The 284639-nt window shown below is 47.0% G+C and overlaps 7 protein-coding genes across 19 annotated transcripts; 4 read left to right on the plus strand and 3 right to left on the minus strand.

Annotated features, from left to right (window-relative positions):
* The first annotated feature begins 16120 nt into the window (after positions 1-16120).
* TMEM161A (transmembrane protein 161A) lies at positions 16121-40069 on the plus strand. Its single transcript, XM_054979100.1, has 12 exons — positions 16121-16179; positions 22622-22725; positions 26466-26558; positions 29805-29902; positions 31084-31240; positions 33182-33333; positions 34327-34387; positions 35133-35276; positions 36894-37007; positions 37290-37464; positions 38544-38640; positions 39179-40069. The coding sequence occupies exons 1-12, from the start codon at positions 16177-16179 to the stop codon at positions 39448-39450; spliced, it is 1470 nt and encodes a 489-aa protein (XP_054835075.1). The 5' UTR covers positions 16121-16176; the 3' UTR covers positions 39451-40069.
* Positions 40070-41983: 1914 nt separating this feature from the next.
* On the minus strand, positions 41984-76947 carry SLC25A42 (solute carrier family 25 member 42). 2 transcript variants are annotated; one of them, XM_054981571.1, is made up of 8 exons: positions 76900-76947; positions 56479-56598; positions 54267-54369; positions 50926-50951; positions 49825-49991; positions 48287-48403; positions 46309-46460; positions 41984-45343 (listed from the first exon to the last, which is right to left on the minus strand). In XM_054981571.1, exons 2-8 carry the CDS (start codon positions 56557-56559, stop codon positions 45015-45017), a joined length of 975 nt encoding a protein of 324 aa, XP_054837546.1. In that variant the 5' UTR covers positions 56560-56598; positions 76900-76947; the 3' UTR covers positions 41984-45014. The 2 variants fall into 2 exon arrangements, with proteins under 2 accessions (XP_054837546.1, XP_054837547.1); XM_054981572.1 differs by lacking the exon at positions 76900-76947 and adding an exon at positions 58975-59051.
* Positions 76948-90867: 13920 nt separating this feature from the next.
* On the plus strand, positions 90868-112007 carry MPND (MPN domain containing). Of its 3 annotated transcripts, none has more exons than XM_054979307.1 (13): positions 90868-90998; positions 92161-92378; positions 94093-94323; positions 96657-96816; positions 98186-98261; positions 99732-99828; positions 102406-102478; positions 102780-102856; positions 104168-104336; positions 104607-104677; positions 105670-105759; positions 108599-108700; positions 110717-112007. In XM_054979307.1, exons 1-13 carry the CDS (start codon positions 90989-90991, stop codon positions 110801-110803), a joined length of 1461 nt encoding a protein of 486 aa, XP_054835282.1. In that variant the 5' UTR covers positions 90868-90988; the 3' UTR covers positions 110804-112007. The 3 variants fall into 3 exon arrangements, with proteins under 3 accessions (XP_054835282.1, XP_054835283.1, XP_054835284.1); XM_054979308.1 differs by having other exon boundaries at positions 108599-108691; XM_054979309.1 differs by lacking the exons at positions 104607-104677; positions 110717-112007 and having other exon boundaries at positions 108599-108686.
* Positions 95807-176790, minus strand: SH3GL1 (SH3 domain containing GRB2 like 1, endophilin A2). 8 transcript variants are annotated; one of them, XM_054979313.1, is made up of 11 exons: positions 176759-176790; positions 175542-175644; positions 132874-132942; positions 132129-132201; positions 129429-129572; positions 126089-126222; positions 124096-124254; positions 121124-121227; positions 120415-120539; positions 118672-118728; positions 112751-116619 (listed from the first exon to the last, which is right to left on the minus strand). In XM_054979313.1, exons 2-11 carry the CDS (start codon positions 175584-175586, stop codon positions 116423-116425), a joined length of 1107 nt encoding a protein of 368 aa, XP_054835288.1. In that variant the 5' UTR covers positions 175587-175644; positions 176759-176790; the 3' UTR covers positions 112751-116422. The 8 variants fall into 8 exon arrangements, with proteins under 8 accessions (XP_054835291.1, XP_054835288.1, XP_054835289.1 ...); XM_054979314.1 differs by lacking the exon at positions 176759-176790 and adding an exon at positions 176371-176744 and having other exon boundaries at positions 118672-118725; XM_054979310.1 differs by lacking the exon at positions 176759-176790 and adding an exon at positions 176371-176744.
* A 9590-nt stretch (positions 176791-186380) lies between these two features.
* Positions 186381-209442, plus strand: CHAF1A (chromatin assembly factor 1 subunit A). 2 transcript variants are annotated; one of them, XM_054980935.1, is made up of 15 exons: positions 186381-186574; positions 188076-188123; positions 189342-190102; positions 194461-194517; positions 196292-196533; positions 197645-197705; positions 197859-197927; positions 199485-199708; positions 201207-201375; positions 203160-203240; positions 203564-203656; positions 204614-204872; positions 206842-207338; positions 208017-208107; positions 209100-209442. In XM_054980935.1, exons 2-15 carry the CDS (start codon positions 188078-188080, stop codon positions 209207-209209), a joined length of 2760 nt encoding a protein of 919 aa, XP_054836910.1. In that variant the 5' UTR covers positions 186381-186574; positions 188076-188077; the 3' UTR covers positions 209210-209442. The 2 variants fall into 2 exon arrangements, with proteins under 2 accessions (XP_054836910.1, XP_054836911.1); XM_054980936.1 differs by lacking the exons at positions 186381-186574; positions 188076-188123; positions 189342-190102 and adding an exon at positions 193222-193269.
* A 1847-nt stretch (positions 209443-211289) lies between these two features.
* Positions 211290-237521, minus strand: UBXN6 (UBX domain protein 6). The gene is made up of 11 exons (XM_054980937.1): positions 237351-237521; positions 226204-226364; positions 223957-224018; positions 223078-223209; positions 222887-222984; positions 219419-219494; positions 218372-218456; positions 216004-216223; positions 214859-214989; positions 213519-213664; positions 211290-211760 (listed from the first exon to the last, which is right to left on the minus strand). The coding sequence occupies exons 1-11, from the start codon at positions 237431-237433 to the stop codon at positions 211644-211646; spliced, it is 1311 nt and encodes a 436-aa protein (XP_054836912.1). The 5' UTR covers positions 237434-237521; the 3' UTR covers positions 211290-211643.
* Positions 237522-242628: 5107 nt separating this feature from the next.
* Positions 242629-271204, plus strand: HDGFL2 (HDGF like 2). Of its 2 annotated transcripts, none has more exons than XM_054981939.1 (16): positions 242629-242776; positions 247047-247123; positions 247221-247359; positions 248475-248666; positions 249049-249162; positions 249871-249942; positions 253158-253317; positions 256250-256328; positions 257445-257724; positions 259587-259675; positions 260435-260505; positions 261348-261418; positions 263611-263712; positions 265406-265625; positions 267151-267283; positions 269658-271204. In XM_054981939.1, the coding sequence occupies exons 1-16, from the start codon at positions 242705-242707 to the stop codon at positions 269749-269751; spliced, it is 1965 nt and encodes a 654-aa protein (XP_054837914.1). In that variant the 5' UTR covers positions 242629-242704; the 3' UTR covers positions 269752-271204. The 2 variants fall into 2 exon arrangements, with proteins under 2 accessions (XP_054837914.1, XP_054837915.1); XM_054981940.1 differs by having other exon boundaries at positions 256253-256328.
* Positions 271205-284639: the final 13435 nt, after the last annotated feature.

The raw sequence follows: 284639 nt of genomic DNA on the forward strand, positions 1-284639 counted from the left end.
GACGATTTCCCATCAGTAAATTAAGGGGAAAGGGGCGCTTTCCGTCACTGGCCCAAAGGTTCATAGTCAGGCATAAAATTCTGTCGTTATCCTTTGCTGTCTTAAGGGACTCTGAAGAGGTGGGGCGCACTTGATCGTTTCCGCCTGGCACTGTAGGTCAGTGCTGAAATGGGGGCTGGGGGCAGCATTACAGTAAAGATCTCCCAGTGCACCAGCATTTCTCAAAACCCTGAACGCAGCTGGGGTGGCTCACATTAGAGAAGACTTCTGGTTTGCAAACTCAAAAGATTTCCTTTTCAGCTGGTCTGAGAGGAAGCATAGAAATATAGAGCTGGATGGGATCCCAAGTGTCATCTAGTCCAACCCCATGCACAATGCAGGAAATTCACAGTTCCCCCCTCCACTCCCCCAGTGACCCCTGCTGTATGCCCAGAGGAAAGCAAAAAAAACCCCTCTGGGATCCCCAACCAATCTGTCCTGGAAAAAAATTCCTTACTGATCCCAAAGTGGCAATCGGCATTGCTCCTGGGCATGTAAGAAAGGGCCATGAGAGCCAAGCACCGGCTCGTCCCTTCCTGCCTCTCCCCTCACGATCTGGGTATTTCTGCTTCAGTTACTGTTCTGGTTCTGCCTGTTCTTTGAGGGAGCCGAATCAAGAGTGGTGACTCACACAGAGACACAACAGGCACCTTTCCTGAGAGTTCGTAACTAGGGTTCATTTTGGCTTGGCTTAGATGCTTTTGGGAAGAGTTTTTAAAATTAATTTTCCTGCTTCCACACAGCATCATGGTGCTTCCATGGACATTCCAGGTTTTCCCAGAAAGCCAGGGAGGCTGCAGTGTGAACAGGAAAGTCCAGACCTTCCCAGGCACATCCACGCTGGTTCCATTTTCCCTGCCCCTGTGGTTGCCATTCTTCTTCTACCACCCTAGGGCTTTTTTTAAGCCCGTCCCTGTGTGGAATAATCTAATCACACTGTAGCAAAGACACAACAATAGAGGTTGACGGGTACAGTGCAGGCCCAAACTATGACTCATGCAGAGATCCTATGTGCAACCTCCAGAGGGGGAGTTCTGCTCCATCTTTGCATTGGAACTTATTGAATGATGCTGAGATGAGGAAATTCGATGCTGCCTCCACAGTAGGCTGATTGGAGAGCAACTCTGGTGGCATACAGAGGCTCAATGGGCAGCCTCCGTGAAGAGTGAGTGATCCTGTGACATCTCTGCAGTGCCTGCAACTGAACAATCCACTTCTGACTGATGCAAAGATATGGCAGAGTTCACTTGCTCCATCAGAGGCTGATTGGAATGAGGCAACGACAGACCATTGAGTCACGCAGAGACCCCCCAGGCAGCCTCCTAAAAAGATACACACACACACAAGTACCAGTTATCAAAATGTATTTGCAGTCCTGATGGCTGTAACAATGGAGTCCTTTGTAGAACTTGCATCAAGTGTGTATGCTGTATTATCATTCACAGAGAGTCTCTCTACATGTGACATCTGACACATGAAGAACACGTGTCGGGAGCCAGGAAGGGTAGTTTAAAAAGACAGAACCAGTGGCAGGGCAACAGCTTTGCTATACACTGGAGCTGTGTGAAGGGGCTGTGAAATGCCAGAAAGGAAACTTCAGCCCATTATAACCTCTCCGGGTCCAAGCCCAGTTCTGGAAGGCAGTTCCAGTCCATTTCCATTCCTGGTTGCCCTCTGGTTGTGATCCTGCATATTTTTAGCCTGGAGAGGTGAAATTGACAGAGCCTTCCCGGTGGGGAAGATGAAATTAACAAACCCTTTGAGGAGTGATCTCTGCTGGCTCTATCTTTTAAAACTACACTTCCTGGCTAACATTGCGTCTCCCTACACTCGACGAACACGCGCCAAGGTGTCTCGTGTAGAGAGACTCACAGTTTGATCATCTTGTTGCTATTTACAATAAGCTTCTTCAGAGACAGGTTGGTTTCATGATCCCCAAACCTCTCTTCCAGCAATATCTCTCAGCAACTGCTGCAAATCATGGCATTTGCCAGATGTGCTTCACATGATTGAAAAGACAAGAAGGCAAAAAGCTGCCCTAGGCCTATCTCAGTCCATCTCGTCTCATCTGGATGGCTTCATCTTGGAGACTAAGAGCAGAACCACAAGTGACAAATGACACAGGTTGGACACTTGTCAGCTTCCCTCAAGTTTTGATGGGAAATGTAGGCAGCTTGGCAGAATGTTGGACAAGTGACAGTTGAAAAGTCCATTGGACAGCAGTCTGAAAGCCAAGCTGCAAGACCAGGATGCCTACATTTCCCGCCAAAACTTGAGGGAAGCTGACAAGTGTCCAATCTGTGCCTTTTGTCACTTGTGGTTCTGCTCTCAGGCAGAGTTTAACATCAACAACTTCCATATCCTTTTAATTGAGGCCGGACCTGTCTGGGACCTTCTGGATTGCTTTGCCACTCAACCATCGTCCTTCCCTTGAATCATGTGAGAAACTTTAATTGGCACCATGTCCCTCCCGCCCCCCACTTTTGAACTCTTGCATTCATCACGCAGTTTCTCATGATAGGATTTAACCCTGTTTCACCACCATCCTCCTCCATCATTCACGACGTGATCAAGTGGAGCGCAAGTGAACAGGGAGGAATACACGTGAGTCTGTTCACTTGCCGTTCAAGTGTCATTCGTCACTTGTAGCTTGGCCCTGAGACAGGTGGGTCTGTGGGACCAGGCGCCTGGAGAAGGTGGACAAGGGCCAATAAATCCAACCACGACTGAGTTGTTGCTGGTCAATAACAAATCCCCTTGAGGGCAGAGGAGGCCTTTTTCAGTGGTGGCCCCTCACCTTTGGAATGCCCCCCCTCGAAACTTGCCTAGACTTGTTGTCAGGTGCCAGACAAAAAACTTGCTTTTCACTCAGGCTTTTAACTCGGGGGTTCCTTTTTTAAAAAGCCGTTTTTGTGGTCTAGCTGGAGGACTGTTTTATATCATTTTAGGCTGCTGAATGCTGTTTTTAGCTGTTTTATGTTTGTAGCTTTTTGGTAAGTGAGATTTGTGGCCAGTAGCACCTTCAAGACCAACTAGATTTCCAGGGTATGAGCTTTCCAGAGTTAGAGCAGTTCTGATGAAGGGAGCTCTGTCTTTCAAAAGCTCCTACCCTGTAGTTGGCCTTTAAGATGCTACTGGACCCGAATCTTCTACTACAGACCAATACAGCTACCCACCTGGAACTAACTTCATGGCTTGTTTGTTGTTGTTGATAATTCTTGTTTTTATGATTTTTATATGCATTGTTTTTATACTTTGTGAGCAAGTCTCTGGAGAGGCAGCATATTCATTTTCTCATTCAATAAATAAATCGAGCATTGCCCCCTTCCTGCAAAGTGATCCCCTCCTCAACGTTATAATCTGTCCCCCACACCACATTTGTCTGTATCAGCAGGACATGTAAATGGAGACTTCTCTTTGTGGGAATCATGCGTGGAATAGCTAATCCACTGCTGACATCCTGATTTTGGAGGGCCCTGACATCAGAGGAGGGGGGACTTGGAGGGAGGCTGTGGAGTGTGCAACCACAGAATTGGGTCCCCCTTCCCCCTGATACCAAAATGCAGTGGCGCGTGTTATTACAAGAGTGCCAAATAAGGCACATATAACACCATTCTTACGCGAGCTGCATTGGTTGCCAGTGGAGTACCGGATCAGATTCAAGGTTCTGGTATTGACATATAAGGCCCTGTGCGGACTGGGACCAGTGTATCTACGGGACCGTCTCTCCCCATATATTCCCCGGAGGACACTCCGATCAGGGGACAAACAGCTGTTGGTGGTCCCTGATCCCAAGGAGGTCTGCCTGGCCTCTACCAGAGCCAGGGCCTTTTTGGTCATGGCTCCCACCTGGTGGAATGCTCTGTCTGCTGAAATCAGGGCCCGGCAGGACTTACTATCCTTCCACTGGGCCTGCAAGACAGTGTTGTTCCGCCAGGCATATGGCTGAGGCTGGGCCTCCGCCGGCCCGAAAAAAAGGGGTGTATAAAATCTTAACCCTCCCTGTGAAGGCTGTACACCATCCTGTTTTAAATGTGTATGGGTTTTATTGTATTTTAATATGTTGTTATCCACCCTGAGCCTGCTCACGGGGAGGGCAGAATAGAAAGTTGAAACAAACAAACAAACAAACAAACAAATAAATAAATAATACCTACCTAGGGAACCAGATGCGAATCAAGCATTCAGCCATATCCATCCTATATAGTGGCACTAACCTGTCCCCTTTCTTATCAGCAGGTGCTGTGACCTGAAATCACAAGGAAGGAAGCCCGCAAGACTCTGTCCGAGATTCAGCTGCAAGATATCTCTGTTCTGGACTGGGATTTCCAAACAAAGCCCATTGCCCATTGGGGGTGAAGGCAAGCGTGGGAGTTTGAAAGCAATCACGGCCGCTTCTTCTTCTGATTTCCAAGTCTGACTTCCCACTTTACAAAGCAGACCTTTATGCCAGTAGTTAATCCGCATCTGCGCTCATAGTTCAATTTAACGCCCGCCCCCTGACATACACAACAAAAAACAAAACCCACAAACAATTTGACAGAGATTATAAGTGCTTGCCAATCGGTGCCTGGCACAACCAGCTTTTTCACATGGATGCTGACCGCTCTGAAAATCTGCCCCCATTGTTTTGCCCCCTGGTTTGTTCAGAGTTTTTTTAAAAAATGTTTACAGAGCAGTAGAAGTGCTATCAAGTCACTCCCACTACTCTTGAAATGTTACACCTGTCTTCACCTGTAGAGGGTTGAAGGGAATTGAGCTGATGTACCTCTGGCCCGTGGGATCCAGGGATTTTTTTCTGGGAAAAGAGGGGGTGGAACTCAGTGGGTTGCCAGCACAGGGGGCAACTCCTGGCGGGAGGTGGTGCCACATGCGTGAGTGCAAAGTGCGCGCACGCTCCCAGGACCGCACAATGATGTCACTTTGGGTCAGCTGGAACAAGTGGGGAGTTTTTTAAAGTTTAAATCGCCCTAGAAGAAAATGGTCACATGGTCGGTGGCCCCGCCCCCTGATCTCCAGACAGAGGGGAGTTTAGATTGCCCTCCGCGCCACGGCGCGGCCATGTTACCATTCTCAAGAGGTGCCGGAACTCCGTTCCACCGCGTTCCAGCTGAAAAAAAGCCCTGATGGGATCTATGGAATAAGATGTCCCAAAGCTTAGAGCAGTGTCTTCTCTGACTTGGCCCCTGTCTTGTGGAATTCTCTCCCAAGAGGACCACCTTCCCAGCGTGAGCCTTTTATTTTAAGAACTAGTTCTCCGTGCATTGTCTTTCCTGGCACGCTGGTATGTATTTCAGGATTTTAAATGGCCTTCTGGGGTATCTTGCTGGCCATGGTGAGAAAAGAGTTGCGTCCTGCTCCAACTTTAGCAAAGGTTTGCCCAGACATCCAAGCAGTTTTGTGAACCTTGCAAAACACACACACACACACACACACACACGGGAGCTGGAATTATTTACCAATTTGGGAAGCAGGGAGCATCACAGCTTCTTCTCCTTCGGCTGGCCAGCCAGCCAGCTAGGCAGCCAGAGTTAATCCGTCTTTAACTCTGTCTGCAAGACCACCCACAGAAAGCGCAACCACCCATAGCCATATATCCCTAATCTAGGAGAAAATGCAAGAGAGTCTTACAAGCGATTTAAAGACTTTAGGCAGACTGCAGCATGGTGGCACAAAGTTTGTCTTGCTCCGGTACTCATTCGCTGCCTCCACCCGCCCAGCATGCTTGAGCTGCTTGCTGGAGTTCATCCCTGCATGTTTTAAACACATAGGCAGAGGGCTAAGGGTTTAAGCATCTCCACACCTGCTACAAAGTCAGGGCTCAAAAAGACACACAATACTTATCCTCTCCCAAAGCTTGTTAGAGAAGTCTGAGCATATATGGGATCTTTGGTGATTTCCTGGCAAAAATTAGGACTCAGGAATGCAAGCTTAATATGGGAACGGACTGGCAAGCTGGGCTGTGGGAATTCTGGTCTTATACCTCTGCTTCCCACACTGGTGATTAGTATGTAGATAAGGATATTAATATATTTACATGTAGATACAAAGAGAAAATAGCCCCTCTTCAGAATGGGATGATGGCTAAAGGGAACCTCCATGGGCAAGGACAGTGTACCTTGACAGCCAGTTGTTGAGAGATACCAATAGGGAGAGGCTTTCATCTCCTATTAGTGGACCTAGCCACTATGGGAAAGAGGAAAGCGGCGCTAACCGGACCTTGGGTCTGATTCAGCCCAGCTCTTCTGATGTTCTCCTGGGAGGACCCCAATGCCGAACATTGTGAAAGGTGACAAGAATGTTTATTTTTTAATTACTGAAACACATTTACTATTATATACACTGGCACATCCTCCTTTTCATAGGCCTCACTTTAGATACCACAATGTGTTAGGGTGGCCACCTGGAGCTTGATAGGGCCTGAAGATCCCTTGGAATTACAACTGATCTCCAGCCGACAGAGATCAGTTCCCCTGGAGAAAATGGCTGCTTTGGAGGGAACATGATACCTTACTGAGGTGTGGAGTGGAGAGTGCCTTCAAGTCATAGCTGACTTACAGCGACCCCTGGTGGGGTTTTCATGGCAAGAGACTAACAGAGGTGGTTTGCCCTGCCTGCCTCTGCAACCCTGGTCTTCCTTGGAGGTCTCCCATCCAATTACTAACCAAGGCCGACCCTGCTTAGCTTCTGAGATCTGATGAGATCAGGCTCACCAGGGCTATCCAAGTCAGGGTCCCTTTTAAGGTACCCCCTCCCCAAACCCTAGCCTCTACCCCCAAATCTCCAGTTGCAATGAAGTTTATACCTCCTACCCTTTTAAAAGAGGGTGGGGGAGATGAAAAAAAATGCCCATCAAACTGTCTCCTATTCCTACAGAGCGTTTCTATTGAATTTTAGTGCCATTTGTATATGTGTTTTTCCCCTTAGAAGCTTATTGCAAAGCCCGTTTGAGCTGAAAAGTGAGATTAAGAACAAAATAAAAGTGGCAGCAAACAGCCCTATTCATTTCTGGAGTCCAAGTTGAATGTGATGTTGCACTCCCCCTCCCCCTCTTTCTTACCTCCCCTGCAATGATGAACACAAGGGAAGGGGTTCATACGGGAGCTCAGACTTGCAAAGGAGTAACAGCGTACCCCTGGAATGCACCTACTTATTTTCTGATCTCTCAAGACTGGTGTTTCTGGTTATCATGCTCTGGTGTTTTTCTTTTTGAAATCAGGGAATAGAGGAGTGGGTAAAAACAATTGACCCCACTTGAAAGGCAGAATGCCATCCCAGACCGCTACCTTGGGGGCCTTGTTTGGATGGAAACGCAGCACAGAAAGATTTTAAATAAATAAATAAATTCCGGATTCCTTTTTATTCCAGTTTCCGAACGTTCAATGGAAATATCCTCTTGTTATGAAAAACAGCCTTATGAAGCCATCAAAGATTTCACTGCACTTGGCCAGTGGCTGAAGGTAGCCACAATACAGATAAAGTTAGATGCAGCATAGTCCCACAGCAGGGCTTGCCAACCTCCAGGTGGAGCCTGGAGACCTCCTGAAATTACAACTGCTCTCCGGACGACAGAGATCAGTTGCCCTGGAGAAAATGGCTCCTGCGAAGGGTGGACCCCCATAAACCCCAATGAGGTTCCTTCTCCCCAAACTCTGCCCACCCCAAGCTTCAACCCCAAATCTCCAGGAGTTTCCCAATCCAGAGCTGGCAACCCTAAGTAAGAGATGGGACTTGGTCACTCGCTATGATTCCATTTATAATATTATTTACCATTTCAACAGTACGTTCGAGAGTTCTTCACGCACGGGATTTTGTTTCACTCTCTACAAGAGTCCCACAAAAGAGAACAGTGTTAGTAACCCCATTTTGAAGACTTCGGTTTGGGGGCATGTTGCTCTTAAATAGCTGGAACTTTTTAACTCTTCCCGGAGTATTTTGCATAGGTCACCTTGATAGAAATTTGGAAGCCTTGCCGCATGCACACACTAATGTTTACCATGGCAACCCCAGACCCAAACCTTTCTTTTAACACCGAATTTTAACCTGGGGGTCTCTACCTTTTTTAGAAGTTTCTGTAGTTTGCTACTAGCCTGAAGGCTGTTATAGGGATATAATTTTCAGTGGCTGAATGCTTCTTTGATGCTATTTTTATGGCTTGTTTTCATGCTGTTGGTTTTCTGAATTTATTATATCGATTTACTTTGTGAACCACCTTGTGCAGATCTCTGGAGAGGCGGCAGAGACATTTTCTCAATAAATAACATTGCAGGTGTTAGGGCTTGTGTCTCAAAAAGGAATCAAAAGGGAATTAATAAATATATTAATAGAACAATATGAGTCCCCTCAGTCGCCATTCTTTCCGTCACATCTTTAAAGCATCCTTATTCTGCGTCTTTTCATTTTTTTCAACACGGCCTTTCCATTTTGCTCTTTTTGATAGACTGTGCCACATCTAGTCATTTTCTCCTCAGCCACTTTTATGCCATTTGTCTTCCGTTGATGCAAGAATAATATTTAAAACGGCCTAGATGTACTAGGAAGGACTTGAACAAGAATTCATTTCCACACCATTTTCCTTGGGGTCAAGGAAAATGGTGTGGAAATGAATTCTTGTTCAGTTTTCAGGAGTGAAAAGAGGAGTTTTTCAGGTTGCGGTAGCAGCACTGCATAAAATTGGTCGCCTATTTAGTGGGAACTTTCCCCTCATAAAGTGACATCTCAAACAAACTGGGACTGAATTATGTTCAAAATAAGCCCACTGCCCGGTTCGGAGAAAGGATGGGGGGGCGTGTGTCAGTTAGTTATGCTAAATCCCCCCCCAACCCCAGTTCTATTCAAGACTCAGCGGAGAGGTCTGGGGAGCAAGGAATTCACAGGCCCTCTGTCTTTGTCATGCTAAATGCCTCTAACGTGCTGCGTGCACACTCGCACACACAAATATAGCAGTGTATGGATATGCAGCCAGCTGCTTGCCGGAGCATGAAATGCTGGCCACTTCTGCCGGGGCGCCCAGATCCTCCCTCCCTCCCTCCCTCCACCCCAACTGAAGGCATGTCAGAAGGCCGCAGACAATGACGGCTTTCGTATGCCTGAGCAGAGAGCAAAATCAGCTCTGAGTGGGTGAACCGGTGCCTCGCCGACTGGCAGGTGCAAGAGGGAAACATGTGGACGTGGGACAGAGGGGGCCACGCTCGGGTGAGGATGGCACTTCTGGGACCCATGGAAAGAGGTCGGGGTGGATTTATTATGGGGTGTGTTTTTCCACCCGCCTCCATGGTGTACGGATGAGCTACCAATGCGAAGAGATGATCCTGTGCTCGGGCCAGTATTGTCTACTGTGAGCAGCTGTCAATGTCTTGAGAGAAGAGATGTGCATGGACCACCCAGCTCAGTTCCCTGGGATTCTTAGAGCGGGACCACAAGTGACGCCTGACACAGGTTGGACACTTGCCAGCTTCCCTCAAGTTTTGATGGGAAATGTAGGCAGCTTGGCGGAATGTTGGACAAGTGACAGTTGAAAAGTCCATTGGACAGCAGTCAGAGAGTCAAGCTGCAAGACCGGGATGCCTACATTTCCCGCCAAAACTTGAGGGAAGCTGACAAGTGTCCAACCTGTGTCAGGCGTCACTTGTGGTCCTGCTCTTAGTCTGGACGTGGTTGTGGATGGAACTCAGACCAGTCTCTAGGGTCACCAGCCTCCAGGCTGGGCCTGGAGCCCGCCCCCCCCCCCCCCGAAATACAACTGTTCTTCTGACTATAGACATCAGTTCCCCTGGAGGAAAATAGTAAAGAGTCCAGTGGAGGGTATGCATCTGACGAAGAGAGCTGTGGCTCTCGAAAGCTTATGCTACAATAAAGTTGGTTAGTCTTAAAGGTGCTACTGGACTCTCTTGCTATTACAGACTAACACGGCTATCTCCTCTGGATCTATGACCCTGGAGGAAAAGGCAGCTTCAGAAGGTGGACTTTATGCCATCACATCTCTGTGCAGCTCCCTCCCTCCCCAAACCCCACCCCTCTCAAGCCCCACCCCTGTTTCTCCAGGAATTTCCCAACCTGGAGTTGGCAACCGTATCAGTCTCCCATCTGCAATACGGCCTACTTTGCAGAACATTTATGAAGATAATCCTAAGGACTGCAGGGAAATGTCCTCTGAATGTTCCAAAGGCACCTCTCCCTCCTGGCAAGCTCATACTCGAGACAGGAAAGCTTTCCCTTTTTAGCCGTCTGGTACTCAGAGCTATACTGCTACTGAACATGGAGGTTCAATTTAGCTGTTATGGTTAAAAATCACCATTAAACTCACCCTCTGTGAATTTGCCCATCACATCTTGGTGACAGTTCTGTGAATTAATTACATCTTGTCTGAAGAGCTTGCTTTTCCTGTCCCTTTGGAACCTACCTACAGGCAAAGAGCTTCCTCGCTTGATTCTGAATTTTAAGATTATGGGGTTGGGTACTGAGGGGTGGGTGGGAATTTTTCACACCTACCCCTCACCCTTTCTCCACAAAGAACGAAAATCTGCATTTCTTGCAGACTTCAATTTATGATAATGGTTATTGATTTCTAGAAAGCCTATATAACACGGGCACTGTGCATAAAACCAGGTTAAAAAAAACATAAGCTCTGCCCTCAGGATTTTACAGTCTAAAGAAGTAAGTACAAAAATGGAAAGAAGGTAGAGGCTTAAAGTTCAGTAGGGGGTGACTAATGGAACTTGCTGCAAGAGAATGTAGAGATGTCCAGTACCTTGGGATGTTAAAAAGGGATTGGAGAAAGTAGTGGAGGAGGAGAGGCCCACCAATGGCCATGTTGGCTAAATGGAACCTCCATGTTCAGAGGCAGTGTAGCTCTAAACGCCATTTTGGATATGGGCATTGATGAATCAGACCATTGGTCCATCAAGGTCTGTTTTGTCTCCTCCGACTGGCAGCATCCCTCCAGAGTCTCAGGTAGTGGTCTTCCACTCACCCACTACGCGATTGCACCTGGGGCCTTCCGCATGCAAAGCATTTGCTCTACCACTGAGTCACGATCCCTCCCCTTCTGTGTGGGGCCACAGATCCCAGAGGAAACACAAAGTTCAAGGTTAAATTGACACACCGAATCTAACATGTCAAGACAACAGCAGAGCAGGATGTTTCATAATGGATTTTCTCCATCCTTATACAATAAAACAAAAGCCCAGGGACAACTTAAAGACTAACGAAAACATAGATCAAGATGGGTAGCCATGTTAGTCTGTCTGTAGTAGTAGAAAAGAGCAAGAGTCCAGTAGCACCTATAAGACTAACATTTGTGGTATTGTATGAGCCTTTGTGAGTCACAGCTCACTTCTTCAGATACACGAAGTACCTAAAGAAGCGAGCTGTGATTCACGAAGGCTCATACCCCATCACAAATTTTGTTAAGTTTTACAGGTGCTAACAGAAACATGTATTTCGATATGAACTTTTGTGAGTCTCTGTTCAATTGCTGACAGGTGTATAATACTCCGTTTACCTCCGTTTTGGAGGAGCAGTGATTTCTGGCGATGACTTGTTCAAACTGGAGCACTATATTGCCAGAGCTTCAACCTCACTGCAAAAGAAGCATCGAAGCGCCACCCAGTGGAGACGCCAACTCAAGGCGACTCACCCTTGGCACCCTGGCATCTCTGCCAGTCAATCGGAAGCCAGGCTATCCGAAAGGGATGCTGAGGCAGGATTCAGCTCTGAGCCTGAACAGTAGAGCTGGGACAAGTTTCAAGATTTTCACTCCTCCACAGTTTATTCTGACTAGATGCTTTTTGGGGAGGGAAGGGGAAATAAAACTCTAGTGGGGAAGCAAGATTCAAGCCCAGCAGAACCTTAACCCCAAGATTTCCAGGGTGTAAGCTTTCAAGAGGCAAAGGTCCTTTTGTCAGACATAGAATCTCGTCTTTCTCTTCCAGTGCAGACCACAGCTACCCACCTGAAAACATGTTCAGCGGGAAGGAACTTTTTGTGCAGATGAGAAACCGAGCTTACCAAAGAGCAACGTTATTTCTTAAAAATGTGAAAATGTTGAATATAAAATGCTGAGTGTATGCAAATAATGAGATGGAGAGAAGAGTCTGTACTCATGTGTTGTGCTTTTTTATTTTCTGTGTAACAGCTGCTTATTTTGTTTATATTGTTTTGCACACTGTTTATTACTCTCTTGTTGTTTATTCTTCTTACCTATATTCAGGGCTCATTTTGAGGGGGAACATGCAGGAACGCAGTTCTGGCAGTTCTCCAAAGAGGTCACATGTCAGGTGGCCCTGCTCACCTGGTTTTTGGCCATTTTGGGCCATTTTTGGCCTGGATTGGGCCTAAAACAGCCAGGATTGGTCCCAAAACCAGGGGAGGTGCTGCGCTTGCAGCCGGCTGGCCAGGCGCCCCCGTGCGTGCATGAGCGCGCGCATGCACCGGCCTGCGTGATGTCGCGCGTGACATCATCATGGGAGCGCGCACCGCCACCAGCCCAATTGCTATGGCGGGCGGCCTCTGAGCTCTCCCGCTTGGTTGCCTGCGCCGCCGCAGATGCCTGCCCGCGGTGGCTGCGCCTGGCCGGGGGCTTGTGCTGGCGGCGGCAGCGGCGCGGGGTGGGAGGGATAGGAGGCTGGTGCTTTGTGGCGTGCGCTCCCGCCGCTCCCTCCGGCACCCCACGCCTGCGGCCACCGCCTACCTGACCTTAATAGGCGCGCCAGCCCTGCCCAAAACGGCCAGGATCCGGCCTCTTACGGGTGGTGGATCACTCTCCCGCTCAGCAGCGGCCCAGTTCTGACCATTTTGGGCCACTTTTCAGCCTTCAGCCCCTTTTGCCATTTTGGGCCCAATTTCAGCCCTGAATGGCCAGGATTGGGTTCAAAACAGCCAGGATAGGTGAGGTCAGGGGGTGCGGCATATGCAAATCAGTTATGCCAATGACACACTTCTGGTGATGGCAAGGGGTGTGGCATATGCTAATGAGTTATGCTAATGAGTTCCTGCAGCTCTTTTTCTATGAAATGACCCCTGCCTATATTAATTCATGCATGGTTTATTATCCTTGTAGTTACTGTATTTCTGTTCACTGTCTATTTTTTAAAATAAAATTTATTAATTTTTTTAAAAAGAGCAATTTTATTTCTGAGAAAACAAATGGATGAGGCAAAAGAAGATGTTAAAGATTTTAAAAATAAATTTGAATAGTATCTTCCCCCCTCTTAATTTTTCAGTCCTTCCTTCTGTCATCTTCTTTTCTTCCTTCCTTTTCCAGCTAACTTTCCTCCTTGGTCCGTCTTCTTCCAGACAGGATTATTATTAATGAGCATTAGCTGTTACTTCTTAATTACTTATTATTATTAATGAGATCTCTGGAACAGCGTACTGGCAAAGAATGCCGTTCTGTCAGCAGCACTTACTAGGACAAGGCACTCCATCAGCCTCACGGAAGCAAAATTATACCAGCATATCTTATGAGGAGGTTGTAGAATTCACAAGATAATACTTTGAATGCTGAACATGCTGTAGTTTCTGTAAACTAATTGCTTCTATGGCTGCAGCATTTAACAGATTGATCCGTTTAAAACTTTTTGATTGTCAAAACGCCTCCGAATAATCAGGCATCAGTTTCTAAAACGTTTATTTCCTAATGCAAAATGGCAGGAACACGAGCCTGTAAAAGAGGGCTTCCCTCCTTTGTGTGAGAGAATAAAGGAATGCCTCAGTGGATACATCAGCGGAAAGATAAATGCGCGCTTTCCTTTTTTTCATTACCATCACTTTGTTCTATGCAAATATATGCAATTCATATGATTAATGAGCTAAATCAGGCAAAAGCCCTAATTTTTATTAATTCATACATTACTATGAACAGGAGCTTTCAGTGCAAAGCCGACCACCATGAAGACAACTAATTAGGGTTGCCACTTTCAAGTGGGCCTTGGATATTCTCGAATTACAACTGATCTACAGTGATTCCCCAGGAGAAAATGGCTGCACTGGAGGGTAGACTCTATGGCATTCTATCTCACTGAGGTCCTTCCCTTCTCCAACTCCACCCTCTACAGGCTCCACGTCCAAATTTCCAGGAATTTCCCAACCCAGAGTTGATGGACCAAGGCAAAAGAGAACAGGGAACTGACATGGATTGGAGGGGAACAGACATGGATTGGAGAGTTTCAAAAGCAAATTGCCACATCCTTTCCTTTTTTCAAAAATTAGTTGACGCCAAATGGTTCTGAAACCATGAGTGCAAGCTTGCATGTTTCCCACTTCATGTGGAAGCAGGGCTTTTTTTCAGCTGGAACACGGTGGAACGGAGTTCCGGATGCTCAGCCCTAAGAAAGAAATGGTGGAGGAGGGCCCTTTTTGAAATGGAGCCTTGCAGGACTGCGTGAAGTGGGGCTTGGGTTGCCAGCTTTGGGTTGGGAAATTCCTGGAGGTTTGGGGGATGGAGCCTGAGGACAGTGGGGTTTGGGGATGGGAGAAACCTCAGCTGGGCATAATACCATAGAGTTCACCTTCCACGGCAGCCATTTTCTTCAGGGGCACTTATCTCTGTCACCTGTAGAGCAGTTGTACTTTTGGGAGATCTCCAGCTACCACCTGAAGGTTGGGAACACTAAGGAGCAGGAATTCAAGAAATATACCAGATGCTTCTTAAGTACATAGATGCACACATGCATACATCCTCAGGCTTCAGGGAGAAAGTCGGACTATAAAGGCATTAAGCAAACAAGCAAAGAAATATATTTCAGGCGTTAGCTGTATATTCAGCAGGAAATATAGATTGATTGGTACAGATACACACTAGGATAGCCAACTCAGGGTTGGGAATTTACTGGGGATTTGGAGGGTAGACCCTGAGGAAGGTAGAGTTTGGGTCTTAAGTGGGGTGTACTGTAATGTCATACAGTCCACCCTCCAAAGTAGCCATTTTCACCAGGGGAACCAATATATATATCGTCTGGAGATCAATTGTAATGTTGGGAGAACTTTAGGCCCCACCTGGAGGTTGGCAACACTAACATATGCACAAATCCTCTTGAACAGGTAATACGCAGGACATATGGATATAATGAATGATATATATCCAAATGAGGAGGCTGAATTGCCTTTGGGGAAAATGTTTGCGTTTTCTTTCGAATATACAAATTATACACACACACGCATACACACTTATCTCTATTGTCCCTCAGACATCTCTATTGTCATTGCTATTGTAGGTAACCTTGAGTCCACTGGGGAGAGGCAAGAAATGAATATTTTAAATATATTTTAAATAAACTATTGGCTGCTTTGGAAAGTGGACTCTATGGCATTATACCATGCTGAGGTCCCTTCCGTCCCCAAACTCTGTCTTCCTCATGCTTAGGGTTGCCAGCTCCACGTTGGGAAATTCCTGGAGATCTGGCGGGTGAAACCTGGAGAAAGTGGGGTTTGGGGAGGGAAAGGACCTTGGCATGGCATCATTCCATAGAGTCCACCCCCCAAAGTAGCCATTTTCTCCACGTGAATTGATCTCTGTGGCCTGGAGACCAGTTGTAATTCCAGGAGATCTCCAGCCACTACCTGGAGGCTGGCAACCCTACTCTGCTCCACCCCCAAATCTCCAGAAATTTCAACCCGGAGTTTGCAATCCTACCCCAAATATCTAGAATTTCCCAGGCCAGAGTTGGCAACTCTAACATCAGTGGCACAGTGCAATATATTATTAACATTATTCATGCTAATGATAATATATGCAAAATCCTCTACGAGCTTTAAAGCACGGCACATAAGGCGCCCAACTATGAACCTCCCGCGCAGAGAAAAACTGGCAAGCCATGTTTGAAGTTTATCCAAACTAGATAAAAGCAAACTACAAATCCCAAGATGCAACGCGCTAACTAGATTGGCATCGGTTTAAAACCGGAAACAGGTGGACTTCGAATTTAAAAAAGAAAGCAAGGGACAAACACCGCCTGTTTCCAAATGTTTGCTTTGCCATTGGTTCGGGGCTTGGCAGTCACTCGTAGCCACCGTCTGTGATTGGCTGAGGCATACTGCTGGGATTCGACACCTACTTTTGCAAGCAGCTCAGAAGTTCTCCTTCCCCTCTAGCTGCACTGTTGATTGCAGTGGCTTCCCTCCCCCTCCCCAGCTAAAATGGTGAGTTCAGTGCTTGCATTCAAAGCTCTCTCCTCCAAAAAAAGAAACTTGAGAAGGGCAGGGCTGGGCTGCTTAAGAAGCATGCTTTCTTAGATGGTGGCTAGCTTATAAGGGTGGTCTTTGTGGCTGTCAGCTTCTGTAGAGCCTCCACGATTAGAGGCAGCCTGCTTGCGATTGCTGGAAGAGGGCTACTGCGGGGACAGAAGTTTTGTTTGCTAAACTTCTGCCTGCCTTGGATTTTCAGGGCAAAGAAATCCTGTTATGTTAAGGGAAAGGGGGCAGGGAGGGCGAGAGACAGACAAGCAGACACAAGTCTTTAATTTGGGTTGCCAACCTCCTGGAGATCTCCTAGAATTACAACTGATCTCTGGATGACAGAAATCAGTGCCCTGGGAGAAAATACTTGCTTTGGAGAATGGAGCTTATGGCATTATACTCCGATGAGCTCCCTTCCTTCCCCAAACCCTGCTCTAGGAAGGCTTTGCTCCCCCAAATCTGTAGGAATTGCCCAACCTGGAACTGGCAACCTTGCCCTTATTTGTAAATTCTACTTGGAGCCTCTGGGATTGTGTTAAGGAGATGAAAGGAAGATGAATTAAGGTAAGGGGAGAGATAAGATGGGTCTCAGCTGCAGAGAGACTAAGCCCAGTTTTGAGTTACACAGGGCCAAAATTGACTCAGTTTTTGCTGATGAGAAATTAGGAATGTTGCTGAGTTACACAAGACTTTTAATCAAGCAGAGCAGGGGAACCAAATGACTTGATCCTGGGCTGGTGTGCAGGGAACAAACCAAAGCAGACGGGAAAGAAAAAATTCAAGCGGAGAGTGCTTGGTTTGCACAAGTGGCAGAGGCCAGTTTGATTTTGACAGGGGCTGTCATAAGTAGGGCTTTGAATTAAAGGGGAAGGTTAGATTGGGTGGGAGAGGAAGGGGGTATTCAGTACGGGGGGAAATTAAGGAAGAAAAATGATCACCAATATCTTATTACTGTTAATTTATAATATAAGCACTATCAGTGTATACTTTACAAAGTATGGATGGATTAAAATGATTTCTGTCCATCTTTCTTCAAACCCGTTCAGGCATCTTCAGAATAAAAAAGAAGTTGGTTGTTGTGGGTTTTCCGGGCTGTATTGCCGTGGTCTTGGCATTGTAGTTCCTGACGTTTCGCCAGCAGCTGTGGCTGGCATCTTCAGAGGTGTAGCACCAAAAGACGGAGATCTCTCAGTGTCACAGTGTCACAGAGATCTCTCAGTGCCACACTGTGACACTGAGAGATCTCCGTCTTTTGGTGCTACACCTCTGAAGATGCCAGCCACAGCTGCTGGCGAAACGTCAGGAACTACAATGCCAAGACCACGGCAATACAGCCCGGAAAACCCACAACAACCATCGTTCTCCGGCCGTGAAAGCCTTCGACAATACAAAAAAGAAGTTCCATGGACAGTGTCAATGATATGAAATTGAGAAATCCAGCAGCAAAATGAATTGCAAAAAATGCAGTGTAAAATGAGTAAAATCATTGCAGGACAGAGAGGGATTTAGCCGCGTGTATGGCAGAACTCAAATGGTGATCTTGACATTGATTAAATGACTTTAGTATGGTAATATATTATTGGAATCAAAACATGTGCCCCTACTCAAGGAACTTCCAATATAAGTTTTGACCAGAGGAAGGGAGGAAAGTGAGCAAGCAGTGGGGAAAATGGGGCAAGCAATGGGGAAAGTGAGCAAGCAGTGGGGAAAATGAAATTGTAGGGACGATTTGAAGGAAGAGACAGTGCTGGGAGTCTGGAGATGCAGGCCTAAGGGTGCACAAGAGAAAAGAGACGGGAGGTTTTGAGGGAGGGGAATCAAAATTAGGGGACAACGTTAAAGAAGGAGAATATTTGCTCGGGCTGAGGAAGAAGAGGTGGGAAGTGGCCCTGCCTGGGTGGGCGTCTGTGTTCTGCTAGAGGTATAGTTGCCAGCTCCAAGTTGGGAAATTCCTGGAGATCTGGGGGGTGAAACCTGGAGAAAGTGGGTTTTGGGGAGGGAAAGGACTTTGGCATGGCATAATTCCATAGAATCCACCCCCCCCCCCCAAGTAGCCATTTTCTCCAGGTGAACTGTTCTCTGTGGCCTGGAGACCAGTTGTAATTCCAGGAGATCTCCAGCCACTACCTGGAGGCTGGCAACCCTAGCTAGAGGGTAACTGGGGGAAGCATATCCCAAGGAATCTGGATCCAAATAAGGGATGTTTGTCTCCTCCTGTGTAAAAATTGACAAATCTGAACACGACCTGCCTCTAGAGATCTGGGAAATGCAAACTCTGCAGCGAACTGTCGGCAAAACATTGCCCCTTCTCATGAATAGTGTGCAATGTGCACAGAAATGTGTGCAGCAAGTAGGTAGAAGTCCTGCTCTTCCCTCCCAACTTTGTTCAGAATTATGCCAGTCGAGAGAATTGGCCCCAAATTTGCCTCCGCAGGTTGAAAGTGTGGGGCAACTGTCTTGCTTTTTGGAGTGGGGCCAATCCTCTCACCCTCTGCTAGGCAGAGATCAACCGTCGTGAAATTAAAAATACAACGCTGTTTGGTGTCCGCTTTCTGACAACCGTAGATGGTCTCTAGATTTGAGTGACGACTCCAGGCAGGGAGGGGTGGCTTCCCATGTCCTTGGTTGCGGTGGGGGACCATTTCTCACCTCTTCTGGATTTTCTTCCTCACTTCTCACCTCTGCTTCAGATTCCTTTCCTTCCTACATCTATTAAAAAGCTTCAAAAGGATGTTCCTTCCCAAACTTGTAATTTTTAAATAAGCCTGTTAGCTTCTGACAAGGAAATATTTCTTCCAGGAGGCTATGAAGTGTTTTAAATTAACCCGGAGGCCATCAATATGCTGCATTTAAGTGGATGAATAACAATTTTTGATGGCTAGTAATGAAGACTTCCGTTTTCTTCCAAAGGCAAGAAAGTTAATAAAGTGGAATGGGAGGATCCCTGTTTTATTCTGTTTAATATGTCAGAAGAACATAAAATGTGCCAAGCTGTATCAGATCTAAGCTCCACAGAGCCTCAAATCCTGTAAATACTTTCAGGAAGCCTGTAAGCAGAGCAAGAAGGTGTTCCTTGACTCTGGTATCTGGAGATGCACTGCCTCTGAACATGGAGGTTCCATTTAGCTATGCCAGGACTAATAGTCATTGGCAGGCCTCTTTTGCTCCATAAATGTGGCTAATCTTACTATCTAAAAGGCAAGCCGTATTGGTGATGACTCGCTTTTTATCCCTGCGCAGGTGCACTCGCACACCTTTCCACGGGGATAAAAGTTGAGTCATCGGCAACACGACTTGCCGAAGAGGCCCCAAGGAGGCTGCTGCGGGCAGCGGGAAGGCCCGTTGCAGTGGCGTGACCGCTGCAGGGGCATGGTTGGGCTGCCCTGCTGTGTCAGGCCTCCATGCCCAATTTATAATAATAATAATAATAACAACATTCAATTTATATACCGCCCTTCAGGACAACAATGCCCACTCAGAGCAGTTTACAAAGTATGTTATTATTATCCCCACAACAAAACACCCTGTGAGGTGGGTCTTAGTGGGTTTAGTCCACAGTGGGTTTAGCCCACTGTGGAGCACAGGAGCACTCCTGGGCCCGTGTGCACCACCCCAGTAGTGCTCCTGGGCACTGCAGTGGCCTGATTCAGCTCTAAATGGGCTGGATTCAACCTGAATTGGGCCCAGTTTGGCTTGTTGCGGAGAGCACCACCCCAACAGCCTCCATAGTGGCCCAGTTCGGCCCACTGCAGAGCGCAGGAGCACTCCCCAGGGCATCATGTGGCCTGCACAATGACATCATGTCCTGGAAGTGATGTCATCATGTAGCGGAGGAGCACATGTGCTTTGCACACATGCAAGGATAACCCAAAGGTGAGTGCCAGGTCTTCTGCCCGGAGGGTAAGGGGACCTAGCAACCCAGCCTGCATCAGTCCTCTGAGGGGCTGTGGAGGTGGCAGGGAGGCCCAGTATGGCAGCACGGCCCTTCCAAGGCCCTGCAGTGGCCATGAAGGTGGCGGAGAAGTCCGGCCCTGCAGTGGGGGCCTGACAAATCAGTTTTCTCTTTGTATTTTTTCCCACAACAGACTTTGTTACTAGTCTTTTTTTAAAAAAGCCATCTGAACACTCCAGCCTGCGTCAGTAAGTTTACAACTAAATTCTGCACTGTGTGAAGTGCTTCCTTACATCTGGTCTGAATGTGCTAACCATGTCACCCACCCCACCAAGTTCTAGTATTATGGCAGTGGGAGAAAAAGTTTTCTAAATCCACTTTCTCCACCTCACACGTAACCTGTATCAAGGCCACCTGCTTAACCATTGTTTTTTTTTCTAACTAAGTAATAATAATAACATTCAATTTACATACCACCCTTCAGGATGACTTAACACCCACTTAGAGCGGTTTACAAAGTATGTTATTATTATCATCCCCACAATCATCACCCTGTGAGGTGGGTGGGGCTGAGAGAGCTCTGAGAGAGCTGTGACTGAAGCTCCGCTTCAAGCGGAGGAGTGGGGAATCAAACCCGGTTCTTCAGATTAGGGCCCTGCACTCTTTTTTGTTTGTTTGTTTGTTTGTTTAAATTTTATTTTATTACAGCAAACGACAACCAAAGGTTCACATTGAGAGACAAAAACATACAAACAAACAAGACATACCATTTAAACATTTTACAGTATTTTTTTTCTTATTACTTAATAACTCATCCGTAATACCCAAATCTTAACTAAACAAAAAACTTCGACTTTACTGCGAAGATATCTGCATTTTTCCCGCTTGCTTCAGCCTATCATTTGTTGCCAGCCTTATAACCCTAATTTTCAAATCCACAGATCATTAGTTCTGACTTCTCTTTTATATACAGAAAGTCCATGAAAGGTTTCCAGATCTTCACAAATTTGCTGCCGTTTTATCCCTCAGCAGTTCCGTTTTTGCCATTTCCTCAATCTCCAACATCTTTATCAGCCAATCATCTACTGCTGGCAATGTATTCGATTTCCAGTATTGTGCATAAATTATTCTTGCGGCCGTTGTCATGTATCTAATCAAAATTCCAAATTCATTTTCTATTGAAATATCCACTAAACTCAATAGACACATCTCTGGCTTTAGTTGCAGGTTGGTCTTTAATATTTTTTGCATTATTAGATGTATCTGTTTCCAATCAGGCATGGGGGGGTCCTGCACTCTTAACCACTACACCAAACTGACTTTCAGTTGAGGAATGGCTAAAATACTTTAGCCATTCCTAATAGCACAAGTGTTCTAGCCCCTGGGTCATGTTTCTGCACCTGTGATCTTCCGTCACCGTGCTGAAACAGCCAACCAATGTATCTGTACTTGCACCCATTTCCCAGACTATGACACTCACATTACAGATCAAGGGTCTGGGAAGCCCATATGTATTTTTAATCGTCATCCATCCAGGCACAGCTGAGTTAGGACATTTTTGTGGCACATCCAAAGATGGCTGAAAGAAGAATGGAACAAATTCTGTTCCAGTTTATTCTTCCTGGTCACCTGGAGTGACTTTTTTGTTTGCCATAGGAGAACGGGAAAACGGCTAAAGAGACTTTGTGACGTTAAAAATAGTGGCTGCGGATAATGGGGATAAGAAAGGCAAAGAGATGGCTGGTGGGTTGAGAAGATTTGAACCACGTGATGCTGGAAATCACATCTTGCTGACATGCTTCATACAGTCACTACAACAACATCAGATTTATTGATTGAAGACTGTCAGTTCATTAGCATAACTCATTAGCATATGCCACGCCCCTTGATTGCACCGGAAGTGTGTCATTAGCATAGCTGATTTGCATATGCCATACCCCCTGACATCACCTATCCTGGCTGTTTTGGACCCAATCTTGGCCATTCAGGGCTGAAATTGGACCCAAAATGGCAAAAGGGGCTGAAAATGGCCGAAAAGGGGCCCAAAATGGTCAGGATTGGGCCGCTGCTGAGCGGGAGAGTGATCCACCACCCGTCCAAGGCCCGATCCGGGCCGTTTCGGCCCCAGTCCAGGGTGAAACGGGCCCCAAATGACTGAGAGTCCGGTGGGCAGGGCCACCTGTCACGTGACCTCTTTGGGGAACTGCCGGAACTGCGTTCCTGTGCATTCCCCCTCCAAATGAGCCTTGCTCCATCCCCATACTGACACTGCTATACTGTGCCGCCTTCCCTCCCAAGCACTGCTTAGGAACCTGATTTTTAAAAGGGCATTTGATAACCATTGAAAGATTCTGCAAGGTGTTTGCTTGGAAAAGGTGGCTTCTTTTGCATGGTGAGTAGAAACCTCTGGACCGCAAGTCTTGTTTGTTTTGCATGCGTAAACGTGAAGCACCCTCTTTCTTGGTTCGGTCCTAGGCAGCTGATGGGACTGCTTGTTCTCTTTCTGCTCCTCAGGCGGTGATGGGGGTGCAGTTGGTGGTCTCCTTGCTCGTGGCCAGCATCATGCAGAAGATGGCCCCACACTTCTCCTTTGCACGGTGGATCCTCTGCAGTGGAAGGTAGCTCAACCCAGGGCATGGGGAGGGGGGCAGCAGCTCAAGGGTACCAAATTCTCTGCTGTTTGTCATAAAATCTTCACTGTGTGGAGAATCCAAGCATTTTCTGTCCAACCAGCAGAATCTCTGAGCACTTTGAGGCTGCAATGATCAACACACTGACTTATGTGCAGGGCATTTTTTCTGGGAAAGAGGTGGTGGAACTTAGTGGGTTGCCCTCGGAGAAAATGGTCACATGGCTGGTGGCCCCGGCCCCTGATCTCCAGACAGAGGGGAGTTTAGATTGCCCTCCGCGCCGCTCCAGCGGTGCGGAGGGCAATCTAAACGCCCCTCTGTCTGGAGATCAGGGGCCGGGGCCACCAGCCATGTGACCATTTTCAAGAGGTTCCGGAACTCTGTTCCACTACGTTCCTGCTGAAAAAAAGCCCTGCTTATGGTGTAAGTCCCCTTGAACTCGGTGGCACTTACTTCCAAAGTAGGTTTTATCCAACAAAATTGATTAGGTGAATTGTCTAACAATCTAGTCCTAAACCAGTTACACCCTTCTAGGGCTTTTGACTTCAATGGACTCAGGAGATGGTAACTGCTTAGGGCTCTGCTGTAAAACTTTTTAAAAAAATTATTAAAATTGTGTCCACATTAGCAATTTTTAGAATTATATTTATTTGTTTTTAATTTCTTAATAATTTGTCCTCTGTGTAATTTTCAATTGACTTATTTTCGTACTTCTTTATGGCCTGCCTTTCTCACAAAACCTCAAGGTGGATTAGAGATTATATATATTTAAAAAATGAATCAGACAGCAAAGAATGCAATGATACTAGGATTTCAGAACTGGAAAACAAACCGTTTAAGGCACAACATACCATAAAACAGAACGTGGGTTACCAAGGTAGAAAGGCAAGAAGAAAACGTAGAAGGGGCTTAGGAGAAAGCCCCCCACACCTGTATTCAAAGAGTGCAAAGGGTTCAGCCATATTTTATACTGGGAGGCTGTAGTGGTATAGGGTTGCCAGCTCCAAGTTGAGAAATTCCTGGAGATCTAGGGGGTGAGATCTGGAGAAAGTGGGGTTTGGGGAGGGAAAGGACCTTGGCATGGCATAATTCCATAGAGTCCACCTCCAAACGTAGCCATTTTCTCCAGGTGAACTGATCTCTGTGGCCTGGAGACCAGTTGTAATTCCGGGAGATCTCCAGCCACTATCCGGAGGCTGGCGACCCTATAGTGACATGACTTTACGCACAGAAGCTGAGTGCTGGGTTCCGTTGCTGGCATTGCCTTGGCAAACTGGCAGACAACCAAACAGAGGGAGAGGTTCTAAAATTATGACATTTGGTAGGATACCTAAGATCCAGGTAAGGAGCATAAATGGCCATAAGATAGAGCAGGTGGCCATTTTTAAGTATTTAGGGCTGCATGCCGCTGGCTCAAGGAAAGCCCACTGTGACTACATAGCTGATGCTGGACAAAAATCCACCTACAATATAATCAAATTCTTATGGACCAACGGTGGCCAATATATTCCAGCTGCTCTCAAACTATTTTGGCTCAGCTTTTATACGAGACCATGATTGGGCCATCTTCTTCTTGCCTTGAACTTCTGGAGCGAGTGCAATCGAAATTTCTGAGAGTAGCCCTTCAGTTGCCTCATCGTGTCTGAAATGCAACCTTGCGCTTGGAGAAAGGTATGTTAAAAGTAGAGGCTAGGGTGTGCCTCACCTCCATTAACCTTTGGCTAAAGTCAGGGCTTTTTTCAGCAGGAATGTGGTGGAACGGAGTTCTGGCACCTCTTGAAAATGGTCACATGGCCGGTGGCCCCACCCCGATTTCCAGACAGAGGGGAGTTTAGATTGCCCTCTGCGCGGAGGGCAATCTAAACTCCCCTCTGTCTGGAGATCAGGGGGTGGGGTCACTGGCCATGTGACCATTTTCACCAAGGATGATTTAAACTTTAACACACACCCCGTTCCAGCTGTCCCAAAGTGATGTCATTGTGCGGTCCTGAGTTCCACCACCTCTTTTCCCAGAAAAAAGCTCTGGCTAAAGTTAAATTTTAAGCCTCAAGTCTTAACCCCCTTGATTCTTTGAGACACTTATCAATCTTTGTGGCTAAAGGCAATTAGGATTAAGCTGGCGAAATTGGCCTTTTCCCCTTGTTCTGTTCTGGAAATGGGGTTTGAGCAGGCAAAACAAGTTTTAAAGCAAAGGATGATAGATATCGTATTACCCTCTGTGGTTTGGGATGGGCAATATAAAAAGGTTGCTAAGACAGACAGGCTATGTCCTTGTGGTTCAGGGGAGATTGAACCTATGGAACACATTTTACTTCATTGTTCTTTGTATCCAGAGGTTCGCTCTAAGTTTATCCTCCCCTTGTTTAGTAGGGATCCTAGTCGATCAGACTCGGCGTATATTAGCATGTTACTTATAGATGAAAATTCATTGCAAATTTTTGTATGGCAGCCTGCAAAATTCATCAGGAACTGGTCGTTTAAGTTTTATTGATAACTTTGTAGAATTTTAATAATTTTATCCACTATTTTATTAATATGTATTTTTCTGAATTATTATATGTGAAAATCAATTTTAACTCTATTCACCGTGGCGGTTGGGAATTTTCCCAAGATTTGCGCTGATCTAACATCACATTAATAATAATAAACGAAGAATAAACAGACAGGGAGTGGTCCTCCAACGAGAAAAAAAGAAATAGCAATAATTACCTTTTAAAAAAAAGCAGCCAACACAATATAAATAATTATGTAGATAAGTTATGTATATTCCAAAAATTTTATGATAGCATGGCAATAGAAATGTGCAACTGACCAACCGTATAATTACAGAATAATAATGAAATTGATACCAACAAGTTCACAATAAATAAGGTACTGACATTTATACACAGAATTAGAGCCAAGTAAAGAACATAAATATCCACGTTCCCAAATGCTTGGTGTGAAAAAAAAAATTCTTCCAAAATTGTTGTCATACACCAGATGCCGTATTATTGGAAAGAAAAGTTTACAATCCTGGCATAATTGTTTATATTGAATATTCTCTTGCCACAAGACCCACGTCGGTTATTTTATTCTCCTCTGCGTTATTTGGAGATAAGATACTCGGTTGTACAAAGTGAAGATACCACTAGTTTGAAACAAGTTGTACCCAAGACCTCATCTTTTTTTGTATGATGTGGATATTCATGTAATTTCAGTGTCTTTGTCTGTTATTTATTGGTAATTCATTGGTATCCATTTCATATCATTTGTAAATTTATTTTGGTGACGTCTGAAGAAGGGATCTCTGACTCTCGAAAGTTATGCCCTGAAAATCTTGTAGTTTCTAAGGTGCCACTGGGCACAAATCCTGTATGTTGAAAGGTTGCACGTTCTCACTTTTGTGGTATTTATTCAATCACATAATTTTTATGAACATACATAACTTACCTACATAGTCATATAATGGAGGCAGCCTCTTTGGCCTAAAGGAGACCCACTTCCTGCCCCCAGAGTAGCACATGGTTTGGAAAAAAATCCTGGTAGGGGGCTGCTCCCCCTTTAATTTCAAAAGCAACCCCACCGCCCAAGGTCAAGACAAGGATGGATTCTACTTTTTGCCTGGCCGAGGCCTGAATGGGGCCAGTGTTCCTTTTCTTGCCAGTTCTAACTGGCCCCAGTTCCAGTGTGAGTGACTTGTTTCTTTTTTCAGTCTTTCAGCCTTTCCCCTTCTCTGTCTCCCTCAGCTTGCATCGCTACCGGCATCCTTCCGAAGAAGAGTTGCTTGCCTTAGCAGGCAAGCAGAAGCCAAAGGCTAGGCGGGGAACGGTAAGTCTGGAGTTGGCGGGAGGGCAGCCATCTTGGCTGTCAAAGTAGCAAGAGCTGAAAAATTGTGTGTGACCATGAGTTCCTAGGGATCTCTCGTATTGTTGTCTCTTCTCAGCCTATTACCTCTTGGGTTTTATCATGTGTCTCCAGAATCTGGGATTATGAGCAAGGGAGAAAAATACCACTCTATCCATGTAGTCTGAATTCTTCCAATTGCCACGGTCCCTTTGTGCCAGCTTTGCCCCAGCTATGATGGCAGATATTTGGAAAGGAGCTGTGGCTCAGTAATAGAGTAATAGTCAAGTCTTTTTGACTTGAATAAGGTCCCCAGTCCAATCCGCACCGTCTTGAGTTAGAAGATCTTTGCTTGCTGGTATTGAGAAAGGCCTTTCTCCCTCTGAAGACCTTTAACTTACCAGTTACAGGAGACCAGTCATCTAAATGGAAAATGGCAGTTTCTCTCTCTCTTGATAGAGAGATAAATTTTGATGTATACTGTACAAATTCCAAATCTCAGTAAAAACAATAGCACAAAAACATAAATCTTATATACATTTCTATGTATATGTTATTTGCTGTCAAGTCGCTTTTGACCTATGGTGATCCTATGAATTAAAGGCCTCCAAAACATCCTATCATTAACAGACTTGCTCGGATTTTGCAAACTGGAGGGTGTGGCTTCCTTTATTGGGTCAAGCCCTCTCGTTTTGGGTCTGCCTCTTTTCCGACTGCCCTCCACCTTCTGTCCTCACTTTTCCAGTGAGTCTTGTCTTCTGATTATATGGCTCAAGTAAGAGAGCCTCAGTTTCATCATTTTCGTTTCTAGGAAGAATTCGGGCTTCATTTGATGCAGGACCCACTTATATTTGTCTTTGGCCATCCTTGCTATCTGTAAAACATTCCTCCAGCATCACATGTCAAATGAATCAACTTTCTTCTTATCAGCTTTCTTCATTGTCCAACTTCCACATCCATACGTAGTAATGAGGAATTCCATAGTATGAATATCTTGACCTTGGTATCTAGTGACACTTCCTTATCCTTACAGATCTGTTCTGGTTCCTTCTGTGTCTCAATCTCCTGATTTCTTGGTTGCAGTCTCCCTCTTGGTTGAAGATCCAGCCAAGGAATAGAAAATCTTTAACAATTTCAATGTTTTCATTGTCAGCCTTAAAATTGTGCAATTCCTCTGTAGTCAGGGCTCATTTCGAGGGGGAACGTGCAGGAACACAGTTCCAGCAGTTCCCCAAAGAAGTCACATGTCAGGTGGCCCTGCCCACCTGACTCTTGGTCATTTTGGGCCCGTTTTGGCCTGGATTGGGGCTGAAACAGCCCAGATCGGGCCTCTGATGGGTGGTGGATCACTCTCCTGCTCAGCAGCGGCCTGATCCTGACCATTTTGGGCCCCTTTTGGGCCATTTACAGCCCCTTTTTGCCATTTTGGACCCAATTTCAGTCCTGAATGGCCAGGATTGGGTCCAAAACAGCCAGGATAGGTGATGTCAGGGGTGTGGCATATGCAAATCAGTTATGCTAATGACCCGTCCGTGATGTCAAGGGGCATGGCATATGCTAATGAGTTCTGTTAATGAGTTCCTCCAGCTCTTTTTCTTCGAAATGACCCCTGTCTGTAGTCATTACAGACATCTTCTCGATGTTCAGCTGTAATCCTACTTTTGGCACATTCTCCCTTAATCTTCATCAGTAGTTGTTTCAAGTCTTCATTATTTTCTACGAGTTGTGTTAATGTTCCCTCCAGTTTTCACTCCACCTAAATCTAATCCAGCTTTCCTTATGATATGTTTTGCATCTAGGTTGAAATGGTAGGGAGAAAATATATGTCCTTGTTGGATGGACACCTTTGCCAACTGGAAACCGTTTCTTCTCTTGTACAGAGTACAGGTTGCACATCAAAACAATCAGATGTTGTAGCACCCCTATTTCTTTTAACACCATCCATAGCTTTTCATGATCCATACAGTCAAAAAGCTTTGCTGTAAGCTATAAAACACTGATTTTTTTAAATTCACTGGTGTGTGTTCCATTAACCATCATAAATGTATATGATCTCTAGTGCCTCTTCTGAATCTAGCATGAACAGCTGGCATTTCTCATTCCATATGTGGTGGGCATCACCATGACTGCCTGGGAAATTAATGTGACGGTCTGATACTTGCTGCTGCAATCTTTGGTATCTCCTTTTTTTGGAAGTGGAATGTAGACCGAACATTCCCATTGTTTGGTTTTCAATATTTGTGGACATCTCCTTGTTAAGATTTTGATGGACTTGGTTTCTGTAGCTTAAAACAGCTCTATTGATATCCCATCTACTCCCAGAGGAGTTAGCCGTGTTAGTCTGTAGTAGCAAAATAGAACAGAGTCCAGTAGCACCTTTAACACTAACCAACTTTATTGTAGCATAAGCTTTCGAGAATCACAGTTCTCTTCGTCAGATGCTGTGATTCTCGAAAGCTCTTGCTACAGTAAAGTTGGTTAGTCTTAAAGGTGCTACTGGACTCTTTTCTATTTTCCATCTACTCCCAATTGCTTTGAATGCAGCTTTCACTTCACTTGGTAAAATTGTAAGCTTTTCATCAAAAGATTTTCTTTGAAGGAACCTGTCATCCTTTCATCTTTTCTGTATAGTTCTTCAGTGTATTGTTCCCATCTTTTCTTTATTTCGTTCTGATCAGATACTGTATTTCCATGTTGATCTTTCATCATCCATAGCTGTGGTTTAAATTTCCCATTGATTTCCTGAGTCGTCTTGTGGAACAGATTTCTTCTTCCTTTTTTTTATGTTCTATTCCCCTGCACTGACTATTATAATAGTCCTTTTTGTCTCTGCATGCAGGCCACTGAAAAGCTACATGTAGAATTCGGACCCTTTTTCTTTCACCTTTTTCTTTTTGTCTATATTTAACAATTTTAAGGGTTTCATCAGTAATCCATCTAGGCTTCTCCTTGCGTTTGGCTACGGAAATAGTGTTTGCACATTCTTTTAAAATAATGTCTCTAGTTTCAGCCCTCAGCTCTTCTGGTTCCTGATCAATTAAATTTAGTGATGCAAATCTGTAACTTTACATAGTCTTTAAATCCTTCCAGAATGTTATTTACATTATATTTTGGTGCTGTGATGTTTAAATTTAAATAGAGTTCTCCTTTCTAGAAATAAAATAAAGGCTTCCTGGAAACTGGAAGTTTCCTATGTCCGTAGGGGATCCCTGATTGGGTAATTATATATGTCTAACTTGCAGGAGGATCAATGGAGTGACAGAAGACAAGCCCACCACTGTGCCCCGAGATATCGATTTGCAACTGGAGACCAGCCCCATCACAACAGTGGATGCCCTGGGTAAATATGTGGGTTCTTTATGGGCCAAGCTACACGGGATGAATGACACTTGAACAGCAAGTGAACAGACTCACGTGTATTCCTCCCTGTTCACTTGCACTCCACTTGCACTCCACTACGTGATCGTGGAGCGCAAGTGGAGTGCAAGTGAACAGGGACGAATACACGTGAGTCTGTTCACTTGCCGTTCAAGTGTCATTCGTCCCTTGTAGCTTGGCTCTAAGTTAGACCTGGGAAGGTATCTCATTCTCTGAGCCCTCCTTAGCAAACAGAACTAAGTGAAGAGACCTTCTAGAACAGCACAAATAGTTCTACGCTTTCTTTCCGCTGAGTAGGGGATCGGATCCAGGTTTCCAAAAGTCCTGTATTCTAGCCTGTTAGACTATTCAGCATTCTTGATCTTGGGATGTCTTGCTGGATTCAGTCTTAAAGTCCATCTCATTCTCAAAAAGGACCAACCAGATACCTCCAGGAAGGCTCTTTCCAGTATATTCAGAGGTATACTATCCTGGAATAAAGAGCCCCGTGGCGCAGAGTGGTAAACTGCAGTACTGCAGCCCAAGCTCTGCTCATGACCTGAGTTTGATGCCGGCGGAAGCTGGGTTCAGGTAGCCGGCTCAAGGTTGACTCAGCCTTCCATCCTTCCAAGGTTGGTAAAATGAGTACCCAGTTTCTTGGGGGTAAAGTGTAGCTGACTGGGGACGGCAATGGCAAACCACCCCATAAAAAGTCTGCCAAGAAAATGTCGTGATGCGGCATCCCCCATGGGTCAGTAATGACTCCGTGCTTGCACAGGGGACTACCTTTACCTTTTTTGACTATCCTGGAACATGTTGGTTCCCTTTTAAATCTTAGCAGCCAGCTCAGTTCTAACCTCCAGAATATTGCCTCTGCATGATTCCTTGTTCTGGCTTTGACTTTTCTCAGTCTGCCTCTGCTGCCATGGGATTGTTTTCCCACCGTTTACCTACCCTCTAAGAAGCCATGCCTAGAACACAGACTCATGCAGAAGCAGAGAGAGGCCTCCTATGAGTGAGGGTCATCCTTAAAACATTTTCAGAGCAAATATTTGGGAGGTGCAAGAGGAAGAGGCAGTTCCAAAAATTGAGCGCGAGGAAGAAAAAAAGACTTCTCTGAGATACAGTGCGAGCGGTCACTGATTCTGTTCCCCCTTTTTGCAGTCCTGCGCTATTTCCTGGAGTATCAGTGGTACGTGGATTTTGCGGTGTATTCTACCTTTGTCTACCTGTTCACTGAAGGTTACTATTGTTTGGTGGACCCCCGGAAAGAAGCCAACATCGGTATACTCTGGTGTTTGCTTACAGTCATCTTCTCCATGTATCCTTCTCTTGCTGTGCGACCTGGAGGGCCCCCGTTCATCTGAGGGAAGGGAGACTTTTTCTTCTGTCTTGTGGAAGCTCCTGCGAGGCTGGGGTGGGTGGGGGTAGTGGAGGTATGCCACATTGGGCTTCCCCATCTGCCAAGCATTGTGAAAATAAATATTCTGGGACTGGCTTTTTAAAATAACCTACAGTGAATGGATAGAGGAGGTTAATGTGCCAAGGAAGGTCCTTTTTCCTTCTTTAAGTGTAAGGGCTAGGAATCGGACCTCTTTACAATAACAGAGGTTGAGGCTTTCTGTGTGTCGAATACTGTCTTCCCATCCAGAACAAAACCATCCAGGTATACCCTATTGCTGCTTTTTCCCGTGTATTTTTCAGGGATGGCGGTAAAGGCCTCTGGAGACAGGTACACATCACAATTTAGTTGTTCCTTGGAATGAAGAAGGCACTCTTATTCGATTTATATATATACCACCCTTCAGGGTGACTTAAGACCCACTCAGAGCAGTTTACAAAGTATGTTATTATTATCCACACAACAAAACACCCTGTGAGGTGGGTGGGGCTGAGAGAGCTCCGAGAAGCTGTGACTGACCCAAGGTCACCCAGCTGGCTTTAAGTGGAGGAGTGGGGAATCAAACCCGGTTCTCCAGATTAGAGTCCCGCGCTCTTAACTACTACACCAAACTGGCTGCACCACCAAACTTATGGAGAGTGGTGTCTCATTCTACCATCACCTTTTATACCCCTCCCCCTCCAAAAATTTTGTTAGATCCACAATTTCCGCAACTAAGAAATGTGGATTTTGCAGTCCTTACCACAGCCCTGCTTGTGGCACATAGTGGTACGCTGCAGTACTGCAGTCCAAGCTCTGCTCACGACCTGAGTTCGATCCTGGCGGAAGCCGGGTTCAGATAGCCGGCTCAAGGTTAATTCAGCCTTCCATCCTTCTGAGGTCGGTAAAATGAGTACCCAGTTTCCTGGGGGGTAAAGTGTAGATGACTGGGGAAGGCAATGGCAAACCACCTTGTAAAAAGTCTGCCAAGAAAACGTCATGACACGACGTCCCTCCATGGGTCAGTAATGACTCGGTGCTTGCACAGGGGACTACTTTTACCTTTTTACCACAGCCCTGTAAAGTAGGCTGCAAGTAGAGCGTGCCTGATGCTACCCAGTGAGTTTGTGACACAGGTAAAATTCAAACCGGGGTCTTCCTGATTCATCACCCAGTCTAGGCTCACAATACTGATCTTAGTTCCTCCTATATATATTTCTGAAAATACACACTCTAATTGAGATTGCCGTTTCAAGTACACTGCTCAGCCAAGCCTGGTGTACACATGTAGTGGACTGAGATGCCAGTGGACTGAGAGCCAGTTTGGTGTAGTGGTTAAGAGCGCGGGACTCTAATCTGGAGAGCCGGGTTTGATTCCCCACTCCTCCGCTTGAAGCCAGCTGGGTGACCTTGGGCGAGTCACAGCTCTCTCAGAGCTCTCTCAGCCCCACCCACCTCACAGGGTGATTGTTGAGGGGAGGGGATAATCATAACATACTTTGTAAACCACTCTGAGTGGGCATTAAGTTGTCCTGAAGGGTGGTATATAAATCGAATGCTGTTGTTGTTGTTATGGTAAAATGGACCATATCACTTCAATCTGCAGGTGAACGTTGGGGGTGGGGGTGGGAATCACATTTTTAACACTGCTATCATTGGGGAAAAGCTCCTGCAAGTAGAAAACTAGCACAACGGGGGGGGGGGGGAGGATTAAGACCTTCCTACTGGGCTACCTTTCTATTTGCTGAGAAGATTTTAAAAAATATATATAAATAAAAACATAGTTCTTTGTCTTCCAAATAATCCTAAATACCTAAAAGAAACACCCTTCAGAAAAGGAACGTGAGATTACTAGTGTTATATCCTTAACCTTCTTTCCAGAAAAATCTTTTTCATGGTGATGCGCCACTATTTCAAATCTGAGGAGGGGGGCGAGCGCTCGGTTTGCCTGTCCTTTGCCTTCTTCTTCCTCTTGATCGCTATGGTGGTCCTTGTAGTCCGGGAAGATTACTTGGAATTTGGACTTGACACAGGTACGTGGGCTGTTCAGTTTTGGAGAAAGGATGGATATGGCCATGTGTGTGTTAAAGTTCTGCCTGGGGTAGAGGAAGCGGAAAGAGAGAATTGTTTCTTCCTTTTCCAGACTGTAGAACTTAGAGGCGCAGTGTTGGGCGGTAGATTCAGGACAGGCAGAAGGCGGCTTTTCTTCACACAGCAATATACGATTAGTCTGTGGAACTCACAGCCACAGGATTTAGCGATGGCCAGTAAATTTAGATGGCTTTAAAAGGGGATTGGACAAAATTAATGAAAACATAAAGCTGCCTTCTGAGTCAGGGTGCTGGTGTCCAGCCCGCCTGATCTTGTCTCCCCTGAATGGGAATGGCTCTCCAGGGTCACAGGTGGAGGTCTTTCACATCACCTATATCCTGGAGATGCCGGCGACTGAACCAGGGATCTTCCACATGCCAAACAGATGCCCTGCCTTTAAGCCATGGTCTCTTTCCTCCTCTCTTCATGGAAGCGAAGTACATCGGCAGCCGGCAGCCATGAGCTAAATGTAACCTCCATGATCAAGAGCATTATACCTCTGAAAGCGAGTCGCTTCGGGGTCGGGTTGCCAGCCTCCAGGCAGTGGCTGGAGATCTCCCGGAATTACAACTGGTCTCCAGGCCACAGAGATCAGTTCACCTGGAGAAAATGGCTACTTTTGGAGGTGGACTCTATGGAATTATGCCATGCCGAGGTGTCTTCCCTCCCCAAACCCCACTTTCTCCAGGTTTCACCCCCGCCCCCCGCCAGATCTCCAGGAATTTCCCAACATGGAGCTGGCAACCCTACTCTGGGGGGGCAACGGAGTCTCTGTGCCCCTGCTTGTAAGGCTTTCTGGGGCAGTTGGTTAGCCAGGGAGGGAAGGAGAATGCTGGGCAAAATGGGAGGTTTGGTCTCATTTCCGAGGCAGTAGCGGGACTGTGGGTCAGTTATGGCCCCCAAGGTACTTATATGTGATTTGCTCGTCTGTGTAGGGCTGACCAACGTTTACGACAACCTGGAAGTGTTCTTAAAGGAGCAAGTGTGGGAGTGGACGTAAGTAGCCTACCGGCAATCTTAAGCTAAAGACCGTTGGAACGCCCTGCCCCCTCTTTGCCAGCGTGTCATTTTGAATCCAGACCTGCTGGGGCTTTTCCAAACCCAGTTTTGTGCAGGGAAATTTCTTTTCAAATTCTGAGCATCCTCCTCCCCCCCCCCCCCGCCCCCGCAAAAGCCTTTTTGTTTAGCTGCTCCCTGTCTGTTTTTATTCCCTTCTTCTTTTGGAAAACAGTGGTATTGTAACAGCATCATTATTTTGGTTAATTTTAGGGTAGAGAATTTCAGCTGTCCCCCCGCCCCCCCCCCCCGTGAATTTGTGGCTTTTATTTGAAAAAAGTGACTGACTTGGTTTGCAATATACCTTGAGGAACTTAGGAGGCAAGAAAACGGGGCCTGGGCCTTGACTGAACTAAATCCCTTCAGCACTGTGTTCCAGAATTAAACGGAAGAACTGACCACCACAGAATGGAGTGACAGCCGCTAGCATAGAGGCAAACGCGTGAAGGAGTAGTTTGTCTGTGGCTGTTGCCGATGGAGCCTCCATGTCTACTTCCACTTCTAGGCCTTTTGGCAAGCTTTGGCCTCTCGTGGGCCTTCTGGGTGCACCTGGTTAGCAACAGGATGTCGGCCTTGATGGATTGTTGGCCTGAGCCCAGAAACCTCTTGTTACGTGACTGGAGTTCAAGATGTTGGGGTGTAACCGCCAGCCTGACTGAAACCTCCTTTCTTGCTTCTTTGCCAGAATCCCCGTGACCAAGCTGAGTATCAAATTGGGTCTGGCGGCCCTCTGCTCCTTCATCGGTGCTTGCCTGACTTTCCCAGGGCTGCGTTTGGCTCAGACGCACTTGGACGCTCTCAAGATGGCAGCTGACCGGCCGTTGATCCAGTTACGTAGCGAGGCTGACTTTTTTAAAAAAATAGAGGGCAGATGGCAAGATGGGAGGGCACAGATAGGTTAAACTTTAGAGCCTCGTACTTGGTTTGCCGTCCATTGTATCCCCAGGAGCAGAGAAAAAAACCCACAGCAATTGGTAATTGCAGGTACAGACACGTGAATACAAAGGCAATATTTATGTTTTATCTGCACAGTCGTAAACACTCTCGTCACTATTTGAAACATAAGCATGTTTTTACATAATAAATAACAAGCACAACCACAAGCCAAAATGGAGAGGACCGCCTTCCCCAAAGTCAATAAAGTCCAGAATGATGTTTCCTAATTCAAAAAGCAATTGCACTCCTCTCTTCTCTGAAGGCTGCACCCGTCTGCCAGCAGAAGCGCTCCGAAGCCCACTCCCCAGCCGGGAGGACCCGCGGACCAGATGCAATCAGAAGGGGAAGGGGGAAGCCGCTCCGTGCTCAACAGGACGCACGCTGATTTCCTGTTTCGGGACTCTTTCTCAAGAGCGCATAATAATAATAGTTGTGCTATTCACCATCGCTTAACTCTCTCCTCTTTTTCCATATGAACACCAGATAACAGGTGCTGTGGGTTTTTTTCTCTGCTCCTGTGGTTGCCCTGAAGCTTTGCCCCTCTTTGTTTTTTGTGTCCATTGTATCCCCTCAACAACCCTGCAAGGTGGGCCTAGGCCAAGAAAGTCCTGAATACAATGCTGTAACCACTATACTGCCCTGCTACTTTTGTTACCTGTCAAAGTCAGCTCCAACACCACTGTCCAGCTGTGGTAGATCAAGAAACAGAATGGAGAAAGGGGCTATGAAGATAGGGGGCAGGCTTGAGACAGTGTTTAGGGTCAGCGTGGCAGATGAATCCTAAGGGCCCCCCCTTGCTGCGAGGCTCTGTGTTTCTCTACGTAGAGCACAGGAGTGCAATGTGCTCTTTCCGGAAGGGGGGAGCTCTTGCAATAGCCCAGGCCCTCTGTTTGCAGAAAGAAGGGCCATTTTGCCAGTTGGCTGTACAATTTTAACATTTTTAATGAGTGTTTTAAAACATGGCACCATTGTCACACCCCCACTCCCACCCCATTATCTTTTTGTTGAAAATACCAAAGGCGAGGAAGGGGCAGCATGTAAATAGGTGTGGCTATGAAGCCTTTTTTCTTCTTTTTTCACTGATGGCACAGGGGAAACTGGATCGGAACCTCGGCATAACCCCCCTCCCCACATCAGTCCAAAAGCCCATGTAGTCCAGCATCCTCTTTCACAGTGGTCGACTCCAGAAGACCAGCCAGCAGGTCTGAGCCTCTAACGGTCGTTGCCCTGCGACAGCCTATATCCAGAGGTATACTGCTTCTGAATATGGAGGCTCAGTTTTAGATGTTTGAAGGAAGGTGGGCATAAAAAAGGGAGAATTACCAGCTGTTTGGAAAGGCCGTCATTCTCTTCCCAGCCCCTGCTTGCTTGTCAGGATTTAGAAGAACTGGATTTCATCTTGCTTCTGGATTTGCCCAGTGCCTAGCTCTGGATTGTAAAGGTTGGAGAATCTGACACATGCTCTGTTTTCTCCCTCTCTCCTCCCGTGCGTCCCCCCAACCCCTGGCAGGCTCCTGCTGCACACCAGTTTCCTCGCCCCTGTGATGATTGTAGTGCTGTGGGTCAAGCCGATTTCCCGGGATCTCCTGCTGCGTGCCCCCCTGGGCAAGGAAACGGTCCAAATGTGAGGGTTGGTTTGTTCATTTTAGCATTTTTCTTTGTTTCTGAGAGGCACTACAGAATATCTTTCCCCCCCCCCTCCTTCCTATCTTTATCCAAAAGTTTCTGAAACTTCTGCTGGCTGAAGTGGCTTTTGTTTTCTGGATTAAAATCGAAAGCACGCTTGTTAGGATTGCATTAAACTTGAGTGCAAAATGCTTTCCGTGTATTGGTGTAAAGGTGGTCTGTGAGTCCAGTGTCTGTCTTCGCTCCCCTTGCCAAGCGTTTCTTCTCCTCCTCCCTGTAGTATGTCGGATGCCGCCTACAACTCCTTCCGCCTCTGGGCCATTGTGGCGCTCTGCCTCCTCCGTCTGGCCATGATCCACCACCACCTGCAGGCTTACTTGAATCTTGCCCCACGCTGGGTGGAACAGATGAAGCGGGAAGCGGGCCGGATCAGCGTGCTGGAGATCCAGCGAAGGGTACGGGCTGAGCCAAGGTGGGAGGCCTGGAAATGCACACAGAGGCTACCGTGGGGCTGTACCGTTTCAGGGGCTCGAGCCGGATCTGGAAACCCCAGCACAATTCTCTCCCCGCCCCAATAAAGTTAACAGTGATGAAACAATAATCTGTAAAAAATACAGATTTCAAATGGAGCCCTCAAAAATCTCAAGCCAGTTATCCCTCCCTTCCCCCATGGCAGCCAGGACAGAGACCGGGAGGGAGCAGGTTTGGGGCGAAGGTGAGATTCGAATCCGAATCACAGCTCATTTTCTCAGCCAGAATGGGGAGGAGGGGCAGACTGACCACGTTAAGTGATTGTGCAAACGGGCACACAAATGCATACTTGGTCGGTTGTCTTTATTGCCAATTGTAAACTGTCTTGGGTTCATCAGGTGTGGCGAAGAGAGGCTGTAGAGACCTCTGCTATCCATAGCTGCCCACTGCCCTTGCAGGTTCCAGGCTGGGAACATGTTTTTTTCCCATGCAGAAAACTTGGTCTTTATTTCCACCACCCAAATTTCAAGCAGTTATGGATGGTGGGGTGGAAAAATTTGTCACTAAGTGGACTGCTTGTTAAAAAACCTCAGAAATGCAGCCATTTTCGAGCAACTGAAGTGTGGCCCCCACAGCCCGCCAGCCACCCCTCCAGCAGGAGTGAAAAACATTGTGTGAAATGAGCCTGGTGCAAATGCATTTAATCTGCACAATGCCCAATTAGGACAGAATAATTCCTACAGGGAGCAGAATACAGTTGGTGGGGGGGAGTTAAAATACCTTCAAAGCAGCTTTTCAGAAGCCAGCTTTTTGGAAGTCAAACCCTGTATTCTTGAGGTCGCTGCTGGGTTTTCCAGTGTGTGCATCCATTTCGTTTCATGACCCAATCTGAAGTGTACTTGGTAGCAAGGTAGTGCTTCTTCGCACAGCTTATGGAACTCCCTGCCACAGGATGTAGCAATGGCCCCTTATATTCAGGGCAGATGGGTTGTGAGCAAAAGTGCTTCCGGGAATGCAGACCTTACTGGGTTTTTCTGTGTTGTCTCTCCTTATTTCTTTCCAGATCACCAGAATCTACTGCTACGTAACAGTCGTCAGTCTGCAATACATGGGCCCCATCATTGTAACCCTGCACTTGACGCTGCTTCTAAAAACTTTCGGTAAGGGGGAAAGGCAGATCTCTCTCTCCCACTCTGTCCTTTAGAGGGACACAATCTTTGGCCAAAGGAGGTCTGAAACCAGCAACTGAGCTGAAGGAAATGCTTCACACAGTCTTAAAGGAACTCCTGGCCACAGGCCGTAGGAGCAATCAGTGGCTTAGATGGAATGGACAAAGTCATGCAGAAGAAGAGAATTTCCCCTTTGTATTGGCCATGATGGCTAAGTGGAACCTCCAGGTTTAGAGGCACTCTCTCTGAACACCGAGGTTCTACTTAGCCGTCTCCCGTGGAAAAAGGGACGCTGGTGCCAGTAGCCCTTTGATCTGATCCGTCCTTTTGCCTTTCCTTCTGGCTCTACTGCCTGGCCGGATTTCGGGTATTCTAGGAGAATAAGAAAATGTTCTCCATAAACTTCCCTGGGAACGGCACAGAGAAAATGATACAAAAATGCTTAATTGCGGGTGGGGGGATCATGGTGGAGAACACAAACTGCACGCAGATGCTCAACACACACATGCTTTCTTCCGCTCTCTTTTAGGGGAATATTCCTGGGGCCTTTATCCTGAGCCTGCTCCAATGTCACCAGCTGTGGACGCCGCCCCCGTTATCCGCAGCTCGACTGGGGCCAGCGGGGAAGACATCCAGGCCACTGTGGAGCAGATTACGGGGACGCTGGGCGCTCTCAGCACCGTCTTCACCCCCCTCTTCTACCGTGGGCTCTTCTCGTTCCTCACCTGGTGGGTGGCTGCCTGCCAGATTGTCTCCAGCCTCTTCGGCCTCTATTTCCATCAGTACCTGGCTGCCTCCTAACTCTGCCAGGTCCGAAGCAAGACTTCCTGAGACCCCCTGGCCCTGTGCCACTGTGACCCTGGCCTCGCTTGGCAGACAGCGGCATCCCCTCGGCTGTGCGCAGCTGGGGCCTGGCGATGCACCAGCCCCCATGTATCTCCTCTCTGCAAAGGGGAAACGTATCCACATCCCTTCCTCTTGGCATTGCCTGCTGCCAGCCAGGAGTGATGGAGAAGGGGCAGAACATTGCCTTCAAGGTAGCGCCGCTCATCCATGTTGCCTCCGCACTGACAGGCTCCAAGGGCTACGTAGAGGTCATCAGGCTGGGACCCATTGATCTTGCCATGTCCCTTTTATGTGCATGTGGGGGATACAGCAAAAACGCCTAGCATCCGGCTGACTGTGACTCTCCAATGTTCTTTTTAAAAAGGAGTTTCTAGTCCACAGGAGTGTGAAAATATTTAAATGAGTGGGTATTGGGGGAAGGGAGGTCCTGCTGTAATCACAGGGGATGAATTGGGGCCAGGAAAAGGCTGCATACGGCCTGCACCTCCTCAGCTGTCTAACAAAACTAGAATAAATCATACGGAGGAGAAATCTTTATGCATGCATACCGTGGAGTTTGAAACAAACGGGGAAATTTCTCCCTCTATGCCATTTATAGTTTTTTAAAAGCGTATCATACGTAGCTGCTGGTTTAGGTCTTTTTTTTGCTTTTTTCGAAATGGCCTACATCAGCAGAGAATATACCTTTCCCTCTTTTCCTTCACACCAACCTTGACAGGTAGGTTATGCTGAAGGACAGCCGCTGGTTTGTGGCCGAGTGGGAATTTGAACCCAGGGCTCTTGGGAGGGGACAGGGCGCCAAACTCCCTAGGGCTGTGCTAAATGCATTCCTGCTAGTGTTGGTAACGGAGAGACTAGAGCTAAGGCAAAATGGGGCAAGAACGAAGGCACCCAAATGCCAGAGCCAGCCAAGAGACGTTCCCATACATTTCAGTGCCTGGCAGAGAAGTTCCCGTGTGGGGAAGGGCTGCTCCAGCCGCAATGGGAGACTGAGCCGGCTGCACACTGGGAGACCAGGCCCAGGAGGGGGCAGAGAGATTTTTTAAGGCCTGTTTCACAGTTATGCTTGAAATAGGACTGCTGCAATGCAAAGTGTGTGTGGACGGGGGGGGGGGGAGGACAGCTGTCCATTAATAGGAGATTCTTGCATGGATTCCACATTTGCCTTTTCCATTTGCTACGGCAGCTGACCTTGCTGAAGCATGAGAATAGGCTGCCTGGTACAAGGGTAAAGCCCTGGCAATTCTTAAGGGTGGCTGGGGAAAGAAAAACTCAAGCCCGGCTCTATAGCCCACTAGAAAATGGAGGGTTACCTGTGCACTCGCTGCTGTGAGTTCAAGTTCTCCCAGGGCATTTTGAGCTGGTGCCCCTGGAAAGGCTGTAGAAGAGGCCTCAGCTCTGAGGCTAAGAAGACAGCTTCAGGCTGTTTACAGTACTTAATTCTCGCGGCCTCTTCTTACATGCCCAGAAAAGGTTGATCGCAACCTTGGGGTCAGGTAGCAATTTTCCCCAGATCAGTTTGGCTAGGGATCCTGATGGAGTTTTGCCATCTTCTGGGCATGGAGTAAAGGTCACTGTGTGCATCACTGGCGCCAGGGTTTCTGGTGCCCGTGGCGACCCCCATGTGTGCGCGTGCCCTGGACTGTGTGATGACATCACCACATGTCATCATCACACAGCAAAGCTGGGCCCATTGGCCAGCGGGTGGCTGGGGCGGCGTGCGGAGGCTGCCCATGTTCCACACACCGCCCCGAGCACCTGCCATGCCTGGCCCACGGCTGCTGCGCCCAGCCGGGGGCATGTGGCAGCAGTGGCACGGGGCTGGCCCGCTGGAGCAGCTGCGGGCCAGCCACACCAGCTCCATGGTGCACGCCTCCGACCCCAGCACCCCCTCACTGCCTCAATGGTGGCACCAGCCCTGACTGTGTGTGTGTGTGTGGGGGGGAGGTATTCGGGAATTTCCTGCATTGTGCAGGGGGTTGGATTAGATGACCCTAGAGGTCCCTTCCAACCCAGTGATTCTATGATTCTAAGCTCAGCTATCTTGTTGCTTTCCAATCCATTTGGATGAAAGAGCCACTGAGAAAAGGGGATCTTAGTGCACACTGGGTTTTTACCATTGAGCAAAGCACTGCAGTTTGAAGCTGTGCCTTGGTTTCATGTGAACAGAAGGCAGTCTTAGGTGTAGAATTCATCTGACATTAAAGGATGCCCAGGATATGGTACCGTTGCTTCAGAATAACCTGAACAGATTCCCCGAACACCTGAGGGAAGAGGGGCCTTCCAGCTCCCCGAGTCCAGCTTTCAAAGGTCAGCACAACTGCATCGCAAATTCCTCCATATTCAAATTTCTCAACATCCAGTCAGCTGCCAGGTCTGGCCACAGCCATTTGGGCACAACATTACATACAGCTGGTTTCATGTTAGACAGGCAACACAAGCCTTACAAGAAAGCTTTGGACCGGAAGATAAAGCCACAGACGCCAGATTGCATCATCAATCCTTTTATTAAATAGTCCTCCCCAATCTTGGCACAAATCTCAAAAAGGTCATTGCTATAAACATGTGGGCTTTTTACATATAAAGGGCACACAGCTGTATCAAAAACTTCAGACCAGAGGAGGGGCACTGCAGATGACGTGCCAAGTGCCCGTTGGGAGCCCAAAGCCGGAATACCACAACAGCATTTTCTTTGCATGGTTACTGGCCTGACTTGTGGGTGGCGAGAGCATTGGCAATCTTCAGGTTATCGAGGGGTTCTAAAATGATACGAATGCTGAGGAACGGCTTCGCTATGGAACTCTGACCAAAGAGGTGCCCCCTCTGTTCACACATTCCCACTCCTCCATAAGAACAGTGCAGAAATTGGCCATGATTACCCTGTGGTAGCAGGTGGGAATACTGAAAGAATCCACCATTCAGAGAACCCTGTCTTCCCTTCTACGGCAAGGGACCCCAGGGGGCTTCCAAAGGAGGAAAACCACCGGCTTAGAATCACTGTGATAGAACATCTTCGATATTCCATATATCTTGGGGAAGAGCCCCTCTCCCACCCCCTGAAGAGATTCGCTGACTCGAGGGAAAAATGATCACAACGTGGAAGATGCCCCTACCCCAAATCAGTCATGTATTACTGCTAACTCACACCTATGAGAAGTCAAGTTCTACTAGAAACCAAGTTTTACAAACCCAGCACCACACAAAGTTAAGTTCTCAATGGGGCTGAACGGACTCAAGAACGAGTCTAATTTTCCCCATGTGAAAAGCCAACCTAGCAGGGAGAAATTGGGCTAAATCACTCCCAGGGCCGTGTGCTTCCCCCGTTTTACTAGCAGGGAAGGGTTTGTAACGGGGTGAGAGTGCACATTCAAAAACCTGCAAGCTTTCAAACTACTTTGCCACTCTAGGATGCTACCACCCAAGAAGAAGGGAAAGTTTTGATTTTTGTATTTGTTTTCAAGGCATTAGATTCTGCTGGGTAATCTGGCCCCAAAGAGGAAGGACACCTTACTCTCTCTCTCACATACACACACCAACCAAGTGCCTAGTGCAGAACGTAAGACACTCCTCCACCAACCTAAGAAAGTGTCCTCCCAAAGGGATTAGCAATATCATGCCCACAATGAGACCTTTTTGTGTTTCAGGGTTTGTGAATTTGCAGCATGCAACTAATGCAGTGGGGAAGTGATTCAAAGGGGTTGACAGAGCACATGGACCAATCAGGCTAACTTTTAACATCTTTCTTGTGCAGTGTCTCTGGCATACAACCCACGATTGAAGTTGTGCATTTTTTTAAAAAGTTAATCTGAGAGGCTTTGGGTGTGCTGTAGACCTTGGTGACTGCAGCAACGATGCTCATGCCACCCTCCGTTCCTCCCCAAAATAAAAAGCCAATTTGTTACGGCATTCTAATTCCTGTCGCCTGTTAAGGGAACAAAGAATCTCTCAGATTATAAAAAGGGCAGATCATAAAAGAGGGCAGATCATAAGTGGGGTGTGATAAGCAGCTCAGAATGGTGCGCCACAAGAAAGAGGAAAGCCACGAGACGCCACTTCCATGGAACAGGTGGGCTGAGCAACTTGCAATGCCAATACATGGAGCAGTCCTCGGGTCATTTTTCCCAACCAACTAACCAAACACACACACATTCTGGCAACCATCCTCAAGTTATTGAGCTGGGACTCGGGAGGGAAGTCTCAAAAGTGCTTGAAGCTCATGTCCGTTTCCCAAAGGGGACCTCTGTGTTAACACTTTAAAGTAGCCGAGTGGAAAGAGCCGATGCTGCACAGCAAGCGGAGAACAAACTCTGCACACACTGAGGCTTGGACACTCTGGCAGATGTCGGACTGCTCTTAGAAAAAGCACCTTGGCATCGTTATTAGGCAAGTTCTCCTACCCATACCAGCAGCTGATATTCAGCTAGCGGGGAGAAACTCGGCACTAAAGGAGGCTGCAGCTGTACACTTCAGATTACCAGGTGTCGCTTGTAAAAAGAGGCAAGGATATTGGGGGGGGGGGGCAACTGATTGAAACGTCACATCCTCAGCCCAGAGCCAAGCAGATCCTCTAATGCCTCCAGACTGACCCAGAACCAAAACTCATTTGCACCCAGGCACTTGGGGTTCTGGCCTTTGAGAAGCCGGGTCCCCCCCCCTCCCTTGGTAGCTTAAACACACAATGATAATACTGAAGCAGGAAAAAAAACACAATGGCTACTGTTCCAAGTGGGCAGCAGTTCTCCTTTACACCGTGTGCCGGTAAAGCTCACCCAACAGCACCCTAATGTTTCGAAAATTGTACTGTCAACAAAAAACGCTGCTCTGAGAAAAGTAAACACTGCCGATTTCAATCCAGTTTGATCTCGATCCAGTTTCAAAACCAGGAGCTTCCTGGATCACGAGGACAAGTTAAGATTTGGCATCCCTCTTCGGTTTACCAAACCATCCTGTCTTTGGCTTCTTCCCAGGAGGCGAAGGGTTGCAACGTGCAATACAGAATTGTTACAGGACGGGGGCAGCTTCCAACCCAGTAAATCCTTCAGCTTTGGAAATGGATTGTTTTGAAAGAACAAAAGAAACCGGAACACACGAGAGGCAAACCAATACATCACAAATTCTGGGTAAGTCCAAACAACCAAACAGAACGGAGGGCAAGGTACTGCATTTGGCAAGACATGGTCGAACACAGTGCAGCGAAGTGGCTAGAAAGTACAGCTACTGCCTTCAGATTTTTGAGAGCACCAGGAACGGTAGGTCCGTCTTCAACAGCTGGAGGATTTAATCTCTGCCACTTCCTGGAAAGAGCTACTGAGATGTTCCTTGGCTAACCCATCGCACAAAAATGAGGAACAGCCAGCCTCAGTTAGATGTGGGGGGTCGCATCCAGGACAGCCTTCAAGGTCATTCAGAACATTGCTTGGGAGGTGGGGGGTGGGGAGGAGAGGGGAATAAGCCGGAAGATTCTGTTTGCTGGCAGTCACCGCTCTCCCATCCATGAGTAACTTGAACAAAGCTGGCCACTACCTCTCCACGTCCACACTGCTGCCCTGCCACCTGCGGAGCAGGATCTGGGTCAGGTCAAAGGTCGTGAAACTGATCCCCACGGCAACGGGTCCCTTCACCCAGTTCATGCTGAGGCCTTTGTACAAGCCACGGATAAGTCCCTCCTCCCGGATGATCTCTCCCATGGTGCTAAGGATGGACCCATAGGAGTGCCCCATCACCCCCGCTGTTTGCATTCGCCGGCGCACGACATCGAGTGGGTAGGAGGCCGACTGTCCGATCAGACCGGCGCAGGCCCCGAAAACGAGCCGCTCCACAGGATACGGCTGTGATCTCCCACTGCGATCTGGAGGGGATACAGAGGAGAAAAATATCGGATACATGCACGAAGCGGCAAGAGCCATACACTTTGCCTGGGGGCAGGTTAACAGAAATCCATATGGCTGCCTTGCAGCCGATTAGACCTCTCTATTCTGGTCAAGTCTAAACCAGGGGCTTGGGCAAAAAGCCCTCTGACCCAAGAGCCTCAAAGTGGAGATTGGCCCCAAGATATGGTTGGAAGGTAAATGATGCAACAACTTGGCTAAAGCTAAGCAGGTATAAGTGGTCAAGTCATCTTGGGTTCAATAACAACAACAACAACAACATTTGATTTATATACTGCCCTTCAGGACAACTTAACGCCCACTCAGAGCAGTTTACAAAGTATGTTGTTATTATCCACACAACAATCACCCTGTGAGGTGGGTGGGGCTGAGCGCTCCAAGAAGCTGTGAATGACCCAAGGTTATCCAGCTGGCTTCAAGGGGAGGAGCGGGGAATTGAACCCAGCTCTCCAGATTAGAATCCTGCTGTTCTTAACCACGACACCAAATCCAAAGCAAAAGTCTCAGTGATTGAACGTGAAGCCTCTTCCTTGTTCCCAGCCAAGTAAGTGCACTTTGTAGAAAATCAGGAGGGGCTCAGACAAACTGGTCACACATTGCTGATTTTCTCAAGATGAATACCCATGTTAGTCTGTCTGTAGCAGTAGAAAAGAGCAAGAGTCTAGTAGCACCTATAAGACTAACAAAATTTGGGGTAGCTTATGAACTTTCGTGAGTCACAGCTCACTGAAGTATCTGAAGAAGTGAGCTGTGGCTCACAAAAGCTCATACCCTACCCCAAATTTTGTTCATATGTGTTACTGAACTCTTGCTCTTCTCTACTGATTTTTTCACTAAAGGATCTCCTCCCGCACCTAGGATTTCCCAGTAAGAAAACCACTATTTTGGACTCTGCATAGTCACCCACCACCTCTGTCACACTTACCCGCATGCAACTTCTTTAACGTCTCATATGTGAAGAAGCTCAACCCAGCGTATGGGATGACCCCTAAGATTGTGGGCGCAAAGCCCCTGTACAGCGTCTTCAGCCCTTCCTCTCGAGATATCCGGATGAAGACGTGGATGATGTTGCTGTACCTGCCAGAAAACACGGAAAACTGTGACGGCACATCTCTGTCTGAGAAGTGGGCTGGGCAAGACCAACCGCAGGGTTGTTAATGGGTCCCTCTCTCAGCAGAGATGCAGGAATCGGGCACCACTGGCTCAGGCTCCTTCAAGCCCCACCCGTGCTTCACTGCTTCCTTTCCACAAGGAAGGGGGGACTGGCCTAAGGCCTCCTGCGAGCACCTTTCTAAACAAACTCTTAGCGGCTGTTCAAGACTAGAGATACGAACCAAAATTAAGCACGAACCAGGCCGGTTCGTGGTTCGCGAACCAGTGGTTCGTCAGATCCCATTTCTGACGAAATGCCACAAACTTTAGGCTGGTTCATTTAATTCGTTTTTTGGTTCGTCACTGCACACAGTCTGGTGCCAATCAATCAGTTTCCTAGGCAACGGGATGGACTTCCTGCAGACCTTCTGCTGACCCGGAAGTGAACTTCTGGCTGGCCCGGAAGTTATGATTTTCTGACCTGGATGTGATGTTTTCACGAACCAAACGAACCGGTTCGTGAACCAGGGGCAGGTTCGTGAAAGTTCATGGTTCGTGAAATTTGACGAACTACATGGTTCGGTTTTTTTCTGGTTCGTGCCCATCTGTATTCAAGACCACTGGGTTGAATGAACAGTAATAGAAAAGAAAGAAAAAACTTCTATCATGTTCACTCCTCAAGTTGTCTCTTTTCTGGATTGAAAAGGTGCAGACTCTTCAGTCTTTCCTCATAGAAAAGGTGCTACAACCCATTCACCACCTTGGTCACCCCGTTCTGTACTTTTTCCTGCTCTGCAACAACCTTCTTGAGATACAGCAACCAGAACTGCAAATGGTATCCCAAAGGAGGCCGCACCATAGATCTATACAGAGGCATTATAATATTGGCTGTGTTATTTTAATTATTTATTAAAAACAGTAATGTATGACAGCCATTTTAGGGTTCAGAGTGCACACACATTATCTTGCGATCTTTACAGCATCCTTGCAGGGCAGGCCAGTATCATCCTCACACTGCAGGCTGAAAGGAGTGGCCCTCTTCAGGCCACCTGAGCAAGATTTCAACCGGGGACCACCCAGATAACAGCGTGTTCTCGTGGCCACTTGGGCTGCTCTCGCTGCCAGAACAGAACGCACAACACATTCTGAGACTGCGGAGTCTTGAGACCGCAAGGTTCTGTCTGGTTCGGCCTCCTGGACAACACCACCTTTTCCAGGCCGTAGAACAGAACCTTTGCTTGTAAGCAGGGAAAGTGTCCATTTTTACTACAGGACTGACTGCACTTGTTCCCCTTCTTAGATCACCAATAAGAGCTGCAGTTGACCACGGATCCAGACATTCAGCTGCCCAGCCTCATGGGAGAGGTCAGGCAGGAGACCCCCACAACAGGCTCAGCCAAGGATTTAATATCAACTTTCCTCCGCAAGTATCTATTTTTGGAACTCAGCTTGGCACCTGGAGGGATCTGTGCTATTTTTAAGCATAAGCACTGGGTTTGTGCTTTGGGGGAAGGGCATAGGCAGTCTGTAGCACTCAAGGAAGCCCTGGCCGATCCTGCAGGGTAGACCCAGCTCATTTTTAGTGTACTTCTGTGCATTAGAGAGGATTCTGGGGAGGTGCGCTGAAGGTCCACTGCCCCGTTTGTGCTCCAGAATGTATCAGATGTCATCTGCTTGGTATGTAGGAGGTCACCCCTGCCTCCCCCACTAAAAGCTCTTGGACCCTTCTCTAGTGGAGGCCTGCTGCCTGCCAGGAGATGGCAATAGCAGGCTGGATGGATTCCGTACAAGACCGCTTGGATTTCACTCACATCTCCTTGGGCGTCACGGCCATCCGCGCACGGACCAAGTCCAGAGGGTATGTCAACGTGGCCGCCGTCGTTCCTGCAAGGGAGCCGGCAAGGAACCTGGGCAGTGGCGTCAAGGCCCTGAACCAAAGGAAAAAAATAAAAATAAGGGGAGAATTCCTTCCCGGCCCTCAGTCTTTTGCTGTGGAGAGACCGGGTCGGTTGATGCTTGAAGGTAATGTTCACAACCATCTCCTGCAGGCCTCAAAGCTACCCGTGGTCCCTTTGACAAAGGCAGGGGGTCTTGATCAGGTATGTTGCAGCTTCTCTTACCCCCCCCCCCCACATAAAACATAGGAAATCAGAGGATGGGGAACTTGGACTCTCATGGCTTTGAGCTAACGAATCGATGCAATCTACAAGATCACCACTTCGAGTGAGGAAAGAAGAGCGTGGCTGTAATACAGAAGATGGCCGAGGTTGGAACAGGTCACCGGGGAAAGCCCAACATACACCCTGGAGGATGAAGAGGGCTCTTTGGTGGCTGCCACAGACCCCCATGAATCGCCACTCTTCCTATGGCCTGTGGGATACACAAGCCTTTTCCAGGCAACCAGGCAGGGAAGCTTAACCACAATACCAAACAATGAAATTAAGGGTGGCCTTTACTAGCCTAAGATTTCAAGCTATGCCCTCAGCGGTCCGTATGGGCCACTTTCTAAGTGTCCCTGCCCCTCTATGACTCTGTGTACGTGCTATGGGATGTCCTCTCTTATTGGATCCTCGAAATAAATTCCTTATTAATATTGTATCTTTGCGGGAAGGACTTTCAGATTTGGATAAAAGTAATATTTCTGCTTGCCGATGAGGATCATTTTGTTTCCAACAGAGTTGCTCTGTTTGCATAAGCAGCCAGAAGGATGAGATCGAACTATATGAAACAGTATAATGGTTAAAACGTGGTTTTGAATATATTTTAATTTGGTCTCAGCACTATGGGGTTTTGTAATTTTCCTAATTTTTTGTTAATTTCGGAATTTTAGTATGTGTTGTTTTACATGGTTACGACCAATGGTTGATATAATACAATAAACAACGACTGACTTTTCAGGACACAAATGACTGATGAACTAGCAAAGGGCTTTTTGAGACACGCTGGGTCGAACAGTCCTGTAACAAAATTGCTCTTGCCTGAGGCTGCTCTAGAGACCTTTACCAAACCATCTCCTGGTGGGAACCGATAGAACTATTTGTTAGATAGGAACTGATGGAGATATTCTCCCCTTCCTCGCTGCTCAAAGATGCCCCTCCTTCTGTCACTGCCCGCTGACTGGGCCATCTGCATCTACACAGGGGCAGGATGCAAAGGCCACCTCTACAGCCACAAGAGCCCAGGGAACGGAGTAGAACTGCCCATCCAAAGAAGTAGAAGATAAGAAAGACCCAAGACAGCTTTAGAGGCTCTTGAATCGAGGCTTTCTGTGGCCCTTTCCCATGCTGCCATCCTCCCCTTCCCACCCATCAAGCACCGTCCTCTTCGTCCGAGGCCCCTGTGGCCTTACTTTCCCTGGAAGCCAAAGTAGCTGCCCAGGAGTTGCTTGTACTCCTCGTGCGCACAGAACTGGATGGCAGCGTAGGGTATCACCCGGACCATGGTGGCAGAGTTCCCGCGCCACAGGCTGAAGAAGCCTTCATTGAGGTAGGTACGATAGATCAGCCGGTAAGCCTCCTGGGAGAAGAGGGGAAGAGAGACACACGGCCTTGAAGGGCTGAATGTTGCCAAGGGAGACCCCTGCTCTAGCTGCTGGGGCCAGCTTCTTCCTCTTGCCCATATGGCCTCTGGCCTTCAAAAGTTACCCCATCCTTCAATCGTCACTCAGCCTGGGTCACTGAGCCTACCCTCCCCATCTCCTCCTTTCAAATAAAGCAGAGTGCACCCCTTGGGGCCTCCTGAGGAAATACCTCGGCCTTCTGGAGGAGCACCGATTCCCTCGCCCTCAGCCAAAACTGGTTGGCCTGCTAGCCCAGGCTTCACATGAAGCCACCTTGTTTCCTTGTCAGGATATGGGGGTCGATGGCGCCTGAACCATTTGGAGTGAGGCGGGCCCCTCCCCATCTGAGTCCCTATCCAGCAGGGGAGGAGAAACCCCAAATGTTCGCCAAGGCTAAGGTCTCTGAAAGCTGAACCCTCAAACTGGGCTAAGCCACCGGAAGTAGAAAAGATAGTAGAAAAGGGTTTTTCAAGCTATACAGCATGGGTGATCTGACACACTCGTCCCTCCATTCCCCAGCCACAATTAAGAGAAATTGGGATGTGCTGCATGTGCCCCGGCCCAAAAGCGCCAGCTGAAGTCCCAGTTCTGGGCTGCCAACCTCCAGGGGGGGGCCTGAAGACCTCCCCGGATCACAGCTGATCTCTGGGCTACAGAAATCAGTTCCCCTGAAGAAAACGGCAGCTTTGGAGGACAGACTCTGCGGTATACCATAAATGTTATGTGAAATGCCCCCCCCCAAAGTCTCCCTCCACAGGGACCGCCCCTAAATCTTCAGGAATTTCCCAGGCCAGGGTCGGTGACTCTCCCCACACCCAAGCAGGGATTTCCAAGCTCACCTCACTCGACTATAAAATTGCACTAAGAAAGGAAAATAGCATTTCCTCTTACCTTGGCAGAAAACCTAGTTGACGACACTGAAAGAGAAAGAGGGAAGTCATGCAGATGAGCAGCAGGGCACAGAAATGTCAAGCCGAACTAAGCAAGGACAGGGCTTTCTCGGTGATGGCACCTCTTCTGTGGAATGCCATTCCCATGACTATACTTCCAGCACCTTCTTTTAGGTGCCAGGTGAAAACCTTTCTACTCTCCCAGGATTTTAACAGCTCGTGTACACGAGCTGGTACTACTCATTCTCATTTTAATTAATGGTTTTACTGCTACCCAATTGTTTTTTGAGCCATTTAGAACCCTAATGGGAACTCAGAGCAGCTTATATCGTTCTCTTCTCCTCTGTTTTCCTCAACTCTGAGAGGGAGGTTAGGTTGAGAGTATGTGACTGGCCCAAGGTCACCCAGCAAGCTTCCGTGGCAGAGTGGGGAGTCGAACCCCAGTTTGGTACTCTAACCACTAGGCTATGCTGGCACTCATATTTTATACTGTATATAATTGATACATTTAATATATTGGAGTGTATACTTATAAAAGCTGCGCATGTATATATCAACTTTACAGCTTTCCCGCAGCTAACTGTCAGTTTTACTGCAATTAGCTGGCTTTTTGAGCTGTTGTTTAGTTAAACCGATGCTATCTCATTTAAAATGAAACTTCTGCCAACATTTTTTTTAAAACTGCTTCTGGTTTTATGGCTTCCCCCCGTTTAAAGAGGCCAATTAAATTGTTTTCAGTTGCTTCGTTTTTCAACTCTCTGCCTCAGGAATTTCATGATTACAAAGCAGTAAAGCTGTCCCATATAAAAGGACTTAACACAAACAATTATGTAAGAGATTTTAAATCTTGGTTTTCTTCCTGGATCCTTTCCCACCAGGATTGTGTTGCAGCTTTGAATCTGCATCTATTTTCTTTCCATTCTTAAACAGGTCGCCCCTACAGTTTTTTTTTCGTTATGACAAGCCACCCTGGGCATTTCTCATAGTTCAAATATTTGTATGCTGTTTCCCCAAAAAACAGAGCTAAACTAGACATGACAGCATACGTGTGGCTGCCACGGGGATGCGGCCATTATTTTCAAGTGCTTTAAAAATGCCTCGAGGGCCTAGCAGGCCTGCAAGTGTGGTGGGCTGAGGCACTCCCCCACCCATGTCCTTTATCAAGTGTCAAAACGCCCACACCCCCATAGCTGTTTTGGCACTTTAAAAAAGCACCAGGGGGAGGGGAAATGAGTCCTTGGCATTTTCAAACCCCTGTACCATCACGTCTCATTTGGCCCTAAAAATGAGGAGATGGGCGGAGGTTCAAGCTAGCTAATTTTTGCTGAACAGGTTCCCAAATGCTCCCCCCACCCACACACAAAAGGACCAACAATCCCCCTGGGAGGCCTTGCTTTGTGCATATCCATTGTTGGATGCTGGACAGCTAGCCCCTGTCCCACAGTCAGTTGCCAAAGAAGGCAACTAGAAGAGAGCCCTTGGAGTGCCAAGTATTTCTCCCCCCGCCGCCATTCTGGCCTTTGCCATTCATTATGTTTGCCTTTCTGTCTTTTTGTTAAGAGCTATGTACATCTTGTGGCTCCATCAAAAAATGGGAGATAAATATTTTAAATGTAAGCAATCCCTTACAACTCTTTGGGTGACAAATTGATACCCACTCCAAGCCTTACCTATTTCCTTGTTAATATTCACAATTGCCCCCTCTTAATTCTGCCCACCTCTAGCTTTTGCGGCTCAAAGATAAACAGATAAAAAATGAAGCCACACCGCTTCTCATTTAAGTGTTAATCACCAAGGGACCAAAATGGAGAACCTTTTCATATGGGCCATAAAACAGGTTGGAAAATTTGAGACTTACTCTACCCAAACTCACTCGTCAGAAAAAGGCAAGAGTCTAGAGCACTATACTCTAACCCCTCCCTATCTATTTCTGAAGCAGTAATTCTTCTCTGTTGTTCCAATGTCAACACAGTTTGACAGGTGGGTGGTGCAATCTGAAAACTGGTTTTTTGAAAGTACTTCTATAGCGCAAACTTCAAGAGAATTTTGCTGGAGGCGGTTTCAGAACAACAGAATATAAAACAGTGCATAACAAATCAACGTGATAACACAAGCAACAGCATGTGCCAGCAGAAAAGCTTCGCAAGCCGCCCCAGGCTGAAAACATACAACTTTACAAAGGTCAAAACAGAGATAAGACAAACTGGCAGCAAAGTATGGATAATATCAATCACTAGGAATAATTAAAAGTGCAAAATTTTAAAATGCAAGCCACAATTTTAAAAATACAAACATTATGGCATGGCACTGGAAAGCTACCAGATTTTATTTATTTATTTTTTCAATTTATATACTGCCCATCCCCAGGGGCTCTGGGCGGTGAACAGTTAAAATCGATAAAAACAAAAACTAAAATCAATATACAAATAATAAAACAAATTAACAAGGTGCAGTGATGGGGAGAACCTTCCCCACCCCAAAGGTGGGAGGCCGACATGGCACCGCCCCCTTCAATCACCAAACGCCTGGCGGAACAGCTCTGTCTTACAGGCCTGGCGGAACGATAATATGTCCCGCTGGGCCCGGGTTTCCATTGACAGAGCGTTCCACCAGGCTGGGGCCAGGACTGAAAAGGCCCTGGCCCTGGTTGAAGCGAGGCGGGCTTCCTTAGGGCCGGGGACCACAAGTAAATATTTATTCGCTGATCGAAGCGATCTCTGGGGAATGTACAGGGAGAGGCGGTCCCGAAGATATGCCGGTCCCAACCCACTCAGGGCTTTAAAGGTAAGAACCATTAGGCAAGGAAAAATGGGAGAAGTGTCTGTAATAGAGGTGCCACAACAGAGGAGGCCTTGTTCTCTGTGGCCATACACCCTTAGGGGAAGCTGTGCCTGCAACAAAGGGCTTAAGGAAAGCCCACAGAGGATCAAGATGTCCTCGTTTCCCTGGCTCTAGGCATTTAAGTCCTCAAAGCCAAAATAAGCACTTCATTTGGGGGACCAAAATCTTGGAAGGGCTTCTGAACCTTGCTTGCGTGCCCCAGCACCAATTCTGGGGGCAGAATTAGGCACCAGGTACAGAAACTGGCATTCCGAGGGCCTCCACTTTCAATTGCAAGAGGCAAAATTCCTCGCTCTGATGGTTTCCAGACAACAATGACGATTCGGCACCCTACAGAAAGGTCTGTGTCATGCTCTACAACTAGCGGAAAGCTGTCGACGCTTCATGTGTTTCTCCTTATTGTAGAACTTGCATTGTTTTTTAGAATATTTAGATCAACAACATAACTGTCACCGGGGCAGAGAGAGAGAGAGAATGGTTCTACCCATCCTCTAGAATTACCTTGGAACATGATTTTCGTCCTGTCCAATGGAGCCACAGCCGTTTTGGCCACAGCACCGGCAAGCGCTCCAGACATCAGTGAGTTGAGCACGTTCCTCTTGTCCTGATCAGGCAAAGATAAGTTTTTATTATTTATTTATAGTCTACTTTTCTCACTGAGATCCAAGGCTGATTACACAGGGCAAGTGAAAATATAATATAGTCAACAGCCAGGACATTCATTGAGCAAAGTACAATAACGAACAACAGTTCGTTAGGATATTCGTTGTTAGGATATTCGTTGAAAGAGATACAATAAGGTATGGTAGCAGAAATGTGAAAAACAAGCATAAAACCGAGCACAGAGATGAAATCTATCTGAAACAAAGTATAGCTAATTTTTGTGGCATGTTTACAGAACCTCTTCTTCCAGGCCTGGATATACCATATCAGAAACCACGGTTCTCCCAGGTTAGAATTTTTTTTTTAAAAGCAAAGCAGAGTAGAAGAGAGAGAACTTCTTTGAGCTTATCTGTAAGACTGCTGTATATGAGGATTGGAAGCCATATTGTTTAACAGGATGAAGACGTGGTTGCCAAAATACAGGAGAGGAAACAGGCGTTTGATCACAACAGCAGGAAGTCCGCGTTAACAGCCGAGGCTCTCTCTGATTTCATCAAACCTTCCTTACCAAAAATGTCATCGTGGAGGCTGTAACTGCACCACCAACCTTCTGCCCTTCACATGGACTAGCAGCTTACTCACACAGGTCAATCAACACACAGCTAACTCTACCCCCTCACATTCACTTGTATGAAGAACAAGAGAGATTGGTAGATAAAAACTTAAGAGGTGAATAGTTTCTGATAACAGAGTGAGGGAGACCACTTTCTCCAAGGAGCTCAGACCAGCAAACAGCTCCCCTCCCCCACTGCCTTCTGACCTCACAACAACCCTGTGATGTAGCTTAGGCTGAGAGCACAGGACTGGCCCATGCTCACCCACTGAGTTTCAGGGCTAAGTAGGGACTTGAACCTACATCTCTCAGCTCCTTCTAGTGCAAAGCTCTAACCGCTACACCGCACTGGCTTGTCCTGCCCTGCTCACAGAAAGCTGGATACAGCGGGCAGTGTGCCATGTAGGCAGGACGGCAGAAAAGCCGCAAAATACAGTGCCATGCACAGCACACGCAACAGCTTCTCGGCTTTCGGTCCCAGATAAGGAGTCAGCATCTAGCCCCTACAGCTGAGGTTATCTGCACATAGCTCACAGCTGCTTGAAATCTTCTATGGCCAAGGGGTGGCCGAGGTAGGGTGCCAATGAGCGGGGGGGCAGGAGAGGTGCTTCAGCACCCTGAATTTCTCACTGGTGCAGTGACAACGCACCTCTTATGCACTCGGGACTTCCCAGCTTCAAGCTGTGGCATCTCTTGCTTAAAGAAATCTCAGGTGCTGTGCAATCCTGCTGCTGCCCTCCAGAGAAAGCTCTGTCAAGCTGATTCAGACCCTTGGTCCATCAAGATCAGTACTAGCAACTGAGACTGGCAGCAGATCTCCAGGTTCCCTGGGAAAGGACTTTCACATCACCTACTACTTGGTCCATTCAACTGGAGACGCTGGGGATTGAACCTGGAACCTCCTGCTCGCTCCACCTCTGAGCCATGCCCCCTTCCCTCTCAGACAAACCTGAGCTAGGGGGTGGGGGCCCGACTCAGCACGAGGCAGCTCCAAGCGTGTTTCCTAAGCAAAAATTGTGCAAAGTAGAACGCATCACACAGACCACATTGTGCAAAATAATAAACATTGCACGCTAATTCACATGGCTTTGCCAGATCGCAGAATTGAGCTGTTGTTGCATGGCTTGGGCAGAAATTTTCAATTTACTTTTTGACAGGGCCTTTTTTTCTGGGGAAAGAGGTGGTGGAACTCAGTAGGTTGCCCTTGGAGAAAATGATCACATGGGCTGGTGGCCCCACCCCCTGATCTCCAGACAGAGGGGAGTTTAGATTGGCAATCTCAACTCCTCTCTGTCTGGAGATCAGGGGGCGGGGCCACCAGCTCATGTGACTATTTTCAAGAGGTTCCGGAACTCCGTTCCACCGCATTCCAGCTGAAAAAAAGCCCTGCTTTTTGAGCATGACCGCAGCCATAGACGGAGCACTACCCAAATTAGACTGCCGGGCCCACCCCAATAAGGAAGCCCCTCCGTGCACCTCATGATCCCACTCACTCACCTCCGGCAAAGCATGTCCATGGAGGCTGGGCTCGGCCTCATTCCGTGTTAAACCCACTTCCGCCACCCGTCCATTACCCATTCCAGGCTCGGTGGCCGCCCAGGAAAAGAGTCAGGCCTCCTGAGAAAGAGAGAAAAAGACACACTCTGGTTCCTGCGACCGTTTCCAAGAATGAGAGGAGCAAGTCTCAACAGCTGCTAGGAAACGATTCATTAGAAGATACCGGATTTACTTAGACTTTGTTTATTCAATGCTATTTTTAAAAGGTTTGATTTGTTCAGAAGACACATCCCCTGCTTTGCTCTGATAGATACATAATACTTTGGCAGAGAAAAACCAGTTACTTTTTTAAAAAATTAAAAGAATCGGCATGACAAAGCAATCCTATCTGAATGAAGCAAGGGTTGGAACACAGTGGCCGGGCCAGCAGAAATCAAGGTCACGGAGAGAACGGCTTCTCCAACAGCAATGCTTTTTACTATCCTGTAGCACCCAAATCCCAGTACAAGCAGCAACAGAAATTAGTTTGGAACGTTTCTTTTCACAGACTCCTTCCCTCTTACTTTATGGATCCACAAGAGTGGGGTAAAAAAAGGTAAAGGTAGTCCCCTGTGCAAGCACCAAGTCATTACTGACCCATGGGGGGACGTCGCGCCACGACGTTTTCTTGGCAGACTTTTTGTTAGGGGGTGGTTTGCCATTGCCTTCCCCAGTCATCTACACTTTACCCCCAGGAAACTGGGTACTCATTTTACCGACCTCGGAAGGATGGAAGGCTGAGTCAACCTTGAGCCGGCTACCTGAACCCGGCTTCTGCCAGGATCAAACTCAGGTCGTAGAGAATCACTTAAACAACAAAAACATGCTTAACACACACACCCTACACACACCTGAAAACCACAAATTAGAAGTTTAAGTAAACAACGCTAACAGTGAAATCCTAAGAAGAGTTACGCCACTCTAAGCCCACTGATTTCAATGGGCTTAGACTGGAGTGACTCTACTTAGGATTTCACTGTAAGCGGTTTGCTTGCCGTTATTAAGATCAACCTCTTGCATGCTTTATTGTTTTACACTGTTCATTTTATTGTATTGTTTTTAAATTTTGTAATCCGCCTTGGATCTCCAGACTATAAAAGAATTTTTTAAAAAAGCAATTCGTAAGTGTACAAGTGTAAAGGCCCAGTGATTATTGGGCAGCCTTAACCACAAGGGTAGGAATCAGATTTCAGTGCTGATGTGATCCCACCCCCCCAGCTTATTCACAGAATTTCTTAAAGGGAATTTGCCAGTAGGAAATCAGAAAGGGAAATGATTCTGACACCTATTTTCCCTATGAGTCAACCCGGCCTATGCAAATGGAATGAGTTCCTCCAGCTCTGTCCCAGTCAAGAATCACTTCATAGGTAATCCATGGGTTTTACTCTGAAGAGCTGCCATCAAATGTCACAGCATTTCAAGGAGGAGAACCAAAGATTAAAGAGGGAATGCTCCTCACCCCACTTTCTCCCTTGTTTGACTCACAGACAAGGGAGAAAGCTTAATGTTCCATGGATGTGTATGTCTGCAACTCAATCATGGGTCCTGGAAAAAGGGCGTGCATGTATTGCAAAATAAAAATAGCAATAATAAAATTACAGAACCCCCTTCAAAATTAGCCCTTTAACTTCCTGATAAAAATCAAAAAACAAAAAATGTAACATTTAGTTGTGCAAGATGCTACTTTTTAAGGGAGCTTACACAGAAACAAACTAACTTGGACAACTACTCAAGGCAGCTAACAAAAACAAACAATTTGACATCACTCCCCGCCCCAACTGGTTAGTAGTAAAATCAACTTCATAACCAACGACAGAACAAGCAGTAAAACCACCAAAAGGCAACAGAAACAGCATCAGAACAGGATGAAAGCCATTACAGTCAAGATCACAAAAGAGATGGGATACAAGATGAAAGAAAGAATGCTAAAAAGAATGGACCCAAACTGCCAAAGGAGAAATATTTTCGTTGCCTTTTCAACGAATGCATTCTCAGCTGGCAAGCCAAACACTCTTTTCCGGCTTCCCTTGCACCACCGCACGTACATTGCACCAACACACCACAACTTCTGTGCTAGAGTCCTTGGAGAAGTATGTTAGAGGGTCATCACTAGATCATTAGCAGAGGTCAAGCTGCCTTGCAATGGCGGCTTGCCTGCCCTGGACAAACTCTGTCCCTAGAAGATTTCCGATCACGTTTCAAAAGCATGAGCTTGGCCTGCCCAGAGCAGCAAAGGCCAGAAAACCTGTTCAGCACGAACCGCGAATGTCCGACTCAGAATCTCATCAACGCCCGGCAGGTTCGGCAGCTCGCTTGAAGTTTTTCACCAATACTGCTACATACGTCTCTCTGCGAAACGGTATTTAGGACCTCGTGATGAGCAGATATGGAGCACTGGACAAACATTTATAAGGCTGTGAGTCAAACCGCACCCCCCCCTTTCAAAACATTTCTTACTTTGTACGAGAAGGCTCCCCAGATGTGGGTGAAAGTTGATTCTGCCCAAGCACCAGAGGGTCTGTCTGCATCCAGATAAGCCCACCATTTGGCGCTGTTCTGTTCTCCTGTTTGGCTGCCCCCCCCCCCAGGCCTGATCTCATGTCAAAGCACTGGCCTCCGAGTTTCCCTTTTTTTAAATAGAAAGCTTGGCCGCCTGCCGCAGCCTTTGCCCTGCCTGCCAAAAGATTCAGCTATAAAACACACACACACAAAGAGAAACAGAATCCAAAACAGAAGAGAGGACCGCTCATAATTGGCTGGATCCATCTCCAGGCAGCGATCCCAATCAAGAGACTGGCGGCCCAGGGAGGCGTTTCCCTCTGCCACCACCCTCAGCACAACCGGCTTCCGATGCCATCAACAGTCTTGGCAGAACTCAGGCACTTTCAAGCTTCGGTGAAGTTGGGCCATTTAACAAAGTTTCCCTTGTGTTCCCAGTTTGCGGCTCTACGGGAGATTGACAGGGTATGTTTCTGTGTCTCCAGGAGATTAGACGAACACACATGGCCTTTTTTCTTTCTTTCTTTTTAAGCGAGAGAGAAAAGCGGACGGCCTGAGGCATTTGAAACTTAATGGAGATCAATAATTCCACCTTCATCTGAATCTTTTTTTTTTCAGGCTCGTAATATTTTATTTGTTTATTTCTTGCACTTGAAGTACTCGTCATTTGGAGGCGGGCAGGGAGCTGTTCCAGTTGGCAGCAGAGGGTAGTAGGACCCGAAGCAATGGGCTTAAATTACATGCAAAGGTACCGGCTGGATATCAGGATGAACTTTTTCACGGTCAGAGTAGTTCAAAGGTGGAATCAGCTGCCTAGGGAGGTGGTGAGCTCCCCCTAACTGGCAGTTTTCAAGAAGAGGCTGGATGAATATTTGTCAGAGATGCTTTAGGCTGATCCTGCACTGGGCAGGGGGTTGGACTAGATGGTCTGTATGGCCCCTTCCAACTCTACGATTCTATGATACTCTTCGATGACATCCTTGGCCTGAGATTCTTTGCCATAGTCTTTTACAACCACGCAACTTCAGCCCACAACTTTGCAGGTTTTTCCTTCTCTGTCGAACTCGAAGAGACCTACCCACTCACCCAGTTTCTTGTTTTCATCAACTTTTATCAGATTGATCTGTTCAGCACAAAGTGCTTCAACAAGCTTGACATACTTGGGCTCATCATAGTTTGATGCGAGAACACAAAAGTGGGCTTGGCATTTGTCTAAGGCTTTGGCAGCTTCGTGAATTCCACAGGCTAACCCATCATGGATAAGCGCGGTCTTAAGCACTTCTTGAAGGGCAGTGTTAACATCCATTACACCTCCAGCAGCAAATGCCTTCCTTGGCCATAGTTGGTGGTACCGCTCCTGCTCGGGGTTGCTCACAGCCTCCACGAGCCGATACGGGAAAAGCCACCTTCATCTGATTCTTAATGGGGGCCAAATGCACCCCAAGAGGGTGATCTCCAAATCTTGGGAGGCTGTTCTGAACTTTGCTGGGGCAAGGGGAGACACAGGATTTCAGGCAGCCCCTTCTCCTCATGTCTCTTGACAAGCAGAAGAAGGGAATTACGTACAGCTCATCCCATCCTGATGAATAATTCTCAGATCCTGGATTTCTCCCTTTAAAAAAGAGGCACACAGCAAACAGGAATCCAACCAGACCTTAAGGAGTTACTTAAAGTCCAATCAGGCACATGGGTCTCATCAAAGACATGGCAGAGATTTGTGTGCTGGTGGTGGAAAGAGGTGTCAAGGCGTTGCTGGCTTACGGCGACCTCATAGGGTTTTCAAGGTAAAAGATTTCAGTGGTGTGTAGAGATCTCGGACTTCCCTGGTTATCTCTCATCCAAATACTGACCGCGGCTGACCCTGCTTAGCTTCCCAGATCTGACAAGTTCGAGCTAGCCTGTATGTATGTTACATAAATATACCTATATAAAGAAGCACCTTGCTTGGAGAGCTGCTTTTGATTGGTGGGCCATTTGATAATAGCGTTTAATACCTGCCTGCAAGTGTGCACTAAAGGTTAGGAATCACTGACTTACATGCAAGGGCGGATACATGTGGCTCTGTTCCCATCAATCCTTCCCCACTCCCGCCTCAAGCTGGAACAAAGTCCAGTGGATTCTGTTCATCTCCCTCCCAGATTTCATAGACAGATTGTGATTCTCCCTGCTAAGGACTGGAGGCCTGAGGCATCCCTGCACATTTCTAAAGGGTCTTCTCTTTCCCTTTGGCATTCATTTGGTTCGCCATGACTTGTCCTGCGTGAATTTTAAGGACAGTTCTTTGCTCTTTTGGTTAAAGATTCACTAAGAGGAAACATACAACGCAAAAGGGATGTCCTAGGGATGCATCACGGGGAACCTGCGAAACAGAACGTGCCTGCTGTTTCCCAATGTGGAACAGGGCCAAGCCTGATTTCAGACGAGGCATCCGTAAGACAGCTTCAAAACGCCAAGCGGGTAGCAAAAAGGACATCTCACAGACCGAGTGTATCCTCAGTCGAGTGTTCTTTCGTATTTCCATTTGTCAAACAAATCAAGGGACAACAACAATACAAAGCAACCTTAAAAGGGGCTACAAAAATTAATCTGAAATCCACTCTACTGTAACATCCTCCAGCACCCTCTCAGCACTCATTTGAGACTCACTCCAGTCTCATGAAATCGGTCTCTCAGCCTCATCTGCCAAGCAGCCTACCTTACAGGGTTGCAGTAAGGATCCGAAGGCACATGAAAGATACAGTCACAGCTGTGACTGGTCCTTACAAGTTGGGCTGTGTTCTTAGTTAAGGGTGGTGCTTTCTTCTGAACCAAAGAGCCTTTCTCCAGTACAAGAGGCTCTGTAGTCTCCTGGTTCGACTGCACCCACATTACGATAACCAGACAATGGGCTGTTTGCAAGCCTGCACCAAGTATTCTTTCCAAACTGAGCAAACAGCTTTCTCGGCTGTTACAGCTGGTACTAATTTCACTCAGTTACCACCAAGCTGGACTGCAGCTCAGTGGCAGAGCATCTGCTTCGCACGCAGGAGGTCTCAGGTTCAATCCCCGACATCTCCAGTTGAAAGTGCCAGGCAGTGGGTGATATGAAAGACCTTCACCCGAGACCCCGGAGAGCCGCTCCAAGTCTGAGTAGACAATAGTGACCTTGATAGACTGAGGGTCTGATTCAGAATACAGCAGCTTCGTAAGTTCAATGGTCACGAAAAGATCCTGAGCGATACACTTTTTAATCCCGCTGGCCACAATTTTATACATCTGCAGATTGAAGATCCACTTTGCGCACCTGATGAACGAACACTGGTGCTCCAAGACCAACACTTAAAAAAAACAAACACTCGGACCAGTGTAAAGCCGCTCGCCAGGGCTGTCTGGCAACATGCCAATGCAGCCAATTCTATGAAACACACAGGCAAAAGAACTCCACAGAACGCAAAGGAAAAGAGAAGCAAGTTTGTGGGAGTTAAACCTACTGAAAAATAATCAAGGGGTAGTTGCAAGAATTGGGGAGGGAGGGGAGAGGCAAGTGCATGAAGAACAAGTGGGGAGTTGCAGGGGCATTTCATGGCCCCCTCCCTCACTATTTCCTCTTTCCCCTTCCTGAAAGCCTCCATAGCTTCTCCCTTTTTCCGCCCTCCTTCCTCCTACCAACATATCTTTATCTTGCCCACCCACCCACCCGTCTTCAACTTTCTCTCCTTCCCCCCACCTGGCAGTCTCTTCTGGGAAAACAATAGCTAAGTTGTGCAGTGCCAGTTGCCAGGCCTAGTTGTGTGGGGGGCCTGCAAGTACTTACAGGGAGAGTATCATTTCCCCCTGTACCCCCCACCCAGACCGTTTTGCTCCTCCTGGCAACTCCCATATCCTCACCTTTCCCTGCTTTCTTCTCTCCTTCCCACCCACCAAGCCAACTAACCTGCCTTTTATCAGCCCTTCATCTTCAGCTATAGTTATTCACTTCATTTATTCCTCAACTTTCATCACAACGGGGACCCCAAAAAGCTCCCATCATTCTCCTCTCCTTCCTCTTATTCTCACAACAACCCTGTGAGGTAGTCTAAGCGGAAAATATGTAACGGGCCCGAGGCCATCCAGTGAACTTCCATGGCAGAGTGAGGTTTGGAACTTGGGTCTCTCAAATCCTAGTTTAAGATAAATCTTTTTTAGGTTTGGAGGTGCTGTATGCCAAATCAGGTGGGGGGCACCTTGGAGGTCAGCAAGCGGGTACTTATACCCAAGACAACTTTTCTGCTTTTCAAGCAAGCCAAGAAAACAGCAACAATGCACGCTTTTCTCAGTTTAACAGGACAAAAGAATGACCGATTTCTACCTTTTTTTAAACTCACCACTCTTTGGGCAGGTAGCCCTGAAAGAAGAAACCAAACCACTCCCCTATTCACGTTCAACCAGTCTGCAAGCTACACACATGCCCCCTCAATGAGATACAGCAGACCAGGTGTGCTTGGAAATGCAGGGGAAAAGAGTGGGAAAAGGAGAGAAACGGTAGAACAGAAGTGGCAAGACTCTGTGGGGGCTCAAAGCAGGAACCGCGTGGTTCTCTCAGCTGCCCCTCACAGAAGGCACATGCACAGCTGCTTTATTGCAGCTGCGTAACTGGTAGTAGCTCTCCGAGGTCTCAGGCAGAGCATGAACGTTGGTGGCGCTTGCTGCCTTCTCACAGGAGACGCTGCTGGGAACGAATCTTGGGTGTGTGGCATGCCAAGCAGCAACTCTGCCACTGACTATGGGAGTATCATGTCCAGCTCTGGCATCTTGGTGGGAACTGCTTCATTCAACAATAACTGTGAGCAAGAATGGCTCTCTGGTGTCTTTCCTGCACCCCAAGACTCTTGAACTGGAGATGGCATGGGCTGAAGCGGGGGGGGGGGGGGAGCCAGTTTGGTGTAGTGGTTAAGAGCGCAGGACTCTAACCTGGAGAACCGGGTTTGATTCCCCACTCCTCCACTTGAAGCCAGCTGGGTGACCTTGGGTCAGTCACAGCTCTCTCAGAGCTCTCTCAGCCCCACCCACCTCACAGGGTGATTGTTGTGAGGATAATAATGGCATACTTTGTAAACGGCTCTGAGTGGGTGTTAAGTCATCCTGAAGGGGGCATATATAAATCGAATGTTGTTGTTGTTGTTACTGTTGTTATTATCTCCTGCAAGCAATGCGGGCAGCTCACTACAGGGCCAGACCATCTCCCGTGCCCGTTAGTGGCAGACAGGGGACTCTCCGGACTGCTCCAAACCTTTTCTTCCAAAACTTTCTCCAAACTGAGGTGGACTGAAGCAGCCCGTAACACACAGGTGATGACTTTTGCCCTATTAACAATCCTCATTTAGTATGTCATGGACAGAACAGTATGTCAACCACACACACACCACAAAACCCTGCAGGTTCCACTACAAGTGCTGGATCCAAGTTCAAACGGCAGTTTCGACCATTTTTTCCACATTTTTTCCACACAAACGGCTCCTTGCTTTTGTTTCTAGCTTATCAGAAGACTGACCGAAACCTCCATGTTCAGAGCAAGTCTACCTCCAAATACTGTATGCTAGAAAGGCTGCTGCCTTCACCTGCATGTTTAGAAAATTTCTAGGCCACCATCCCAGAAAACTCACAGGAGCAAACTAAAGTAAAACATCACCGCATAAAAAATCCTTAAAACTTCAGCTATTAAAAACCCAGTGTTCAAAAAGTCTCAAAAACAGTTTGCAGAGTGGAAGCAGACTGTAAACTATTTTAAAAGATCAGCCCCTGATTTAACACCCGGCGTCAAGAGATGTTTTGGCCCAGTGCCTAAAAGAGTTTGGTAGCCGCCAGGTAAACAAAGCTGAAGTTTCTGGATTGTTTTTACAGGCAAACCCCACGTAGAGCACACAGCAGTAATATGACCTGGATGTGATCGGAGCAGAGATTACTCTGGGCAGAGCCCAGAAACATCGGATTCTGTACTACGGAAGACCTGATACTGGATGAGACACATCTTAGGTCTGAGGGACCTGATTCTTCTGGTGTTCTTATATTTTAAAAATCCCCCCAAAACATGCTATTTCCTTGACAGCCTAACAGTGCTCCAATTAAAGAGGAACAGCACAACACCAAGGCTTCCATCCTTTAGCAATGCTCTAGAAAAACAGCGCCAGTTTTCCCAGAGGCCAGACCAAAAACAAATGTTCTTGATGGGTTCTACTTTGCCTATTTCCCCCCTGAGAGCAGTCAAGAGATCACAAAAGATGTTCATGTCCCTACCATCTGAGGAAGTGAATATACATACATGAAGCTGTCTTATACTGAATCAGACCATCGAGGTCCCTCAAGATCATCACTGTCTACTCCGAGTGGCAGTGAGTCGCCAAGGTCTCAGGCATCACATCACATCCTACCAGATCCTCTTAACTGGAGAAGCCAGGAATCGAATCTGGGACCTTTTGCATGCCAAGCAAATGCTCCACCACTAAGTCATAGCCCCTCCCAAGCGAGTTCCAACTACCCAAAAGCACATACTGGAATACAGTTTTTTAAAGTCTTTAAAGCCCCACAGGACTTCTGTTTTATTTTGCTACAACAGACTAACACAGCTATCCCATGGGAATTAACAAGGCATTTCCCAACTTCTGATCACTGGCACATATCTTCTCCCCGACTCCATCCCCAAATTAAAACTGAAGCATCCCGAAAAGGCTTGCTTTTTGAGCGTCCATTACCGGGCTTCTGAGAAAACCGCCTTAATGGTCTCTCCCCTTAGTCTGACATTGTGTTCCAGGTTCCTAAATTTTATTAGACTGACTTATTATGATGGTTAGGAATAATCTTTTAATTACAAATATAGGTATATTTTGAAACATTGATCACAGTCACTGTTTTGCCCATAAGCTTTAATTGTATTCTTTCTACTTTGGGGGTCCCTGCAAATAAACCTCTGAAGGAATGTAACAGACACAGTTTTAATGAGAGTCTTGCTCTTTTCTAGAGTTTTAATAAGTCACCTAAAGAGACTAATTTCTGTGGATATTCATGCAGGTGTGAAATGTTCACAAAGATCCCTCTAAATCCAACATAAATACTAGAGGTAGATTCAGCAGTTGTTTGGATTTTAAAACTATTACTATTGTTTGTTGGTCTTTAGGTGCTGCTGGACCTGAATTTTGCTCTTCTGCTGCAGGCCAACATGGCTACTCACCTGAAACTATTCATTTTTAGCTGGCCGCTGATGAACACTTTGACACCAAAGATGTCAGATCTCCTGTTTGAAAATAGGGGCTTGTGGATTTTATTTTGCATTAAATTGTATTTATTCTGTTGAGACTGCTTATTGTTCTATCCATTTCAAATCGGTAGAGTTTGTTTTTTGTTTCCTTTCTGCCAGGACAGTGACTCATACAGACTATTCCATGCATCCTCGGAGACATCCATCTCCTTTAAGTTTCCATGTAAGTCGCTGACCCAAGTATGCCCAATACGTGATGTTTGCTCTACATTCACAGTTGCAAAATTTGGCTTCTTGGTTCACTGTTTCACCCCTCTCACAGACACTCTGGAACTCAAGCCATTTTCTCCCAAGCAGAGACAGGGCAAAGGGCTCTTGAACTTCCTCTTCCAAAGTCTGCGCAACAAGAGGTTTGGCAGACTTTTCTCCTCCAAATACATTTCAGCAGCTCACTCCCATGCGTAAGCCAAGACCAGAAAGAACAGTAGTGAGCAAAGGGCTCTGCCAGCCTCTGTTGCTATTTACAAGGGAAGGGAAGGATTTCAAAAGCTTTTATTGTGCCGTGGCTTGTATGGCTGTGAGTCAGTGGGTGGCACCGAGACAGGGTACAATCTCTGCCTTCTCCCAAGCAGAGACAAGGCAAAGGGCTCTTGAACTTCTTCCAAAGTCTACGCAACAAGAGGTTTGGCAGACGTCTCCTCCAAATCATCCAACTCTATGATTCTACGATTCTAAATACATTTCAGCAGTTCACTCCCATGCGTAAACCAAGACCAGAAAGAACAGTAGAGAGCAAAGGGCTCTGCCAAAGCCTCTGTTGCTATTTACAAGGGAAGGGAAGGATTTCAAAAGCTTTTACTGTGCTGTGGCTTGTATGGCTGTGAGTCAGAGGGTGGCACCGAGACAGGGTACAATCTCTGCCTTCTCCCAAGCAGAGACAAGGCAAAGGGCTCTTGCATCAATCCGCCTACCCAGTATGAATGGCCGGAGAAGCTTGGGAAGAACCTTCTCCTCTTTCTGCAAGCCACAAGCCAGGAGCTCACAGAAGTGGCAGTGAGCAAAGCCACTGTTGCTGCTTGGCCTGGGCAGAGAGAGGGGATTACATATATATCATTCCATGATGATTTATTTAAATCTTATTTTATTTTTTAAAACTTATTTTATTTTATCAATGAAACTGCCCAGTTCTTGACTGCAGACTTCCAGGGTTTTCCTTCCTAACACAATCGCTAGGGAGCTTCCTTTCTGTTGACTTACACTGCTGCTTTGGGAGGGGGGGTTCTCTCCTCTTCCAAACACAACGGCCAGTTTACACCCTGAAAGGGCAAAGTCCACCAAAACAGCCTTGCCACTCAAAACTTCTCCCTCCCAGATCGGCATCTTCGGCGCAATAAGGTTAAAGCGGACATGGTTTCAGAATCAACTGCCCAAGTGCGAAGGATCTCAGGGCACCAAACTCGACCACCTCAAGGGGGAAAAGAGGCACAGAAGAGCGCAGGATTGCACCAAGAAATCTGTCCAAGGAACAGATTTTAGGATATTACATGCTGAGAGCCAGTGTCTTCACAGCAACCCTGCAAATGCGTTGACAGTACAATTTGGACACTAGGAAAATATAGGAAGTCCGTGGTTTGCCTGGAGAAAGATGTCTATTCCAATCTTTTGGCAAAGCAAAAGCCTGGCTCTCCAGTGACAGCACTGCAAGGCTGTAGAGGAAAAGTGACTGGAAAACTCTACAGTCCTAAGCATGGCTTTTTTTCTGGAAAAAGAGGTGGCGGAACTCAGGGGGTTGCCTGCACAGGGGGCAACTCTTGGCAGGAGGTGGTGCCCCTGGTACCACATGTGCACGCGCAAAGTGCGCACACTCTCCCAGGGCCAATGATGTCACTTTGGGTCAGCTGGAACAAGGGGGGAGTTTTTAAAAGTTTAAATCGCCCTAGGCAAAAATGGTCACATGGGAGGAAAAAAAGGAGGGCAGAACCCTACAGGATACAAAAAATGATTCTTTATATAATATTTTCAAAATTCCAAAAGCGCAATGTGCTCATAACACTTCCTACAGTGTCTTCAAAGTTTCAAAAATGCAACGTGCTCATAACACTCCATACATGATTTAGTACATATTACATAAACAATCTTACAAGGTAGGATGAATTAGAGATGATACCATTTAAATAACCAGTTCATGAAATATTTTCCGGGAGAGAATAGCCTACATAGGCTTGAGTCTTTGTTTGAAGTCAGTTTATCCTTCTATGTTATTATGACTTAAGGTGGAAATATCTTAGTTGTTGTTTCATTCCAGCATGGTGCAGATGTAATTGCCAGTGAGGAAACAAACGCTGGGGAGTGCTTCCTCCTGGGATAGCACACCATAGAACGCTCTCCCCTGGAACGCTCTCAATCACTCAATCTGAGGCCGGCTGCGAACAGATTTCACGCCTGCTTCTTCAGGAGCTTCTGTTTTTAACCACCAAGTAAAAGTAAGCATCAGCCATACATTCGTTCATCCCGGTGTGGGCGGCAGTGTCCTTTACACGCACTGGCACAAATGTGTCTCTAGCCACAGAGAAGGATTTCTCACCCCAGAAGAAAGTGTTACAAATCAGGAGGTCCCTGGTACCAATCATGCCTCTGCTATGAACTCACTAGGTGACTTCAGGCAAGTCTCACTCAAATCATATGTACTGACCTACCTCGCAGGGTTATTGTAAAGTTTGCAAAAGTGCTGGGTTGGATCCAGCTGGCTTTTTCACTCAGTCTTGCCAAATTCTCCCTCTTACTACAGTCTCCATCTCACATGGCTTTTCTCCATGCGTGTCCCTTTACGGGTTGGTCAAAAGGGACCTCTCTCTCTCTCTCTCTCGCTTCAATCAGCAGGAAATCTGGCTTGATTCAACCCAAAGCCTGGAGAACATATGAAAGCATCATATAAATACAGACTTGTTTTACTGGAACCCCTAGTAGTCCACCAATGTTTTAAAGCTGCAAAGCAAATTAACCCAGGATTTCTACAAGCAAAGCAAGAGCACTATCATAATGCCAGAGCCCCACAACTCTGTGGACTGCTTTGGTGCCTCAAGGGAAATACAGGGTGGTAGACGCTGCCGCCTACCTTGCAGGATTGTCATCAGGATCACAAGCCTGTAAAGGCACTTTGGTACTCCAAGTAAATTCCCTGTATTTTGACAACTCAGAGAACGCAAAACCAGCACAGTATGCTGGTTAGTGTCAGACAGACTGGGGAGATGCAGGTTCAAATCTCCACTTAGCTGTGAGGCTTTCCTTGAGCCAGTTACTTTGCCTTACCTACCTCAAAGGGTTGTTGTGAGGAATAAACGGCAAAAATGCAAACCAGGTAGGTTGCCCTGAGTTTCTGGGAAGGGCAAGTTTTAAAAACTGTGCTCGGTGTAATACTTGGAGATTACTGGCTTAACATTCCTATTGGTTCAGCTCTGTGTGTGTCTAATATGTTGTTTTGCCTCATGTGAGTCTATTTTTCCACTTTGCCTCTCAACGTGGAAGCGCCCTTTGGCTCAACAAGAACTCCAAAAAAACAGAAAAGTTCTTGGACAACAGCACACAACTTTTGAACTCACGGAAAGCCTCAGGGCCACTCAACGTACAGAGGCTGGGACCTGAACGCAGCAAACAGCTTGCAGATGCATTTCAACATCACACAAACACTGGATTGATAATCTCAACCGGAGGACAATTAAAAGTGGGAAAGTTAACGATCAAGTTTGCAGATTGCAGAGGAAACCTGACTAGCTGGTTGCAAACCAGAACAGCAAGGAAGGCTTAATTGCCAAGGGGTAGCAAAGAAAGAGGAAAAGGGCATTTAAAGAAAAAAGGTCCTTCTCACATTTGACAACATGGCTGGGAGGCACAGAAACTGATCTTCACCCTGCTTAACATGGTTCAGCGAAACAGTTCCCAAACCCGTTTTCTGAACTGCTAGAAGCAATAGCAGGCAACATGATAAACAAGGGTTTGCTCAAGCCATAGTTGATTGAAACGTTTGAATGTGGAGTTATACCATGAACGGCTTACTTTAGCAGTGCTCGGGAAGAATTATCCAGCTTCAGAGAAGCCCGCTCCCTGGGTTTCCACCGTTATGGGCATGATGGAAGGAACTAAATCCAGAAGAGTGACTCACGCTAAGCTGTAACAAGAATTTTTATTCTGCCACATAACAGCATCAGGAGTATCAATAGCAGGATTTGAATCCAGTGGCACCTTAGAGATCAACAAGATTTTCAGGGTGTGAGCTTCTGAGTCAAAGCTCCCTTCTTTAGATATAGGGAGGAGTGAAGAAGATCCCTGAGCCCTTGATATTTCAGTCAGGAGATGGGAGGGGTGAAGCAAAGAAGGGAGTTAGTATGTAAAAGTATAATGTAGCTTCATTAGAACAGAAATTAGCATCTATAGTGAAATAAGAACCCCATGTCTCTATTCAGCCCCAGGGATTCTATTGTTCTGAACTAGTATTGAACTCAAATTCGGCAATCTCATGTTGTAATCTGCTCTTGAAGCTTCTTCGTTTGAGGACAGTCACTTCTAGATCGGCAATGAAATGTCCTGCAAGATGAAAATGTTCACTCACTGGTTTTTGAGTGTTGTGATTTTTAATGTCAAATTTATTCTTGTGTAGGGACTGACCTGTTTGTCCGATGTAGAGAGCGGAAGGACAGTGCTGACACTTGATTGCATATATAACATTGGAAGAGGAACAAGTGAATGAACCTGAGATGACGTAACTGGTGTTATGTCCAGTGAATGTGTCATCAAAGTGAATACGGAGACAGAGTCGGCAACCTGGTTGACTACAGGCACTGGTCCCAGAGTCAATGCAGGATCAACACAGAGATGGTGAATTTCCTTGCTTCTAGTAGAGGCCAATGGGCATAAGATTAGGCCTGAGGAATGGATTATCCATACTCAGAGCAGAATATACTCTGAGGAAAAATATTCTGGGCTTCAAAGAGATTTAACTGTTTAAAACTTTCCTGATTTGGGAGTTACTTCTGATTCTAGAACCAGTGCAACAGAAAAAGGGTAACGTGTATCTTTGCCATGCATGAGGGCTTCGGGTTCATACTTTGGCACCTACTTGTAAAATCCATAGAAATTATGAACTCTCTCTCTCTCTCCCTGGATAGGTGCCTGGAGAAGGTTCTTGTTCACTGTAAATGGCCAATTCTGGCTGTTTATTAGCCAAAAGTAAAGAATGACAAGGCAAAGGAAAACGTAAAAGAGCACCCAGAAAAGTGGAGTTTGACACTGGCTACGAAAGAGAGCACATGCTCAGCAATGTAGCAATCCTGGACCCACAACAGGAATGTGCTTCCCACACACCAGGTGCGGCACAAGAGTGTTGAGACTAGGCCCAGGGAGATCTGGGCTCCAACTTACGGGCTGTGGTTAGGATAGAAAACCTATGGCAGAGAACCTATGCTGTGAACAGAGGAAAGGCAGGAGAAAACTTTTTTTAAAACTAGAGAAAAGTTAGCACTTCTGTGGAGCAGATCCAACAGAGCCAAGCGCACCTGTGGATGGAGACCTGTTGGGAGCTCTGTCTACCTCTTGTCTTTGCTGCCCGTGTGGATTACAGACACTGGCATGGGGGAGGGGGCCATCACACCCCGAGCAGGCCACTGTTTGTGCTGGTGGCATTGCTTTTGCTACATGGAACGTACAGGGTTTTGCAGCCCTGCTTTAAAGCAACCGGTCCAGCACCTGAAATGCAAAAAGGGGCAGGCAGGAAATTAGTGGGGAAGAAATTTCTCCACCTGCCTGAAAAGCTTCAGCGCCAACATGCCTCCCAGACATATTCCAGAGACTCTTGCAGGCTAGAGATTGCCAAAAGCTTGGTACTACCACGCATCAACGCTGAAGGGAACCATTCCGTTAACTAGCACAAGAACAATATGCCGGGGCAGAAAATGCACAATGGATTTTAACCGAGAAATAAAAAGATTAGGCAAACACCAGCTGTGGACAGACCTGTCCTCTTATTAGTCAATGAAATGAATGCTCACATACAGACGCAGTCCACCTCCAAACACTGAACTCACAAATGACAGAAGAAAAGCTGCTCATGAGCAGTTTCAGGTGCATCTTGATGTTAGAGAAAGAGCAATGGTCTCATCCATCAGGCCTCTTACCAATATTCGGATCCTAACATAGGCTCTTGAGTAGACATGGGCACGAACCAAAAAAAATTAACGAACCTGTGGTTCATGGTTCGGTGCTGCCGATGAACCCAAACAAACGAACTGTAACAAACATTTCCCGTTACCGAACCGGTTCGTGGGTGTCGGAATGGCCCCTGTTACACTTAGAGAGCCCATATTCACAGGGAGTGTGAATATTTTTTAGCAGGCTCTCCTCCAGCCAGCACCCAAGTTTGGTCAAGATTTCAATAGGGATCTTGGAGTTATACCCTCTCCAATCCGAGGCCCCCAGGAAACTCCCACTCGATACAATTAGAGCCACTAGTTGACGTTGGCCCAGTGTACAAGGGGTTGGCCGTCAGAATTGCCTATCAGGGTTTGCAGGGATGAGATTGGAGTGCCCATGGCTACAGAACACCCCCTCCCCCCTCCCTAGCCCCGGGTGTCTTCTCCCACGTAACCAATTTGCAGCTCCATGGTTGGAAGGAAGACCTGCCGATCAAGGTAAGCTGGGCTTCGATTCGGGTTTCCAGGGCGACAGAAGGAGTGCAGGCAGAGTTCAGGCATTCCCCCAGCTCCATTTCCAAGGGAATTGATTGATGGTGCCTGACTGTCTGGCTTCACGAACCGCGGGCGAACGCAACAAACCAGGCTTCCAACGAACGCTGGTTCGTTGGCCATGGAGCCTCATGAACCGCCGGATCACGAACAGACAATCAGGCGGTTCGTGGGTTTTTTGGGTTCGTAATGCGGTTCGTGCCCACGTCTACTCTTGAGTCTCAGTGCACACTGAAGCAGCTCTTTGTGTGAATAGCTCCTGAGAGTGCCAGCTGAAGCACAGCCAGCCAGAGAGAAGCATCCCTCTCCCCGCACCATCCCTGCTCTGATAGGAAGCTGATAATGTTGCCAAGGACTATCCAAACAGAATATTCTCCCCGTGTGAGCCTTGGAGATGGGACAACTCTTACTACCAGCACAGGCCCGCCAAAATGTTGGCATGCCTCTACCTGCAGATGTTTGGAGGCTGGCAGCATCCAACAGGACATTTTTAGTGGTGGCACCAAGACTGCAATTTCTTCCCCTGAGAAGAACCTGCCTCTTCTGTATCAGTAGTCAGAAGGCAGGGGAGGGGATACCACTCCATTCCAATAAGCATTTGGACTAAGTTTAATGAAGAATTCTTTTATGGGAGTATTTTGATGACTCTTTGTGTGGCTTTTACTCCATCACTGACAAAGTGTACACAGTGAGGCGGTTCCATTCCACTGTAGCCTCAAGGCTCGACTACTGAAAAACATTCCACACAGGGCTGTCCTTGAAGACAACCCAGAAATTTCAACTGGTACAGAATGCAGTTGATTGCCTTTCAGCCAAAGCTAGCTGATTTCCACGTCACACTAATTTAGAGACAATTTCTTTGGATTCCAAACGTCACCCAATGTGTCAGCTTTTACCTTCCAATCCCTGCACAACTTGGAACCCATGTAATTTAGAGATTGCCACTCCCATGTGCTGTCTCTGATTAGCAGCCATGGCATGCGCCAATATGCAAAGACACTGCTCAGGGGGTTGGGAGCGGTTGTGCACCCTTCTCAGGCCATCTCACTTGCGGCCCCAACCTCACGGAAGGGCCTGCCAACTGAGGTCAGGAGGAGCTTGGACCCCCCCCCCCGATGGCCTTTAGGAAGGATGCTGGAGGCCTAGGGGGTGCTTTACATTTCTGAATTTATTATTTACCCCCTTTATATCTCGCCTTTCTTCCCAATGAGGACCCAGTCTCTTCCCCTCATTTTATCCTCACAACAACCCTGCAAGGCTAGGCTGGGAGCATGACACTAGCCCAAGGTCACCCAACATCCATGACAGAGTGGGGATTCAAACTTGGGTCTCCCAGAACCTAGTCTGACACTGTAACCACTACCCTACAGTGGGGATCTATTATTATTGCCATTGTTATTACTGATTTTATTTTGCCTTGCCTCAGTATCCCCTGCCAAGAGTGGGAAGAAAAAGCAGATTGTAGATGTACAAATAATAAAAAATATAACTGGTTTTAGATAGCAGCAGCTTTCAGCTATGCATGGCCAAGCCACCACCACCATCCCATGGCATTTGTAAGCTGTTGCATGGGGGCTTGTGTCCAAAGGAAGATGACAAATATTTTCAATAATGTAAAAAAAAAATGCTTCCATTCCAGAAAAGCAAAACTTGGGAGAAAGCTTGGCAGCAGCTTCAGGACACACTCGTTTGGCAATGGAGTGGGCAGAAAGCATGCAACAAACCCCGCCTGCAAGAACAAAAAAAGGTGCTTTTGGGGGATGCACCGAGCAAGTTTCCAGGGCACAAGGATTCAGTTGCCAGAACTGCCTTGGGCTGGTAGCTGCTGGCTCCAGTTTCATCTCTGCTGGCACATCCACAGCTTCTGTGACCTAAAGACCCTTGCTCAGATGTTCGCGATATTCTTTACCAGCCACAGCCCGGAGATTAGAAGCATCACGGAGCCAGTGTTATGTCACAGATGGGGACGGTTCCATCTCTTGATTTCCTCCCTCCTCCAAATGAAAGCCCCAAACCCTCATCGCACTACAAAGGGGTGCCACAAAGGGAGTCCTGAAGCACCTTAAATACTACTAGATACTTCAGAACATGGCATTGGCGTGCTAGAGCTCATTCTCTTAGATCTATGGATTCTCAGTTAGCAGTCTGACATATATGTGCAAAGATAAATATCTGCCATAAATTCACAATCCCCTCCCTCTTGCACGTACACATAGAGAAAACGTAAGTCAAATTACACGTACAACCTGCTGATCCACTCCATGCGCCTGATGAAGGGGGGCTCTGGCCCAAGAAAGCCTGGATAAACCCAGTCAACTTTCAGGAGCTGAAAGACTCCCTTGGAGGTTTTGCTCCAACACACGGCTGCCCCATTGGACTGTGCAATACACTCCAAGATACCACGGAGAAAGTGATGGGATAGCACACTTCTGCATTTCAGAAGGAATCTCAAGACCAGTTAATGTGAAGTCAGACCACTGGCCGCTCCAGCCAAGCACCATCTGCTCCAAGTGGCCATAGCTCTGAGCCCACTCTGCCCAATTAAAACCTTTTGGCATACACAGAGGCTATTGGCCTAATACCCTTTGGTATTGCTACAGAGTCCAATACATGCTATGGAAGCAAGTCTCCAGATGTGGCCTGGAGTTCTCCCAGAATAACAACTTATCTTCAGATTACACTGTTCAATTCTGCTGAAGAAAAAAAACAGCAGCTTTGGAGGGTGGACTTTAGGGTATTACATCCCTGCTGCTCTTCCCTTCCATAAACTGCACCAACCCCAGACACTGCCCTCAAATCTCCAGGAATTTCCCAACCCAGAGTTGGCAACCCTAACACAGGCTACCCTGAAGAAGAGAAACTCCTCAAATATCAAAGGCTGTTACCTATTCTCCAGTAAGGCAGGGTCAAGGGTGGTGGATCTGGGTGAGGGAAGTACTTTTCAAAAAATAGTAATCCAAATCTTCAACATTGCACAGTTCCCTAGTCTATCTTCCAGGGGACTTCTCTCTCTTACCACAACCCCAACAACCTCTCCCTTGAACACACTGCACCGCCACATCCCCAATTTTGCAAAAGAACAACATCATCATGAATCATTTTCAAACCTTCGTTGCCGTTCACGCCTCTACCAATTCCCTTTAATCTCTCCTCCTCATAAAAGTTTCCACCTATCCTAGAGGCAGGAGACAGGGCAGAAGAAGCGACACCCCCAACTTACCCTTGTAGTTTGGGAGAGAGCACTGTTAACTTTTCACCCCACTCCATTTGATGCAAAAGGGCACCTTTAGAAGGGCCCCTTCTGAAGACAGGTGGCCAATAAACACAAACACACACACACACAAGGGAGGGGAATTAGCTTATCCCCCCCCCTTTCAAACCAGGAGAGAAACCTTTATCCCTTAGCTTTTCTCTTACAGAGGGAAGGAAATTAACCCTTAGCCACCCAATACCAAAGTGCAGGGGGGGAATTAACCCCTCACCTTCCAAACACAGAGAACAGCAAAACCCAAAACCTGGCCTCCTCCCTGTGGGCGAGGGGCTGCAAAAGAGCCTGAAAAATCTTTTGCTACCCCCCAAGTATGGGGGATGGCCAGTTGCGCTCTTACCAGTATATGCATGGGCGGGGGGGGGAGAGAGAAGTTAGCTGTCCTTTAAAAAAGCAGCCTGCCTTCAAAGCAAGGGGGGAGCTAAAGTGAAAAGAAAGCAGTTCATTTTAAACTCCCTCCCCCCAGGCAAGAGAATTCCGCTTCAGGAGAATTTAAGCTCCCCCAAGAAGGCGACATTTAAGGCCCCCTTCACTGGAGAAGACAATTGCTTTTGCAACTTCCGCCTCCTCAAGAATCTCCCCCAAGGGAGGAACTCAGACCCTCCAGCTTGTCCTGACCAGGAGGGGGCACACTGAGCATGCGCGCTCCACCATCGTCGCCCCCCACTCACCTCCGCCAGCTGCCGCCGCTGTTCTCGCCTCGGCCTCATCTGGGCTCCTCCTGCCGGGCCACGCCCCCTACGCCCCCGTCTTAGCCAATCAGAATAGCCGATGGGGGAAAGCAAGCCGGGAGGGAGGTGGAGGGGTGGAGAAAGAAGCGAGGCGGGGTTCTCGGAGGGGAGTGACGGGTAAAAAAGCCAATAGGAAAAGAACTGGGGGCGAGCTTTTAAAATAAGTCTGACCTATGAGAGCCAAGAGACATGGAATCGCTGAAAGGGGCGGGGTGGAACCGCGAAGGTGTGCTGCGTTGCATGAAGGATGAAAAATGCTCAATAATGTTGGTGTGTGCTATTAATAATGTAACAGGGGAGGAATTCTTACAACTTTTATTAACAGCGTCGCTGTCACTATTATACTCATGCAATTATTAGTAAGAAATATGGGTCACGCCATATTATTTTAATCCAATGCAATTTTTAAAAGTTTGATTGCATGTTTTGTCTTTCTCCCCATGGCGATCTAGTAAGGTTGCCAGCTCCAAGTTGGGATGTTCCTGGAGATCTGGGGGGTGAAACCTGGAGAAAGTGGGGTTTGGGGAGGGAAAGGACCTCGGCATGGCATAATTCCCCCCCCCCCCCAAAGTAGCCGTTTTCTCCAGGTGAACTGATCTCTGTGGCCTGGAAACCAGTTGTAATTCCGGGAGATCTCCAGCCACTACCTGGAGGTTGGCGACCCTAGGAGGATCCATTGTGGCTTGCCTCATTCTCCTCTCCTCCTTAGATCCTTACAACAGCCCCCTTGTGAGGTAGGGGAGGCTGAGGGCACGTGACTGGCCCAAGGTCAACCTGGCAGAGAAGGAACTGAACTTGGGTCTTCCAGATCCTAGTCTGATACATTCTATGTGCCACACAGGCACATTATTAATAGCCATTCTAATGTATGCCCTATAAAGGGATGTTGAAATTCATACAGTACTGCACATTGCTATGAACCCGGTTCAGATTACAAACTCCTGGTTGGGAAATTCCTGGAGATTGAGGGGTGGAACCTGGGGAGGGCAGGGTTTGGGGAGAGGAAGGACCACAGAAGAATTTAAAATTTTAGAGTCCACCCTCCAAAGCAGACATTTTCTTCAGAGGTACTGATCTCTCTCATCTGTAGATTTAGTTGTAATTCTGGGATAATATCAGGCAAACTGGAGGCTGGCCACCCTACAACTTTTTAAAATGTACTTACGATTTGTTCATTGTCATCACTAATTGACACTATGCTATGCATTGTTGCAATTCTTTTTTTAAAAAAATATTCTGGCCTTATCAAAGCAGACATTTGGCAGCTAACAAAGCTAGGGCTTGTCAGCCTCCAGATGGTGGCTGGAGATCTCCCAGAAGTACATCTTATCTCCAGGCAACAGAGATTTTCTCCCCAGAAGAAAATGGCTGCTTTGGAGGGTGGACTCTATGGCATTACAATCCACTGAGATCCCTCCCCAACCCCCCCCTCTCTAGGCTCCACCCCCAAAATTTCCAGGAATTTCCCAACCTGGAGCGGGCAAAGCATGTAATGCTGACCTGGCTGCAGGGCTTTTTTTCACCTGGAACATGGTGGAACGGAGTTCCAGCACTTCTTGAAAATGGTCACGTGGCTGGTGGCCCCGCCCCCTGATCTCCAGACAGAGGGGAGTTTAGATTGTCCTCTGTGCCGCATGGGCAATCTAAACTCTCCTCTGTCTGGAGAACAGGGTGGGGCCACCAGCCATGTGACCATTTTCGCCAAGGGCGATTTAAACTTTAAAAAACTCCCCCCGTGTTCCAGCTGACCTAAAGTGACATCATTGTGCGGTCCTGAGTTCCATCACTGAGTTCCAGCACCTCTTTTCCCAGAAAAAAGCCCTGCCTAGCTGTAATGATGCACACTGCAGCAGAGCTTTTTAAATATACCAGTTTCATTAGCAGGCGCAACATGGGGGATGGAGGGCCCCGAAAAGGACAGTGATGGCCAAAATGCGGCATCCAAGCAATGGGCCCAGGCCCCAGCAGACCACCTCCAGCGGCAGCCTGGAGTTCTCCCAGAATTACCACTGATTTTCAGACCATGCTCTGGAGAAAATCACAGAGCGGGAAGGTGGACTCTGTGACATCCCATCCCTGCTGAGCTCCATTCCCAAATGGCTCTGCCTGGCAACTCTAAGGATGGTGTGTGGATTCTCGGGAGCAGAGCCTTTTCCAGACCCTGGCCCCTGGATCTTAAGACCTCAGTGGGAGGACATGCCCTGAAGTCTGAGCTCCAGGCAATGCTGCCACCATTCCAGAATCCAGGGCCGCAGGACCCAGCCCGGTAGGTCCCTGTCCCTCCACCCAGCAAGGCCGACAGAGAGCCTGTGAGGAGGCAATGCAGCGACAGAAGAGCCCGACTTGCAGCCTGTGTTCCAGCTAATGAGCCAGATCACTGCCTAAGCACATGTAATACTTTGCAGGATCAGGGCTCAGTCAAGTCCTGGCCTCTTGCTCTCCAGGATAGTTAGCCCTGTGCTAAGGAGAGAGCCTTGCTGGTTCTAGGAGTTCATAAGGTTGCAACCTTGAGTGCTAGATGAGGCTCCAGACATCTGCTGGGAAAGTCCTGGCTCTCAAGGAGAGCCACAGATCCAGAAGCCTGAGGCCAGAACAGACAGGCTAAACCGGGTGCAGGAGAAAAGGTGGCCCAAGCTGTGGCACCTGGGCCCTGGAAAAAAGGACAGGCCAAACTGCATTTGATAAATGGCTGAGGTTCTCTGACAAAAGGATTGGCTCAGACTGGCTCCTAGCGTATCTTGACCTCGGATGAGAAGTTGGGATGAAAAGATGTCTTGGGTGGAAGATGGGAGGCAGGTGAGGGAGAAAAAGACAGGCAGGTATACCTAATCACATGCATGGGTGTGTATTCCCTTACCATGTACACATGCTGCTGTTATATCCTGCACTATTGCACACTTCTGGCCCTGATCCCCAGTTAGGCATGGTGTATATTATGGGGTCTGTGTAGGTGCAGTCATTGCAACAGTCAAATAAATCCAAGGGGGAGGTGAGCAGCAGATGGCTTGGGGTAGGGAGGAGCCCACTGGCAGCTGGGGGTGTTACTGGATGTGTTACCCACCTAGCAGGTAAGTACTGGTACCTTTTTTTTTTACAAAAAAGCATGGCGCTACAGTGACCTCCGAGTTGGACTACTGTAGCTCGCCGATAGTGGGGCTGTCTTTAGTGGTGTCTCAGAAACATAGAGCTAGAAGGGACCCTAAGGGTTATCTAATCCAACTTCCCACACAATTCATGAAATTCTCTTTCCCCAGTGCCCCCTGCTCTATGCCCAGAGGAAGGCAAAAAGCCAAGATCCCCAGCCAATCTGGCCTGGAGGAAAATTCCTTCCTAAGTGGTGACTGGCATTACCCAGTATATAAGGAAGTGGCCCGGGATCCTAGCAGCAGCTAATGCCTTCATGCCGTCCTTATTCCAATCTGTGTATGTTCAGAAGCTTCACTTGGTGCAAAATGTGGCAGGAAGATTCTTGCATGGGGAAAGCTAATGCTGTCTGAAGGAGGCAGATGTAACTGGACAAGGTGCTCCTAGTAACACTATAACAGCATCACACATTAATATAATACATTATTGTTGGCTGACGATCTCACTATAATTTGAGTTATTAACAGACATAAGACTTCATCTATTACTCATTCATGCATTGATTATAAATCACACATTATTATTATTATGCCTTTATCATTATTTCTTCATTCAGTTTTTCTGCTAAAATTGAGTACCTCTTCAACAAGTGGCCATTAAAATTCAGTGCAGATATTTCTTTATTTAGAGCTAGTATGGTGAAGTGGTAGTGTCGGGCTAGTGTCTGGGAGACCCAGATTTGAATGCCCACTCTGCCATGAAGACTTGCTGGGTGACCTTTGGTCCCCACCATGCTCTCAGCTTAACCTACATCACAAGGTTGTTGTGAGGATAAAATGGAGGGAAAGGAGAATGATGTAAGCAGTTTAGTCTGCGGGCCAAGAGCCAAAAATTAACATGTTGGTATCTATTAAGGAGGAAAAACTTCTTTGTTTTTTGAAAAGTGTATGTGTTTATATTATGTTTTGATATGATAACCCATTCTGATTGGTAGCTTAAGCTTTTTATGATGTCATCAAAATGGCTGAAGCCAATTTTTCCTACCTTTGCTAATTTGAGCTATAACTTGTGAACCAAGTGATTGATTCGAACAAAGGGAAGGGGCAGGCAAGCTTCCGTGTTTGCAGCTTTGAGTTTGGGGGCAGAAGAAAAAACATAGCAGCAAATTGGCTGAAGCACCTGGGGAGGAGAGGATTTCTCTCTCTCTCACACACTTTCATTTGTCTGGATAGCCCCATAAGTGCATTGCAGTTTATTATTTATGTCATTTATACTCCGCCTTTCTCACTGAGACTCAAGGTGGTTTACATAGTGTGAGATTAGGACATTTCCATAAATGATGCCATAGGGCAGGGGTGGGCAAATTGCGGCCCGCGGGCCACATGCGGCCCGCTACAGAGTTTTTTGTGGCCCGCCAAGACAGTCAGAAAAATCCACCTTGAACCGAGATTTCCTTCTAAAATTAAATGTGCTTGCAGCTATAGATGATATGAAATTAGCACAATAAATAAATTGAATAAAACTACCACTATTTTATTTAATTTATATTTATTGATTTTTATAATATAATTTATACCTTTTCTGAAATGCAAAGTTAACTAATGAATGCAATCATTTTAAAAGGTGCGGCCCTCCACTAACCTCCGCTCCCACAAAGTGGCCCCCGAGCCAAAACAATTGCCCACCCCTGCCATAGGGTAAATAAATACAAGTTTACAAAGACATAGCATTAGCAAGAATCCAATACAGAGCTGAAGAAATGCTGAAACAGAGCATAAGCAATTCTAGGACTGACATTACACAACATATAACGACCCAGCAGGATCATACTTGAAGCACAGGTAGCACATAGGAGCACATGCTTAAAGCAACAGGTAAGATGTCATGCAACATAGTAGTGAAGTCTATGGCCCCTAACTCATTATTAAAGCATTAGGTTTCTATTTTGTATCAACCCGATCCCCGCCCCTTTTTTTGCAGGTGGCTTCTTAAAGCAAATGTCCCCAAGAAGGAGATGTTTAAGGTATCAAGAAGGAAGAAGTACAGCATGCATCCTGTAGCTATCCAAAGGAGGACGGACAAGGAAATGAGCACCGCTAGATGCCACAGGCAATGGACCTATTTGATTTGGAATGGCTAGATGGCAGCACTGAGCCTTTGGGGAGGGTAGGTGAGCCAGTGAACAGTCATTTCTAGGCTCCTGCCCTGGACAAACCGCTGTGGGCCAAGCTAGAAGTGACAAATTACACTTGAATGGCAAGTGAACAGACTCACGTGTATTCCTCCCTGTTCACTTGCACTCCACTTGCACTCGAGTGGAGTGCAAGTGAACAGGGAGGAATACACATCTGCTCACTTGCCATTCAAGTATAATTCATCACTTCTAGCTTGGCCCTGTATTCTCCAGTGTTATTAATTCTTATTAGTTAGATTACTTCCATGGGAGGAAAGTGCTCTCAAATGGAACTGTACTTTGGGGGGGTTTCTTGACTCCCCACCACTAGGCCATATTACTGAATGTGTCCTGCCCCACTTTTTTCATTTTTAAAATCAGCTTGATAAAGCATTCTGCAGAATTCAAAAGCTTAAATACTTACACATTCTGCAGAATTCAAAAGGTTACACAAAAGCTTATGTCACTTTGATTAGTCCTAATAAAAGGTTTTATATGGCTTTTGTTTTTGGATTCTTCACTCTCAACACCTGTAATCTGTGTGCTTTCTTTGACAGCGCTAGAAATCCAAGGCAGGCTCTCTGAACTTTTAACCAGAAAGCTCCTTTAAAAGCAGCCACTAACAGTTAAGTCTGTCATGCGCCCCTTGTTAAAACCTGGCACAGGTTTCAGATTTGTCTGATCCCCTGTTCTGAAGCCATTTGTACACAGTAAGGTGGTGCAGCTTCCTCGAATCTGCCAGAGTTTGGTCTTGGACTCTTTGGAGAAAGAGCACTTAGCAGGGTTACCCGGGACATTGACTATTCAAACTTAGGTCGCTATAACGTCTGTTTTAGTAACATAAGCAAGCGTCTTGGTTTAGAGTTACTCAACCATCTAGATCATAGAACAAAAGCCACATGCCTTGTATTGGGCCCAACCAACGTTACACAAAACAGGGTGCAAGCTTTCAAGTTCATCAGAACTCTTTGTAAGGCTGGATGCAGGGTTTTTTTTTCAGCTGGAACGTGGTGGAATGGAATTCCGGCACCTCTTGAAAATGGTCACATGGCTGGTGGCCCCGCCCCCTGATCTCTAGACAGAGGGGAGTTTAGATTGCCCTCCACGCCACTGGCATCCAGCCCTGCATCCAGCCTTGCCCTCCACTGGCACAGAGGGCAATCTAAACTCCCCTCTGTCTGGAGATCAGGGGGCAGAGCCACTGGCCATGTGACCATTTTCCCCGAGGGCAACTGAAACTTTAAAAAACTCCCGCCTTGTTTCAGCTGACCCAAAGTGATGTCATTGTGTGATCCTGAGTTCCACCACCTCTTTTCCCAGAAAAAAAGCCCAGGTTGGATGTATTCAAAGGTAGGGGGAAGTAGATGTCTCAGGCTGTGATCTTAAGGCTGTGAAAGCTTGCATGCCTTGGTCCTAATAAAAGACATTGTGTCTATTCTTTCTGGACTTTGCTTTGGACCAGTGCAGCTACCTGCAGCCTCCATTGAGATCAGTGTTTCTTAAATTGGAGATCCCCAGCCATCTCCAGGAAGCCCGTGGCCTACAGCAGATAAAAGTGGAGCAGGAATGCTCGTACTTTGCTCCTCTACTCTGCCCCCACTTGTCCCTGGCCTAAGGAATTCAACAAGTGCAGATTTCCCAATTGCTGCATTTCTAAGGAGGGAAAAGGGGGTGAAGAGAGAACTAGAAAAAGAACCAAGGGAGGAATTACCAGAGCTATTGGAAAAGAGGTTAAATGGATGTTGGTATCAAAATGGGAAGATGTATATTCTACCGGGACTGAGGGGAGAAGTATTAAAAAATTGCCATGATAGTAAGCTAGCAGGCCATTTTGGCTACCTCAGAACATTGTATCTAACCCAAAGGCAGTTCTGGTGGCGCAAAATGAGGAAGGATGTGGCCACCTGTCAAGTATGCTTAATGGGAAAACCAAGAGGGGGGAAACCACCAGGATTGTTACAACCAACGGAGAACCTCCCTTGACCTTGGTCTGTAGTATCAATGGATTTTATCACGGATCTTCCTCCGAGTAAGATCACCCAAGGGTTTGAGGGCAAGGTGATGCCATTTATTAGAGACACTCATCCAGAGAAAGGAAGAGAAAACTGAACTCCACAATTGGTGGAGGGGAATTGTAGAACAGTGGGACCTAATTTCACAGACCCTGAGAAAAGCAAAAGAAGATTACAAGGCCCAAGCAGACAAGAAGTGCCCACCTCGATGGGACTTAAAAGTAGGACGGGTATTTATATCTACAAAGAACTTGCGGGGAGAACAGTCTAGTAAAAAATTAGGTTGGAAGTTCGTAGGCCCGTTCGAAATAATAAAAGTTATGAATGGAGTAACAGTAAGATTAAAACTACCAAAGAATTTAAAGAGTGTCCACCCCGTTTTCCATTGCAGCCTCCTAAAAAGGGCACCAGATCTGGTCCAGTGGCACCCAGAACTGGGGACTCCCCACCCTATGATGGTGAACGGCCAACCGCATCATGAAGTAGAATCTATACTGGATTCGAAACGCAAATGAGGGAAACTATTATACCTTATTCGGTGGAAAAATTTTAATCAAAGTCACCAAGAGTGGGTCACAGCGGAAGATGTTAAAGCTCCAAAATTAGTTAAGGAGTTTCACAAACGATATCCAGATAAACCGAGGGGGAGTTGAAAATAAGGGGGGCAGAATGTCAGACAGGGGTTAACCTGTCTGGCATAGAAGGCAGAAGTTACACAGCTGCAGTTTAATGTCTGACAGGAGTTAGCGTGTCAGTTATAGTAGGGAAGTTACATAGTTCCAGTTTAGTTTTCTAGTGTTGAAAGGCTGTCAAAGCCAAGAGTTCCGTTCCATAGGAAAAGGGAGGGACAAGGAGTATATAGTCAGCATTGTTAAACAGTCGTTCTCAGCAATTGCCTTACGTTAGTTGGTTGTACTGTGATTCGTGAATTTTAAAAAATCCGTTTACTGATTCTATCTCTGCCTGATCTGATCAGCGTGGATATTTTTGGGAAGATCCAAGGAACAGAAACTGACAAGTACAAAGCGGCTTCAAGAAAGATTCCAGATTTCTTTCACGGGAATACAGTTCTGAGAGATCCTTGGTCAAGAGCCATAACATTTAGAACAGCTTCATTTGGCGGCCTCTTTTTACTGCAGATCCAGCCTGTGAACGAGACAGGAAAAATGCGCACAACCACCAGATAACTTCTCAGGTGAACTCTGCCTCCCTGCCTCAGCATCCATTTCATCATCTCTTGGGTGCAAAATATATTCAGAAAATCACCAGCTGGTGATATTCAGAAAATCACCAGCTGGTGATATTCAGAAAATATTCAGAAAATCACCAGTAGGTTGCCGCTGCAACCTACCAAGCCCAAGGACTGGAACAGAGAGTGGTCACCAACTGATCCTCAGGAGACTGAGATGATATATCTCTCAACGCTGGGGCTGCATCTGCTGTCAACTCTTTTGAGGGAAGCCTCACACGCTCATGTATTTTATAGGAAATAGGTTGTTACTTTTCCGTGTAAATATTTCAGTTAATTATGAAATTTGTTAGTAATAATAGAAGTATTACACTCACTATTATGTTACATTATTATTAAAACTTTCCCCCCACCCCCCAAAAGGACCTGGACTGGGGTTTGTTCTCAAGGTACTGTCTGGTGGGGCATCTGACAAGGCCCTCAGTCTACTAGAAAGTGCACTGCCAACCAGACACTAGGCAGATTTGCTCCCAGCATCCTGCTTCCCCCCTCTCTCTCTGTGTGTGTGCGCAGGCCCACCAGCATCATGCCAGTGCAAGGACATCACTTCCTGTTTAAAAAAAATGAAAGCAAAGTTGGAAAGCACCTGGAATTTACAAAATTGGTTTTACCAGAGTTTTTGTGAATCCTCCAACGAAGACCAGGGTTGCAGAGGCAGGCAATGGCAAACCACCTCTGTTAGTCTCTTGCCATGAAAACCCCATCAGGGGTTGCCATAAGTCAGCTATGGCTTGATGGCACCACACAAACACACATTGGCAGCATCCCAAATTGCTCCAGGGTTTGCTGGCTACAGCCTGGCAATTCTAGCTATAAGTTGGCCCCAGCCTGGACAGCAGAAGGCTAGTCTGTGCCTCAGCTAGGCTACTGTTACTATGGCAACTTCTGCTTCTCCCTGCTGTAACTGTTTGCTCTTTATATGCATCTTCCCACTTCTTGAGCTCCCCAATGTCCTGAGCGCATCACAGTATTGTTGAACAAAGGTGTGTGTGTGGGGTTGCCAGGCTCATGGCCCTGGGAGACTTTGGGGGTGGGGCATGTGAGAAGGCTAGTCACTTTTCTGTGGTCTCTTGCCACCAGTTACCAGTTCCTGGCTGAAGGAAAGTTTCTCACACCATCTTGCATTATGTTGTAGCAGTCCAGGGAAACAAACAACATTGAGTCATGTTCTTCAGTTTGACTTGAAAGTAAGGTTGCCAACTCCAGCTTGAGAAACTCCAGGAGATTGAGAGCCAAAACACACGTTAAGAAAAACCTAGGTTCAGCACGTGTTCTCTTACCTCAAGGTTTGCTGGGATCTGTAGGCGTCCTGGAAGCTTAAAGTTTAGCATTTACAGAGCAGCAAAAAGGGGAAGGGAAATACAGGCGCCTGTATTTTAAGCTTTAAGCTTCCAGGACGCCTTTAAGCTTCCAGGACGCTTACAGATCCTTTAAGCTTCCAGGACTTTAAGCTTCCAGGACCCCTACAGATCTTTAAGCTTCCAGGACGCCTACTTTAAGCTTCCAGGACTCCTACAGATCCCGGCAAACCTTGAGGTAAGAGAACACGTGCTGAACCTAGGTTTTTCTTAACGTGTGTTTTGGCTCTTAGGGGTGATGCTTGGAGAGGACAGAGTTTTCCCTTCTGGCTTGTAGAGGCTCCTGCATTTCAGCTCCACTTTTCAGTCAAGGTCCTACAAGCCTGCTTTGCCATGCCATATCACAGCTTCTGTGCATCACCCAGGCGCATTACCCAGGCTTCCACAATCAAGTTCTCAGCTCCCATCGCCAAGATGGGCTGGGGAAAGTCCTGGCTGTGGAGTGGGAGACAACATCGCAAATCAGCACGCTGGCTTTTTTCTGCAAGGAAAGAAAAAAATGATAATTCAGCATCAACCTCTTTTCAGACATTATTCCACCTCCTTCACTAATCTTATTAATCAATATATTTATACGCCACACCTCTCTTAAAAATTCTGTAAGGTGGTTTTCAGCAAGACGATAAAGTCAACTTTTTTGAAATACTCACGTAGTGGAGCGTAGATTAGGTTGCTGGGAACAGGCTGGCACATTGATGTCACACTGGGCTGTTGCCATCACTTCTGGCAAAACCTGGAAGAGATGTCACGGGACACTCTAGGTTTTGTAAAACTTTTATGGTAACATCAAAAACAGTTTTCTGCAAGTCCTAGAGAGCCCCATGATGTCACTTCTGGTTTTTACTGGAAGTGACTCTACACACCAGTGCAATGTCCTATTTGTCACCATTTTCTCCTGACAGCCTTTCAGGTCCCAGCAGGCAAAGGCGAGATAAGCAAATTTTCTGCGATAAGCAGAAAATTTCAGAGGCAAAGATTTTTCCCCAGGACTTTTTTTTTACTTTTTATGAAGGGAAAATTGGGACATTTAGGGGAAGACTGTGGAAAAGCCTCCAGTGAAGATGGTAAGGAATAGAATACACAGTTAGAATACACAGAAAAACTGATTTGTTTACTCAATACTGTAGCAGTCAATTGAATAACAGAACAGTGATGGAGCAGGATGAACACAGGGCAAAAAACACCCATGGAAAAGAAGCTGGCTGGCAAACCAACAAGGCCTCTGACTGGATTCTTGCCAATGTACTAATAGCTGTCCCCCTTTTGGGTAGTCTCAGCCCCCTTTGGGTGAGAAGGGCTCAGCTTCCCCTCAAAACCACCATCCCCACCCTCTTCCAAGGGCTAAACTGCCTCCTTCGCTCCCAGCGCAGGACTTTATATGCTCTCCCTCAAGGTCCCACCTCCTCCTCAGTCACTGGATCTTGATTTTCCCTCCAGTTCCACCAGGGCCAATCATGGGACTTGGAGGTTGCCAGGAGAATAAACGTAGGCCCAAAGGGGAAATTTACAGCAGGACCTGAGGCCTGCATAGGAGGGAAAGGCTGCCCTGAGGCGTACAGGCCCCTCTGCCTCATGCGGAGGATCCTCCTGACACAAATGTTTATGTGGAAAGTGGCCTAAGTGCCCATGAAGCCCTTTGGAAAGCCTTTTCACACCCTTCACCTTGGGAATCCTCTCAAAACATTCGGAGTACTGTTAGCACTGCAGCCAAATGTGTCTCCCATGTACAGTCTAATTCCAAAGGTTAGCTGTTGGTGCAAACTCCCAGAGGAAAGGAATAGGGCAACGATTGGACGGAAGTTGTACCACAAGGGACAGAGTGAACGGCAGTTTCTAGTCTAGTGCTGAGGGGAATTGTGCAATCCATCTAAGAGTCTTTCCACACAATACTTTTCTCACATGTTCTTCCCGTATTGGGGTAGACAGTGTTAGCCGGGAAGCGTAGTGTTAAATGACAGAGCCGGCGGAGATCACTCCGGAGGGGACAGATTCTCTCATAGCCCTCTTCCGCCTCTCGCTTCTCCCCTTCCAGAGCCTTGCCTTGCCAAGGCTCAGTGAGGGCTGCAGGGCAAAGGCTTCAGAAGACAGTCCGGCATGCCAGAGGTGATGGAGGGTTGTGAGAGAATCCTGAAGTCTGAAAGGGTCTCATTCTGTCTAAGTCAGGCAAACTGTGTGAAAACCTTTGGGAATCTCAGGGCCAAGCTACACATGACGAATGACACTTGAACGGCAAGTGGATTGAGTGGAGGGCAAGTGAACAGGGAGAAATACACTTGCTGTTCAAGTGTCATTCGTCATGTGTAGCTTGGCCCTCAGAGAGAGGCTATTCTATCTAGAAAAGAGTCCAGTAGCACCTTTAAGACTAACCAACTTTACTGTAGCATAAGCTTTCGAGAACCACAGCTCTCTTCGTCAGATCTGTTCTCGAAAGCCTATGCTACAGTAAAGTTGGTTAGTCTTAAAGGTGCTACTGGACTCTTTTCTATTTTGCTACTATAGGCTAACACGGCTAACTCCTCTGGATCGATTCTATCTAGATCAGCCAAGTTGTGTGGAAAGACCTGAGTCAGCCATGGTCGGGCAAAGAGGAAGGAAGGCACAAGTTGTTTAACACAGACTATTGCTTTTGCAGCTCACTCCATGAACATTGCTGCGATGTGTCATCTTACAATGTATTTGGGGAGAGTCCATGAATGTCTGTGCATTAAATCCATGTTTTTGCACCATGGCAGTGCCCCAGAACAGTATTTGCATGCTTTTAATGGTAAAATCTGTGACCATGGACAAGATGAGTTGATAATGAATTTTGGGTGACCAAATGTAAAACTCCTGAGGATCCATGGAGATCGGTGTTTTGGATCCATTTTTCTGAACCATGGTTGTGCCACAAAGTGGTGGATCTGTATTTTTTGTGTTTCAGTCTGTGGCCGGAGACATGATATGTGATTTGATGGTGAGTTTGGGGTGACCCCATGTAAAAATCCTGAGAATCCATGCTTTGTTTTTGCACTATGGTGGCGCCCCGAGTGGTGGAAACATGATTTTTGTGGACATGATGTGATTTGATGGTGAGCTTGAGGTGACCTTGGAAATCATGCTTTTGTGTTGTCAAAGCAGCGAATGAATGAGCAATTGTTATGGTGCTGCCTATAGACTTAAGGCATGATCTACAATGTGATGGTGGTCTTATTTTGTTTAAATGGCAAAGCCATATGAATTCATAGGGATTCATGCTTTGGGGGAAGAAACGTTTTTTCCATATATCGGTCCGGGAAAAGGTGGGCATACAAAGAGCTTCATTTTAGGTGGGTAGCTGTGTTGGTCTGCAGTAGAGGTGCAGGATCTGAGTCCAGTGGCACCTTAGAGACCAAATGGTGACTTTGCAACCGGCGCACACACGGGATAGACATCTAAAAGAATTCTGAACATCTCCCTGACAAAGCTGAGGCGAAACGTGTAGGGGTTACTCAATATTAAAAAAAATCTTGCTTTGCGCCATTTGCTGTTTCTTCTTCGTTTGACTTGCCGCGGCCTCCCTTCTTTTCCACCTTAGAGACCAGCACGGTTTTCAGGGTGTGAGTTTTAAGAAGAGTCAAAGCTCCTGAAAGACCTTCGGTACATGCTCAGAAGTAGTTTCAGGTAGACAGCCTGCGTGGGTCTGCACTAGAAGAGCAGGATGGGAGTCCAGCGGCACCTTAGAGACCAACAAGATTTTCAGGGTACAAGCTTGAGAGAGTCAAAGCTCCCCAAAGACACTCTGTACATGTTCAGAAGTAGTTTCAGGCTTTCGAGAATCAGGGCTCCCTGCACCGTTTCCCTTCTCCTTCCTTCCTCTCTCCTCCTCCTCCTCTTTCCCTTCCTCCCTGCCTCCCCCTCCCCTCTTCTCGCCTTTGTTCCCTTCCTTTGTCTTCCTTCCCTCCGCCCTTCCCCTCTCCCTCCGCCTTCTCCTCCCTTTCCTTTCTTCCTCTCCGCCGCCCTTTCCTCCACCCTCTCCCGCGGCTCTCGCGGCGAGGCTCGGCTGGTGGAGGCGGGGAGAGGCGGCCCTCTCCCGGCTGCCGCATCGTGACGCTGCGCTGGGCCGGCAGGGAAGCGGCGAAGGGGAAGGAAGCCCGGCTGGGGCCAGGAGGGCGGCCGCGCCAAGGATCGAGGGGCCATGGCAACAGGTACGATGGATGCGGCCTCGCCACCACCTGCAACGGAGGCTTTCCGCCCTCTTTCCGCCCTCCACCTTATTCATTCGCCCTGGTCGGCGCTCATGGGTTACCAGCCTCCAGGCGGGGCCTGGGAGTCTCCCGGAATTGCTACTGCTCTCCAGACTTCAAAGATCAGTTCTCCCTGGAGAAAATGGCTGCTCCGGAGGGGAGACTCTGTAGAATTATATCCTTGCTGAGCTGCTTTCTCAAATCCCTCCACCCCCCACATCTCCAGGAATTTCCCAACCCAGAGTTGGCAACTCTACTCTCCACCCCATGCCCAAGACCGTAAGCAGGGAGGGGAAGGGAGAGCGTGTCTCTGAGCATGCACAAAGAGTTCAAGGACGAAAATTTGCTTGCAAATGAGAGGGATGTTGGTTCATATGCAAGCTGGAATCCACCACCACTCCCCTTCAGAAGGGAAATTCATCCAAGGATCAGGAAAGAGAGGGCCTTTGAGCATGTTCAGAGGGTTCACGTGCTCTGGGCAGTGGGGTCCCATACTGAGCCTCCTTAAAACGCAGGAGGCAGAAACAGAGCACCTCTGAGCATGCACAGGTTGCTAAAAATGTATGTGGGCCAAGAGCTCTCCTAAACAGGCACAGGCTGTTTCAAAGGAACGTGGGACAACAGGGTCTCTAAACATGTAGAGATTGCTCAGTGGGAGCTTCCAGGTTAAAGGGATTTGAGTCCATGCAGAAGCTGCAGCCCCAGCTTTTTGGAAGACCAGGAGAGGGTTTGAGAAAAATAAGGTTCCTGAGCATGTGCAGAGTACTTACAAGATGTTTTAAATTACTTAATTCTAATTTTGCAAGCAGGGGCGGTTTAAGTGATTCTTTGGTCTTGAGTAGAAGGTGAAGATGGGGTGCCAGTATCACTGGGGACAGTGGATGAGGATGGTTGCAGTCAGGTCATGGGCCCCCCAACAGTCGTACACCCAGTGGCTGGCTGCTACCGGAGTGCCCTTGTTGCAGCTCCCCAGGTGATGACTGTGAGGGGTGTACTGTGAGTGGGCTCCCCCAGCCAGGGCCTGAGACAGCTGCCTTGGTTGCCCCATAGCAAAGGCCCGCCTATGTTTAGGAGTGATCTGAGCTGATCTCCCCAACTCATTCCATTGATTTTCGTTCCTCAGTTCTGGATGCCGAATCCTTGGGTGGTGACGAATGTCTGGAAGAGGATGAGGAAGAGCTGGAAACCAGCTTGGAAGACCCAGAGAGTGAGCCGGTGGGGAAGTTCATTCCAGGGGGGCGCAGCTGTTGCATTCTGACCCGCCGTGGGATCACTTTGCGAGTGCTGCTCAAGGACGGCCTGATCGAGCCGGGAGAGGGGGTGCTCTCTATTTACTACCTGGTGAGATAATGGGGTTTCCCTCGCACCCGTCACCCTGTGTTTTCTCTCTGTGCAGCTGGGCAGAACCAGCCCCCCTACAACTGTTCATGGCTGCATGTACTCGCATGTATTTGAAACATATCTGTCTGTTGAACAGGAACTCTAGAGCAAATCTAATAATCTGATTGATCTTCAGACTAACACAATGCTTAAAAAAATTAAATTAGTAGTCCTCATAGTCATAGTTCAGAAACACATGGATGTGTCTAGTCTACACATCCAGTTGTGACATAATAGCAAAGGGAATGAGTTCAATCTTGCCTTGGCCACAAGCATACTAAGTGACCGTAGGTGAGCCATTCTGCCTCAGCCACAGATACGCCCCACAAAGAAGGGAAGGAAATAATAGTACCAGTCTGCCTTACAGGGTGGTTGTAAACAAACTGAAGCAGGTGAAGTGATTCAGGTATAATAAGGCTGAAAGGAATATGGATTGTGTCCGGGGTCTGAGCCCCAGACTTGACAAGAGGGAACAGCAGGGGACAAAAGGGTGGCAGCAACTCCACCCCCCAAGCCGGCAACCAGGGCCAGAACCTACCTACTCCATGGGGAAGGGGCAAAAGGCCAGTACCTCAGAGGGGTGGAGGAGGCAAGGAGAAACCAGCCAGCCCCACCCTCCAGGGGGAAGAGAGGGGACTAAGCAGGCCGGAGGGAAAGGGACACAGCAGGGAGAAGGTGGGTCCAGCAGCAGCAGCAGCAGCAGCAGCAACCCAAGCAGAGCCCTTACCTGGCAGGGAGAGGACGCTGCCGCTGCAGCCCAGAGCCACACCATGGCTAGAAGACAGCAGCCTGGCTCAGGAGTTGCTAGAAGCCAAGCCTCTCCAGGGGGGGCTGCCACAGGCATTCTGGGGGAGGAGATGGGTAACCCCGCCCAGCATTGCTGAGCAGGCAGCGCAGAAGCTGGCTAAGGCAGCTCCTCGTGAGCAGGGCCAGGCGAGCTCAGTAGCTCAGAGGCTGGCTGGGGCAGCTCCTCGTGAGCAAGGCCAGGCAAGCTCAATAGCACAGGGGCTGGCTGGGGCAGCTCCTCGTGAGCAAGGCCAAGGAGCCCTCAGCTGGGGATGGCTCGCACTCAACCCCACCCTGCCAGCATGGCAGAACGGCCCAGGAGGGATTAGTGGTTGGAGGGAAACACCTGGAGGAATGCACAGCTGGGCCCAGTCAGGAGAGGGAACAAGCCTGGAAGGAGGGCGGGGTGGAGAAAGGAAACCCTATAAAGGGTGGCTGGGAAGAGCTCTGCGGTGGTGGGTGTGAGTGAGGAGTGATGATGTGGAGTGAGAGCAGTAGGATGCAAGGGTGGAGGCTTGGAGGAGAGTTCTGGAAGGAGGAGATGGAGGACACAGAGGGTAAGCAGGCCAGGTTGAGCAGGCCAGCGAGTGGACTGAGAGGGAGTCTGGGTGAGGTATACCGCCCCTCCTTCCACAGAGCAGGGTCCTGCAGAGTCCCTGGCCCCCCTGTGACGTCAGGAGCAGACCGCCCAGTGCCACGCCCAGCGGCAGCCGCGGCAAGCCCTGACAGATTGCAACAATGCAATGTCTGTGAAACACAGCAAAGTGTATTTTCTGTCATAGGGGCTGTAAGAATGCTCAGAAGCACTGTATAAATGCTAAATACTATTATTTTGTCCATCTGGAGAGAGGTCAAATTCTTCTGTTTTTGCTCTGGGTCTCTCCCACAGGGGAAGAAATTCCTGGGTGACCTGCTGACAGATGGAAAGATCGTTTGGCAAGAGACGGGCCAAGTTTTCAATTCACCAAGTGCCTGGGCGACATATTGCAAGAAGCTGGTTAACCCAGCCAAGAAATCTGGGTGCGGCTGGGCTTCGGTCAAGTACAAGGGTCAGAAGTTGGACCAATACAAAGCCGTCTGGTTAAAGAAGTACCAGCCCAACGCCCCCCCTGCAGAGGAGGTGACCCATCCCTTCCTGGCTCATCCTTCATTGTTAATGGAAAAAATAAAATCCATCAAACAGTGCCCGGTGAACATGTGGAACTCCCTGCCACAGGCTGTAGTGATGGCCCGTGGCTTAGATGGCTAAAAGGGGATTAGACATGGAAGAGAAGAGGTCTATTGATGGCTATTTTGTCCGATAGAACCTCCTTGTTCAGCAGCTGTCTACCTCTGAATACTAGTTGCAACAGCAGGTGGTTGGACACCATGGGAACCAGGATGCAAGACTAGAGGAACCTTTGGTCTGATCTAGCCAGGCTTTTATGAGCCACTGGGAGAGTCTGTATTACAATCTTAATCTAAGAACTGCAATTCGGTGATGGTTGGTTGTGAGGATGCTGAGAATGGAAGCCTGAGCACCTCACTAAGGTACAGTTTTGAGGATTTGGGAGACTCTGATTCAGAGCTCTGCTGGGTGGCTTTGGGCCAGTCACTGACTCTTGGGCCATTTTCACACTACTTACCTGCTCCCGAAACATTGCAAAACATTGCGCAAAAACCACGGAAGATAGCATCTTCTCGTGAGAGTTTTGCGCGATGTCGCGCAAAACTCTCGCGAGAAGATGCTATCTTCCGCGGTTTTTGCACAATGTTTAGCAATGTTTCGGGAGCAGGTAAGTAGTGTGAAAATGGCCTTGGTCTCACCTTCCTCAGGTTTGTTGTGAGCGTAAAATGGAGATAGGAGAATTGTGTGTGTCAGCCTGCACTCTTGGGAAGAAGGGTGGGGTAGAAGCAGGGCTTTTTTTCAGCTGGAACGTGCTGGAACGGAGTTCCGGAGCCTTTTGAAAATGGTCACATGGCTGGTGGCCCCGCCCCCTGATCTCCAGACAGAGGAGAATTTAGATTGCCCTCCACTTGGTGGCGTGGAGGCCAATCTAAACTCCCCTCTGGAGATCAGGGGGCGGGGTCACCAGCCATGTGACCATTTTCTCCAAGGGCAACCCACTGAGTTCCACCACCTCTTTTCCCAGAAAAAAAAGCCCTGGGTAGAAATACTATCAATAGATTTCCCCTGATTTTGAAGGCAATGGTGGTGGTGGGGTGTTTCTGTGCTAATAGAGACCTGAATGCCATCTCCAGTCAAGCAGATTCGACTTGCTAAGGAAAAGCGTATGAAAGGGGACCCGCTGTGCCCCAGAGAGAACAGAATATATCAGTCAAGCCAACTCAAAATGCTGTCAAATAGACAAAGCAACACCGTACATCATTAGACAAGAATCAGCTTGATTTACCAGTTGAGACAAATGTTAATGAATGAAGCGACATACAGGTTTTTAAAGAAAATGTTTTGCATGTAAGTGCTGAGTTTCTAGTCCCCATGTCCTTTCTTTATTGGAGGTAAAGTAGGAGGTCAAAGAGTAGAAGGGCTTTTTCTGTTGTGGTGCCCCAGCTCTGGGGTTTCAAGAAGCAACTTAAAGAAGCATTCGGCTCTGACCCAGGAAGGAATGCCTCTTCCCTGGTGATTCATTCATCGTCTGAAAAACAAAGTATGCAGGTTTTCTCCATGACAGTGACCTTTAATAATGTGCGCTGCTTTGCCATTTTAATCCATTAATTATCCAAGCAGAAGCATAAAACCTCGCCCAGGAGTAAGTCTTTGAAATCAGAAAGGTTTACTTGTGAGCATAGCATGACTGGAATGGATATTTAGTTTGTCCTATAAATTACGAAGACCAGTAGCAGCATTACAAAGACCGGTTCCAGCCACCCATCCTAGAAGGACAGAAATATGTATATGACTCTGTCAAATGTGCCAGTAATGGAGAGCTGGTAGCTCCCCTTTGGGAAGGGACTCCAAAAACTGGGAGTCAACCCTGAAAAGGCCTGGTCTTGCCAGAAATGGTGGTTACAGAAAGACTCCTTGCACATACTCATTGATAACACCATGCATTCCAGGACTCGGCACAAGTGAAAAGTAGACCTGGGTCTAAGAGCCAAAACACACGTTAAGAAATACCTAGGTTCAGCACGTGTTCTCTTACCTCAAGGTTTGCCGGGATCTGTAGGCGTCCTGGAAGCTTAAAGTTTAGCATTTACAGAGCAGCAGGAAGGGGAAGGGAAATGCAGGCGCCTGTATTTCCCTCCCTGCTGCTCTGTAAATGCTAAACTTTAAGCTTCCAGGACGCCTACAGATCCCGGCAAACCTTGAGGTAAGAGAACACGTGCTGAACCTAGGTGTTTTGGCTCTAAGAGACCTACTGGTCTCCAACCCAGGACAGTTTAGGGAAGGGTGCAAGAATCAGCTTGGAGATCTCAATTCTGACTATTTCTATGTTGTTCTCCATTTCCTAGGGCTTGGTGAGTGAAGGAGAGGAGGAAGAGCTTGCTGACGATGAAGAAGAGGAAACCAAAGGGGTTAAATCCTCCCTCTCAGAGTCCATGCTGGCCAGGAAGCTGGAGGAAAAAAACCGAAAGCATCAGAGCAAAAGTCTGGCAGAATCGCTTGGCACGGGTAATCCTGAGTTTTGAAAAAAGGGAGCATTCATAGCAAAGCAGAGGAATGTTTCCAAATGCTTTTGTTGTTCAGATTTCCACCTTGCTGTTACAGAATTCCAACGCCGGTAAAGGTTAAAACAGCTTTCAATTATGTTTCCAAGTTCTGAGGAAATCATCGTACTGTTTGGTAGCTTAAAAAAAAGTTTGCAAAGCGTTTTGCAGCACGACCAGTAAATGTGCTGGAAATGAAATGTTTAAAAGGTTGTAAAATTAGAAGAAATGAGAGAAGAAAATGCCAGTTTCCCCTTATGAACTATGTGGTAGCTAATGTCTGACTAAAGATCATTTACTGGCCCCAAGAAAGATGTAATCAAGGGGGAGGAACCAACAGCTTAATGAAATGAGGGTCAAAATGTTAGAGGCAACCACCAAGAAGGCCTCGCTTCTGGTGAATGCTACTTTGGCATCTGTTTGGTATAGCATCCTGAACTCCTGGCAAATTAAGTAGGATAGGACTGGCAGCCTTTTAAACTAACAGGTTTCTATGTAGTGTTCAAGGGCATCTTTGCTAAGAGAGAATTCCAGTAGTCTAATCTAGAGCTTTTCATCTGCCTGGCCAAGTGGAAAAAATAGTTTCAGGTTTGTTCATACTATGCAGTACAAAGACAATCTCTAATTTTTTTTAAAAAAAAACCTTTTCCTTACATATTAGAAATTTTCTTCATGACCAGGGCTTTTTTTCAGCGGGAACACGGTGGAATGGAGTTCTGGAACCTCTTGAAAATGGTCACATGGCTGGTGGCCCCGCCCCCTGATCTCCAGACAGAGGGGAGTTGAGATTGCCCTCCGCGCCGCCAGCGGTGCAGAGGGCAATCTAAACTCCCCTCTGTCTGGAGATCAGGGGGCGGGGCCACCAGCCATGTGACCATTTTCGCTGAGGGTAACTCACTGAGTTCCACCACCTCTTTTCCCAGAAAAAAAGCCCTGTTCACGACAATAATCTTTGGGAAGATTGCACCATTTCCCAAAAGTCAGGGGCTGAGAACAGACTTGCCCACCAGGTGATGAGGCTGTTGCAGAGGAGGGATTTGCAATCAGATTTCCCAGATTGTGTTGCCAGCTCACAACACTGAGTGTCTGTAAAGGTCCCCACTTTGTGTTTCTGCAAGGCAGAAATGTCCATTCAGCAATGAAGCTGTGCCCATCACTAGACCCTGGGGAATGCTATTTCATTGTCTCTGCAGCTGACCAGGACGTTGACTGGGAAAAGGGGCAACAACCATATGCAAAACATGAGAAAAGTTACTTTTTAAACATAAAATAAAAATGTTTTCTTTTGGCAAGCAACAAGCCAGTTTTCCAGCATGTGAATTGTTTTTTTCCAGATAATGGCAAGAGGCTGGACAGCAAGAATTGTATCCCTGTACGCTATTGTAGTCTGGGGAGTCGAGATTCAGCCAGGTATGCTGATTTGCTCCTCTCTGCTCGTGAAATCCCCCGGCTGAACTTGCATGGATCCGGCCAAAGGTCCGTTGAGCCAAGTGTTCCTAGTACCCAACTAGATCCAGCTGGTATTCAGAGACAGAGTGGCTCTGGATCTGAGGGTTCTGTTTGGCAATCCTGGCTCATTGTTGTTCCAAATCTATCTAAAATCATCAAAGTTGGTTGCCGTCACCGCACCTTGGGGCATCGAATTCCTTCTGTGAATTATGCAGAAAAAAATTGTCCTGCATTTGCTCCCTATCCATTTCGATGGACTCCCCCTGAGGTCTAGTATTATGGGAGTGGGGAGAACAAATTCCCTCTCTTTCCTCCTCACTGCGCATCATTCTATAAACCTGATTTTTATTTTGTTTTAAATTCATATCCTGCTTTTCTTCCTAATTGGAACTCAAAGTGGCTTTTCACATCATTCTCCCCTCTTCCACTTTATCCGCAAAACATCGGATTTGAACCCGATGGCCCCAGGTTTCAAACTTCTCTAAACCCCAACTACTTTAGCCTTTTTCCCAGGAAAGGTGTTTGGACCCCTTGATTAGTCGGTATGGGCCTCGCTCCTAGAAGAGAAATAAATTCTATTGTGTGGAAATTAAAGGAAGTAGTGAGAAAGAGTGTTTCTCAGCTCCTGCCCAAGCCCTGCTTAAATTTTTCTGTGATTCCACACAAGCAGCAAAACTAGGACCGCCTCTCGTTCTATATTCCCCGAAGGTTGCTTCAATCAGCAGACAAAAGGTTACTGGTGATCCCTGGCCCCAAGGAGGGCCACTTTGCCTCAACCAGTGCCAGGGCTTTTTAAGTCCTGGCACTTACCCAGTGGAACTCTCTGTCTGTGAAGGCCCGTCTCAGCAAAATCTGTTAAGATTTCACCGGGTCTGTAAGACGGAGATGTTCTGCCAGGCTTATGGGGATTGAGGCAGGCGAATCATCCAACCAGCCCCTCCCTGGGGGGGGAGGGGAAATCCCTCCCCAACCTGTATTTATTAAATCTCAGCCTCCCTGCTCTGTGGATTTTAAGGATGTCAGATGTAGGGTGCAAGGTGGGCTGTCGTAATAAGTTTTATTGCTGTATTTATATAACTGCTACCAGAGTTTTAATTGTTTTTATTATGTGTATTTACAGGTTGTTAATCCGCTCTGAATGTGCGTGCAGGGAGAGTGGACTACAAATTAAATAAAACAAACAAATAAATAATAAATAGGAAGTTTATCGAGGCCCTGATGAGTCCTCAGTTATGGCAGGGAGAGTCACACATTTTGCGGAATAAACATATACAAGGGGCGTACTACAAGGGCACCTCCTCCCTCCATTTATCACGAGTGATAGTTCAGTCTCTGATCTCCCATCACCAATTTTTGTCTTATCCATTTTTGTTCCTCTCCCCACCCCAAGAGTTTCTAGTTCTCATGGCTGCGGGTGTTGTATGTTTACAGGAATCCCCATACCCTGGTAGAAGTGACGTCCTTTACAGCCCTGAACAAATTCCAGCCGTTCAACGTTGCCATTTCCAGCAACGTTCTTCTCCTCTTGGTACGTACGTATGTGTATATTTAAATACATTTCCTAAATGAGCACAAAGCAATTTCCAAACCAGTACGCCATAAATAACGTGCTGTCTGATTGAAAACAAAGCTCAGATGACTGAGCTGAAATGAAATTTCCCACCAGTCCAAAATACGTCTTTGATTTGATTTGGGTTTTTTAAAAATAAAATGTGGGCAAAATTTTAAAATATTTTTCAATAGGGAGACTGTTAGCTTAAAAATCCTAAGTCTAGTTGATAAATTAAGACGATGCTGTAAAGCACTCGATTCTAGATTCCTTGTAAATGATCTTGTGCAAGTTCCTAGCCCATAAGAAATGTCTGGAGCTCTCATGCCTGCACAAATGTTTGGGATGTATCCAAAAGTCTTAGAGATTAAAGGCTCCTGGTAAAAACCAGCTACCGAAAGAATAACTCACCTGCTTTTTAAAAGAATTTTCTTGGTTGCTTATTTGCATTGAGGCCTAATTCAAAATGTTGGTTACTCTCTTGAAAGCTTTAAAAGGCTTGGGATGAACCAGGAAATCTAAAGGACTAATATGTTCCTGCCCATCCATTGAGATTGTTGTCCAGGGCTTTTTTTCTGGGAAAAGAGGTGGTGGAACTCAGCGGCATGGAGGGCAATCTTAACTCCCCTCTGTCTGGAGATCAGGGGACGGGGCCACCAGCCATGTGACCATTTTCAAGAGGTTCTGGAACTCCGTTCCCCCATGTTCCCCCTGAAAAAAAGCCCTGTTGTTGTCTAAGATACATCTTTAATTTTTAAAAAGACAGTTTCTACTCCTCCTGGCCTTCCTTTGTCAGAGATGAGACACAAGGCAGGGTCTTTTCAGTAGTGGTGCCTTAGTACTGGAATGCGCTCTTCTCAGATGGTCTTTCTGGCATCAGGAAGACCTATTTCTTCCAGGCTTTTAAAGTAGTTGGGGGAGGCGATTTCCGCTTCTGCTTCCTTCTTCCAGTTTTCACTAGGTTTTAAACTTTTGAGTTCTGCTCTTTTAATTGCTGCTAAACCATGGGCAATGTTGATTTCCATTGCTGCTTGGAATGCTTTCATTTTTGCTGTTCTCTAAACTGAGTTTTATTTTATTGCAGTTAGGTTCAAATCTCCACAAAATCCCTTTGGTCATCACTGTCTCTTAGTCTAACCTACCTCGCAGGGTTGTTGTGATATTTCCATGGATATGAAAAGAATTATGCTGATTTCCTTGAGCTCCTTAGGGGAGGAAGGGGATTCAAATGTAATAAATTATTCCCCCACTCCTTGCAATTTTATGATCCGCATAATAGTTTTTTCCGTAGGAACCACAATTGCTGATCATTGCAATAATTTTATCCCCTCCTCCCATTTAAATTTAGATTTGCAAAGATCATTTGAGCTGGAAGAAATTTGCTTGAAAATTCATTTCAGCTCTGCTAGAAAAGGAATAGTCCTTTAACTTTAACCGTTCTCCCGTACGATTGATTAGATTTCCCTTCCTGAAATTGTTTGCATCCTAATTTCCTTGTCAGTTCCAGAGCAGAAGAAAAAAGGAAAAGGCTGAAAATACATGGTGGTGAAAATTGCTGTCAAGTCACAGCCAATGTATGGCAACCTCCATAGGGTTTTCGTGGCAAGAGAAAATTGGGTGTGGTTTGCCATTGCTTGCCTCTGCGTAGCCAACCGTGGCTTTTCTTGTTGCTTTCCCATCCAACTAACCAGGGCCACCTCTGCTTGGCTTCCAATATCGGATGAGATCAGGCTGGTTTTGGCCACCCAGGTCAGAGCAATTCTATGTTACAGAAATAAAATACAGCCTGCCACCCCCTCCTCCTGGCTCCCCGCCCACATTGGTTGCTTGCAATAGGTTGCCTCCATCTCCACCACGCAGCTGTAGCTTCTACCAGGGCTGGAATCCTCCCTGAAAAGGAAGCCCAAAGTATGTTTGCAGCATGCTCAGCCTCTTTTGAGCATATTTCTATGGCTGGCTCGAAAAGCAAACTCCAGCAAGCAATGCACCTGCTGCTTGTGTGATGTGACGATCTGCAGTTACTAAAATCTTTTCTTTTTGGACAACTGCGGCAAGTTCTGGGAGCGCTCGGTTTAACCTGCAAGCTTCTTGGAGAGTTCCAATAACACACTCGGAATAATATACCAAAGATATTACTTCTTTCTTTACTTCATTGATACCCTGCCTTCTCCCCAATGGGGACCCAAAATGGCTTACATTGTTCTCCACTTGTCCATTTTATCTTCACAATGTGAAGTAGGTTAGGATGTCACTGTGCGACTGGCCCAACATCACCAGTGAGCTTCCGTGGCAGAGTGGGGATTCGAACCTGGGTCTCTCAGATCCTAGTCCAGTCTTCTAACCACTACCCCACACTACCTCTGCTGGCCTTTTATGAGTTCAAAACACTTTGTGGCTATGACTTTGTGGTCAGCTTTACAACAGCCCTGCAAGAAGCTGTGTGATAAGCTGGATGGGAAGGAGACAGGAGCTTGCCTTCCTAAGAAGTTTGAGGCAGAGGTTGGATTTGAACCAGTGACTTCCTTGCTAACCTGAAAGCATTTCCCTCCCTCTTAGGATTTCCACAGCCACTTAACCAAGAGCGAGGTGGTGGGCTACTTGGGTGGACGATGGGATATCAATAGCCAATGTAAGTATTATGATGTGGGGGGGGCGAATTAGATTTTGCAAGGTTCGATTTTGTTGTTGAACCGTGATGAGTTTGGGAGAAGGGGGAGGTCAGCAGAAAGGGGAGGACGTGGTGATCCACCCTCTTGGTGGCAATTTGGGGATCTGCCCTGGGCTCTTGTCAGGCTTCTGAGCGTGCTGACCGTTGTCAGTCCGGCAGAGGAGACTCGCACTTATATATGATTTGGAAATGTTAACCCAGGAAGACTGGCCTGGGAAAACTTGGGCCAGCCCCATTCTTCTTGTCCTTGTTCTTTATGCAGTGCTAACGGTGCTGAGGGCCTTCCCCTGCCGGTCCCGCCTGGGAGATGCGGAGGCAGCAGCTGCGGTGGAGGAGGAGGTAAGGGGCACAAATAGAGGTCACAGAACAACCCCGGATGCTGGGACGAAGGAGTAGCATCTCCCAAACTCTCCCAACAGCAGGTAGCTTCCTTCAGCTAAACAGGCAACCTCCTTTGGGTGGTTTAAAATTGAAACTCTCCTGCAAAATTAGACAGCTCATGCCTGTTAAGAGATTCATGACTTAATGGAAAGAAGGCACCAGCTGTCAGGGAGGGTAATTTTGTCAGATATTTACTTTGGATGCAACCGGATGGTTCATTCACTCCTGATACAACCGGTGAAGACAGTGCGGCATACTTGGAGGGTGGATGCAAGACGTGTCTCTTCATGAGTCACACCTCGGAGCTCCTGCCTTTTCAATCGGGAGGTTTGCCCAGAATGGTAACCTGTTTGCATGCACACCCTGGGGTGGACCCCTTCATCCACAGGCAGTTATTAGTCTAAATCTCTGGCGGTGAATCCAGGGGGGAAAAAACCCAGAAACTTAATTTCAATTATTGAAAGGCTTGGAAATGCTGTCTTATAGTTAGGAAATGAAGGTGGTGTAAAGAAGCAAATCTGCTTAATTGGAGCACCAGAATGAATCATGGGGAATGCGGATATTAAATCTACATGCCGCAGCCTCTCACGGTTCCGTATTTTCCTACAAAACATCTTTTAAAAATGGCACTTTTTGCATTTTTAATGTCTTCCCCTTGGCCCTGACCTTGATGGTCCAGGCTAGCCTGATCTTGTCAGACATCAGAAGCTAAACAGGGTTGGCCCTGGTCCGCACTTGGATGGGAGAAGTCCAGGGTCACTACGCAGAGGCAGGCAATGGCAAACCACTTCTATTTGTCCCTTACTTTGAAACTCCTATGGGGTTGCTGTAAGTCAGTTGTGACTTGACTGCACTTTACCCACACAATTCTTCGTGAGGGTCAGCGAGAAAGATGGACTACGAATAAAGTAAATAAAATCAATTCTGACTCTGATCTCCTTGGGTGTCTAGTTCCTTTAAGCAAAAAGATCTTTTTCTCTCTGTGACAATGAGGGCTAGAACCCTGTTGCAACTACTCTTTCGACTGTCCTGACTTCTCACTTCTATTTGCTGTGGTCTACTTCTTAGTTAAAGCCATGTGTCTTACTATGAAGTAACAAAAGAACATATCCCTGCAAAGTTCCTCTGTCTGAACTGGAGGATCATTATTTAAATTGTGCCATCACTTCAAGGAAGGAAGGCATTTTTGCTACGATCAACACAGGAAGGTTAAGTAAAGGGGATGTTTTTGTTGAATTAAAAGGCGAGATTTTCTTCTCCCCTCTGTAGATCTGCCAGAACCTCTTTATGCGTGGGCTCTCCCTGGTGGGGTGGTATCACAGTCACCCCTTCAGCCACGCTCTGCCGTCTCTCCAGGACATAGATACACAAATGGATTACCAACTCAAGCTACAAGGAACTAACAACAGTTTCCAACCCTGCCTGGCTCTCATTTGTGGTAAGCAAGAAACGTTACAGACTTTTTCTGATTTTTTTCTCCACCAACCACAATGAGGATTAGAATCCTTGATAGTGCTCCTTCCCGTTTCGCTCTGTGTTACCAGCTTAAGCTGCAGGGAACGACTGCCAACCCTGCCTGGATCTCATCTGTGGTTAGATCAACCTATTTTGGCTGTCGTTAAAGGGCAGCAAATCAATATTTATTTAGTTTGCTTCTTGGAACTGAAGGCAAATCGCTCATCAGAGTTCTCCTATGTTCCCTTCTCAGGCCCTTACTACCCTGGCAACCAAGGCATGGAGTCAAAGATTTCACCCTTCTGGGTCATGCCCCCTCCAGAGGTGGGTTTGTGACCTCTATATAAGTATACTTTCTGAAGATGTGGGAAGGAGGCAGAAATAGTGAGAAATTGGGGCCTGCGGTGGTGTGGATAGGGGATTTTGAAGCTTATGTCTGTGAGCATCGGCTTGCTGGATCTGACCACGTTCCATCCCTCTGGTCTGTAAGTCGTCATGAGAGCTAAATGGAACTTCTGCTTGTAGAGGCAGTGTACTTTGGATTCCCAGTTGAGGACTAGCTAGAATAAGTTCCATCTTGCTCTGTTTGGTTAGCTAGATTTGGACCTTGGGCTGTGTCCAGCATAGACAGTCCTGAAAGTCTTATCTGATATGCAATGGGTAGTCAGGGGGCCTTCTCTGCAGTGGTGCCGAACTTATGGAGCATCCCTCCATAGAAAATATTGCTCTGTTCTGTACTGTCAACTTTGAGAAGTCAGGCAAAGCCTGTCTCGTTTTGGGTGGCATTTCATCTGTACCTCTGGCATCAGTTCTTTCGTAGAGCGGTTCGAGTTACGATGCTTATTGTGTGTGTGTGTTTAAAATAGTACTGTACAGTAAATGAGATATATAAAATTTAAAAATGTTTAAATATCAATATACAACCAATGTATCGTAAAATACAGAGCAACATCCAGTAAATGTTATAAACACACCCCGCTTTTAAAATTTTGCTGTTTTTTTCATTTGACTGTAAGCAGTCTCAAGGGCTCTTTTTTCACCCAAGATTGGTAACTGTTTTCATTAAAAAAAAACAAAACTCTGCCACTGAGTCTTTGGAAGTATGCTGAGCGGGGCATGAAGATGCTGTCTGTACCATTCCTCCTCAGTGTCTGCTTCTTGAGGGTACACTGCTTCTGAACATGGAAGTTCCACTGAGCAAAAACAGGACAGAAATTTTTTGAGAGTCCCACAAGCCATGCCGTTTTCTGCCACTGGGGGGAGCTTTGCACCATTCATTGCTTAAGCTGTTGTCTGGTTTCTTTTCTCCTCTCCAGCAAAGACCGTACGATTACGGTATTCCCATGGAGGTGGAAGTCACTTATATCCAAGATGGCTTTCTAACCAATGACATTCTTCATGAGATGGTATTCCTTTGGTTTTCATCTAGGCTGTAACTTGCAGAAGTATTACTGCTAATTGTAAAATAGAAAAGAGTCCAGTAGCACCTTTAAGACTAACCAACTTTACTGTAGCATAAGCTTTCGAGAATCACTGTTCTCTTCGTCAGATGCTAATTGTAGTATGCATGTCCTTTGACTGAATTATGCGGTCTAAATAGGGTTGCCAGGTCCCCTTACCCTCCGGGGGGTGGAGGGGGACGATGACGACACAGCACTTACCTTCTCTATCGTCTTGTGCCTCCTGGTGTAGCACAGCAACATCACTTCTGGGAGTTATGTCATTGTACAGGCCCTGGGAGCACTCCCGTGCTTTGCACCAGGACAATTTGAGCTCCAGACAGGCCGACTCTTTAAGGATCGACCCAGTGCAAAGCGCGGGAGCCGCCTTGGGGCCTGCGCAGTGATGTCACCTCTGGGAGTTATGTTGCCCAGCACCGAGTACACCTGGGATGCCTGTTTTTGCTGGCCAGGTGAATGGTGGGGGGGGGGGAAGGCTGGGAGTGGGGGATCCCCCACTCCCACTGTGGAACTGGCAACCTTAGGTCTAAAACAGTGGTGGATCCAGTTTGAACCCGTCTCCCAGGTCCTAGACTAGAACTATACCACACTGTCTATAGGTCCAGAAACAGAACCGGGTAGTTATTCGATAGACTGGCTTCTGCTCATGATAGAAAATCTCACCTCTATTAAGAGAGTATTTTCATAACAGCCCTGAGTGACATTGCACCTAACAACAGGGCAGATTTTGTATTCTGACTTTATATTCTACTTGAAATGAATGTTCATGTTGTCCTGGTTTTAGGTGGAGGCGTGTTGCTCTACAGCAGAACAGCAAGATCGGAATCCAGTGGCACCTTAAAGACCAACAAAATTTGGGAGGGTATAAGCTTTCAAAAACCAAAGCTCTGTATCTGACAAAGGGAGCTTTGACTCTGGAAAGCTTCTACCCAAAAATTCATGTTGGTCTTAAAGGTGCCAGTGGAGTCAAAGGCGATTTAGACTTTAAAAAACTCCCCCCTTGTTCCAGCTGACCCAAAGTGATGTCATTGAGCGGTCCTGAGTTCCACCACTGATTTCCAACACCTCTTTTCCCAGAAAAAAGCCCTGGGAAGGAATATCCTCCTTTAATTTCCAAATCTTCCTTATCAAGTTTCACAGTATCCAACACAGATGTGAGGAATATAATCCTGTTTTAGCAAACAGGATTTTTAATGACCGTACACAACAAACCAACTACTACCTGAGGGAGTCTCAATGCATATCTGCAATTGCCCAGAAATCCAGGGAGTTGATGATAACAGTAATAAAACAGATTTGCATTAATGCCTCTTCCCCTTTTCCCCACAGAAAATAAGGCAGTTTACTTAGAATTCCCCAGAGGTCTCCCATTCAGACCTTGACCTGTTTAGCTTCCATAAGGTTGTTATGTCACATGTCTGTCAACCAGACCTTGGGATGTTGATAGCAAAATAGATTCTGCTCACTATGTGGCCAGAACTGATAAGAAATGGGTTGGCCTCCCCTAAGAATATAAAAATAGGTCCAAAGAAGCTAAGAGTGGCCCTGCTGGGTCAGACCAATGGCCCATTTGGTCCAGTATCCAGTTTCCTGCAGCACCCAGTCAGATGCCACAAACCCACAAGGAGCCCCCTCCACAGACGACAGCCCTCCCCTCCTGACTGCTCCCCAGGGCCTGCCAATCAAAGGCTTTCCGCCTCTGAACCTAGATGCACTGTTTGGCTATCATGGCTAATAAATCCATCTAGTCCTCTTTTAAAACAGTCTAAGCTAGTGCCCATTGTCACCCCATCTTGTGGCAGTGAGTTCCACACGTTCAACTGAAACAGTGCTTCCTTTTGTCTGTCCTGAGTGGAGGTGGAGAGTGCCCACAAGTCATAGTTGAATTATGGCCACCCCTGGTGGAGTTTTCATGGCAAGAGACTTACAGAGGTGGTTTGACGTTGCCTGCCTCTGCAACCCTGGTCTTCCAATAACTAACCAAGGCCGTTGTCTATCCTGAATCACCCACCAATCAGTTTTGTGTAGTGTAGAGCCAGTCTGGTGTAGTGGTTAAGAGCGCGGGACTCTTAATCTGGAGAGCCGGGTTTGATTCCCCACTACTCCGCTTGAAGCCAGCTGGGTCCCCTTGGGCTGATCACAGCTCTCTGGAGCTCTCTCAACCCTTCACTTCACAGGGTGTTTGTTGTGGGGATAATAATAACATACTTTGTAATAATAAAATACTTTGTAAACCACTCTGAGTGGGCATTAAGTTGTCCTGAAGGGCGGTATATAAATTACATGTTATTGTAGTGTGATCCCAAGTTCTTGTACCGTGGGAGAAGATGTTTCTCTTTTTGCACTTTCAATACACCCTGTATAATTTTGCAGGGTTCTACCCTCTCACCGCCCCCCCTCCCACATTGCCTTTTTCCTAAATTAAAATTTGGTCAGAACAAAGTTCCATTGGGTTAGCATCCATATTAGGGATGAGGCTAAATTTTACAAGCTTGCCGATTTGAATTTCAAACAAATCCACAAATGATATCTTCACCCGTTTCCTTGTGTGGAACTTTTTTCCTGTGGAAATATATGATCTGCTGCTTATTTAAAATATTCATCAACTGTATTTGTGCATCAGTGGTGAAAAAGAATCACCAACGGCAATGACACCATGGCAGACAGCAGCTGTCCCCCAGGAGTATATTCATAATGACCCCCCCCCCAATGGCTAATGAACCCAATGGGAATAGGTCTGGTGCTGGCCCTCTCTCCTGACAGTGTCTCCCTTTACCTTCTCTAGATGCTGTTGGTGGAGTTTTACAAAGGAGCACCTGATCTGGTGAAGTTTCAAGAGATGTGGGGTCCAGAACAGACTTATTTGGATAAGCTAAAGGTAAGGCAGGTGAGCAAGAATGACTTCCAGATCTTGGCCACACCTTGATGCAACTCATTTTTGGACTCTGGCATTCTTGAGAACTCTTTTGCGCCAGTTCACACAACCAAACTAGAGATGGAATCTACCAGCAACATCTGTATGCATCTCCCCATCTTCTTCCACCCTCCTAGGGGTAGCAGTCAACACTCACAGCCAATAGAAACGTGGCATGCAAATGAGTTTGCATTGGAAGGGCTGTTGATTGGGTCTCTTTCCCTTGATGTCACAGTAGTCTTGCTAAACATGACTTGAAAAGGAAGGATTTCTGCTGGCAGACTTCCTTTGATACCGGGGTGATGGGCCTGTGACTGACAGCTGTTGAAAAGCGGGCAGTGAAGATGGGATGCGCTAATTGGAGAAAGCCAAATAACAACAAGAGTTGGTATGGAGGTGCTGGCTTTAAAAGCTTAGACAAATTCACAGCCTTGCAATGGCCGTTTGCCATGATAATTCAAATGGGACCTCCATGTTCACGGGCAGTGTACCACTGAAGGACAATTGCTAGGTGCCAAAGAGCAGGGAAGGACTCTTAGTGTTCTTCGCAGAAGCTTCTGGATAGAAATAGCATGCTGGACTCACTGAATCCTTGGCTGGAATTTGACTATGTCAGGTACTTTTCACCTTTTGTGACGAAAAATACCAGACTCTGCACAGAAAGACATGTGAATAGCTGCTTTCACAGTTCAGAATGCCCAATCCTAATTTTTAAAGAAACACGCAACTTCTATTTAAAATAAAAATTTCTTCCCGCAACTCTCTGGCAGAGACTTTCTGGCAGAGGGGCAGTTTTTCTCCCTTTCAGCCATCCCAGTTTCCAGCCACTTTTCACTGTCCTGAAGCATTGAACGGAAGTTGCTGAGAACAGCGCTTGCTAACAAAGGCTCAGTAGAGTAAGTAAAAGCTGCAAATCCAAGGAGAAACCACCGAAAGACTTACTGTGGACTAGAGCCCTGTCCAGGTTATGAAATGCAAGAGGAACTGCCTGAAACGTTTTCAGCAAAGCAGAAGTATAAAAGATAAGCTCTGTGATCTTTCGTGCCAGTGGCATTTAATACCTGCAGTGGGAAAGGGAACTGTCGTGCCAACAGAGCCCGAGATGCTAGGCTCACCCTTCCTAATAAACGCTTCTTTGGCAGTTTCCTGCAGGGGTCTCCCATTTGTTTTTGAAGAAGAGGAACTTTCACATTAGCAGCAGAGGAAGCAGGACAAAGGAAGCTTTCTCCTGCTGGTTTCTAGATTTGTGTCCGTTTGGGGTTGAGACTGCAGGCAGCGGAATGGCCTCGTTAGCAGGAGAATGGCTTTTTTTGGGGAGGGGGCAATTCATAAGCCAAACGTCCATTGTAGAATTAGCTGAGGATGATGGGATGTTGCAGGAAACCAACTCAGGGGGACGTATGTATATAAACCTATACGTGGTAGAAAGAAGACGGTGAGCTCCCCTGTAAGACAAGGATTCGGGCACCCACTGAAATTGATGGCCAGTAGATTCAGGGCAGACTAAAGAAAGTCCTTCTTGCCACTGGATGTATTGATAGCAACTAGGTTAGTTGGCAAAAGGGACTGGGCAAGTTCATGGAAGACAGGACAATCATGGTCTATTAGCCATGATGACTATGTGGAACCTCCATGTTCAGAGATAGTATACCTTTGAATGCTAGTGGTAACAACGGGGGAAGCATCGGCCCCTATGCATTGGTTGCAGGCCTTCCAGGCACATCTAGTAAGGCTCTTTGGGAAACAGGTGTTGGACCACGGGTCTGATCCAGCATACAGAAGTGCTAGGGATCAAGGGTAGGATGTACCTTCACCTTACTGGGCTGTTCAGCCAACTCATGATGATCTCTCGTGTATCTGACGAAGAGAACTGTTTCTCGAAAGCTTATGCTACAGTAAAGTTGGTTAGTCTTAAAGGTGCTACTGGACTCTTTTCGATTTTGCTACTACAGACTAACACGGCTAACTCCTCTGGATCTCTTGTTGTAGGCCTCCTTAGCTTCCCGCACGCCCAAGGACCAAGGTTTTGGACACGTTCTAGATCAAGTCTACAGCCTCCTTAAGCATAGCAGCTGAAGCCAAAGAAAATGGACTCTAACGAAACTCGGTTTGCACAGCTGAGGTTCAGGCTAGGGCACCTGCCCGTGAACCATAAACCTGTTGCAGGGGTGCGTGTATTCTTGTTGGTCTTTTTTTAAAAAATGAAGATTTTCTTGACTCTTAAAGGCCACCCAAAATACCTGGACAGCTGCGCACCGCCCCTGCCAGCGATTTTTAAAAAAAAGAAAAACAGCTCTTTTGCCTTAACATTATGGTTTTAGGCACATCCCGATCACCACCCTAACAAGTGCAGCGATATTCCCATTTTGCAGAGGGGTAACTGAGGCAGAGAGCTAAAAGGCTTGGCTGATGCCACAGCAGGAGCTGCAACAGAGGCAGGACATGACCCTGTTAATCTTGCACAGATTAAGTTGGTTGGCCACAAAGTGGAAATCTCTCTTGACCACAGCCTAGCTTGGAGCTATTAAGTGGAAGGCGGATTTATGAGAAGTCAACAGTGATCCTAATGCGTTGGGGTGGAGACGACGGAACAGAGCTATGTATGGCATAAACTGGCATCAGGAAGGCTAGCAACTTTCTGAAATGTTATTTCTAGAAGTAGATTTTAAAAGGCTGAAATAGTACAGGCGTAGTTAGTTATGGCAAGGAGAATAATTCAAGGAATCACAAAAATGCTAGTGTGGGGAGAAGAGAGAATGAAATTGCATTTGGAAATCGTTTTATCGTACCCCAGTCCTTCCTGCTTCAGCTACAGCGGTAATTCTAGGCAAAATAAAACCCAGAGGTTCAAAGAGAATGCCTGCTGCATCTCTGCATGTGCAGTGAATGATGCACACACTTTGCAATCAGCATGGCCAGTCTCTGCATAAGATGTTGGTTCAGGGTTGGTTTCCAGCCATACAGGGAGTCTGCCCAGATCAGAAACTCGGGCAGAGAGACAGGGAGACTCCTTTGCATATAGTTAAGTCTTCCTCTTACACAACAAAACCGAACCTTTCCGGGCATTAAGAGGGAAGATGGTGTGCCTCACAAATCTGGAAACCAGTTACTTGGAGGATTCACAGATAGGGTCTTCCCCAGGTCCCGAGGCAAGGTCTCCCTGCCCCGATGTACAATCACCACGGCCAAACACAGCCTCCTGCCAGTCATTTTAATTGGGGTCATCTGATACGCTTCTACTGGCTTTGGCAATTCTGCACAGGTCAGGGATGATTGGTTTACTCCCTGATCCCTCCTTCTGAACGACACCAAAGAGGCAAGAAAAAAAAATAACTGTAAGATTCATCATAATAAAATCACATTTGTATTGAGCTCTTAAGTATTCAAAACATTTCATGTTGTCTTGTAAACTTTTACAACAAGCTTGCAAGGTAAGCCGGGATGATCATTGTCATCATATTGCAGGTAGGGCACACAGCGGCTGACAAAGAATGACTTGCGGCAGAAGAGACATTTGAACCCCATACCATCAGCCGTAATGCTACACGTAACTAATAAAGCTGCCCCGGTGAAGCTCTTTGCTCTGGTACATTTTCCAGGAGCGTGGATTCCATAGCACTGACCCACAAAGGAAGAAGCCTGCCGCTTCTCTGTGTGAGTCACTGCTGCAGCTCCACCACTTTCCAAATTGCCTCTGCCAGCGGCCGGTAGATTTTGCCCTTTGCCTGCAGTGTTGCAATTTAGAATTGCCAACTCGCAGAGGCAGTTGCATAGTACATCTCTGTGCATCTTCAGCAACATAAGGAGACAAAATAGGTTCCTCTGAAAGAGAGTCATGCTTACCTAACAAAACCCACAAATGTTTTTCTAGATGCTTTTATTTAAAAAAAGATCTCACGGGGTTTTGTAGTATGTTAAAATGAAAACCACCTCCTTCCTTTTTGGAACTCTCTAAAAGACACTCGGAACACCTTCTAACATGTAATACTTTTTATTTCAATGATACAAGCTTTTTTTCTTTTATTCCAAAAGAAAAAAAAAAAGATCGGGAATCCATAAACGAGGAAAAAAACATTTCAATACATTGCCCAGACTAAGAAAAAAAGAGATTCATTTCACTCCAACGGACCAGCTGCCAAAAAGTTACATCCTGGCGAGGTGCTGCTACTGGTTAGAGAAAGTATGTACAAAGCTGCCCCCTCCCCACAACATAGTTTTGCTTCCAGAGATACTGGTAAGAGAGATTGGGGGGGGGGGCATGAGAATTGCTTACAAATGCAAAAGATTTTAATCCTGCAGTGACCGCCCCTCCCCCAAATAACCAGGCCTGCAAATAGTTTGTTTTTAGTGAAGTTTTTTTTTGGTGGGGGGGGGGGCATTACTGTTACAGCCACAAAACACTTTGGGGCTATGTGTGGGGGTGGGGAAGGAAGGAAACAGAATATGTATACCACAAAGATATTTCTGTATGAATGTGATTGGGGGGAGGGGGTTAGAAAAAGTTCCACCAGCAAGAAAGAGTTTTTTATTTTGTTTTAAAGCAGCATTTATGAGACCCTTACAGGCTAAAATGAATTGCTTCTCCCCTCCACCCCCCACCATGGTTGGGCAAGGAAAAAAATTAATTACAATGAAATATTATTTTTAGATATATATATATATATATTGTACATAAATATTGTGGGTATCTCAATACTGGAGTTAACAGGTGGAGGGAAATTCGATTAGGAAAGAAAAAAGAGTAAGTGAAAGGTGGATATAAAAAGATCTGCTGGGAGGCAGAAAAAATAACTCTTACAATTTTGTCCTCCCCCCTGCCCCGTTGTTATTTTTATAAAATGTCAGGCCTCAACATTAAAAAGCCTGATAGAAAATTAGTGCCCCCCCCCAATACAAGTGCCACGGAAAAACAACTTTTGAGCTATTGACATGTAGGCAGAGCAACACCCTAACTGCCCCCCGCCCCAAATTCAAGTCCCTTGAGGGAATGGGGTGGCAGTGGAAGGAGGGCAATTGCAAGACTCCCTCTTAGAAACCTCCCACATCTGTGTTTGATCCCACTGCCTGCAGTGAGAGCATGTAAAGGGACTTGAGGGGGGGCGTGGGGCAGGAGAAATACAGTTACCATTTCTGGAAGGCCAGAGATTATCAGTCCTGCTGGTCTACTGCAATGAAATCTTCTGCAAATTTCATCGCCGCCGCCACCACCACACCCCAGCTCCAGGCTAAACCTGGAGAAAGGAGAATTTCTAGGGGGCAAAGAAGGATTTAAGTGCTTGGGACCCCTGAAGCCACACAGCCCGGGAATCCAGCCTACACTCTTGCTGGCTGGGAATCCCGAGAGGGGAAGGGGTTTTGCTAAAAGAAATGCTTCTGCATAAAGATACATATCCTACTAAGAAACGGCAGAATCAATCTGACTGACCAGCCCGTGTTTTCAATATGCACCACAAATTCAAAGATGTGCAAGGACACCTCTGACAGCAGACATGGTACAGAGGCAGGGGCAACAGACTTCACATGGCTGCCAGGGTACTATGTTTTTGCATTGGAAAGGAGTTAAAAACATCTCCCTGCATGTAGGACACTCGCACATTAGAGGGAGCGGTTAAAGTAGACTCCCTGATAGGCTGGCTTTCTGCAAGCAGACAGGAAGCTTTGTATCGGGGAGAGGATTCAAATATGCCAAGTGGCGCACTCTAGCCTTGTTCTGTGCAACATATATTGGCTGCAGTGGATGAGGATTAGCTGAGGTTGGGCCCAAGTCAGATTTCCACTAGACTGTGCTGAGGTGACAAACTGACATACATTTCTAGGCTCAGTCCTGCCATATTGCTGCATTAGCGATGGTCCTGGCATATAGCGGGAGATGGCTGTGTTGGCTGACTTTTTTATGAAAGGTATGTAATGACACAGCCCCCAAGGAACCAATTCAGAAACTTTACCTTCAGGAAACCAGCTGAAATGCTCTCGTTTTGTGTTCTTTTGCCCACAGAGGTACCAGCCTCTGTGTCCCCTCAGGGGGCACAGACCCAACACACGAGCGGCTCCAAGAGCCACAGCTTCCCAATTAGGACCTCCTGATGGGGCAGTTCTGTAGTGGGGGCTCCGGTTCTTTGTGCGAAGCTGCGGCAAACCAGTTTCAACCCATTTGGACAGGGGAAAATAACACCACAGCGGTGGAGAACAGGACAAGATGGGCCCAGTTTGGAGACTGGGGACAAGCGAGAGGATGGAATGATGGAGGGGTTCTCCTTTGCAGACGGGACCCGGGGTTTGACAAGGAAGGCCAAGACAAGGCACGCTGAACTGGAACAAGCGAGGGGCTTGGGGTGGGCCAACAGCCTTCTTTGAGGCAAGGGCCTCAGACCGGTTCTGAAACAGAAGGTGCCGGAATATGAGGCCCAGGATTTCCAAAAGGTCACTGCGGGTGACCCAGTAAGGATGCTGATCCTAAGTTGGAAGCAGCCATAACCTGAGCCCCAAGGCCACGTTGCCATCAGGCCTTGCGCTGGGGCCAGGAAACTGACCGTTCAGTATGGCTGCCGGTGCCCCGTGCTTTATGAGCAGAACACGGAGAATGAGACCATAGAACCAGCAGCCCCCCAAAGATAAGGGAAGGTAATAACGGAGAAGGGGCTTGGAGGGTCAGTTGTGCCCAATTACTGTGGAGTACCACAAAGGATTTCTCACAATCCTTCCACGGGGACCCCACAGTTCAAAAACCTCATTTTGGGTCCTAGTTTTCATGTGAGCGGGTCAGCTTGCACCTGCAGACTGAATGTTCCTTCATATTAAAAAAAAAAAAGTTCCCTTTATGCCAAATACTACAATGTCAAGAAGAATGTTAATTTCACCTTTTGCCTGACATGCTTGTTTTCTGCATGCGAGGAAATTTGGGGTACAAAGCAGCATTCAACCCTTCAAATCTTCATCAGTGGTCTGAAACTGTACAGCCCAAATCTAGGGAATAAGAACTCAGTCCTTTGATTCTCATATAAATGCTCATCTGTTTCCCGAGAAGAATTTTCTAGGTACACATACAGTGTGAAAGGGGCACGGGGAAGAAAACCATAACAGAGATCCACGATGGCTACAACTGGACCAAGTAGATCTGTTTCTGTCCCCTATAGTTCTCTGGTAGTGTTTAACGCGCTTCACAAGTTCAGAAAATCATCGTGCACTTTGGGACATACAGGCACAATCCACAATGGCAGGTCCCACACACACCCAGAAAGACCCATAAACCAAGCTGTGCACTCTCAAGTTTCCAGCTCTGGCAGTGTGCTTTATGGGGCAGGTGGAGAGGGAAGAGAACAAAAAAAATCACAAAGCAAAAACAAGAGGCACACAATGTACAAGTGCAGGCCCTATTTGGCTTGACATCTCAATTCAAGCACCCCAAAACAGGGAAGTCTAGGGAGATGCATGGGGTCAGAATTAACCTCGCTTGTGTTTCATGCCCACCCCCGGTTTGTTCCTTTCCATCAAGACTTCTGCTGATACAATCACCCTTCCATTTCCACCGGCTGGACGGGAAAAAATTAGTGTCAGGTTACCACTTGGAATGTAAAGAAGAAAGTCCGGACTTTTGTGCTACCCCCCCCCTGTCCCCTAAGTGTTCTCTGTGTGCAGGAGGTGAGGGGGGAGAACGGAGCTCGAAAACCAGGAACGGGAAAGTCGAGAGAGGCAGTCTCACTGAGGTAGCGGGACCAGCACTTCCACGTAGTTCAGTGGGAAGAAGCCTGACTGGCCGTTGATCATCCCTTCGTACCAGTTCTCGTCGATCTGATTGGTCAACGTGATGATGTCGCCCTCTTTGAAGCCCAGCTCCCCGTCGTTCTCGGGCTCAAAGTCGTACAACGCCTTGCAGCAGGGCTGGTCTAGGTGAGCTGCAAAAGGAAGCCATGGCAGGCTGGTGAGGCCATGCCCACCTATATCCAGCTGATGGTTGGCATCTCATCTGGCCTTCCCACCCAACTGCTATGTGAACCAGGAACTCCACTGTTCTCTATGGCTGAAGTCCCTCATTCGAATCCCCAGTTTGCCATGGAAGCTTGCTGGGTGACCTTGGGCCAGTCACACACTCCATATAGTATGTAAATCCCTCTTGTTGACCTTAGTAGATTAAACCTGACTTGGGTACTGATGTTAACAAGGTTTAACCAGGTTTTGCTAGCCAACATGTGAGGGAATTATGGCCACTTTAACCATGGTTAACGTTGATGCCATAGGGAATGCTTAACCAAGGTTAACTATGGGTTTCCTCATCACCTGGGATAGTTTTCCTGCTTCAGACCTTCTGTATGAAGGAACCCTTATTAGCTGAACCATGGTTGATGTCAGAGCCAAACAATCAGAGTTATGGCTCATGGGTGGAAGTCAGGCATAGGTGGTGGAATGCAATCCTGTCTCCCACTTTCAAAACTATAAAGATAGTGCTAGCACTTCCTCTGCACTGACTTAACTGAGTTTCTAGCAGACAAAGGAACTAAACTGAGATGCAAGTCAACCACCGATCTCCTTCCCCATGCCAGTGCTTGCTTGGGGAAGGAGACACCAAACCTGCTACACTCTCAGCAGTGAACTGTGGCTTTGCCCAGTTCCTCAGTGCAGTTTGAGGACTGAGAGAATTCATGGTTTGTGCTCACAACCAATGACCCATGCTGGAAAGAGATTAGCTCCCATCCATGTGCAGGAAAGGTTGGAGGGGGCCTGCATTTCCTACCTGCCAGCAATGTCTTCGTCAAGCATATTGGATAGCCAGCAAAAAATCCACTAAATGGGCTTGTATTGCTGGGAGAGAAATTGGGTGCTGAGGAACTGGATCTGTTCAGCTTCAGCTGGACCACACCGGAAAATCATCAAATCCAACTCTGAGATCAAGGTTTGGCGCCCAGCAATGTGCAACTCTCCTAAGTCACTTACAACACAACCCTAAGCACAGTTGCACCCTTCTGCCCATTGACTTCAGAAGGCATAGAAGGGTGTAAGTCTATTAGGACTGCACTGCCAATCCCAGATAATACAGCGATTTACAAGAATACAGTCAAAGCAATTTGCCCTGCTGAGGATGTGCATGTGTTCAGAAGGAAAATTGGGACAACCTACACGGGACCAAATCAAATGAAGGTCAAATGCATGTTGCATGGTTGAATATTCCTTCCATTAAAGGGGGGGGGACTCCCTGCACATAGAAATCTAGCAGACCTGGGAAAGAGTCAAAACTCCCTGCACATAGAAATCTAGCAGACCAGGGAAAGAGTCAAAACTCCCTGCACATAGAAATCTAGCAGACCAGGGAAAGAGTCATGCTACAACTCTTCTCCATTCCATACTGGATTCCTCTGTGTTCTGATGAGGGAGAGAAATCAACTATGCCATCTATTCCCTAACGTGATACAGTCCCAGTAAGGGCTGTGTCATGGTCCTTGTTCTTAAATACATAGCTCAGCCTTGAGCACTAACACAATTTACGCTTCATTCTTTTTAAAAGAAAGGTTAATTCCGTGCCAAAATAAAACATTTTTTCCAAACTGATTCTGCTTCTTGGCAAAACAGCTACGCTGAACACCAAAAGCCTCCGTAGTTGGCCACAAGAGGCTATATTCAGGATTCTGAGATAACCGGGCATTGCCAACTTTCTTCACAGCCATAAGGTCTAGAAACTTGCTTTTGAAAGATCAAAAGATTAATCAGATGCTGGTTAATGCACATTCATGCACAAACACGTATCATTATTATGGACAGGAAAAATAACCCCCACACAGTCCTGCTCGTGGACAAAAATTTGCTTGGAACTTAAAAGTTAATATAGCAAAAGAAAATCAGCAACTGAAACTAGTGGCTTAAGGAAAAGAATGGAAGAGGGAACATAAGAGGGAGAGTCGACGCTTCATGCAGGGTGACTGGGGAAAGGAGTCAAGGCAGGGCAAGGAACTCACAAAAATTCCTGCTGGGGGTCCGGGATGGTTTTTCGGATCGGAAAGAGGAGGAAGCTGCTTTCAAAAGAAAAAAAAAAGACAAACATGCTTTATTTAAAAAAATCCAACAACAACATTTAAGTCAAATGCTCTCGACAAGACATAACGGGGAGGCAGGGTGGTGGCTGGTTAGTGAGAAGTCACATGGAGCAGCATTAGAGACCCCAAAGTTAGGTTTCGTATGGCAGAGGAAACGGGGCGGCACAGAAAGGAAGGGATGCAACCTCTTCCCCCAGCTGGGAACAACTGGAGAGGTCGCAGCTGCACAGATCCCTCGGATGCAGCTTTTTAACCTCGCAGGTACCTCTGAATGCTGCAGGGAGAGAAGTTTCTCTTTGCCTTTCATCTCCCCCCCCCCCCCGCACTCACAGTGTTGTTACGACGTTTTTTTAAATAGAAGGCACAGCAAATGCTCATAAAATGTCACTTCTCCTCTTTCCAATTTGAATCTCGGTTCCAGGCCGGAGTTGGCTCTGGGATGTTTGATCTCCCCCCTGCCCCCCAAGTCTGAAACACTCCGCCCCCGCCCCCAAGTCCAGTAATGCCGGCCTTCTGTGAGTCCCCTTTGCTTCTGGGCAGAAGCAGCAACCAAGGTGGGGCACAAAAACAGTAAGCCTGGAGAACAGGTCTACTGGTTCTCCGTGCAGAGAGGGGCATCCTTGACTCCCTCCCTCCCCGCTTCCAAGTAGTGTAGCTTTCTGTACTCCTAAATCTGTGGCAGGAGCTAGAATGACTGTCAAGGAAACAAACTTATGCCTAACAGAACCAAACCCTTGTCCCCCCCGCGCGTCTGCTCTCCTTGGCAGTGGATCCCCAGGGTCTCAACTGGGAAAGCATTCTCAATCCCTGTGACCTGAGATCTTTAAACTGGAGATGCTGGGGACTGAACTTAGGGGTTTTCTGCGTGAAAAGCAGAGCTTGACAACTCAGCCACAGCTGGTCCACATGTCCCTGGAGCTGCTCATATACAGGCCCTTGTATGGAGGACAGGTTTTATTACCTGAGTCTTTGGCCACAAAGCCCATCACACAAATATGGTCTGTTTATTTTTTCCTTTTATGGCTAATGAGGTGAGTCTAGGATTGGGGGGCTGCTACAGATATCTGGGCCTTGTCCAGATGGCACAGGTTCCTCAGCTGCTGGGGGGGTCGAAACCCCTCTGGCCCAACAACCCTTTCCTGACACTGAATGCTGACATCTGCTGAAAAACCCTTTATAGGTCTGATTTCCTTGCAGGCAGGGCTTTTTTTCAGTGGGAACACGGTGGAATGGAGTTCCGGCATCTCTTAAAAATGGTCACATGGCCGGTGGCCCCGCCCCCTGATCTCCAGACAGAAGGGAGTTTAGAGCCGAGCGGCGCAGAAGGCAATCTAAACTCCCCTCTGTCTGGAGATCAGGGGGCGGGGCCACCGGCCATGTGACCATTTTCGCTGAGGGCAATTTAAACTTTAAAAAACTCCCCCCTTATTCCAGCTGACCCAAAGTGACGTCATTGTGTGGTCTTGAGTTCCACCACCTCTTTTCCCAGAAAAAAAGCCTGCTTGCAGGGGTATCTTCTGCAGCGTCTTTGAGATCTGACACGGAGAATCTTTTTGTGGCTTAATCACAGGCCAAGGGCCGCTGCTTCAAGGGCAACCTTAAGACAAGCTTCCGAAGTATGAAATCAACTATCCTTTGGGAGGGGTCCACTTGAGCCATCCTTACCTGAGACTTTAGGGGTGGGGTTGCAGGAAAAGCCGCCATTGGATTGATCGGACTCTCCAAATTCGTAAGACTCTCGGGGCTTCGGTTTATACTCCCGTCTGGGGCGTGAGGAAGCCTCCATTACTCTGGAGAGAAAAAATGGTATCAATGACAAGAAATAGCTTTGGAGTCTAAGAGAGGCCAAGACAATATTATTAATCATGACAAGCATTGACAGTGTGAATTAAAGAAAAACAAGGGTTCTCCAGATTGGCTGAAGAGGGTCTGGAATCTCATTATATATGGCATCTCCCTCGTTTCCAAATCTAAGTAAAATGCTTCGTTGTGCATTTCACCTAAACCACAGTTGTGGGCAACTGTGACTAGACAGACAAGACAAAACTCCAAAAAGAATTACACGACACAGTCCCCAAAGCTTATTTATAATCTGAGAGTGATATAAGTCTCCCCAGAGGTGGAAAACTTAATGAGCCACCTGCATATGAAAGGATTACAAATTCCAGCCTTCCATTTTGACATCTGAAGCCCCTACCTACCAATGGGCGGGACTTCAAGCACTAAGAGCTGGACCTTGAGAAAGTTGGGCACCCTCTGGCTTTCTTTCTTGCTGGCTTCCACTTGACAGGATTTGTTCCAAGGGTGACGGTTATGCACCAGATGCCAAACTGCACGCTTTCCTAAGCAGCGCTTTAACGTTGCTTCTACTTGCCTGCGTTTGAGTTTATCAGCAAGCTCGTCGAGGATCTGAACTGCTTGCTTGTGGTAGACGAGCTGAGCTTCCACCAGAGCTGAGAGCTGGCTCACTTGTTCGATCTGCAGCAAACGTTAAAACCCGAAAGTATGGTTTAAAAACCTTCAGTGTGCAAGAGGGCTGTGTGGCATGGTGTAATGTTTAGAGTGTTGGACCCGGATCTGGGAAACCCGGGTGCAAATCCTCTCTCTGCCATGGAAGCTTTACTGAGTAACCTGGGGCCAGTCACACTCTCAGCCTAACCTACCTCGTCAGGTTGTTGTGAGGATAAAATGGAGAAGAGAATGATGCAAGCTAATTTGGGTCCTCATCTGGGGAGAAAGGGGGAGTATAAATGGAAAAAAAAATAACCCTGGTTCGAAACCGCCCCCCCCCCCCCCAGCAAGTAACAGTTGAGAGATTCCTGCTAAAGGCAAATATCTCAACCATCACTTACCCTAATTCTTCCTTGAACCAGGGTATTAATTTATGATCTAGTTAAGTGGGAAATGGATTCACTCTGGTTTCGGGCAACTCGTCGCTCACCTGCCAAATGGGAACAAGAGAGCTCAAGCTCACAATGAATCCAATGAAGCACATACTCTGAAAAACAGTGCTAGGCGAGATTAATGTTTCCTGGAGAAGTTCCTCAGGCACTTTCTTTGCATTCTTCCGGGAGTCAAGAAAAGACTAAACTTATTTTCTTAGGCATTTACTAGCCAACGACACTTTTACTGCCATTATATTGCTTCTGTCCTTTGGCTGTAATTAGCAGCCATTCGTTTTGCATTTTTTAAATTTTACTGTCAATGCCTTGAACACATACATGTTAAGAATGACTATTGCACAGGGATCTCCCGCAAGCATTGCGATAATCATTCTTAATATACTCACAGCGTCTGCTGCGGCACTGTGTTTTTTCCTGCTTGAACACATTCATGGCACATGAATGTTCAAAGCAAATAATACACAAGAGCAATAAGCTGGCTCAGATTTAAGCCTCAAGCACAATGCCACCCTGATAATACTCTGAAATAGTGAGTCTCTCTTATTCTGGACCAAAACTCTTTTTTTTAAAAGGAAATGATACAAGACAGTCAGGAGGGCAAAAAAACATCCTTGGACCCATTTCAAGCTGTCTCATGGTTAAGACTAGCCCCATCACACCTCATTTCAAGGTGTAAAAATCACGCACACTTATTTACATTTCATACTGCCCAAGTTCTCTCCTACTCTACACTTACTCAGCACTTTCATAAATAATACTTTGCATTAATATGCTCAAATGGCTTGGTAAAATTTACCCAACATTCCTGCAAACTGTATTAATTACCAAGCGCTTCTCTTTCCCCCCCATTCCATTTTTATTCAGAGTTTTATATAAAAGGAATAACCAAGTAAGAGAAATCCAACTACAAGAAGACGGAAAAAATATTCCCTAAAGTAGCAACTAATAACAAAAAACAAAACAAGGGAAAAAAAGAATACAACAGAACAAATTAAACAAAATGATCAAAAAAGAAAGCTATAGAAACTAAAAGCAGGCTTCCAATTTTCTCTGCAACAAATAGAAATATGAAATTAATATTTTCCTCTTACTCTATTTACAAAAAAGGGCTCTCTTTTTTCTAATGTCATACTTCCTTATTCCACAAATCAACCAATCATCAGATCGCTATTATCTAATTCATACATCCAGAGGAGTTAGCCGTATTAGTCTGTAGTAGCAAAATAGTTAAGAGTCCACTAGCACCTTTAAGACTAACCAATTTTACTGTAGCATAAGCTTTCGAGAACCACAGCTCTCTTTGTCAGATGCAACTTTATTGTAGCATAACCTTTCGAGAATCACAGCTCTCTTTGTCAGATGCAACTTTATTGTAGCATAAGCTTTTGAGAACCACAGCTCTCTTCGTCAGATGCAACTTTATTGTAGCATAAGCTTTTGAGAGCCACAGTTTCTTCGTCAGATGCATCTGACGAATTCATACAAAAAGTCTGTAAGGGGTTTCCATTCAACAATGAACAAGCTTATTGTCTTTTTTCTAATCAATGTCATAAGATTTGCCATCGTTGCAAATGCCAGCGCCTTTACTGGCCATTCCTCTATTGTAGGCAGTGTTGGACTCTTTCACTTTTGTGCATATAATAATCTCGCTGCCAGTTACAAAGCACTTCTCAGGCTACAAACAACAATGAAGGAAGGAGGGAAACAGCCAGTAATACATCTTAACGTTTTTATCTCCCACCTTTCCACTTAGAAACAAACCACCAAGCAGCTGAGAGAATTCAATTAAACGAGTTATGCAAGTCACCCTCACATGCAGGTGCACGCGCACACACGCGCACACACACACAAGAGAGCAGGAAATATAATGAATACTTGCCAAAAGAACTCAAAACTCTACAAACAGTAGTGGGTAGATGCAATTAGAGCACCTCGAACAATCTCATTCAATGACATTTATATAGTGCAGTGCTTTGGTGTTCTCTGAAAGCATTTCACATTCTCACAGTAGGCAATGCAACAGCCCTGTAAGGTAGGCCAGTAACTGCAGATTTAGAGGTCCAAACAGCCACCCAGTGACTTCTTCATAAAGGGAATATTTGAACCAAGGACATCCCAGCTCTCATGCTTATCTATCTAGGACACCTTATCCTTCCTCCAAGAATCTTTGAGAGGCATACACGGCTTCTCCTTCTCAATTTTATCCTCACGACAGTTCTGTGACACAGGTTATGCTGAGCATGCGCATAAATGGATCAAAATCAATCAGTGAACTTTATGGATCCAAGAGAGGGAGTATCTGAACCCGGGTCCTAAGCTCAGTATCTGGACTCAGGTGCTCTCGCCACAACCCCATTCCCACATCCTCAGTGTTCCCCAAACGGGCTCAGCCTACGTCCCAACCTTGGGGCTTCAAGAGTCCGGCTTCCCCAGGCACACTCACGTCAGTCTCTAGGAGGTTGTGCATGCTCGTCTCCGCGACCTCCTTAGACTCCTCAAACTTCTCCAGGGCTTGCCGAAGCTCCTCATCGGGGATTTTCCCCTGGCGCTTCTTCTTGTAGTCGAAGTCTAAGCGCCGGCCCTCTAGCTTTTTCAGGTGATGCTGGAGAAAGAGGAAGGATCAGCGGCTGCCAGAAAGCATACTAGAGAACCACAGAGGCTGCCTGGAATCCAGCCTAGCAGTATCCCAGTGCCCACAGAGGCCCAGTGGCACATCCATGCAGCAGGATCATGTGCTCCAAGGTACACTCTGCAGCTTAGGATCAAAACCACCCCCAAGTATCTTTTGCCCCAGGGCCACCATGCCCTCGCCGTTGGGCGTCTGGATTGGCATGGCCCCCATCAGCCACCAGAAAATAGCATGAAGGGAATTTGCAAGTTTTGACAATGGAGATCATAAGCATTGAAAAAAATGACATCAAAATGCAAAGTCCAGAGTTGCCTTTATAGTGGTGCGGGTGGAGGGGGGGGAGCCTTCCTGCATTAAAAAAGCCAAACTGTTTTAATACCGTCCTTTCTGTTTGGAATCTATGGCCAATCAGTTTAACAGAACAGCCCCCCCGAGTTCCAGCAGAGGCAGCGGTTCTCAGTTTAGGGGCCATCCTTGACAGAAAGAGGACACCTAGAAAGGGTTACAAAATCCTGGAAAGGGGAAAAGGTCTCAAGGCGAGTTAAGATTCTCTCCTTTCCCCCAGACGATGCACTGGAGGATTAAATGCCATCAGACTCAGGGCTGCCACTGATTCAAGCTGCATGTACATCTGTGCACCCCGAAGTGTGCATGCTGCACCTCTAATTGCCTCATCGCACCATTTGCAAAAAGCTGCTGTTTCACTTTCCCCTGTGCATTACGTGGGAGTCACGGGCCAGAGATCTCTTCTGGTTCTACTCCCCTTTCTGACATCAGAAGTTGCAATCGGTGCCCCAATCCACACAGGCACTTGAGAGCAGGCACAGATCTGGGCCACACCCCGATGCGTAAGGAGCCCAGAAAATAGAACCTAGAAAGGCAGCCCTTTCTTAAACCCATCAGGATTAGCAACAGACAGGCCCTGGCCCCGAAAGTAGCTCACTGTTCAGTCCTGCCTCCCCACTCGATGGCCAAAGAAGAGGATGAGGATGCAGAACTTGCTGGAAGTTTCCCCTGAAGCTGGGTGGCCCCTTACCCACCAACCTCTAGCCTCAGAACAGCCCTCCAGCAATCCCAGCTGTAGGCCAGGGTCAGAGCTGGCGTGTCCATGGAGGTGGGTCCGGCAGCCGCCTCGAGCGCTGAGGTGCCGGAGGGGGCACCTAGGGTGGGGGCGCATGCCGCAGAGCTGGCAGCAGCACCGCTGGCAGCTGAGCAGGAGGGCTGGGAAGTCGCCCGCATGCTGCCCCAGCTGCCTGCCATGCCTGGCCTGCAGCTGCTGAGCCCGGCCAGAAGTGCGTGCTGGCGGTGGCAGCATGGGGCAGTCTGAGCGGGCAGCCTTCCAGCCTAGTTGCCCTATGCTGCCGCTGCCAGCACACAACTGCACACCAGGCGTGGCAGACAGCCAGGGCAGCAAGGGGTAATTGAGCGGAAGGGCTGGGAGGCCACCCACGCACCGCCCCTGCTGCCCACTGCACCAATGGGGCCGGCTTGCAGCAGCATGTTATGTGATGACATCACATGCAGTGATGTTGTCACATCATCCGGGTGCGCACGCGCTCTTTGTGCACGTTAATGGACGCAGCAACAGCCCTTCCCCCAGCCTCAGGCGCCAGAAAGCCTGGCACCGGCCCTGGCCAGGGTTGCTACTTAGAGTAAACACCACCTTAAGAGGAGGGCTTCCTACAATGCCCCCACCCTCTGCGAGACAGCAGGGCAGTTTTAGCAGGCTACTTGATGGGGCCTGGTGCCACCACCGTGACCACCCTGCCACCCTTCATCCACCACCACCACCACAAACTAAGTTTACCTGGATCTCTTTCAAGTCCTTATCACACAAATTCTGAAGGGGGTCGATGAAGTTTTGCTTGACTTCAATATCCAGGGAGTCCTTCACTTCAGCCAGGCGCTTCATGGACTCACCAGCATCAAGAAGGGCGTCGCCTTTGTGTGCAAAAACAAGAAAGGTTGAGGGTAAGGGGAAAGCAGAAGGAAGAAGCAGAACATGGGTTAAGCCCGAAGGACAGGGCGTCTTAGCAAGAAAATGACATCAGGAAAGTCTGGCAAATGTACAATTCTAGAAATTTTTGGGAAATTTTTGGGGATAGAATGCCCCTAGTCCAAAAAAAATATCAATTTTTAAGGATATCTTTGAAAATTTGGGATAAATATAGAAGTGAACTTCTTCCCTTAACCTCCAGATATGCCTCTTATACTAATCAATCTTGGTTCCCTCCTGCTCAAGGGAATTCTCCTTTTAGATGCTGGTACCTAAAAGGCTTTGTTAGATTGGTGGATCTTATTTCAAATGGTCAAATCCTTTCCAAACCAGATATAGAGGCTGCAATGCAAGAAAGTATATCTTGGTTAAATTATTATCAGATTAGACATATTCTAGAAACCCTAGGTATAGTGCGAAATTGGGCAATGCCTTTAACTGCTCTAGAAGCACTATTTAAGCAAAGTGAGAGAGGCCATAAAGGTCTCCTTTCTAAGATCTATAAAGCACTATTATCAACATGTAATAAACCTATTATAACAGCTGAAAGAGCTTGGATTGCAGATTGTGAAGATAGAATTTCCAAAGAGGAGTTTGAAAAAGCATGGAAGGCCCCAAGTTTTAATTCTAAAATTTTAACAATTCACCTTAACTCAGTTAAGATATTACATAGAAGCTATTAAACTCCAATGAGAATTGCTAAATTTTTTAAAAAATTGAACTTAAAACACTGGAAAGGTTGTGGACAGACAGGAGACTTTTTACATTGTTTTTAGATTTGCCCCACCATTAAAAGGTTCTGGAATAAAGTATTATTGCAAATAGAAAGTATAGTGGGCCAACAGATTCCAAGAAACCCAGAAAATATTTTTCTAGAAATAGATTTGTGAAAACAAGTAGATAAAAACAAACTGGTTACAACAACAACGTTGTTAACAATTGCTAGGATAGAAATTGCCAAGAAATGGAGAAATAAGAAAGGGCCCTCACCACAAAATTGGTACGACTCCATCTGGAACCATTTTATATTGGGTAAAGTGGATTGCTCTACAGGCATTCAGAATTTGGAAGCCTATCGAAAAAATTTCCAAGCAATATGGTTTCCTATTGTGCAATTTTTGCAGGAAAAAGAAATTGTTTCTTCTAACATTTGTTGTCAAGAGCGATTGAATTTCTAGATGTATGGAACTCCTTAGGAATTGTTATATTTTGGGTTTTGTATGGTTATGTTTTAAGTTAATGCGTAATAAATTTATTATTAAAAAAAAGAAAAGTCTGACCAGCTTGGACTGAACGGTCTGCCTGTTCCAGCATCTGATTTCCAACAACGGCCTGCCAGGTGTAGCCAGGAACAAGCAGAGCAAATCTCAGAGATGGAGAGAACAGTGAGCTATATAAAGGCTTTAAGCCTTATATCTGTTGCTGCTATGGATCTTAATTTATTTATTCAATTCAATTTATTCAATTTAAGCTACAACTGATTCAACAAAAAATTATGTTTAGCGTATATTGGAAACTACAGCACCTTTTTGGTAAAGGCTTAAGTACAGTATCTAATTGCTGGCACTGTAACTTACAGAATGTGAGTCTTAAGCATAAGCTTTGCACATGTCCAGTTATTCGGTCCTTTGGGGAGGAAGTTATTACTCATATTAATTGAACGTGTTCAATCTAACTTTGCGTAAGATCATGGGGGTTCCTATGTGTGTTCCATATGCTGCCTTATGCGTAGAGCGCGGTCAGAATCTGTTGGCCACCAAGGCATGGCTTCACACTATCAAATATTGGTTGAAAAACTCCATTTTAATTCTGATCCCCCCAGTTATACGTACCATTTATTATCTGAATTTGCCAACTCTAGTTGGTCAGCCTGTATTGAAGCTAAAATAAGTGCCTTGAACTTATCTATAGAATCTTTATCCCTGCTATCTGAGTCTGAGGCCTTCTCAAAAATAAAATCCAGTCTTTTGGGATTAGAGTTGCAAACTCTCTATAGTTCTGCTAATAGAACTCGTTCTCCCCTAAACTTGGGGATTGTCCCTAATGTAAGCTTCCCAGCAGTATACCTTTACCAACTCCTGGCTCCCAATTTACGTAGAGCCTTTTCTCTGGCCAGATTTAATGTTCTTCCTTCAGCCATTTTATCTGGCAGATTTCATGGGATTCCTTATTATAGCAGGTGTTGTCCTTGTTTGATGGACTGTGTTGAAACTGTTTCCCATGTTCTTCTCCAGTGCTCTTTTTATCTGGCGCCACGCCGGGATCTTCTACATCCTATACTAGCCCAACTTTCAGAGTTTTCTGATGATTTTAAGGTTCAGTTTCTGCTTGACAACCCAGATGGGGAAATAACTGAAATAGTAGCAAAGTTTCTCTACAGTGCCACGGCTATACGCCCTGACAAGGAATATTCTGTACTGGTTTTGCTGCACTGTTGCCCTGTTCCTATCTGTATTTTTAATCTTATTTTGTATGGAGTTTCTGTATTTAAAATTTTATATTTTATATATGCCAATAAAGGCTTGCTTGCTTAATTTCGTATTAGAATACTCATTTATTTTTGAGGATGTTAATGTACTATTTGTCTGTCTCCTGGAATTTAACCAACAGTTAAAGGAAATGAACCCTCCGTGCCCTTATAGACTTATGCTACAACACTTGAAACACAAAAGCCCACTTCCCATAACTCATTAGGCTAAGGACAGGATAAAATTATCAGCATTTGAACATATTGCATATACACAGCAATATACAAACCATTTATAGAAGCTTATGTACAGATTTGGCAACACTGTTTTTGTTGCCAGCATGGGTGTTTTTTGTTTTGTTTTGCATTAATAAATAAAAATAAAAAAGGAATAAGCAGACCATGAAGAGAACTGCGTTTCCCTGCTTGTCCTCCAGAAACTGTCATTCAGAGGTAGACTGCCTCTGAACAGAGAAGATCCAATCAGCCACTGTGGCTAACAGCTTTAGAGCAACGGCCTCCGTGAGAATTAAGCTGCCCAGATCTATAGGGGCGGGGGCAGTTTCTCTGTCACCCTCAAATGGGACAGAATGTACTGGTTTTTATACGCACATCCATCAAACACTCCAAGAAAGCAATACAAACATAGAACAGAATTCACTGCTCCATGACAGGTGCACTCACCAAAATTTGACTCATCCCCCAGCTCCTTGCCGTAGCGGATCATGCTCTCACCAAGGAGTCCTTCGGACTGTGGGTAGCCGGGGTTCTTCACTTGCCCACGGATCTTAGACACCGTGTTCAGCATTGTCAGCTTGGCCCGGGAGGCTGGTGGGAAAGAAACAGGCCCACGTCCGAGTTTCCATTTCACAGCCTTGCCAATGGCCGAACAAGTGCCAATTCTTGTATTTAAAAGACAGCCCTGCTGGCTAAGGAAACCCTATTGTCTTCGCCTCCTAGAAATATCCCATGCTCTATAAAAAGGGCATTTCCCCAAGATAGCAGGCAGAAAATAGTTCAATGTGAAGCCTGCCAAAAAGGAAAAAAAGAATTGACGACGTTTCCAACTTTCTGGCAAGCTCCCATTCAGCCCTCAGAGCACACTTTCCAGAAACTGGGTCACGCAGCAAACTGGAAAGTGGGCTGGTTCCAAAAAGTGATGATGAAAAGCCTCCCTGGCTTACTCAGACCCAAAATCCCATCTAGCCTAGCGTTCTGCCTCTGACCGCAGCCAGCAAGGTGAGCCACGAGAGGGCAAGGACAGCCTAGTTTAGTCGTTTTCTAGCTGCGTTTCAGGGACATCATCAGGTACTTATTGGGGGTTCATGAATGAAAAGATCAGTAACTGGGGGCGTGACGGTACTTGCAATGGCAACCTCAAAATATATCTGCTAGGGAGATGATGTTCTGAAAGATTCTGCCAGTATGAGGCTGCCTTACTTTGCATGCCTGTGTGAAGTCTGGTAGGGAAGTCGGACAGGGCCTTTTCAGCTCTGGACCCCCAACAGACCCTGGCCATTTCCACACACGTTGAATAATGCACTTTCAATGCACTTTCGCAATCCTTTGGAAGTGGATTTTTTGTTCCACACATGGAAAATCAGTTTCAAATGTTCACTAAAGAGTATTGAAAGTCGATTATCCAACGTGTGTGGAAGCAGACCCTCACATCCAGCTTTCCAGAAACCTATGATTTAATTCTGGATAGCAATCGGTGTTGCTTATTTGTCTGAGGTTGCTATAACTGTCCATCTGTCCTGCCCTTCTTCCAAGCATCTGAGGATAGTGCGCCTTGGCTCTCCCTACCTCAGTTTATCCTCACAACCACAAAGTGAGCAATCCAAAACAATGTGTTTCCTGACTGAACTGGTACCTGAATTCCTTGCCCGACACTCTAACTGCTACTGGCTGTGAATAGATTCTACTTGGGACTGCTGTTTTTCTGTTGCTTTTAAATAGTTTTAATGCTATTTTTATGATTGCTTTTATTCTCTTGCTGGTTGCTCTCTGTGATTTGGTTTTTAAAAAGGTCTTTAATTGAGGAAATGTTTCTGTGCTGTGAGCTTCCTTGTGCGCCATTTGCATGACAAATAATCGGGACAAAAGCCTTGAAAATGGACAATGGAATAAAAGTTTTAGGGCAAGCTTTTGGCTCAGGTGGTAAAACCACACAGAGCTCAGAGCTGGCCAGTGAACTGTGTGCTCCCCCTCCAATACAACCCAGAATTCTTTGTGCTGCAGTGTGCTTCAAGAGCAGCCACCAAGAGAAAAAAAATCACTGTGGACGGGCCCTCTCCAAAGCTGGACAGTTTGGAAAACCACTGGTTTAAGTGGACAGAATATCTGAAGTGGGCCAGGAAAATCCGGGTGCGAATCCCCGCTCAGCCACAAATCTCAAGCACGACCTTCTCAGGTGGAACTATCTCAGAGTTTAGCAAGAGTTATTTGCAGCCTGCAAAAAACTTGGCCCCTGAAGAGGTGTGCAGTCAATAAGAATATACAAATTTAATATATCAACGATAGGTTGGATCCTAAGTTTTGCTCTGCTCCTGTTAACTGTCTGATTTCTACCTCTCACTGATGATCACCCAAGTCTCCTCCCCGATGCTGTTCTCTAGGGCTCTCTGTCTCCTGGATTCTGGCAACCGCCCAGTGCTATGGGAAGGGGGAGGCGGGAAAGAGCTCCCTTAAGAGCACAGCTTTTATGATTCAACCCTGTAATTTACAACTGAATGTTGCACTCTTGTAAGTACTAATTACACTATCAAACAAGACTCCTGGGAGGGGAAGAGCTTCAGAAAGGCCTTGGCCAAGGATGATGGAGTGGTATCTGGCTGCTGCCGGCAGCAGTCTTAGCTGCAGGGCATCCAGGGCAGCTACCTCAGACCCTGGACCCCCCACTGCCCTGCAACTAGCAGCCTCGGCTACTCCCCTGAAACCCCCGCTGCCCCAGTGTCTTCTGATCTCTTGTGCTGTCTGTGGTAGGCGAGAGGGCAATCAACTGTGTGGCAGCTGTGGGAGCCCCCACCGCCCCACAGCTGATTGCCTGAATGATTCTGGGGCCTCGAGTTTCACCTGGGGCCCTAGAAACACTAAGAACCCCTGCCCGGAGGCTGCCTCCCCTGAAGCCAGATGGAAACTGGAGGGAGAGGGGCTCCCCGTCAAGCTGGATCCAGAATAGTTGTGAGGATAACAAGGCAAAGAGGGGGCACCTGAAGCGCTGTAAGAAAGCTCGTAAAGACTACTTGGAAACCAACACGGGTATCCACATTCAATCGCCCTAAGTGCAACTTTGGGGAGAAAGGAGACTGATTGATACATTTTGTAATTCAGGAGAGCATGCTCGCGCACATGCGCACACGCTTGCTGGGGCACAACACTTACCAGGATTGGGTTGGAGGTACTCTGTTGTTCTGGCCAAGACTTCTGTGACAGCCTTGCTGGTGAGGTCCACTTTCTGTAGAAATGGAGAACAAAAAAGAAATTCTGTAGCACCAGAGGCAGTGAAGGGGAGAGCGATGTCTCATTTTTGTGTGCCATGCACAGGGGAAAGGCTACAGAGCCTTTCAGTTTAGAAAGAAAGACTATGGCAGTGGCGTATGACAGAAGTTTAGAAAATGATGCCTGGGGTAAGGAAAACAGAGAGAGAACCCTCCCTCTCCCAGAATTCTAACACATGTGCATCGCATTCACCTAACTAAGTTGACAGGCATGGATCCAGGACAGGCCAAACTCTTCTTTCAAGCAAACGCTGAATTAAGCGTATGGAATTCACTGCCACAAGATGGTGGCCACTAGTAAAGCTCAAGCAGCTTTGGAAGAGTAATAAATGAGTGCATGGAGGATAGGATGGGTAGACTGAACCTATGCTGCCTCTGCACACGGATCTTTGAGCGCCAGTTGTAGTCTGGAAGGCTTTGGCCCCTGCAGCCTCCTTGTATGCCTTCTGGAGGCATCTCGCTGGCCCCTGTGGGAAACGGGATGCAGGACTAGACAGATCTTTCGTCTGCTACAGCAACATTCTTACGATGCTGTTATGGGATCCACTCTCAACCAGGCACAGCTGCCTAGGGACTGGTGATGCTGTGATGCTGTCCACCTGCTGTCTCGGGCGCTTCCCTGAACTCACCTTTTCCATTTCCTTGAAGTCATCGTCCAGCTTGGTCCCCTCAGCACCTCCAACCTTCTCACTGACCAGCTGCAAAAAACAACAACAACACTTTGACATAAGGGAACTCGAACAAACATCTTCAATGGGCATCCCCGATTTCAGAAGCAATTGTGTACGGTGCCTGCATTCTTTAAAGAACCTACTAATAATAATCTACAATCTGTCGGTTGTATCCTGGCCTTCCTCCACGGAGCTAAAAGGGGGCTTACATGGTTCTCCGCCCACTTCACCTCTTGTAAAAATCCTGTACATGTCAGTTAGGTTCAGAGAAAGTAACGGGACTAAGTTTACCCCAGCGAGCATCACAGCAGAAAGGCGCAAGATTCAAGTCCAGTAGCATCTTAAAGACCAAAAAGATTGCCAGGGCAGAAGCATTCAAGGGTCAAAGCTCCCTTCGTCAGATACCATTCAACTCTAAAAAGCTTATACCCTGGCAACTGTTGTCGCTCTTTAATGTGCTACTGGACTTGAATCTTGCTCATCTACTGCAGACCAACATAGCTAACCACCTGTAACAGCAGAAAGAGAATTTGTATGTGGATCTCCCTGCTGCAAGCTCACTCTAACCACCGCACAACACTGTTACTCAAATAATATTAAATAGCTTATTTACGTGAAACTCCAAAAATGTTCCCATATTTGTAGGACTTACTAGAGCTGCTTTGATGTTGAATCCTGACAAAACAGAGGTTCTCCGGGTTAACAGAAGAGCAGACCAGGAATTTAAGATCTCTCCTGTCTTAGATGGGGTGGTACTGCCTTGAAAAGCCAGGTTCTCGGCTTGGGAGTGCTACTCAACACAGCAGTCATCTTAGAAAACCAGGTGGCTGCAGCGGTTGGGAGTGCTTTTGCTCAGCTTCAGCCGGTGCAACAACTGCACTTGTTCCTGGGTCAGTCAGATGTTGCCACCATGATCCATGCCTTAGTTACATCTCAACTGGACTACTGCAGTGTGCTCTGCTTGAGGCTACCCTTGAAGAGCGTTTGGAAGCTGCAGCTAATGCAGAGCACTGCAGCTAGACTGCTGGCTGGGGCCAGCTATCATCAGCATTTGACCTTGATATCGCAGCCATTATACTGCCTACTAATCCACTTCTAAGCATAATCCAAGGGGTTGGTTTGGGCCTCTAAACCTCTACACGGCTTGGGACGGGGGTGTCTGAAGGACCATCTCCTCCTAGATATTCCTGCTGGGGAATTAAGATCACAGAAAGAGTTCCTCCTGACTGAGTCATTGGCTAAAGAAGCTCACCTGGTGGGTACACAAGAGAAGGCCTTTTCGGTGGCAGCCCCACAATTATAAAACAATCTACCCAGGGAAGGGTATCTGGTCCTGTCATTCCTGATCTTCCGAAGGCAGATGAAGATATCTTTATTTAGCACTGCTTTTAATTAACTTTGTTTTTACGTTTATTGACAGTCCTAAACTCTGTCTTTAAATTTTGTTTTATTCACTTTATTATTATTATTTTAATTATATTAAAAGCCACCCACGCACACACACAGAACTGGAGCGGTGGGCGTTGCTCTGTCATCTCACTCATCCAGAAATCTCATCTTTATTTTTGCAGAGTTCTCCCACTATGTCAGGTCCACACCAAAGCTCTGCAGAGCATCTCTGCCAGCCATGGAGTTTGCAAATTACTGCCCACATGCACAAGGATACCCCCTCAAAAATCTCCTCTAGGCACTTTGCAAATCCAGCCAGCTGATCCTAGAGAGTCCAGCACTGACCATGCCTGGCCTTCTACAAAAGCTAGGAACGATGGCAGTAAAGCAGACAAGCTTTCCATTCAGTTCTGCAGGGATCCCGGAGAAAGTGAAACTGACCAGAGACTTACAAACTGAGTTTCACCTCTGCTGCCAAAGTGGAAGCTTGCAAGTTTCACCAGCGCTCAATACGGAGTAATGCTTCGGGGATTCTCATGTGTACAGATTTCATAACTGCAAATGCTACTTCCCTGATCTGAAAGTTCCTCCATGACTCATTCAGAACACATTTGAAATGTGACATGTCAAGCTCCTGCAAATGTTTTCGGCTGTTTTGGACAGACCAAGGACACTGCAGCTGTGGCACAGAGTGCCATAGAAGAACCCCTGCCCCCAATTATGTTTCCCAGTGTTTTAAAGGGGAATTTTAAAAGGTTGTGGAGTATAGGCCTATTCATGGCTATTAGACAGGATGGAATTTTCACCTGCGGAGTGCTACCAGCTGTAATGCCATGATGGTGGGCATTAAGCTGCTGTAGCACAGGGGTTAAGTGGTTCGGCTGCGATCGGCTGCGAATCAGCACTCTACTGGTTCAAATCCCACTACTGCCGTGAACTCAGTAGGTGGCCTTGGGTAAACCACTCCTCTCAGCCCCAGCTCCCCAGCTGTATTGTGGGGATAATAATTAACTTGTTCACTGATGTGGGTGGGGCCACCCAGAAGAGAGGTATATAAGCACAGTTATTAATATTCCCAGAAGGGGAGGCTTCTTGGGGTGTGTGTGGGGTGGGGTGGGGGAATGCCACCAGTACAGGAACACATCCATGGACTCAACCCAACATATGTTTTGCTCCCGAGAGGATTCTCATCTTCAGGTGGCCGGAAAGATAAAACTTATTCACTGGAAGAAAGCTGAACACAGAGGTGTCCCCTGTGGACTCGAGCAAAAATAGGAAGGCAGTTCTTGGGGGGGGGGCACCAGAAGGGGGATGAGAGCATTTGCTCACTTGCTCTCCTCTTATGATGGACAGCGCTTTTGGGCTACAAGCCTTGACCCAGCTGCGGTTCCAAGGGGCTGATGTAACGCATTTGCAACATGCAGGATTTTAAAAAATGAAGGTGGTCATTAACAGAGGCGGCGTAGTATGACAACCCGGGTGATTTATTCTTAGAAGCGGCCAGGGCTGTTTGGGAAAAGGCAGCACTCCGGTTCAGCGCTCTGCCTTTTGTTTTGAAGGGAGGTGGGGTACACCAAGGTGCTGGAGCACAAAGAGGAAACAGATGTCCCCGAGCGGAATGGAGCAGAACTATCTTTCTGCGGGAGGAGGAAATTAGACCCCTTGAAGCCAACAGTGGGGACGGAGAGAATATCATAGCAGATTTATTTATTAGGCCTTAATGCTCGAAAGCTCATATCCTGAACTCTAGTTAGTCTTTAAGGTGCTACTGGACCTGAATCTTAAGCAAAGTAAGAAGCTGGTCAGACTCCTTGGTCCACAGAAGCCACTATTGTCTGCAGTCAACTGCTGGTAGCTCTCTGGAGGCTTGGGCAGAGAAATCTGCTGTGAACCAGATACTTTTTAACAGGGCTTTGTTTCAGTTGGAATGCGGTGGAACGGAGTTCCGGCACCTCTTGAAAATGGTCACATGGCCGGTGGCCCCGCCCCCTGATCTCCAGACAGAGGAGAGTTTAGATTGCCCTCTGCACCGCATGGCCGCACCACATCTAAACTCCCCTCTGTCTGGAGATCAGGGGACAGGGCCACTGGCCATGTGACCATTTTCACTGAGGGCGATTTAAACTTTAAAAAACTCCCCCCTTGTTCCAGCTGACCCCAAGTGACATCATTGTGCAGTCCTGAGTTCTACCACTGAGTTCCACCACCTCTTTTCCCCAGAAAAAAAGCCCTGCTTTTTAATTGGGGGCGGGGGGCAGGGAGGGAGGAATGGGATTTATGTGTGCTGAATTGGGGACTACTTGTGACCTTGGAAAGTTTGTATTGCCACCTCATCTGCTTCACAGGGCTATTGTGCAGAGAAAAATGTGGGAAGAGCAACGTGCACCACCCCGAATGCCTTGGAGGAAAAACAGGCTAGAATCTGATAGAAGGGGCATTCAATTGAATTATTTTTATGCTGCCTCATAGCAATATGGACCTCGAGGTGGCAAAGGGAAATATATTTTCAATTCCCAAGCCATTTGTAGCACTTCTATTCCATAGACGTCTCATCCCCTACAAACAGGACTACACACACATTGTGGTATCAGAAGTGCTGCACCCCAAGAACCTCAGCTTTTGTTTAAAAAAAAAAGCAAGCATGCTTCTAGCCCTTATGAGTCCCAATATGTGCTCTGAAACAAGTAATCTGGAGTTCCCTCTCTCAGTACACCTGTCCTACTCAAACAGCAAAATTATGCTTTAAAAAGTCTGTAAATTAGCTTCAGATTTCAGGATACAGGTTCTCCCAGTGTAGGATGCAGCTTGCCCTTCGCCATCCCACCCAGGAGTGCCTCCTCCTCACTCATATTTGCAACATCAAACTGCTAGTCCTCATGTTTGAAACTCTCCTCCAGAGCCGCTGCTTCTCTTCCTCCTCTCCTTTTCTCTTTCAGAGGGTTGCCAACCTCCATGTGGTGGCTGGAGATCTCCCAGAATTATAACTGATCTTCCGGCAACAGAGGTCAGTTCCCCTGGAGAAAACGGCAGCTTTGGTTGCCTCTACGGCATTATGCCCCCCTGAGGTCCCTCTCATTTCCAAACTCCTACTTCCCCGGGGTCCACCCCCTCAAATCTCCAAGAATTTCCCAAACCAGAGCTGGCAACCCTATTCTTTCACTACTTCCACCTCCCCTCACCGTCTACTTCCCCATCGGGGCCTGCCTGGGGGATTTAATTAATTTTTTCAAGCCCTCCTGGTACGGCTAGGGCCTTTTCCAACAGCACAGCGCCTCTAAGACAGCTGCCATGTCAGGAACACTCCAGCCCAGTTGCAACATGAAGCAAGCTGAAAGAGGGCTTGCAGATGTGCACTGCTGCTCCAGATGTGACTAGAAGGGAGAAAGACACCTCAATTTTGAATAAAAGTGATGCCAACAGGCTACCCTAGAAAGCTATTGAGAGCATGGGGATGGGACTTAATATGCTGACCTGAGCTCCTGGGGGCAGAAGTAATATACAAACACAGCCAGAGGAGTGTTGAGTGTTGGACTCCAACTGGGGAGGCTCAGGTACAAACCCCACCTCCACTGGTGCTGACCCTGGGCCAGTCACTCGCTCTCACCCTACTTCACAGGGTTGCCATGAGGCTAAAATGAGGCGGGGAGAACAGATGGAGAGGAGAAGAGAAGGTTGTACCCTGATTTGCATCACCACTGGGGAGAAGGGAGAAGTATAAATGAAGTAAACCAATTAATAAATAAGCTGCTTGGAATGCCCTGGAGGAAGGGAAGGATAAGATGTATTAGACAGAGGGAAATTTAACGTTTAAAATGGCACTCAGACTCACAACGATCTTGCAAGGCAGCCCAGGTGTCCATTTAGTTATCCTTTAGGGAAAATGTGAAAAGAACAGGGGAGCTCAGTGGTGGAGGACTTGCTTGGTAGCCAGAAGGTCCCAGGGTTCAACCTCCAGCACTCTCAGGTAGCAGGGGCTGGGAATGACTGTTCTCTGCCAGATCTATTTATTTAGCACATGTTTATCCCACCGCTCCTCCGAGGAGCTAGATGGCCCTCCCTGTCCCATCTATGGGATGAGTTAGGTTGAGACCAGGAATAACAGCAGGCAAGCTTCCTATGCCAGAGTGGAGATCTGCACACCCAAGTCTCCTGGGTCCAAGTCTAACTCTCCAACCACTACACCACACTCGTTCTTCCTAGAGATCCAGTCGGGGTGGGAGACAAGACTGAGCCAGAAGGGCCCATGGTCCAACTTAAGTCTATGGCAACTTGGACTGGTCACCTATTCTCCCCACTTTTGACAGGATCTAATGAACAAATAATACGTATTTAATGTGATATTAAAAATTAATGTGATGCGGGAGAGCCGGGTTCGAATCCCCCCCGGCCTTGCCGTAGACGCTTGCTGGGTGTTCTTGGGCCAGTGGCACACTCCCAGCCAACCCTAGCTCACAGGACTGTTTTGAAGATAAAATGGGGGAGATCTGTTGTATACCTCCCCCAACTTTCCTCCCCAAAAAGGGGGGGGGGCAAAGTAGCTTGCATGAATTAAAGAAATAAAATAATCCTGCCATATTCTGGGGGGTCCTGCAAATGATGTGTTGCATCGCTGCAGATACTGCCACATCACCAGGACCCGTGCAGCACACATGCCCCACCCCGATCCACACACTCCACCCATGATGACAACCAGCACTTTGCTGGCAGCTGAATACATGAATCACATGCAATGCCACATAATGTTTGCTGTAGATAAATTAGGCAATCTCCACGACGGTGCCTGGCTCCTTGGCCTTTTGCCCGATCTTGTTACACCCACGTTATTAGCATTCTCATTCTTCCAAGGAAAAATAGATCACATGCTCGGAGAGAATTTTCTCCCCCTGACCAAACATACAAGAACGTGGGTTCGCCCAATGCAGCTGATGGGCAGAGGATTCGAGACAGGCCTTCTTTCGCACATTATGCAATTTGCTTACAGAACTCAGTGCCACAGGATGTGTTGACAACGAGCATTTACAAGGGGATTAGAGACGTTTACGGAGGAGAGGTCTATTGGTGGCTGTTCCCTATAGAGGACTAACAGAACCGCCCCACTCAGAGGCAGTGTACCTCCAAATGCTGCCTGCTAGGGACAGCAACGCCGAGAGGCTCTGGCCTCTGTTTTATTTATTATTTATTTTATTTGACGTATATCCCGCCCTCCCCAAGAATGGGCTCGGGACGGCTCACATCATCAATAAAATACAGTAAGTTAATAATCAACTTTAAAAACACACTTAAAACTTACACTAAAATACTCCAGGCGCCATTATACACCGGCGACTTTAGATACTGATCAAAAACCCGCATAGGTCATAGCTGTGGGCAGAACGCATAGCCGAGGGCAGCCACAGAAGAAGTTGTGATCTTAGAGGGAATAAGGGGGGGGGGGGGACACCCGCTGGTCCTCAACCAAAGGCCCGGCGGAACACCTCCGTTTTGCAGTCTTGCTGCAGGACTTCCGCGGCATCTGGCTAGCCACTGTGGGAAAGAGGATGGGGGATTAACAGAGCTTGTGGTTGAGCCAGCAGGGCTCTTCTGTTCTTATCCCTTTCTTCTAAAAGAAAGGGTCGACTACAGTTTGAATCCCATGTCCCTTATCAGCGATCTGCGCTCTAAAGAAGCGGCGTTTTGCTCCCTGGGCTGAGATGACTGAGCAGATGCCGACTGCGCCAGGGTTTCCTAAATCCCTGACTGCACACAGGTCCATTCAGACAACCCTTAGGAGCTCCAGGCTGGGAAAACAGAAGCAACATGCCCTTGAGCATGTGTACAGAGCCCATCATTGTACCACTGCCGAGCCTCAGCCAGCTGCAAAACATTTGAGATTAGCCCCAAAGCCCCTTCCTCTGATTCCGTTTCTTTATGGAGTCAGCCTCTTATAAAACACATCAAAGACTGATGCGTGGCCAGGTCACGGTCCACTAAGGCACACCATCAGCAACTGTGGGGGACCCTCAAGCCCCCTTGGCAATTGTCTGACTGCGCCTGATGCTGCCGCCGACCATTTTCCGTGCAATCCTCACACTGGTTAAGCCACAGCATCTGACATAGAGCCTGTTTTGGGCCTACTGGTTTTGCAGGCATGATGGCTGTAGCCTTGCTTCATTTGCTGCCTCCCTGCTTAAAATGCTCCCATATGAATCTTGCGTAGAACTTTATTCCATATGCGACACCCCAGGCATTGTTCAAATTACAGATCCCGCCAAGCTATACAACGCTGGAAAAGGTGAGATTCGTAACAGTTTCAAGGTGGTGTAGCATCCACTGCTGGATCAGGACCTCGGAGACCCGGTTCAAATGCCCACTCGGCCATGAAGCTCACCAGGGCCAGTTCCTCTTTCTTTCAGCCTAACCTACCTCAAGCCTTGACCTGGATAGCCCAGGAGAGCCTGATTTTGTCAGATCTCAGAAGCTAAGCAGATTAGTAATTGGATGGGGGACCTCCAACAAAGACCAGGGTTGCTATGTAGAGGCAGGCAATGGCAAAGCACTTCTATTAGTCTCTTGCCATGAAAACTCCACCAGGGGTCGCCATAAGTCAGCTATGACTTGAGGGCAGGATTTCACTTCAACCTACCTCAAGGGATTAAGGATAAAATAGAGGAGGAAAGAACCACATACCCTAGCTTGAGCTACTAGGGTAAAAGGTAGAGGTAGTCCCCTGTGCAAGCACCGTGTCATTCCTGACCCATGGGGGGGACGTCGCATCACGACGTTTTCTTGGCAGACTTTTGTTACGGGGTGGTTTGCCATTGCCTTCCCCAGCCATCTACACTTTACCCCCAGGAAACTGGGTACTCATTTTACCAACCTCAGAAGGATGGAAGGCTGAGTCAACCTTGAGCCGGCTACCTGAACCCGGCTTCCGCCAGGATCGAACTCAGGTCATGAGCAGAGCTTGGGCTGCAGTACTGCAGCTTACCACTCTGCGCCACGGGGCTCACTACGAGCTACTAGGAAGGAAGGGCAAAAAGTGTTCGAAAGCCACCCAGAGTGAATGGCTTTTGCCCATATGGCCTGCCCACAACCAAAACTGGCACCTGGCACCCCACTCTGCATTTCCACACGAACAGTAAGGAGGCTGGCATGGCTGCTGTGATGTGCAGATCAGGCCCAACGCAGGGTTCTCACCAGCACAGGCCCAGCACAACCTTCCAAAACAAGCATGGGGGTGGGATAAGAAAGGAAACTCAGGATTTGGGCTCCGCTGCCATTAGCAGATGGTCTCAGAGGTCGTATTGCTGGGAAGCCCCCCGCCCTGATGGAGCAATCTCCCCTCTTCCTAAGAGCATGGGGAACCTCGCAGCAATGACTCATGCTCCATTCATGAGCTGCGAGGGGGCCGAACAGATTTTTGTCAGAGGTGGCAACAAGCTCTCTCCAGTGGTTGGCCTCACCAGGTGTCTAACCGAGTGCCAACGCTGGGCCACGCTTGCCTATTTTGGAGAACCCCACTCCAAAACGGACCGTGGCATTGAGGGACTCGTCTCTCCTCCTCCGAAACCTTTCCACCACAACTGAATCTGGGAAAAGTTTAGAAAGTAACGCCTTTCGTGAGTGCATTTTTGCAATCAATGAGATACAGCTTGTGTTGGCCACGGCTGCTGGCAGCGGCGGCGGCTGCAAAGCCTCCCCTCCCCCAAATCTGAAGCCAGTCCAAGTGTGTCAAGGGGGAGCTCCCACAGCCTTGCATTCCACTCCGTGTGCAGATTTGGCTGGCTCACTGCTGCAGTGCTGGCTGGCTATTGTGAGAGGGATCCTGAAGCTGCACGTCTCGGCCATTAAGACAGACAGCCGCCTTGTTTTCAGACTCCGCTTGCGCTCTGGGCTCCTGCTAGCGCCAGATTTCAGCATTTGAGGGAGGATCTGAAGTTTGTTCAGACCCCGTTGCCACCCCATGCATCGGGAAGACCTGCCATATTCCTAAATGACAGGGGAAATAGTTTGTAAAGCTCACAGAGAAGTTTAGTCAAAGCCTTTTTTCCCCAGGCTAAATCTTTCCCCTTATTGAAAGTGGGATCAAACTGTCCCTGACAAGCAAGGGGGGAAACTTTGTCCCTAGTCTCTGACAACTACATACTTTGTGTATTCCTCAACCTTAATGAGGTCAACTGCCCTGTGGTGTTACATGCTCCTTGTAACCATCTATAAATTCCATTATATACTCTGATGGGTTTGGGGGTCATATTTACCCCCCCCATTACCACATTGATGGGAGAAATGAAGCATGCACATATAATGAAATTAACAGTGTGCTTTTTATATTTTCACAATTTCTCCCTGGTTTCTTTGCTATAGTTCTCCAGCAGTACTGTCCGAGTGAAATACTTAATGAAATGCAGAAAAAAACCCTCCCTTTTCTTTACTGCTGTAGCATAGTGGTTAAGAGGTTGGGCTGTGAATCAGCACACTACTGATTCGAATCCCACTGCTGCCATGAGCTCAGCAGGTGGCCTTGAATAAGCCACTCCTCACAGCCCCAGCTCTCCAGCTGTATTGTGGGGATAATAAAAACAGTGACTTTGTTTGACATTCTGAGTTGGGCACTGATCTGTCTAGAAGAGCGGTATAGAAGAGTGTTGTTGTTGCTGTTGTGGTCAATGAAACGCCGAGATTGTTTTCTAGTACTTAAGAGTCTGCAAGCTTCTCCACAAACCAACATCAGGCTGCCATTTTTTTTTTTTGAGCCAGGGCTACATTCTAACTTGGCCATTTTGTGGTATCCCAAGGTTACTCAGCATCAGGAAAACACACCCCTAATAGCAAGGAGCATTTTGATTCAACCGCAGAGCACTTATCTAGGAGGAAGTAGGCATTAAGATACCCAGGATAATCAAAGCAGCTAAGCGATCAGCAAATGGCAGCTATTTTGACATCCTGGAGGCACACCTCAAGGAGGCTGGACGGGTGGATTAGGAGTTTATGGCACAGAAGCTATGCTACACTGAACACCGGCGCTTTCCCTCAGAAGTCTGGCCATAACCCTGTACACTGCTGGCCTTTGATGGCACAGATCTGGGCACAGTGAGCTTAGCATCGGAGAGACCCAAACTAAGCAAATTGCATGCCCACAAGTCTCAGCTGTGTAAGAGACAATTCCCAACATTAGCCCTGTTCACAAGTTACAGTTTCTAAGAAAGGGCCAACAAACTATTCACTTTACAAATGAAACCAGGGAGCAAAACTTGGAAAACAGTATCGTTTCAAGCAAATGTTTGGCTGTTCATGCGCTGAATGCAACATGAAAACTACTCAATGCTTTTTTGTGTGCGTGCGCATACACTGTTCACAGATTGTCTAAGGAGAGCTACTTTTCTTATGATTGCACTGATTATGTGTGTTCATTGTAACTTGTGAACAGAACTAATTGGTTACAGTATGACATGGCCAGGAAACAAAACCTAGGATGGGGCTATGCAGATGAAACCGCCCACCATCCCACTGGGCTTCCTGAGAACACCACTTTTCATTTCTCTCATGTAAGTGAATGTATTTCATGAGAAAAATACTGCTGCAGGATGGGGGTAGGTGGGAAATGCCCTCTGCCCCACTGCTGAACAGTGTAACCTTAAAAGCAAAAAAAGACCTGCATAGACTTACTAAGTAACCTCTTATGTAAGTTGTAATAAATATCAAAGTACTATTTAATTACAATTCATAAATCATTTAAATACACAGTAATTCAGACTTGCATTGAAAGAACCTTAAGGCACTCCAACATGTTCTTCCTCCACCTGTCCTAATGGCAGCCGAAAGTAGAAGTCTGTATACAAAGGCGCCTTAGACAGGGTCAGACCACTGGGCCCTCTAGCCCACGGCTATCTGCTCTGACTAGTGGCTGCTCTCCAAGGTCATGGGGCAGGGCTTCAGATCCACTCCCTAAGACCCTTTGTTCAAGTGGAATCACCAAGATTTCAACCGTCAGAATGCAGAGCACGTGGCCCACCACTGAGCAATGAGCTCTCCCCACAGTCATGTATGTAAAGGACCAAATTCGCTTTACTGGTGAAACAAGAATTACGCTGGTTACCCAGACTTTTGCTTTGGGGACGGACGGACACAGAACACATGGAAATGCCTTATACCTTATACCCATTCAAACCAAAGGTCCTCCCAGGTCAGCATCCGATGGGAGGAGGCTCTCCAGAGATTCTTTATCTGAAGATGAGCAAGATTCAGGTTCAGCAGCACCTTAGATTTCCCAGGTCAGTAAGGTGCTACTGGAGCCAAATCTTGCCCTTCTACTACAGACCAACATGGCTACCCATCCTTAACTAAAAATGGCAGGGATTAAACCAGGGACTTTCTGCCTGCGAAGCACATGACCCATGGCTCCTTTCAAAGGAAGCTTGGTAGCCTGCCTTGGATTCTAACAATCCTGGGTTCCCATGGCCGATGCCACCATGACGGCAGTTTGGGCTTGCTTCACACTTCCCCTTGAACCCGGCTTGTTTTCCAGTGAAGAAATGTCAGCGGTTCACCAGACAGCCAACAGTGGAAGTGAGATCATGTAACTCAATTGGAAAGGGGAGAGAGAGGAAGTGGAGGAGGGGAGGAAGAGTTGCAAGATAAAGAGCTGCTCCAAGATCAAAGGCCAGGGCCTCCCCTCCTGCCATTGCTATCAGGCAACTTCCTAATAACAATAAGGGGAGGATCGATAGGCAGAAACCTTGCTAAGCCATTTGCAGCTTCACAGTACTGGGCATTCAACTGATCAGTCTCCCAGCCTTCCAGCTGGGTCAGATAAATGACTCTTCTCCTGTGACAACTTTGGACTGGGTACAGCCAGCACTGATCAACACTAAAGACCAGGAAAGAAACACAGCCGGAAGACAGTTTCAGGTGGGCAGCCATGTTGGTCTGTAGTAGAAGAGCAAGATTCGGGTCCAGTAGCATCTTAAAGACCAACTAGATTCCTGGGGTTATGAGCTTTCGAGAGTCAGAGCTCCCTTCGTCAGATACCTGAGAAAGGGATCTCTGACTTGTGAAAAGCTCATCACCCTGGAAATCTAGTTGGTTTTTAAGGTGCTACTGGAAGCAAATCTTACAGCAGGAAGAGACACTTGGAAACCAGCATGCAATTTCCCCCCAACCCCTCCAAAATTTCCCCCCAACCCCTCCTTGGGAGGAGATCCTCATCTCATTCTCTCCCTCTATATCTCCTCCATTTTCTCCTGCCATCTTCCATACACCATGACCTTAACAAAACATAACTTGGCCCAAATAAAAATTAAACCTTGAGTTATAAACACAATCAGAATGGGCAAAAATTAACATTCAGTAACATTCTGAAAAGTTTTTTGAGCTCTTTACTCTCCTAGCACCAGCTTAAGAGCCCATAAAGGTCAGGGTGAGTAAGGAGATGGATTCAGCCAATGTGTACATGACACGGATGTTTTCCAACCAGTGCAGATAACACGCAGATTTTGCCACCTGAGAGAATAGCATCAAATTTCTAAAGAGATATAAAAAAAACATAGCAGCTCCTGTTTGCTTCCTATTCCAATGTCTTTTGTGCTAGGCTGGCATGTACTTCAAAGAGCATATGTATGTATGTATGTATATGCTGGAGTCTTGGACTAGGACCTGGGGAACTCAAGTTCAAATCCCCATTCAGCCATGAAGGGCAAACAACTTCCTGAAAAGGTTCTACTTTTCAACAAAAACGGAGCACATGAATGAGGGCAAATAAACACTGTCCCCTCCCACACGTTGTTCCTTTCCGTGTTTTTCTCTCCGCTTGGCTCCCTTACAGGAAAGGAGTTTTGCTGGAAGAAAAACTGCACTAAGAAGCAGAATGAGGAAAGCAGCAGAAGGCTTGACCGCGAGACCTGGTTTAATTGGACTGCCTGCAACATGCGCCTTAGACATGAATGGGTAGGCATGACTACGTCCCTATGTATACTACATGAAGATTTGCAGAGGAGGGGATACCCCATTCTCTCTTCCCCAGAGCCTCTGCTGTGATAAGCCATGGCTTGGGGCGGAAAGTGTTCATGGCGAGCAACACGTTTTCCACACGCACACACACACCCATCAGCTGGTTGGGGAGGGGAGGCAACTTGGAGCAGAAAACGCACAAGAGGCACTTTCCTTTGCACTCTTCCCTCCTAGAAGGTTCCAGACAACGGGAGGGGGAGACTTGGAACAGAAAGCCTGTAGGATGCAGTTCCCACTCCACGCCACCTCTGGCCAGGTCGCTACTGAGATCTCATGATGTGGTGTTATGAGATCTCCTTCAGCATCTTTTGTTTGTGTTTCAGTGTCTGTATCAGTACACACATTACTTGCCGCTCTCTTTTTCCCTCCCCGCAAACTTGGACCTTCCTTCATGTTTGTAAAAAATATCTCCTTTTTCCATATCTGGCTCCATTGTGGAGATTTTCTAACTACACACTAGGGCCAAGTTGAGAATGATGATTCGCTTCGCTAATGAGTTAGGGACCACAGACTTCACCACCATGTTATCTGTAGCTTTAAATATGTACTCCTATAAACTACCTGTGCTTCATGTTGGATAATATCAGTCCTAGAACTGATTACGTTCTGTTTCAGCAATTCTTCAATTCTGTATTGGATCCCTGCTAATGCTGTATCTTTATAAACTTGTATTTATTATCCTATGACAATGTTTATGGAAATGTCCTTGATACTGATTGTACTAATCTCGCACTATGTAATCCGCCTTGAGTCTCAATGAGAAAGGCGGACTAAAATAAATAAATAAATATATAAATGAATAAATAAATATTCTATGTCCGACTTCAAATTGTTGACAAAAGAGAATTTGAACCTCCACACACAGAGTGATTCCACACACGTTGGATAATGCACTTCCAATCCTCTTTATAGATCATTTGGAACAGGTTTTTTTGTGTGCGGAACAAAAAATCCACCTCAAACGACTGATAAAGTGCATTGAAAGTGCATTATCCAACGTGTGTGGAATCAGCCAGAGAGAGAGGGAGAGAGAGAGAGAGCGAAAGAGAGAGGGAGAGACTTGCTCCTCTAGGCCTGAGATATGACAAAGAGGATCACTGAGAATTTCAACCCAACTGGATCGGAGTGTGTGTATGCATGTTACAGCTGGAATATTTCCTGTTGAAACACACATAACTAACAGGTAAGATAAAGTAAAGAATAAAAATTAAGACTAAAAGAAACTAAGCATTGTGTTTAGGCATCTCACATCGGACAGCATTGCTTTAAACCGTGTAAATACACTTTGAGTCTCAGAGAGAAAGGTGGGCTACGCATAAGTGAACAAATAATAAAATATTGTGGACATCCCCCCTTCTTACTGGCAATTGTGGACATCCCCCCTTCTTACTGGCAATGCTTAACTGAAAAATTAACTGTAAATATCACCCCTTTCCTTAAATGAGCGCCTGTGATTATCTGCAGTGGAGACACTATTGTGGTGTAGTAGTAAGAGGGCTGGACTAGGACCCAGGTTCAAATCCTAGTTCAACTACTGGATGTCCTTGGGCCAGTATCAGACTAGCCTACCACACCGGGCTGCTGTGGGGACGACAAAATGGAGAGAGAACCACATACACCGCCTTCAGCTCCCCCAAAAATGCCAGAGAGGACACGGCACTCTGCATATGCTCAGGAGCAACTTTTCCCACTTAACTCCAGCCTTCTTCATTAGCCCTCTGTTTTTTTTAAAAAAAAAACCCTCAACAGTGGCTCCCTTCTGATCAAGAGTCCTTAGGGGTTAAGAAAGAAAGAAAGAAAGAAAGAAAGAAAGAAAGAAAGAAAGAAAGAAAGAAAGAAAGAAAGAAAGAAAGAAAGAAAGAAAGAAAGAAAGAAAGAAAGAAAGAAAGAAAGAAAGAAAGAAAGAAAGAAAGAAAGAAAGAAAGAAAGAAAGAAAGAAAGAAAGGCCCTAGCTGATAACTGGATGCCATCCATGGAAGGATCAAAAGAGAATGGTGGAAAACCACAATAGAAGGTTAAGTACCGGCAATAATGAACACTGATAGCAATAAACTATTACATTTGCATCTATAAACAACAGTATATTCAGTCAAAATTCATGATAACACAGTAAAAGGAAGTCAAGTAAATAAGGCTAGTATACACTCAGAGTTCAATAAACAAGTTAAACATACATTCATTGTGAGCAATTAACATGAAGCAAAAGTTAAATGATGGACCGGAGCGCTGTGTTACTCTAAGCGCAGCAGGACTGAGAACAACTGTACTCCAGCAAATTTAAACAGGGGCAATGCCCAAATCAACAGAAAAGTTTTTTCAGTCCAGAGATCCAAGAGAATGGTGCCCAGAAGACCTGAAATATGAAAGAGGCCCTAGCCGATAGCTGGCTGCCATCCACGGAAGGATGGCTCAATCCTCTTTTGTATCTCGGGGGCTCGCTGCCTCTTGGCCTCCCACCTTCTAGAGCTAACCCGTTTCCTGTCAACAAGAGAAAACCTCTGAAAAGTGATGGGGTTGCATTTTGATGGGATGTGGTAGAGGAAACGGTACACAAGGAGTAGGATGTGTTTTTTATTGTAATTATTAATCCGAAAGGACAGGCTTCATGAAGGCTAAGGGCAAAGGGGGGAAAAAACAAGCAAGAACTTCCAGGGCCGAAGGGTGATTCAACATGCTCTTTTGGGTGAGCAGTTCCTAGAGTTTCCATCCCCAATACTATCAGTGTGTCTCTGGGCTCACAAAGAACACAATTCTCTCATAATTGGTTTCCACCGCTCTGGGCTTTGGAAGTCATTCTGAAGATACCCAACACACACAAAGCAGCTATCAATTTAAGTAAGATTGCGTGTGCCTTTTTACCTTATGTAAGTTCCTAGCGCCCAGACTCATAAGCATACTAGGAACTTCATACGAAGGACTTCAGAGATCCACAAAATCCCTCACGCAGGAGCCTGCAACCTACACCTGCAGAGCTACGCGTGGCTCAAGAACGAAATACGGCTCTTTAAAAAAGAAAATCAAATCCTTACAAATAAAGTACATTGGAGGAATCACTGGGATGCTACAATCGGCAGTATACGAAGGAAATGGCACGCAAAGATTTTTACGGGACTAAACGGTTTCTTAGATATGCTTTTTGAAAAGGGAAGTGGTAAAGGTGAACCGTAGCCAGTGATCCAGAACAGTGTTACCCCAGTGCTCTAAAACAATCACACAGGGCACTTCTGTGTATATGTACGGCTTACTGCGAGATCGTGTGCGTGCCAATTCCCAAGACAAGGCTAGCAACAACCAGTGTTTGGACTGCGGAAATGTTATGGGTTATTAATCAACATGTCAGTTATCAGTCACGTTAAGTTGTGTAATTCCAGTTATGCAAACATGTTTTCTTATACCAGATCTTTGTTGATGAATTTTGATATCCTTTGGCTCTCTGATTATAAAAGGTTGCCACCCCTTGCCCTTACATTTCACAGAAGCAGAAGCAATAGCCAAGGGAACACAACAAGCAAAAATACATTTGTCTACTCGTTTTACCTTGCATCAGGAGACTTTAAAACAAAACACAGGCAAAATGGGAACATGCTTAATTTAAACATCCAAACTCTGTTAGTAAAGTCTTGCCACGTTCTTGAAGGGGTTAAGTTGAAGGGACATGAGATGGCAGATGAGGAAAACCTATGGCTGACCTGCATGCACTTTGGCCCTTCACAAAACATCTGGGGCATGCCTTTGGGGAAGTCCTCCAACAGAGCACAAAGAAGGGCTGACCACCAGGCATGGCCGGGTACTCTGTGCATGCACAAAAGCACTGCACTAACTTTGAATATGGAGGGAGAAAAACCTTCCCATCGATGGGTAAATGCAAAAGAGTCCAATCCTTGGGGGAGCAATGCAGACTTTTGCAAATGATTCCAATACAAAAATTGAGCTGGCATGAATTGAGAAGGCTCTATTTATATATCTAGAATAAGTTGCAGCATCTGGGGGAAATTGCTTCTTAGGAAAAGCAGGAAAACGGCTGTGGTGGAAGACCGACGTTCCTGTTCCGCATGTTCGAGGCCCGACTCGATCCCGAATCAGACCCATATTCAGCAGCTCCCCGCTCCAGCTTTTCTTCCCCGCCCTTTGCAGCTGGAAGAGGGTTGCTGACTCATCGTTTTTGAGAGAGGTTTGAGCAGATGCAGGAAGGAGAGCAACCTTGGCAGGCAACGGCCCTGGAGAAATCCCAGGAAATTTACACCGAGAGGCAGAGCGTGGAGTTCATTAGCCAGAGTCACGTGAGAAGGGAAGAGTGCCGTGGCGCTGGGTTTGGTTAATCATTAACAGCAGGCGCTCTGGAGAACAGGCCACAGACTACCTTCATGTACAAACCCAAATACAGTGCCTAGGGTTGCCAGCTTCCAGTTGAGAAATTCCTGGAGATTTGGGGGGGGGGGTGAAACCTGGAGAAGGCAGGGTTTGGGGAGGGAAATGACCTCAGGTTAGTATAATTCTATAAAGTCCACCCTCCAAAGCAGCCATTTTGTCCAGGTGACCTGATCTCTGTGTCCTGGAGATCAGTTGTAATTCCAGGAGATCTCCAGCCACTACCTGGAGCCTGGCAATCCTAACAATCCTAAGAATACACTTCTTCAGCACCAAGTCAGCCCACCTCACTTACTTACAGCCAGGTTTGTAACAGCAACTCAGTTCTGGGTTTGGGGAGAGGGGAACCTCGGGAAAACTAAGTCCTCCAGTCCCTTCACCACCAACACGCACAGCCCCCACCCAGAACAGAGCCGGATCCCTCGAAGCCCTCTCGTAGGACAGAAGATAACAGAAGCCAAGAATCCAGGGAGAGAGAGAGAGAGAGAGAGAGAGAGAGAGAGAGAGAGAGAGAGAGAGAGAGAGAGAAAACAGTTCCTCTCCACTCTCTACCAGTTAGATCTCATCTCTGGCCCTTTGCCCACTTCTGGGTGGCATGCTTTAAGAAAGATATGTCAGGGCTTGCCGCAGCTGCCGCTGGGCGTGGCACTGGGCAGTCTGCTCCTGACGTCACAGGGGGGCCAGGGACTCTGCAGGACCCTGCTCTGTGGAAGGAGGGGCGGTATACCTCACCCAGACTCCCTCTCAGTCCACTCGCTGGCCTGCTCAACCTGGCCTGCTTACCCTCTGCATCCTCCTTCATCTCCTCCTTCCAGAACTCTCCTCCAAGCCACCACCCTTGCATCCTACTGCTCTCACTCCACATCATCACTCCTCACTCACACCCACCACCTCAGAGCTCTTCCTAGCCACCTTATATAGGGCTTCCTTTCCCCGCCCTGCCCTCCTTCTAGGCTTGTTCCCTCTCCTGACTTGGCCCAGCTGTGCCTTCCCTCAGGTGTTTCCCTCCTACCACTAATCCCTTCTTGGCTTCCTTGCCTTGCTGGCAGGGTGGGGTTGAATGCGAGCCATCCCCAGCTGAGGTCTCCTTGGCCTTGCTCACGAGGAGCTGCCCCAGCCGGCTTCTGTGCTGCTGAGCCTGCCTGGCCTTGCTCGCGAGGAGCTGCCCTGGCCAGCTTTTGTGCTGCTGAGCCTGTCTGGCCTTGCTCGCGAGGAGCTGCCCTGACCAGCTTCTGTGCTGCCTGTTCATTGATGCTGGGAGGGGCTACCCATCTCCTCCCCCAGAATGCCTGTGGCAGCTCCACCTGGAGGGGCTTGGCTCCTAGCACCTCCTGAGCCAGGCTGCTGTCCTCTAGCCAGGGTGTGGCTCTGGGCTGTGGTGGCTGCTTCTCCTCCTTGGAAGGTAAGGGCTCTGTCTGGGCTGTTGCTGTGTCCCTGTTCCCCTTGCCTTGGCCCTTTTCCTCTAGCCTGCTTAGCCCCCTTTCTCCCCCATGGTGGGTGGGACTAGCTGGCTTCTCCCTGCTCCCTCCAGCCTTCTGAGGCTTTGGCCTTTTGCCCCTTCCCCCTGGAGTAGGCAGGGTCTGGCTCTGTTTGCCAGACAGAGCAGCTGAACTGCTGTCTCCCGGCTGCCCCCTGCCGCTGTCTGCCAGCAAGTCCGGGGGCTGGGCTGCTGACCCCGGACACACCCCCCCTCTTAGCCTGGACGTTGGCTCGGGGGGGTCTGGCTCGAAGAGCCGTGACATGAAGTCCGCATCCCTATGGCTGGTCCCCCGGCGGTAGGTAATGGTGAACCGGTATGGCAGTAGAGACAGGTACCACCTCAGGATGCGAGGGTTGTGCTCTTTCATCCGGTGCATCCATTGGAGGGGTGCATGGTCTGTCACCAATGTAAAGGGGTTATTCGCCAGATAATACCGCAAAGCCCCCACGGCCCATTTGATGGCAAGGGCCTCCCTCTCAATGGTGGCATACTTCTGCTCTGCTGGCTGGAGCTTGCGGCTCAGGAACAAGACGGGCACCCTCCCTCCATCTTGCTCCTGCATCAGGACCGCCCCCAGGCCTGAGGCCGATGCGTCAGTTGCCAGTACGAAGGGTTTCTCAAAGTCCGGATTCCAGAGCTTGGTGGTGTCCGATAGTGCAGTGCGTAAGTCCTGGAAGGCAGCCTCCCGCTCCGGCGTCCAGCCGAGGCGACTAGGGCTACCCTTCTTCAGACAGTCCGTCAGGGGGGCTGAGCGGGTCGCAAAATGGGGGATGAAGCGCCCGTAGTAGCCAAGAAGCCCCAGAAACCTCCTGAGCTGACGCTTGGTCTGTGGTTGGGGCACATCCCCTATGGAGGCCACCTTTTCAGGCGGGGGTCGGATCTGTCCACCTCCGATGACAAATCCCAGGTACTTGAGCTCCTGGAATCCCAAGTGGCTCTTCTTGGGGTTGGCCTTCAGCCCTGCCTTCTGGAGTGCGGTGAGGACTTTCTCCAGGTGCTGTAGGTGGGAGGGCCAGTCGGGACTGAAGATGACGATGTCATCAATGTAAGCCATTGCAAAGTCCCGACAGTCCCCCAGGACTTGATCCACCAGCCGCTGGAAGGTAGCCGCTGCCCCGTGGAGGCCAAAGGGCATGCGGCGGAACTGGAAGAGGCCCCGGGGGGTGGCAAAGGCCGTCTTCTCCCGGTCCTCCAGGCGCACTGGTACCTGCCAGTACCCTTTCGTCAGGTCGAGGGCGGACAAGTACCGGGCCGGCCCCAGTTGCCCCACTAGGACGTCCGCCCGCGGCATGGGGTAAGCGTCGAACTTGGCCACTTTGTTCAGTTCCCGGTAGTCAATGCAGAAGCGAGTCGACCCGTCTGGCTTTGGCACCAACACGATGGGGCTGCGCCATTCACTCCGGGACGGTTCAATCACCCCCAGGCGCAGCATTTCCTCCGTCTCCCGATCCACCGCCTCCCACTGCTTCCGGGGGATGGGTCGCCAGGTTGCCCGTGCAGATTGCCCCGGCTGGGTGGGGATGGCATGGTGCACCAGGTTCGTGACCCCGGGGCGTCTTGAAAAGACCCCGGGCGCTTGCTTCCACAGGGCCTGTAGCTGGGCCTTCTGTGCAGGGTTGAGCTGTGGATCCACCTTCGGCTCCTCGAACTCCGGGGCGTCAGCGGTCCATGGCAGCTCGCTGTCTGGGAGGTCTAAGGGGTCTTCGGCCAAGGCGCACCTATCCTCTGGCCGCTCATGCCACCGCTTGAGCAGGTTCACGTGCAGGGTTCTCCGTCGGCGTCGGCCTGGCCCGCACTGCAGCTCATAGGTGGTGGGGCCCAGCACCCTCCGAATTTGGTAAGGGCCCCTCCATGGGTCCCCCTCCTCCCGTGGGAACACCGAGTGGTGTACCAGGACCTTCTCTCCGACTTGGAAGGTCCTCATCCTTGCGCCCCGGTCATAGGCCGCCTTCTGCTTTGTCTGGGCGTGGGTGAGCTGGCGGTTGGCCTCAGCCTGGGACTGCTGCACCCGCCCACGGAGCTGGCTCATGTACTCTGGTATGGGGGGAGCAGGGCTGCTGGTGCGGGGACCCCACTGTTCCGCCAGCCGGGAGAGCATCCCCCGCGGCTTGCGCCCGTACAGCAGTTCAAAGGGGCTAAAGCCAGTGGACGCCTGCGGGGTCTCCCTAAGGGCGAACATGAGGGGATCGATGTATAGGTCCCACTGTCGAGGCTTGTCCCGTGTCATCTTCCTCAAGGCTTCCTTGACGGTCTGGTTCAGACGCTCTGCCAAACCGTCAGTCTGAGGGTGATATGCCGAGGTGAACACCTGCCGGATCCCCAAATTCTGGCAGAGTTGACGCATGGCTTTGGCCCGGAACGGCCCCCCCCGGTCTGTCAAGATTTCATCAGGCAGTCCCACCATGGCAAAAAGCTTGGACAGGGCTCGTATCATCCCCGGGGTCTGCATCGTCTTAAGCGGGATGACCTCAGGGAATCGTGTAGCATAGTCCACAATCACCAGGGCAAAGCGGTGGCCCCGGGGCGGTGCGTGGCAGTGGGCCGATAAAGTCCATCGCGATGCGCTGGAAGGGCGTCTCCATGACGGGCAGCGGGGAGAGGGGGGCCTTTGGTGGGCGCCGGGCTGCCACCCGCTGACAGGTGGGGCACGAGCGGCAGTGGGCCTTCACGTCCGCGTTCACAGAGGGCCAGAAGAACTGCTCGAGGATCTTCTTCAGGGTCTTGTGGTGCCCCAGATGCCCGGCCCAAGCGTGTTCATGGGCCGTGCGGAGGACTTCTGCCCGGTAAGCTGCCGGCACCAGTAGCTGGCGGATCTCTCCCTGGCCGTTTGGGGCACGGGCTAGGCGGACCCACACCCCTCCTTGCTTCTCAATGCGGGGAAGCCGTTGGGACCTCCGCTCATCCTGCACTCGGTCCTCTTCACGAGCTGCTGTCTCCCGCAAGCGCTGTAAGGACTCATCTGCCCCTTGGGCCTCGCAGAAGGGGCGGTCGGCCAGGGGTCCTGCTGGTTCCTTGGCCTGCGGGCCTGCTCCTGGTCTGGTAGAGGGACCCTCATCCGGGTCGGGGGCCTCCTCTACTTGCAGCGCTGGGGCAACCTGTGGGTTTGCCAGTCCCTCGGCTGCCTCCCTAAGTAGCCTGGAGAACCCCGGGGCATCTCTCCCCAGCAGCATAGGGAGCGGTAAGTGGGCTACCTTGGCCACTTCCAGGCGGCGGAGCGCTCCCAGGTATTCCACTGTGATCCAGACCATAGGGTACGGCTGGGTGCGGCCCATCACGTCTGTCACCGGGACCCAGCGATGCACTGGGGTGTCAGCTGGGATAAGTTGGGAACGAATTGCTGATACTGCGCTCCCTGAGTCCAATAGGGCTTGTAGGGTCTGCCGTCCTATTCTCACGGTGGCGCACAGCCCCTGCACCGCCTTGCCGGCTGGTGGGTTAATTTCCCACGCAAATGCGCATACCACTGGTGGAGTGGCTGTGGGGGCGCAGGCTTGTATCTGGTGTTCCACCGCCTGTGCTAGCTTCACCTGAGCTGCTTGGAAGGTTGCCTCCAGCTTCCTCCACACCTCATCCAGGTGTGCCTCTAGCCATGGTCTGAGCTCTGCAGTGGCATTGGGATGCATCCCCTCGCCTGGCGCCTGCGTTGGAACGACCATCCCCGTACGGGCCACCAACTTGTCAGGGCTTGCCGCAGCTGCCGCTGGGCGTGGCACTGGGCAGTCTGCTCCTGACGTCACAGGGGGGCCAGGGACTCTGCAGGACCCTGCTCTGTGGAAGGAGGGGCGGTATACCTCACCCAGACTCCCTCTCAGTCCACTCGCTGGCCTGCTCAACCTGGCCTGCTTACCCTCTGCATCCTCCTTCATCTCCTCCTTCCAGAACTCTCCTCCAAGCCACCACCCTTGCATCCTACTGCTCTCACTCCACATCATCACTCCTCACTCACACCCACCACCTCAGAGCTCTTCCTAGCCACCTTATATAGGGCTTCCTTTCCCCGCCCTGCCCTCCTTCTAGGCTTGTTCCCTCTCCTGACTTGGCCCAGCTGTGCCTTCCCTCAGGTGTTTCCCTCCTACCACTAATCCCTTCTTGGCTTCCTTGCCTTGCTGGCAGGGTGGGGTTGAATGCGAGCCATCCCCAGCTGAGGTCTCCTTGGCCTTGCTCACGAGGAGCTGCCCCAGCCGGCTTCTGTGCTGCTGAGCCTGCCTGGCCTTGCTCGCGAGGAGCTGCCCTGGCCAGCTTTTGTGCTGCTGAGCCTGTCTGGCCTTGCTCGCGAGGAGCTGCCCTGACCAGCTTCTGTGCTGCCTGTTCATTGATGCTGGGAGGGGCTACCCATCTCCTCCCCCAGAATGCCTGTGGCAGCTCCACCTGGAGGGGCTTGGCTCCTAGCACCTCCTGAGCCAGGCTGCTGTCCTCTAGCCAGGGTGTGGCTCTGGGCTGTGGTGGCTGCTTCTCCTCCTTGGAAGGTAAGGGCTCTGTCTGGGCTGTTGCTGTGTCCCTGTTCCCCTTGCCTTGGCCCTTTTCCTCTAGCCTGCTTAGCCCCCTTTCTCCCCCATGGTGGGTGGGACTAGCTGGCTTCTCCCTGCTCCCTCCAGCCTTCTGAGGCTTTGGCCTTTTGCCCCTTCCCCCTGGAGTAGGCAGGGTCTGGCTCTGTTTGCCAGACAGAGCAGCTGAACTGCTGTCTCCCGGCTGCCCCCTGCCGCTGTCTGCCAGCAAGTCCGGGGGCTGGGCTGCTGACCCCGGACAAGATACAGATGAATTTGAGTACGTTCAGAGGAAGACAACAAAGATAGTCAGGGCAGGGGACGGGAGGCAGTCTCTGGAAAACAAGTTCTAGGAAGGAAAGCGACAGAAGAATGAGGGACTCAACCACACTCATGAAAGAGGTCAGGGACTTGTTCTCTGCTGCTCCAAAGGGAAAGACCAGACCCTAGAAGGCTTCAGTTCCAGGAGGGAAGATTTTGGCCAAATGTTAGGAGACCCTTCCTAATGACAAAGGAGGAACAGAATCAATGACCTGGTGGGGGGAAAGGAAGGCCCTGGACTCCCCTCTGCTAAAGATCTTCAAGTTGGACAATCCTCTGCTAGGGATGCTCAAGTTTTGGATTTTCTGTATTGGGTAGGGATTGGACTAGATACCCTCTCAGTCTATGCAGGAGATGGGAGATTTCCCCAGAGGACCGCTTCCCCCAAATTGCAACTCTGAAGCGATGGGAGTGGATGCACCCCAGCACCTCTGGACAGCATGGACCCTCAGCCAGACTACAGTATGGAGGATACTTCAACAACTGCAGGGGATCTTCTTTTCTCAAAGGGCAAAGACTTGCTAAGCGTATCACATTTTTATCTCAAACTTCCTCCAAAGAGCTCAAGGCAGCTTACATGGGTTCTTTCCTCCCCGATTTTATCTTCGCAACAGCCCTGTGAGGTAGGTTAGGCCAAGAGAGACCGAGCGGTTGAAGGTTATCCAGTGAACTTTACAGAGGAAGGATGGGTCTGAATCCATGTTTCCACCATCCTATTCTGACTCCCTGTCAGCCACGCCACAATGGCGATGTAGGTTTTGCCAAGCGCCCCTCCCCTCTGTCGTGCAAAGCTCCTGGGAAAGGAGGCTGCCCAACTTCCACACCAGCACGAAAGAGGGGAGGGCGGGTGAGATGCAAGAAAGAAGGTCAAGCTCTATGAAACAAGGGTGAGAAGACACAGAAAGGAAGAGAATAAGCGTAATGTTTGTTAAACCTGTTGGTAAGAAATAAGAGGCCGGGCAAGAGTTCAACTGGACAGCCTGATTCAGTCCAAAGCAGGTTAAGCCTGTTTTGTTTTGAAAAAGGTAACAATCAAAAGATATCTGATACAACACCTTCCTTCCAGCAGTTTCAGAATAATTCCCTTGTTCCCCCCAATCCCTACACCTCTTGCGGGCCGCTGCCCCTTCTGTCTGTTCTTCTCACGGATCCCTGCCCTGCAACCAACAACTTCCCCAGACCCTCTGGGAGTCTTCATCTGCTCTAACCCTGCATCTTCTCCGGCTTCAGTGTTACAGGCCTCCTACTGGGTTCACATCACCTGCTCAGCACCCTGCCGTGAACATGCCCTGAGCAGCTGCTGCATCTTTGAACATGTCATGACATCACAGAACTTTCACCTATTGCTGGAGGGATCCACCTGACAGCTGTTATCGGCACTGCAGCCTTCCCAGACTGCGTCCCGTATTGCTAAAGTAGCATGTGTGTGTGTAAAACCCAACAGTGTCTGGGGTGGTGGGAAGTGTAGGCAAGAAATTTTACTTCTATAGTGGGTGGGTGGAGCGAGATATCAAGTATATTTTTTCCTGCCTTGCAGTCAGTAATTCATGGTGGAGGCATACAGCCTCCCCTCCAATTCTGCCATCACAACAACCCTATGAGGTATGTTAGCCTGAGACAAAGTAAATGGTTGCCCAGTGAGCTTTATGGCAGAGCAGGAATTGAAACCCCTGTTCCAGCTGGACACCGACAAGTACACCACGCTGCCTGTCTTGCGTAAGGTTTGCAAGTTGTAGGAGACGGAGAAAACTGCCCAAGACCTACAGCACTGCTTCTAGCCTGTTACTGAGATAGAAATACCAACCATGAAGTCGATTAATGTGTTCTTAGCTTCTTCTGTGGAGTTCACAGCCAGTGGAGGCCATGTAGCTTCAAAAGGGAGCTGAACAGATTCATGGAGGAGAGGTCCATCAATGGCTACTAGCCATGGGGTCTGAAGGGAGCCTCCATATACAGAGGCAGCAAATCTCTTAAAAACAGTACTGAGAGACAGCACCAGAGGAGGGCCTCTGCCTCTATGCCCTGTTGTTGACCCTCCAGAGTAACTTTTTGGCCACTATGTGAGCCAGGATGCTGGAGCAGATGGACCACTGGTTTCATCGTGTAGGAGCTACTTATGTAGCTGATCAAGTGGGCTCCCGTCGACAAAAAGATCTGGCCATAATCAGTCTGTTCCTCCTCGAGGTGCCAGAAAAGAGTCCATCATAAACACAGGCTGTGGCGGCTGCCCCTATGGCCTCTGCCTTCCCTGGATGCAGGAACCTCTACAAAACTTCGAAGTGGTCCTCAGGACACCATTTGGAAACGGTGCATCTCAAAGAGCAAGACAGCCAAGTAAGAGCCAGTGCTTCCCCCTAGGTCCCACCTCAGATTGGCAGCCTCCTGCTTTGAAGAGCTCAACTTCCAGCTCTACAGGTTATAGTGCCTGTCGGCGACAGGTGAATCAACCAACAAGATTCTCTTGAATGTGGGTTGCCAAGTAATCCAGTCCCTCCCTCGGCTGTCAGAATGCCTTGATGTCAGTGTTACCCACACCTTGATGAACCAATTCCCCGGCAACGCCTACGGAACCCAGAAAGCTGGCTCCCCACGTCTTGCACAGCAGCTCCACCTGACCCATTTCCCAGTCCACCTGCCTCCCACAGAAAACGCAAAACTGGTTTTCCCTCTTCTTACCAAGGGACCAGGACAGCTGGCACTTGGCTTGAGGAAGCCTCTGGGCTGGCCTGGTCCAAGGATGTTCAGTCACATTCTGACACATCACTGCTATTCAACACTTACTTACTAAAGAGGGTGATGGGTCAGCCATGGAATGTGGAAAGTCAGTGCAGTGTTGCAAGCAAAGGGCAAGGTCAGGTTGGCCAATTCTTCAGGGTCAGTATCTGGGAGCCAGCGTTGGTTTTAGACTTGATACCTAGCTCTAGCTCTCTCCACCCAAATCTCCTGGTGATGCTGTAGAGGCTTTAAATAGCTGCCCGACAGCTGTGGTCAGGTGGCTGAAAGTGTACAAGTAGAAACTGAACCCAGACAAGATGGAAGTAATGTTGGCTGGGAAGGCAGAGATATTGAAGAAGACGGTGCTCCACACTTCCGATGGAGTTCAGCAGATCTTTCAGACTCAGTTAAGAGCCTAGAGGTCGTACTACATCCAGCTCTGCTCTTAAAGAAGCAAATTAATGCAGCTGCAAAAAAGAATCTCTCAATTCAGACTACCCTAGATTGACACAGCTGATCGGGCCACCTGGATCCACAGCTTGGTAGCTTCAACATTGGGCTACTGTAATGCACTCTACATAGGTCAAAGTCAACTCAAAGACTCTAGCTGGGACAAAACACTGCAGCTCAGTCATTAGGAGATAGGTAGCACATGTATATTTAGTCCCATTCTGCAGTCACTCCATTGGTTACCCTGTTACCTAGCTCAATTCAAGCTTTCGGCTGTCACATACAAAGCTCTTCATGGCCTTGGTCCCACACATTTACCTGAGTTCCCCTCTGCCTACGCTTCACCACAACAGCTTTGCTCATTTGAACAGGGCCTTCTGCAGGCGCCACCCTACAAATGGGCAAAATCAACAGCTGCTCATACACGTGCATCCTCTGTAGTGGCCCCCGCTTTATGGAATGGCCTGCCTGAAGACGTGAGGAAAGCTACCACTTGCCTCACTTGCCTCAACCTGCAAAACCAAATTATTCAGGAGGGCTTTCATACACAGGTAATAGGGCTGTAATGTAAAGAAACGGTCCCAAAAGATGCTTCAATAAAGGGACAGGGACTGTAGACTGCATTACTGCGCACCAGCTGTTACTGTCGTTTACTACATCATGTCAAACTGCTCATGGTTTCAACATTGTTTTCATGTTTCTGTAATCTATATCCTATTGTATTGTTTAATGAATGTCCCAGTCATTGATGGTATGGACTTGAACTGTGTAATTCTCCTCGAGTCTCCATGAGAAAGCCAAACTATAAATAACATAAATAAACAAACAAACAGGTGGGTAGCTTTTGATGCTCTGAGCTCTCCAGAAGGCCCACCGCCAATCCTTGGCCCATCTCTGCACAGCAGCAGTGCAGCAGCAGAGCTGCTACAGCACAGTGGTTAAGTGGTTCAGCTGTGAATCAGCACTCTACTGGTTCGAATCCTGCTCAGTACTCTCAGCCCCAGCTCCCCAGCTGTATTGTGGGGATAATAATAACACTAACTTGTTCACCACTCCATAAACAATGTCATAGGGTAGATGAATACAAGTTTACAGAGACACAGCATTAGCAAGGATCCAATACAGGGTTGAAGGATTGTTGAAACAAAACAATCAATTCTAGGATTGACGTTAGACAACATGAAGTACAAGCAGTATATACGAGTACATACTCAAAGCAACAGATAATATGTAAAGCGGCATAATAGTGGAGCCCATGGTTCCCAACTCATTGGCAAAACATCTGAGACCCCCTCCCTACAATACCACCCTCCTACCTGAGTAAATAAGCCTTTTTGAATAATTCCATTTTGCCGAAAGCCAAGAGCATGGGAGCTCTCCTGACCTCCTCAGACAGGCCGTTCAATAGGGTAGGGGCCACCACAGAGAAGGCCCGTGTACAGGCTGCAGTTGATCTTGCCCATGTGCAGTGCCTGTTCAGATGAGCAAAGCTGCTGTGGAGGGACATAGGCGGTCCTGTAGGTATGTTGGGCCAAGGCCATGAAGAGCTTTCTATGTAATAACCAGTACCTTGAATTGAGCACGGTAGCTGATAGGTAGCCAATGGAGTGACTGCAGGATGGCGGTGATGTTCATGCTCCTGCTCACTCCTGCTAACAGCTGAGCTGCAGCATTTTGCACCAATTGGAGCCTCCTAGTTAGCTTAGATGGAAGACCAATATATAGGGCGTTACAATAGTCAAGTTTTGATGTGACCATAGCATGGATCCAAGTGGCCAGGTCGGCTGTGTCAAGATAAGAAGCCATCTTCCAGGCTAGAGTGAGATTGCAGAAAGCATTTTTTGCAGCTGCCTTAACTTGTTTTTCCAGTAGTAGCGCTGGATCCAGTATAACCCCATGGCTCTTAACCGACTCTACAAGGGTCAGACGAACTCCATCGAAAGTGGGGAGTACAATGTCTTTCAGGATACCTGAGTTCCCAACAAGCATCACTTCGGTCTTGCCTGGGTTTAATTTCAATTTGTTATTTTTCAGCCATTTCACCACGGCTGTCAGGCAGCGATCTAAGATTTCTACTGCATCCTGTGGGGACCTGGATAGCAAGATATAGAGTTGGGTGTCGTCTTCATATTGATGACACCCAACTCCATAGTTGCAAATGAGTTCTCCTAAAGGTTTTATGTAGAGGTTGAATAACATGGGAGATAGGATTGCGCCCTGTGGAATCCCACAAGATAGTTCCCATTCTGGAGATAGCTGATCTCCGACAGCCACCTTTTGAGTCCCTTACATGAGAAATGATTTAAACCAGTCCAGGGCACATCCTTTGATGCCAACTTCTGTTTCTAGACGCCTCAACAGGATGGCATGGTCTACTGTGTCAAAGGCTGCAGACAGATGCAGGAGGAGCAATAAGGAGGTGTGGCCTTTGTCTATATTCAGACGGAGATCATCCACTAATGCTACTAGTGCTGTCTCTGTCCCATGCCCTGGTCTGAAACCTGGCTGGAAAGGGTCCAGAGCACTAGAGTTATACAAGAAGGGCTGGAGTTGGTCAGCTACTGCCCTCTCAATCACTTTGCCCAGAAAGGGCAGATTAGAGACTGGGCGATAATTGGCCACATCAGTTTTGTCTAGGGATGACTTTTTAATTAGCGGATGAGTAACTGCCTGTTTGAGCGGCTGGGGGAAGATGCCCTGAGTTAGCGATTGATTTCAATAGATCTCAGTGGTTCACTTATCTGATCTTTACTTGATTTTAACAGCCAAGATGGGCAAGGATCAAGTGCACAAGTAGTGGCTTTCATAGCCTGTTAAGGTCTGTCATTGCAATTGGTTCAAAGCAGTCTAAATATAAGCTAGATGATGTATTAAGCATTTCTTCTATCTTGTTGGTATTAAGCATTTCTTCTATCTCGTTTGTATTGCAGCTAGCATCTAGATCAGAGCATATTCGTGCTACTTTATCAGCAAAAAACCTAGCAAAGGCCTCACAGTTAATTGTCTGTTCTTGGGACTGTAAAGGTTCAGATTTAGGGGCTAGAAGGTGTTTAAATACCCTGAACAATTGGGAAGGTCGTGAACTAGCCGACACAATGGTTGCCGAGAAGTAACGTTTCTTTGCTGCTTTCATTTTTGTTTCATAGATCCTCCAGTGCGTTCTGCAGCAAGTTCTATCAGCTTCCGTGCGAGTATCTCGCCAGCATCTTTCTAGACATCTTCCAGCCCTCTTCAGGTCACCCAGCCCCATGGTAAACCATGGTGCTCGCTTCCGTCCCAAGGGCCGGAGGGGTTGACAAGGAGCAATGGTGTCAATAGCTTCAAGGAGCTTTGTGTCCCACACGCCTACAGCAGCTTCTGCGGAGCATGCATCTGGAATTCTAAAATCCCCCAAGGCATTTTGGAATCTGGAAGGGTCTATGAGCCTATGTGGACGGATCACTTTAACTGGACCCCCTATTTTGTGGGCTGTTGGGGCTATGTTCACTTTTGCCTTCAGCAGGCAGACTCACAAACCCAAGTTGGAAGGGGAGCACCTAATCCAGCCATCAGACAGTGGTGGCTGGATCAGGCTCACATCTCCTTGGCGTAGGCAAGACCGTACATGGCTCTGTTTACAGTAACGGCACACCGCTCCAACCACTTCCTCTGTTTGCCACCGTCTGAGAGGGTTCCACCACAACCTTTCCCGCAAGGGCAGGCAAGCCGTAGGTACCAGTGGCAGTGGATGCCTCTGGGTGCCATTATACACGCTCATTCATCAGGGTTGGATTGGGGGAGAGGGGAATTACGCAGCAGCAATCTCAGCTTGGAACGCCCATGCTTGCCTGCTCATAGGTCTCCTTTGGTGTCAGGGCATTGCAACTGATGCTTCATGCCAGTCCTCTGGGCATCTTGCCCAACTCCCACCTACTAAAAAGCAGCCCCCGCAAAACCTCATAGGGCCTAGCAAACTGGAAGGGGCTACACACCGCAGCAGGTTTGGGAAGCAGGGAGTACAGGAGGAGACAGAGAGTACGTCTCTAACCTCCCAAGGGAAGAACAAGGAGCAAGCAGCCCATCTCCAGAGGCTCTTTTCCAGGTGCAATGGGCCTTTTCGGTGGAGACGCTCCAGTAGTGGGATATCTTTCCCAGAAAAGTTTGCCGGACCCTTTTAGACGCCAACCCAAAATGGTTCTTGGTGGCCCATGCTTTTAATTAGCAGCTATTTCTTCTAAAGCAAGGCTGTTTTGCCAAGTCTGTTTTGTTGGTTGTTTGGATCTTCATTGTTAAGCACTATTATCTGGCAATATAATCTTGCTTTGTGAGCCACATGCATAAAAACTGTCCAACAAGCAGGGTGCAACTTATTGAAATAAAATTCAAAACAACATGACCAACAGTGAGAAAGGTCTGTGCGTTACTGGACAAGCAGAAACACCTCTGAGGAACTGGGACTGCAATCACAAGAAGAGCGATAACCCCACGGGGGGCAAATTCCATGTACTGATTTGATCTAAACCTTTTTTTTTAAAGAAAACAAACTTAATGAAGATGGTGAATGCAGAAAAACAACACATTCGCCCACCCTAAACACTGTTTAGTGGCCAATTTGGTGAGTCTCTTTCCCTTTAAGACTCTTCGCTGCCAAAATTCTAGAGGCGTCACCCCAGTTTGGCCAGAAGCAGAATGGGAAACTATGGAACATGAATTCGGATGTTTCTTTTCCCTCCTGCTGTGGCTGCTACTGAAACCTAGAGAAAAGCAGCTAGAAAAACAACATCTCCACACACAAAAAAACCCTCTTACACATCATCAGCTCTTTACCCTCTAGGTTAGCACCGGGGAGATTCCAAATCTGGTATCCCAGGTTTGGCCCTCAGGGATATTACCTGGAAAGCAGGGGGGAGGCCCTCTACTAACCCCCACTGCAGCCTGAACAATTCAATCCAGAAAAGGTTATCAGCCCCCTGGCCTCTTATACCAATGTCATTTTAGACTGACAGTAACATGAGAACCAATGAAGAAAAAAGAGGGTGGAAAAAATCTACTTTTCAACCTGGTCACTTGCCCGGGATTGTTGACTGCTCCAGGCAGGCAACCCCATACAAAGAATTTCTCTCTCTCTCGTTTTTATCACACCTTTCGTCCAAGGAGCTCAGGATGACATAAATCGTCTCCCCACCGTGAGGTGGATTAGGCTGAAAGGATGACTGGCACAGAGCTGCCCAGCCAAGCTTTAGGGGTTAAGCAGAGACTTGAATTCAGATCTCTCCGGTCATTTGCCCAGAATTCAAATCGTTAGAAAGAGGGTGCTGAGAGGCAGCTTTGCAACGCCAACTTCTAAAGACCTTTATCGTCAACCCCAATAAGGGAAACCCATAAAAAGCTAATAACATGCTGAAGACACTTCCTGGAATGTACACAGACACACCCCAGAGACTCCGCTGGGATTCTTCTATTTGCTACCCAGCAGCCACAAAGTGGGGACTCCTGGATTGGAACATGGCAATTTGGGGGCGTGGGCATCTAGCTCCATTGATTCCCAATATTATGAGCGCTTCTAGTTCTTTGCCCAATGCCACAGACTGCTGGAGGAAAGCATTATGACTGCTGAGAATATTGTTCGGGATACCACGGAGGTGGAATCTCAAATATATCAAACACCCCCCCAAAGGACTGCAGGCCATTATGAATGGCATCCCAGATGATGCCGAGGCTACGAAACTTTGTTCTTGCTCAGAAACATTTTGTATGGGGGAGGGGGATGCCTTTGGCCTTCAAGTCAAGGGCCGGCCACAAGTACCCAAATGGCCCTACAAAGGACCACGTGCGAGTATTCAGCTCAGCTAATAACAGTGCCTCCAAGGCAAGAAGTTTGCTCTTCTGTTAGAAGAAAGTGCCCCCTTTAGCTGATGGGAGTGGTAGGATGTCATTTTTGTAAGAACTCTTTCCCACCCCTTCCTTGGTAACTTTGAGTATCGCTCTCTGTGCCAACTGAGCGTAACTGTGCATGCATTTGACCAAAGCAGGCTCTGGTTCGTGAAAGATCTTGTAGCCTGGAAATCTTGCACATGGTGTGGTGGACAATTGCAGGCTGAGGATTCAATGTGGTGCAGCAGTAAAAGTGTTGGGATTAGGACCTGGGAGACCCAGGTTCAAATCTCCACTCTACCAGTCATGCACCCTCAGCCTAAACTACCTCACAGGGGTGTGGTGGGGAGCAAATAAGAGAAGCGTGTAAGCTGCTTTGGGTCCCCACTGGAACCCCATTCATTCACAAATGAAGCAGAATTTTAAAGAACTATAAAGAGCTTTATCTACAATGAATGTATTATTCTTCCAGTGAGATGTAGTGGTTAGACTGTCAGGACTAAGTTCTGGAAGATCCAGGTTCAAATCCCCCCTCTGCCATGGAAACCTTGGGCCAGTCACACGATCTCAGCTTGACCTACCTCACAAGGTTGCTGTGAGGATAAAATGAAAGAGAAGGGAATGTATGCTACTTTGGGTTCCCACTAGGGAGAAAAAAGGGATATAAATGAAGTAAATGCAAATTCTTTAAGGGCCCATAAGGCTCTCTGGGTGCAGCGGACTCACACAGTAACACTCCTCTACAAAATTTCTTACTATACCATGCTGCTCCACAGCCTGCAATTGGGATACCCGTGGCAAAAAGGTCACGGATCCCCAGCCAGCAATTGTGTACCGCACTGTGTGATAGATTTCCAGACTGCATGCCCTTACACCCACAACAGTTACGGGCTACTCCTTGCTGCCTTCTGTGCAGGACTTTAAACAAAAACAAAAAGAGGCTGGCTTGACAATAGTGGAGACATTTCCCGACATTTTCTGCCGATTCTTTGTACAAATTCCAGGAAAAGCGGGGGGTGGGGGTGTATTTATTTATTGCGTAACTGCTTAACACCCAACTAATTCCTTAGCAACAGTGTGTGAATGTGATATTAGATCTCCATGCCTGGGGAAGATATGTACCTAGGAACCTCCCCAAAGCACAAACATACTCCTGAGATTACAACTGCCACAGAGGGGGAATTTAAAAAAAAACAACAGTATCTATATTATTGACTAATAAGACAGGAGAAAAACCAGCACTTCTGTCAGGGGCCAACATTCCTAAATCCTCCATTCCCGGAAACGTGGGGAGGTGAGGGGGGACCCCCAGCACACAGACACCTGGATCCCATCTGGTCCACAGAAAACCATGAAACTTTTCCCATGCCCGCTTGCCGGCCAGTGTTGAGAAGAAGGACTTCCTCAAGCAAGCTTTCACTCTTGGCTGACTTCCTCTCACAGAGACAGCCTTACAGAGCTGTCGTCACTCAGCACCGAGATCTGTCTGCCACTTCAGGCCTGCCCAATGCGGCTGCCGGTGATGCTTCCTTTGGGGGAAGTGAGCCTAGCCTTGCCAAGAGAAAACGGCCTTTCTGGTGGCGGCTCCCCCCTGCCCCGGAACAGCCTTCTTGAGGAGCGGCGCCTCCTCCAGCCAAATTTAGATGACTTCAGACTTCAGCCTTATATCCAGGAGGGGTCCTCTGACGACTAAGATCACGCTGCGCTCATTCCCCAGCGCTGTTTGGATCTGCCTGTCGAGTCTCAGGCCACGAAGCGCCTCTCTTTTGTACTTAAATGGGTGGTTGACCATGTGGAATTCCTGTTTTATTTTATTGTCCCGTTGCACTTATTAAAGTGTAAACCACTTGTTATGAAGAGGACATTCTTATAGTGAAAGCAGGAAGGAAGTACAAAATAATCCCTTCCCATTGCCTGCTGTGCTGGTTTAATCCTTGCAGGGAGGTTTCAACCGAGACGAGAACAACGGCTGCACCAGTAGGCAGGAAAAAAAACAGGCACAAGGTACAAGAATTTACTGAAGTGATTGTGACCCCTACACGCTTCGCTTTAAGGCTTTGTCAGGGGATCGTCTATACAGTGTTTCAAGTATCACCTTGAGCAATGGAATTCCTTAAACTTAACCCCTGTTTTTTTCTTTTCAGCCAAGAGGAAACATCCCCCAAAAGTCGTCTCGTATCTGTAGACTGAGGACAGGCAAAGTATGTTTTACCATCTCATCCTCCTACACACGAGAACAGCGTCTTTAACTTCTCCTCAATTCTGTAGGTGAATTTACTCCATTTATCACACACCCCTGCACAGCGGGGACCCAAAATGGCTATCATTCTCCTCTTCATTTGATGTGCACAACAAACCTGTGAGGTAGGTTAGGTTCAGAGTGCACAATGGGTCCATGGCCCTCCATCAAGCACCCATGGCAGAGTAAGGATTCGAACTTGGGTCTCCCCGATCCTACTCTAACAGTCTAACTGCTACACCACACTGGCTTTAGGTGAAGCTATGTATCTGGGATCATTGTACTCCTGTTGCTGTTGGTCTGTACAGTTTTCCATCCTTGCCAGCCAGTAGGGTGGACGGAATCATGGAAGTACATAGAACTTTGCATTTGATACACAGTAAGTAAGTAAGGGCCCCGTGGTGCAGAGTGGTAAGCAGCAGTACTGCAGCCCAAGCTCTGCTCACAACCTGAGTTCGATCCTGGCGGAAGCCGGGTTCAGGTAGCCTGCTCAAGCTTGACTCAGCCTTCCATCCTTCCGAGGTCGGTAAAATGAGTGCCCAGTTTCCTGGGGGGTAAAGTGTAGATGACTGGGGAAGGCAATGGCAAACCACCCTGCAAAAACTCTGCCAAGAAAACGTCGTGATGTGACATCCCCCCATGGGTCAGTAATGACTCGGTGCCTGCACAGGGAACTACCTTTACCTTTACCTTTAAGTTGTATTTGATATTCCAGAGAGGGAGTCAATACAGTATAGTAGTTAGCATCAGGGCTCATTTCGAGGGGGAAAGCGCAGGAACGCAGTTCCGGCAGTTCCCCAAAGAGGTCAAGTCAGGTGGCCCCACCCACCTGACTCTTTGCCATTTCGGGCCCGTTTCAGCCTGGATTGGGGCCGAAACGGCTCAGATCGGGCCTCTGACAGATGGTGGATCACTCTCCCGCTCAGCAGTGGCCCGATCCTGACCATTTTGGGCCCCTTTTCGGCCATTTTCAGCCCCTTTTTGCCATTTTGGGCCCAATTTCGGCCCTGAATGGCCAGGATTGGATCCAAAACAGCCAGGATAGGCGATGTCAGGGGGTGTGGCATATGCAAATCAGTTATGCCAATGACACACTTCCGGCGATGGCAAGGGGTGTGGCATATGCTAATGAGTTACGCTAACGAGTTCCTCCAGCTCTTTTTCTACAAAATGGCCCCTGGTTAGCATGTGGAAATAAGATCTGAGAGACTCCACGTTCAAAACCTCACTTAGCCATGAAGCTCGCTGGTGGTTTGGGGGAGGCTCGCTCAGCATCACCATCTTCAGAGCAGTGGCAATCCCGAGGAAAAAATGGCAACGGGAGTTCCTGTAGGAAACCTTGAAACTGGAGGACAGGCAAGATGAAAGTGTGCTTGAACACAGGGCTGCCATTTGTAGCAGAAGCCCTGGGTCGGAATGGATGCAGGCTGAAGATGAGACACTTCTCCTCTCTGCCCTTTGGTTGTTCCTTCTCTTGAGGATGTGCAAGACCCATCACCGGTGAAAGCATTTCCTCCAGTTCAAGCCACAAAACGTCCATGCAGGCTCCCCTCCCGTCAACGTCCGGAAGTCACCCAACAAATCTGATGCCAGAAGTAAGTGGCTGGAAGCCAGACCTCCGGAGGCATGTGAATACGATGATGTTCTCAAGTGCCCTGCGGGTCCCCAAAACGAATTCCCAAACAACGAGGAGACAGATGGCTCAGAAACGAAGCACCCCTCGGGAGAAAAAAGCTCCAGCGAAGTTCATGCAGACCGCAGAGGAGGAGGAAGAGGCAAAGAACAATGTGCAGCCATCTGCTCTAGCTGCTCCCCCTCACAAGCCTCCTTGCCACACGTGGAAGGAACAGATGCCTCAGCAAAAAGATAACTGGGGAGCTTGAATCAGAGGCAAGTGGAGCCGTTAGCAGAAGCGGGATCCGCTCCAATTAGCCACCGAGAGAGAGAATAGAACCTGCAGGGCCAGAGGCAACACACCCTGAAATATTAAGAGGCTGGGAAGGTTGCAGCTTTTGGGTGCCACTTGAGAAAACGATGGGATTTGGGGAGGGGAAAGGGGAATAGGGAATCTGGCCTTAAGGACACTGCTAAGGAAACAGAGTGTACGTATTTTTAATGACAATGAAATTTTACTAGTAATCTGGTTGGCTGCCAGCAAAGTGGGCAACGCAGACCTTGGAACAGATGTGGCAGAGCTCTTCTTAAGGAGACTCAGTCCTTAAATGGAACCTTCATGTACAGAGCAAAGAATCCAGTAGCACCTTTAAGACTGACTAACTTTACTGTAGCATAAGCTTTTGAGCTTATGCTACAATAAAGTTAAGTCTTAAAGGTGCTACTGGACTCTTTACTATTTTGCAACGACAGACGACAGACGATAGATCCTTTGGATCTATGTTCATGGACAGAGACAGTGGATCCTCAAGGTCCAGGCCAAATTGAAAGCCTGTTGCCTTCCTGCTGTCATTAGTAGAAACAAAGAAGATGGATTAGATGGATCTTTGGCCTGATGGAGCAGACCTGCTTCTTAGCTTTGATCGGTAACCGGCGACTGCATATTAGAGCCAGCAATGGAACGTCTATGTACGGGCCAATGTATGGAGACCAGATTCCAGGTGGCCACCCCAGCCCCCACCACCTGGGGAGGTTTTGTGCTCTCTGACGGGCCTAGAAATGGGATACTGGCCAGTAAGGTCCAAAGAGACAGTTCTTGTGAACTCTCAAGGTTACTCTTAGCCATGAACTCACTTTTGGTCTCCAGTGCCCCCTCCCCGGACTTTAATATGGGACCGATACTGGCCCACCTGACAGGAGGGGGTGCCCAAGATTTGAATTTTCATGGCTCTTCACTTTAAACAAAGTCACATTTCTCATCTTAGACCTTCACAATGAACATGCTATATCAACCTATTATTGCTGACAGATTGCCAAAGCCGTGCAACTGAATTCACGGCCAGCGCAAGACTTGAACCTGCTCACGACACCGCGCACCACACCACACACCACCCATCCTGTAAACAGACAAACCAGTGCCAAGGGGAGGCCTACAAAAGTCTGTACGACTTTAAAAACGTTTAACTGTGGGCCAGAACACGCCTTACACATTGTTATTACTGTGTTGCTCCAGAGGGTGGTAAAAGAAGGCTATGCACAAGCAAAAGAATCCCTCTGGTAAGCGAAATGCAATTTACGTGATACGGGAGATGGACCGCCTTTGTTACACCCCAAGGCTTAAACAGCTGGCGGTGTGGGGTGTTGAGAAAAATGTTATAGGGTGTTAATGTGGAGGGGGCTGAGTGAGAAGAGAGGATTTTCTTCAAGTCACAAGTGGTGGGGGAAGAGAAGAAGGGAAAAATTACTGTCTCCTCCCTTTCCAAATCCCTCTCAAAAGATTCTAATTAAATTAACAGGCACGGGTTCCTCTGCACTCTTCACCCCACCCCCAGAAGTGGTTACTGAACTCAACGTACTCAAAATGCCACCAGTGGACTGCCCCAACACTGAGAACAGATTCAAAGGCCTAACCCTGACTTCAGCTCTTTGTTTCCAAAAGGGTTCAAAGCAACGTGAAGGTCAAACCTCCTGACCAACCGTCACCCCAAACTTGTGGGAGAACGGCTTTCTCCGCAGCTTGAGTACTTCGTATGTGCTCAGAAACACTTCTGCATCCGTCTTTCCGAAGTCAGGCTGGTGAACTGAGTTCCACGGGAAGCTCAAATTCCACTTGCAAAACATCCCCCATTTCCTCGGCAATTATCTGCCTTGCAAACAACAGTTCCTTGTATCTCAGCACCGCCATCACACCAATGAGGCGAAGCGTCTAATTAAAACCTCGCCCTCCCTGCCGTCACAAGTCCCAGCTCAGCCAGCTGCAATTTCGAGTTGGCTACCTTCCCCCAAAATGCAACCTACGTACTCTCCAAATTAAAACCTCCCTAGGATGAGGCCAGATAACGAGAGAGAGAGAGAGAGAGAGAGAGAGAGAGAGAGAGAGGGCACAAGCCAGGATCAACCTGCGGAGCTAAATTAAGCTGACAGTTTGAAGACTCAGTTGGAACTAGTCCTGAGGTCCAGAGAAGGCAGTAAAGACAGTGGCCAAAGAGAGAGCGAGGGGTTAAAGCCCTGGCCCAGATCAATATGCAGAAGCGCACAAAGCCACACAGCAGATTTGCACTTACACCTGGAACACATTTACGTGTAAGGATCAAGGGTGTTAGTTACTGAAGGGAGGGAAAGAGGTGGTCCTCCCCTCTCAGCCACCCCAATCTTGTTTCAGGCTATATATTCCTAACCTAGAAATAGCTGTACCTCCAGTCAATTCACCAGGGCTTGATTGGTGCCAAGTGAATGAGCTCAGAAGGAACCCCTGGCTCGCTTGACCAGTCCCTCCTCTCCTAGCAACTAATTCCAGTGCTTGTGGACATTTCCTCCTAGCAAACCTGAATGCAAACCAAGAAGGCAAACCATGGTTTGCTCTCATCCTGGTTTGTCAAGGTGAGCGCATGCTGAGTGTGTGCTGTGAGTACAGAAGCAACTCGGGAGCTTGTGGTACGAACGGAGAGGCAGGGCCAGCGTAGGTCAGCTTAGGCTCATTTGCATAATAGGTTTGCATTGCACTGGAAGGGAGTCTGGTCTTTCCTCAAAAGCGGGTGCCCCCAAATAATCTAGAAACCACAAATACTTGGAGGGAAACAACATTAAAAACCCACAAAGGAAAGAGAAATATGCACGCACAAGTACACATTGCCTTATAAAGCAAAGATGGTTTTGTGTATCCATATGACACTGTCATCCTTTGAGCATACCTCTCCACTTGCTGGTCAGAAGCTCTGGCTACTGTTATAAGCAGCTCCATGACTGTACATGGACGCAAAGAGCAAGGGGCAGGGGAGAAGAGGGTGCTTGTTAGCTGGGAACATTTTTCACAGCCATAATGGCACCATACACATCTTTTGAATCCTGTCAAATTATGCATGCGCATCTCCAACTGCATTTCTGTCATCTCTGGAATTATGAACTAGAAATATGGTGGGGTGAGGAATCGGAGCATTATCACCCTACATGGTGATGAAGAGAAGTATCTGAAACTCATCTGAAGAAGATTTTATTTCCAAGCTCAGCTGGGAAACAGAAGGCCAGCTCTTCAATGCACCAATTCACACATTCAAGCTACTCACTTTCAAATTGCAATATTGTTTTGGGAAGAAAAGCCTCCCAGGTTATTGCAGACCAGCATGGGCAGTCACTAAAGCATCCGACTTGGAAGGGAGAGCCCTGGATTCAAATTCTTGCTCGTCCCCAATACTTACTGGGTGACTTTTTCCTCACAGGGTCGTCGTAAAAGTCAACGGCAATATCCTATCCTAAACCCCTCAGAGGAAAGGCAAGGTTAAAAAGAATGAATGCACCTTGCACTGCTCCTGACATGAGCAAACTTCACGTGGGCAGGTTTGTGGCTAAGAGTGTGGATCTCCAGTTTACATCTCATCTTGTCATGGATCCCCTAGGTAGCCTTCAGCAAGCCACATGCCCCAGTGGCAATATGAGCATAATTGTACAGCTCTACCTCGCAGGGGCTTTGAAAAGATTCTTCGTACTGTCTGCAATTTGTTTTTTGAACCTTCTAAAGCACTACGTGTGTATCAAATGATAATGATAATATCACTTTCACAACGCAAAGGCAGCCTTGAGACTGTAAAACGAGTACTTTTGGAACGCCAACGCTCACATCATCATTTCGATATATAAAGTCATCCCATCGTATCCTATCCACCTTTCATTTTCCCGTTGGCTCAAAAGCGGCAAAAGGATGTCGGGTTTCAAAGTGCTGGAAGCAGGAAGGAAGGGCCCGTGTGAGTCTTCTGGAAAGGGGAGAGGTCAAGATGACAGGCCACCAGGCAGGGCCACTGCTGCAAAATTTATCCTTAATCCAACACAGACAGGCATGCTGCACAGCTAGACCAAGCACTATCCCCAGAGTGCAAAAAACCACACACCACTTTTGCGCACGTCCTTAGATCACAAAGAAGCAATCAGCCTTCTCCAAAAGTAACAGGATTCAGTTTCATAATGGACAGAAAACTTACATTTCTTTTTAAAGACTAGAGTCACAGGGGCAGACTATGTGGGATGCTTGAGGTGTCCCTGGAAATCCAGATGTGTGATTTGGCTCTTAAATAAAGTTGGGGGGGGGATATTAATTCGTACTAGGGAACAGGGTGGGGTTAAACATGCCATTTTGCAATTGAAAATCCCCCAGTCCCAGACTGCTCCCCCCACCCCAAGTTGCATGGATTTCCTCCCTCCCACTCAGAACTGAAAGTAATCAGGAGGGTATTTTTGATGGGGGAAAAGATAGGATGGGAAGGATGACAGTAAGCCCTGCTTTCTCCAGCGTTGTGGCCCCAATCCAGACCCTTCATCACCGCCACTGCTTCTGAGACACAAACTGCCCAACTGAAAATTCCAGCCACAGAACCCCAGTGCTGAGTCTAGCCCAGAGCTAACTATGTTTAAAAACAAACATCCCGAAGAGGCCGGGGCAGAGGGGAGAATACATTTTAGAAGTCTGCAGAATTTAAACAAGGCACAACTTTTAAAAAACTGACACAACAGTTCAGCCTAACAAACAACTCTCCCCAAAGTTACTGCAAGCAACTCATCTGCCCCTACCTTGGAAATTTTCAGTGTAAAACTTAAAATAAGCAGTTTATGGGGTTCCTCTGTTAAGCCAACCCACCGTGCTCAATAAAGCAACAAAGACCGACTCAAAGCTTTCCTGCCCAGTTGCCTGCAGGTGAGCAACCAAATGGTTAACTGTTAACAAGGTGCTAGCCGAGCAGCCGCCTGTGGTCTCAGCAAAGGCTCGGGGTGATAAGTATCGAAACTCAAATTCTGGAAGCTGTTGCACATTCAAAGGGAAGGGAGGTGATCTACAATTATGGAGACGACAAGCTGAGAGTCACTGTCCCACATCCAATGTATGCAAGGCTTCTACATCAACATACTGCTGGCATCCTGAGGTGCTGCAGTGGTGTGCCACCCAAACTCACAAAACTGCCCTGCTAGAAAAGCTGTGCATGATCTTATCCATTTTATTAGGATCTGGGGTGCAACCAAAGTGGACTTAATCCTGAAGCAACGCTTTTTTAAAATCTAGCTGCGGCAGTTTCAGTACAAACTTCTCCGAACTTCTCAGAAATGTGAGCAGTTAAAACTTTGCTGAGAACTACACTGACAGAAGATGGCTGACTTTCAGGAGAGACATCTAAGGAACTGGAGCAAAGGCTGTTCGAATAAAGCACCCCATGAAAGGCAAAAAATATATATCCTTGTTCCTCACCTGGCTGGCTTTGTAGAACTGTTTCTTTAACCCAGCCACGGACATGCTGGCTCTTTTCCAGGTACTGAAACAGGCTCACGCGGACAGGGAGACCCAGTCGAGGCTACGAGAGAAACGGATAAAACAGTCCAGAATTTGGATCCAGAGGTGTCTAAACCAAGGAAGAGAGCAACTTTGAGACCTCGGCTCAGGGAGCAGGGGAAAACGAAGACCAGCTCATGAGCTAAGAGGCCAGGCAGGCAGAAGCAGCAGTCCCAGAGGGACAGGGACCCAGAGGCACAGAATCAAAGCACAACTCCAGAGAGGGTTACAAAGGGGTATCCCAAAATGATGCCGTTTGGAGAGAGGCCCTAAGTAAGAAGGTCAGAGAAGCCAGTCCACAGTCCCCTGCCACCCGCACAGTGAAAGGGACAGATGCACCCACAGCCACTTTGCCCAAATGGCATACAAGTGAAGAGAGTCAGACAAGGCAGAATGAAAAGACACAGACCTGAGAAAGCAGGACAGCCTCCAAAGAAAATGACAACTCTACAACCTCTCAACGACAAATATCTAGTCCCTGCACAGGCAAGCCTATGAGAACCCAAAAAGCCTCTAGACCACCCCCATGAAAAACTACTACCAACAAGCCCCCTCCCAAGGGTCACTCTTACAGCACCCCCAATAAAAGAGACAGCCCAAATCGCACTAATCAAATTCGCACTCCCCAAATTGGATTACCCTTACAAGACAACAGACTAGCATGCCAAATTCACACAAGGATGGAGGCATTCCTCCCCACCCCACCCTACTGAAAGGAAAGGGGGCCCTGTGGACTAGGCAGACCTACCCCCAAGGAGCTGCAAGCCAACCCAGGCCTGACCAGCCGCCCAAGGCACAGTGGAGAGTCCAAAGAGACTAGCCCTCAGTGAGGAGGAGGCCGGAGGAACAGCAAAAAAAAAATCCCTGAGGGAAGGAAGGCTCAGCAGGCTGGGAGGACGAGCGACAGGCCGGTATTGGGGAGGACCAGAAAGGGAGGGAGGGAGGAAGGAACGACAGACGGACAGACTCGCTGACAGATTGACTGGAGCGGATGGACACACAAAGTAGTCCCGGATCGAGGGAACAGAGAAAAGGCAGGACGGACCAACAGAAAAAGGGGGAGACGGACAAACACACAGGGAAGCGCAGGCTGAGCTCAATCCCGCTCTCGCTCCCTCAGGATGCTGCACGGTTACCCGGTCACTTCCGCCCTCCTGGCGCGCAGACGCAGTAGTGCCCGCTCCCGGCGGAGGGATATTCACACGCGGCGTCTTCTTCGCTCGCTCGCTCTCTCTCCGGAAACCAGACTGAAAAACTAGACCCGGGCTCCAGGCTTCCGCTCATAGACATGGGAAAGATAGAGGGACGAAGGACGCTCATTTCAGAGCCGCCGATGCAGGCCTAGCCAGAGCGCCCCCCTGTGTTGCATTCATGCATAACACAAGGCACACGCGTACGAAAAGTCTTTTACTGTGCCTATCTATATATTTGACATGTAATTTATTTTTATTTAAAAGTATCTATAGTCCACCCACTCTGAAATAGTAAATATCATATTATATATCATGGATGAAGTGAAGAAGATGGGCTATAAATGAAGCTGACGTATACAAAAATACACAAACACATATATACTTCATTTATAACCCATCTTTTTCATTTAAACTCCAGACAAACGATGAAGTAAGAAAAACAGTGCAATCCAGCAGCAAAAATCTGGGGAAGGGGTAAAAGCTGGAACAGGCTGGAAAGGGCCAGAACGGGCATCAAAGAAAAAGTGTCACCGCAAAAAAACAGTGGGGTGTGTTAAAGACACCAGAGAACAATATTTTAGAAATGAAAATGTGGAAATATCATGCTTTTTTAAACTCTTCCCCTCTCAAAATGCTCCTGGAACACTACAGAACAGACCGGAATGGGCACTAAAGGAATGCTAGTACCATAAAAAACAGTGGAAAGCATTAAGGACACCCAAGAACAGTATTTTAGAAATGAAAACATGGAAATATCAAGCTTTAATTAACCCTTTCCCTGACAAAATGTTCCCGGAACACCATGGAACAGGCACTAAAGAAATGCTGGTACCAAGGGTTGCCAGTCCCCCACTGGGGGGGGATCCCCTGGTCCCACCCTCCACCCCCCACCCCCACTTACCTGGTCAACGGGAAGGGAACATGCCTCCCAGGGTGCACTCCTGGGCCATGTGGCACACTCTGCACGCTGCAGCAGCCCAACCAGGCCCAAATGAGCCCAAATCAGGGCCAGATTGGTCTGAATCGTGCCTGAACTTGCCCGGATCAGGCTGCTGCTGAGTGCAGCAGCACTCCAATGCTCTGCAGTGGCCCGATCCGGGCTGAATCAGCCTGGATTGGGCCATTGCGAAGCGTGGGGTTGCTCTTAGGGTGGCTTCTTGCAAAACGCAGGAACGCTCCCAGGTAAGTGCCGGGCCTCCCACCTGGGGGGTAGGGGTTCTGGGAGTTTGCCACCTTGCCCACCAATCTGCCAGTGTTCGGCAGGAGGTGGCAGGAGGTGGCAAACTCCCGGAGGTTGCTCACCACCGGCAGGCAAGTTAGGAATGTGCACTGTGCATCTTCCAACAGGTGTGGCAACATCACTTCTGGAAATAATGTTGTTGCGCCAGCCACAGGAGCATTCTTGTGCTTCATTTAGGACCGATTTGAGCCCCAGAGGCCAAATCAGCCCTGCATGGAGCACAGGAGCGCTCCTGTGACTGGCGGAACGACATCGCATCTGGTGGTGATGTCATTGTGCAGGTGCCAGAGCGCATACAAAGAGGACCTTGCCGCCGCCACAAAGTAAGTGCCAGGTCCCCCCCCCTCCCAGCAGGATGGTATAGGGACCTGGCAGCCCTACTTGTCCCTTTAATAGAAGAAATGGGCAGTTGAAGCTTTTCATAGTATGGAATGGCCAGGAGCCCCTTAAGGACAAGATACATGTTTATACAAATATCGGGTGTACCTTCTTCACAGAAAAGTCTTGGACTAAACATGAGGGTTACAGTCCATCCAATGTACCTATCAACTCTTCCACTTGCTCAGACACTGCACAAAAACGGTCTGAAATAAGAGGTTACTAAGTTCCATAAAAACGTAGGGATGAACTATAGGTGAGTTCTGGAAAGTATAGTTTTGCCAGATTTTCAGGAGGGGAGAACAATGGAGAATAGGATTGGAACATCAGGCAGCAGGGTTTTCTGCAGTGGCTCGGGGATGAAAGTACACCCAGACCATGTTTTCAGTTCCCCCCCACCCAATTGCCTAGAGGTAGCCTGGGGCTGAAAACATAGCTTCAAGCCAATAGGGCTCACCTGGCTGGAGGCTCCAACTAACAATCAAAAAGAGGTGTCCTCTTCATATATATAATCAACCAAACAAAGGAAGCTGTTTTAAGCATTGTGTCAGTCCCTGGCAGTTAGGTCCCTCAAGCTCTCTACAGTTAACATACAGGTGTTCCAGTTGAAGCAACTTTATTGAGATCCATACAGTTCAGGGTGTTCATACAAAGGTGACAATTGGCAGAAGTGACAATTCAAACAAAGGCATTACTAATTATAGGGAAACTTTCTGTCCTTCGGGTCCGTTGACATTCTGGCATGAAAACCCAAAGAAGTTACACGGGAACTGATTAGTTTAGACTAGACAGAGTACAAAGTGAAATTATCCCAGTCTCAGCTACTGTGCTCAGTTCAAGGTATTGGTTATCACATACAAAGCTCTTCACGGTCTTGGCCCAGCATACCCTCAGGACCTCCTCCCTCTCTATGTTCCTCCAAGGCAGCTTTGCTCATCTGAACAGGGTCTCCTGCAGGTGCCACCCTGCACATGGGTGAAATCAACAGCAGCCCGCACATGGGCTTTCTCTGTGGTGGCCCTACCCTGTGGAACAGCCTGCCTGAGGAGGTCAGGAGAGTCCCCGCTCTCCTGGCTTTCCACAAACAATGCAAAACTGAATTATTCAAAAAGGCTTTTGCATTGTAGGGAGGGGCTTTCAGATCCTTAACACTAATGAGTTACGGATAGGGCTGCCATTCCCCCACCTGAGGTGGGGGATCCCCTGCTCCCACCTCCTCTCCCCAACCTCACTTACCTGGCCAGCAGAGGGGCATACCCCCCCAGGGGAACCACCCAGACGGCGCAGCACCCCCCGGCTTTCAGATGCTTCACTAATGAGTTAAGGATAGGGCTGCCATTCCCCCGCCTGGGGCGAGGGATCCTCTGCTCCCATCTCCTCTCCCCGACCCCATTTACCTGGCCAGCAGGGGGGTGCACCCCCTGGGGCACACACACCCCCCGCGGCACAGCGTGCCCCTGGGTGATGCAACGCACTCCCATGCCCCACAACATGCCCATTTGGGGCCAAATTGGGCCTGCGGGGGGCAGGGATTCAGCCCTTTGTTGAGTGCGGGAGTGCATGCTGGGCCGCCCTTTGACCTGTGTGATTATGTCACTTTCTGGAAGTGATGTCATCATGCTTGCCAGGAGTGTGTGTGTGTGCGCACGCGTGCATTGTGGGCATGCATAAGGAGACACAACGAGGACTGCAGAGGGTGAGTGCCAGGCTCCCAATCCCCCGTTGGGGGACTCAAGGGATCTGGCAACCCTAGTTAAGAACCATAGACTTCACCACTATGTTGCCTTACGTACTATCTGTTGTCTTATGTGAAGTCTATAGCCTTATACTCTGCTGAGGCCCCTCCCCTCTCCAAACACCACCCACTCCATGCTCCACCCCCCAAATCTCCAGGAATTTCCCAACCCAGAGCTTGCAACTCTAGGGGGTGTTAAAACTTCTCGGTGGAGAAACGCAAGCAGCTGCAGGAGGAGCGGCCAGCACTGCTGGGAGAGAGAACTTTCCTGGTTACTGGTGCTATGTGGAATGATCTCTCAGAGAGAAAAAAAGGGTTGTTTAATCAATAATGGACATTCTCCTTCACCTTATTTGTTGAGGTGAGGTTTGGGGGAGCACGTGCCCCTTGGTGTCTTTTTATTCTATTGACTTAAGCCAGGATCTCGACCCTAACTAACAAAGTAACCATTTTGCATGGCCCATTTTGAGGGGAAGGTGGTGGGTATGGGGTTGGGAAGCGGCAGAGCCCGGGTGGCTGGGAAGATACGTGCCTCCGTACAGGAATGTTGCAGATATCTTCTAGCTACCCCTTGTCACATCCGATTGCAAGATGGTATAAGTTTTCCTGTCATTTTGTAAAAGGTGAGGCGGCTTTCTGTGAAGCATGCAGCTTCTCTGCCCACAGGATGTCTTTTCTAGGGAAAAGTTGAGGTTTGGTAGGTGGTAATCTCTCTCTCCTTTGCTAAGAACCGGCTCTTTGGACTGAGCCAGTGTTTGTAAATTTCTTTTGGAATTTTTTTTCATACCCTTTCACAGACCTCCTCAAAGCAGCTCACAATTTTCAAGCAAATGCAATGAAATCATAGAAATGAGTAACAAAACAATTATCAGTGTTTAAAACGATATAAAAATGCCTTCCAGCTACATAACAGGTGAGCCATGTTGGCAACTGTTGAATTGCTTTAATATTTGATTGATAAATAAAGAGGACTGTTATGAACCTTTCTTTCTCTTGGGTAGATTTTGCCTTTAATCTTTCCCTAACGCCCTCTGGGTAGATTGCTGCCATAAGGAATATTATATTTCAAGATATTTTATTTAAGTTTTCCCTTTTTTTAATGTGCCCAAGCGTCAGGTTCCTTTGTGATTCTATGTGGTTCTTCGGTGGTCCTTTGTGGTTCTATCTCATTCCTGAGGATACGAATGGGATGTAGCAATGACAGATACTCTGGGATATAACAAAAACAAAGTAAATTTTTATTTTTTGCAAGAAGCGTATCGGTTTCATAAGAGTAGTTCTCAATTCATAAAGTTACTTCACTTAAACCCATTCACACAGATCTCTTCTAAGGCTTCACACACAGTTTGCCTGCTTTTCCCTGACTGAATGTCCTTTCACAAACATACTCAGATCAAGTTTCCGTACAGGTTATATTTCTCTCAGCAATACTTAAACATGCTCAGGCAGCACACAGCTAGCCTCTCTTTCCGTGACTCAATGTTTTTCTCAGAAGAACAGCTTAAATTTACTCAGGCTGCACACAGCTTTCTCTCGACTCAGTATTTTTCACAGAAATGTTTAAACATGCTCAGGCAGCAAGCAGCTAGCCTCTCTTTCCCTGTCTCAATATTTCTCTCAGAAGAACTGCTTAAATTTGCTCAGGCTGCACACAGCTTGCCTGCTTTCTCTTGACTCAGTATTTTTCACAGAAATTCTTAAACGTGTTCAGGCAGCACACAGCTGGCCTCTCTTTCCCTGACTGAATGTTCTTTTCCCACTCTGTCTAAAACGCATTCACTCCACTCACACTCTCAGTCATCAACCAATCATATCCCTCTCACCCCTCTCTTTCACCCCCACTCTTCACCTATATCACACCAAGCATTTAAAGACACCTGCACACATTTACTTGAAATCATTACAAGGACCAATGAGGATCTTGCTCCGGTCTTTCATTTATCCGTATTGGCCACAACACCACCACACTCGCTTTTATATTCAAGAAAAAGTCCATTTCTATGAGAAGAAATCTTTGCAATGGACTGCTTGCTAGAAAACTTGTAAATTGGCACTGAGGGGTATGCCCAAAAGGGAATGGCACTGTTGATTAAACATATGCATAGCATGTTTCTTCTACAAACTATTTGAAGGAGGCGGCTTCAGCTGCGCAGCTGATCTTCAGGGCTTGGGAGGGTGGAGCGGAACCGACCTGATGCTAGCCCATATGAAGGTGCCTAGGCTGTGGAGGACTGATGCTGTACTGCTCTGAAGGGCTCAGAGCCATGGCAAAGAATAGACAGAAGCCAGAGACCTGGCTACTGTGGCCGTGAGGATTTGTCAAGTTGCTCGAGTTTTCCTGCTGCCCATTAGAAATAATTCAACTGTTTAACAAATAATCGTCCCCCTCTGTCCCTCAGGTATATCTTAAAATGGCGATGCAATCCGTTCTCCTCCTCCAGAAAAGCTTCAAAGGCAGCACCCCGAGGGAAACTGGCTGAATTAACATTCAGCTAGGAGCCCCGTGGCGCAGAGTGGTAAGCTGCAGTACTGCAGCCCAAGCTCTGCTCACGACCTGAGTTCGATCCTGGCAGAAGCCGGGTTCAAGTAGCTGGCTCAAGGTTGACTCAGAGCTAAGCCACAAAAGACGAATTACACGAGGAAGAGCACGTGAAGAGAGTCGCAATGTTAGCCAGGAAGCTGAGTTTTAAAAGAGATCGGAAGGCTTTGTCAATTTCCCCTCTCTACAGAGCCAGGGAGAACTCTGCTCAGGTGAAACCGACAGAGCCTTCAGGAGGCAAAGAGGACTTTAACAGACCCCCTGAGATGAGAAACACAGAGAAACACTTATAAGGTCTGCAAGTGCAAATTAGCTTATACTTTGTTTTAGCGTTTCTTCAACTGTATTGGATCTCTGCTGGTTTAAATCTTTGCAAATATGCATTTGTACACCTTATTACATTGTTTATTAAGGTGTCCATGAAAGTGACTGTACTAAGAGCTAAACTACATAAGATGAATTACACAAGGACGCTCAAGTGAAGAGAGACGTAATGTTAGCCAGGAAGCATTGTCTGAATTTCACCTATTTACTTATTTCTACAGAGCCAGCAAATATCGCTCCTTAGAGGGTTTGTTAATTTCCTCTTTGCCTCCCTGAAGGCTCTGCCTCTCCGAGGGAAAAGACGAAAGTATTAGAGCTATATCCTATCTTATCTTGTAAATTATTACAAACTGAATCAGAGTGGATTTATCAAGCTGGATCATTAGCACCAAAGGGTTTCAATAACATTGTTTTTATGAAGTTATATCTGTATAAAGATTGTTGTATTATGAATGTATGTCTTGTCTCTTTAAATGAAATTGTTTGGTATAAATTGTGGTGATGTAAGACGTTCCATACGGCAATACTACCATCAAAAGCTACACCATTTGGTTAATTATCTGTAATTCTGCTTGTTCTAAGTAAGCTATATAGGATTCTTCAATGGAACAAAGATATAAGATTCTTTAATGGTACATTGTTTTTCAAGATTTAGAATATGTGTGCTGTCTTTTAGAAATTGTCGTGGTTATAATGAGCCTCTGAAAAAGTGTCACACACGAAATGGGATCATATTGCTGGCACACACCCGTCAGCTACACCCAGTTATTGGATAAGAAATAACAACATTGGTTTGTGAATTAAAGCTTTATTGACTTTGTGTACGTCTTGGCAAGAAGGAAGAAACCGCTGGTCCTCTTGCGAAAAATCAACAATAGAAGCACCTTCTAAACAACCAAAAAGGAAAAGGAAAATATTTTTTGGTTACAATACAGTGGATAATTTATATCTAGGACTGTATATGTATTTATTCCTTACCAAGGTGTACATCATGTATGATTGATTTTATGACCTCTTCTATTTATTGCTTGTAACATTTATAATAGCTATTGAATTAGTATATTTATTGATGCTGTGACTCACTACTGAGCACTTTTTGCACTTTATAGTAATAAAATAGGAAATAAGATAAGATATATCTTTAATACTTTCATCTTTTCCCTCCGAGGGGCTGTGCCTTTTTGTCTTTTGTTCTAGTTTGGAGGAGCCCTTGTTGTTTGGCTTGGTATATTCCCTGAAGTCTCTGTCAATTATTAACAAACCCTCTGAGGAATGATCTTTGCCGACTCTGTAGAGAGAGATGAAATTCAAACTATGCTTCTCAGCTAACATTTTGTCTCTCTTCACATGAACATCCACATGTCATTCGTCTCATGTAGTTTAGCTCTAACTTGTACTGTGTAATCCGCCTTGAGTCTCAATGAAAAAGTGACTAAAAATAACATAAATAAATATATGTGTGTGTGTACACAGACATACACATGCAGAGTACTTTTTTTAAAGTACTAGTATTCATATATATGGCTACACTCATTTCCACCAATTTCCCCCTAAGGCCTCAGGAGAGCACCTCAAAAGGGGCTATTACTCAGTACCAGTGAGCACATACATACACATGTGAAATTTTATTTACAGATCTTGTTTGTAAAAAAAAAGAAGCTATGAATAAGAGAGAGGGAATAAACAGTGTGTGCTTATGTATATTTTCTGAAGGGAGGTCTGGCTTTTGGAAGCTTACAGCCTAAAAATTTTGTTGGTCTCTAAGGCTAAATCATTTTCTATGGTGGCTTCTTTATCAGTGAGCACCCCCTTCCTCCCTCGGTTGATAGGCAGGCATTAAGGAATATTGTAATGCTCCTATTCTAAACAAATTATATCTGTATTGTTTATTGCATTGTTTTCTAATTTTTGTAATCTGGTTTTCCCATGATTTATGGTTCACTGTTATATTGTTTTTATATCCTTGTTCTTAAATTTAACTCTGCCTTGATTCTCAGCAAGAAAAGTGGGCTATAATTAAAGTAAATTAATGAATGTATTAAAGCATATATACATATGATGGGTAGAGCCCTGTGGCGCAGAGTGGTAAGCTGCAGTACTGCAGCCCAAGCTCTGCTCACGACCTGAGTTCGATCCCAGTGGAAGCCAGGTTCATGGAGCTGGCTCACCCACTTTTGCAATACATACTGTGATTTTGGTCTAGTTGCTCTGAGCCTAGCATACCTCACAGGGTTGCTGTAAGGGAAAAATATGTGTGGGTGGGGAGGATAAGGAGCCACTGGCTTCTTGGATGAAGTGTGAGACAACAATGTGGATGGATGGGCACCTTGCATCATTTATTGAAATGTTGTTGAAACTGACTGTACTTGTACTAACTCTGCTTTGAGTCTCCATGAGAAAGGTGGACTATAAATAACATTAATAAAATAAGTAAGAACTGACGTATTAAGCAACACAGAACCTGCCACCATCATCACACATCCGTATGCGCACACACATATATATACCAAGAAGGTGGGATATAAATATTGGTTATATTTTTTAAAATATTATGTAATCTATTGTGAATGTCAGTGAGAAAGGAAGACTACAAACCAAGTAAGTGAGCATTCTCCCCTTGGGAGTGCGTAAGTAGAACACATATATAAATGTGTGTGTGTGTATGTGTGTAAAATCATTTGGGATTGCCTCATCATAGGGTTTTCAAAAAGACAAGTAAGTGGTACTAGATCAAATCAAGCCCGAAATTCCCCAGAAGCTAAAATGATAAAACTGAGGCTATCGTGCTTTGATCACATCATGAGAAGACAAGATTCTCTGGAAAAGTCAATAATGCTAGGAAAAGTGGAAGGCAGTAGGAAAAGAGGAAGACCTAAAATGAGATGGCTGGACATAAAAGAAGCCACATCCTCCCGTTTGCAGGATCTCAGCAGGTCTGTTAATGATAGGAAGTTTTGGAGGTCTTTCATTCATAGGGTCGCCATAGGTCGGAGGCGACGTGACAGCACATGACACACATAAATTATACACACATATGTACATACACACACACACACACACATATATATATACATACACACATATACACACACATATATACATATACATATAAAAAATACCCAAAAGACTTCCTACATCCGATAACGCAGAGACACTCTTCTAGCCACCTCCCGTCTCTATGGCTTCTTCTCCTTCCTCTTCCCGCCGACTCTCGCGAGAACTGCCAAACGTCTCCCGCGTCTAGTGGGAACAGCTTGGGAGGAGGTGTGCATTGCGCGTGCGTGTGACGCAGGCGCGCCGCCTGGGTCCTGCCCAATCAGGGCCGAGGAGCGCCAAGGTGGCTCGAACTCCCGCCAAATACAAGCGCGAGCGGGGGAGGGGAAGGGAGCCCGTCTAGGAGGGAAAAGCGGCCCGCCGGGGACGCGCGCGCGCGCTCCCGCTCCCCCCTCCCCGGAGTATGTCATTTGGGAGGCGAAAGGCCTGAGGGGGGCCTGGTCGAGGCTCTGCTGATTCCCTCAGGCGGCGAAGGAGGACGGGTGGCAGGTAGGAGGGCAAGGAAGGAAGGTCGGAAGTGGGGGAGGGAGAGACTCAGGATTCCCCCTCGGTAGGGCTGCCCCCTGTAATTCGGGATGTTCATGTGGGGAAGGGGGGTAATGGGGGGGGAGGAGAGGGTTCTCTAATTATGGGGGGGGAAGCTCTCCCCCTTCAATAATTCTGCCTCCCCTCTGGTTTTGGTCTGAGAGGGAGGTAGTTTTAGTTGCCCCCCCCACCAGTCAGTTTGCCTCCTTAAATCTCTCCGTTCCCTGTATATCCTTCTTATAGAGAAGGATAGCACACACATACCGCATGTAAACAGTTTAAATATAAATAAATCAAATTGGAGGGGTTGGGATGGTGAAAGGGAGGAGAAAAGGGGGTGGGTTGATGGAGCAAGGGGGGTTGGAAGGGTTAAGGATGTGGAAGGGGGTTGGGGGGGTGAAAGGAAGGGTGGGAGGAGATTGGCATTGAATGCGATCACAAGGGGGTGATTGAGGTTTGGGGGGGCATGAGGTGTCAAGCACTAGGGGAGGAGAATGTAGGCTGCTCTGGGGAAGGCTCAAAGTGGATGCTGTGGTGGTGGTTTTGCAGAGGGAGAGCTGCTTGGTGTGTGAGGTTAAGGGTCCAAGTCTGTATAGGTTTTTAAAAAATGATTATTTATTCATTGTCTATCTTTCCTCACTGAGGCACAAGGAAAGTTACACAGTGTGTGGCTGTACAGTCAATGTCAAAGACATTTCCATAAACAATGTAATAGAGTGTACAAATACAAATTTGCAAAGGTTTAAAACTAGCAGAAATCCCATTGAGAATTGAAGAATATGTCAGTCTTATGCTGGAACAGAGCATAAGCGTGACATATTAACATAGAAACTACCCAGTAGGATCATACTTACAGCAACAGACAATACATAGTAGTAAAGTCTATATTCCCTGGGATCATGCACAGTACACATATGTGCATTGTCAGCCCTGAGGGTGGTGACAGGGTGCTGCTGTTCCTTCTGAAAAGATGGGAGCTAAAATGGTGATGCTAAGCAGCTAGGGGAGGCTGAGATACAGAGGTCCTTATTTGGGATTAGGTATTTAGAAGTAAGAGTGGGATTTAAGATATGGACAAAGGATGTGGTTTTAAGGGAAGTCCTGGTTACCCTGAAGGGATTAAAAGGGCAGGGGTGTGGAGAGGTGTGAAGAAGTAAGGCTTGCATTGGGGATAAAAACTGGACTGTGAAAGAATAGAACACAGTTGGGAATTCTGTTCAGAGCCAGTGAATAATAGGGCTGAGGTGTCAAGATGGAGTGTGATTGATCAGGGCTTTCCCCATAAAGTCCTGTTTACAGAGTAAAGGGTGGAGGAAATGGGGGGTACTCCATTAGATCAGAGGTTGGTATCTGTGTATGGCCTGAGCAATTGGTAGCTTAGTTAAATCTTAGTAGTGTTGCGTGTAGAATTTTAATTTTTTTGTAACATAAAATGACAATAATTATGTCTTTTTGCTCTTTGCAGCTATGGAGTGTCCACCTAAGTCAACCCCGACCAGGAAACTCATACAAGGTAAACACACTCTCAACAGAAAGAGTTATTTGATGTTTAACGCGTTTAATGCATGGGCTTACTAAATCTTTTTCATACAGGCACTTGTTTTCGTGGCATCCCATTGGTCACAGTATGCAAGAGGACTAAGTGCTGTTAAGTGATTTTGTCACTTGCAGGTCTTGGTGTTGTGAAGATGCGCTGATGTGATTCTATGGGTAGAGATGGCAGGATGAATCCTTGATGGGTCCTGATGGTAGCTCATTGTTTGCTGAATTGTAATCCTGCAGGCAGAACCTTGTTTGTTTTTAACTTTGTCTAGCACGTAGATGTTTTATCTGCTTTTTAAAATTAGTATTTTAGATTATAGTATTTCTACATGATAGTATTCCTCAACCATTTCAGGCAGGCTAGGCTGAGAGATGATGGTTGGCCTATGGGCACTCTCTGAGCTTTGTGGATGATCACCGATTTAACCCCGAGTTGTCTTGAATCTACTCTGTGACAACGCATGGTCATGAACAGTGAGAGTGAGAAGTATTGCTTGAATAGGTTTCTGCTGACTTGAATGTAAACTGTGTAACATCCAGTTTATAAACAAACTACTATGTATAAACTAGCTCAGTATTGTCTGCTTGCTCTCACTGGCAGCAACGCCCTTGGCCCTTGATTCTTCCATAAGACCTTGTAACGTGAGAGGTCTAAGACTGAGCCAGGGGCTTCTGCGTGCAAAGCAAGTGACGAGCTACGGGATATCTCAAGTCAGACCATGATTCTATGCAGGGCTTTTTTTCAGCTGGAACGTGGTGGAATGGAGTTCCGGAACCTCTTGAAAATGGTCACATGGCTGGTGGCCCTGCCCCCTGATCTCCAGACAGAGGGGAGTTTAGATTGCCCTCCATGAGGGCAATCTAAACTCCCCTCTGTCTGGAGATCAGGGGGCGGGGCCACCAGCCATGTGACCATTTTCTCCGACGGCAACCCACTGAGTTCCACCACCTCTTTTCCCAGAAAAAAGCCCTGATTCTATGTCACCTGGAGCTGTCTGCTATTATTGACAGTAGTTCTCAGGGAATTCCGGTACAGCAGGGTCTTTCTTAGCTCCGCTGCCTCTAACAGGGCAAAATGGGGATTTAAACTTGGATCTCGTATATGTGAATTGGTGCTTACCCCTGAGCCATAGCCCCTTACGTTCAGATGTATACTACATCTCTTAACTGTGACAACTTGTTGTTTCAGCTCGGCTGCCTTTCAAGCGTTTGAATCCCGTGCCAAAGGAGAAACTCAGTGCAAGCTCTGGAGTTAAAAAGCCAAGGAACTCTCAAAATGTTCTCGGTCAGAACAACACTCCGTGTCCCAGTTTGTCACATCCATCACCGGACAATGCAGAGAACAGTTGCCAGGTGGAAACTGAACCACAGTTTATTCCAAAACTTGTTAATGGGAAGGGTCCACTAGATAGCTTTGTGCAGAAAAACAAAACAAGTCAGCCTTTACCCTCAATAGACTTGACAGAGGATTCTAACGAGGGACTGAGCAGTAAAGGAGATCACAGCATATCAAAAGCGAAAGAGGCACTGACAGAGAAAGCTAATGAGGAAATCGCAGGCAAACCTAGTTCACAAAAACCTCTTTGCAATAGCCCAGTGGATCCTCTTTGCCCAGGTGTGGCACACAATCGTGAATTATTGGATGCGTCACTTGTGGAGACAGCCGTCAACAGGGCCAAAGAGGGTGAACTCAAGAATGTTCTATTTCAGAGGAAAATGCCTGTGGTTCTCTTGGAGGATATCATGGCAGGCAGATTTCGCCATGCTGTACCTTTGGAAAGGAGCCTGTCTTCTGGAAATGACACGAGTGGGTCTTGTGCTATAGAGAACTCTACCTGTACAAACTCCTCCTTCAGTTCTCTCTCCTCTACCAGCTCACCTGAGACTTTGCCTGCTGAGGAGAAAACAAGAGATGACAGCCCTTTAGCCTCTTCAACACCTGTCCGAAAGGTTAGTGTTTGTTACAGAAAAGTGGTAAAGAGAGTAAGAATTGCTTGTTGCAGTAAGGAAGTTTTGTTTTTGTTGAAGGTACTGTTTCCAGTTCCCTGCATCTACAGCTTCTCTCCCCCTCCTCCATCTCTCAGGAGTCTCCTGAGCACTATTGCTCTTCCATATTTCTCAGCCACAGTGCCTGCCTGTTCCTTATCTGCCACCTCCGGATGTTCCTGGCATAGAATTTTGCTCCCTGGTTTCTCCAAACTGGCCTTTTGTCACACGGAATACCTGGCCTGATGGGCATCTTGGAGCCAGAAGCATACCGTTGTTGCATGTGGCTCAGCCCCATCACAAGTGCTCATTTTCTGTACAGAGATGTAAAATGACCTGAATTTTTTTAAGCATGGGAGGGGGATAAAGAGAGTTGTGTTGGGTGGGGAATTTTGGGGGAAAGGTGAAATACATGCAATACTTTCTTATCAAGCCAAAACTTATTTTGCTGCTTTAACAACATAAAATGGACTGCCAGCCAGGGGTCTAGGTAAGATTATTTAATGGGCAGTCAATGAGCAATCTCTGGTGCCGTGGATAAATTGGCACTTATCACCTGCCTGTTTCCAAGCCAAGAATACAAGGCTTTTCATGTTGCTGAGCGCTGCCAGCTATTCAAAGCGAAGGGGAGAAAGTCTGACAGAAAATTGGTGCCTTATTTCTTTAAATGCGCAAGCAATTTGCACCTGTAGGCTTCATTTTCAGTGACTTTTAGCCCCAGGAAGGGAAATGTGTGGTTTAGGTTGCCATTGAAATGGGACTGGAAAGACTAGGTGAGGACACAAATTGGAAATGAATGGGCGTGTTTTGGAGACAGGTGTCTGGGCTACAAAGCAGTGTAGATAGAGATGCTTCAGGCATGCTGAATGATACCTGATTTAACATGACTGCTTTGGAGGTCTTGTCAACCTATGATGCTGTGCTATCCACGGAGAAATGGCTTTTTAACACACTTGATGGGTCGAATTCCGGATTGGGCATCCCACTGATTCTCAAAGAGCTTGTGCCTGTGGCTGTGTTTTAGAGCTGCTTTGTTACAGATACTACTTGTCAATCCGCAGTGGCAAACTCTCCCTGTGGATTGGTGGTGGGCCAGGGCGGGGGGAAGGAGCCCCCAAGTGAGAGCTGCATCATCTAAGTGATTGGTTGGTTTGATTTAAAAACCTGCAGCTGATTGGAGGCAACTTTTTAACCCGTTGGACAGTTTGTTTTTAAATGATATTTTTAATGCAAGTTCATACCAAAAAATAAGCGATAAAGCATTCCTCCACCCCTCTTGAGGAAAGGGTGCGGCTTTTTGGTTCCTGCTCGGGAGGAGAGATGCATGTGCCTATGTCTAACCCCTGTGTTTCCAACCCTATGCGGAGTTACTTCAGTCCCATTGGGTTTAGACGGGAGTAAATTTCTGCATAGGGTTGGACTGTTAGCATCCGGCACTGTGTTAATGCCTTGTCTGGTGCAGGGATCAGGTAGAATTCAAAGGTAAAGCTAGGCAATGTTTTGACAGATGAATACTACTGTTGAATTCAGAGCCATTGTGCTTTTTTCTGCCCCAATACTTATACAGTTATGGGCAGCCCGTGCAAACTCTTTAAGAACATGAAATGTGTTTGGTAAAACTTTGTGAAGTAGAAATGCTTTCGGTTCCCCACCACTACAAATTTACCAAGAGAAAGAGATGGTGTTGTCAGCTGTTTCCGTGTAAGTTATCTTAAGATCAGATCATTCTTTGTCATTCTGAAAAATAGGAAACAATAATATAAAAACTGAAAGTAGAACAGATCCCAAAGCATGATCTAAAGGGGATGTGATGTAGCTGCTGAGCAGAAGCTGAGCAGGTTTGAGCATGCCCGTCCACTGTCAGAAAGATGTTCCGGGACTCTTGCTTTCCCCCCTGTGTGTGTGTGTGTGTGTGTTCATGTGTGCACGCCATCAAGTCGCAATCAACTTACGGTGAACCCAGCCAGGGAGAAGCAGAGATGGTTTGCCGATACCTTCCTCTGCAAAGTCTTCCTCGTAGTCGCCCAGCCAAGTACTGACCCTGCTTAGCTTCAGACATCTGACAAGATTGGGCTATACTATGCTGTCTTCCTCCCCCCCCCCTTATGTAAGTCACCTTAATTTTCATGATGGAAAAAGGCAGAATAAAGATGTAAGTAAATCAAATAGATCAGATAGATAAATCTTACAGTAAATCTATTTATTTATTTGGATTACATCTTAGTTGTCTCTCTAGAAAATCTGCACAAGTAAACCAACTAAAATCAGAAGTCTAAAGCAAAAAAAAAATAGTAAAAAGCTGATCATAAATAGCAGCTTGAAAAACCGGCATAGACATCATAGTTACATTGTTATCCCGTTCTCCTTTCAGTGCAATCAGGACGGCCTACGTGATTCTTCCCGCCCCATTTTATTCTCTGAACAACCCCAAGAGGTAGATCAGACTGCAGGAGCCTTATTGGTCCAAGGTCCCCCATTGAGCTTCATGGCAGGCTGAGGGTCTCTGAGATACTAATTAAGCACTAACTGCTGCACCACACTGGATGCCACCATACAACTTCTTAGAAAAGGATATGTAACCCTCAGCATTTGTCATGCCAATGGGATGATACACACAGAATTTTAGAGGGGTAAAGAGCCTGGAAAATATCCATAATAATGTGAGTAAAGAAAAGCAATGAATTTGGATATCTAGTTACTACTGAAGTGTTTAGTGTTGTATTGTCATGCATAGTGATGCTTCAATCCTATGCTATCTCACCTGTGAGTTAGCCCCTTTTAATTTGTGCCTCTCAGTTAAAACATGTATGGTGACAGGCTGAAGGTGCCATAGTGTATTAAAAGGGAATGGTTAGTTTGGTCTGTTACATTAATTGCTGGCCCTATCCTAATTAATAAATACTTTTAGAAAAACAACAGCATAACATGCTTTTATTGCTTTCACCAAAGCTGGGTTTTTTTCAAAATAAGCAATGGTGGATTTTTAACTTTCACTTTCAGTATCACTGAAAATGGAAGCTTTTCATAGTTGAAATAAGGTGCCCTGCTTTTATCATACCTTTGTTCCTGGAGTCTTCAAACACTCATCAGCATTGTGCGTTGTTCAGATGCAAGAGATGAAGGAATCTGAGGTAGGTGGGAATCAAGAGGTGTAAGAAGCTGTGCTGGGTAAAGGTGAGAGTAGTTCTCAGACTGCTTGGCATCAAGTACCTGAAAGCTTTCTGCAGTCTACCACATTTGAAAGTACTTTTCCAGTTTCACCATTTAGAGCGTTATTTTGTTATTCAGTCAAATACGGCAGTAGTGATATTGGTGTCGACACAGCAGCTCCTAGATTTTGGATCTAGGGAATTTGTAGCAATGTGAACTGGGAGAGTAACATATTTTTTGCTTTAAAAGGGGCTGAAATGGTGATTCCAAAAGAGAAAATGTCACGTTTCTGTAGGGCACCTCATTCACACTATAGAATTAATGCAATCATGTTTTAAAGTCCGTGTGGTATAGTGCTTAGTATCAGATTTGGACTGGGGAGGAGACTCAGGTTCAAACCCCTGCTCAGCTCATTGGACAGCACTCCCTCCATGCTTCACCCTACCCCATAGGGTTGTTGTGAGGATAAAATGGAGGAGAAGAGACTCGTACACATTTCCCTGATTTCCTTAGAAAAAGTGCAGGGATTTATAAAAAATAAATAAAACTGAATTTCTTCCAAATCTCCAGCTTTTCCATTTAACGGGGGAAAGTCTGTAGGGCTCCCTATGCAGACTTATGCTAGCTAGATATTTACAATGCTCCACTAGCTCAAAAGGGAGAATTCTCACCCCATTTACAAAAGCCCAGGATATTTCACTATTCCAGAAGTGGCCCGCAAAGGGCTCTTTATAAGCCTTGATTTTTGCATGGATGAATTAATCTTAATTGATCACATTTGTGTCCTACTCTTTTTTTTCTCCAAGGAGCTCAGCTTGGCATTAAGGGTTCTCCAGTTCTCAATTTTGTCCTTTCAACAGCCCTGCTAGGTAGATGAGGCTGAGAGTGAAAGACTGTTACAAGGCCCCCCACCCAACTTCCTGACTGAATGAGGGTTTGAACCCAATTCAGCCACAAATCAGACACTCTATCCATCACACTGGTTCTCTTTGCATATTATGTGAGCTTATTGTGCGCTCGAGGTTATAGATGTGTCTCCCTCCCCCCCCCACTTTTTCAACTTTTCACTTTCACTTTTTCACACTCCACCTTCCCCTTGTCTTAGAGATGTGCATGAGCAATTTAGGTGCTTTAAGGAAATTAAATGCATCTCTGTGTTTCTCAAATTCCAGGCGAATCTGAAAATTCAGCGGAGTGCTGCAGAAAAGGAGAAGCTGAGGCTGCAGAAAGTAAGACCCTTTTTGTCGACCCAAGAAAGTTTGTTTGCTAAAGAAGAGTAATACCTAGCAAATGTAGACATCTGCTTTTCTGTGCACCGCTTTGGAGCTCATCTTGTTGTAGGACATCTGTCGAGAAGTTGAAACTCTATTTTATCCCTCTTAAGGCATGCTCTCTTAATTCTGTTCTTCTACAGCTTGTCTAAATGTCAGCCCTTTTGCCAATGTTACTTCTCAAGAGGGCAGAAATACTAAAGAGCTGTCCTCCTTTCCCTGATTATTTCTCAGCTTGGTAAACAACTGGTTTTTACTGTTGTAGGGGTATGTAAACTGCTTGTGTGAACACCTCATTGATTTTCTGTATCCTTTGAACAAGCCTGAAATGAGAGTGAGTGTGTATATGTGTGTGTTTAAGCTATAGCTAGTGTGCTTCCACCTTCTATGCACTTGTTTGTAAAAGCTTTCCCCAACCCAATGCAGGGGTTCAACAAGCCATAGGGTGACTGGGTAAAGGACATAGGAGTTTAAGGAGCTAGGTTTGAGATACAGGAGGAGGAGGCTCTTATTTGTGTTTGAATGCCAAGGCCCATGTTGCAATCAAATGCTTCATGAACTCCATACTCCTTGTTCTTGTTGCACACATTTTTTCCTCCCTTTTAGAGTCTGGGCTCTGGCCAGCTTGTTGTCTGCATTCATGCTTTCGGTAACTATGGTTGGCACCAAGTTGCAGTTATGGTTAGAAATGCAGGGGTGGGTGGGGTCTTCAGGGTGTTTCTCTTTTGGCAGCATTAATTCGTTGTTGTCCTTCTGGCAGCCCCACATTGGGACTGTGCATGTGCAGGCCTGCCACAGTGAAAGAAGAACGCGCAGGCCTGCCGTGGAGAGATTTTTCTAGCTTAAAATCTGTTAAGGGGGGGGTGCTCACCCCTACTGCGCATGTGCAGTAGCGTTCCTGCCAAAAACGTGATTGCTAGGGTGAGCGCTTCAGTTCTCCTGAGCCGCCAGAAAAGCAATACAGTTAAAACAACACAGCGGGGCAGGAGGGGGGGAATGTGTGTCTGCACAGAAGATACTCGATGAACAACAGTTACAGGTAGGCACAACACTGTTTTTCTGTACCCGAACTGTACCATTTTCGAAAGGGAAACATTGCCTTGCATAAGATGTTGCAGTGATGCTTGCCCAGTCTTGACGCTCAGAAGTGTCTTGTGAGGTGCATGGGGTGATGGTGATGAACCTCTTTGGGCTGCTGATCAGTCTGCAGGGCTGGGGGTTGCACGTTCCTCCCCTGTGGGCCTTCCATTCGCTTGGTTTCGGAAGCGTTGTCAGTGTTGCAGTCATACCAGCATTTTTGCTAACCATGTCTGGCACCAAACTACTGGATTCAAAGTGGAAGGAGCCCAATGGGTGCGCACACACTGCCAACTATGGCTAGGTGATGGAGCAGTGATACATCTGCACCAACCCACAGCTGGATATGACTGTTAAAAGTATTTTACTCTCATGCTAGAGATTCGCTTGTGGTCATCTGGGCAATTTCCTTCACAAAATAGCTTTTTTAATGATTAGTGTGAGCATCAAACCTGTTGATTTAGACAGTTCTTTGTTCTAAAGCAAATGCTTTAAAAAATTTGAGCAATATCTGACCAAGTCAGTGGGCCAAACTGTTTGAGTCCTAGCTCCTCTCCTCTGCTTCTCTGGGTTGTGTGTACCTGTTTGCTCCCTCTTTGAGTGACATTTTTGTTCAGAAGAGTGCTGACCAATTCCTCTCTCTCTGGCAACCCAGGACCAAGAACGTGCAGATAAACTTCAAAAGCTGCAGGCTGAACGAGAGGAGAAGGGGAGGCTGAAAGAGGAGGCAAGGGCTGCCAAAGAACGCTCCCGGGAGGAGGCAAAGAGGAAAAAAGAGGAAGAGAAGGAACTGAAGGAGAAGGAGAGGAGGGAGAAAAAGGAAAAAGATGAGAAAGAAAAGGCTGAAAAGCTACGAGTAAAAGAAGAAAAACGAAAGGAGAGACAGGAAGCGCTGGAGTAAGTAGGTCTTGTGAGCGTCAGATGAGCAGTTTTCAGGTTGCCTCCTGATATTAGCCCACCAAACATGGTCTTGATTCCTTTATCTTGTTTCAGGTTGTCTATTGAGAGTGTGTGCATGTGTATCTAGTCCTTTTTTTAATTCTAGCCTTCCTCCAGGGAGATCAGGGGCAGCATAGGTCAGGCATCCCTAACCTTTTTGAGCCTGTGCACCTTTTGGAATTTTGAGATGGAGTGCCACCCCAAAATGGCTTCCACAGGAGGTGGAGCCAAAACTTAAATAGCTTCCGCAGGAAGTGGATCAAAACAAACCTCCCTCCTTACTTTGCAGAAGAATCACAGAAGAGGAATAAAAAGAAATGAAAGAAAGCCGGGAGAAAGGGAGAAAGAGAAAGTGGAATAAAAAGAAGGAAAGTCTGAAGGGGGAATGGAAGCACAAGCTAGGGCTGCTAGGCCTCCTGCCAGCAGCTGACCTTTCCTGCCATGACCCCATGCAGTGGTAGGAGGGGAGAAAAAACCCCTTGGCTTTGTGTATGCCACTTTGCCACGTCCAGGAAAATCCAAAAGTGAATTGCTGCAATTGCGCACAGCTTGGCAACTCTACCACAAGTGCTTAACAGTCCTGATCATCCATGCCTGTGGCTGCTGTTGCATCTATGGAAAGCCCTTACATTTGAATGAGACAGCCAATAGCAACCTATGCCTAACAGTGGCCACACCCAGTGAAAAACTTGGTGGAAACCAGGGGAAGTACTGGCAGGCACCTGGGCAACTACGAGTACCATTCTAGGAAACCCTAGCTTGGGGTTTGAATCCAGGCTTCTGGAACCTAGCTTAGATTGGGGACACTGTAACTGCCATGTCATGCTGGGGTGGAGACCTCGCATTCCATTAATTTTGTTGCTTAAGATTTAAGGCCTGCCATATCTCACAGTAATATGGGTGGGTAATGGCAGTTTTTGACCACTTCTCCCCCTAGCATAGCCATCTTTTTGTCTTTAAAATGCACCTCCAAACATCTGGCCACACCATTCACCAATCTGGTGGGCTTTCAAATCATGAGTGAGTGCAACTTTTGTGTCTTTTCTTGAAAATGGGCTTTATTTCAAAGGGCAAAACTTGAAGAGAAAAGGAAGAAAGAAGAGGAGAAACGGTTGAAAGAAGAGGAGAAGGTAATGATCTCCTCTCTTCTGTGTGTGTGTCTCACTCTTTGGGAGTAGAGTTTGCAAGGGTCTTTTGAATTACGGACGGGGGCATATGTTCCCTTGCTCCGAGATAAAGAGTTGCTTAAAATTTCTCTGTCGGTGTTTTAACTTTGTTTCCAGCGCATTAAAGCAGAAAAGGCAGAAATCACTCGGTTCTTCCAAAAACCAAAGACTCCACCGGCTCCGAAGGTGAGGCTGTTACTGATTGACATAGCTTTTTATCTTCCCCCTTTTCAGTTTTGTTTAAACCAATTCAGTGCACTCTCTTGTAATATCTTCTTGTGTTTTCCCTTGAAGTTTAGAGGGGCTAGTACTTTCTTTTAAATACTGTTTTCTACCATATGTGAACATATATATATATATATATATTATATTAAGAACTATATAAGTTAGTTCTTTTGCAGGTCTCAGCAGCAGCAGCATATAGCACACTTTGCAAGCCTAATACTATTTCCTGCATGACACACACCTGAAAGTCTCTCTATCTGCCTTCTTCCTCTGATCCAATTTGCTGGTCTAAGAGAGAGACACACCATGAAAAGCAGAGAGGGAGGACAAGTGATTTGAATAGCAACAACAACATTCAATTTATATACTGCTCTTCAGGACAACTCAACACCCACTCACAGTGGTATACAAAGTGTGTTATTATTATCCTCACGACAATCACCCTGTGAGGTAGGTGGGGCGGAGAGAGCTCTAAAGGAGCTGTGACTGACCCAAGGTCACCCAGCTGGCTTCAAGCGGAGGAGAACCTGGTTCTCCCTGCTGCTCTTAACCACTGCCACACTGGAGGGTATAGGGAATTATGGTTGAACCCTCAATTAACTAGCTTAACAGCCATCTCAAAACTGTTGATGTGTAGGGGAAACTAAATAGTTTCATATTTCTACCTTGCCACTTACGGGAGGAGGAAAAGTTCCAAAAAATAAATACAAAATCCAGTGAAAACGTCACAGTAATGAAGCCATTAAGTCCTGTATTAAAAATCTGTTAAGGAAACTCCCTTGGTCTTTCCTCCCCCTTCCCCCCAAATACTCAGAAGCAGTTAGCAAAGTGACAACAGCTGTTATACCAATAGCTATCCTCTGGTACATCTGTAAAAATGCCTTATAGCCAGCATTTTCTGATACTGGAGCAAAAAGATAAGGAATAAGAGGATGGAGAAACGGGTACATGCAAAAGCTTTACTCATCCCAAAAAATAGCTAAGCGACTGATTTTTTTTGTTCATACCAGGATTCTTCCATCGTACTTGACTGTTGAATTGTTCTGAGACATTAGTTTTGAGTGTGTTCTTTTTTTCCTTGATAAATATTTACCAGCTTTGTAATTTTATTGTTTGTTCACTGCCTTGGTAGGCCTGAAATGGCAAGATATATATGTTCTTTAAAAAAAAAATGTTTAAACCACCCAAGCAAAACTGTTTCCAAAACATACACAGGCTAGGGCTATGGAGCATCATAGGAAAGGAATTGCCTAAATAGTTAAAGAAGCTATTAAGGTTTACTACCCTTCCATGTTTTTTGATGCTTGATACGTATCCTTTGGCTGGTTGTGGAAATTGCAGTGGGTGAGAAATGAAGGTTTCCAGGTCTTTGTGGATTGAAACCACCATCCTGAATTATTTTTGCAATGACGATAGGAAGTTGATACAGGTGTTGAAGCACACCTGTAACATTGAATAAGTCATAGGTCAACCTGAAAAGCCCCTTAAGAAATGAAATGAAATACTTGTCTCTTTCAGACTCTTGCTGGCTGGTGTGGGAAGTTTGCGCCTTTTGAAATCAAGGAAAACATGGTCCTTTCCCCATTGTGCCGCGTGGCCTTTGACCAGGACCTCATGGATCGGTTAGACTGGCTCCTGCAAGCTCAGAGCTGTGATGCTTCTCTCTTGAAAGAACTGAAGGGCCGAGAGCCGGGTAAATCTGGACCCACACTTCTCCACAGCAGCAGCACTGATGTCAACAGGTGGGCTGCTTTTCTTGGGACAAGGGGCTGTCGCATCTTACCTATGAAGAAAAGCTTGAAGAGGCTGGGCTCTTAGTTAAGGCGAATAAAAAGAAAATGATTTGGATTGAAGCCCAAGATCTCCTTCTACAGGGGGAGGAAGTGCCACCAACCACTAGCAGAAGAGATTGGGGGGAGGCAGAGCCACATAAGAGGTTTATGAAATTATGCATATGATGTATTATTTTTAATCACAATTATATGAATTAACAGGACAATATTGCTATTCAGTTTTACAACTGCTAGGATTCCATTCAATCAAATATCACATCAGGTAATCAATACCAACACCAAAGCAGCATTGATTCTGTTTAGCCTTAATGCTTATATCTCACCCAAATTCATGCAAGGCGCAATCTTATCTTGGACTTTGTCATTCCAGTACGGAATAAACATAGACCATTTCTCCACAAATTTTTGAGGGAAGGCAACTTTTTCCCTCCCCGAAGACCAGTTAAGTGGAGGGCAGATTCATCAGCAGTTGTGAGCCTTGATGGCTCCCTAGAATCTCCATATTCTTAGGCGGTTGTGCCTTTGATCAGTTGTTGAAAGACAGCAGTGGGAAAGACTGGGGCCTCCTCCGTGTCCCACTTTCTAGGCCTTCTAGAAGCATCTGGTGAGCCAAACCAGTATGCCTGACTTGTATGGGCCTCTGATCAGATCCAGGAGGGCTCTTCTGATAATCTTGGAACTGGAGGGGAGGATAAGAAGATCATTCTTTCTGCCTCTCTCCCAGGCATTTGAAAAACGGGCGATTGGCAGAGGATTAGTGCCAGTTCTTTTTTTTCTTTTCTTTCTGGATTTGCTTTTCTTTCTGAAATGAAAGGTTCTGGGGAACAAGTCTGCTTGGAAAAGTCTTCCCCTTTCCTGAGCTGCTTGGAAAAGTCTTCCCCTTTCATGTAGCAACACACTCTAGGCATGTTCAGAAGTGCTGTCTCTTTTGATTCCTGCTTTGCACATTTCATAGTTGAGCTTGGGTAGTTCTATGACTTGTGTTATAAAGCAGTGTCTTGCATAGACCACCAATAACGGTAGATCTGTGCCCATTTGAATTGCTCCAGGCAGGAAACTGCATATTGTCATGCAGTAATCTCTGCCCCTCCTTCTCAAAATCCTACTCCGCAGGGTGCCTGAGAATACAGCATAAGAAGCTCATCTCCCCCCCCCCCTGCAAGTTCTGTATTGTCTGCATAGCAGGACTTATTTGAATTTCATGTGGTCACTTTTAACTACTTCATAACTGGTTTAGTTTAATTGAAAGGGTTAATGGGAATAAAGCCCTTTTGTTTTCAATCCTGCATTGCCACTTTAGGATTGTTCAGGAACCCTTTTAATTGAAAGCTGGAGGGAGGGGGAAGAATCATTCAAACCATCGCCAACGTGCCAGAGGTCTTTCTCTCGATATCTTGGAACCCTGGTGGGCCACGTCAATTACTGAGAGCAGATTTTTGTTCAACAGCGATGTGGTCATAGTGGGTAGCAGCCAAGTGGGAGACATCCCAGAAAGAAAGAAGTTTGGGCGGATGAAACTACTGCAGTTCTGTGAGAATCACCGGCCTGCCTACTGGGGCACATGGAACAAGAAATCCTCATCCATAAAGCCAAGGAATCCTTGGCTAAAGGATACGGTGAGTGACTATTCTACCCAGAATATGGTCTTTTGTTTGTGCTTTTCCATATCTAATGTAATGAGGCAGTTGAATTTGTTTCAAAAGGATAAACTGTAGCGCATTTTAAACCTTTATTTATTTAAAATACGTATATCATGCTTTATCTCAGATTCCAGGTAGCTAAGAGCAAAAACAAGTTGCAGACAAATAAAACGCAATATAACAATTGACAAGATAAAAACAGTGTGGCCCAATCTCCCAAAGACAAGCCGCTCTCTACGAACACGGTTTGAAATGAAACCATTTCAGTAGTTTTTACAAGCTGGTGACCTCACTCTGGATTTGCTGCATCTTCAGCCTCATTCCTTAACTGGTTGGCCTCCCACTTCAGGGACAGTTTTTTTCCCATATCTGGAAACTTATCACAAGGGGTGTATTTTTCCCCCCAGTTGGAAATAGTAAAGTACAAATGTTATAGCTGCCAATCATGCTTCTATTTAGGCTTGAGTGCACTTAAGCCATATCAGAAGCCCCTGATTTTCTCCTATCAGCCATTGGCTCAATTCATAAATCTAAGCATGTTGAACCATAGTTTTAGCTTCGAAGCAGGCAAATCATAAAGTAATTAAAAATTGCAGGAGTGCTCAACATTCTGTGTAAAGAATGCCAAGATTGCAAGGCGCCGCTGAGATGTGTGCTTGCTCCTCTTGGGATTTATATTCCAGTTTTATAAAGCAGTTTACAACAAAGTACAAGGCTACAATAAAATTAAAGTCAAGAACAAAATCCATTAAAAAAACCAGATTTACCCCCCGCCACACACACACACACACAAAACTAAGTCAGATTAAAATACTACCAGAGCATATACCATATAGCATAGACAAAAAATTGACTAGATCCAGCGCATGAACCTTGCATGATCTGCACAAGGATCCATGTTCTTCCTTCCCCGACCTGCACAGCCATTGCTGACCTCAGAATAATTTTTTTTCTGGGGTCATGGGACCTGAATGGAGTGATAGCCATATCGGTCTGGAGGCTGCAGTGGGAAGGGGGCTTGGAGGCAAAATCGCTACCTTCTGTTATCACTGGAGCTCTGTTCACATAAGAGGTATTTTCCCTCTTTCCAGTGCAGTTTATTTTCCCTCTGTTTTCCCTCTTTCCAGTGCAGGTTCCTAACTTTTACGGCTTTTATGCCACATGGGTCATGCAGTACCAAGAATAAACTTTACTGGTGTTGGAAATTTTTGCTGGGAGAGGAAGAGCCAGGAAGCCATTGTTGCTTTCTGGATTCATGGGATCCAGCCTGTTGAATGTTCCTGTGTTGACACTACGTTGTTACATTAAATATGGCTTTGAATTTAAACACACTTCGAACCATAGTTGTCAGTTTCAGTTTGCCGGCCGATTGTGAAGAGGCATTGTACCAAACCACCATAGCTAAGCTGCCTGTAAACAAGGTTTGATGTCATGTCTGAATTGAGGCATAGACACACTTAATAAAGGATTATCTTGCCTCCAGACTGCACCTTAGTTGGCAGAATAAGCAGGCAGCAAGGATGGGATGCTTCTAGGAGTTCACCAGAATCCTTTTGGATAAGGCTCCATCTGCTTTGCAGGTTTACTGTGAGAGTGTTGGGCTTGGAATGGGCTACCCTGTGTTATATTTTCCCCTAAGCTGTGTGCACTTTGCTTCTTTAGCTTCTTTCCTCAGGCCTGTCTAATGTCATTTGGGCAACGCGCAACGCTTTTAAAACCAAAGCACCTTATTGATAAGAGAGGGTTGATTTTCTTTGCAGACGCTGCTGGACTATGAGGTGGAAAGTGACGAGGAGTGGGAGGAAGAGGAACCGGGCGAGTCTCTCTCTCACAGCGAAGGGGTAAGGGTGCTGCTGGATCATCTTCACAGGTGGGAGTTCATTTCCAGAGCCCTCTGTGCCCGAATAAAAATGCTGGGGTGAGGAAACCCAGATTTGGTATCTGAAGTTATCTTTGGGGTGTTTTGGGGTGGAGTTTTGGACAGAAATACAGAAGAGCAAAACTGATTCCACCACTCTTGCAGTGATACATTTTGGACTCTTTCTGTTTATCTGTGCCCCCCCTCCTCTCCTCTTTGGGTGGGTATCGGTGTCTGACATAACCTTCTATCTGTCTTGAGCTCCCCCCCCCTGGTATAAAGTAAAGCTTGTGTTAAATATTACAGGATGATGATGAGGATGGAGGGGAGGAGGAAGATGACGATGATGGCTTTTTTGTGCCCCATGGGTACCTTTCAGAGGACGAAGGCGTGACTGAAGTAAGACCCAGCATCAGCCGGAATACGTATCACTGGAGTGTTCCCTTTTCTTATCAGCTTCCTGATTTTCACCAAGTGGTCTTTTTTGCAGGGGGAGGGCGCCCCCTTAATTTGCATGTTTGTTTCTCTCTTTGGAGATCCTTGGTTGCAGCACAATCCTGAGTATGACAGTGTGAACACCGGCCGAAAAACTTGCAAGGTGCCTGCTTATGAGAGGCATATTACCTCCTCCAAAGGAGCTCCATCTCAGATTGATATCTGCCTGACCTCATTTGATGGGGCAGTCAGAGCATGAGTATCCGGTGATGAAGGCTTCTAAAGAAATGGGCAGGGGTCCTGTGACCAGGCCTAGGCTGACGAGGCTTTTTTCACACAAACAGTTCAGGAGGAAGTGAAGTCCGTGCCTTTGACACTGTGCTCTCAGGGCTGATTCAAATGTACATCCAAAGCATGTAGAAGACAGCAGTTCTTCCTGAGCCATACTCTTTATTTATTTAATTCAATTTATATTCCGCTCTCCTCGCAAGTGGGTTCATACTATATGGAGCAGGGGGTATTATGTGTTAGTATAATCCACTCTCTCTCTCTGTAAACATGTGGGGGATCCTAATCCCCTCCCATAAATACCTCTACATGTGACTATAGTCTTGTCTTCTCCCTGATGTACAGACTTTTCCATGCGCATGTTATTTTTTGTTAAACTAGGGCGTGTATCCCAAACATGCAGTTCCTGCACTTTGAAGTGGAACAATGCGGGAGAGGGGAGGGGTCCTGTTAACTATTTGTACACGTTTAAATTGCCCCCGTGCAGCGATAGACTTGGAGGAGGGTCCAAGTTTGAGCGGTATTCCGACTGGAGTTGATTGTAACGCCTTAGACAATTTGGATATGGCCCTTCTTTTATTGTTTGCAGGTTGTTCAGAAAGCCACATTCCTCCTCTTCTCTTTTGCTTGCAGGAATGCGACCCCGAGAACCAGAAGGTTCGCCAAAAGCTGAAGGCTAAGGAGTGGGATGAACTGATCGCCAAGGGGAAGAGGTTCCGGATTTTGCAGCCCGTGAAGATTGGATGTGTCTGGGAAGGCCAGGAAAGCGGCAGCTGCTCCGGCTCAGATCTGAAGCTGCTCCAGCAGTTCCAGGCTTCCATCCTTGACTCGAGCCTTGCAGACGAGGAACAGATAGAGAAGAGCGATAAAAAGAGGACAAAAGACCAGCAGAGTAAGGGGACCGGTAGAAGGTGCCAACGGGCCTTCCTCTTGAACTCAGGAAGGGGGCTTTTCACCAGAAGCATAACCAGGTTTATAATGGGGAGGGGGTTGCAGGAGAGAATGGCATGTCAGAATGGTCAACAACACAGAGCAGTGGTTTGGCCTCTTCTCGTAGATACTTAACTAGCTCAACAAGTGTTGGTGTAGAAATTGTATATTAGCAGGGGCATATATGGATAAACAACTGGAAAATTCCCCGATTTGTATCTATACTTTCATGACATTGTTAGTAGCTTGTGTAAGCCAGTTTCTCCCTCTCCTTGTTTGTTTTTCTTTCACCTGACACTATGCCTCTCAATATTTCAAGGGCAGTGAGCATGCTTACTTTCATTTACGAACTTATGAACATCTAAGAAACTTATATCTTGTACCTTAAACCAGATGAAATGATCTGCTTCCACCAGTTCTGTTGAGATTAGACATGGGCACGAACAGCAATACGAACGAAAAATCCCCACAAACAGCCCGTTCGTCTGTTCGCGAACGGGCTGTTTGTGAGTCCCCATTCCAAATGAACAGGTGGTTGTTGCAAGCCTCGTTTGTTCGTTGCGTTCAGCCACTGTTTGGGAAGCCAGACACTCAAGCACCTTCAATCAATTCCCCTGTCACCAGCAGGGACTGAACTCTGTCTGAACTCCTCCTGGCTTTCCTTCTGTCTTTAACCCTTCAGCTTCCAGCAGAGTCCAGTTTTTGCCACTCAGAAGAGAAATAGAGAGCAAGGGGGGGACCCATGGATCATACCTTTCCCGGGCTGCAATCTCTTTGAAACTTGGGGGGGGGGGTCTTCAGAGGACAGCGAGGACTATGTCCCCTGCAAATTTGGTGGGTATTGGACATTGGGAAGGTCAGTTTTGTAAGCCCTCAAAGTAGCTTCCAACAGGCAGTACAGTTTTTGCCACTGTGAAGAGAAAATGACAGCAAAGGGGGCAGCGCTGGCTCTCCCGGTGCGAGAGGGATGAAGAGAATCTCTCTGTCCCGCTGGCACCGGGAAGGAGCAGCCCTGTGGCGCTGGCTGTGCCCGCTGTCAGAGGGACCAGGGGAGTCTCTCCTCGTCCCTCTGACAGCGGGCAGAAGCGGCCCGTGGCGCCAGCTGTGCCCGCTGTCAGAGGGACAGCAAGAATCTCTCTGCCCTCTCGCACTCGGCAGCAGCAGCCCGGCGGTGCTGGGATGGGGCAGGGGGGTGGGGGTTGTGGGTGTTGAAAGGGCCCTGCCCCTTGCATGTGGCAGGAAAGGGCCCTTTAAACTATCAGCTGGCAGGCAGCAAGGGGGAATCCCCCCTGCCACCTGCCAGCAGATAGTTTAAAGGCATCTTTAAAGGGCCACGAACACTGAACATGTTCATTAAGGGGACATGTTTGGTTCTGTTTGTTGTTCGTGGATGACAATGAACAGGATGTTCGGAATTTTTTTCCTGTTTGTGCCCATATCTAGTTGAGATGGCAGGGTTTGAAATGTGGACCCTTCTTTGAAAAGCGTTCCCTATCACATTCCTCTTTCGACCCATCTTTCTTCCATAGAGGCTGTCCCTGACTGACTTGTTAATTGAAAACTGTCAATTGTTTAAAGCAGGGCACCTTTTCTCCTTAAATCTGGTTTTTGCATTGATAATTCTCTATGTTAACTGTTCGGTTGTAAGCTGCCTTGAGATTGAGGAAGGTTTTATTTTTTTTAATTAATACGGATCTATAACAATAACGCATCTCCAGAATGGGTTGGATCCTGTGGATCCATTCAATTAGCAAGGATGCTTTTTTCAGGCACAGGCGGCTTCTTATGCCAGAGTATTACACCACTACTAACAGAACAGATCTGTGGGATCAATGCCCTACCCAAACGTTTAGATTCTGGTCCTTATAACCTGAGTTGTGGGGCTGTAAATGTACCACATAGTCCTAAAGCTGTTTCTTGTTCCACTTTAGTCTTAGGGCAGCTACTCCCACTGCTCCATGGGAACGTTAATGGAAGCAAAGTGATCATCCAAGAATTCCAGGATTGCTGTCGCCTGGGGCTGCTGCCGGGCAACAACGAGGCCATCCCCGCTCCCAGCAGTGGAGACACTAGTCCTATGAGTCCTAACTCCTCTCGGGCCCAGACTCCTGTCCAGGAGGGTACCAGTGTCCCTTCCAAAGCCAAGCTGAAGCGGATCATCTCTGAGAACTCCGTGTACGAGAAGAGGCCTGAGCATCGGATGTGTTGGTATGTCCACCCAGAGGTCCTGAAGAGCTTTGGCCAGGAGGACCTCCCTGTCCCTTGCCAGTGGAACTACATCACCCAGGTCCTTTCAGTGGCCAAGGAGGAAGGGGGCAATTCGCCGGGCGTGGTGGCAACGCAGACGACCCCCATCTCTGCAAAACGGAAGCCAACGGGAAGCATGTCCATCACCAAGTTCATGAAGAGACCTCGCAGTACCAGAGAGGTGAGGTCCTTCAGGATAATCTGTTTCTGTTCAGGTCGTGTGTGTCTCTTACCCAGATCTTAGAAAAATCATGCCATTCAGTGCTGACAATCTGTGGTGGTCCATCCAAACTACAGACTTGCCAGATCCAGACAATTCAGATCAAAAAATTTGATTCAGCGACTCCCTCCACCTCTGAAGCTTCCCTAGTCTGTGGCTGGCACCTGTAGAATCTCCAGGACTCCCTTGTTTTGCAACCTGCTTTTTGACTTGTTACTTAACCACATATGAACCTGCCGTCCACAGACTCAAGAGGAGAATACTGAGACTATGATAGACTCATGGTCTGACAGTGGTTGCTACTTAACTCCTCTCAGGCCCAGGCTCCTGTCCAGCAAGGTGCTGTACCACAGGGTCATAATTGGGCCGTTCTTGTGTGGAGAAGCAGTGGTTCTCCTCTCCGCCCCCTGCTTTGACCTTAGGACCAAAACCTCCATAAAGCAACAAACTCAAGAATCAGTCCAGTAGGATACTATGGTTTATAATGCTGAAAGCCATTAGGTGTTGCAGGAGAATAGCCAGGTCACACCCTGTGAAGGGAAGGACATGGTGTCTTTGTTTGTTTGTTTCTTACCAGTACGGTCTTCCCTGTTTAATCATACTTGATTATTGGACAGCATTTCTCTTTTTAATTCAAAGGCTGGGACTGTGGAGATGGATGGATTTCAGGCAGACACTGAGGAAGAGGATGATGACGAATGCATCATTGTGGACATGCAGCAGAGTGCAGGTGAGAGAACCAGGGTGGGAGCTGTGCACCCTGCTTACCCCATGTGGTGCAGCTGACTCATGGGCTTCTCAAGAATTTGTTTTTGCTTTAAAAAGGGGAAAAATAGAAACTAGCCCCCACCAAGACAAATATGTCATAAGACAAATGTCATAAGAAAAGAACAAGGGCTAGAAAGCTATACAAGCTCCCCTTCCTTGCTCCTATGCCTCACCCCGGGTTGGTAAAGCTGAAGAGTCCCCCTTGCCCCCCTCAAATCTTTCCCCTCTCGTGTGCTTCTGCCATTGAAAACAGAAGGAATGGGACAGGAGACATGTAGGTCTGTTGCTTTTGTACAGCCCCCCTTCCCCCCAGGGCCACCGTTTAACGAAATTTTTCTGCTTCTCTGACATTCATTCTGTACACTACTCCAGTTCAGACACAGGCTCTCCCCTCAGGTTGACAAACTCAAGAGCCACACCAAAGAATCAGGAACAAGCAAAGCTAATGAGATTTTATGTTTTGTTGGGGCCAGGCTGACTGTTTCTTGTTTGCTGGGGTGGGGGGCACGGGCTTGCCAGTATGGAGGTGGTATAGCTTACCCAACATCCTCTTGGCAGTGACCAAGTGTCTTCCCCTTTGCCTTCGCAATCCCAGGACAGCTCTCACTTGAAACAGTTCTAACAAGAAGGGGGGGGGGGATGTATAGTTCTGTTTGATGGATGGGATCAGGATGTGTTTCCTGGGAGGAAGGGGGCTCAGCCTGTCAGTGGGCCTCCAGGCAGCTTTTATAGGTATGGATAGAGGAACAGCAGGACATGTATCGGAGGAAGTCTCTGCATCTTCTTTTGTGAAGTCAGCATTGGGAGTTGCTCTTTCAAGTGCCTTACCTAGAAATTGCGCAGCTGCTGGAATAGCTTTCTCAGCCCAACCTGGACACTTCTTGCCCTACCATGAAGCTGAAGAGCTGCAGGCTTGGTTGTGCGGCAACGCCATAAAAGGTCATGTCTTTGCAGCACCTGCATCGAAGGCCCCTGCCATCACGGCAGAGACGGAAGGGGAAGCAGTGGAGGATCCCACCCTGGAGCAAGATGCTGCTGACTCACACCATTTGATACTCAACTAACTTTACTGCTCTGTATGTATGTAGAATTCTTTAGAATATTTTAAAAAATCTTGTATCTTTTTTTGTACAAGATACTTGAACATACTCTATATTCCTTGTAAAGAGAAGACAGCACTTTGTTTCTGCTTCAGATCAGTGGAAGCTCAAGATGTATTTTTAGATGATTAGATGTTTGTTTTTTTTAGTTAAGTACTACACATAATCTCTTTAATAAAAGCATTACTGAAATTTTGGACAGGGGCTCCATACGAAAAGGTAATTTGACTTGTGGTGTGTGTGTTTTTATTCAACTTAAAATGAAAGTTTTTAGATGCCTGGTAGTAATTTTGTAATTTCCTTTTTGTATCCTTTGCATTTTTTTTAACAAAACAGTGGACTCTAATGAAAAAGCTAGCTTCTCCTATTTTCCCAAGCCAACTTCTCAGTTACAGTTTAAGAGGAGGGGGTCTTATTATATATTAAAATTGGTTAAATGACAAGAATTAGGAATGGGCCATTCTTTCAGTGGAAGGAAGTGAGTAGTGGGGTTTTACAAGGACCAGTACTGTTTAATTTGTTTATAAATTATTTGGAATTGGGTGGGGGCAGTGGAGCCCCACAGTTTGTACATGATAACAAATTATTCAGGATGGTGAAAATCAAATTGTGAAGAGCTCCAGGAAGATCTCTCTGGTTAGGTAACTGGGCAACAGTATGGCAAATAAAGTTTCAGCACAGCTGCGAGGTGGTGTACTTTAGAACAATAAAACTAAATTTAAATATACACTGACGGGGTCAACTGACTGAGATGTTAGGTTGTAGTGGCTAGCTCAATAAAATTGTCAAATTAATGTGTAGCAGTGCTGAAAAAGGCAAGCTTCCATGTTGGGGATTATTAGGAAAGGGATTGAAAAGGTAACTAATTAATGCCTTACTAGCAACAACACCCATTGTGTGAAAAAATACAAAACACAACGGGCTTTAGAAAACTGATTTAGTGGTCCCCCTCCCAGTGGCAAGCTAGTGCTTTGCAGCAGCCTGGAGGCCAGAGTGGGAGGGCACGGAGGGGAGGAGCACTTAGGCCGTCAATTTGACGGGCTCCCTCCTGGCAGCAAGCGCGCACTTCTCAGTGGCCTCTAGGCCAGAGTCACTGGCAATGTGCCTGTACGAGGATAAAAAGTGAGTCATTGCCAATACGGCTTGCCTTTTCTATAGTAGGGTACAGGTCTGTTGTATGGCCTCATTTGGAGTACTGTGTATCGTTCTTGTTACTGTATTTCAAACAGTGCAGAAGGCAACCAAAACAATTAAGGGGATTTGAGCACTTTTCCTATGAGGAAAGGCAAGTCTAGCACTTTCAGTTTAAAGGGGGAGGCACAGTAGAAAAATCATGCATGGGCTAGAGAACTTTTTTCCCCATCTGACATAATACTAGAATCAGGGGTACTCAATGAAGTTGATGGGCAGTTAATTCAGGCTAGAGGAAATCCTAATTTACTCAGTAAATTGGGCATTCACTGGCAGTAGATGCAGTGACAATTATGACCACAGAAAACTTTAAAAAGGGTTTAAGACTGATCCATAGAGACTAAAGGGAAACCTCCATGTGCTCCAACAGGAGACCTCTGAATCCTAGAGCCAAGAGGTGACATCAGAGGAAGGCCTTGGTCTCTGTTAAATGGCTTTCCAAGATGCAGGATTTACAGTGCAATCCTATAGAGAGTTACTCCAATCTAAGTCCATTGACTTCAATGGGCTTAGACTGGAGTAGCTCTCCATAGGATTGCACTGTCTGTGGACCATTGTCCTACTCCATCAGGGGTGCTTTCATGTTCATCTCCAACCAGCAGTAGGGAACTAGTTTTCTTACATTTCCAGGTTTAAAGCTGGTATGAATCGCCCCATCTAAGAAAACAGACTACCCCAGAGGCTGAGGGCAGCAGGCACCAATACTTCGTTTTAATAAACCTAGCACCTTGTTCCCATTCACAGAATGAGCATTTCCAACCTGTGCCAGGCCTTGGCACAGCCGTGATTCATAAAGCAGAAGCAAACAAGAGAAGCCACATCGCAGTCCCATTCGTTGTCACTGGGGGAGGCATTTCACCTTTTTGTGCAGCGATGCTTTTATTTGGGATCTGAAGTCCTCTTAGAGGGCATTTGTCACATACAGGTAATATTATAAATAGGCAGGGGGGAGAGAAGCAGCACTTAAAAAAGCCCCCTCAAAAACATGTGCAAATCAGCTCAACTGGTTTCCGTACGGTGAAGTATGCCCTGTCATTCTCCCAAAGGCCTCTCCAAGTCCAGCTTCCTACCAACAAGCTCTAAATAGGTCAGTCTTCCTTCTCGCTAGGTTTCACGAGACAAGAGATACAGAAGTGTCTGAAGCAGCTTTCATTTGACATGGGGAGAAGGGAACCACACACACAACAGAAGTGGGCCCGTTTTATTTTCAGGACAGAATCCGTACGTCTGAGAGCAGGTCCGGTTTTAGCAGACAGCCAATCTGCTCTTTTATGTCTGCTAGGATGTCTTCATCCCCCACGAATGTCAGAAGTGCAGAAGGCACCTATGGGGAGTGGAGGATTTAAAACTGAGATTACTCAGAGTGCAACAAATTTTTAATCCCTTTGGCCCCCCCCTCACCCCTTCACCCTGCTGACTCAAGCAGCAGGTATTTTAAGAACCTGTTAGCTAATTATCACAAACCTACAAAAGCAGCATTTAGATGTGTCACTAAACCATGCTTTAGTGCAACTCCAGTTTAGCACAACATGCAAATGCTGGCCAGCCTGCTCATTCCAGTTAGAAAGAGGGGCCACAAATGGGCAGTCTTACACAAAGCTGCACCCAGTATATAACTGCAGTGGCCCAGGGTGTCTTCAGAGGTGCCAAGGTAAAAGCCCCTTGTTTTAGCCGTAGTTGGCTCTCACTGGCAGCAGAAGACTGTGCTTTTTGGTTAGAGTTTTAATCATTTGCTACATGAACCAGGGTTAGCTGAATAAACTACAGTTTACGCTAAGTGAGCCATCTCAATGAAGCCAAAAGCTTCTGTTGCTCTTGTGAAAGACTCATTTCCCTCTCAAACACTGCTGCTTCCCAGATGGTGTCGCATGTACTGTTAAAATTTGAAGACACCCCCCCCACACACACACACACTTTTCTTCATATACAAATACAGTGATTTAGATCTGCATAAAAGACTTAAGGTTCTTTTTACAGCCTGACAGAGTTACATTTAGAGGGGGGGGGTAGACGACAAATACACTTGAGCATGCACTCAAGTTGCCGTTGCAGTCATGAACGGCTCCCAAGCTGCTAGAAATTCTTTCAGATAATTTGATTATGTTTCCTGAGGATGTAACATACTGGGGCACTGGTATTAAGGTGTGATTCCACAGGTACAAAGAGCACCTACAGATTGGAACTTTCATATAAACAAAATGCAGGTTTCTAACCCCTATCCTACTATATAAAAAGGCTAAGTGTATTCAAGACAACCATACCCTGGTGTGCCTCCAGAAGGCACTGCTGTGGAGGGAAGCCCAAATGAGGCAGCCAGACCTCCACAGAACATGCCACAGCGGGAAGCCCAGGCCGGGATCAGGGGCAGAGCAGGCAGCAATGCCTGCCCCCGTGCCTTCACCCAGCTGGGATCAGGAGCAAAACAGGTGGCAATGCCCACCTCCTTCAACCCGCTGGAATCAGGCGTGGAGAAGGCAGCAATGCCCACCCCTCTTCACCTGGATGGAATCAGCAGTGGAGCAGGAGGCAATGCCCACCCACCCCCTTCACATGTCCAGGATCAGTCACGGAGGAGGCAATGCCCGCCTGCCAGCCCTCCCACTACGGACTTTGTTACTAGTGACTCGTAACTGAGCAGGAAATTAGGGAAGGTAAAGCCTGCTGTGATCTCAGAAAACAGCTCTGGTGAACCTCTATAGGATGACAGGCCTATAATTGCAAGATAAACCAATTGTGGTTGACCAAACAGAACCTCAGAAAATGTCTACGTGCATCCGAAGACTCCCAGCCCCTCCCCTGCCAGTCTTGCAACGGGACTTATAGCTGAAAAAGCCACCCCAAGCATGAAGATCATCAAGAAGGGAAGCTCAAAAGGCACATGCTCTCAAGGCAGTTTATCCCCACATTAGGTTGCTCTTGACATCAGATCCACAGATCTAGTTCTAACTAGCTTAACACCATTGTCTTGAGTACACAGGGCATAGTCTATTCCTTTTGCCCTGCAGTTAAAACCAGAAGCGAGTCACAAATTCCATCTCCCTCCACTTGCAAGAAACCACTGAAGCAAGAACGCCCAGCTTACCAGCCCGCACTCGTTGAAAGCCACGTTCTCGTCTGTCAGTTTTTGGGCCCCAGGGGCCAGCAACTCAAAGGGCAGCCAGTCAATCTGCAGAGCCTCCCGCACAAACTGGTAAAGGGTTGCGACAGGCTCCCGCGCAAAGAATGTCCCTGCAACAGAACCAAACGAGCAGCCTGAGTCTCCTCCTACTAATTTCTGAGCAGGTTTATCTCCCTGTGCCCTGCTTACATATTAAAATAGAGGTGCCAAAAAGTGGCAGATTCTGTCCCCCAGAGAAGCACCGTTTGCACGAGAAGACTCGGCTTGTGCAGGTGGAAGAAGAAATTGTAAATAAACAAGCCCAAGTTTGGTCTGCTGCAGCCAAAGCTGAAGTTTTTCATTGTGTGGCTGAAGCTTTCAGGATCAGAGCTCACCCAGCCTGATGCATGAAGTGGTAAGCTCAGTAGGCGTAGCAAGACACAGTAAAGAACAAGGAAATTTCAAACTAACGTGGGAATTGCAGCCTCTGACCAGGAAGGGCTGTTCTTGAGGGACTGGTTGCTGATTTCAGTTAGTGAGAAAAGGTGGCAGTCAAGTTCCATCCACAGAGAGTCTGCTCTACATGAGACATCTGACATGTGAAGAGCATGCGCGGAGAGATGCAATGTTAGCTTGGGAAGGGTAGTTTAAAAAGACAGAGCTGGTGGCAGGGCTTTGCTATATGGAGCTGCGTGAAGGGGCTGCAAAATGCCAGAAGGGACACTTCAGCCCGCTATAACCTCTCCAGGTCCAAGCCCAGCTCCAGAAAGCAGCTCCAGCCCATTTCCATTCCTCGCTGCCCTCTGATTGCCCTTTGGGGAAGTGAAGATGAAATTAACAAAACCTTCTGAGAAGCGATCTCCGCAGGCTCCATCTTTTAAAACTACGCTTCCTGACTAACATTGCATCTCCCTATACTTGACGAACACTCGCCAAGGTGTCTCGTGCAGAGAGATTCAGGACTGATATGAAGCCTAGGGAGGAAGGGCGTGAAGCCTGGATTCTTCACAAGCCTGTGCTCACTCTGTTCTCCAAGCTTTTTAAATCTGGGACCCAAATACAGGGCAGAACATAGCCAGGCATCCTGTTAGAATGTTTGGATCCAACTACAGCTAAGTTCCCTCATTTATAATTACAGAAAATGATAAAAGTTGTGAGGGGCAGGGGACACCAGTGGACAATAACCAAGGGAAGATCACCCCCTAACAGCATACCTGTATCTTTAAAACTAATGCAGCCAGCTCCTGCTCTGCTAAGCCCCAATGTTTGAAGCTGGGTCTGGTTCCCTTCTGAAGTCAGCGAGACCTCGTGACTGCCCCATTTACCTTGCAGGATGTAGCCATCTGGGAAACGGACACGCAGCAGCGTGTAGTTGTATTTCTTCATCTCTCTCTGCTCTTCTTTCTCTCGCATGGCCTTCGTTCTCAGCATGGAGGCCTTCTCAACAGCTTCTGCCCTGCAGAGGCAAGGGGGCCGGAGGAGGAAGGAAATGGAAACATACACCCAAAGGGACAGGGAGAGACAAGCAAGGAGAAATAAAAATAATTCTAAACCAGAGCCAAAAAAAATTAACAAGCCCTTCCAAAGCAAAGGAAAGCATGTGGTCCGAATTAATGCCTTCTCTATCCATTGCACCCTTTATAGATTCGTATTTGAAGAGGCCAAATGGCAGCAGCCAGGCAGCTGCCTGAATTGTACCTGGAAACAGCCAGGGATTCCAGGGTCCAGTGTCTCACTCCTGCAGCCCCTGGCCATCTGCCTCTCTTGTCCCACCCCATCCCGCCTCTCTGTTTTCTGAGCAGTGCCTCCCAACTCCCACCCCTTCTTTCCTTAGCCCTCTATTTCCTCCTTTCCCCCTCTGCTCCTTTCTTAGTCCCATCTAGCCACCCCTCTCTATGGAACTGGAGGGTTGTTTTGCTCAACCCCCATTGCTGGCAAAGGCTTCCTTTTCACCCCACCCCAAAGACCTCCCTTACAACATAAGACGCTGCTTTTAAGGATCTTCTGAGGCAGCTGAGTTGTTAATCTTTCCTTTCCTGAAAGCTTAAAGGCTGCTGGTGTTTGTACATTTTTAAAAATCCCTTTAAAAAACCCCTAAGATCACTAAACATTTAAGAGGCTTCTTAACAGGATTCAAATGTTTTCAACTGCTTCTCCAAACAGCTTAGAATAAAAGCATTTAAAGCAATCGGTGGCATTTGTGGTATCCATCATGACACAATTGCCAAATGAAGCCGCTTTCGATCTTAGTTCCGGTCTCTAATAGCAGCAATTGGCTGCCATTGGAGATGCTAAGGACTGAAACCGGGACCTGCCGCAAACAACCAGCTGAGCAGAATCCGGTGTGCTGTACAAGCTAGTGACTGTTCTGAAAGCCCTAGCTTTCTGCAGCCCATAACCACACCGCCTCTCGTTTCTCCACCTCCACACCAGCGTCGGGTTCTTGGCCCCATGCAACTCAGCTGCTTACCGGAGTCGTCTTTCACGTATCAGCTCCTCAGTGGTCAGGTTGAAGAAGTCGCTGGGCAGCTCAAAGTGGGAGGCCAGAGGGGATGGCTTGAAAACACGGAGCTGACGATCCAGCAGGGCCCGCACTGGCTCAGCCCTCAGGAGCTTCTCCTTTTGCTCCTCGAGGTCATCAAGCTTCTCCAAGACTTCTTCCTTCAGCACATAGAAGTCCTCTGCAGCCTCTGGGAGGGCAGGTGGAGAAAAAGAGCATGACATTACGGCTTTAGCACTCTGCCACCCTTCAATGCATCCATTAGCCAGTTCCAAAACAGAAACCTGGCAGGGGGAGGGGGAGTTCAGAAGACAAGCAGAAAATTGCAAACTGGGCCAAGGTCTCCCCTAATTTCAAAGCCATCTCATAACTGCTCACTGAGGAGTCAGAGAACCTTGCGGGTATGACACGCTCCGGGCCCCCGGCTAGCATGGATGATGGGGCTATCCAGGCCTCACTTTTAAGTCCTAGATACTGTTGGTTTCTTCTCAGCAGGCTCAGACAATTGCTGGGGTTCCTGGGAAGTGACATCCCCAGTGCCTCTCAGCTTAAAAGAGCCAGGAGGCCTCATAAACTGGAACTCTTTCTTTGGTGGCTTTTCTATTCCATACCTGTCCTCTGCCAGCAGTAAACTAGCATGATTTGATTTGTTGTGGAAGATATGGTTTGAGCAGAAGGGGTTTGGGGAGGGGGGGCTTTAATCATCTGATTCTATTTGAAGAGTAGGAAGCCAAGACACAACCTTGGGTTTCCTACATTATGTGGGGTCATATGGCTTCCAGAAAAGGAGTGGAGAGACAAAAAGATGGTAGCTTACCTTCCTCGACCCTCTATTACTATTACTTTATTTTATCAAATTTATACCCCACCATCCCTGTGAACGGACTCAGGGTGGCTAGCAACATACATTAAAAACCATATACATATTTAAAATTATATAAAAACAATACAAAAGATGGTGCCATAAACAATTCAGGCTACAGTAAGTGTCTAAAAACCAGGCCCAGGGCAGCCGCCAGCGGAGCACCGAACGTGGCAAACAGGAAAGTGGCAGTTCATTGATCTCAACCAAAGGCCCAGGGGAACATAATCCGTCTTGCAGAACTGTAAAAGGTCCGGCAGGGCCTGGATCTCCACTGGGAGAGTGTTCCACCAGGTTGGGGCCCTAGTTGAAGCCAGCCAAATGTCCCGCAGGCCGGGGACCACCAGAAGCTGCATATCCGAAGAGCGCAAGGCCTTATGGGGGTCACAGTGGAAGAGGCAGGTATGCAGGCCCCACTCCATAAAGGGCTTTAAACACTCCCAGCTCCCCTCTTCCACCTTATGGCACGGATAGTGGACAGCAACGTTTGAATAGATCCAAGCTCACATCCACCCTGGCTCCCGTATTCCCTTCTCCAAACTAAGAAGGCTTTGTCAACATGCCAACCTCCATGTAGCTTCAACACAGAAGAGGTAAGTTCAAAGGCATCCTACAAGGAACACTCCCCAAATTCAGCACAGGTTTGGGAGAGTGGTGAATGGGGAGGGGCTGCTGGCCCTGGAGAGTTCAGAAGTTTCCAGGCAGCCAGAGTCATTGCTGGTGATGTGCCCACTGTACTCTCCTAGATTAACCCTTTCTTCAGTCACCGCCATCACCCATTCAATGTGTAGTGCGCAACTGGTTGTAGGAGCGGGATGCCAGCCCTCTAGGTCTCTGGAGCCTTGTGCTGGCTTTGCCTCTTCTGTTTGCCACCTCACTCAGCTGAGCTCTAGTAGGAATAAGCAAATGCCCTCTCACATGCTCAAAGACGAAGGACAGGATGACCCTTCCACACTTGGTGGCAAATGCGGGAGCTTTTTTTAAAAAAAACACTCCCTAAATGAAGTGTAAAAATCAAGGTCAAGGAGGCAGTTAATAACCAAGGAACTTGTGTTTCATCAAAAAAAAACCCCAGAGAGACACTGCCTCACGCTGAATTACTTGAAACTAGTTCTAGAGGAGTTAGCCGCGTTAGTCTGTAGTAGCAAAATAGTAAAGAGTCCAGTAGCACCTTTAAGGCTAACCAACTTTATTGTAGCATAAGCTTTCGAGAGCCACAGCTTTTCGTCATGCATCTGATCAGAGCTACATTTCTTACTTAGCATTCATATAGCGCTTGGGAGCATTCAAAGTGCTCTGTGCAGTTTGCAATCCTCGCTAAGGTCGTTTGAGATAACCCAATGATACTGTCCCCAGATTTGGAGAAGGGGAGAAGAGAGCAGCTGGCTAAAGGTCAAGTGAAGCTTGTTGGCAAGGCAAGATTCAAACCAGGGGCTTTCTGATTTATTGCGCATTCTCTCAGCCCCTCCACCTTACCTTGCCCAGGAACGTTCAAGGTCTTCTTTTCAAATCCAACAGCCTGGAAAAAGTTGTCTGTCCCTTCCAGAGAGTGGATTCTTTCCTGGGGGGAGGGCAGGAACTGAAGTTAAACACAAGTTTAGTATCTTTGTTGCATTCCTGCATAATATCCCACGGGATGAAGCTTCTTGCCATACCTTTCTCAGTAAGCCCTGATAGGCAGATGAGAAAGCAATGGCTGCAATATACAAACAGACCCCAAAATATTTGGGATAGAATGAAACACAGACAGGAAACTGTGCCACTTCAGACTGCAGTGGTATTTCACTGTGCGAAATAAACGGAATCCCTGCAATCCAAAATCTACTAGATCAAGGAGAAAGGCTCCAGTTCAGCCCACTCTTTACTAGCTAGTTTTCTAATTGCACAGTGTTCTATATCCAAGACTGCCATGACATTCCCACTTCACGGGCTGCATGTTTCGATGACGCCTATGAATCCAAAACACATGGCAAAAATGACAGCTCATTTTTTTAAAAAAGGGTCATTTTAAAAAAAAATGAGTTGAGCAGAATAATTTAAAATTTTGGAGTCCTAATTAACTGGGGGTGAGGAGAGGACTTAAATATGTGCTTAGATCGGTGGCACTCAGAAAGCCTCATTTAGGATGACTCCTGCTGCATGACGCTAAGCACACTTTGCAGGTCCTAAATTTTGGGGCCAGGGGTTGGACCAGATGGGTGCTTGAACAGGGATGTACCAGAACTGGGGATGGGATTTCAGGAAAAGTTCACCAGATGCAAACAAGCTCCCTCTACCCTGGTTCTGCCAAATAATGGAGAGCGGATTGCCTCAGGCGCTGCATACCAGTGGGGAATGCGCTCTGTCTTGTTTCGAAGCAGCCTGGATTCCTTTGCATTTGAAGCACGGAACGGTCTGCACCATACTCCCCCTGAACTACAGTACCCAGGATTCTCTGGGTGGTGAGGGCAGCAGTGCGGTTTAAGGCAGCTTCGATTTCCTGCTTAGGTACAAGGGCCAGCCCTCCCCAGAAAAGAGAACCACCTGAAACACTTTGTTCTGAAGTTTGATTTTCCGATACTTCTCTTCCTCAGGGTAAATGTGGATGTTATCAAGGTACCTGGCAAGGAAAAAGAAAATGGCGTGATGTTACCACAGTTTGGGCTGTGGATGTTACCACAGCCCAAACTCAATGCATATTTACTTCGAAGGAAGGCTCATGGGGATTTCAAATTCAGCTACTCACAAGAAAGTGGGTGTTGCAGCTCCCTATCTAAGCATCAAGAAATGTTACCATTAGTACTAAAATACAAAATATTCCGAATTACCAATAAATATTATTATAACCCCAAAAAACGGCTGATACAAGCATGACTTACATGAAACTGTGACTTTTAGATATATTACCATCTTGGAGATAAATCCACTGGCCTGCCAACACACACACATCAACCCAAGATGTTTGGCAGTCAATTCATTTGACTAATATTTTCATAGTAACTCACACATTTAGGTGGACTTCAGAAAAGCAGCTTAAATTCACCACCTACTGCTAAACACATGGAGCTGGCAATGAAAAGAACTTGAAAACAGAAACCACAGCCTGAAAAGATGTGACAACAGGCTGTAGATGAACAATGCTGGGGCAGATTTTGCTACATTAAGGAAGATCACATTTGTATGGCAAATTGCACCATTATGGTAGACTAGCAACAAAGCCCGTTGTGGGGGAAAATACAATGGGCTCTAGAAAGGGGAGGGCAGACAGACAGGCATTGCCGCCTCCTCCGTGACTGATCCTGGCTGGGTGAAGGCAGGGGGCAGACATTGGCATCTACTCCACTCCTGATCCTGGCCGGATGAAGAGGCGCAGGCATTGCCACCTCTTCGCTACTGATCCCAGCTGGGTAAAGGGGAGGCAGGCATTGCCAGCTGCTCCGCTCTTGATCCCAGCTGGGTGATGGAGGAAGGTGGGCACTGCCACCTGCTCCACTCCTGATCCCAGCTGGGTGAAGGCGGGGGTCAGGCTTTGCCGTCTGCTCTACACCTGATCCCGGCCTGGGCTTCCCACTGTGGTGCGCTTTCAGAGGGATGGGCTGCCTCATCTGGGCTTCCCTCCACAGCAGCGCCCTCTGGAGGCATACCAGGGTAGGAAGTGAATTGTCTGGAACACGATTCGCCTTTTATATAGTAGGATATAGATACCTTGTCTTTTCAAATAAATATTCAAAATATATAAACAGCCCTTTGAACAAAATTGAAAATGATTTTATATGGTCAAAGAGACTAGCGACATCAACCATTTCAAGAAAAGTCAGCTACCAGACTGGCCAAAGCTTCTCTTGGAAAATCACAGTGAATTCCTTGCTCTTCTTTACAAATGCTGTGGAAAGGAGGCAGGGATTCTATATACTGGCTGGCTGTTGCCAAGATTTAAAGGAGTTCTACTGGAAAATACAGCCCTGATTAGTTCCACCCTCTTCTGGGCTTTTGGGGGAATGCTGAAGTTTATGGACCAAGAGTAAACAGACTCATTTTTTTAAAAAAGTATGTTCTTTAAATCCACCCATTCCAAAGACTCTCCCAGCATTCAGGCAGCTTTGGATAACCTTTGAAAGATAGTTAAGGCATTTATTGAATGTTTTTAGCTAGCTGCAGCTTCGGGAATTCTGCCAACCACTGCACTCTTTGCTGAATTCCTCTTAACAGACTATTTTTGTTCTTGCCTATCATCTAAATAAGAATTCCTCATATTTACAAGACTGGTTCTTGAGACTTATTTTTTAAACAACAGTCAGAATGAGATCAATTCTCCAAAAATCCACATAATGAATTTAGGCACTGGGAAGGCGTGAGCTGAGTGTCTCTCTCTTGCAGGCATTCCACCGCTTAGAAACCATTGTGCCCCAGTTGCAAGTTTGCATACACCATTTTCTTCCTCTAAACATGGGCTATGTGTGTCCAGTGATACATTAGTGGACATAGAATACTTGTATTCACTCTTAAATTTGTCACCATTACCCAATAAAGCCATACCATATTTCTTCAGTGCTTGGGGTGAGCAGACTTTTTTACAGAACTGACTGCCTATCAAGGGGGGCAACACTTGAAGAACTTCTCATAATCCTTTTAAGTGCAGGACTATCTACTGGAGCCGGTTCTAAGAGTATATTAACAGGCAACGGTACAAATCCAACATCTTCATTAAATAATTAGACCAACCCCTTCAAAGAGGATGACAGAATTGGGCATTTTTTAAAACTTGATTCTCCTCTTCTCCAGTTCCTCTTTTCATTAATTTCATCTGAAATTTCATCCTCAGATAAGTTTCCCATCCTTTCTTTTGTTTACTTCTTGGTATTGTATTTGGCAGAGATTTTGACAATTTGCTAACATTTTGGATGCCAAGCCTTTTGTTAATCGAACTCTTCTGGTTGGTTTTGGAGTCTTCTCCTTGGAGGCTGTTTTTTTCTGGGAGATAATCTGTTTGGTGAATTAGTGCTCTTAAAAAAGCATGACTTCATAAACATTTACAACTTGTTTGTCCACCTGAAGAGACCAAGTTGCTTCTCCCAGCTGGGATGGAATCTACCTTCTACTGTGTGGCAAGAAGTCTTTCGGTATCTTGATGCCAAGCTCCTGGGCACAAGCATAAACTGCTGCAGTCTCCCTTATACCTGATGGACCAAGGAGAAGCACAGAACTGCACAGTTCAGTCTCATCAGCGTGGTATAGTTTGCAGTCTTCAAAATCCACTCCCACTTCCTTAATCCACTGCAGGGTGTGTATTCCTCGGGAGGTGAGCATTCTTGCTACCAATGCTCCATCATTTAGTTTAATATTTGATAGCTTCGTTGAAGACATCACCTTTGCTGAACCTTTTGGGATGAATGTTGCTGGCTATCTCCAAGTTCCATGTTTGGCTGAGAACTTATGGGCACACCTAGGAAACCTTGCTACTTTGATAGAAAAGAGTCCAGTAGCATCTTTAAGCCTAACCAACTTTACTGTAGCATAAGCTTTCGAGAACCACAGCTCTCTTCGTCAGATGCATCTGACGAAGAGAACTGGTGATTCTTGAAAGCTTATGCTACAGTAAAGTTGGTCAGTCTTAAAGATGTTACAGGACTCTTTTCTATTTTGCTGCTACAGACTAACATGGCTAACTCCTCCGGATCTTGCTACTTTGCTGACCTACATATGTCAGACACAGTAATCGCCGCTTAGGGTTAGATGTGGAGGTTGCTGTCTGAAAGAAAGAGTAATAGGCTTGGATCCAACACATTGTTTCCACTAGGACTTCCTTTGTCCATTGTGGACGTCTGTTCCTCTTTTTCTTGCATGAGCAGAAGTGCCTGCCTCCCGAGGAATACACACTCCACAGCAGCTGAAGGAAGCAGGAGTGGAAACAAGGTACAGGACGCAAAGCGTTGGGCATCATGTAGGAGAGAAGTTGGTGTGCGCCATGGATCTGATTACTAGCACTGGCTGGAATCAACAGCAGGTACCTACTTGGCAATGGTCTCCACCCCGAGCTTGACCTTCTCCCGGTCCCTGTTCAAAGTGTGGATCTCCATGATGGAAGCAGCCACAGGGTCTTGGGAAGCATGCTGGAGGAATGGAAAGGCCAGTCAGAAAAAGGCAGAGAGCAACTGCTATGCCTGGAAGGCTGGTGCCACTCTCGCTCACCTCCTGAAACTGACCTGTTGGATGGCTTGGCGGATGTGGGCCTCCTTTTGGTCTTTCCGGACGGACACCCCTGTTAATGGACAAATGAAGTAGATTCCAGAGACGGAGAAGGTAGATGAGTCTTCCTTAAGAGCGGGCAAAGAATTCTAGAGGGAAAAGTAGGGGGATTTAAGATATTCAGCACGAAAAAGAAAAAACAGGAGTTATGAATTGGGACTGTCAGGTATTATTTGGAGCCCCCACAAGGCACCTCTGGGGCCTCCCCATGAGCCATACCTCAAAATACAGGGATATTTATTTACTTTATTTATACCCTATCTTTCTCCACAAAGCGGGACCCCAAGCGGCTCATATTGTTGTCGACTACTTTATCCTCACACCAACCTTGTGAGGTAGGTTAGACTGAGAGGGTGCGACTGGCCCAAGGTCCCCCAGGAAGCTTCCATGGCAGAATGGGAATCTGAACCTGCATCTCCCAGATCCTAATCAGACACTAACTACTACACGGTACTGCCTTCCTTTCATTTGATTCTCACAACAACCCTGCAAGGGAGACTGGGCTGACACACAACTGGGCCCAAGGTCAACTAATGCAGAGAGATTTGACAAAACTCCTACTAGTAATTGGGACAGATTATGATCCTTTCCAGGTCTGTTCTATGTGTCAAAATGCAGACCTAGGTTTGACAGTGGAGCAGAAGGTTCAGACCAACAGAGGAACGAAGCATAACTGACAGCTTTTAACTTATGGAAACACTCTGATAGCTCCAGAGTAATAAATACACCAAGACAATTCACTCCGTGGCCTCTTACGCTTCAGGGGTTTTTCTTAAACAGAAGCTACATCCCCTCCCCTATATTTTGAACTCCATTTCTTTCCACGTCCTTTCTACCTTTTGATCCAAAGATGCTTCCTTGTCACACGCAGCGGCTTCACTCATTAGTTCCTTTTTCACTAAAGGTAACATAGAGAAAAAGACGGCAGATGTAACAGCAAACAGATTTTCTAAAGGGAGAGGCACGGGTGCATTCAGAAGTTGTAAGTGAACTGTATGTCCAAAAAAATTAAAACGCTAGTCCAATTTACTACCTTGTTTCTTGTATATAATTCACCCCAATTTTGCTAGTCACCAAGCAGTTAAGGAGCTACCGGCAACCGCGGGAAATGCTATTTGGCCAACTCTTTTAGCGTTTGCAATCTCAGCCAGGCAGCACACACTTTCAAGCATATTATAGGACATGATAAACATTATCCCCAAAACACACTCTTGCGTCCCAGAAGCCAGTTGTATAGAACGGTTCAGATTCTCCCTTGACAACGCCAAGAGAATTTTAAGTCATTCTTTCATCAATAAAAATAACCCAACACTGACTCACTGTAAAAAACTAAGCCGATTGTGAAATCCCTCCACCAGAAAGCCTGCCACCTCAAAACAAAGAGGCATCTCCAGTACCCAACTGGTCGCTGACTCCAGAATGACCCGGCTCAACGAGATAATCCCTTTCCTTCCTCTTAAATGAGGTGCCCCAAACCCCCGCAAATTTGGAGTCAAAAGGAGGATTTTCAAACCCCGAGAACTTAGATCATTTTAACCCCAAAACTGTCCTCCCGCCTCCACACTGCAGCTCCAAGGTAACACACTTCCAGAGTAGGACAAGTATTATCTTCCTCACCCACTCCTGCCTCTTACTAGGAACTTTGCTCCCAAGTCAGCAGTTCCTCCTTCCCTGGCTGACCTTCAGCTCTGGCCGTATCTCCTCTATCCCTCTCCCTTCCCAACCAGCTCTCTTCCCACCTCAACCCCACACCCTCCCCAAGTCTAGCTCAGCCCTGCGCTGCTCCTACTCTCCCACAGATTCCCTGCTCACCTCTGCCCTACTCTCCCACACCCAGCAGTGGAGGTCTCCCTCCCACGCTTTTAGTTCCTCCTTCTCCATGCCCAGTCCTCCTACTGAGGATCTGTGCTCTAACAGCTGTCTTTTCCTCTCCTTCTCTGAATCTACCTTTCCTTACATTCAGGGTACGCTTTTTACACTACCACACTTGGAGAGGGTGCAAACTGTCATACTGCTTTTGCATTACATTTTAAAATTGCCTCCTTTCTACTTCCATCCGTTATAGCCAGAGCTCATTTTGTAGAAAAAGAGCTGGAGGGACTTATTAGCATAACTCATTAGCATATGCCACGCCCCTTGACACCACTGGAAGTGTCATTAGCATTACTGATTTGCATATGCCACGCCCCCCTGACATCACCTATCCTGGCTGTTTTAGATCCAATCCTGGCCATTCAGGGCTGAAAAGGGGCCCCAAATGGTCAGAATCGGGCTGCTGCTGAGTGGGAGAATGATCCACCACCCGTCAGAGGCCTGATCCGTGCCCAAAATGGCTGAAAGTCAGGTGGGCAGGGCCACCTGTCATGTGACCTCTTTGGGGAACTGCTGGAACTGCGTTCCTGCGCATTCCCCCTCAAAATGAGCCCTGGTTATAGCTAATAAAAGTGAAGCTTTGAATTTAGAACCGCCACCCTTTTTAAAAATCATATCACTTCCATTTCAAATACATGAACATGTCTCTATGTGTGTGGGGAGAGAGACTTACTAAAAAGATCTAAGAGTTAGGTGTGTACTTCTGAATAAATGCACACATGTACCCTTTCTTTATGTTAATAAAACTATACAGAAAGTATGTGTTGTATACAGAAAGGGTGGCTGTGCCCATAATACTAGAATTTAGGGTCACCTAGTTAAATTCTTGGACAGTTGATTCAGGACAGTGCACAGTTAACCTGTGGAATTCACTGCCGTAAAAAAGACATTAAAACAGCCAGCTCTAAAGGACAAAGTCATGGAGGAAAAGGTTCATCAACTGCTCTTAGCCAAGATCAGTCAATGGAGCCTCTATGCAGAAAAGCAAGCTGCCTCTGAACCATCAAATGCCACAGACACCCACTTTGAGGCGAGCCTGTGGCCATCCTGGACTGCTTCTCTAAGTCACTGTCAGAAGTGGAAGCTCAGCTTAGATGGGCCTTTGATCTGCTCCCCACAGGGTTGTTCTTACGTTCTTATGGCAGAAAGCTGGATCCTGCCCCAGCCTAGCATGGATGCGAAACCCCCACCTGAGCCCCAGCAGCACTTACCCTGATTTCTGATTGCATCTTGGGATGATGGTGGCCGAGGCCTGGGCTTCTGCTCCAGTCGGGCCAAGGCTGCGGCCGCTGCCATCTGGGCTTCATTTGTGGGCCCCTGGCGAGACTTAGGGGGGTCTGCAGCTTTGGCTTTCTCTTTTGGGGCTCTTTCCCTAGTGGGGGGAAAACATGCTTAAGACAGGAGAGCCAGTGAGCCTGGTAAGCGAAGATCCCCCATAACGGATTCCAAGAGCAGCCAGGAAAGAAAAACTTAACACATACTGAGTACCATATGAAGCACTTCAAACACACCCTCAGACAGACTTCCGGTTTGGGATTCATGGAGGTCTAACGCAGCTCCATTCGCGGAGCTGACCAGACTGCCGTTTTAACCGGCCGGAGGGGTGAAAATAACCCGCGGCCGACTGCTCTCAGGCGGGGAGCAGGCAAAGAACGCTCAAGACCCTAGGGTGAGCTAGATCTCGGACGAGGGGGGGCTCTACTCAAGGAGTCTCCCCCCCGATCCTTGAGGTCCCACCTTGCGACGGGTCGGCTATAATCTCTGCGGCAGTTTTGGGGCCAATTCGGCTGGCATAAGACCTACATACCCAAGCTTCGATCGGGGAGGGAAGTCGAGAGGAGAATTTAAGATCGAAACAGCGATTACAACCCGAGAAAGTTGAAGAGAAGGTAAAGATCGCTATCTCTTGAAACGGGACAGATTGATAAAAACAGAGAGGAAAGAAAGTAGATTTTTAAACTGCAACAGACTAGTGAAAAGGAGGTGAAGACTCGGCAGGAGTTGTATTTTAAAAGAGACTAAATTTAAAGAAGTTATTGCAAAAATCGGACTATTGTTTTGAATACCTGTGGTTTTGGAGCTGTGGGAAAAAGACACCATCGCGAGACCTGCTGTGGGAAGACGGGAGACAGGAAGTGCGTAACAACAATAGAGTGGCTGGAGGGAAGCGGCCCTTGCCGACGGACAGGAAGTAGGGAATCGCCATTTTTGAAAGGGGAAGGGTCGCGGCTTCAGCGGAAGAGGAAGTAGGCCATCTTGGATTACAATAACATAGAGAAACCATAGAGAAAAGACGCCCGACATTTTGGATACAAAAAATTAATTTTGGCAAAGATTGGGACATTTGAAAAAAAGGAAAACGTTTAAACATACGCCACGGAGCTAAGGAAGAGAGCAGATTCGTGGGAGCGAGCTAAAGCAAGCCCCACGATGTCGAAAAAAGAGTGGCAATCGGCAATAGAAAATTTGGACAAAAAGCTTATAGACATGATGAAAGAACTTAAGGACACGAAATTGGAGCTTATTAAAGAGGTCAAAGAAGTTACACAGACAGTAAAGTCGGAGCTGTCAGAAGTGAAAAAAGGCGTGGAAACGATTAGTAGTGAATTACAAGGAACGCAGCAGAGAGTTAAAACAGTAGAAGACGCGATGGAGAATTTAATAGAAACGCAACAAACAGAGATGAGACTGGTGAAGGGGAGGATGTCAGTTGCAGAAACTAAACACATGGAGAAGCAGCTTCGTTTTCGTGGTCTGCCAGAAGTGGAAGGGAAGTCAGCGCAAGAACAGATGACTGAGGTGTTGGCTGATTACCTGGGGAAGGAGGAGGAGGAAATTGTGGCTATCCTAGATGTGGCGTACCGTGTGAACTCGAGAATTGCAACCCAGAGGAAACTACCAAGGGATGTGATTGTGCAGTTTACAACTAGAAACATGAAAGAGAGGATTGTGACAAAACAATTTCAAGATCCATTGGAGATTGATGGCAAGACGATTATCATAATGAAGGAACTGCCCAGATCAGTGTTACTGGACAGGAAAAAATATAGAGTGCTAATTCAGACTTTGAAGGACATGAATATCAGATACAGATGGGAGTTACCGGAAGGAGTGTCCTTTGAGTTTGGAGGGGCAAAAAAACGCATCAGATCTGAGCGGGAGATGGAGAGATTTATCAAGGACAATGAAAAAGACTTACCAACAAAACCATGAATATGGAGTGTAATGTATTATCTTGGAATGTAAATGGACTAAACTCACCGAATAAGAGGAAAAATATTTTTCATTGGCTACTAAAACAAAAATGTGATATTGTTTGTTTGCAGGAGACCCATATTAGAAAACAGGATGTAAAATATTTAAAATCTGGAAAATTGGGCAAAGAATTTGTAGCGGCCTCTAACAAGAAAAAAAGAGGAGTGGTGTTGTACATAAAAGAGGAGCTGCAGCCAAAATTTGTTATGAGAGATGTTGAAGCTAAATTTGTAGCAGTGGAATGTAATTGGAATTTAAAGAGAGTGTTGGTAGTCGGACTTTATGCACCTAACGGTGCAAAGGAAAGCTTCTTTGAGGATTTAAGGAAGCATTTAGACGATCTTGTATATGACCAGATAATTCTTGCTGGAGATTTCAATGGAGTGACAGACTTGGAACTAGACAAAAAGACTACAACAGCACAAAAGAAAAGAGGACTATTGCCAAAGCTTTTTTTTGAGTTGATTCAACAAGAGACTCTCGAAGACGTATGGAGGAGAGAATATCCTAAAACCAGACAGTTTACTTTTTATTCTGCAAGGCATCTTACATTATCAAGAACTGATATGATCTGGGCCTCAAAGGACTTAGCGTTATGGACTAAGGAGGTAGAAATAATGCCGATGGTAGGCTCAGATCACAATCCAATTATGTGGAAATTTGGAAAAAGGAGAAAAAGGAAAGCCTGGAGAATAAATGAGGACTTGTTACAGGAAAGTGAGAATATGGAAATATTGAGAAAAGAGACAAAGTTTTTTATACAATATAACGTGAATAAAGGAGTACCAACCAGTAAAGTTTGGGACGCGTACAAGGCGGTTGTAAGGGGCATACTAATGGACTTAAATGGCAGAGCAAGGAAAAAGAAAGAGGAGAAGAGACAAGAGATTGAGGAGAAAATAAAGGCCAAAGAAGCACAGTTAAAAAAGAGACCAGGGAAAAAGAAAATACATCAGGAAATCAAAATTCTTCAAGAACAGTTAACAGCAATGAGTAATAAAGAATTGGAGTGGAACCTTAAAAGACTGAATCAAAAAGCTTTTGAGGGTGCTAATAAACCTGGAAAATATTTGGCATGGCAATTGAAGAAGAAAAGGGAAAAGAAAATAATAAATAAAATCTGTGAAGAAAATAAAACGTACCTGGAGCAGACTACCATTAGTAGAGCCTTTTATAAATTCTATGCTAAGCTGTATAATAAAAAAGAAGTAACCAAAGAATCAATAGCATCATATTTGGAGAAAACTAAACTTCCAGAGATTTCGGAAGCTTGGAGAGACAAGTTGAACAGTGAAGTAACTGATGAAGAAATAAGTAAGGCAATACAATCCGCAAATCTAGGAAAGGCGCCAGGGCCAGATGGACTTACGGCTAAATTTTATAAGACAATGGCCAACGAACTGGCACCATTCCTAAAAGAGGTGATGAACGGAGTTTTCAGGGATCAAAGAATTCCAGACACTTGGAGCGAAGCGAATATATCATTGATCCCAAAAGAGGGCCAAGATCTGACTAACGTGAAAAATTACAGGCCTATATCATTACTTAACAATGATTATAAAATTTTTGCGAAGATATTGGCGGAGAGACTGAAGGGGTGGCTCTCGGAAGTCATAGAGGAAGAACAAGCAGGCTTTTTGCCGGACAGACAAATAAGAGACAATTTAAGGACAGTGATCAATGCTATTGAATACTATGACAAGCGTTGTGATAAAGAGGTTGGTTTCTTCTTTGTAGACGCTGAAAAAGCGTTTGACAATTTAAACTGGGATTTTTTGTTTGCCACTATGGAAAAGCTACAACTGGGAGAAAGATTCATCAGAGCAATTAAAGAAATTTATAGAGACCAGACTGCAGCAATTGTAGTGAATGATGAACTGACCAAGAAATTGACGATTAGTAAAGGAACAAGACAAGGTTGCCCGTTATCTCCATTGTTGTTCATTTTAGTATTGGAGATTCTGATGATACAAATACGACAAGATGAGGAAATACGAGGAATAAAAATAAAGGACTATTCATATAAGGTTAGAGCATTTGCAGATGACATAATGTTAATTGTAGAAGATCCATTGGAGAACATGCCAAAAGTGATAGATAAGATCAAGGAGTTTGGTGACTTGGCAGGTTTCTTCATTAACAAAAAGAAGTCAAAGATATTATGCAAAAACATGACTAAGCAGAAACAACAATTGTTAATGGAAACAACGGACTGTGAAGTAACTAGTAAGGTGAAATATTTGGGAATTGAGCTGACTGCAAAAAATATAGATTTGTTCAAGAACAATTATGAAAAATTATGGACTCAGATAGAGAGAGACTTGATCAAATGGAATAGACTGAATTTGTCATGGTTGGGCAGGATTGCAGCAGTTAAGATGAATGTGTTACCAAGAGTAATGTTTTTGCTACAGACAATACCAATCATCAGAGACTCTAAACAATTTGAAAAATGGCAGAGGAAAATATCAGATTTTGTTTGGGCAGGCAAGAAGCCTCGTGTGAAAGTAAAAGTTCTACAAGATGCAAAGGAAAGAGGCGGAATGCAACTGCCCAACCTGAGACTTTATCATGATGCAATCTGCCTAGTTTGGTTAAAAGAGTGGATGACATTAAAGAATAAGAAACTATTAGCCCTAGAGGGATATAAAAAATTTTTTGGATGGCACGCATACCTATGGCATGACAAAGTAAAGGTCAACTCGATGTTCCTGCATCATTTTGTAAGGAGAAGTTTATATACAATCTGGAAGAAGTACAGAATTTACCTACAAGAAGGAACCCCCTTGTGGGTGGTTCCATACGAGGTGATAGATCCGAGAGCTGTTGATAATGAACAACAATGTTTAACGTACAAAGAAATAACTAAAACTGAAGTATCTAAACTTAGAATAAAGACGCAAGAGGAACTATCACCTAACTATGATTGGTTCCAGTACAGACAGATTAGAGATTTATACAATTCGGATGCTGCAAAAGGGGGCATACGAACAGAGAACTCGGAACTAGAGCAGACCCTTCTTAAAGAAGACAAGAAAAGAATATCCAAGGTATACCAAGTACTGTTGAAATGGTATACCGAGGATGAGACAGTTAAAACACAAATGGTGAAATGGGCTATAAACTTTAATAAAGAAATAACAATGGAGGCATGGGAATACCTGTGGAAAACTACAATGAAGATAACGACATGTATTAATATCAAAGAGAACATTTTCAAAATGATTTATCGTTGGTACATGACACCAAAGAAGATTGCGCTAGGGAACTTGAACACTTCTAACAAATGCTGGAAATGTAGGAAGCATGAGGGCTCCCTCTATCATATGTGGTGGTCGTGTGAGGTAGCTAGGCAGTTCTGGGGGGAAATAATAAGAGAAATGAGTGAAATTTTACAGTTTCAAATAAATAAGAACCCAGAACTCCTGCTGCTAAACTTGGGAATGGAGGGAATTCCAGCCCATCATAGGACGATGATATTTTATATGACTGCAGCAGCTAGACTTTTGTATGCGCAGAAATGGAAAGTACAAGAAGTGCCAACTATTGAAGATTGGATCTACAAATTGCTGTACATGGCTGAAATGGACAAGATGACAAGAAAACTGAGAGATCTGGACTCAGGGCAGTTTAACACAGACTGGGAGAAGCTGAAACAATATCTGGAGAAGAAATGGGAGGTGGGAGGAAAACTGTGGCAGTTTGAGAACTACTGAAGTATAATAAAAGTATAAAAGAGAGGGGTGACTTTACCGGGGGAGGAAGAGAAATGTGAATTTATAAGCAGTTAGATTAATTGATCGAGATATATATAGATATGTAAAGATTAAGTGATAGAATACTGATAGAGAATAATTAATGATAAGGTTTAAACATGAGGATTGAGTAATTAACAATATTTTCTTTCTCTGATAAGATTTATATGCACCAAACTGAATGCATAGAAGAGTTAAATTGATTGATTATGTGATAAGTTAGATAGAATTACCATAAAAAGATGAAATGAGTAATATATAGAGAATAAATCAAATTGTTTGATTTAAATGTGGGAAATTTTTATGGTTTACGATGTATAGGTTTATGATATATAGAAATATTCAAAACTGGAAAATGGGATAAATTGTTTATCTAAAGACGTACGGTTTGGGTGTATAATAAGTAAAGGAGTTAAAGATGTACTGCTTAATATAATGGAGAATGTATATTTGTTTTAGACAGATGAATTTTATAGAAGTAAGGGAAAAGGGACAGAGGGTGGGAAAGCTGTTGGAAGTCAACAAAAGGGGGGGGAAAGGGAGGGGGTTAGAAACGAAAAATTAGGGGAAAATTGAATGTAATGTAAAAATAATAATGCTCTAACCCAATAAAAAATTTTTCAAAAAAAAAAAAAAACACACCCTCAGACAGACTCATTCTTCCCTGTTTCTTAATCGTCACAGCAACCCTGTGGGGAAGGCCGATTATCTCCATATTGTAGATGGGTGGGCAAGGCTGGGAGGGAGGCACTTGCCAACAGCCAGCCAGCCAGTTACTGCCTGATGCAGGATTTGAATCAAAGATTTCTCAGAGAAGGTGTTTTGCCTCTAAACCAATACTGCAAACAGAAGTCCTTCCCCCAAAAGGTTACTGCCCCAAACAAGGATTTATTAGACAGCCTCCCCAGCATGGATCTAGGTCACTTGTGATCTAAAAGGGGGGATAATGCACATACAGAGAAGACACACCAACTTCAGGAAAGTTTCCTTGCCCGCTCACGGCCATCATACATATGCAAATATATAAGTAATCTGTCAATTTAAGATGTTAGAATTTACAAGTACTTTCTCCTTATATTTGTTCAGATAGATGCTCAGATATAACCCTCTAAACTGCTTTAAAATGCACTCAATTGTTACTTATTATGACATGTTATGTGTTTATTAATTTTGATGTATGTATTTATTAACGGATTTTAGTATTAACTTCTTGTATGACTGCAAATTCATGATTGTATATAGTTTAATAGTTTATTGTTATAATTTTTTTAATAAAGATATATTGATTAAAAAAAATATGTGAGCGGGCAATCAGCTACTTAAATACCTGGGCCGTCTTGGCCAAGGTCCTCTCAGAAACCCACCCCCTGCCCCCAACATAACTACAAACCTGTTCATATAGATCAAGCAGTTCAGGGCAACCTTCAAGATGGAACCCAGGAATGAGGATGTGTGGGGGGTGGCATATATACTAATGGGGTACACTTAGCTCATTCTGAGACTAAACCCAGGCTCAGCAAAGCAGTCAGTACAGCGTCACCCCCTCCCCAGACTCCAGGGCCCCCAAGAGTGTCACAACCCCTCCCACCCTCAGCATCACAAAGGGGCCCAAGATGACCCATAGCCATGAGAGGGGGGAAAGTCTCCAAGTTCTTAGCAGCCCAGAAACTCAGAAGGATTCAAATGGGGGTGGGTGGGGAGGAACAGTTGCTAAAAGGGTTTGGGGTTGTAGCTTTCCAATGTGCCTCCGAAGGTTTCAAATGAGCTACTTTAACAGCCTTAGCAAAGAGTCCAGTAGCACCTTTAAGACTAACCAACTTTATTGTGGCATAAGCTTTCGAGAGTCACAGCTCTCTTCGTCAGATGCACAGCTCTCTTCGTCAGCTCTCTTCACCAGAACTGTGGCCAAAATAAAGTTGGTTAGTCTTAAAGGTGCTACTGGACTCTTTACTATTTGGCTACTACAGATCCTCTGGATCTTTAACGACCTTTGCTATGTTATTTTAAGTTATGTAAGCCAAGGCCTCTGATAGAACTGGCTAAGCATTCTTACGTAAATTGCATTAAGAGATTTACTGCAGCAAGTGATGGGGGAGGCCTGCCTTAAGAAGACAAGCAAACCATTTCCACTTTGCTTTCCAAGTCGGAGCAGCCATTGTCAGGAAAGAACAGCGTGCATCAGATTAGCCAGGGAACCTTCTGCCACCTTCACCCACAGGGAGAAACGTAGTCTTAAAGGTGCTACTGGACTCTCTACTAACTAACTTTATTGTAGCATAAGCTTTTGAGAACCACAGCTTTCTCTGTCAGATGCATGAAGGGTATGAAGAAACTGGCCAGAGATTATATAGGTGGTGAGGGGAGGGGGAAGAGGGTGCAGGGATTGAGGGCCATGAAAAGGTAAATCAGTTGCAAACGTCATGAAAGAGGTGGAGTGCGCAATCCAGGCTGGGTGTGACCCCTTCCCTCCATTGCTGGATCTAAATGGAATGCCTTCAGGCCTCCCCCTCTCATCTCTACCTATAGATCTCTGGCCAGTTTCTTCATACCCCCCATGCATCTAACAAAGAGACCTGTGGTTCTCGAAAGCTTATGCTACAATAAAGTTAGCTAGTCTTAAAGGTGCTACTGGACTCTACTGTTTTGCAACCTCAGACCAACACGGCTAACTCCTCTGGATCTATGACCAGGGAGAAACATGGCTCACTTGCAAAGAACAATCTGGAACCACCCTTCTGCAATGCCCTGTGGTGTGGATTGCAGGCCATCATAAGCAGGGGACCCAGCTTTGCAGGTGGCTTTCTCCTTGGGGGGGAAAGGGGGCTCTAGACTGACCTCTTGGTCTCCATCCACTGCTGTGTAATTGCTCTGTTCCCCACCCCCAACAATGCTTCACTCCACCTGCACAGCCACAAATTTGTGATCATTCCAGTTGAGATCAATGGGCTTAGACTGGAGTAACTAACTCTGCTTAGGATTTCACTGTTGGCCATACAGCTTGGCTGGGTGACCTTGAACCAGCCACTTTCTCTCAACCAGTTTGGTGTAGTGATTAAGAGCGGCAGGACTCTAATCTGGAGAGCCAGGTTTGATTCCCCACTCCTCCACTTGAAGCCAGCTGGGTGAACCTTGGGCTAGTCACAGCTTTCTGGAGCTCCCTCAGCCACACCTGCCTCACAGGGTGCTTGTTGTAGGGATAATAACAACATACTTTGTAAACTGCTCTGAGTGGGCGTTAAGTTGTCCCGAAGGACGGTATATCAATCGAATGTTGTTGTTATTATTAACCTGGCCTAACTCTCAGAGCTGTTGCAGAAGCAAAACGCCACTCTGAGCTTCTCAGAATAAGAACAGGATAAAATGCAATAGAAAGACTCCCCCCTTCCCCAGTAACTCCCAATGTCTCCACCATCCCTCATCTCAGCTTCAGCCTACTGAACCCTTCTAGCTTACTTTCCTACTTTCTACCTGCTAAAGAAGATGTGGTACAGGCAGACAGAATGGCAGATAAAACCCAGGTTCAAACCTCCTGCTATGCTAGCAAGTGCATGGGATGAACTAAACTAGATATTGCCGTTCCGCTAGCCTCTGTCACAGGGTTATCATGCAATTTTTTTTTAATATATATATTTCAATTTATATACCGCCCATCCCAGGGGCTCTGGGCGGTGAACAGTTTAAAATCAATAAAAACAAAAAACAATTGGGAACCCCTTCATTTTCCACCTTTGCTGCTTTCTCTAGCCCATCATTCCGCCCAGGGCAAAGTTACCATCTCCTGCCAAAAAACATTTACTCCTCCCCATCAGCAATATTTTCTTCTGTGTCGCCTCCTGCTCTTTCTAAATCCAGATTCCTTTCAATCTCCCTTGTTTCCACCTACTGGCACCATTTCTCTTTTCCATATAATATAACCCTCACCACCACCCTGCCAATCTCTCAAGACTTCTCACCAATGTTATCCTACCAATCCTTCGTAGCATCTCCACCCGAATTTAATATTACTTAGAAACCGCATTCATTTACTCCCCCATCATTTCATCACTCTCCCACCCCACCAATGTTAATAATAATAAAAACAGCGCACGTATACTGCTCTTCTAGACAGATTAGTGCCCCACTCAGAGCAGTGAACAAAGGTAGAGTTATTATTACCTCACAATACAACTGTGGCTGAGAGGAGTGGTTTACCCGAGGCCACCTGCTGAGCTCATGGAACTAGTGGGATTCGAACCAGCTGAGTGCTGATTCACAACCCAACCACTTAAACATGTTCACTGTGCCTTAAGTTTCATAACAAAGAGCAAACAATGTGTAGGGGTCAGACTAGGGTCTGGTAGAGCCAGGTTCAAACCCCCATGCTGCTATAGAAGCTCATCAAGTTACCTTGGACCAGTCACTCTCAGCCTAAGCTTCCTCACAGGATTGTTGTGAAAACATAAATGGAAAAAGAAGCCAGTACACTAGCCTAGCCTCTGAAGAAGGGTATGGTAGAAATCTTAAGGAAGACAGGGAGCAAATGGAGCACTTTCCTCTTCAGAGTTTCATTCTCATGAACACAAAAAGCTGTCTTCTACTAAATAAGACTCTTGGTCCAACAAGGTCTGTTTTGCCTGCTCTCTTTAGAATCTCAAGCACAGGTCTTTAGGGCTGCCAACCTCCAGGAGGAGCCTGGATACCTCCCAAAATTACAACTAATCTCCAGAGATTAGTTCCCTAGAGAAAATGCCAAATCTGGATGGACTCTGGCATTATACCCTGCTGAAATCATTCCCCTTACCAAACTCTGTCCTCTCCAGGCGCCACCCCAAACCTCCAGGAATTTCCCAATCTGGATCTGCTAACTTTCACAACCTGATCCTTTTCAACTGGGTCTTCTGCATGCCAAGAAAATGCCCTGGCTCCGAGTCAGTCTCTCCCCATTATACTCTCTCCATACATCCTTAGAATATTTCAGTCCCCTGGCAGTACCATTCTTCCTCCCGCAAACTCCATCACTCATTCCTCTCCTTCCTTCCAGCCACTCTTTTTTACACACCAAGGAACCCCCAATTTCACCTCTACGGTCTATGCCTCCGTCCCGAATTTGCTCTCCCTTTGTGACCCTCCCCTCGCTAAGGCTGCCAACCTCCAGGTGGTAACTGGAAATCTCCCGAAATTACAGTGGATATCTCCGAGCCACAGAGATCAGTTCTTCTGAGTTCCCTCGACAAACCTTGCCTTCTCCAGGCCTCGCCCGCCCCCCCGCCCAAATCTCTAGGAATTTCCCAGCCTGGAGCTGGCAACCCTCCTTTTCACCCCCTTACTCTCAACTCTCTTGAGGCTTTCCCTTCCCATTAAGGGCTTACCGAGGCGACTCGGTGAGCTTCTGGCCCGGGCCGGCCCCCCGGAACTGCAAATCGGCTTTAATCTCCTGGAAGAATTTCTTCATGGCGGCGCCTCGACGAAAAACTTCCGCGCGCGCCCCGTCCCCTCCCCCACCCCCAATTAACCAAAACAAAACAAAGCAACACTCTTCGCCTTTCCGGTCGGGCCGGAAACGGCCATCAGCTGCTTCCTGTCACGTGAGGCCGCCATGTTGGCCGGGAAAGGAGCATAGAGAGTAAGGCCGGGCGGTGCCTTCTCGCCACTTCCGGACCAAAGTGGAAGTTAGTTTTTAAAAGGGGACCGAAAAGGATGTTATGATGTCACTACGCGCCTATAGACGCGCGGGGCCGCCGGGGGCTTTCCGGCTTTGAGTCGGAAGTTTAGGCTGTGGGACGCTTCAGTCATTGTCGGCCTAAATAGGAAAGGAGAACCTGGTCGTGTTAAGGAGCGATGGCCGCTCTAGGCGCGCTAAATTCTTTTGCATGAGAAGGGCGAACAACGTTTCTCCAGAGTGTGGTTGCCAACCTCCTGGTGGTGGCTGGAGATCTCCCGGAATTACAACTGATCTCCAGGCAGCGGAGAAAATGGCTGCTTTGGAGTATGGACTCTATGGTATTACACCTCACTGAGGTCTCTTCCCAAACCCCGCTATTCCCATCCTCTACCCCCAAAATCTCCAGGATTTCCCAACCCATGTTCAGAGAACAAGGAGTCCCATTAAGGGCTGGAAAGCTGTTGCTCTGGTTCCTCCCAGTCCTGCACTGCTTTTTGTGCTGAGAAAATATGGTGCTTTATCTCAGCTGAATTATCCGGAATGTAAATATAGCATTCTTTTTGTATTAATCCAGAGGAGTTAGCAGTGTTAGTCTGTAGTGGCAAAATCGAAGAGTCCAGTAGCACCTTTAAGACTAACCAACTTTACTGTAGCATAAGCTTTCGAGAATCACAGTTCTCTTCATCAGATGCGACGAGAACTGTGATTCTCGAAAGCTTATGCTACAGTAAAGTTGGTTAGTCTTAAAGGTGCTAGTAGACTCTTCGATTTTTTTCTATTAAAGTGTACAACGCCCCCCTTGAGCAGCCAGCAGATAATCTAAACCCCAGTGTTGTATTCCAGACTTCCCCATTTAACTGTTTGATAGCTCGTAGAGTATGGTTTGCAAATCTTTCAGTAAAAAGGCTTAGAACATTAAATAATTTTGCTAATTTTTTGGAAGAACACTCATGCCGAACCTATGTCCTTCTGACACAAGGTGTCATGGGTACCGTATCTGCCCTCAGACATGAAAACACAATCCGATTTTTAGGTGTCCATTGTGGAAATTGACAGATAACCCTGAACGGTAATAGAAGAAATCTGAGATACTTTAAGCAGGATTCATTTTTCAGAACCATTAAAAACCGGGATAGGAGTATTTGTCAAGGTCAGATAAAAGCTGATTTGTATTTCAAGCTAGTAATAAAAATGACTGCACTTCCACTCACTTTAATAATCTTATTTTAATATTATTCCCCCCCAAAAAACCTTTTAAATTAATGTTATATTGGCTATAATACTACATTTACTATCTCCATTAATTAACCCCACTGTACATTTCCCAAGGAGTTGGTCCTATGGAGAATCAGATCGATTTTGCCACATTAGTAAACACAAAGTTGATCACGAAGTATGTGTGTTGCAAGCCCAAATACAAAAGAATATTCCCGAAGCACCTTGCAGTGAAATTATAGCCATGGTAGGAAAGCTGGTGAAAGAGTCACCCATCCTTGTAGGCGTTGACACTTTTGACATGCGTGCATCCCTCAGCCCGGATCCGTTTCATGACTTTTAACAAGAGCCACTGGTGCAGAGTCACTATGCAGAGTTACCAGTGGGCTTTGACTGGGGTAACTCTGCATTGGGACTTCAATGTCAGTGAGTAGAGACAGGGGTCTCAGTCAGATACACAAGAGGTCAGACTTCAGTTCCACTGGAGAAAATGGCTGCTTTGGAGTACGGACTTGATGGCTTTATACCACCCTGAAGTCCCAATCCCTCCCCAAACCTTGCCTCCCCAGGCTCCAGCCGGAAATGTCCCAACCCAGAATTGGCACCCCTACTGTGGAACTTTTGACTGTTAAAGAAAGTCAGGCGTTCATAATATTGGTGTCAGCAGTGAGATTGTGCTTCCTGGAGAAAAGCTGTGAGCTGGTATGGCTGAACCAACTGAATGGACAACTCACAGCTACCTGCTCAAACCACAAAGAGAGAAAATGGTAAAAGTGAAACTGAAGCCAACCTTAAAGCAAGAGTTCCAGCATCAGCAAGAAACATTGTTCTGGAAGTGTGGACTTCTTTCTCCTGAAGATCAGAGGGCTGGTTTGCCTTTGTGTTGTTTACTGAATAAGATCTTCTTCCAACATTAGGCTGATTGACTTGGCATGATGACAGTAGACAACGTTTTCAACAAAATGGGTTAGTTTAGATGTGACGATTTCTTGTCATTATGTCCTCGATCCTCTCTTGTTGTTCCCAACCTCTCTTGTTGTTCTGATTATATGACACCCCCCCTCAGGGCTTTTTTCTGGGAAAGGAGGTGGTGGAACTCAGTGGGTAGCCCTCGGAGAAAATGGTCACATGGCTGGTGGCCCCGCCCCCTGACCTCCAGACAGAGGGGGGTATAGATGGCACGGAGAGCAATCTAAACTCCCCTCTGTCTGGAGATCCCTGGTGAGGGTGGGGGATCCCCCCACTTCCACCCCCCTGCCACCACTCACCAGGCTACCGGGGTGGGGGGGAAGGTAGGGGAATAGGCCTCCCGGGTGTGCTGTCGGGCTGGTGGGAACATCGGCCCACTGTGAGGCACGGAAGCACTCCCGGCTCCTGCACGATGATGTCACTTCCCAAAAGTGACATCATCACACCAGTCCGGGAGCGTGTGGACAAAAACATCCCAAAAGGTGAATGCTGAGTCCTCCCCTCCCGTGCGGAAGGTAAAGGGACTTAGCAATCCTATTTTGAACACAGAGTACAGCATCACTGTGAGAGAGAAGGGGTGGGAGGGGGGAATAGATCTTGAAGAATTTTCCCATTTAAGATTTGTTGAAGAGCAAGTGGGCAGCTTGGCATTTGTCATGCAAAACAGGATTCCTGCCAACCTCTGTATTCAAGGCCCAGTGCGAAGACACCTTTACTGTTGAAGCTAGACTCAGAGGCAAACCACACAAGCTAGGGCCTGTGTGCGTGTGGGCGGCAGCAATTTCAGGGCCTCAAGCAAAAGGGAAAAGTGAGTCAGGCCCTCTCTTAAACAGAGAACTTGCTGCCGCCTGGGCATCACACCCATGGAGACCAACGCAATGTGCTTGCATCGGATGTGCAAGTCTTCACTTTTTCCTTCATTCTTACTTTGCAGGCAAAACTCGTGCCATTTATTTTTAGGCCCAACCAAAATATCACAGAAGCATGTATCATAAAAACATTCGGTGAGATTTTTCAGCTCTCTTCATCAGAGTAGATGTTTAGAACAAAAAAGGGGGGGGGGAGAAAATAAAGTTGTTTCCAAGCAAGCATGGTGGTAAAACCCAAAGTCTGCAGTGATAATGGAATGCCGTAAGTATCACAGATTATCTAGGAGTGGTTGAGATGTTGCTGAGTGCAAAACATGCTTTCAAGTTGCACTAAGCTGTAAGACTAAGGAAGAAGAAAAAGTAGTAATGTTAATATGATCATTTAATGCCATGGCTTTTTGGCACTAAACACCCTGTTGCCAGACCTGTAGGTTAATACGCGGCCTTGCACTAGCTAAAGAGTCAATGAAACTGGGAAATAGCAAATATAGCTGCCAAAGAGATGGAATTGTCAGCTGGAGGAAAACAAATTTGCCAGGGTGATTTGGGGGGGGGGGCAGTTTACCCTCCACCCACTATGTAAAACTTCCCAATTTGGCTTTCATTGGCACAACGTCTTAAACTGAAACTTAAAAAGATTTTGCAAGCTTGTATGTTGTTTTGTGTCATTTTAGGTCGTCTTATCAACCCAAAGGGTCACAGCAATGAAGAAACCAGAAGATTAAGATTTGGAAGAGCAGCTGTGACTGTGAGGGAGCTAGAAAAGATCTTTAAAGATAAAGGTGTCTCTCTGGGAACCAAGATCAAGATAATCCAAACTATGGTATTGCCCATTGCCATGTATGGATGTGAAAGTTGGACGATAAAGAAAGCTGACAGAAATTGATTCATTTGAAATCTGGTGCTGGAGGAAAGTTTTGCAGATACCGTGGACAGCCAAAAAGACAAATAAGTGGGTCCTAGATCAAATCAAGCCTGAATTCTCCCTAGAAGCTAAAATGACAAAACTAAGCCTATGGTACTTTGGTCACATCACGAGAAGACAAGATTCTCTGGGAAAGTCAATAATGCTAGGAAAAGTGGAAGGCTGTAGGAAAAGAGGAAGACCCCAAATGCGATGGCTTGACTCAGTAAAAGAAATCACGTACTCCGGTTTGCAGGATCTGAGCAAGTTTGTTAATGATAGGACGCTTTGGAAGTTTCTCATTCATAGTGTCGCCATAGATTGAAGGCAACTTGACAGCACATATCACACAGGTGGTCTTAATAAAAGTGCCAAGGTTGCTAGCTGCCGGTTGGGAAATTCCTGGAGATTTGGGAGATGAAGCGAGGAAGACAGGGTTTGGGGAGTGGGAGGCACCTCAGCAGGCTATAATGCCTTAAAAGTCCACACCCAAAAGCAACCCCAGGGGAATTGACTTCTCTGGCCTGGAGATAGGTTGCAATTCCAGGAGATCTCCAGCCACCACTTGGAAGTTGGCAACCCTGGCCTTTGTCCTTGAGCAGCACAAGTTAAGACTTTTTCTTTAAATAGGGGGAGGATTTAAGTGATTCTGAGCATATGCTCAGCATTTCCCTCTCCTTAAGAACCAAGACACTAAAACAAAAAAAAAACGCCTCAAAGCATGTGCAGAGGGGTGGAAGCCTCAAAAGCCAAAGTGGTTCCGCGCATGTGCTCAGCGGCCCTTCCAACTTATGCCTCCCCTGCCCTCAGGCATCCCTTACAGTCACGCCCCCTTCCCCGCTTCACGCGCCGCCGCCCAATCTCGTCCCTCCGCCCCTTTCCTCCCCGCTCTACGATTGGATATAATAGCGAGCGACGTTGCCTCCGTCCAATGAGCTCTGGGAGGGCCGACGCAGGGCAAGCGTGCGGGCGAATCGCCTGTCGCCAGGCTCCCCCCGCGGGCCTTCCCTCTGCCCGGCGGCCACGCCCCCTCCGCCGTTGCCTGGCGAAGCCTGAGGCCTGGCCGGGGCCTGCTCGCTTCTCGCCGCTGCCGCCGCCGCCGAGATGCCGCACGGCTTCAAGGCCGGGGACCTCGTCTTCGCCAAGATGAAGGGATACCCGCACTGGCCGGCTCGGGTGGGTGAGAGACGGGCCGGGGTCTGTTGCTTAGCAACGGCGACCCTCCCCCCGAACCCCCTCATTGCACCCAGCAAGGCTCTTCATGGGAGGGGCTGGGGGAGGGGTGCACGTGGGAGTCTCCCCTGCAACTCCCCCCTCGCCCAATCCTGCCATTATTGCCCATTTGTTTTTGCAATGGAATGGGGGGTGTTGCACGTTGTGATTCCACAAGAGGGTTGGCCCTTGTGTGTGTGTGTGTGCGCGTGAAAATCCTCTTGCTCTCAGATCGTAGTAATATAGGCACAGTCTTTGATGACCTTGAACCTGCATCTTGCACTGGAGGGGACTTGGAGAGGTGTTGCATTTTTTTGCACCCTGAGATTTTTGCATGAGGTTAGATCTGGTGTTATTGTTGCGGAGAGGGAGTCTCCTGCACCCCTCAACACAGTGCAGCCGAGGAGTGCTGGATGTGGGGAAGTTCCACCTGCACCTTGCAATAGGCCAAGTTTTTAGTGGCGTTTGCTCATATGCGTTTGCAATTACCTTGCAGCCCCCTTGCTCGTACAAGTTTTAGGTTTGCAGTTACCACCCACCGAAATACTACTTTATTATTGGTGTCGCCTCTGGATTTTGCATGAGCTGGAGGAAGTTGGGTTGGACTGAGATTTTGCACAGGACCTGTTGTGGCCTTTGTGTGTGTGAGGAGAATCTTTCTGCAAGGCGAAACGATGCTGAAGGTGCTAATATTGTACTTGCACAGAAGTCGGTTCTCTGTGCTGTTTGTGCGGAAGAGCCATCCTACCCCAAAGTGGCACTGTTAGGGGAAGCTGAAGGTGATAATACTGCACCTTGCAAGGGTACCATGTTTGCTTTCCATTGTTGGATTTCACATGTGTATCCAGCATTTGGAGGAGGGGTTGGACTTTCTGCACTCTCTCCATCCAGCATGTGATAATAATTGGCAGCATTAGACGAGTATTGCCAAAGCGATACAAAATGAAGGTGATGAATTTTCTGTACCCTGAGATTTGGCAAAGTATTGGAAGTATATGTCTGCTCCATCACGTGGTGGAGCCACTTGCTCCTGGCCCAGAAATTATGCAGCAGGGTGCTTCTGTGATCTAGTTTTGCCTTCTGATATTCCCAGGGTCTTGCAGTGTAGGAGTGGGCCCTTTCCCGAGCATTCCCATAACGGCGCAGTTGCAAATATGCAATTTTTGCACCCCTTTGATTTTTTGATTGCGAGGGGGGCTTCTCGTTTTTATTTGGAGACTATTGCACCCTTCTGGGAAAGGTGCTGCCCATAACTGCCACAACTGTGCTCTGTGCTTTCCTGTCACAACAGCCTCTTGGCAGTGGAGGAGAAGAGATCATTTCTCTACACCTTTTGAGATTTTTATTGTTCAGCCGTAGCCATTTGGTTTTGTATGTCTTGGGACACTAGCAGGTTTTGTTGTTTATTTTCCTAACCTCCATAACTTTGTATTGTCGTAGGCTTTCACGGCCGGAGAACGATGGTTGTTGTGGGTTTTCCAGGCTGTATTGCCGTGGTCTTGGCATTGTAGTTCCTGACGTTTCGCCAGCAGCTGTGGCTGGCATCTTCAGAGGTGTAGCACCAAAAGACAGAGATCTCTCAGTGACACTGAAGATGCCAGCCACAGCTGCTGGCGAAACGTCAGGAACTACAATGCCAAGACCACGGCAATACAGCCTGGAAAACCCACAACAACCTCCATAACTTTGCAGGTGCGAAAGAAGGAGGAGCGGATTGGGCCCCCATATACCATATTGACCTTATAACCCTGACATCAGACAGTCCTCTAAACGAAAGTTCTGCTCACAAAAAAAGTATATTATTGTTATAACTGTAACCTGTTCTGTGAATTCAAGACATGTGATGACACATGTTGTGGTGGGGAGGGGGAACCCCGATCTTCCTTTCTGTCTATAGCCACTTCCACAGAGGGTGTCTCTCTTGACTGTACAAGGATAGATGCCACAACCATATTGTCTGACATCTACCACCATTGTGCTGTGTGTGTGTGTGTGTGCGCGCGCATGCACCTGGACTGGGCAGTGCAAAAGGACTGGAATCATGGAGGCTTTATTAATAGTGCATGCACGTGCTCCCCAGACCCATGTTGGGAAATGGAATCTTACAGGATTGAGCTTGTGATTAACGCTGTATATTTGCCCTTTGGGCATTAGTAGTCTTGCACCTCTAAACTCATGGTAGGAAATGTTGCTGTTTTCATACACAGCTGAGGGGGGGGGGAGTTTTCCATATAACAGCTGCAGGAGGGGTGGCTATTTCATCCACAGCCATATACTGTACCATTGGGGAAAGTCATGGTTTGTTTATAGGGAGTGTGAAATTCCATATTTTTGCTTTCCCCCGAAATTATGTGCAGGGGTTGGCTTCCAGGTCCTTTTGGGATTTTGGATTCCAGATCTTCTGATTTTGAGGTCAGGGAACATTTTTCTGAACAGAGCAGGCCCTCGCGTATCTGTTGCCGTATGGCTCCTCCCCTCTCTGTTGAATGGTTGGGGTAGCTTTTTGCTTTCCAGGAATGAAAGGCAGGGGAGAAGGATTTCGGTTTTATGCCTCCCTGTGGGGCTTTCCATGCGTTTGAGCCTGTAAACTTGCTATCTTGGAAAGGTTCTTTCCTGCCCATTGTGTCGTGGTTGACATCTTGATTCTCTGCATTCTAGTATCTTGTACTGGCATAGCTATTTCCTGCAGCTCGACTTTGGCCACGTGTCTGCTTCTGTGGGTTTGGATTCACTTTATGGAGCCCCAAAATGATGTTAGGGAGGGGGGACCAGGGCTACTGATGTGGACTTGGCAATAACTGGATCCTGCCACCTCCCAACCCTCACAGCTGTAGCCCCCAAGCTTTCTGTATCTGTACACCCCAAAACCTGGAAGAAATGTAGCCTGTCACTTCCAGGCTCATATGGTTTAGCGCTGTGCCTGACACCCTGCTGCATCCCGTCATTGTGCAGAACCTGGTACCATCCCTGCAGTTTTGAGGGTCTTGCTCCTGAACAATAGGAAAGGGGGGAGCAGTTTCTTGCACTGAGTTTCATGCTCCACGTGGTTGGCTAATTTAGTCCTATTTCAATGTGTTGCGGAGAGTTTGAAAGGGCTGCTTCTGCGTGCTCATACTTGCCGAGATGGAGTTTGCACCCCAAACGTATACTAGTCAGTCCCTTGTTCTAAGACGTGTGTGTATGCGAGGACAACCGCATTCCTCCTGCCCCTGAGACTTTGCATTCCAAACGAAGGGTTTCCGCCATGGAACTGAAGTGAAGCTTATTAAGAAAAGCATTTGAAAAACTTTGGATGGCCGAGATGCTGTTTTTGCAAATATAAATTGGAGGCCTGCTTCAAGACAAGACAAATCATTCCTATGCACTCTGGTCTTTCTTCAGAGGAGGCTGCCTTCCGTGCCTCAGGTGGGTCCTGCTTAGAGCCAGCCTCCTGATTGGAAGGAGGTTCCCCTGGGAGAGTGGCTTGTTGCAGAGACCCTGTGGGTAACCTCCTAGAAGGTCAGATAGTTTATTGCTGAATGATCCAGTTACAGCCAACGTAGACTTTATCTGTCCCATTTAGAGGCTGATTGGGAGCAGACAAAGTTAAAGCAGTAAATTATGTTGACACAGTCAGGGCAATACTCATTAGATGTTATACAGGGAATTGCTTTATCAGGTAACCAATATCTATATTAGGTGTCAACAGCTGAAGGCCTCAAAGCAGAATCTAGCCCCTCCTGGAGTGGTGCTTCCTGGCCGTGCCAACCCGGAAGAAGTGAAGAGATTGGTATCTGTGGCAGCTGAGCTTGAAAGCCAGAACGGGTGGAAGGGCTTGGCCCTCTAGGAAAGATGGTTGCCAGCAGTCTTCTGGATGCACTTCTAGTTGGTTGCTTTGCTAAAAGGGTAGATGTGTTTTAACAGCAGTGGTCAACTCAGTGCATGGAAAAGGCTTGCCCTTTCCTCTTCCAGCTCCATTTCCCCCCGTTGGATTGGCAAATGTGTTTCAGAAGCATGCTCAGATGGGACAGGATTCTAAAGAAAAAATTGTGGGCGAGGGAAGGGCCATGCACCGTTTATCCTGCCGCTTCTGTCCCCTGCGGATGTCCCCTTCTGCAACCCATCCACAGGATACCTGTAGTTACGAATCTCCCATTTTCTGCTGACTACCAATGGATTTTGATTCCAAGTTCCGGTTTGCATACCTTAGGGCGGTCACCTCTAACCATTCTCCATCTTGTTCTTCTTTTTCCAGATTGATGACATTATCGATGGCGCCGTGAAGCCTCCGCCCAACAAATACCCAATTTTCTTCTTTGGCACCCATGAGACGTAAGTTCCAGTCTCAGGAGGGAGGGGGCCCTTTTTTTTGCTGCTTGCCTCTCCAACGCTGATCTCAACCTGTTTGTATTATCTCCTCTCCCCACAGGGCCTTCTTGGGGCCCAAGGACCTCTTCCCCTACGAGAAATACAAGGACAAGTATGGGAAACCCAACAAGCGGAAAGGCTTTAATGAGGGACTGTGGGAAATCCAGAACAACCCTCACGCCAGCTACAGTGCACCTCCGGTGAGCGACCAGAGCAAGGCTTTCCAATCTCCTGGGAAATAATAATTAGTAATCTTAGTACAACTATGGGTGGAAGGACAGGGGCAAGGATCCAAGTCTTAGTGCTGGTGCCACTGTGACCACTCTCGCGGTCACAGTGTTAGTCGCTGGCATCTCGAGTTTGAAGAGGCTGCCAGTAGACGTTACAGGCCTGCCTACAGGTAGACTGCCTGGACGAGAAGGCAGCTTTGTGCACATGTGAGCAAAAATCAGCTGGCTTCGAGCAGAGGAATTGCATCCCACCCGTGGTCTCCTTGGCATGCAGAAAGTCCAAGGGTCAGTGCCCAGTTAAAGAATCTTGACTGTTAGGAAAAATCCATTCGGTCCTGCAAACCGGTGCCAGTCTGGGCCATTGGTCCGTCTCAGTGGGAAACTGCTTTGGTGAGGACTGAACTGTTGAGCTAAGGATCCTTCTGTGGCCTGCAAAATGTTTTGAGGGGGAAAGTCTTGACCCAGGGTTTGAGCACATGGCTGTACTCTAACGCTTTGCATCTCTCTCTATCCTTCTCCCTAACTAAGAAACAAAATAGTCATGCAAGCATTGTAAGAAGTTGCTGAGCATAATCCATGGGATTCCGAGGGGTTTGTGTGTGTTTGCATTGGCTTTTAGAATGTTTTTTGGATCTTACGGGTGGGATGTCTAATGTTCATAAACCATCCTTTTCCTGAGGAGCTCTGAGTGTGTTGCAAGGGTGGGGAAGGTATCTCATTTCGTTTCCAAGCCACTCTGAAGCATAGCTTGGGCTGAGAGATGGAATTTGCCCCAGCCAAGGAAGGATTGGAACTCATGACTTCCCTAGGGAAAAGTCTGATGTTCTCTCCATCATGCTGTGTCAACCCTTGATGTGAATCTGGGTTCTGGCTCAACCAGTGCCCTCCCTCTACTGCCTCTCCTATTGCAGTCTTAGTTTTTTTTTAACTTGCTCCCTCCAAGCAGCTTCCTCTCTCACCTCTGCACTCTTCAGCCTCCTCCCCACGTTCATTCTTCACAAGACCAGGTTGTGGATACATAACATGAGCCCGTGTGAACCAGATCTCTAGTCATTTGCCTCCCTTATTCCCTCCCCGTGCAATAGCCAGTGAGCTCCTCCGATAGCGAAGTTGCCGATATTGACCCCGTCGGTGGAGGAAGTGATGTTCCGGAAGAGGAGGAGCCGGTGGCAGCGGTCGGGGCTGCGGGAGGGGCCGGAGAGAAGGTGGACAGCGATGACGACTCTGAGAAGGGGAGCGACCACAGCGGCGGGAAGCGGAAATCATTGCCCATGAAAGTGAGTATTATATTTAGGAGGTGGAGACAAGATGAAGGCGAGTCACACTGTAAGGTCTGGATAGGCTGGCCATGCCCAAAGTGGGTGGGACTTCACTTTAGTTACATAGGGGATCGTGAAGGGGGTCAATTTTTCCAGCTTCGCAAATGGGTCAGTTGGGAGTCACCTAATCCACAGATAGTTTGTACTCTCCAAAGGCTTGTTCTTTTATTTATTTATTTTAAATGTTTATATACTTGCCTTTCTTGCAATCATTCTGGGCCCAGGACAGGTAGTATAGAAACCATATAAACAATTTCCCTGGCTGTTGGGAAGTAGAAGACTTTATCCTTTCACCAGCCCAAGAAATAAACACCCTTTCTTGCATCTCTGCTGTCTGCAGATGCCAGTGGCAAAGCGGCCCCGGAAGTCTTCGAGCGACCTTGACCAGGCGAGCCCATCTCCATCAGAGGAGAATTCTGAAAGTTCTTCCGAGTCGGAGAAGTACAGTGATCAAGTGAGTCAACTAGTGGGAGGCACCCGTGTGGCGACTTCGGGTTTTGAACCAGGGGCCATTGGCGGGTTTCTTAAAGGGAACATTTTAAAAACTGTGTCGTTTCGAGGCAGTGGGTAGAGAGGGGTTCTCCTTCCTTGAGCTACTAGGACTTGAGATTCCCTGCTGAGGTTTGTGAGCAGGAGACAGAGGAGAGGTGAAAGGAAGTCATCTTACACAGAGCACAGAGTTAATTTATGGAATGTGCTGCCGCTACCTTGAATGGGTTTAAAAGACATAGTCTCCGGATGACTAGATGATTTAATGGAACATCCACCTACAGACTTCTAAATACCGGATTGCATGGGAGGTATGGCTGTTAAGGGAAATAGGATGCTGGACCAGATGGACTTTGGTCTGATCCTGCTTGGACTCTTCTGGTGTCTTGATATCAACAGCCATTCTGTCGTATTCATTATGATCAGAAACCCCCTTGGCAAGTTTTGCTCCTAAGAGCAGTAAACATTAATAGTGACAAGACCTATAACCGGGCAACTAGAAAAATAAAATGTGCAGGAATATAGTGGAGCTCTAGAAACATGTTCTTGCAATGCTCTGTGGGAGGTTATTTGGAAGAGCTGTTGCTGGCACAGATGAAAAGTTAACATCACTTCCTGTGTTGGGCCAAGGGGGAGGAACTTCCTTGTGAATTTGCATGCCTTGTTTTTGTAGGACTTCACCCCTGAGAAGAAGCCTCCGCCCCGGGCTTCCCGAAGGGCCCCTGCTGGTGGATGGAAGAAAAAAGTAAGTGGGGGAGAGGCTTGTGAAGGCCGTGTCTTCTTGTGAGTCCTCACTGAGGTGGAAATACTGCTGGGCAGCAGGCCAGTTGAGGCAAGCTCAGCCAGTGGACTGGTCTGACATTTTTAAAGCATGAGCTTAGTTTAGAACAGCAAAAAGATGCTTTAATCATCAACTGGTTGAACACTGAAGCCCATTGCAAGAACCAGCTCACCACAACTGGGAGAAACGTAGCGAGCTTTACAGCTGTTACCGCTGCGAAGTCAGGTTCATCAAACTGATCTTTTCTGGGGCTTTTGTCTTGAAACACCAGCCTACAGTTTCAAAATTTTAAAAAGAGGTCAGAGAAAAATGCAAAACACCTGCTATTTTAAAAAAAATATCAAGTTTGAACTTCCAGTTGCTTTAGCTGTGATGCATTGCTAGGCTTCTTCCTCCCCTCTGGCTTGTGCCGGAGTAGCAGCTGACAATGTCATGGGGGGAAAAAAGAGCTGCCCACTACACCACAAGGGCATTCTTGGCTTCCAAGATGCTAAAGTAATGGCCAGGTAATGGATGATTAATAGACAATACTTGATCGGAAGCACATCTGATAAATATACAGGGTTGGGTTCTGCAGATGGATGGGCCGATCGGTTTTCAATTATTTCCCCCTGCCTGTGGCAAACCTATGACCCCCCCTCCCCCGCATGTTGTTCCTGGGAGAAGGATCCCCCAAGAGCTGCTTTGTGGGGGACATCTTGGGCTGCAGTGGGAGTGGGGAGAGACAGGACTCACATTCCACAAAAGGCAGTTCCTGGGATCCAGTCCACCACTTGCATAACCTCTCTTCTTCTCACCGGCTGCTAGAGGGGCTTTTCTCCGCTATCTGTGTTTGTGATTAGCTGATGTTAGGTCGTCTCTCCTCCCTAGCCCTCCTCTCCACCTCTGAGACTCTCCAGCGATATGTTTTGATAAGCTCAGCCTAAACGTGACACGCCTGTCGCTGGTTGACGCTTTGGTGTTGACAGCTTGCTAGTGAAGAACTTGAGCCCTGAGCACCCTCTTGAAAAGGGAGCGGAGGCTGCAGCTGTTCCCCAGATGTGCAACAAGGTCTGCTTGGCTGTGAAAAACAGATCAGAGGGTCCTGTGAGCTCAAAGGGTCCGGCCATGGAGGCTGCCTCCAGAGCGATGCGATGCCCTGACCTCATTCAGTCACTGTTTCACAGCAGAATGAAGAGGAGGTTGTCCGTGATATTGCTGCATGAACCCCTGTTATGGCATTTTGTCTTTCCAGTCAAATAGATCAGATAGTCACCCAAGATCAGAGACTCATGCAGGCATGTCAAATAGTGGGCTTCCATGAAGACAAAACAATGACAAAACAGGTTTTTGTACTTTGGTCACATCACGAGAAGACAGGATTCTCTGGAAAAGTCAGTAATGCTAGGAAAAGTGGAAGGCAGCAGGAAAAGAGAAGGGCCCAAAGCGAGATAGCTGGACTCAATAAAAGAAGCCAGGTCCTCCAGTTTGCAGGATCTGAGCAAGTCTGCTAATGATAAGACTTTTTGGAGGTCTTTCGTTCATAGGATCGCCATAGGTTGGAGGCGACCTGCTGGCACATAAAACACACACATGAAGACAGGTTAGTATTTTTAAAGACAGTTTCCAAGGCAGCAGAGGAGATCTTACCTCTGCAGCTTTCAAGTTTGAGAAGCGCTGAATTTGGAAATCTGGCTGCTTTGCAGGGAGGGGGTCAAACAGACTGTCTGAATTTACAAGAGGGGTGGGCTCTGTCTCGGCAAGCAGTGGCAGTGAATTGGCATGGTTTGAATCCCTTCCGAGTACTACAGCGCCATCAGTCTGCATGGTGCTGTATAGACCGACTGGCCTGGCCGTGGGGAGCTTCCAGTGTAGAATTCAACCCAGGCAGGGAAAGGAGATGGAGGCCACAGGTGAAGGGATGGATCAGCATTCACTTTCACTTCCCGAGGCTTTGGCCCGGATGTACCTGTGTAGCAGGTTGAGGCAGTCGACTCCTAAATATGGCCGAATGGTCTGGAGGTAGAAAGTTGCCCTTTTTATGAGACCCGGTGTGATGTAACGGGTAGAGCGTTAGACCAGAGTGTGGGAGACTCCAGTTCAAATCCCCACTCTGCCGTGGAAGCTTGCTGGGTGACCTGGGGCCAGGTGTGTGCCCCCAGCCTAAACTACCTCACAGGGTTGTTGTGAGGCTAAAACGGAGAACAGCGAGCTGCTTTGGGTTCCCATTGGGTAGGAAGATGAGGCATAAGTGAAGTAAAGGAATAAAATACTACCGCTCCCATGTCAGAAGTTTCCTGCATGTAGAAAATCACCAGTGTTGGATGAGAGAGAGAGCAGGGCTAGACCGGAGCCTTCTACGTTTGAAATATTTCAGAATGGCATCTCCCACCCAAGACAGTACAGTCCGTTCTGCCCCCAGGCCATTCATCGCCTCACTCTGCCTCTGTTTCAGTAGGTTCTGGATTTAAATAAAACCTGCACAGCAGGAAAACTTGGTTGCCTTCTGAGATACTCAGGAAAGTCAAAACAGTAGAGAGTTCAGTAGCACCTTCAAAACTAACCAATTTTATTGTAGCATAAGCTTTTGAGAACCGCAGCTCTCTTCGTCAGATGCCTCTGACAAAGAGAGCTGTGGTTCTCAAAAGCTTATGCTACAATAAAGTTGGTTAATCTTAAAGGAGCTACTGGACTCTCTATTGTTTTGCAACTACAGACTAATACAGCTAACTCCTCTGGATCAGGAAAGTCAGAGAGACTAGAATTTAGTAAAACGAGCTCGCCTTTAGAAAGGGGATTTTCAAAAACCCAGTTTTTTGTTAAAGCCACGGGCTGTAATTGAAGTTGTTTCTGGGCTGCCTTTCAGTCTGGGCTGCCCGAGCGACGTTTGGGTTCCCCCGCTTACTTAACTTTTTGTTGATTAACACCCTTCCACCCCAAAGCATAGCTTGCAACACTAACAAATGCCGATGGTAGGAAGAAACTCCCCACTCAAAACCTTGATCCCACCCGTCTCCTTCAGCTCAAGAGGACAGGCCCCTGACATTTCCTCGGGCGTCAGGATGGAACGGTCTCCAGCTTCAGTTCCTCTCGTGCCCTCCCAACGTGAGGCACAATAGCGGAATGGAACCTTCTTTCCCCAGAGGGGCACCTCGCCGAATGTCGGATTCTGGCCTAACGAGGCTTTCTTGACTTTTCAGCCCAAAGTGGAATCACCTTCTGACTCAGAGTCCAAGCCCGATTCGGAGGAGGAGGAAGAGGAGGAGGAGGAAGAGAACGCCAGGGCCCCGGCGCCAAAATCGGATTCTGAGTCTGACTCAGACGAGTCTGTCAAGAAGCCATCCCGGGGCCGGAAGCCAGGTAGCTGCCCTGTTTTGTTACTATAACTGGCCCTGTCATGGACGTACATGTGATTTCTCCCCCGCCCCCCCTTTTTTTTTGCCTTGTGTGAGCTTACACAGCTAGAGGAGGGCAGGCTTTTTGGCTCAATGGTTTTGGCAAATCCTTTGCTCTCCCGAGCAATATATTCTTTTCCCCGCTAGAAAAGGGAGGGACGTGGAAAGCTGAAAGCAGGAGCATTGACCCCACTTTAGAGAAGGGAAGAGAATAATGAATATAGTTCTGTATTTAAAGAGCACAGGGATGATGTTGGAACATGGAACTTAACATGGTTAGAGGCCGTCTGCATTGGGGAGAGGTGAAAGGAAGCAGTGAAATTGGTTTTCCAAAAGAATTTGCACTGGAAAATTTTCTAATGTCCGAAATGAAAGCGTGGTAGTAGTCAAAGCAGCCTTTCAGATGTCTTAATTTGTTCCTCTATCTCATTTCATTCCGCAGTTAGATTTGATGTTTAGTTGACTCTGCTATCCTTGGTTGCAAGTGTCTTACACCCTCTCTGAGTCAACAGATTTCTCTCTGGCTCAATCTTGTTTTACACCAGACTCTCTGTAACGTTTTCCGCTACCACTCCCAGCTGGGTATTTAACCAGGACTTGTCAGATCTTGGAAGCTAAGCAGGGTCGGCCCAAATTAGTACTTGGGTGGGAGGGCCACCAAGGAAGTCCACAGTTGCTATACAGACTCAGGCAATGACAAGCCACCTCTGAAGTCTCTTGCCTTGAAAGCCTTATGGGGTAGCCATAAGTCAGCTGTGATTTTCCAGCACTTTTCCACCACCACGAGATGTGAATTTCAGTGCCTCTAAAGTGAGCTGTTGCTCACAAAAGTTCGTGCCAAAATGGTCTTACTCTTTAAGGTACAGACCCTTGTACATGACTATCCTGTAAGGAAGGCTGCCTCCCTTCCTCCAGCCATTTCAGCAATCATGCCGAAGGGATGCATTCCCTTTTGTTTGTGAGACTGAAAGTTCTACCTTTCCCAAAGGCCTTGGCTTTCCAGTCTCTGGGTTTGTTCTGAGGTGTACCCATGCCCAAGTCACGAATTCCAGACTCAGCTTAATAACAGTTAAATTCATTAGCTTAAGGAGTGTTTGCAAAAAGGCATAAAGCACTCTTACACAGGCAGCAGACATTAAAATAAGAAAACCGTACTGTCGCTACATAAAATCTGCCTATCTGAAAACCTGAGAGCCAGCTACCTAGGCATCTCTGTTTGGCATCCATTAGAACGCAGGCCCTGTCCCTTGCCTTGCTGGTCTGGCATAGGGACGTGCTGAGGTGACGAATTGCATGCAGCTTTCAGCTTCTCTCTGGCCTACTTGCATCGCAGTCTGAGCTTGGTCAAAGAAAACAAGCTCAGAGAAGAAAGGAATGGATTAGGACTGGGTGAGCCGAGAAGCCGTGTTTTTCACAACGCAGTGCATCACCCGACAACTCGAGAGCCTGTCAGGGCTGAGCTATTGATTAGCGTTTCAGGTGTGCGAAAGTCTAGGGAGTGAACACGGACCCTCTCTGAGGAGAGTCTCCCAAGGCCGAATCTTTGGGGAACTCGGAGACGACTCCTCAGGTTCTACTAATCAGCCCAGCCGCTGCACATCTGAACTAGGCCGGAGCCTGACAACACCATTCTAAACCTAAGTTCAGCTATTTTTTACCAAAAACCTGGCTTTGGGCTGACAATTTCCTCCCAAACTTAAAAAGTACCTCAAAAGTGCTTGAATTGAGATGTTCAGTTAGGGCAAAAAGTGCTTCTAGGATGGGCTTAAATCTTCAAAGAAATCCAGTGTTATGAGGAAATTATTTTTATTTCAAGACAATATAGCGTACTCTTCCACTTACATTGTTTTTACTTAGGAGGAAAATGAAATTCACTGAAAACTGGTAACACACTAACGGTGCAATCCTGAGCAGAGTTACACTGTTCTAAACCCACTGACAGCAGCGGACTTAGAAGGGTGCAACTCTGTTTAGGACAGCAATGTAATTTTAGCGCACCCAAAGAATCGTGCATGGAATGTTGTGAATGAAATTCTATTTAACAGAATGTACGGTATTTTTTTAAATGCAAGTTACTGAGGCCATCAAAAAAGGGTGGCGGTCTTACATTCTCATACCACTTGTAGTTATGTCCAGTAATTTTAAAATGTGTATAACATGGTGGTGGGTCTGTCATCTAACATTTAGGGTCAACTTCCTTTAAAGTAAATGTGGTGACTGGCCCCTCTTTTTCTCTGACTTGCTAGTTCCCTGTCAGATTGGGGATTACAGTATCTGCTCCATGTAATTGAAGACATATAAATAAGAATTTTATTGCGGGTTTTCATGCAACCTGCCTAGCCAATCAGGTGAATTCACAATACGATTTTTCAAAATTTGGTCTATTGTATTTATTTGGGCTTTATTTCCCCCTACGCTCTGCCTGCCCTGTTTAAAAATCAGTGAAATATACATGTACTGTTACACCATTCCTTGGAAATGCATTAAATACTCCTTGGAAACTACCGAGCTTGCCTTTTGGCAATGGCATCTCTTTGTTACTGAGAGTTGTAAGAAACAGTGAGCCTTTAGAGGTGGAAAATTTTCCATGGGAAAATTAAGCCCCAGCAAAGTTTCTGTCCTGGATCCCTGAAGAAGGGCTGTTGACTTCCTTGAGAGGCTGGTCTCTTAAGATGCCGGACTGGACGGGCCTCTGCTCTCTGCTCCAGTGGAGGGGGTTGCTCATGCCTTCCTGAATAGTCACTGCAAGAGTCTGACTTGATTTGTGTGTGTGTGTCTGTCGCTTTGCCATTGGGAGCCCTGCATTAGGACGAGGTTGGTGGGGTTTGTGTACCTACTTTCCCACTTAGCTAAACCTCTGCTCTTTCTTCTTCCTCTTCTGCCACCCTCCCCCCAAGTAGTAGAAAAGCCGCCCCCCAAGCCTCGTGGGAGGAAACCCAAGCCAGAGAGGCTTCCAAGCAGCTCCAGCAGTGACAGGTGAGAGTTGGGGGGGGGGGGCTGCACTCTTAAGAGAGGAGCCGGAAGCCAGACAGGGGATGGGATTGGACAGTTGTTTCCTGGAGGACTGGCAATCCTGCAGTAAAATAAGCTCAGCCTGTTAGCCGTGTCAGCTCCTGTTTCTGAACTCTTTGGGGTTTTCCGAGTCTTCTGCAGGGATCGTTTAATTCATCCTTCTCTCCAGTCACCCGCAGACAATTTATCCTCTCCTCATTCAACTTCAGAAGGTCCGCTTCCCAACCTGAATGGGAGTGTTCGTTGCCACGAGTTGGTGGCAGCCACCTGCTTAAGGAGAGTTGAAATGGGTGAAAGAGGAGACCTATCTATGGCCAACTTCAGCTTACTTCCTGTAACATTTTTCCTCAGAAACACACTGAGGTTGCATCCGTTTGGTGAGCCTTCTACCACCCAGCATTGTCAGGTAGCCCAGTCGCCTTTTTCCGACATAGGCAGAGAGAACTTTTCTCCCTCCCCTTCCTATAACGCTAGAAGTGCTGAGCAGCAAACAAAGTTGACAGGCAGTAGATTCAGGACAGACAAAAGAAGCACTTCTTCACTCCAAGTAATTAACGGTGGAACTCACTGCCACAGGATGTAGTGACGGCCACTGGCTTACTGGACTTTAAAAGGGCGTTGGATAAATCGGTGGAGGCTGGCTTTTCACCACCATGCTTAAATGGAATCTGCATGACTATGTCTGCATACTAGTTGCATCGACAGGGGGAGAGTTGGCCTTCCTCGGCCTGACTCATAGGGCCTTCTGAGGACACCTAGTTTGTCTCTGAGGGAAACGGGATGCTGGGCTAGCTAGACCTTTGCATTGGTACAGCAAGAGTGCTGTTAGGTTCTTATGGAGTGCTTCTGAGGGCTTTGTAGGAAGACTAACTAGTTCCAGTTTCTGAGCACAGATAGCGAGAAGAGCGGATGAGCGAGCCTTTGAGTCTTGAAACTGTATTTCCCAAACAAATAGGTCTAGAAGCAGGTCCCCTTTACCTCCAAAGAGCAAGTAAACTTGTCAAGCAGCCTACAGTTCAGCAGCCCCGTCCCGCGCTTTCCTTAGCTCATGTTCTTACTTCTCTGCTGCCCCTCTCCCAGCGACAGCGAAAGCGAAGTGGACCGCATCAGCGAGTGGAAACGGCGCGACGAGGAACGCCAGCGGGAGCTGGAAGAGAAGCGGAAACGGGAGCAAGAGGAGGAACTGCGTCGGCTGCGGGAGCAGGAGCGGGAGGAGAAGGAGCGGAAGAAGGAACGAGTGGAGAAGGGAGAGGTTGGGCACTCGGATAGTGACGGCAGCGCGGACAGCGAGGTCCCAAAGAAGAGCAAGAAGGGGCGGCCTAAGGCCCCGTCGTCCTCCGACTCGGAAGCAGAGAAAGAGGTGAGATTGTGTGGTGGGATGGGTGGGCAGGGAGTGCCACGCTGGTAAGGACTAGGCTGTAAAGGAAGTGCTTGGGGGAGGGGTGTGTGCTGCCTTGTCTCCCTGCCACGCTGCAGACGGAGAGCAAAGTTTTCATGCTTCTCCTCGCTTTTAAAAAAAGTGGTAATTATTTCTGCATTCCCTTGTACCATTGTCTCTCTCCTTTCTCAGAACATCCAAACCAATGCCTGTTCCAATCAGGCTTTCAAAGTAGGACCCTGGTCAATTAAATTTTGGAATTGGGATTTCTGGTACCGTTTTAGAATGCGTTTCTTTGTTTGTATTTTTTTTTAAGGTCTCATGCTTCTGAACTGCTTCAGAAATGCTTGCATTTAAAACTGCATCAGAAGACAGTGGACAAACGTGGGGGCTGAATGGGCTTAAATCTCCAAAACATTCACATGTATTACTAAAACCATGCCCTCCCCCTCACCCCCCCCCCCCGGTACCTTGTTATGATTTCTCTGATGATTTCACAAGGAGAAATGAGCAGGTTCGTTGAAAATATTTCCGCACCACTTTTCTTAAGAGGCAGCCTTCACTAAGAAAAATTAAGATATAATTACATAAGAAGATTTTTTTACAGAAATCAAAGATGGGGTAGTGTTTTAAGTGAGGGTTGGGGAAAGGAGAAGGGCAAAAATTTCATTGGGTCCGTCCAAAAGTGAAAGTTCTTGACTTTGTTCTGAACAAGAACAAAGTGCGCGAGTGTTCGTTGCGTTCCAGTTTCAAGATAGCTGTGATTCTGCTGTGGGGCAATGATAGTATTTGCACTATCATTGTACCCAAAGTGGTGCACTATTTATATCCAACTTTAGGTGCCAGATACTTAAAAGTATGGCTTCCCATGTCAGTGGGATTTTATAGTTTAAAATACCTTCAATTTGTTTGGACACCTAGGACCAAAATTGCTGTATATGTAGTACACTCCCACCAACAATGAAAAAAGTACCTCTTCCACCACAGTTCTTCCAGCAATTGGGGAAGGCTTATGCGTTCATGTAGTGCATTTTTGTTGGAGTCAACTTGGGAGACTTTTCACGCATCCCAGAACCGGAAAAAACAGTAGCCCTCCAAGTCAATTTGATATGATAACCTAGTCCAGTAGCATTGCAAACTGCACAGCATGTGGAAACAAGTCATCCTTGGCGTAAGACATCAGGCTGGGGAAACACTCTTCAGATCTGTAAGAAAGCTCCTGGCCTTGTTTTGGTGACCACCAGAGTAAACTTCAACTTGCTGCTAAACATGGCATAAATAGCACCGGAGCGGAGATATTGGTGCTGCTTACGCCAGCATGGCAGGTTTAGTGATTTCTCTCTCCTTCGTAGGTGATGGGGGAGAGAGACCTGGTTTTGAGTGCCTCCTCCCATTTGGTGGTTTAGCTGCAAATTCTTCCCCCTGGTTTGGGGGGCGGGCGGGCAAAGGCTTCTCCCACCTCCTGTGAGGTTAGCAAGGCAGCCTATGAGTTTTGGGCTCTGAAGCTGCTTTCTTTAGTATCAGTCTAGCGTCGTATCTTTAGTATCACCTAGCTTCCTTTAGTATCATCTAGCGTAGTGTGGATTGGCAGCAGGCAGAGAGAGGTCTCTTCTCAACCTTGCAAACAGAAGAACTTGTAAAGACTGAGCCCACCTGGACCCTTCCGTACGCCGGATCTCCTGTGAACACGTGGAGCGGCGTTGTATCCTTGTCCCGTCGAGCCTGCTGACGCGGGCAGCCATTCACCAAGCAGGGATTGTGGAGTAAAAATGCCCAGTGTGCCCTGGAAAAGCACAGGAAAGGGGTTCTCTCCATCTGACTGTCCTTGCCTGCACATGTTCCAGGTAAAGAAGCAGCCAAAGAAACCGCCGTCGGATCTCGCGAGGAAGCCCAAGGAGAAGAGGATCCAAGTAGATGAGAAGCCACGGAACAAGTGAGCCCCCTCCCCTCGATTGTTGCTTGTAAATCTGTTTTTCTTCTTCCCGCTGAAGCTCCTGTCACCTCGTTCAGCCTGTTGGGAGGAGAGGGTGCCGTTTACCATGCAGCCATTCTGTCCTTTTCCACCTTGCCTCTGGAGGTGGAGGGGGCATACCCCCTCCACCCCTTTGATGGTGCTTCTCACACTCACGGGTTTGCACACGCACCTAAACTAAAACACAGAATGCAATATCTGGCACACACAACCTTGCTGAGAATCTCGAGCTCTCTTTGGTGGGAGGATTGTGTTGCTCATGGGCTGCCAAGAGATGCCCAGTTGCTTGTGGAAGCCGGGCTTGCTCCAGTCTCAGAAGCCAAGTGAAATAACAAAGAGTCCAGTAGCACCTTTAAGACTAACCAACTTTATTGTAGCATAAGCTTGTGAGAACCACAGCTCTCTTTGTTAGATGCATGCATCTGACAAAGAGAGCTGTGGTTCTCAAAAGCTTATGCTGCAATAGTTGGTTAGTCTTAAAGGTGCTACTGGACTCTTTGCTATTTTGCAACTACAGATTAACATGGCTAACTCCTTTGGATCTAAAAGCTAAGTGAGAATCCCAAGGGCTGTGTGGGGGCAAGGCTTCAGCGTCTCGCACAGCTTTCTTTTTTCAAGAAGCAAAATAGGGATAGCATTTCACTTGCCCAGTTTCTTACTGCCAGCAGTATGACCCACCCTAAAGCAGTCTGTAACCCTCTTTTTTACCCACTTCTGTAGAACATTGAGAGCAGAACGAGGCAGGAAAAGGCCCGATCTGGTTCCCGAGAGACGGCTGGAAAAGAAGAAAGGTAAAAAGAGGGGAGAGGTTAGGAGAGTCTAAGAAGGAGACTGTTGCTGTGGGACTTGATACAGGGGACAACGTAGGGCAGGAGGCAGTGCTAGGGCTAAGCCCGATCATGCATTATGAGCATGTGTACATGCTCTTTGAAAGCGCAGCACATTGGTGAAATCCAGCACAGAGATCTGCTGTGGCTGCTCGGCTACAGCCTCTGCCAGCTCCTCCATGTTCCCCTTCTTGGAAAGCAGGGTCTCTACCTGCCTCTATTTTGGGCACTGCATCGAGGGGCGGGGAGAAGAGGTCCACACCAGAGTGTCATCCAGTCAATCGACACATTACATCCCCTGTTCTTTTGAGAAACAGTGCCTCCCATTGTCAGTAACTGGTGATACAGTTAACCTTTTAACCCCAGCTCACAAACCTGTTCAGATAAGTAGGTGCTTTCTCTAACTAAGAATCACCATTCGGTTTTGAATTGCTTGTTGATGCCAAGATCCGGGCAGCCTCAAAATGGCCAATTTTGATCAGTCCAAGAATAAAGCATAGAAAATCCAGTCCTGACCTGTTAAACTGAATTTCTGTGGATACAGAAGGATAGAAAGGGCCAAACTCCTCCTTGCTTTTTGTACGGAGTTGGTTGCCTTTATTTGATCCTGCAAACCATGGTTTAAACTAGTTCGGATGGTTGTGATCACTTAGTAGAATCTCCCCGGTCACTTGCTTTATTCCGGCTGCCTCACTTTCTTTCTGTCTTGAACCACTTCTTGTCCTCTTCTGAAGCTACTGCTTGTATGTACGATACATACATATATCAAATTTTGACCATTGGAACATACTTTGCACTGTTTTTAGAACCGACAATTGAGGAGAAACTCCAAAAGCTGCACAGCGAGATCAAGTTTGCTCTCAAAGTTGATAATCCGGTAAGGTTCTGGAAACCCTCCAGGCAGGTCTCTGGCTCCACCAGTATCCTTCCTAGGCTTGTGTACAGTTTGGGCCTGTGGTTCAGACATCCTTCAGCAACCTATAGATCTTTTTTGTATTGAAAGCAAAAAGCCGGTGTGTCTTTACAACCTTAGTCTCTTGTGCACATCTGCAACAGACGATTTCCTTATTTGTAAGAGACTGAAAATTGTGGTTTCTAAATCAGTCAGGTCAATAATGTGTGGCTTGTTTCTGGCCAACAAACCAGGATTAAACTGTGGAGTAGAGATGGGCACGGAACAAAAAAACCCGAACAGCTCAGTTCGTGGTTCGTCAATTTCCACGGAACTTAACAAACTCACCCGATTTCTGAACCGGTTCGGGGTTTTGCAGGGGGGCAGGATGGCCCCCTTCATGCTCAGAGAGCCGAAACTCACAGGAAGTTTTCAGTCGGCTCTCCTCCAGCCATCCTCCAAGTTTCATGAAGATTGCAATATGGATCTCTGAGTTATAGAGCCCCAAAGCTGGTGCCTTCAGGAAAAGAAAAAGAGGCTTTTCAGCCTCTTTTCCAGCAGCCAGAAGTGCAAGCCAGAGATCCCTCCCAAGTTCCCAACACTACATCCAGCAAGCTCTCCGTCCTCTCCCACTCTGGAGAAACTGAAACCAGGAATCACACGGCTTCCCCTATTTATGGAAAAAGCCAAGATTGAACAACACAGGAGCACTCCGGTTGGCAGAAAAACCTGCCTAACATGGTTTTGGAAGGAAGAGATTGGTATTACCACGGATGCTGAAGGCCCATCTCCTAAGTTGCCTTGGAGATTCTAACCGTCCTGCCCCTTTTCCTGGCTGGATAGGCCAGAGGAGGAGCTCTCTAGTTGGCAGGGACAGCTGCCAATCAAGCCTGGAGGTCTCAGATTGGGGGCAAGCTAAAGACTGCCGCTGCTGCCTGGCCGAGGGAGTGTTTGGTGCCAAAAGTGTCCAAACCGGCAACGGAACGGTAAGAAAAGTTCGTTTGGTTTGGAAAAACATGGTCCCATGGAACGTGTGGTTCTTTGGCTACAAACTGGCTGTTCCGTACGGAATTTTGTTCCATAGTTCGTTCTGTGCCCATCTCTACTGTGGAGTTTGGAGTCTTGGTCTCTAGGGAAGAAACAAATCCCCAGTTTGTTAAAATGCCTGATTTGGACATCATGAGAAACCCGGAAATTCTTCAGTCGTGGGGTGGGGACAAGGTTATCAGAATTTTGTCACAGATGAGTGGTGGCTTTGTACGTGGTGTCTGAACACAGACATGGTGGCTTCTTGCAGACATAATGGGTTTTTGCTCGGCTGTCGTCTTGCTCGAGAGAAGCAACTTCAGGAGGGGGGATGAAGCTCAGCATCAGAGTGCCGAGGCTTTCAAACCCATCTGCTTCCGTTTCTCTGCTTGTTGGCCTTGGAAGCTCTGCATGTTGCAGACGATTCTGGGGCATGTTTTAGGGTGGTGAGTTGTCCCTTTATACAGAGGCGCCCACAATCCTCCCCTGATCTGTTTGAAAAAGTTTCCTCTCTTAGTGGCCTCTGCCTGTTGTGAACAAATTCATAGACAGCAAAACGAAACCTCCTTATTCAGAGGCAGTATATCCCTGAATATTGGGTACTTGGTGCTAACGGCAGAGATGAGCTGCTGTCTTTGTGCCTGGCATGTGGACTTTTGGGAGGCATCTGGGCTAGACGCTGTTGAAATCGGGTGTTGACACAGAAGCACCCGATCCAGTAGGGTGTCTCTTTTATTCTTACGAATTTACAATACGATGATGATTTCCCAATTTTCCAAAAACCCCTGTAGTAATTCTGAGAAATGGATTTGTGCCTAATTATTATTCAGTTGACAAAACTGAGTGATGATTCTTACCCCCCCCCCCCGGGTCTGTGCCACTCCGGTCTGCAGTGGGTATACACGTGCGTGTGTACATTGTGGGAGTGAGGCTTGCAACTACAAATACCATTTCATACCAAAAATTCCCTGCCACCCAGCCCGGCGAGCTGTTTTTTTAGTAAACACAATGAAATATCCAGAGCCAATCATCTCTTCTCCCACAGGGTATGAAGTCCAAGAAAGTCTTTACCACAACTTTTCTAGCCCAGCCCCTGGCTCGTGTAAACAGGGGTTGTAAAGAAATGGTAACTATAATTCTTTTCCTGTTAGGACATCAAGAGGTGCTTGAGCGCACTGGAAGAGCTGGGGAGCCTGCAGGTCACCTCTCAGATCCTCCAGAAGCACACTGACGTGGTGGCCACACTGAAAAAGGTAAGAGGCTTTTGATCAGGGCATGCCGTATACTTCACTACCGCATTCCCAAATGCACAGCACCAGTGGGCACAGTTGCCTGGCTGGATCTGATTGTGGCGGCTTCTCTTTGTCTATGTTTCTCTCTAACCCCTGGGAAGCGCTGTCTCCTTCCCTTTAGCAAGACACCTCAGTTTCTTCCAAGTTTCTAGTCCTCTCCGTATGCTTCCACTCTTACGTTTTCCTGTTCTGTGCACGCTCACGCCTTTGAGCTCTTAGCACCACGCCTTCCTGGTTCCTTGAGACCTGTTGCTCCCTCCTCTCTCCCCGGGCTTGTCTTTTGCCACCTCTTTCCTCTCTGAAGAGCTGCTTCCCTTCCTTTCCAGAGCCAGGATAACAGAGCTCACTTTGACTCTCTCTCTCTTCTGCTCTGTGGCTCTCTGCTCTATCTCATCCCTTCTCCCGTCTCAGCCCTTGCAGGGTTTTGTAAGGTTCTTTGGAGAGGGAGAGCGTTACACTCACGTTTTGCACTCTGCTAAGCCTGCAGAAAGCATTACTGGCAGGGAGAATGTCTTGTAGGTATACGCCTGATTTACTGTATGAGTCACGCTCTGAGATTAGATTATCAGATGAGGGCCTGTTTTGATTGTCTGGGATCGTCAGTAACGCAGTTATTCACAAAAATTGGTGGTGCCAGGAACAATCCTAGAAGAAGGATTTCCCTTTCCCTTTTTGGAGCGAAATGCCTCTTCTTCAAAGAGCCTTTCGGTGCCCTTCTCGTAGGATGGGATTTTTATCACTCTGTTGGGTAGGAGTTCCCAAACTTCTTGACCCTGCGGGCACCTTTGGGATTCTGACCTGGGTGGTGAGCATAACTGCAAAATGGCTACTGCAGCAGGCAATACCCATCACAAAACGTCAGGGAATGTGGTTGTGCATAACTCGAAGAGTAACTCTTCAACGTTTCAGGCTCCAGCTCTGTTCACTAAGATGTCTTTTTAAACTAACATCATGTTTAAAAATATTTTCTTGCATATCCGTAGCTTACCTTCAGTCACACACAGGGGTGGCAGCAGCTGCTTTTTTAAAAAAAACGGTGCAGTCCATCAGAAGCCCTGCTGGGTAAAGCCTCGCCCAGCCCTGCCCATTTTTGGAAAATACATTGTGGGCACCAGGAAAGATGTCACCGGGCAGTTTCCTGCTCTAGGAGGAAGAGCCACATTGGGCACAACTGCTCTAGGAGAAGAGCCATTCCACTCACTCCCTTTTGTATGGTGCCTACTGTGTTACACATGCATCGTCTTAAGTGTGTGTGTGCGTGTGAGAAATATAATCCATTAAAACTTGGAATAGCAACTTAATTAATCAACAATGTTTTAGTGAACTGAAAAGTGACCCGTATTCACTGAGCAGAAGGTTTTATTTTTCCCCATCGAAGAAATGATTTTATACAAGTACTTGGGAAAAGCCAGGTGGTAAGCATCCTCAAGGAAGAAGCATTCCTTTCTGTGTGAGAGAGAGGGGCTGAGATGGTGGACACTGTGACACAAGTGTGTGTGGAAACCAAGTGTGCTTTTTTAAAAGAACCTTGTTTTTCTCGTATACAGATTATCATGTGTAGTTATTGAAGTTTTCTTTACTTACATGACCCTCTAATGCCGTTTTAAATGCTTGAACGCGGAGCGCTCATTCTTGGCTTCTGTGTGTGCATAAGATCCGTCGTTACAAAGCAAACAAGGATGTGATGGAGAAAGCGGCAGAGGTGTACACTTGCCTGAAGTCCCGCGTCCTGGGGCCAAAAGTCGGGGGGAACCAGAAAGTCAGCAAAACTGACCCCGAGAAGGACAAGGGAGGAGAAGGCGACAACAAAGACCGAGAGAAGCTGCCTGAAGGAGAAGTGCCGAATGAAAGAGAAGATGAAGAGAAGAGTTCTGGTAAATGGGGGGGGGGAATTGGGGGGGGTTGCATGTGGTCTTCCATGTTCGCATTATGAGTGGGATGGCTTTGGCGAGACGGGACCGCCAGTAGAATGTGTAGGTCGTTTGTGACTGCCCCTCCTCAAATTGCCAAGAGCCCAAAGGAGATCCTCAGTGAGGGTTTTCTCTGGCTCAGGGAGTCTCACTTGGCACAAGAGACTGAGAGTGCCACCACTACCCACAGCAGATCCATTTCTGTGTTAACATTTGTGTTTTTACTACACAGGTTTGCTTCTTTCTCCCAACCTGCCCCAAGCAGTTTACTTTTTAAAATAACAGCAATAACAATAATAATATTTGATTTATATACCACCCTTCAGGACAACTTAACACCTGCTCAGAGCAGTTTACGAAGTGGGTTGTTATTATCACCACAACTATCGCCCTGTGAGGTGGGTGGGGCTGAGAGAGCTCTGAGAAGCTGTGACTGACCCAAGGTCACCCAGCTGGCTTCAAGTGGAGGAGTGGGGAGTCAGACCCGGTTCTCCGGATTAGAGTCCCACTGCTCTTAACCACTACACCAAACTGGCTCTCCCAATGGGTTATGATCTGATATACAGTACCTAAAATGGGGGAAGGGGAAGGGAAGTGATAAGGATTTTTCACAAAAATGTAAATTGGAGAATTTTCTAATTCCAATGTTAAATAATGCTAGCAAAAGAAGAGCCCCATGGCGCAGAGTGGTAAGCGGCAGTACTGCAAGAGTCCCATGGTACACAAGAGCCCCATGGCGCAGAGTGGTAAGCGGCAGTACTGCAGCTCAAGCTCTGCTCACGACCTGAGTTCAGTCCTGGTGGAAGATGGGTTCAGGTAGCCAGCTCAAGGTTGACTCAGCCTTCCATCCTTCTGAGATTGGTAAAATGAGTAACCAGTTTCCTGGGGGTCAAGTGTAGATGACTGGGGAAGGCAATGGCAAACCACCCCGTAACAAAAAGTCTGCCAAGAAAACGTTGTGATGTGACATCCCTTCATGGTTACTGACCCAGTAATGACTCGGTGCTTGCACAGGGGACTACCTTTACCTTTACCCTACCCCGATATACAAGCATTGGGTTTTTGTCCATCCATTCTTCCTATCCCATGTTTTGTCTTTCTAACATGATGGATTTGCAGCAGAAGTGCCCTGGCAACTATGAATAGAACAGACTATATTTACATATATGGAGCAGAAGGTTTTCTGTGGCAAAATATAGAATTATTTTGGAAAGCGTTCAGATACTTAGTCCTAAATTAACTGGACGGTTCCGATGCAACTCCTTCTGATGCCAAATGGCAGCTCCTCCAAAGTAAACCTAACAGGGACCACGCTGATATCCTCATTGGCTGCTTCCAAAAAGGGAGGAGGGACAGTGGGACAACCGAAGGGCCAACTGAGACAATTGATGAGAGAAGTAGTTAGACCACAGCACTTTTTTTGTTCAGGGATTTCCTTTGTTGGTTCTCTCCTTCCTTGTGTTTAATTGAGCTTTCTCCCTTTTTTCAGATCTCCCAGCCCCTGTAAATGGGGAGTCAGCAGCCCAGAAAGGAGAAGGCGCAACAGAGAATAAGGACAGAGATGAAGATTGGACTTCTGGGGACCCCAAGAGAGGGGCGTCCCCCGAAGACACCCACAATGAGTAAGGATTGGCTGTGGGTTGGAACTTGATTTCGCTCTGTGGTGGCTGCTCTGATGGGACGGTGTCTGGTGCTACATCCCTGCCCAAAGGCACAGAGTTCAAAACTTGCACGCTGTTGGCATTGATGCCCATTGAGGGAATCTGCCGCAAACATCCCAGTCTGCACATCCACTACATCTGCCGTAAACATCCCAGCAATTTCACAGTCTATGAAGATGAACGAGGGGCTCCCAGAACCTCATTCTAGTTCAGGGAGCTTGAAGACTTTCAGATGAACCATATTGACTTGGAAGTCACCCTCTATTTGTCAGCGGTCATACAGTTCCACATAAGTCTTCAATGCTAAGCAATCATCTGAAGGGGAAGGAGGCTGCTTTGCCCTAGTAGAGAGCCCTTGGATGTAAGAGCAGGGTGTGTGTGTGTGACTTATCGGGCCCTTTGTAGGATCCCAGTGTAGCCCCCAGCATCTTTATTGCCCTCCACCCACACTGCCAAACTCTATTCAGGGCTATGGAATATTAGCTAGAAGGGGTCGTGTGGCTGGCCGCCGCCATTTCCGTCTGCAGTGTGGTTTTCACACAGTCTTGTGAGCTTCTGCCCACACCATGCTTAGTGTCAGCCTAGGCTCTTGGGAGAGGTTCAGATCTCTGTCTGACCATTAAGCGACCTGGGTGACCTTGGATCCGTTGATCTCTTAGCCCGACCTACCTCACAGGGTGGTTGCCAGAATAAAATGGCGGAGACCAAAACTGCGCACCACTTGCCTTGAGCTGCTTGGAGGAAAAATGGGATTCAAAATGAGGGAGCAGTTGCAGTGGGGGTGGAGCATGGAACGGGAGGAGATCGGCAGCCTTGTGTCAGCAAGGGGGAGGATGTGTGATCAGGCAGAATAGATGTGTGTGTGTGTTGGGGATAGTTGGAAGCTGCTAAGGAGCCCTGACAGTAGTCCCAGCAAGGCTGATCTTGTCACGTCTTGGAAGCTAAGCAGGGGCGGCCTTGGTTAGTAATTGGATGGGGGACCACCAGCAAAGACCAGGGTTGCTATGTAGAGGCAGGCCCTGGCAAACCACCTCTGTTAGTCTCTTGCTGTGAAAACCCCACCAGGGGTCGCCATAGGTCAGCTGTGAGTTGATGGCACTCTGCACCACCAAGAGGATAGGGGTTGTTGTTGTTGAATCGATTCTGACAGGCGAGATGTGAAAGGGCAGATTGAGGATGGATGATGAGAACAAGGTACTGATTCTCTGATGGGTCTCAAATCCCCACCCTTCCTGGGGTGCGTGTGGGGTTGCATAATAATAAGGGTGATCCCAGTTATGTGGGGGGGGTGTGCCCCTCTGATGGAATCCACCATGGAAGGGAAGAGCAATAGTGAGAGTGATATATATGTTGCTTTAATCTGCCGTAGCAGAGTGGTTAAGGGGTTGGGCTATGAATCAACACTTCGCTGGTTCAACTTCCATTACTGCCATGAGCTCTGCAGGTGGCCTTGGTTGAGCCACTCGTCTCAGCCCCAGCTCCCCTTCTGTATTGTGGGGATAATATAATAACACTTGAGTTTGTTCACTGCTCTGAGAGGGGCACTAATCTATCTAGAAAAGCAGTATGTAAGCACAGTTGTTATTACAGAGAATTCAAAGCGCTGGGCATCTTATCTCACTAAGCCTCTCAACAGCCTTGCAAGAGAGGCTGGGGGAGTATAAGAACGTTGAGGTGGAGTGTCCTGCTGACCTATTGAGTTCATAGTAGAAGTGAAGCTTCATCTTCTACTGCCCCCTCCCCTCCTCCCCACACCATGCGATCACTGCTGTCTACCCAGCATCTGTTGTGAAAATCTTCCTCTGGAGTGTCCTTGAGAAAATACCTCCAGGCAATTTTTTGGTGGGGCTGGAACCTGGGAACTCAGCACAGGGCCTGAGGAACGCTAGTAGTCATGTGGAATGGCCAGTGGCTTGGCCTTAGTGCGATGCCCTTAGGCTGCAGGTTCAAATTGCTGAGCGCACTTCCTCCGATGACTGTTGTAGCAGGTGGCTTGTGCAATCTCTTGGTCTGAACTGACCTTGCCTGCTGGCCTTTTTTGAAATAGAGGGACCGTAGCTCATTGGTAATGCGCTTGCTTTGTGTTCAGAGGGTTCAGCGCTTAGAATTTCCAGCTAAAGGATCTTGGGTATTGTGGAATGCTTGTTCTCCATCTCATATCCTGGAGGGAGAGTACAATAGACGGACCCCTGGTTTTGACTGTGCAGAGGGCAGCGTCAGATGTTCTCAGCAGACCCTAGAATTTCCTTCAATGTTTTTCTGCAATGTCATTTCGTGCTTTTGCTTCAGAAGATCATTCTGTGTACATCTCCCTCCTCCCCCTTCTCCCTTCCAGAGTGCAAGACTATCCTGAGCTGGACCGACCAGCAGCAGAGCGGGAGAGGTCCCGTGCCGAGTCAGACTCTGCCGATGAGGATGACGAGAGCTGAGACCGCCGGGAGGGCCTCGCTCGGATTGCCATGACTGCGGCACCTGAGAACTCGGCCTCTTGCCTCGCCTCGTGTTTCAGAAATGCTTTTTCAAGCCACGCGATAGATGACATTCTAGATTCTTTCCCGAGTCTCCTCCTCCCCCGTGCTCTTTCCTCCCCCTCATCCTCTGTTGCCCCTCCCTTAGAGAATAATGACCTTCTGGGGCAACTCCACGCCGCTGTTTCGTTTGTATCTCTCCCACATTTTCTGGTTTATTTTCCTGCCCTTCTCCTGATCCGCACCCCCGTTCCCTTTGCCTTTACTCGTGTGATTTCAACAGACGTGAAATGAATATATAAAGGGTTGTTTTTTAATGAAAAAGCCCATTTATCTTTGTTCAACTTCTTTTGAATTTTTCTTCCGGGCAAAGAATGGAGTGGGATGGAAACAGGATTGTTTTAAAGGAACCAAAGGAAGGGCTGCCCCCGCTCCAGCTGCCCGGGTTTCATTCTCGGGGCCGGATTCGGGATATTTGGGCATCCATAATCCATTCCTGTGGAATTGCTACTTGTTGTCAGAATTGTTACTATTTGTCCTTGATCTGCCTTGGTCTCCATTGTCAGGCAAGTAATGTGCTCCAACTGGTTTGAGATCACCTATGATTTGTTTCAGGCACCCAAGACCCCAGATCCCCACTTTTGTGCGGTCCATTTGTCAGATTTCCAAGCCTCTGGCTCTTTCTGCTCCCATTGTGGGTCTCTTCCCATCCCCCATGCACTAGCACCTTTCAACGTAACTCTGGGGATGTAGCTCCTTTGCACTCTGTTGAAAGCCCAAACTTTTAAGGAGACTTGCTGTGTTTTACCCCAAAGCTGCCCCTCCACTCCTGGCCTGTGCTGGCAAGGGGCGAGAATGCCAATAAAGCGTTGAGGTTGGAGTTCTGACATCAGCTCGGCAACCTGCTGGGGAGATGCAGTGCTTCCAACAATAGAAGAAAAAGCAAAGAGTCTTAGTTGCCCTGAGCGTGGTGGTGGCATCTGGCTTGCCACAGTCCAGGTTACAGGGGCTGTATTGTGAATGCTCCTTCCCCATTTGCAATGAATGGATCTGTCTAGGAAAGCCTGCCCTTCTCGCCGGTATCTCCTGAGAAGGGAGCACTCTGAGGATCTTGTGTAGCCTTCTTACATTGTTCTTTCCGAGGTGGGCCTGGACTCGAGATGCAGCAGAATGAGGAGTCAGAGTCCCCGTAGAGATGTCTATACAGCTTTAGACAAAAAAGGCTTAGTTTGAGTAATTGCATGCATGAGAACTTCCTTGCAAGTCGAAACTTTGTTCAGCAAGGTGTGGAGGCCAGCCAGGGCTAATTTTCTACTTGTAGGGCATATTTTAAACACTGGTGTCCGAAATTCATTGTACCACCCTAGGACTATGTTGTTGCAGATCAGGCCTTGTGCGGATTGGCGGTGGGGGGGTGGGGGGCGGGAGCAGCCCATCTGCGATAACTGATCCATGGAAAACAGCAGGCAGTTCTGGTGCAACATGGCAAGGCTTGTTGCTTGTCTTTCTTTCTGCCCCTGGAATCGGAGAAATGCCTGTAAGCCAAGCTACAAGTGATGCCTTACACAGGTTGGACACTTGTCAGCTTCCCCCAGGTTTTGATGGGAAATGTAGGCATCCTGGTCTTGCAGCTGTAATGGAGAGCCAAGCTGTAAAACCAGGATGCCTACATTTCCCGCCAGAACTTGAGGGAAGCTGACAAGTGTCCAACCTGTGTCAGGCGTCACTTGTAGCGTGGCTCTAAGTCCTTTTGTTCAGCTGTGTCTTGCAGTTCAGCTCTGGAAAGCTTGGACATTTGAAGGGTATCGGTTGATCTCTCAGCCAGCTGGGCTCAAAACTGCACACCACATAACTCCATGTTTCATGTATCGCTGTAATATTTCAGCTCCCATCACCTTGGTCCTCCTTTTCCAGGCCTGCTAGGTTTTCTCTTCTCCTGGGAACTATTGGCTGCTACGTGTTCTTACTTTTCAAAAAGGAGGCTCCGGCGTGAGAAGCGAGGCTTGCTTTTGGCTACACGACCAGGAAAACCCTAACTGGATTTTGCCTTTTCCACAATGCAGCAGAATTGTTCCTTCTCTTGGGAATGTCTGTCGGGTGGCAAAATACTGATCGAATCCGTGGAAGTATCTCTACAATGCCTTTGGTTTATTTTTATTTTTATTTTTGGTAAACGTGGAATAAAGATGTTCCTGTCTGGCAAGGAAGAGTGTTTTTGACTGTCAGTTTTGGAACATAGGACTGTGAAGTTGATGAGCAGGGGATTTAGAAGGGATTCCTCTCAGAGGAAAGAACGAACTTGTGGCATTTACTGCCATGGGATATACGGATGGCCGCTAGTTTTCTTGGGCTTTAAAAAGAGATTAGACAAATTCACAAGAGGTACATCAAGGGTTATTAGCCATAACATCTAAATAAAACCTCCATGTTCAAAGGTAGTGTCATACCAGTTGCAAGCACATGGGCGTTGTCCTCTGTGTCATGTTTGTAGGTCTTTCACTGGAAGTAGGCCACGAACGAAAACCCGATGTTATTTTAGTTGCCCTGTTGGTCTCATCCAGCACTGCTTCTCTTTGGAGCAATTCCACAAGAGTGTTGAAACGCTACAGAAGCTTCTTCCAAATATCCAGGTTGGGGGGGGGCGGGGCGGTTAGAATGTGAGTTTCTAGCGGTGGCCAACGTTGGTTTGAAAATGTGGGCAGAGCTGAGGTCTCTGGATCACATTGCTGTGAATCTTCAGTGCCCTTTTGCAGGTGCTATTCCTTGACTAGCAAAAGGGGCCAAAAGAACCTTCTTTTATTGGAGGAATCTGTATAGATTATACGTTGGAGTTGCAGAATGTTTTTTTTAAAGCAGGAGGAAATTTCTGGACAAGTCGGAGCCAGGACTGAGGTTAATAAGAACAGAGGGAGGCAGAGTCCAGCAAAGAGTGAGTTGTCGTAAACTCTCCTTCCAAAGAGTGGGATTTTAGTGGAGACAGAAGGCTTCTTCCAGGAGCTCATTTTTAGGACCCACTGTTCCAAGATGCTTGCACCTGGGATCAGACGGTTCTTTGACCCCTTGCCTTTTGGTGTGTCCCAGCTTTTGAGGGAGGGGTTTGAATGTACGTTTGGGCATGTTGTTATTACAGAAGTGAGGATTTTGCATCGCTTTTGGATTTGGGCACCCTCACCCAAGCAAAGTCCATCAAGCTTGCCGGTGAATTGCCCCAAAGCTGCAGCACGAAACACCGGAAGTGGGAAAATGCCACAACGCGTACAGATTGGCAGCTGCCCAAGCCAAGCGTCAACCCGCTGGCATTGGAAAGAGCATCACAACGGGACCCCAATGGAATTTAATCTCGTTAGAGTCCTGTTGGTTTTCTCCTGACTTTTGCAGGTTTGTGCTTATTTGGATTTGGAGGTACACTGAAAGGCCTCGTGGTTGTGGAATGGAATGTTACTCGAGACTCTGCCTCCCTTATCTCTGTGCACAGAAATCTAGCTTATCAGGGGAAAGGCTAGGGTAGAAACTTAAACTACTTAATGTAAACTTGTACTACCCCACACACAAAAGCAAGTTCTGTTTGTACAGATGTTCTTTCTGTCTTCCCTTCTCTTGCTCCACCTGAGTTTTAAACATCTTCCCGTGTAGGTTATGGGGCCACAAAAGTAATGACATACACGCTCCTTTTAAGCTTTCCTTGCAAATGTTGGGGACTTGGGGAAGTATTAAGCTTTAGTGGAGAGGGCTGGCTCCTGGTGGCTTTTGACGGCAGACATTACAAGCTGGGGGGGGGGGAAGCAAAGTCGAGTTCAGACGTGTAGGGAAATAAGGTGGCAGAGCCCTGCGGCACTAGAGCAGACTGCTCCACTGACTACAGATGGTGGAGTAGAAAAGAGCAAGAGTCCAGTAGACTTAACAAACTTTGTGGCAGAGCTGTGGCTCACAAAAGCTCATACCCTACCACAAGTCTCATTGGTGCTATTGGACTCTTGCTCTTTTCTCCTGCTACAGACAGATGAACGCGGCTACCTCTCTTGATCTATCTACAGAGGGCGGAGTCCAGTTTGGAATATTCCTTTGGTGGGGGAAGGAATTCTCTGCAAATAGAAAACTAGCCCCTGCAACAGGGGAGAGCTACCCTCTGCTTGTGGTGCTGGCTCTCTGCTTGAAGTGTGTTTAACTTTCCCAAAGGTCTTCCTCCAGGTGCAGTGGTGCAGTGCATTCCACCACCACCTTTGGTTGTATGTGTGAATATTGGATCCATGCAACTGCCTTACACTGTCTAAAACCATTGATCTATCCAAGTCATTCCTGTCTACTCAGAGCGGCAGCGTTCAGGTTCTCGGAGGTCTTTCATATCACCAGTTACCTGATCCTTTTACCTCAAGATGCTGGGACCTTCTGTGTGTCACACACATGCCACTAAGCCACAGCCTCTCCTTATTCTCGATAGTATTGTCCAGTCCGTGACTTAGTTTCCCCCTTCTTGGTCTTGCCATTAGACTTAAGTCTAGGATTAAAGGTTCAAATCCATCCCATTTTTAAAGCTTAGGCATGTGCTGAAAACTAGCTTACCATGACGAAAGCGAGACTAGAATCCTCCTTCCAATGAGAGGATCCCACAAGTCCTGAAAAGTGTTGCATCTTAAATCAGCACAGACTAAATCAGGTGTCGTTTTTGAACGGGTTTTGTTGCCAATTCTAGAGTCGTTCCTGCTGAAGCGGTCCATGTGTGTCTAAGGTGTATATTTTTGAGCTGCAAGTAGAAAGTCTCATATGCTCTTCCATACCAAAAAAAACCCACCTCCCATGCACAGAGATATCTAGTGGAGCAAGGATAAATTAGTATAACATGCCCTCTTTTCCTTAACGTGCTAATTTTCTGCATGCAGGGGCTTTGCAAAATGCTCTCTCAGCCCACTCAACCTCCCAGGATTGTTAGATAAAATGAGATGACCTCTTAACGAAGACAACAAATCACCTCCCCCCTCCCAGCACCAGGGTTGCCAACTCTGGATTGGGAAATTCCTGGAGATTGAGAGTGGAGCTTGGGGAGGCTCAGACCTCAACAGGATATAATGCCATAGTGTGCACCCTCTCTAGCAGCCGTTTTCTCCAGGGGGGAGCTGATCTCTGGCCTTTGAAGATAAGTTGTAATTATGGGGGATCTCCAGGCTTCACCTGGAGGTTGGCAACTCTAAAATCCACAGATGAATTCACACAATTCAGGTCCACACGGCAACTAATGGGGGTGAGTGAAGAATGGGACTTACATACTGAGTAGCACAACACGACATTTATAGGAGAAAACGGTGCCCACGGACATCACAGTAACTGGCCAATAGGACTTGACGGACTCTTCCAGCCCCCAAGGACAAGCAAAACCCAGCAGCAACTGAGATTTCCGCACTACATAGCTTTTATTTCAGCCGTCAGGCTCCAAAGCCATCCTTTGCAGGCAAATCCTTTTAAGTTGCATTCATAGTTGTTTGCCGGCAGAGGACCATCAAAAATCCTCCCTGCTGGTGGTATAAACTTCGCCCATCCACGGCCCCCGCCTATAGGTAGCTCTCATCACAACCTTTGGGGTCATGAGAGGCTTGGATTTTCAAGATGTCCCACTCCTCCCCCTGGTCTGAAGACGTTTCCGGTGTGGCCGACTCCATGGGAGGGTCCAAGGCCCACATGCCGGTGGGGTTTTGAAAGGCAAACTCCATCACTGCATCCATGGCCTCCTGTGCTTCGGCCATGATCTCCAAGCCCTTGTCCAAGATGCTGCCCGAGAGGTCGGCGAAGGACCGGGCCATGGCGAAGTTGGCATGCAGCTCTGCCAAGTGCTGGTAGGTCTGATACAGCTTGCGCCTGAGGTTGAGGGGCAAGTCTTTCAGATTGGCCAGGAGGTTCCTGTAGGTGCCCTGGAGGTCCAGGGTTAGGGTGCGGGACATTTCCAGGGTCTTGGCTTCCACCTGGCAGAAGAAGAAACACCCATTCATTCCAGTGCACAGCCTCCCCCAACTTAAAAAGGTTGAAGATGCATAACAAAAGCCTCCACTGCACCCTGCACAATCTAGGAGCCGCCTTTTTGGATTCCTTAACACTAGCCTGAAGAGGAAGGCTTTTTACAATGCTTCTGCAATGGAGTCAGGATCCGAAATTGGAGGGTCTCCTTTTAGAAGGAAGTTTAATTATTGCCTGCCCTGTATAAAACATATTTCTTTCTGTCCTGGCTGGCTGTATGTGACATACAGGTGGTGTCAGAACAAAGAAGTCCCTGCTGGTCTTTGCTATCAAGAAGGGAGGAGGGGGATTAGAAAATCCTATTATGTCAGATTTCATGACTAAATGGGAGATCCTTGCTCCCCCACTGCCCAAATCAGGCATCTTATTGGATCAAAACGTGACATCTAATGGAGGCAGGCAGATTGGGGGGTTCCCCTCATTTATTCCCTGCTGTCTGGAGACTGGACATACAAAATCCTTGTGTGACATTTAAAAGTTTCCTACAAGAGAATTGGCTGGAGCTCTAGGAGTCATGATCAGGTTGAATTCTCAACATGCGATTAGATAGAAGACAGTCACTCACTCTGTTGTTCAGTCTTAACTGCAGGGCTCATTTTGAGGGGGAACGCGCAGGAACGCAGTTCCGGTAGTTCTCCAAAAAAGTCACGTCAGGTGGCCCCCACTACTTGATTTTGGGCTATTTTGGGCCCGTTTTGGCCTGGATCGGGGCCGAAACGGGCCAATCTGGGCCCAAAATGGCCAGGATCAGGCCCAAAACAGCCAGGATTGGTCCTGAAATGGCCAGGATTGGGCCTCTGACGGGTGGTGGATCACTCTCCCGCTCAGCAACGGCCCAATCCTGACAATTTTGGGGCTCTTTTCAGCCATTTTCAGCCCCTTTTTGCCATTTTGGGCCCAATTTTGGCCCTGAACTGCCAGGATTAGGTCCAAAACAGCCAGGATAGGTGAGGTCAGGGGGTGTGGCATATGCAAATCAGTTGTGCTAATGACACTTCTGGTGATGACAAGGGGCGTGGCATATGCAAATGCGTTGTGCTAATGAGTTCCTGCAGCTCTTTTTCTACGAAATGACCCCTGCTTAGCTGTGTGAGAGACCATCTCTCATGAAAAGGAAACAATTAGGCAAAAGGCAGTGAACGGGCCAGCGGGCCTTACCTCCTCTCCAGAATTGAGAAAATACTGTTGTGGTCTCCTGTGAGAGAACCCCAAAACACGAGAGGGGAATGGATCAGATCGTTTGTCTATCTGGTCCAACATCGTGTTTTACAAAGTGGCCAACCAGCTGCTCTGAAGGCCCAGACTGGCCATAGAGGCCACAGCCTCCCCTGATACTGCTTCCTAGCACTGATATTCAGAGGTTGACTGCCTTTGGCAATGGAGGTTCTTGTGGTCACCAGGGCTGTCTAATCCCTTTAAAGAACTACTTAAGACACTAAAATTGAACTTGAGCTGCCTTGTATTGAGTCAGACTATTGGTCTTTCAAGATCAGTACTGTCTATTCTGGCAGCAGTTCTTGGGAAGAGGAATTAGACCATTCATTCATTCATTCATTCATTCATTCATTCATTCATTCATTCATTCATTCATTCATTCAATTTGCTAGCTGCCTTTCTTCCAAAGGTGCTCAAAGCAGCCTACAAAATACTTGTGTCCTTCACTGCTGGGGACTGAAACAGAGACCTTCTGTAAAGCAAATGCTCCACTACTGAGCCGCAGCCCCGCCCGCTATCCCTGGGAAGTCCTGAAGAGTGATTCACACAGAGGCACAACAGGATCACCTTTAGAGGATGGGTGATTCTGCGGTCATAGGAGTGACTGAAAGTTTGGACTGCACCGGGTGCAGAAAGGCAGCCCCAATTTCCCATTCCTCCACCCACGGCCAACATTGGGGGACTTCTTGAGCAACAATTCTTGCAGAGATGCAGTAGTCAGCCTCCCCAACCCCTCCCCCAGGACCTCATGGAAGCCTTGAATTATTTAATGGATGTCTATCATACACCCAGTTTGGGCATTCCTAAGAGGACATAAATTATGCCAAATTGGAGAGAGGGAGAGGAGGAAGGTACTTCAGTAGAAGAGAAGCCATTTTCTTCTCTGCAGCCAGGTACGGTGACAATCATTAGAGTATCATCGCTGGAGTGGTCCTTGCCGAAAGCCACGCCAGTCTCCACTGTGCTTCCATCTATAGCAAGGGGGGACATGCCCACCTCCATTGTGCTTCCTCCCCTAGCAAGAGGCACAGCAGCTTCCACAGCGTTTCCATCTGCAGCGAGAGGCACGCCAGCTTCCGCAGTGTTTCCGTCAGCAGCAAGAGGCACGCCAGCTTCCACAGTGTTTCTGTCTGCAGCAAGAGACACACCAGCCTCCATGTTTTCGTCTGCAGGGAGAAGCACGCCAGGCTCCCCCGTGTTTTCTTCTGCAGGGAGAGGCATGCCAGGCTCCCACGTGTTTTTATCTGCAGGGAGAGGTACGTCAGCCTTCCCCGTGTTTCCATCTGCAGGGAGAGGCATGCCAGCTTCCCCTGTGTTTCCATCTGCAGGGAGAGGCACATCAGCCTCCCCAGTGTTTCCATCTGCAGGGAGAGGCATGCTAGCTTCCCCTGTGTTTCCAACTGCAGGGAGAGGCACGTCAGCCTCCCCAGTGTTTCCATCTGCAGGGAGAGGCACGTCAGCCTCCCCTGTGTTTCCATCTGCAGGGAGAGGCATGCCAGCCTCCCCAGTGTTTCCATCTGCAGGGAGAGGCACGTCAGCCTCCCCTGTGTTTCCATCTGCAGGGAGAGGCACCTCAGCTTCAAATTGGCAACAGCTGACCGACAGAACTTCCTCTTCCTTCTGAGGCCCTCCAGCGCTCTCTCTTTGGTGAGTCCACTGGATGCATATCTCACTCAGCCTTTCGTGGCTTTTCCGGAACTCTGGCTCTGGCCCTACTTGCGCATGCTCAATCTTGGATTGGCCACATGAGGAGGGGGACATAACAGAAGAAAACAAGGAACAAGTCAGTATGTGTCATCAGAAGGCATGAGAAGGCATGAAGGGCGCCTAATTACATGGGCTGAGCTCAGCTGTCCATAACGCACATATGAATGGGAGCACAGATTTCTGTTCCTTCAGCTAATTCACATCTCCCCCCTCCCTTTCATGGCATTCTAGTGCACCTTGAGAAAGCATTCCCTCCCCCCACAAAGCCATTGTCATAACGGTGCTCATGATCTGATGTGTGTAGCACATGTGCATTCAGGAAAGCACCATACAGAAATTGTGATGTGACAAAGAGTCTCTCTACACGAGACATCTTACATGGGGATGCTCAAGAGTAGGAAGATAATGTTAGCTAGGAAGCTTAGTTTTAAAAGACAGAGCCAAAGGCTCTGTCAATTTCACCTCTCTACACTAGGGTAGTTTAAAAAGAGAGAGCAGGTGGAGATTGCTCCTCAGAGGGTTTGTTAATTTCATCTTCGCCTCCCCCAAAGCTCTGTCAATTTCACCTTCCTTTTCAGGGAGACATTTGAGTATCCCCATGTATGATGTCTCATGTAGAAAGACCCAAAGTAAGGAACACTCTCTGGTTTTGGCAGTGTTTTAGCAATGCTCTTGCATGCATAAAAAATGGAGAATAGAGAACAATGGCAGTAAGTTAGCTTAAAGATATGGTAGATTGCACGTGTACAGAACGCATGAGCTCTTTCTATCCATTTTCCTCACTGCTTGCATCATAAACGTCTATCATGTCCCCCCCCCTGCCTTAGTCATCTCTTTTATAAACTGAAAAAGTCCCAAACTCTTCAGCCTTTCCTCGTAAGAAAAGTGCTCCAACCCCGTAATCATTTTGGTTGCTTTCTTCTGTACTTTTCCTAGCTCTGCCAGGAATGGCACACGGTATTCCAAATGAGGCCACACCATAGATCTACCCAGGGGTTCTCCACTACAACCCCAAGGTCTCTTTCCCTCTCGGTTTCAGCCAGTCCAGACGCTATTAGCATATACTTGACGTTGGGATGTTCTCTTACAATGTGCATCGCCTTACACTTGCCTGCGCTGAACTTCCATTTGCCACTGTTTGTCCGCTCACCCACTTTGCAGAGATCCTCCTGAAGCTCTTCACAATCAGCTTTGGTTTTCACCACCCTGAATAGTTTCATGTCATCAGCAAACTGGGCCACTACGCTGTTCACCTCCAGTTCCCGATTATTTATGAAATTGCACTGGCCCCAATACCCTCCACTGCATTTATTCCTGCTCTTTGCTTTCTGTCGTCTAACCAGTTTTTAATTGCTAAGAGGACCCATCCTCTTATCCCCTGGCCAAGCTCAACCAGGAATCTTTGGTGAGTGGCCTGGCTTTTACTGGTAGGAGCTTCATGGAATATGCGGGTAGAGTCACCGACTTCCACCAACCAAGCAGGGCTTGGAGTTATCCTGGAATTGTGTGTTACGTGCTCTCAGGTTGCTTACAGGTTATGGCGGCTATGAGTGAATGGCCCCTCCAATGTCTTATCATTGACAGCCTTATACAACTGATTGATTTTTTTAAGGTTTCTGTGTGCTTTAATGCATCTCTGAGATGCATTTGGCACATGCAAACATACCCCTTTGAGGATCCCTGGGATATGCAGATCCGCTCTCTGCCCATGGTTATACCTACCAGGTCAATAGTCTGATGAAGTTGGGAGAGGTTACTGAGGGTGCTGCGTCTGGCCAGGCGGAGCTTGCCCAAGGCCGCCATATAAGCCCGTTGACGTAGGCGGGAAGACAAAGCTGATATCCTGACGAAGCAAGCTGACTTCTGATGGTCTACAGAGGAAGTATCCAGCTCCTCGACTGCTTGCTTCAAATTGCCTGCGTGAGAGCGAGATAGAGGGATGTGTTAAAATTGGGAAGGCCCGAGTTCAAATCTCCACTCGGCCCCAAAACTTGCTGGGTGATTTTGAACCAGTGTGTTTCTCTCCACCTAAGCAGGTCTCGCAGGGTTTTTGTAAGAATGAAACAGAGGAAGGGAGAATCATTGATTCCGATCTCCTTGGAAGAAAGGCGGGATAAAAATGCAACTCATCGCTCGGTAAGAGAGATCATTAGATACGGGTTCAGGGGAAAGGCAATGACTCCCTCTCCCAAGGTTGTGAACCTTTAAAAAATTTATTGGATTGTAAATTTAAAGGGGAGGAGCAAAAGCTGCAACATGTTTCACAGATAGTATAGTAAATTTGACAGAACGATTTTTTTAAAAAAGGCCATATGCCCTATTTATTCCAATGTGACCTGTACCTTTTCAAAATGGGTCACTAACATTGACTTTTCCTACTTAGGCTTTGTGTGTGCAAATAACATATTAAATAATAGTAATTATAATTTATTTCAGTCCCATCCACCTCACGGGGTAATTGTTGTGGGGATAATAATAACATACTTTGTAAACCACTCTGAGTGGGCATTAAGTTGTCCTGAAGGGCGGTTTATAAATCAAATGTTGTTGTAGTTATTTAGCACCAAAGCACATGGACACATGCTATTTGCATTAATAGTCTAAATACCACATATAACGCCAGTATTGCATCAGCTGCACTGATTAGACTCAAATATATTATTGATAGCTTGTAGCAAAGGTGGACTTATTAATGTGAGAAAACTTTTGTAAAACGCAGAAGCTAGACCATCTGGACCAGGTACTTTGTTTAATTTAAGCCATTGCATTGCTGTAACTACTTCTTGCTGCTCTGTTTTTTTATCCTTCTCTGTTAATTTAGGAATCTTAAGTTTACTTTAAAAGTTTCTGACACTGTTTATATTTGGGTTGGCAGCATTATACAATTCTTGATAATATTCCATAAAAGTCTTATTAATTGAGCTATTATTTGATGTAATTGGTTCAGCCCTTAATTTTATACCAGCAATGGAGTAATGCAGTAATGGAGATGGATCTAGATAAAACTACTAAAAAACAAAATACAAAAAAACAGATGACATATAAAACCACCAGTAAATCACCCAGTTCCCTTTTTCAAAAGACCATCTCTTTTTTTCAGTTAACAGATATATGGAGGATTCTCCATCCACATGAGAAAGATTTCACGTATTTTTCACAGGTTCACAATTCCTTCTCTAGAACTGATTTATTTTTGATCTCCAAATCATTCGTAATTGGATAGAAGATACAACAGTAGGAAGTTTTATTTATGCAGATCATGCCCCCAGTTTATTTAGTTATGAGTTATCAAAAACCTCCAAATAAACAATGGCATTTAAATAATGAATTAATGAACTGTAAAATTAAGAAGAAAATTCAAGAAGAAGTTAAAAATATCCTCTCTAGAAAGTCAGCATATGATGAACAACCAGAGAAATACGGTTGTTGTGGGTTTTCCGGGCTGTATTGCCGTGGTCTTGGCATTGTAGTTCCTGACGTTTCGCCAGCAGCTGTGGCTGGCATCTTCAGAGGTGTAGCACCAAAAGACAGAGATCTCTCAGTGTCACAGAGATCTCACAGGGAGACTCAGTGTCAACGAGCAAGCAGAGAAGACTGTTGGCTTGATCTCAGCTGCTTTGCAGCGCCACCACTGTCAGTGGCCACAGGTGGTATTGCAGCTTTCACCACAACAGAAATTGAATGATACGAGGAACTAGAAGAGATCCTGCTGGCCATATGAAACTATGGATTCTGGTTTTGACTGTTTAATCTAAGCCATTAATTTCTCCAGTGCTGACTGAGCTGCTCCCAGATTGATGCTATACTTGAATCCTTGCTGACCCTCTCCTGCAGGCACCGGATCTGACACACTCACCTGCCCCTGTTTACTTACTTATCTCCTCCTCGGTTAGGGGCAGGTATTGATCCATCATTTCCTCTGATTTGTCCAGAAGTCTGTCTACTGTGCGAACAAATAGTTGGCAGATCCTGCAGTTCAGAAGGCTGTGCAATTTATCAGGAGAATCCACATCTGAGGCATCCGTGCTGGCCTCTTCATTCATAAGGTTGGATGCTTCCAGCTCTGCCTCTTTCAAGATAGAGGTGGTTGTTTGTCCCAGTACCTAAAATAAACACCACATCGTGGCAATATATAGCCATTCCAAGCAAACACACTTATCCAAAACTACTCCATCCAATTAGGACTCTTTTGAATTCTCTGCCTTTGTGAGTGGGTGGACATTCAAGGGATGGCTATCAGGGGCAAGGCCTTTTCTGTCCTGGTGCTTCATTGTAGTATTGTAGTAACAACATAACTGCAATAGTTGGCAAGCTATGCTTTTCATAGAATCTTAGAATTGGAAGGATCTCCATGGTCATCTAGTCCACCCCCTGCACAATGCAGAAAATTCACAACTACCTCCCCCCACACCCCTAGTAGCCCCTGCTCCATGCCCAGAAGATGGCAAAACACCGTCAGGATCCCTAGCCAAACTGGCCTGGGGGAAATTGTTCCTGACCCCAAAGAGGCAGTTGGCATTACACTGGGTATGTAAGAAGGGGCCACAAGAACTAAGCACTGATGTAACACTTCCTGCCCTCCCTCTTCTGATCTGCCTAGGTTCACATAACCAGCATTGCTGTCAGATGGCCATCTAGCCTCTGCTTTTGTTAGCTTAATGCTCAGAAGAGTTAGCGAAGGTTTTCTTAGTGTGTGTGCAAGCTCCCAGATGGTTCTGTTAAATGTCTATGGGAGTTTGGCAGAAGTGACATTTTTCAGCTGAAGGGTGGAGAGAAGATGAGCGCCAGCGCATGCCAAGAAAGACCAAACTGATTCGGGCATGTCAATAATGTAAAACTCTTTGGTGCCTACAAAAGTAATTGATTGATTTCATTGAAGAAAGAAAAAAAAGAAAAAATGGCATGGAAACATTCCTTTCTGTAAACGTAGAGAAGGCTCAGTTTACAATACTATCCACTGGCACCTACAGCCATGCTAGATGTGCAGGTTTTTTAAAAGTTGGGTCTGGGTTCTCCAGACCCAACTCGAATTCCCTGCAGCTACACAGCAGCTTTGGGGAGTAGCTGTTAAAAATAAAGGAGATTGTGAAATATCTTCAGAATGCCTCCATAGGGGGAGGAGGAGCTCCCCCCTCCCTCCCCCTTCAAGCTGTTTTCCCATGTCAAAATAGCAGTGGAGGGAGTTTTTTCTGCTTCATGTGGAGTATTGTGTGCACGTGGAGCAGTAAAGAAAAACTCCCGTGCTATTGTCAGATGAGGAAATGACTTGAGGCGGGAGGGAGGAGCTCCTCCTCTGCAGAGGAATTCTAAGGCCATTTGGGCTCTCTTATTTTTTAACAGCCATTTACCAGATTCAACTCTTTAAAAACCTGCACATCAACTTGGCGCCTAGAAGAGAGGAGAGGAAGGATCCTTGTAAGTCCTCTTGATTTCCAAGGGAGAGATTAACGTTCCTTGTTTTGCATAGGGAGAAAAAGGACCCCTTTGTGCATTCTGAATCCGAATTACCTTTTCGATGGAAAACTCTGATTCTTTCAGCAAGTTCTGCATCGAATCGCTGTTGGATGAACTCTCGTTAGATGATCCTGTCTGTAGTGACGGGGCGGGGACTACCAGCACCGGTACAGAGACTGTTACACTCTTCACAGAAGACATGTCTCTTGTGGACAATGTCGTTACATTTTCATCTGGAGGAGTGCCAAACTGTTCTCTCGTTTCCTCTCTATCTGTGTGACTCTCCTCGACAGCTACAGGGGTAGAAGAGAAGCCTACGTTAGAGTTCCATGTATAAAGAAGGCTAGCACAGAATATAATATAAGATATGAAAACATCCCTACTGGAGCGGACCTCCCCTCCCATTGGCCTGCAGAAGCTGGTATTGAAACGTACCGAAATATCTGGAATTTTTTTTGAAGTTTCTTTTT

This window comes from Eublepharis macularius, chromosome 5 (genome assembly GCF_028583425.1).
Source record: "Eublepharis macularius isolate TG4126 chromosome 5, MPM_Emac_v1.0, whole genome shotgun sequence".
In the NCBI taxonomy this organism is placed as follows: domain Eukaryota; kingdom Metazoa; phylum Chordata; class Lepidosauria; order Squamata; family Eublepharidae; genus Eublepharis; species Eublepharis macularius.

What these genes read in the sequence shown, in the direction of transcription:
- CHAF1A (XM_054980935.1), top strand. Translation starts at nt 188,078, where the DNA reads ATGGAGTGTCCACCTAAGTCAACCCCGACCAGGAAACTCATACAAG. An exon ending in ATCCTTGGCTAAAGGATACG is followed by an intron (nt 201,376 to 203,159) that starts GTGAGTGACTAT and finishes TTTTCTTTGCAG; the next exon opens with ACGCTGCTGGACTATGAGGT. An exon ending in GACCTCGCAGTACCAGAGAG is followed by an intron (nt 207,339 to 208,016) that starts GTGAGGTCCTTC and finishes TTTAATTCAAAG; the next exon opens with GCTGGGACTGTGGAGATGGA.
- UBXN6 (XM_054980937.1), bottom strand. Translation starts at nt 237,433, where the DNA reads ATGAAGAAATTCTTCCAGGAGATTAAAGCCGATTTGCAGTTCCGGGGG. An exon ending in TTCAGAACAAAGTGTTTCAG is followed by an intron (nt 218,457 to 219,418) that starts GTGGTTCTCTTT and finishes CCCTCCCCCCAG; the next exon opens with GAAAGAATCCACTCTCTGGA. An exon ending in CTTTCAACGAGTGCGGGCTG is followed by an intron (nt 211,761 to 213,518) that starts GTAAGCTGGGCG and finishes CACTCCCCATAG; the next exon opens with GTGCCTTCTGCACTTCTGAC.
- TMEM161A (XM_054979100.1), top strand. An exon ending in CGGGGAACGGTAAGTCTGGA is followed by an intron (nt 26,559 to 29,804) that starts GTTGGCGGGAGG and finishes TCTAACTTGCAG; the next exon opens with GAGGATCAATGGAGTGACAG. An exon ending in GCTGCTTCTAAAAACTTTCG is followed by an intron (nt 38,641 to 39,178) that starts GTAAGGGGGAAA and finishes GCTCTCTTTTAG; the next exon opens with GGGAATATTCCTGGGGCCTT.
- SLC25A42 (XM_054981571.1), bottom strand. Translation starts at nt 56,559, where the DNA reads ATGGGTAATGGACGGGTGGCGGAAGTGGGTTTAACACGGAATGAGGCC. An exon ending in ATGGACATGCTTTGCCGGAG is followed by an intron (nt 54,370 to 56,478) that starts GTGAGTGAGTGG and finishes TTGCCTGATCAG; the next exon opens with GACAAGAGGAACGTGCTCAA. An exon ending in GCCGTGACGCCCAAGGAGAT is followed by an intron (nt 46,461 to 48,286) that starts GTGAGTGAAATC and finishes GTTTTCTGGCAG; the next exon opens with GTACAGCAACATCATCCACG.
- MPND (XM_054979307.1), top strand. An exon ending in ATGGGATATCAATAGCCAAT is followed by an intron (nt 102,479 to 102,779) that starts GTAAGTATTATG and finishes TTCTTTATGCAG; the next exon opens with TGCTAACGGTGCTGAGGGCC. An exon ending in GGGTCATGCCCCCTCCAGAG is followed by an intron (nt 104,678 to 105,669) that starts GTGGGTTTGTGA and finishes TCTCCTCTCCAG; the next exon opens with CAAAGACCGTACGATTACGG.
- HDGFL2 (XM_054981939.1), top strand. Translation starts at nt 242,705, where the DNA reads ATGCCGCACGGCTTCAAGGCCGGGGACCTCGTCTTCGCCAAGATGAAG. An exon ending in CGGAGAAGTACAGTGATCAA is followed by an intron (nt 249,163 to 249,870) that starts GTGAGTCAACTA and finishes TTGTTTTTGTAG; the next exon opens with GACTTCACCCCTGAGAAGAA. An exon ending in CTGGTGGATGGAAGAAAAAA is followed by an intron (nt 249,943 to 253,157) that starts GTAAGTGGGGGA and finishes TTGACTTTTCAG; the next exon opens with CCCAAAGTGGAATCACCTTC.
- SH3GL1 (XM_054979313.1), bottom strand. Translation starts at nt 175,586, where the DNA reads ATGTCCGTGGCTGGGTTAAAGAAACAGTTCTACAAAGCCAGCCAG. An exon ending in ACTTCAAGGAAATGGAAAAG is followed by an intron (nt 132,202 to 132,873) that starts GTGAGTTCAGGG and finishes CCATTTCTACAG; the next exon opens with AAAGTGGACCTCACCAGCAA. An exon ending in GCTGATAAACTCAAACGCAG is followed by an intron (nt 120,540 to 121,123) that starts GCAAGTAGAAGC and finishes TTTTCTCTCCAG; the next exon opens with AGTAATGGAGGCTTCCTCAC.